The following is a 288,358-nucleotide window of genomic DNA, read 5'->3' on the forward strand; positions in this document are numbered from 1 at the left end:
ATGATCCATCCACAGTATGAAATAGTGCAAAGCAGTTATAAATGCTTAGCTAAATTCTTATTTTATAATATGATGTGAAACATGAAAAATGTAGATTTGATACATGAAATTGGTCCCTTTTATGTTTTCAGGGTAACACTTTCAATTTAATAAAATGAAAAAGATGTAAGGGAAGAAGAGAGGGATTGAGGGAGCGAGCAAGGGAGATGTAGAGGAAAGAGATGGAGGACAGAGAAAAAGACAGAGGGGGGCTATTGATGAGCAAACTGAGGCTCAAAAAGCATAATCGAATTTCCCAAAATTACACTGAGATGAAAGAACTGAAATTCCAAACACAACTTCACATTCATATGCAGTATCTTTCTACCATATACCAATGATTCAATTGAAAGGAATAAGAATGGACATAGCCTACATCAACAGAAGCTTGGAAAGGGTGTGATATATCCAGTTGGATATAGGGTTAGTCCTTGCTTTGGATCCCAGCTGTGCCTCTCACTATGTGTCAGTCTTAGAAGTTCTCTGCATTTTGCCTTAACCTCGACCAGTTTGGTCATGCTCAGTACTTTGTCTGTTGCCTTATTTGTCTGTTGTTTGTTTATATTCAATCATTTTTCCCATTGTGTCAGAAAAAAAACACCGCCAAAAAGTTTCAACCCTCCCCACCCCTGCCAACTCTCTTAAGAAGTGATAATGAAATTCAGTCTACGTTGTGCTGTACCTACAAGCATTAATGCAGTAAATACTTATTAGCAAGGAGTCGTATGGTATATATGACTTAATTCTGCAAGCCAAATAACTCATTCTCTGTCATTTTAGGTGATCTGAAAACATAAAATTGAAAAGTTCATCTGAGCCAGACATGCCAATATAATAGAGCAGTATTGCCTATTAGAAATGTAATACAAGTAGCATATATAATTTTAATATTTCTAGTAGCATTGAAAAAGTAAAATGAGAAGTCAAATTAATCTTAATTATATATTTTATTAACACCAATATTTAAAATACTATTTCAACATGTAAATGAATTATTAATGAAGTATTTCACATTCTTCTTTTGTCATACTATGTCCTTGAAGCCCAGTGTGTATTTTCCACTTACAGCACATCTTGATTTGAATTGGCCACTTCAAGTGCACAGTACTCACAGGTGGCTAATGGCTACTGTATTGGACAGCGTTATTCTAGACACTCCGTTATGTTACTCAAATAATTTGCCTTGGGCAACTAGAATGCTCTTGCAAAAAATCTAAATAGAATTCCACTTAGGGATCAAGTCACAGACACCATATTAAGAATATAACTACAAAGGACTCATTTAATCCAAAGGTGAGAGGACTCTTTAAAATATTTTAATCAGTCTTCATATTTTTAATATATAATGCCAGTGATGCAATCCCATTTTAACATTTATAATGCTGATTAACAAGTCACTAGCTTCACCAGTCTAAACACATTCCTAACATTTTTTTATGCTGATTAGCAAAATAGCTAACAGAACATTGGAGATAAAAAGAGATTTTGGGTAAATCCTAGTCTAACATCCATGAAGTGTGGATTCTGATTGAAGCAACAGCCTCTTCCTAGTGCATAGCTTAAATAATAGCCATGTTTCACACCATCTAACCTGAAATACTTCAAAGTAAGTTTGGACATCTTTGCACTGTGTCTGTTTCCTCATGTGTAAAATAATTATATTAATATGCAACTCCAAATATTAAAGTGAATTAGAAGCACTAAATACAAAGCAATCTGTAAACTGCAAAGTACCATTCAGATGTTATTGCTGTTATAAAACATGAACTTCACCTCACATCTCGCTTTTCTTGAATCAAAATGAGAAAGTATTTCTCCTTATCCTCCAAAAATACAGCTATATTTTTGTCTTCCCAAACCATTTCTTTCTAAGGCTGTACTGCACCTTTCATTTCATTTTTTCCCATTTAAATATTGCAATAGTCCCTTCAACAAATATAAGGGAACAACATCAATCTTATCTTAGTGCAAATGATAATCCAAGTTTATGACCTTATTTAGTACCATTGAACATCATATTTTCTCATACTTAGTGAAACTATAGCCTCTACCAAAGAGATTATGTAGATTTTGGTTAAAGGGCAAGTTTTCTTCTCTTTCAGTGACTTACCCCTCTCTCAAAACTGCAAGGCAAACAAAACACAAAATAACTCATCTGAAGTCCTTCTGCCTTTCACCTTCCCATCTTATTTTTATTTAAAATGAAAAACTGGATATGCTGAATTTTATGAATGTGACCTTTAGGTTATCCTTATACATTTCTTTTTAAATTTTATAGATTCCCTACTGATGCTGCTTGAGCACATCTAGAATTTATATTACATAAAGAATTTAGGAAAAAATTATTCCAACTGGAGTTAACAACAGTCCTATTAGATAAATTGCTTTATATATTTATTTTTTCCTCTCACCTTGGGGACCTCAAGCCCAGCAAGGTATAGTAAGTTGTTCAATATTTCTGACCATGGTACTAACATGGTAGTATTTAGAATAATATTTAAACCTTTAACTATGATGTTTGCCTTTTGAAAAAAAAGAGAAATCTTTTTACCACTGTTACAGATCTAAAACACACACACACTTACACACATATACACATGAACATAGAATTCTAGTTTTTCCTGAAACAGATATATCCATGTTTCTAACTTCAGGATTAGAAGTTACTTTGGGTTATTGGAAACACACAGGGGCAGGTATTGATTAATTTATGCAGGAAAAAGATTCTTTTTTCCCCCACAACTATAGCAATTGAAAGAGTGTCTTCTACATATGAGATAAACCTCATTTATTTATTTGCTTCTAATTTTTAGTCAAAATAGGACTTTAAGGTTGGTATAGTTTTGATAATCTTGTTACTCAAGAAATGTGTCTAAATTTGAACTGAATTTTTCCTCACATACTACCATATTTATTTATACTCTGTGTGATTGTAACTAGAACATTATTATACAGTAAAAGTACTACTGTCAGACTCAAAGATGAAAAATACACAAGTTAAAACATTGAAAAATGTCATCAACTGCAAATAAAGCAAATTATTTAAGTTTGCATCAACAAAATTCCTTTTGCCATTTGTAACATACTCAAGGGTCTGGAGAATTAGGGCGTGGACAAAACTATTCTTTGTGTGGGGGGCATCACTATTCCACCTACCACACTTTTATACAAAGGTAGAATTGCTTTGAGCACTTTAATCATGTTAAGATCATTTCAAGTTGTTTCTTTCAGTTGGGAAGGGTTGGGGAAAATATTCATTAAATTAAGATATAAATGCAGTGCCTAAAATAACAGTTTTATACTCAGAATTAGAGGCCTCAAATGAAAAATAAGAAAAAAACCAAACAGGATGTTATATTTATAATCCCCATTAAAAATAGAATTGATTTGATACAATCAAATCATTTATGTGGAGGAGAAATTCCAGGCACTCACCCTGAAATCAGAGGAAAAAGGAAAAGAAGTGAAAAATTTGATAGAGAAGATGGATAGATTTAGAAATCAAAGAAGAGCTATCTCATTACATATTTTTCTATAGAAATAAACTACTCAACAGGGACAAAACATTAACATTAGTATAACAGTGAAAAGCTTTCTAAAGATGAACATTGAATAAATAATTTATAAAAGTATAAAGAAATTTAATTAAATTGAATACATGCTCATGCAGAGAGTTAGTCTGCTAAAAATTTTGAATTTATAGCTATATGTATACTTATGTATATATATATATATATAGAACATACTTATATCTATAATTAAAAAATAGGGAGAGTTAGAGCTTCTGACTGCCAAAGCTGGAAAAATGTGGGCCACAAAATAACGTTAGTGTTGTAACCCCAAGAATAATATATAAGAATATAAAAAAGAATAAAATAAATATCTTGATTCCACACTGATATAAATAAATGTTTAAATAGATAAATATAAGAAGGAGAAGGGACAACTCTTCCTTACTGAAGATTACAACTAATCCACGTACAGGGAGCCAGAGCGCTATGGAAGGAATTGTATCCTGGTAAAATTCACATATTGACGTCCTAACCCCCAATATGACTGTGCTTGGAGGTAGGACTTGGAGGGGTAATTAAGGTGAATTGAGACCTTAAAGGTGGGTCCTATTCTGATCGGGCTGATATTCTTATTGGAAGACAGAGATTCACCAGACATGCCTCTCTTTCCATGCCCACCCAGAGAAAAGAGCATGAAAGGGCACTGAGAAGGTGGTCATCTGCAAGCCAGGAAAAGACCAAAACCAAATCCTGCTGGCACCTTGATTTTGGATTTCTACCATCCAGAACTGTTAGAAAATAAATTAATATTGTTTAAGTCACCCAGTCCATGGTATTTTGTTTTGGCAGCACAAGCAAACATAGAGGGAAAACAGAGAGGCACCGTTAACACCACCGCAGCAGTCCTCGTGTAGTCAAGATCACTGACGGATGCTCAAAGGAGTGAGCCAGAAGCTGGAGGAATAGGATCTTGGCACAGCCTAAAACTGTCCCCACGATTAAAGTGCTCAAAGCAATTCTTACCTTTGTATAGAAGTGTGGTAGGTGGAATAATGATGCCCTCCACACACAATATAATTTTGTCTGTCCATGTCCTAATTCTCCAGACCTGTGAGTATGTTACTTGATGTGGTAAAAGGAATTTTGCTGATGTAAAGTCAAACAACGTGCCTTATTTGCAATTGTTGACATTTTTCAATGTTTTAAGTTTTGTATTTTGTATCTTTGAGTCTGACAGTAGTTTCCTTGCGTGCCTTCTTTATGAGGTAAGAATGCTTAACATGAGCTCTACCCTCTTAACAATTTTGAAGTGCTGAATATCACATTGTAACTATAGGTGCTGTGCTGTACAGCAGATCTCCAGTCTTATTCATCTAGCAAAATTGAAACTTTATTCCCATTGAACAGCTCTTCATTTCTCCCAATTCTCTTGCAACCACTATTGTAGTCTCTGTTTCTGTGACTGGCTATGTTAGATCTGTCGTATAAGTGGAGTCATGCAGTTGGTTTTCCTTCTGTGACTGGCTAATTTCACTTAGCACTGTGTCCTGAACCTGGAGTGACATTTCATTCCAGCAGCAGCTAATTCCAGTTTGCAGTGTTCCCAGCCCCTGCACCAGCTTCATTATGCCCAAGGACATCAGCACCAATCTTGGTGCCTTCTCCTCAGATGTCTGGTTCTAGCTCCAGGGGCCTGACCTCTGAGTTTCTGAGGCACTACAGGAGCTGAACAGCACCCCTTCCTCGGAGATCTTAGTCTCAGCTCTATGCTGCCCTTTGTCCAAGCGTCTATGTTATAAAATTGCAAACTCTCCCTTTCGTACCCAGACTTCAGGGTGTACTTTCTTCTTTCACTGACTACATCAGTGACACCACTGTGTTTCCCTTTTTCCTTTTCTGTTTTCCACTAATACCCAGTAAACAATTCTTTATATTAAATTCTCTCATTGTTAAAACGACAGACATGTTTTTCTGTATCCTGACTGGGCTTTGATTGTTACATATTCCATTTCTATGATGACAGTACTAAGATGGATTATAGTAATCCAGACTTGAAAAAATGTGGATGCCATTAGTTCTGGGCATGATGTAACCTTATTTTTGTTTCTTTTACTTTTGCTGGAACATTGTCAGCTCCAGATCATTAATCGATTTTGAGGACACACAAGGGAAATTTATCTGAAATACCAAAGGAAATGTTTTCATAAAGCTTCAGTGTAATTGTTAGCAATATTTTATTGCTCTTTTTCACAGTCTTCCCATCCAGCATATTTGGAAACACAGTAACTTTTATAATTTTTGGTATGCTAAATTTCTAGCTTTTAAGCTTCTTATTTTTCAACTTAACAGGAGAAACTATCTTTACCAAGAGAATTTCCAAAAAAGAAGGCCCCATAATTTTATTACTAAAAGTTTACTTAGTGGTACTTTATGTCCACCACTTCACTCTGAAAAAAGTCCTTAAGTTGTCAAACTGAGATGAGGCGCATGGCAAATGGTCATAAAGGAGTACCTTCCCATTATTCAGCGAGTCTGTAGCTAAAGCTAATGCAGAACTGGGCAGGATAGTGTTTTTGCTTCAGTTTATTATACTATTTTTATCAAGTGATGACACATTTTTTAGAGTCTGAGTAATTTAGTCAGGATTTTTAAAATTCAGAGCACTTAATGAGCCTAAATATTATCACTTTATTTTAAAGAATCTGGCCAGCAGATGGAAGTCATTGTGTCCTAAATGTGAAAGACTATGACATGGTACTTTTATCCTGTGTAAACAAAACAAATGCACATAAAATGCTCCTTAAGTTCATGTCACTGTCCATGCAGGTTTTACAGTATTTGAACCTATCTTGATGACATGCCAAGTTTTCTACTTTTTTTAAATAAAAGTTTAATGAAATGGTTGCACTAGCTCTGTGTCTGGGGAGGTCTCTTCTAGTGCAATAGGCAAAATCTCAATGCAGATGGGGAAGGGCTCTTGATCAGGAAAGAATTCTTGATCAGATCAAACAAGTCCCAGCAAGAAAGGAATTCATTAAAGCAAGAGTAGGAGCAAAGGTCAGCAGCTATGCAGGCAGTAGAGAGAAAGGAAGAACAGAGGGAGAAAAGGGAAAGTCCACTAAACTCCTGCTTGGCAGAGGGCAAATCCCTTGCCAACTCCTAAAGCCAAGGTCACCTGGCATCCAGTGTCAGTTTGATTTGCATGGCAAAGAAATTATATCCCAACCACCTCAGAATTTGGGGGAGCCACAGAACCCTGGATGGAGTAAGATTATGTTCTGAGAACTTCCGCTTACCTACTGGCCTGAAATAAAACAGGGAGAGAAAAAAAATTGTGTTAAGACTAGGAAGCTGAATGAAATAGCAAAGTGACAAAAGACATTTACCACTAGAGGTGGAGGTTGGAGAGTTCTTGTCTTTATCATGGAAAAGAGTTCAGAGACAAGTACAGCTGGCTTATTAACAAGAAAGTTTATTTGATACAAGACAGTACACTCCGAAGGGAGTGCGGGTGACCTCAGGGAGGAGGCTCACTTAAGGGTTTAGAGTTAGGCGTTTAATAGGGCTTTTAGGGTAGGGGTCAGCATAAGGCATGTTTTATACATCAGATTCATAATTCCTTTGAATTTTTGTCTTAAGAATAGGGTTATTTAAGTGACTATCTGTTAGGGATCTCAGTATTCTTTACCCAGGTAGATTTATTTACACCCTGGACTTCTATCTCACGTCCTGGTTACAAGGTTACTTAATTGATTAAGTGGCTAGAAGAGGAAGAAGAGCATATAGATTAAGTTAAGGAATAAGATGGGCTGTTTTCACAGGCTAAGTACGTTTTACAATAGCATAACCGTTGTCCCATTTCCCTGCAGATATATCTCACTACTTTTTATCTAATATAAAGAATAAATGAGTAAATTTAAATAAAATAAAAATTATTTATGATTTCCCTTAATGGTTATACTATATTTTAGACACAACTATGAAGTCTGCAACCTGAAATAGTCTGAAAGATATATGTAACTCATCAAATGTAAGAGTTTTACATTTATATGTAATTTTAGATTCATGGTATACTAATATTGCCCTAACACCATAATATGTACCAATGTTTTTCATTTTATTTTCCTTAAATATAATATTTCCCCCTATTATGTCATTTTTGCAATTGATATTACTTAATCATTAAGTGTTTTTTGAATACATTCTGGGTCAAAACTATGATAAAAAGTTGAAAATAATTCCATTTTGTAGGTGCAAAAGAGCTCACTAAAAAAAATCATTCAGAAAATAATCTGCAATTTCTTCTTCAGCCAATAGCTTCTAAAATACATTGATTTCACAAAAGGTGAGCATTTTCCCTGTTTCTTAGTACTGTGTTTTGTCCTGTCCTACAATTGAATACAACATCTTGTTTAGAAAGAATGACATGTGATCTGAATAAAAGACCAAAAATCTCCCCCAAAAAACCCATTTAGCCAAGACATGACTCAAGGTGCCAGGCTTTTCTTGCTAGCTTGCTTCACGCCTCCCTAGGAAAGTAAACAATTATTGTTAGAAAAAGTGAACATAACATTTTTGCAGGGAAAATTCGACTCAGTTGTGTAACAGTTCTTGAAGCCTCATCAAAGTAAACGCAGGAAGCCAAAGACCTTGTAGCTTTGTCTAGTTTGTCTTAAAAATAGGGTTCTATTACTCCTAATAGAACCTCAATAGTTCTATTTCTTCTACAAAGCTACTTTATATCTTTCACTCTATACAAAAATCCCATAAACAAGTAAAACATCTTATTCACCAAATAGTTTCCAGAGAATAGTCACTGAAATAAAAATTCACAGGGCTGCCAATTTTTGTTTTTTAAAAATTGAAGGGTAATATGTTTAATCGTCAAGTAAGTTTAGGAAAGGATGAATTACATGAAGTCATTCAGCTATATTTTAAATCCTAGAGTGGGGAAACCATATCTGTATCTATTTCTGTACCCTTCATCACTGACCTTTCATCAAAAGTGCCTTAGAATAGGCATCTCTCAAATTCTTAAGATGTTCCATATTGCTAATGCAAATTTTTTATTTTTGTGCATTTTAAATCGACACAATTTTCACTAGGACAGAAAAACCCATGAAGCACATTTCCTTGGAGATTTTAGTTAACATTAAATAACATGAAAGTACTGAACTGTGTCTTGACAGTCTCTCCTACTGTAAAATGTAATGACATTATATAAGAAGTATTGAAAAGATTTTAAGGTAAGTATTGAGCAGAGCAGTGCATTCTTTAAAAAAGTAGTTACATGAGAAAAGACTGATTAACAACAAATACTGATTTTGGAGTTTGTAGATGTGAATATTATATTATTTCCTCTTTGTGTTTGAAATCAAATGAGAGTTATTCAGACAGATGGAATTTGGCTTGGGTCTGTGGCCACCCTCTGGGCCCTAATACCTCCCTCACATTTGTCCTTGAGAAATTCCATCCAAAAGTAAATCATCGAGCAGATTTGCTAGAACACCGTGAAGGGAATTGCCTCGGACCTCCTAGACCCGTTAGTCCAAACAGAGAATGACAGACCTTGGGATCTGCCTAATGAAGAAACACTTGGGTTCTCTCTAGCTGTAACTGCTGGTAAAAGATGGGTGGGGCAGATGGCGCTGAACCAGGCAAAACTCACTTTCTATCTTCAGCCTCAGTCAGACAAGAAAATATTTAAACCTCTGAAGGAGAATAGGTAGGGTGATGGGAAAGAGCAGAAGATACTTTCCTATAACATTTTGAAAATTTCTGTATTTTTTCAAATATTTCTAAATATCTAAATTTTTAGTGTCATGTAAACAAACAGATATGCACCTGTAATTTTGGAAATTAATGAATGTAACATGATCTTTTCATGGAAGAAATTGAATAGGGAGGCATTTTGACTAAGGCTATTTAACAAATGCAGTGAGGGACCCTCAAATACTTAAAATCTGTGACTTAGAAGCTGAAGTTATGTTTCACATTGGTTTACAAATGTTTTACTATAGTTAAACTAATGAATAACACATGAAACATTTGCACAGCAAGTTGTTTATAGAAAGTAACTATCATGACCTCAAATTCATAGATGTAGCTAAAGTCATAACTACAGAAATATGACAATATAGAGCACATAAATATCTATGGATGATAAATGCATTTTAGCCAATTCATAAATAAGCATTTCTTATGTATTATGTAAGAATTATTATTTTTCTATTTTTGAAAACATTGCTAGCTTTTCTTTAGAAAGTTCAAATTTTGATTGGACAGCTGAAATTGATCCCTTTTGTATTTAAGGAAAAGGACTATTATAAAATGAGAATGTGCTTTGATTGTAATAAATGACTATAGTTTTGAGTTTTTATATTTTATGTCAATGACTGTACTGTTTCATATCTGGAAAAATCTGTAACTGTGATTTCATGTAAAGAATATAAACTAATATCTTCCATTAATTTTCCTGCAGCACCATGTATTTATTTATTGTAATTGCTATAAAATGAATTTGCCCGATAAAGAAAGACTTGGGTCCTGATATATTTAGATACTTTGGGCCTGATACCAGCTCTGCCATCTCTTTAGGCAAGATTGTGTAGAAGTAAAATGTGTGACTTTGGAGTCAGGCAGTCCCAGTAGACTCCAGATGACTGTCCTCTTAATGAATTTAAATTGTTTTATTACAACAGGCAGATTTTGAAACTGGTAGGGCAATTTTTAAATATTTATTTTTTGTTCTTTAACAACATATATCAACAACACATTTATAACAACACATATATTAAAGCTAGAAATTTTCAAAAATACTTTTAGCAAAAGATAGCCTTGTCAAATCTAGAAAATTATTTCATTAAAGTCTTTACAGAGAAATAAGATGGATATAGTATATGCTCTGAAATTTGTCATCTTCAAATAAGTTCCTGCTGAAGGGGCTGTGACTGACTGATCAGAAACCTCCTCTGGACTTGGTTAATGGTCGCCGGAGAATTGGGTCATATTGTATGAAAATGGATGGAGGGTGGAAGGTGGGGGCAATATTGGTAGGCTGGCAGTGTAAAAAACTTTATCGCTGGTTGTGAGTGCAGGTGATTTTTGCTCTTCTTCCATCCCTCTATGCATTTTAAAATGTTCTTAATAATAAACATAACTGTAAATCACAAAAATATTTTAAAATTTAAAAAATGATTATTTAGCTATTGACTTAAAAATATGTTCTGAAATGTCCTGCCTTTGCTTATATTTTATGACTAATGGAATATCCTGGTGAAATTCCTGGCTGAGGGCAGAGATATTGCCTTCACTGTGACACCAACACGAATGCCATACATAGTGGGTGTACTCATAGTGTGGACTCTATATGCCCTAGCTTAAAACCACTGATACGCATATGCAGTGAAATTTTCATGTGTCCATAACTCTGAAATGTTTGAGTTTAGTCTGCCCTAATATATTATATATATATATTAGCCTATTTTAAAGACCTTTAAGAGAGTTACAAAGTACTTTGAGAAATTAAAGGTACTTTGAGGAATTAATTTCTCCAATTATTTTAAAGTGGAAGTTAGGTGATAAATATATATGACTGTGTTCATAGAATACCATTGGATGACAAAGAAAAGTGGTATGAGCAATATATAATATCTAAATTTGAAAAAATCCCCCTCAGCCCATTAAATAGCAACTAATAAAATTTGTTTTCAACAACAAACTAACTCCTCCCAACCATTTTTTATTCTAGAGAAAATAATAATAGTAGCAAACAGTAATTGTAGATAATATTCTTGGATGCTAACTATGTAAAGACTGGATGCTAATTAATTCTGCTATGTGTATTCATTCATTTAATTCTTACAACAAGCATATGAAGTAGGTGCTCTCAAGTTCCCTTTCTACAGATGAAGAAACTGAGGCATAAGGGTTAAATAACTTGTCCAAAGTCATACAGCTAGGAATTGGTGAGGCAGAATTTAAATCCAGACAGTTGGGCTCCAGTTTCTATATTATTAATCTTTATATTACAATGACATGTAACAAGAAGTGAAACATCAACATTTTTAGCCTTTCTCTTTTAAAGTTATTCTAAGCAACACAGCAGCTTGGGTTTGAATGTGTGATCATCTAAGATATCTAATTAAATTTCCCCTTTTTTTCAAAATTCACTTGAAATCTACTCTTTGCTTTTGCACTATAGTCCTGTCTTTTGAGGCATTTTATTAAATAAGAGTATGACACATTAAGCCATATTTCCTGCCAATTTAAAATTTCTGGAAAAAAGAATTCTCCTTAACACTTGTTTGAGAGATCTATTGTCAGTAGCTTAAGTTATAAATGTTATGTGGGAACATGTACTTGTACTTTTAATATATTTTTAATTAATCATTAAAGTGATCTTTATATTCTAGCAAGATTTTATATCTATACATGAAACAAGTTTACACAATTAAAACTAGGAAAGTCTTGGTCTCCAAATTTGTTACTCAATGCTATAAATCTTAGAACTAATTAATTGCAGACTCATTCCTATATATTTATATTCATGTTCTCCTATTATTACTTTAAACCACTAATATCATAAAATTAAATGAATTCCAAACAATCAATAAATAAAAGCAGTTACCTTTTATGATAAAGGCAAAGCTAATAAAACCTTGTTCCATGAAGCTTAAAATTATTACTGTTTAGTTTAATTAGCTACAGATTAATATAATGGTCACAAAGAAATAATTAAGAGAAAGCTCAGAAGAGAAAAGAAATGAGTGAGGTGATATGTAGCTACTTCTAGTGAATGTATGTATCCAGGAAGAGGGAGATTTAATTCTAGGTGCTAAAATGAAATTTTCTTTAAAGTCCATTCATTCTTCTTACTAATGTACCAACCTCATCAAAAAATGACATGGACATTTAAAAAATAGGTAGATATTTCTGTACCTCACTTCTCAAATTTTGAGTTTACTTTGCGATGGAGGTCCAGGAATCTTTATTTTATGAAAACTTCCCAGTCAGATTTGAGAATCTCTGCATAATACTAATGATAGAAGTCAACCTGAAAAATTTGTGTGAAACAGGGATCAGGATTCACTTTGTGCCTATGGAAATCACATCAAGCCTGCATGGTTTAAAGGAATGTTGAAGCTTTCTCATTGCTTCTCATCTGTCACACAGTGACTCACTGTATATGTCATTCTGGCTTCTGCTGCTATTATTCCAGTGCTCGAAACAGAAGGTCAAAAGGTCCCACATTTTTACATCAATTTCTGTTGTCAGTAAAAATTAAGAATTCTCAACTTCAACCTAATTTCAGCATCAAATTCCCATCTCCATAATAAACTATGTCTGTTAAAGTATCTCCTTTTCCTAAGTCCTTGGTGTTGTCAAGATCTCTCTACATGGAGCTGTTTGATGAATGGCATGGTAGGAACTTTGAACTGTATGAACTATATATGAGATAGGCAAAGGGAAGGGATTTGAGATTTTAGAGTTTTGAGTTTTATCTTGTCAAATCTTTTTATAGCAGCTGAGGAACAGACATTTAGATAATGTTCTTATGACTTCTCATGATAAAAAGTGTGACTTCCAGCTTCATAGAACTAACTTGTCATGAATAATAGCACTTGACCATCTGTTCACCTCATACTCAAAGCTCTATTACATTGAAAGTGCACTTTGCTCTGTACAAAACAACTGGGCTTCTTTCTAAGGCACTTCACATATATTACTTAAGTTTTCCACATAGGATTTCTGTAAGTAAGAGATATGTCTTATTCCTTTATAAAAAGAAATCATTATTATAGGAAAAAAGGAGAAAATGCAAACAAGATTGTAGCACAAGCTTGAAGCAGTCTACATCATTTGCAGGGAAGTATTCTGGTGATTGGTGTTTAATTTTATTTCTCTTTATTTTTTTAATAGTACAACCTTTTTATTAATCTTGGTTTCTTCTTGCAACAACATAACAAATGTTAGAACAAAGCTCATGTAATTTTAAATACCCTTGTCCTGGTGATTTTCATTTCAGACAGCATGGAGTTATTCATTTTTCCTTTTGAAATTGCAAAACAATAATGATGTTTTGATTTAAAAAAACTAAAGTTGATTATTTTGCATAAATATCACTAGGAATATTTCTAGCATTCAGATATCAAAACCATTTTGTGACATAATGTTTGGTTTCATGATAGGCTTTCTATATTTCTGAAAGAATTGAACAAATTTTTTCTGTGTCTAGAAGACAGTAAGATACCCATTGGGTACACTTTATGTCATGCTTGGATATCACTTATGACATTTATTATTTAAGGCTTGTAATAAAAATTTTATGTGAACACCTTAAGAAATTCTATGTTTTGGTATTAATTATATAATGCTGCATAATATCCTGCTGTTGAATTGCCATTCATCTTCATCCACATCATCAAAGAAAAATGAATGGAATAAACTTAAATGCATAACACTAATGAAAGAAGTCAACTTGAAAAAGTTACATACTGTATGGTTCCAACTATGTGACATTCCAGAAAAGGCAAAACTGTGGGGATGGTGAAAACATCAGTTTAGCTGCAGTGGGGAGAAGATAAAGATGAATAGACAGGAGCACAGAGAAAATACCTTATATGATGCTGTAATTGTGCATATATAACACTATACATTTATCCAAACCTATAGAATGTATAATACTAAGGGTGACCCCAATGTAAACTATGAACTGTGGGAGATAATGATTTTTCAATGTAGATTTGTCAGATGTAAACATGTACCACTCTAGTGGGGGATATTAATATTGGGGAGGTTATACATTTGAGGGAGAAGGGGATATAGGGAAAACTGTACCTATTGCTCAATTTTGCTGTGAACCTAAAACTGCCCCCCAACATAAAGTCTATTAAAAAATGAACAGATTACTAGTAGATAAGAGTTTCCAATAAAAACTATAATTTCACTCTTTTGCACTGTGGTAGCAAATGGTATTTCTATTAATGAATGTTAGATAATAAGCAAGCTAGAATGGGTTGCTATTATAAACATGTCAGGTACTTGGATTTTTGAAACAAGATTTCTCTATGGAAATAAAATGTAGCTCTTAATCTGTTATTCAAATGAGTTTGAAAAAAATCCATCCACAACTTCCTCCTTAAAACTGAAGTTACACTAATTGCAACAAATTAGAATAGATACTATGACTAGGACAGACCTTCTAGTTTATGTTAGTTAGTTCAGCATGCAGGAATAGGTGATGAGGATCCATGTTTTGTGGGGCCACCAGTTGTAGTGACACATATATTAACGTGCAACACCATCAGGACAGAGCACATTCCTGGGAGCCACCTTGAAACCACAAACTCTGGGGTTGTACCATCTTTGCCTACTAGCCTCTCAACTTGAAGAATGTGCTCATGAGTATGTGCCTGTCATCTCAGTGTTGTTCGAGAGTGACTCCTCAGTTGCTGGCTGCATGGCTGGATATACCAAAGCCTAGCAACCTAGGAGGTGACATGGTGAGAGAACTCTTAACCCAGTAAGAATGTTCTGTCTCAGAGGGTTGCTAAAAAATATATTTTGATCCTCTTTCTTGGGACATTTGATTTCAAGAGAGGGACATTAAAAGTAAAAAACTGTAAGTGTAAGCATGAGTTATTTAGGGAGAAACTGACAAGGGAACTGACTGGTAAGTACGGTGGAGTCACCAGGATGGGGAGGAAGAGAGAGCTGGCTTCCCAGGAGATGATGAGACGCCTAGGTCTCCAGCACTGTCTTTTGGTTCGTCTGAGTTTTCATTGCATCTTGAACATTACAGCTGGTCTTCCAGTCCCCTCCAGAGGCTCGAAATTTCCTGTATTTCCTTATTTTCTGGCATACAGGTAATAAATCTTCATTTGGTGGACCTCAGTATGTCCTCGTTCTTTGTAAAGTGAAAGATTTTAGCACAATGTTTTATATAAGGATAAAAATGAAGGAAGTAAGTGAATGCCCTATTGTGAATAGCATACATTCTAACAGCCGGGCCAATCTCACTGGACTTACTCTTACCATTTAGCCTTTATGGGTGTTTCTAAGGTTGTGCCGTAAGCAATGAGTATATGTTTTTTGCCCAAAAATTATATGTGTTAAACTACTGTTGGTTGAAATATCAGCTTTCTTTATGACAGCAGATAGTTTTGATAGAAAGCAGAAAGTAATTACAAAGAAAACTAATTAAAACATCTTAAGGGGATTTTATTATCTACACTATATTAGAATAGTTATTATCTGAATTAAAATATGTACCTTATTTATAAAACTCTCTTTTGGAAATTTAAACTCAAAGTAGACAAATATGGACATTTTCTATAGGGGCTCTGGCTACTGGAAGATGAAATACTTTTACAAACTTTCAACATGTTTGCAGTTACACCTTTGTGTCCCCACAGGAATTGGCGAACAGAAACACATAGAATATGCAGTGATTTTGAAAGTACATACAGGTTTTAGCTATTGTTTTAGAACTGATACTCCAAGCCACACAGGCAATTAAAAAACAGCAGTAATGAAAGAAAATCCTCATCTGAATCACCTACATATTATGGCTGTCTTCAGTGATCCTGTGTGCAGTTTGTGTAGCTAATAGTACTTTAGAATGCCTCACCATAGTCAGGTTTAATAAATGTGAACTCCCTTGTCTGCACTTTTAGTCCCTCTCCATCTTCCCCAAACCATTTCCTCTCATCCCTCTACCCTTTCCTGGAAAATACCTTTTATATCAAATGTAGAATATGATCTCTGTTGGTTTCATTGTCCCAGTGGCACCCAGGGACTTGAGATCATCACTATTCTTTGTTTGCATAGAAGCAGAAATTCAGAATGAAATAAAGAACCACTTAATTGTGCAGATGCATTTGGTCTTCTGGATAAAACTGGTAACTTTCCTTTACCTAAGAGTGACTTGATCTCTAGTGGAATCTAGATCTATGTTTAATATGACAGGTGTTTTATGTTGTTTACAAATCCAACTTAGGGGATATAAGCACTTTACTGTTTTTAGATAGAATTGGTCAATGTCAGGTCACATGAAAATATGTTTACTTTTCCTGTTTTCTTCCACTCTGTGGATTTCAAAGCATTTTGCAAATACGATTTTAATTCAGAAATCCAGACCTCTTACACAGATGTTATATTGGGGAAAGACAAACAAACACTAAAAACTCTACAAATATATATAAGGTTAGAAATATTTTCACTGTAAGTTCAAGAATTTCATACAAGCACTGAGAAAATTTTAGAAGGAAGGAAAGTGAGAAAGCAGCTAATGAAGTATTACTGCCAGAGTTTGCTTTTAGTTCATCCTTAAGTCCTGACTGTATGGACTAGAATATTTAGCTAGGTTAAAAATCATGGAAAATCACATCATAAAGCCTGATATTTCAACCAATAACAATTAACACTACTCATGTAATTTCTGGCAAAAACATACACTCATTGCTGTCAACCTCAGAACACCAGAAGGCTAAATGGTATATATTTTATTTCAAATATATTTAATTCAAATACCCTGAATCCTGACTATTTGATTATTTGTAGATTTCTTTTTATTGACCCAAGTAGTTTTCAAGTATTTGCCCAATAAAAAATAATGTCTTACGTATAAAGATTATTCACCAAGGTAAATTTATATTTGCTCCACAAATATTTTCTGAAATGTTGCTACTTTCTTTCAAAATACTTACAAACACTGTGGTGTATTCTTGAGATATATGTTCCCAGTTATTCATTTTGGATTCTGTCCAGGAGATATTGAAAGTTAGACCTTTATATCAAACACAAAGTATTGCCTTATTGCTCTACTAAAATCACTGTTTTGTCTGACTTGAAATTGGAAAAAATTCCTTTAAAACATTCAAGAGAATGTTTTATTCTGAGATGTTGTCAGCTCTCAAGGTAGTGAAACATATTCTGCTTTCAATCAGACATAAAACAATGGCCTTTGTATCAGAATTAAATCAAATTGTCTCCTTTTTCTGAAAATTTCTGATTAGAGAATTAATACTGGGGATTGTGGGGAGTGGAGGCTGGCTAATTGAGAATGAGCCGCATAATAGTTTAGCGACAGGGAATCAGGAGTTAATGTTGGGTTTTGGGTTAAATTTGAAAGAAAATTTCTTTCATGTTTTCCTCCTCATGTCCTTATTCATTACTCATATTTTGTTTACTGAAAATATGCAAGTTGGTAGACTTCCTGCCATAGGACAGTTGTTGCTTGAGCAGCAGAGGCCTTGACTTGTTCAATATATAGGTGTGTGCAGTGTGCACACTGAGAGACTCCTCAGCTGATAAATGTTTACTGGAACTTTGTTGGGCCTTATCACACTGTATTATTTTATATATAGAAGATACATGTATAAATTATATATACACTTACATATATATATATCTGTATATATATATATATATATATATATATATATATATATATATATACACACACACAATAAACTTAAAAAGCCATTTTCCCTGGCTACATGATGCTTATAATCTAATAACATACTTTTAGTGTTTGTATACATGAACTTAGTTTAGAGAATAAGATAATATGATTTAAGAGGAAATCATAAGACTAGAAAAACCAAACAGCCACTTATTTTATCAAAATACTGCCAGAAATGGGTATACTGTGGAGTCATTTCCAGGACTGAAGATCAACATTATAAAAAAACAAAAATTATTCAAAAGATTTTAACAGATTCATTTTTGGGGGATATCCTTTTCTTAAATGTAATTTTTTTCATTTTGAGCTGAACTGCACTTGCAAAACCAGGGGGCATAGGACTAAGTTTAAGCCAGTCATCTCTCAAACACTGTTAATTGTTAAATGAGGTGCAGCATTGGGTCAGAAGGCATGGCATTCAAATCAACGCATTTCAAACCTTAGCTTTTCCTGGCTATTTATTCAGTGAATTTGTTTCTGTTTAGTCATGGTTGCCATCTGACCTATTTTCTGGGCATGTTGCCCACTTGGATTCATGTTTATGTACTCATTTTGACTAAGAATTTAATGTGGTTTTGAAGGCTGGAGCTCATGATTTTTACATCTGTAATCACCACATGGTGGTGTAGGTTAAAAATCTTTGGAAAAAATTACGCAGGTAAGATATCTATAATAGTTGAATGATTTGTTGTTAGCCAGAGCATTATTTTCATATGTTAAGCCACTATAAACAAAACATAAATACAGGGGAAAATAATAAATTGAAATAAAAACATTGTTGAATTTAAACTGGAATGATTAAAATTAAAAAAAAAATAAGTGGTATGATGTTGATTATATTAATATCATAGGAGTACAAAATATTTTATGCAATTCTAAATGTTACATAATTCAGACTGCCTTGTAGTTAATTATTAACATTAACTTCACATCATTCATCGATAGTAACAGCGATCTTTAAAAATCATCTCCATTTATATAAATTGCATTTTTTCATTAGCTTTTCTTTTAGGAGAATATGTCCCACAATGCTTAGCTGAGCACATTCTCTACAGTTTACAATGAGCATGTACTTAATAGTTTAAACTTTAGAGTCATCTGACTGAGAAAAGTGACTGTTCTTTGGTCAGAGTCCCAATTTTACCTACTACCATCAGATAAGCTACCTCAGTTCCTTTTTAAAATGTGAAGTATAAATAACTGTGTCATTGCCTTACATGATTGTAGAGATGTCCACCCTGGGGTAGAGCAGAGGAAACCGTAAGAACCCTCAACATCTTGAGATGACAAAGTCACAGAACGACACAGATTTGCCCTCTAAAGTGAATTCATGGGGATTCAGAAGCACAATATACATCATATAAACAGTTTTTTCAATGTATTTCAGACATTATATGTAGCAGCTGAAATACTGAATAAATTTGAAAAAACTGCCTATCATTCTTGTAAGGATTTAATTCCTCATGTCACTTTACTTTAGTAGGAAAATCCATCAAAAGGAATTGGCAAAAGGATTACACAGGATGAAATTTTACCATTTGAAGTAGTTGTGCTGATATATGAACTGTTTAATGAGTCTTTTTGACATTGGAAATATGTTTAGCCTTGTGGCCTCTTTTCTGTGATACTTACATATCCTTCCATGAAATAATTGCTTTGAATCCTTAATGAATTGTGATGCTGGAACTAATAACTGCTAAAGGAATAAAAATGCTTTCTCAGTGACAAGAACAGTAAAATACCTTTCAGTGGTGAATCAGTGTACTTCCACTTTCCAAGACACACAGCTCTTTGCAGTTCTGGAGTATCACACTTTCAATAAAGTAGAATATCGGAAGAGAGAACATATGTTGTTTCCTGTATTACTCATACAAATCTAAAGCGGGGTGAACTTTATTCATCAGAAATAAATTGCATGTCAGGTAAATGCTGAGAATTTTTTATTGATAATCTGCTAGGCAGAATGACTCTTGATAGTTCCTATAATGATATAGTGGGAATTTTTTATTCTTTTTCTTAAAAGAGGGTTGCAGTAATCCTTAGAGTCAAATAATATTTTATTTTGAGAGTATGTACTTCAAAGTTAGCCAGTAACTGGGAGATATAACTTTTTGAAAATCAATGCACATAGACTCACAGGAGACTGATTACAGTTTATACTATCTGACTCTCCCATGTAGACAAGTGTACCTGTCTCTCAGTTCTGATTCTTTTACCTTCTAAGTCATTCTTAACCCACCAGGAGCACTGTCCCAAAGTGCTTCACTGAATTTTTTTCTAGGAACCTGTACAAATTACCTAGGACTCCAAGTAAAGAGTTTGTGAGCAGTCTGCATCAACAATCAATCCCTATGGCTTATCTTTTTCATCCTCTTGACATTGTCTTTTACAAAATAAATGGATTATACATTTGGACCTATGGTAATGGAAAAATTCAGTTTATCCATTAAACCTTTATTTTTTAGTGACATTGGGAAAGCAGTCATCTTTTCACATAGCAATATTTTCAAAATATTTTCTAAATGGAGAATAAACATATTTCTCAAAGTAAAATAAAAAGGGTATCCTAATCCTGGAGCTATACTGGGTTCTTGATGTAATTTTTAAAAAATAGACTTTATTTTTTTAAAGCACTTTAGGTTCACAGTAAAACTGAGTGGAAGGTCCAGAGATCTCCCACATACTCTCTTCCCCACACATGCATAAATTTTCCCCATTATCAATATCCCCCACCAGAGTGCTACATTTTTATGATTAATAAACCTACATTCACAAATCATTATCCCCAAAGCCTGTAGTTTACATTAGGTTTCATTCTTGGTGTTGTACATTTGATGGGTTTGGACAAATTTATAATGACATACATCTACCACTATAGTATCATACCATATATCAACTTAAATGTAAAACTCAAAACTGTAAGGACAATGGTTTCATTGTCCTTAAAATCCTCTGTGCTCCACCTATTCATCCCTCCCACCTCCCTAGCCCCTGGCACCACTGATATTTTTACTGTCTCCACAGATTTGCCTTTTCCGGCATTTTGTATGTTAGAATCATATGGTATGTAACCTTTTCAGACAGACTTCTTTCATTTAAGAATATGCATGTAAGTTTCCTCCTTGTCTTTTCAAGCCTGGATGTCTCATTCCTTTAGTACTGCATGATATTCCATTGTCTGAATGTATCACAGTTTATCCATTCACCTACTCAAGGACATCTTAGTGGCTTCCAAGGTCTGACATTCTGAATAAAGATAGACTATAAACATTTGTGGGCAAGTTTTTGTGTGGATATAAATTTTCCACTCCTTTGGGTTGAAAGGAGTGCAATTGCTATATCATATGGTAAAAAATGTTTAGTTTTGTAAGAAACCACGAAATTGTCTTCCAAGTGGTTGCACCATATTGCACCCCACTAGGAATGAATGAAAATTTTTGTTTCTGCATTGTCACCAGCGCTTGGTATTTGGCATTTTGGATTTTGGCCATTCTAGTAGGTGTGCAGTTGTAGTTCATTGTTTTTATTTGCATTTCCTTGCTGATACTTGATGTGGCGCATCCTCTCATATGTACACTTGCCATCTGTAGATCTTCTTTGGTAAGAGTATGTTAAGATCCTTACCAAAACTCATTTTGTTTAGTTGGGTTGTTTGCTTTCTTGCTGTTGAGTTTTAAGAGTTCTTTGTATATTTTGGATAACAGTCCTTTATCAGATGTGTTTTTCAAAAGTTTTCTCTAAGTTAGTGACTTATCTTTTCATTCTCTTGATATTGTCTCTCACAGAATAGAATTTTTAATTTTAATTAAGTCCAACTTATAGATTCTTTATTTCATGGAGTGTGACTTTGATGTTACACCTTAAAGTCATTGCCAGTGTCATCTAGATTTTCTCCCACATTATCTTCTACTTTTATAGTTTTAAGTTTACATTTAAGTTGATGATCTATTTTGAGTGAATTCTTATGAGGGGTGTAAGGTCTGTGTCTAGATTCCTTTTTTTTTTTTGCTCTACACATCCATCCCATTGGTCCAGCACCATTTGTTGAAAAGACTATCTTCTCTCCATTGTATTGCCTTTTCTTCTTTATCAGCTATCAGTGATTATATATATATATATATATATATATATATATATATGTGGAAATCTATTTATGATCTCTCTATGCTATCCCACTGATCTATTTATCTATTTTTTTCTCCAATACCACATTCCATACTGTCTTGATTAGTATAGCTTTTCAGCATGTTTTGAAGTCAGGTAGTGTCAGTCCTCCAATTTTATTCCTTTTAAATATTGTATTGATTTTATGGGTCTTTCGCCTCTCCACAAAAATTTGAGAATCGGTTTGTCAATATCCACAAAATAACTTGATGAGATTTTAAGTAGGACTGCACTGAATCTATAGACCAAGTGGAAGAACTGATATCTTGATAATATCAAGTCTTTCTATCCTTGAACATGCAATCTCTCTCCATTTATTTAGTTCTTTGATTTCTTTCATTAATGTTTTATTGCTTTCCTCATATAGATCTTGTAAATAACTTGTGAGATTTATACATAAGCATTTCTTTTTTTATGCTGCTGTAAGTGGTATTGTGTTTTTAATTTAAAATTCCACATGTTCATCCTGATATACAGGAAAGTGATTGACTTCTGTGTGTCAACCTTACATCCTGCAACCTTACTATAATCATTTCCAGGAGGGTTTTTTGTGTGTATTAATTTTTAAAAACAGACAATCATGTCATCTGCAAACAAAGGCAGCTGTATTTTTTCCTTGCCAATCTTTATTCTTTTTATTTCCTTTTCTTTTCTCACTATATTAACTGGATCTTCCAGTACAATATTTAAAAGGAGTGGTGAGAGGGATATTCTTTGGGAAGGATATAGGGTAACTTAAGTTTGTCACTAGAACAGTTCTGCCTAAAAGAAATATAATATGATTCAAATATGTAATTTTAAAAAGTAAAAAAGAACAAGTGAAGTTAATTTTAAAAATGTATTTAAATTATCTAATGTATCTAAACAATAGTGATATAAAATATATTAGTGATATACTGTATATTCTTTTTATTTTCATGCAGTCTTTGAGAGTCGGTGTGTAATTTATTCTTACACCACATCTCAATTTAGGTATTACATTGGCATCAAAAATACATTCTCATCTGTGCCTATTAAGTTTCCTAATTCTTGGGCCAATGTAGGATTATTAATATTTGATTCAAAGCAGTAGTGTATAAATTGAAAAGCAACTATAAGTTACATATAACAAAGGGTTCTTCAAATTTATCTTGTAGAAGTTGTAGCAAATTTATGTAATGCTGTTGATTAATATTAAAATCTTCTGTATATCGGTATTAGAAAATGTTTAAAATTATTTTTACTGATTTCCATTATGCAAGTTGTAATTTCAATATAAATTCCTCAACCCAAGTCAAAAATAAACTTTTCCTTTCCCTGGAGCTTTGAATTTAACTTGTTCATATGCAGTGTAGTAGTAATGACAGAACGTAAATTACACCCCTATGTTTTCAGCTTTTGAATATTTAGTATTTGTCAAACATTCCTTCTGTTTCAAACAAATTTTGTAAAACTCTTCTAATATTTAACCAATGAAGATTGGCAAAGAATACAAGATTATTAAACAAGTCATCTTCTATTTCTTTCAATCACTTCATAAACTGGAGATGATTCATACCATTTACATGTATAAGGCATGTTGCATAGCTTCAGAAAACACAATAGGTATTTAGCATATGGATCACAGTGAAATGTTGCAGTAAGGGAACAGCAGTCTTGTTTTTAAATTCCGTTAAATATCTGGAGCATCATCCAAAGTGATAAAATTCATCTTTCTGTATCTAGCTAAAATTCTTCTTTAATAGATGTGAGAGATTCAAAACTGTCTACAACCCGAGATCAGTCTTTTAGGCTGCAAACTGACATTACTCCATAAATATTGAAGCCCAGATCTGTTTTGAAACAGGCAGAGAACTTTAGAGCGCCGCAGAGACCGTTCAGTACACAGCCAGAGATGCAGAACGCGCCTGGCCTTGAACCACACTGTCCAGATCTCGGTGGCTGGTGGTCATTGGGCTTCTGGAGGGCAAGGAACTTTCAGACCACTCCCCGAGGACCCAGGAAGCCCCCAGAGCCAGGGCATTGTAACCCGGGACAGAGCGCCGGGAAGCAGAGACGTGCAGGCTGGCAGCGGCGGCAGCGGCGCCCCGAGTCCGTCGCCCTCGGGTCCGCCTCGAGGGCCGGCCGAGCCTCTGGCCCCGGAGCCCCGCCCGAGCCGCGGCGCGCAGGACGCGGGGCCGAGGCGCGCGGGTGCTGGCAGCCCGGCCCCGGCTTCCTCGGCCGCCGGCCCCGCTCCCGCCGCCCTAGCAGCGCCGCGGCCCCGCCGCGAGTTCGCCCCGCGCCCGCCGACGTGCGCGTGCGGAGCTTCCCCCGCTCCGCGCTGCGGCCGGGCCGGGCATGGCCGCGCCGGGGGCGTCGGCCCGCGTCTGGGGGTGGCTGCTACTCGGCGGCTGCGTCCTCGCCGGAGCCCAGGTAAGAGCCCGCGCCCCGCGCCCCTGCTTCCCGGAGCCTCCGGGCGGGCCGGGATCCGGGGAGCTGGAGAGGAGAGGAGGGCGCGGGGCCCTCACGCCACCCCCCCACGCTGACACTCCCCACTGACACCCCCATTAACACCCCCACACGCTGACACCCCCCCCACTAACAGCCCCACACGCTGACACTCCCCCACTAACACCCCCATGCTAACACACCCACACGCTAACACCCCCATTAACACCCCCACACGCTGACACCTCCCCCACTGACACCCCTATTAACACCCCCACACGCTGACACACTCCCACTAACACCCACACGCTAACACCCCCACACGCTGACACCCTCCCACTGACACCCCACACGCTGACGCCCCAACACCCCCCACACACCCTCACTAACACCCCCACTAACACCCCCACACGCTAACACCCCCTTTAACACCCCACTAACACCCCCACACGCTGACACACCCCCACTGACATCCACACACTAACACCCCCATTAAATCCCCACATGCTAACACATCCCCGCTAACACGCCCACATGCTGACACACCCCCAACACCCCACACACTAACACACCCCCACTAACATCCCACACACTAACACCCCCACACTCTAACACACCCGCACTAACACCCCACACACTAACACCCCCATTAACACCCCAACACACTAATACCCCCCCACTAACATCCCTACACGCTAACACCCCCACACGCTAGCACCCCTAACACCCCCACACACTAACACCCGCATTAACACCCCCCCACTTTAACACCCCCCCACTAACACCCTCACACACTAACACCCCACTGACACCCGCATTAACACCCCCACATGCTGACACAACCCCACTAACACCCGCATTAACACCCCCATTAACAGCCCCACACTCTTAACACCCCCCAACTAACACCCTCACACGCTAACACCCCCACTAACACATCCACACACCAGCAAACACACTAACACACACAAACACCCCAACATATCCACACCCTAACACAAATATACACTAACACAGCAATATATCCACACCCAAACACACACACACACACACACACTAACCCCCCCCACACTAACACACACAAACGCCCCCACACTAACACGCACGCTAACACACTAACACACAGGGAGGTGGGAAGAAGAGAAAGAGGGAGAAAATCATTAGTGATGGGAGTGGCGATGGTTGGCTTCAGTGTTAAATCAGTTTAGACAGTGTGTGGGGGATTATTTCACACTGGAGCCCTCCAATTTGAAAATAACTGTTTATCCGTAGATCCATGGAATCAAAACAATGTTAGGTTTGCACTCAACTTTTTCGGTTAGTGAAAAGAAGTTTGCATAGTAAGGGATGCTAAAGAAAGTTAGCTCTGTAGTGTTTGATTTTAGTTACTTTGTATTTTAACCTCAGTACCATAAGGGGGCGCGCTCAGACCATCCATTGAAAGTCTTAGGCTCTTGTTAAGTCATTGATTCATATCCTGGTATAATTTGAATATACCTTGTACTTGGCTTTCAGGTGATTAGACAAAAGTTCAGTTATTCCAGTAAATGGTTCTCCCTTAAACTACCTGTCAAATTAAGTTACTTCTGCGAAATAAAAACATCTTGAAGGTCTTTGGCTTTAACCAATATGGTCAGAGGTGTAAACTAGGCCGACTCTGAGGCCGTCACTTGTGTTTCATGTATTGACTAACTCTGTGAGTGAAGGACTCTTGAATGAAAATTAATCTTATAATTAATTTAGCCTGAATTTTGCCACAGAGTTTAGTTAGTAGGGTGAGTCTCAGTGCAGGAAAATCTACCTATCAATATTTTGGTACTAAAGTTACATGATATTAGTAGAAAACAATGGTCCTTTTTAAAGCCTTTCTTTGTTCCTTATGGGATACTTAGATAAAATGCTTAGAAACATTTCTTCCTATAAGTGATACAAATCTATAATCTTGTATGTTCTCCATCCAAAGTGTTCCAACTTAACTATTTTCTAAGGTAATAAAACTTGCTTATGTTTTGGAGCAGAGAGAAATCACTACAGGGTTATATATTTTCTATTTATAATCACAATTTGCTTCTAGCTTTAAATAACAAAACTATAGTGGAAAATGATTATTTTTCCAAAATTAATTTCAAACTGATGTGTGTTTGTGGTTGTACGTTGTGAATGTAAAATGATAATTTATGATGATACATGAAATGTGATCAAGTGGTACTTCAAAAAAATCGAAAAGCTAAGTTGTTGATATTTACATATTGACACCTGTTCTAATCTTTAGTGTCTTTGCTTTAAAACATTGTTATTTGACTGCTCTATCTTCAACTCTGTAATTCTCAGGTTACAATTTAAAGTTATGGTTATTCTAAAATCTCATTTATTTGAGTTATAATATTTGAATAGCACAGGGATATTCCTTAAAGACTTAGTTTCTGTTTTATTAGCACAAGTATGAGAGTATTTTGAAAAAATAATTCAATTTATTACAGTACATAGTTGCTGCTGCTAATTAAATAGCCTCAAAATTGATCGAATATGCAGTTTTAAAGTTCTAAAAGCAAGTCATCCAATTTGTCCTCTTGTGAAGAACAGATGGTTAATAAATAATAAATACTGAATATTATCACAATGTAGATACAATAAATTAGTAAAGAGTGAGGTGAGATGAGTGAAGAGGAAGAGGTTGTGTTTAATTTTAGATACAATGTTTAAGTAGCCTAGGTTGAAGAAGTCCCCGAGTAGTTGGATATACTGATACAGAGTTTTAGAAAGAGGACTGGATTTGAGGTATGGATCTAAGGTTTAACTTCAATGCGAGAAGCTAAAACAATATGTGTGAATACGATTATCTAAGAAGAGTTTCATGGAACAAGTAAAGGATGGTTAATTAAATTATTTCTTTTGGGAAAGCATGCAGACTAAAATTTTATAAAGTTAATGGTCCATTAGAAATGGTTTTGTATAGCCTGTGGCCATTAGAAAACAATTTTGAGTGGCGGTAGATGTTCAATAAATTATTAGAGGAGAAACTCTGTACTTCATCTGTTTAGAAGAAAGTTTTCCTTTTAATCATATTTGAAATTTAAGTCTATTTGTTTTCAGTCTTGATTTTAAACAGGTAATTCTGTTCCAAGGAAAAGGGGTGTCTAAAGCCAAATACTTGCATGGACAGACACGAGAGCGATAGTTGTGTTTCTGGTAAAGAATCTCTCTAAAACATGCAAAAATGCTGCTCTTGTATTTTAACTGACAATCAGAGCAGGATAAGTGCTGGGCTTACCAATTGCACTGTTGGTTGATGGGGTTTTACAGATAAAGAAAATCAAAGCTTTCAGGGGAAGAAATACAGCAAACACAAGGACCAAGTTTATGGACTATTAATGTCACACAATTGAATTTGAGTGTGTTTATGCTACAGACTAGCAGTGAATCAGTATGTATTTAACATCTCAAAAACTCAGTTCTTCTGTAAAGTGACAATGGCAAGAAAAAACTTCTTTGGAATGTGTTGTGAGGATTACATTGAACAACCCAGAAAAGCATTTACCTTAGTGCCTGATATATAGTAATCACATAGTGTTAGTCATCATTTAGCATTATCATCAACATTTCTATTTTATATACTATTTATAAACAATGTGGTAGAATTCTTTTTCTTGTGCCAGTATTGATGTGGCACCCAGCAGTTGTCTGCAAAAACGTTTTTCTTAAAGATACCTCTTTATTCCCAATATTTATATCACTTGTTTCTTTTTTTCTAGTCTCAGTGCATTGGTAGGATTCCAGTACAATGTTGAAAGGTAGTGGTTACCATAAGTATCAAATCTTACTTCAGTGGTAGGATTTCTAAAGTTGTATTATTAAGTATATTTTGCATAAGTTTTTGGTAGGTGTAATTTATAAGATTGATGATTTGATTAGATGTAAGAAGTTTTGAATTACCACAAGAGATATCATTTGAATTAAAATTTACAAAAATTAATATAAAATAACAGAAAATGCACCATTTATTTTGAACACATGTAAATAGATTATGGTGATCTCCTACTGCAGATTTTGGGCTGAGGGCAAAACTGATTCTTCAAAACTTGCTTACTGTGGCTGGCACCTAACAGGTGCCCATCAAATGTTAGATGATGTCTGACTAGTGTTAACAGTCATTATATACTTTAACTTGACATTCTTAGCCAACAGAATGCCTTGACATTCTTGCCTTATGCCTATGGTTAGATTTGACTCTGTTTCCTATAAGAGAGAGTTTTGAGTTACTTGTATTTACCAAGTATTTGGGCTAATTGAATTGAAATATTCATGAAATATATATGAACTTGCATATTTTTCTGCCTGTACTAAAAGGGAATGTGGTTTCCAAAAGGGACAGTCACACATATAATGAGTTCCAAAATATAACTTCTAGTCTCATTACATATTCTGGTAGTTCATTTCCTGGATAAGTAAAGTCTGCAAGACACAAATGTCCTTAACAGCCTGTGGTTCTCATGTATGCAAAACTTCAGTGCATTTTTTAATTTTGACTAACATGGCCTAGAGCTATCTGAAAACCTAAAGAAATTTCAAGTGAAAACAGTGTGTGCAAAATTCTCTGGTGCTTTTTCTGCAGGATGAAAAATGTCTCCTGTTTGAATTTCAAGTACATCGTGTAGCACCATTCCCAGCAGATTGGTAACATGTTAGTAATGACATTCTGTTTATAGGCCTATTGCCTTTGGGACCACTCAGGAAGTTTTCATTCAGTGACTTGTATCACAGATACTTGAGAGTGTATCCTTCCTCCTAAGTGACCTCATAGTCAGAATTTTGGCTTTGTTCAACATCTTCTGCATGGGACCCACAGAGAGTGCTTTGCCACACACTTGTGGCACAAATGAGCTCAACAGTCCTTGCTGAGACACCAGTGGAATTTGGTCCAGAATGTAGGTAAAAAGCTGGCCAACAGATTTCCTTCGCTTAAATTTCTTTTTTCCTAGGCCTTATCATTTTCAAAACAACATGTTTTACTGAGATGCTGAGTGCCATATGACGTAAGTCCAATGATTATGAAGTGGCCCTCACCCCAAAGGAGCTCAGAGGAGGACACACCCTGTGTGGTCAAAGAAGACGCTTTGTATGATATCTTAATTTTTTTTTAAGTTGAAACTTATTTTGTGGCCTAATGTATGGTCTATCCTGGAAAATGTCCTGTGTGCACCTGAGGAGAATATAGTGTTGTTGGGTAGAGTGTTCTGTATCTGTCTGTTAGATCTGCTTGGTTTATTGTGTTACTCAGGTCCTCTCTTTGCTTACTTATCTTCCATCAAGTTGTTCTATCCATTATTGAGACTGGATTATTGAAGTCTCTGACTGTTATTGTAGATAGAACTATTTCTCCCTTCAATTCTGTCAATTTTTACTTCATATGTTTTGGTGGTCTGTTACTAGATGCATAAATGTTTGTAATTGTTATATCTTCTTATTTTGTTTTACCTTTTATTAACACATAATGTCCTTTGTCTCTTGTAAACATTTTTTTATTTAAAGTCTATTTTGTCTATTAGTTTAGACTGCTCTCTTTTGGTTGCTATTTGCATGGAATGTTTTTTACCCATCCATTCACTTTCAATCTGTTTGTATCTTTGTATCTAAAGTGAGTCACTTTTAGAGAGCACATGATTGGATCATGTGTTTTTTTATCCATTATGTCCATTTCTATACTGATTGATTTTATTCATTTGCATTTAAAGTAATTATTGATAAGGAGGACTCACATCTGTCATTTTGCTCTGTTTTCTATGTGCCTTATGGGTTTTTTGTCTCTCATTTCCAGTATTACTGTTTTCTTTTATATTTATTTGATCTTTTTAATTTCCTTCTTGTTGTCTTTTGTGTATATTTTATAGTTATTTTATTTGTTGTTTCCATGGGGACTACATTGAATCTTCTAAAGTTATAACATTCTAATTTGAATTGTATCAGTTTAATTTCAATAGCATACAAAAATTCTGCTCTTTACAGCTCTGTCTCCACTGCTTTCAGTTCTTGATGTCACAAAATTACATCTTTATTTATGTTAGGTAGAAAGATAAGAGGGGTAGCAGGGGAAGGGGAAGATAAAGTTCAAGGAAAAACTGCTCAGACTCTGCCCAGGTAGGGGTCCCATGTGAAGACAACAAAGGCTTTGCAGGGAGAGAACTTCTTGCCTATCCAGGTCAGACCAAACTCGTCCCAACCAGTCAGAAGTGTAGAAAATAGCCTGGGTGTAGGAAACTGGCACCTAAATTGTTGAAGGGCAGGGGAAGAGATAGTCTTGTACAGTTAACCTGTGGAATCTGATGCTGTCTCCAGGTAGATGGTATCAGAACTGAGTTGAATTCTGAAATAGCCTGCTGGTGTCCAAGCAGTGCTTGGTGTTGAGTGTTGGGGAACTCCACCATCACTACCACACTGCAAACGGGTCCAGAGACTCCTGAAAGAATCTGCCGCCTCGTCTTTCTCAGGGGTAGTTTCTGCTTCTGCTGGGTTTTTTTTGTTTGTTTGAATAGGCCATACTCTTCTGTTTCTTTGTATGCCTTGTGGGTTTTACTTTCTGTATTTTTTTGGTTGATAACTAAACATTTGAATCATAATGTGGTAACTCTGATAATTAGATTCTCTCCCTTTGTCAGGATTTGCTGTTGGTTTGTTTGTTTTTAGTTTTGTTTTGCTTTGCTTTTGATTGTTGTAGTTTGTATCCATGCCAAGGAGAGGCCTGAGATTTAAACTTAACATCTTAAATCTTTTCTGAGCCTGTGCCTTTCCCTGCTTCATCACAGTGACTTATAATTTCCCCTGTATATGTATTTGATTTGAATGTCCAACTTTTTAATGTCTGGCTCCCAAATAGGGGAGAAGGAAAGGAATGTAGGAGGGAGAAAGTCACTTGCTTTTAAATTCCCCTGGAAGTCACTTCATCCTGAGGGGAAGGAACTTGTGACAGCGGAGCTGTCCACCTCTATCCGCACCTCTATGATCAGAAGCAATAATCAGCAATCAGGGCACAGATCCTCTATCTTTAGAGAACAGGTCCTTTTTGCACACTGGCTACAGCAAGCTGTGTGAAAGCCACATACATGGCTTTCTGCCATGAGAAGCCACTTAAAACCAAAAGCTGAAATTGAAATTAACTTCAGTTTACCATATAAGCCTTTCCTTGGAAGTTGCAAGCCTTCAGCTGACTCCAGACTTCCAAAATAGTTACATCAGACAGATTCTGCCAGGGCAATTGTCTAGGTGGGGAAATTTTTTTACTGACAGACCTTACCTTTCAGTTACTTTAACACATGTAAGGGCCCGGAATGTACATCTGAATGATGCCCATTGTACATTTGGGAGTTTTTCTTATAGTAATTGAAAATCTAATTACCACTTTTACTTTTTTGTCCTCCCACCATTTGGTCCTTATTCACTTTCTAAAGTAAAAAATACTTTATTGCCTATCATGCCTTCTTTAACAATGTATATTTTTGTTAAGATGTGAGTTTATGGCTATGCATTTATCATGCATTTAGAATTATCTGTAAGCAAAATATTTCCTTATTCACAAGATAAAATTAGGTGTGAAATATCCGCGTTGTACTGTTTTCAAGAAGGAAGACTAGGACTTTTATGTGCTGCAGCATCTAAAATAGGTTTGAAATCTAGTGTTCTCATATACAATCTTATTTATTACCAATTCCTTATAACATCAAATCTGTGGTCTATATCTATGCAATCCATACATACTTTTAGAAGTGTCAGAATATAGCCTCTAGCCTCAAGTAGTTATAACACTCTTTCTAAAATTAAACAAAAAACCTTTACTAATTAATTTAATTTTAATACAAACCACAGATCAAGTAATAATAATCTTCCTTGAACATTCCTTTTTATTAATAATTAGATCCATCTTCAAATACCATTGTTCCCCTGTTAGCCTCAGGCTGTACATTCACATTAGTTCTTAAGTGTGTAAAAAAAAAAAAGTGCTTAAAACTTCCAATATCTCCCAAACACATGTTATTATATACCTCATAGTGGGATGTATAAATATCAACTAACAGCTGTTATTTTCAAACTGATAATATATGAGATTTGGGTGTAAAGTAGAAGGATATGTTAAAAATCAATATTCTCTTTTTTTCCCATTCAGAAGTCCAGTATGATCAGTGTATCCAGGTCAAGGATTATTTTCTCTGGCTGTTGGCCATGAAGCAATTCTGAGCATCATTAAACCCTATACATTCTGGCTCAACTGCCAGTGTCTGCTCCAAGAAGGCCCAGAAATGAAAAATTAAAAATTAGGCCTCAGGTGCATCTAGCAGAGAGGGGAGAGGAATTGTGAATAAACGCATCACTGCCACGTGGCTATGCCCTTGTGGCAGCCACAGATACTGTTTATCACAGATGGCCCACAAGGGTGTTCAGAAGAAGGACCCACATTTTGAATGTTTAATTAGCCTCTCATGTCTGCAGGATTGAGTTCAAAATTGCTCAAGGACTTCCTCAAAAGTTTCAATGAAGAATGGAGTTATTCTTGCAAATGTGGAAAGTATAAATCATCTGTGATACTTTGTAAGGAGCTCCTCTTAACAATTGCTACTGTAATTCTGTGATTTCTTCCAGGAACCCATAACAGCACAGCAAGCAGGTTGAAAAGTGCAGTTTGTCTCAGGAAGTTTAAAGTGAAATTTTCTCATTTGATTTGATCACAGGAATGACAGCAGAAGTTCATTTCCAAGTACAATGACACATTCAACAGTTCAATTCTCTCTCATGCTGTTCCCCACCCCCATCAAGGTGCTGAATATTCCTTAGTGAAAAGAAAGTAAAAAGTGTAAAAATTCACACCAATTAGTGATGTGGAAGAATGAGTAACTCCTCTTTATGGTTCTCTCTCACTAAAAATAAATGTTTACACAGGAAGATCATGGAGTAGGAGTAAGCAGTAAAGTATGCTTAAAAGCATGAACTGACCTTAGATTGACCAACTCCCAAATTATATGGCCACTTGAAAATCAGGAAACTTTGAGAAAATGTAGAATTATGCAAAACAATGGCACACAGATCCTATAATTGAAAGAATTAAATGAGTCACTTCATGTAGCACATTTAAAGTAGCATCTGCCCGTACAAGGTGCTCAGTCAGCATTAACTGTTATGTTTAGTGCTGTTTATGTTGAATTTTCTAGTGTTAATGTTGTTTATTTGTTTGCACTGTTTATGTCGATTACTGTTATTTATGTTGAATTACTTACATTTTTAAGTTAGGAAATATATATCCCAGGTAAGGGATGAGTTTCATTTTGCTGTCCAGTGTCTACACTTTCCATAAACTCTGAGACAAGCAATGAACACTATGGTATACTCCTTCAGAAAATAGAAGTAGACAGAACCAATGAACCAACAATTCAATGATTTGAACCAACCTGACCTTAGACCTGCCCTAAGTGGATGTTCTGTCACATGATCATTTCAATCTTTGCAACAAGTATGGGTATACAAAAGTCCAAGATAGTCTGGTATTGAGCCAGGAACTGTGGCTATATATCCTGTGTCTGTTAGTTGCTGATGGTCTCTTTTATAGACATTAGCATTGGGCTAATTAGATTATGTAAGTCAAGGTAATTGAAGGTCATAGCTAATATCAAGAGCCTAAAAGAAAAAGTCCACATGATTAATTACTATTGCTGCACAGGACAGTCACATTCTGCGTTGTTCTCAGTCTTATGAATTCACCAGACTCTGATCAATACTTACCAGTTTTATATTTTGTATCAAGCACTTTCCAAAGATTCAGTTTTATGCTAGTTGCTAATGACGTTGGGGAAAGTAAAAAGCACATAGTGTCCCATCAGCAGCATACAACCTTGTTGAAGAATGTGTGTTTGAAAGACTGACCTGATAAATATTTCAGGGAAAAGAAATTAAAACATAATTGTCTATTGACCAAAGAGCACACTCTACTTGTGCTTTACAAAATTGTTACTGGAAGAAATTTCATTGTTTAAGAATATATTATCAGATGTTTTAATAATGCATTTTATAATGTGTTATATCTCCCTTGCCTTCCTTAGACTTCTAGTATTTGGATTTGTTATTTAAATAAAATTTCCACTAACAGCATCTATTACCTACACAGCAACTGATGAATTTCTTCTTTTATTTTGCCCTTTCTCTTTGACCACTCTTTTTTAATCATGTTACTTCCTATTTATCTGCCAGAATATATAATACCTACATCCTGGTCTTTAGCCTTGTCCCCCACCTTTGCTTCAATCTTGGATCTACCATGAAATACATTAAATTGTCACCAGAAGTCCTCCAATAGAAATAAGGAATGAAAGTAAAATAAAGACATTATTGGACAAACAAAAATCAAAATTTATAACTCATAGACAGTGAATCAATACTAAAGGAGATTCTTCAATAGAAGAAATTTGAGGCACAATGAAGGAGTTTGATATAATCAAGTGAACTGATAAATGTACATAAATCAAAATAGGCATTAACACTAAAGTAATGTGAAAATGCCAACAATGATTAATTCCAGAGGTATTTAAAGAAGATAGAGCTAAGATATTAGAGAACAGTAACATGGACAGTGAGGAAGGATAATTAAAAATACGCTCTACCAACTGTCTTGTATTATTTATGAGGGGTAAAGAGTGATTCCTTTTAGGTAATGATGCTTTCAGCAATTGCAAAAGATAGATTTGGCCATTTGTGGACAAGTATGACAAACCTTGACAAATACCCTCTCCTAGAAAAAAGTGAATATGAATGTAAGTTAAGTAGGTATCTAACTACAGTTATAGATTACTACTGAAAGCCTTAGAAGAGATTTACAAAATTAGTGTATATATTTATATATATAAAATCTCATATGCTCATGTCAATTTTAAAAGGGAGGATGAGCTGTTTTTTCATATTTATATTTAGGATTTAAAATTTTTAGCAAATATATTTTTCAAATCATGGCCATTAATTTGTAGAGATAATATTTGAACTCAGTTTTTTATTCCACCACACATACACACACACACGACACACTTTAAAAAAGTAATTGAGATTAAAAATAACCTTTCAAAAAGTCTATTCAGTAACTATCAAATATCTTATTGAATTGAAAAAAGAAAACTCTAGGTCTGTATATTGTATATTTATTCAAGGACCCCAATATTACGCAGAAAACTGTATAACAGTTTTAACATTGGAAATAGAGCTGTCTTCCCCAAATACTGTGTTATAGAGATGGAAAACAGAATGACAGATATCTTCAGCACCTGGGTAAACACTTGCAACTTATATTTGTATTAGATACCTGAGCCTGTTAGGGAGTAGATGTGATTAATATACAAGGACATATTCAGAGTAAAAACACTGATATTGCAAAATGTGTGCCTAGATACAAACAGAAAAGGACAATGTATCTAAAGATCAATTTTAAGTAAAGAGGCTTAAATTCTATGCTGTTCTAATAGTTGGCAAAGTCCACCAAATGAAGAAGTAACGTGCTGCTTTTTGTAAAATCTGGTAAAATGTTTAAGTTACCTGATTCAAAACAAAAGCACATAGAAAAATCACAGGGAGCTAGGAGGATGGGAGTAAAGGATGGAGAAAGAATGAAAAGAAAAATTCAGATAAATTGTAGTCACATTTTGGTTTCTGTTGATGGTTTTGCAAATTCTCCCAAAAGAAAGGCAAAATTTTAGTCAATGTGTTTAAGGCCATCGCAAAATGTCCTGTAGAGAGGGAAACAGGAGCTCTTCTATAAGGCTGGTGGGACTGCAGGGACTCTCTGGGTAACTGGTTCTTTTCGTCCCTTTATTTACATGGCAGTCTCCCAGTCCAGTGCAACGATTTGTGCAAGGTAAAGGTGGTTTATAGAGACAATCAGATTTACTGCACATTCCACCCTTGCTGGTATCAGAACCACAGTGCCCTGGAAAGGCTCTAAGGAGAACTACTGAAACATGAACTCCAGATACACGTGGAAGGATGCATTCCAGTTAGGATGCAGTCCCAGGAAAGCAGCTAACATTTGTGATTCTCACTCTAAGCTCTATTTACTTATTTAAATGTATTGAGTTTTCCATGAAGACCTCAAGAAACCTCACACCAGACTAAGAAAGTTACTTCATTACAGTGATCCTTAGGGCCTGACAAAATGCAACTTGCTAAAAAACTTGCTCAAAAAACACACAAAGCTGAGCTCCTGTTGAGAAAGTGTTCTTCTGAGACATGGCTGCAAGAACATTAAAAAACAAGCCATCTCTACTCAGATCTGGGCGATTTCTCCCTTTCCCTTTATCTTGCCTCCTTTTCACTTGGAAAAGTGTGTTCGTGATTGCTTCGTCCTCTATTTGGCATATTTGTATATACCAAAAAAGGGAGAAAAGTAAAACCCCATTCTACAACACCTTTCCCACTCCAAAGGTATTCATTTATCTTTTCTCTGAACTCTTTTCCTTTAGCATTTCATTTGGGTCACCTTTAATCTTTTCTTTGCCACCCATTCAATTTAAGCAGTGTTCTAGGATCCCCTACAATCCTTTGTTTAAATATGTGGGTGTTTTCTTATAATTACTTTTAGATTTTTTAAAGTTTACATTTCATAAAGCATCATTATTATATTATTTTGGAGGTATAAAACAGCATGTGAAAACATCCACATCTATTCCTTCCTATGCCTTGTTCCAAAGCTAAGAGCCATCCATTGATGGTGGTCTGCTACTCATTCAACAAACGTTTTACAACTAAAGACAACCAACTTCATGTGAGATAAAGGCTGAGTGAGGATTTTTTTTAACTTTTTTTTTTATTTTAGTATCATGAATCTACAATTACATGAGGAACATTATGTTTACTAGACTTCCCCCTTCACCAAGTCCCCCCCACATACCCCATTAGTCACTGTCCATCAGTGTAGTGAGATGCTGTAAAATCACTACTTGTCTTCTCTGTGTTGCACAGCCATCCCCATGCCCCCCCCCTGATTATACATGCTAATCCTAAGGCCCCCTTTCTTCTTCCTCCCCCTTCTCCCTCCCTTCCAACCCATCCTCCCCAGTCCCTTTCCCTTTGATAACTGTTAGTCCTTTCTTGGGTTATGTGAGTCTGCTGCTGTTTTGTTCCTTCAGTTTTTTCTGTTTTTATACTCCACAGATGAGTGAAATCATTTGGTACTTGTCTTTCTCTGCCTGGCTTATTTCACTGAGCATAATACCCTCTAGCTCCATTCATGTTGTAGCAAATGGTAGGATTTGTTTTCTTCTTATGGCTGAATAATATTCCATTGTGTATATGTACCACATCTTCTTTATCCATTCATCTACTGATGGACACTTAGGTTGCTTACATTTCTTGGCTATTGTAAATAGTGCTGCGATAACTGTAGGTGTGCATCTGTCTTTTTCAAACTGGGCTGCTGCATTCTTAGGGTAAATTCCTAGAAGTGGGATTCCTGGGGCAAATGGTATTTCTATTTTGAGCTTTTTGAGGAACCTCCATTCTCCTTCCCACAATGGTTGAACTAATTTACATTCCCAACAGCAGCGTAGGAGGGTTCCCCTTTCTCCACAGCCTCATCAACATTTGTTGTTGTTTGTCTTTTGGATGGTGGTGATCCTTACTGGTGTGAGGTGATACCTCATTGTGGTTTTGATTTGCATTTCTCTGATGACTAGCGATGTGGAGCATTTTTTCATGAGTCTGTTGCCATCTGAATTTCTTCTTTGGAGAACTGTCTGTTCAGCAACTCTGCCCATTTTTTAATTGGATTGTTTGGTTTTTGTTTGTTAAGGTGCATGAGCTCTTTATATATTTTGTATGTCAACCCTTTATCAGATCTTTCATTTATGAATATATTCTCCCATACTGTAGGATGTCTTTTTGTTCTATTGATGGTGTCCTTTGCTGTACAGAAGCTTTTTAGCTTAATATAGTCCCACTTGTTTATTTTTGCTTTTGTCTCCCTTGCCCGGGAAGATATGTTCATGAAGAAGTCACTCATGTTTATGTCCAAGAGATTTTTGCCTATGTTTTTTGCTAAGAGTTTTATGGTTTTATGGCTTACATTCAGGTCTTTGATCCATTTCGAATTTACTTTTGTGTATGGAGTTAGACAGTGATCCAGTTTCATTCTCTTACATGTAGCTGTCCAGTTTTGCCAACTGACTGAGTATTTTTTAATGCAAAAATATAAACCACTGTTCTTGTGCTCTATTTTAGAGGTCACTATGTTGAGAGGAGATCTCCAAAACTGCAATATAGGACAGGCTATGAGAAACATATTTTGAATCTGTCTGGATAGATGTGTATAGGCATTTATAAAAACAAAAACAATTTACTTGCTTGGATAATCAGATAAAACATACTTAAGAAGTAGGTATATTCAACATGTTCATTAAGTTAAGAAGGAAAAGAAACTTCCTGTATTATTAGAACTGTGAGGTGCCAAAATGGAGAAAAAAGTATTTATTGAGCTAAGCACTATGCTAGGCATTTGGCACATATTCTGATTACCATTATTAACTCTATGTAGAAGCATAAATTCATTTAATGCATGTGAAGACTAGGCAACCAGGAAAAATAACATATAAGTGTCAATTTCTAATGACTAATGGAATTGTTGTTTGATATTAGGTCAATGTCATTTACTATCTTTTAACTAAACTGCATTGTGATATTTATTTTTCCTCATCTAGGACTTTGAACTGAGGTAACATCGTATGCTTAGGAAAAGGACCCGGTGTGTAAAATAAAAATTTATAAAAGGCAATAGACTAATGGATTGTTCCTGAAAAATAATATAGATATTTTTCACATTTGACTTTACTGTTAAGAGACATTATTGAGCAGGACTGCTGCAACTCTCTGAATCAAGAACACTTTGCTCGATCTGCAAGGGCAGGCTGCACAGGTGCTCCAGGAGAGTGAGGGATTCTGACAGTGACTCTTTTAGCCTCCTCTCTCTTTTCTGAAGTGTCCATTTCCTGTTTCCACAGAAAATGAAGATGACAGTTCTACTTTTTAACCATTTGTTTTTTATCAGTTCTAATACATGTTAATTTACTTTGTGAGCAAAAAAAAACTCGTAGATTCTGTAGGAAAGAGAACTAATCCACAGTAATAGAAGCTGATTCCCTACATCTTTGGTATTTTCACAAAGAAACTGGCAAGAGCAAACCTCTTGCCACATCATTTTCATGGAGAAATAAATTAGAACAATACAAGCTATGATGTAAAATATTCGAAGGAATATTGGCAACTGGTTTTTTATTTGTGTTTTTATTGTATCAATGATGAAGAGTGTCAAATATGAACAAATGCAGTCCAATTTTTATATTTATTGTCTTATTATTTGTAAAGTATGGGTAGAAAGAACATTTTGTCTCTTGCATTCTAACAATGTACCAGTCCAGAATGAATGGGTTTCTGCCCAGATACAAGTGGGTCATTCAGCTGGTCAACAAGGATGCCTCTTGTGAGAGCAGATTTTTTTATGGGGACAGCTGTCTAGCAGGAAGTGTATTGCCATGTGGTCTTTTTGAATTTAGCAAAAGGCTGCCAAATACTCCTAGTAATGACCCATTTAATTTTATAGTCAGTACTTTCACATAGTACATTAATAATAACAAATCTGTATGTGGAACTGAGGTTACTGTAAGTTGGTAACAGAGAAGACCAAATGTAAATATATACTACATAATAAGTGACACCATTTATGTATTCAAGTGACATGATTTTTAGTCACTCTGCAGAAACAAGTAATCTTGAATGTAACTTCATTTCCTAGAACATCAGAATCCCAACCTCAAAAATGCTCATAGTACCATTTTACAACCATCCCATGGAAGAAATATTTTCTGCTATTACAGGGACATGGAGTAATAGAGTAATTTTTATTAAGCTTGCCTATGAAACTCTGTAAGGATCAGCTTTCCCTAAGCTGCTATGGGAGTATTTAGCTCTGTTTTCACTTTCTTTGAGGTACAAGCATTAACTTTGAAATAAATATGAAGCATCTTAATGTGGTCACTCACAATGAGCAACGGCCATTTTGGGGAATGTGCCCACCTCCCGTTTGTAGTGGTGTCTAGGTCTTGGTTTGGGAATCGAACATGATGACTTTTGGATAATTGTATTTCATTTTATGCTAATGGATGGATATCAACAGAAAATATTAGCACATCATGGAATTCAATTTATTGGACTCCATGGTGATAACAGAATCATTTACCTTGAGAAAGATAAATTTATAAAGTTTGAGAAACCAGATTCTTAATCTGACATTTATTGCCATTCAATAATTGCGACTCAAGAGTATGAGCAGTTACTCAGCTGAGATGAAATACTTGATTGTATTCCTTCCTCAGAGGGGTCACCAAACCACATTTACACCATGTGACACATCAGATAATTGGCCTTACTTTGATTCAGGTCTTGATCCTTGGGCATTTCTAAAATTCTGTTAATCATGGAGATGAGCTTTTAACAATATTAGAGGCTGTGATAATACGTGCTCTGACTCTACTACCTTGTTGTCAGTTCTCACATCCTAAAAGATGCTTTCAAGGATCCAGCAGGTGTGAAAACACCGATCAGTTGATGCTGCTTTTCTGCCAAATGTTGATCATTTACATCCCCCTCTTTCTTCTGTCCCCACTTCTACCTGATCAAGTCCATGAACACATAGAATCCCTTCCTTGCTCCTTAACTCCTTATGATGGCAAACCCTACTGTCTGAACAATCCTGAAGGAATTAGAAAGGAATTGTGGATCTTGAGTACAGAAGAATATAAGCTGTATGCCAGGACCCATTACAGGGGCAGATAACATTAGTGCTTTGACAAGACACAAGGTTGGTGGACAAACTTAAGTGTACTGTTCATAGGGTGACTACCCATCCCTATTAGCATGAGATTTTCTCAGTTTTAGTACTGAAGTACCCTGCCCTGGGAAACTTCTCAGTATCAAGCAAATGGAGATGGCTGTTCACTCTAGTTCTGAACCTGATCTATTCAATAATTTTCAAAGGAATTTTACTGGGGCCTCCAATGTGTACAGGATAGAAAGCCATCACATTTTGCCAAGATTGCTGGTTTTATGTTCCATGAAAAGGGCCCTTGGTTTCAGTGTTGGCTCCTTCTAATTCAGATGGGTCAGGTTTCTGTCTCCCAGAATAGGGTTAACTGTATAAGGTATTTTACTAGCAATGGTTCTTAGTAATCGGTGAGATAAATAAAGATACAACTATCTGATAAATAACACGAATAAAATGTTTGCTGGAGAGTAAAACTGGGTGAATACAGTGATGTTAAAAATAATACTTTTTAAAAATAAAAAGGCTTCTACAGTAACTGGCAATTCTAACATGAAACTTAGTATTATACTGACATATGATTGATGAGTTTCTAATTTAAAATTGCATAGTTGGGTGGTTGTGTTTGGCTGGTTTGTTGAAAATTGTGATCCTTGCATCACTCAACCTTTCTTGATCTCATGAGGTATTTCCTATTGATCAACTAAAAAATGTTCTATTTGTTTAATTTTGACCATCTCCTTGAATGAACTATACATAAGAGATGAGATAATCATGTAATCACTTTTTTCTATCCTCTCATTGAAGCCTAGTCTTTGCCCAATTTATTTACCATGTAGTTTATTTTGCTTCTAAGAAGTCCATATTTTTATTTCCTTGTTTTTTAACCCTGGGAAAATACATTGCCTTTGACTTCTACAGTAAAGCATACAATTATTTTCAATGTTTTATGGTTTTGAATTTTATTTTTTACACTTTGGTCTTGTCTGTAACCAACTTACAGTAACATTAATTCCAGGTCTAGATTTATTATTATTAATACACTTTTATGTAGTAATGCTAATATAAAATTAGGGCAACAAAACCATTAGGCTGTTTTCTGTCCTAATTTGTCTTTATATCCATATATAAAGTTATAACTTCAAAATAGGAAGTGTTAAAAAAAATTCTTACAGATCAGTTGATTGCTATTTTCTAAAGCCATATAAATGATTAAACATTATAAGTGATGAAATAACAGACTGAAGAAGAATTTGGTCATTTTGAGTGGTAGCATAATAGAGTGAAGGGTAGGAAATATATTTTTTCCCTTCCAGACTATATGACTACAAACTACAGTACTTTACTATCTCTCATCTGTTGAGAATTCTCTCATTTTCATTTTTATATGAATAAAAAAAGATATGTTAATATAAAAAACATCCTTGGCCATTGAGGATTTGGTGAGGCAAGGATCATTATGTATTTAGAGGGGTCGCATGATGTAACATTACAAAAGCCCAGATTCTGGCGTCACATTACTGAGGTTTGAAACAACTCTGCTACTTACCAGCTCTATGACCTTTGGCAAAACGCTCAAACTCATTTGCCTTAATCTCTCATCTGAAAAACTAGGGTATTAATAATACCTACCTCATAAGATGTTATAAGTAGTAAATAAGTTAATATATATAAAGAGCTTTGAATGTACAGATATAAGAACTCCATGTATTATTATATATATCATTTTGACTTATATCTCCATTTCTCCAATTTTGTGTGTAGATGAAAGGGAAAATGTATGCCAAGGTACATTCATCTTCCTACCTCATAAAATCTTTCACTATAGGTTAGGAAAATAGAGTAAACAAAACTCTTTATAAGAAAAAAGATGTAAGCTAGTATCTTAGTGATTAGTGAGGGCTAGTGATTTAAGAATTTTTTTTCAGTTATCACATATTAAAATAATTTATCTTATTCCCTAAGACCCAAAGTGGCTCTTTAATACCATAATAAAGAGATAATTATAACCAATCAATGTCTGATGGTCAACTCAATTTGGTAAGCCCTGAGTCAAAGAGCAAATTGATCTTAAAATACAAGGAAGTTCTCAATGTGTGTGTGTGTGTGTGTGTGTGTGTGTGTGTGTGTGTGTGTGTGTGCGCTGCTCAATATTCTCCTGTTCTCAAGACTGAAACTTGGTATTTCATTTCTATATTTTTTTTCTTTCTTGTCATACCTAAATATACAAATACATCATTTAAAGTTTGCATTTAATTTTTATTAAACCCAATGTTTCTTTTTTCATCTGTAAGACAGAGTTAATGCCTACTTTTTAAACTAAGGAAAGAACTGAAGGGCATAATGTATAGTAAGCAAATTGAACAGAGATTGGCTTGGGAATATTTGACAACCTTCCTCACCTACTTCCCTCCAGCTGTTCATTCCTTTTGGTTTGTTGACTTGGAAACTGAGTAGCTTAGTCCACTGTGATCTCCAAGACCTTATTAAAATCGTCCCATCCTCTTCCCTCACAAACATTGGAGTTAGGTTTTAGGCCACACTCAACTTTGAATTCCTCCCACAGTAACTTTGGAAAACACTCTCAACCTGCCTCAAAATTTGCTTCCACTTACTGTTCATACTACTGTGTACTTTCTGTTTTTCTTCTTTTCTAAATACTTTCAGTAAGAATGATTTCTATGTTACAACCAAAATTCTTAGGTTTTCTGATGATCATACCAAGTGAATCCAGATATAAAAACCTGAATTCATATATAAGGACTGTGTACAAGGAGATCCAGTGTTTGGAGAGGGATGACTCCATTACAACTCCCAGAGCATTTTTGTTATATTGAGTTAAATAGAAGGGTATGCATGTGTGAACACACACATACACAAATACACACAATTTCACACATTCTATTAAGGATATCTAAGCCACAAAATTAATATAAAATTAACCTTCCATTCATACAAGGTTCAACATTCTGCTCACACATGAATTTTTAGAAAACAAACAAAAGAAGAGCCATCTAAAAATTCATTGTGCTAAAGACTTAATCACAAAGTAAGACATTTGTATATTTTTGGCAGATACGTTAGAAGTAAAGGATCCTTTTGTAAAAGAAAGTACACTCAATCTGCTGTCCCTGGGAGTCCATCTCAACTCTAGCCATCCCTACCCACTAAGACGACTTTTGTGAACTTAAATAGTGTTAGTTTAAGAATGAAAATCCCTTTATACAGACACACAAACTTCAACTTAACAGAAATATTCTGCCTTCTAGAAAACAAACTCTGCAGTGACCAAAATGTAGGCTTTGTTGAAAGTGCATATTTTGATTGCCTGAGCTTTCCAAACAATTGAGTTGATTGTCCCATAGCAACACTTGGTGGACAGCCTGGTTTACTTCAAGTCCAACTCAAAAGGTACACCCTACTTACATTTAAATCTTAAATTAAAAGACACACCCTGCTGACTGTTGTTTGCATAAACATTTCAGATGTACTTCTACTTTGTTCTGCTGATAGTGTGTTATGTGCTAAGAACATGACCGAAAGTTACTTCAACTCTGCTCTGGTAAACCGCGCTCCATTTCATTATAGAGACAGGGTGGCACATGGTCTTTTACCCTGGGCCAATTATCACCTTCCATGAGAGTTCCATTGTCACTTTCACCTAGGAATAGGAACAAACCTAAAAATGAGGAGGAGAAGGATGAGGGGAAGGAAGATGGGGAGAAGAGATAGGAGGAGGAAGGCAAAATAAAACATACCAACAAAATTGTTCTCTGGTGTAGTAATTGACAATCCTAGAAGTCATGTGTATGACATTTTTCCTTAAGAGCAACTGGACTTCTCCCCTTTGCTTGACCCTCTGTGGGTAAATTTGCAGTATTTCCAGAATCTCTCACCTGGCTTTAGTGCATCTCCATATCAACAGGGGTTCCTAAGGGGTGGAGGAAAGTAGTTCATCTCCGTATCTACGGGTAATTACCCGGGAAACCGAGGGCTTATCTGAACCTGAGAGGTTTGGGGGAGGCTTTGCTTTCATCTGCTATAGCAGGAGAAAGACAGCCCCGGACTGCAGTTTGTAAGCAATGAACGGGTTTTAAACTTTATTTCTCCCTTTGACTGATTTCAGTTTTGGAGGCATTTTGCCCCGAGATTTCCTCTCCCCAGATTTACATCCATCATGTTTCCTTTGAAAGAGATTTCAGGGGTTGTAACATCATGAAACTATTTCTTGGGGGTCAGCTGAGATTGTGAGTTCTAAAATTGAAGTTATACCTACTCTTCCACATATTGAGAAATTTCATTTTCAATTTCCTTCTTTATGCATTATTTAAAACCAGTGAAGAGGGATGGAGGACTAAAGGACCTTTAGTTTCTGTCAAAAAAAAAAATACACACCTCTTTTATCTTATCTATAACCTTCATGGTAGGCAGAAAAAAATGGCTAGAAGTTGCAGTCATATTTTTACATTGAATTCCTTGCCCTGCCTTGAGTCAGACAAATGACTTTAGAAATTCTTAAAATCAGTGGATTTGAATGATCTCACTTCCTACCAAAGGCAATGAAAAAACTAGGGAAGAATGGAATTAATTTGAATTGAGTAGACTGTGAACAAGGTACTGAGTAAAGTACCACACATGCATTAATTTCATTTCTAATTAGATCACCATCTCTGAATTGAAACTTAAGCTATATGTTCCATTATTTCCAAAGATGAGATTCTAGTCATTTGCTATTCATAAGGTAGATTCCAAGCTATCAGGTTTGTAGAATGGTATAGTTCTGAGCCAAGCACAATAGAGAACAATAAAGATAAATCTATTATCTGATTAGATGCTCAGTGTACTTATATAATCTATTTGGAAAAATAAGATTAACAAACACACGACAAGTGGAGAACACTTGAGCACCTGCTGGGCAATATTAGTTAAAAGGACTTTATGAATTCAGTTATAAAGAGATCAAAGTGGTAAAAAAAAGTGAAAAAGGAGAGAGGTGCTGTTGGGAGGAGCTGGGCTCTGAGAAGAGCCTGACATGAAGTACAGGGTCAGATGTGGATCCGACCGAGTAGAGAAGGAAGCATGCTGCAGAAAGATTATGATTGTTTAGATAGAGCATGCTCAAATTATAGGAATTTTTCCTCTGATAATCCCCCAGAAGTTTGAAGGGTATATTTGCAGAGACAAATAAGAGACTTTCCCTTTTGAGATGCATAAGCAAATGTAGGCTGGATTTTCCAAACAGAGCATAAATATTCAGAAATTTTAGTTGAGAAAATAAATGTGCTTGGCACACATAGAACAACATTTACATTTAATCTTCTGCAACAGAAAGGTAAACACATGATAATCATATGTGCATGATCCCAGAGTCCAAGTCAAAATTCTACTGTTTAAAATTCTCAACAATAAAAAAAAGAAAGCAAATGAGTAAATGAATTATCAAGATATCGTCATATAGTCAGAATCCTAAAAGAGAATCCACTGTAATAGATTTAAAAATAAACTATTTGCAGAGCTGGGTGTCATTTACTACTGTTATTAACAGATCAATCAGAGCACCTCTCTTTGACATGCACTGTGCCTCAACAGTGCAGCTGAGAACCACTCCTCTGTGCTTCATGCCACAGGTCACCCGTTTGCGCAGCTGTGAAGTTCGTGATGTGGTTAGAGTGCAAACATCATTGCTGAGTTGCTCCTTTGCCAGTCAGACGGTCTGCACACTATACACAACTATACATTCAACCCCTTAAGTCCCAAGTAACTAAAAGGGAGATCCGAAGAAAATTGAGAAAGCTCTTTAAGTAAAGGGCAAAGACTTCCTAGTAATACATTTTGACAGAAGCTGTTTCTTCTCACCAAGTAAGAAAAAGAATGTGTTTTTTGGGGGGGAGGGAGGGTAGTATTTCAGTGTACTAAGAAATTTTGTGATTCACTAGAGAATCAGAGGGATGGAGGCATGAGAATTCAGTGACTTGGATTGACACTGGCTAGCAAAATAGCCTGTTAGACAATCATCATCAAAAATGTACAGATTATGAGAGTTCTATAATCTGATAAAGGACTGCTAAATCATGGGGAAGGTCTTTAGAACTTTGCTATTCAGAGAGTACTCCACAGATCAGCAATAACAGCACTAGCTGGGACCTTGTTCAAATGTGGATGGCCAGGTACCTCCCCAGAGAGTCTGCATCTTCATAAAATTCCCCAGGTTATCATAAAGTTTAAAAATAACTGTCTTAGAAGACTAGGAGAGCTAAGAAGTGTGGTTATAGGGTAGAAGGTTAATGTGAACAGAAATCCTCAAGAAAGAGAAAGAAGAGGTCTGAAAATTCTGTAGAATAGCCAGGACTGTCCAAGAGAACATGCTGGAACACTCCGATGTGGCTCACGGGAGCTACCATTTCAACAAGTAAGAAGGGAAAGGATTCAAGCTTCAAGGTTTCATTGCACAGAATAATTCAACCTACTACCAATCAGACCTCAAGAAGCGATGATGATAATATCAATACTGGCAGCTACAGATACTTTCTTGTAAAACCTTAAGCAGACATGAAGAGTTAGATAAAATTTGGGATCTCCTGTAACCATATTATTCAATAAATCACTATAAGTCCATACTATATGCTGGTCATTACAGTAGTTGTACTTGTTGAGCAAGACAAAAATCTCTATCTTCAGGGCATTTAAAAGATTTGTCTTCTTTTTTGTTTAGATCAAAAAACAATCACGATTAAAATCACAACAAGGAATAGAAACAAAGGGCCTGATATCATTATCTAGGCTGCTAGGCACATGGCAAAGAAGGTTTGCAAATCCTTTATGGCCAGACACTTTTGAAAGAACACCTCTATTATAATAAGTTGTAACTATGTGTGTATGCATTTGTAAGCAAGTATTCAGTTGGATCACACCATTTTGAATCTTGTCAACATTTTTCCTGTCGTTTCCTAAATCCTAATTAAGAAAAAAAACAAAGCAACCCCAAGCTTCGGGAAGTGCCGAGAATGGCTCCAGGCACCATATTTCTGATCTAGTCTTCTCCCATATTTACATCTGACCAATGGTGGAATTTTTACTCAAACTGGTTCTCGCTCCCAGATATTTGACTCTGGAAATTAGAGGCAGCTTCACAAGCAGCCAGAACTTGGAAACTGTAGGGTGGCTGTCTTCTATCATGTACTTACAGAAAAGACCAGTCTTCAGAGAGACTAAAGTAAAGCTGTGCAGACATTGTAGTTCATGTGACCTTTCTAACTCTGCTTCTATATTTTCTTCAAGTTTGACTTTACTCTATGCTTGTAGATTCAATATGAGAAATATATCTCATGATAAATTCCTCCTCTACACTGTAAATTAATTCCTTAGATTAGTTTCCAGTAGCTTTGATTTCACTTAGAACAAAAAGAATATTAATCAAGATGCCCAGTGCCTATGCCGATATGATCTTGACATTAGGACAGCTGGACCACTAGTGGAAAAGCCACCCATTAGGAAGCTGGTACCTATGCTCAATAATGTTCAAGCAACCCTCTTTAAAAATTTATCTGCTACTGCCTTTGACTGACTATATCAGGTTGTAAAATCTTAACAACCAGTGTTTACACTTGGTAGTGCCGTTATGGCTACATCTCAACTCATTTGCACTTGGTCAAGAACAATGAAACTAAGTTCTTTTAGGGCCATTCTTGGCTTGTAAAGGCCCTGTGTTTCAAAAACTTCAGCGTGAATAACAACCTGTGGGGCTTTGGAAAACATTCAGGTTCTCAAGCCTCATTCCTTTCTTAGTGAATCAAAAATAAGAGACTGTATATTTATAACAAGCTCCAGACATGGTTCTGATTCAGAAAATCCAAGGAACTTACTTTTAGAAACATATGCTAGGCTGTAGTTCTAAACCCAGAGCTGCTCATAACAACAATCTGAGAAGCTTTTTCAAAATATACATGTCAAGTACCACCTCAGACCTGCTGAATCAGAATTTTGGCCAACTTGTATTTGCATAAGATCCCCAGTGACAGTGAAGCACACTTCTAGTTAAGAACAGTGGATTTGAGGCACTCAAGGTTGATTGATTCTGCTGTGCCATGTAGGTGGCCTACTTCCGTTTAGCTTTGCTCTGCAACACAAAAATATTTTCTTTCAATGGACACTTTCAATGTTTAAGATTGTTCAAGTCTAAACTACTCACCTATTTAAAATCCATGATCAAAATACTGCCCTTCCTTTATCCTTTGATCAGAAGTGCATTTTTCTACTTTGGAAACTTGCCCATAAATGTAATTTAAATAGTTAATAACTGGAGATGCAATTGACTTTAAGAGATAAACTCTTCATTTATTTATTTGACTTTGCAGTATATCAAAGTTCTAAGGAAGGCCAAAAATCTAGACATCTTCAGACTAAAAGAAAATCATACTCCATCTATGCTATTTCCTGCCACTTGCCTTTTAGAACTTATTATCTCAAAAGATAAACAAGGTCTTCTTTATATGAGATACCAAGATCAGAACAAGAAATCACTCTACACCACTTTTGAATAGGACAATTTAACCTTTTAACAGTTTCTTGTAGGACATTAGTGATGCATTTTAGTGGGCATAAAAATTTCCCAAATTTCTGCAAATTTGTACATTGCCATTTGTGTGCAGAAATAAGTATACCCTCTGGGGCTTTTTATTGTCACATCAACTCATTGGCTTTTCCGTGAGATGAGTCCCCATCATTTATTTAGAATTGATCTTTGAAGGAATCCCTGCTCCAGAATTTAAGGCAACAGTGCATGTGGATATATATATATATATATATATGTATGACTGCATGTATGTGTGAGTGAAGGTTATATGTACAAGAGGAGGTGTAAATTGCCTTTTCCAGAATTTTTCATTATGACCAAACCAAACAGAAAAATGAACAAATAAGCTAGACATACTTTGACAAGCTATGAAAAGAAAAGTTACTTGAACATTTTAGTATATTAATTTCATTAAATAACATGTAGCTCTGAAAAGAAATGTTTGTAGTCATTGACTTAAGAAGTAGGTTCAACCTAAAATATTAAGTATAAAAAGCAAGCTACAGAGTAACGCATGGAATAAAATCAGTAACCAAAATAACAAAGACAAAATATAGGTAAGCCATGTTTATTTAGGTGTGCATATTAGATGTGAGCAAAAATATACATATTTAAATGATACTTCAAGGAGTAGGATTGGGAGAAATTAATATTGTCTTTATGTGTTTCTATAGGGTTAGACTGATGCATGGACATGTTATATGTTTTACTTCCAAAAGTGTGACACAGAAAAAATAAAAAATTGTAGACCATGAGAGCAAAATGAAAAACGAAGATGAATAAACATTCGTTATAAAAATAAATAAAAGTGGCTAACAAGAATAAAAGACTCTGCAGTACCAATAATTAAAGATGCAAATCAAGCAACAAAATCCTTTTTATAAAAATCTTAAATTGTAACACATTCAAGATAAGGTAATTCTCAGTGTTGATCAAGGCAGCCTGAGAACAGTGTTTTTACACAACCGTAGTATGTAGTTTGGAACAATCTTTTTGGAAATCAGCGTGAAAATAATTATTGAGCAAATAAAGATGTTAATCTAATTACCTCAGTGGATCCCCTTTCAGGGGGTACAACACCCTTCACACCATGAAAAAAATCCAAAAATGCTTTCTTGTATTTCTCTCTCCATCTCCTTCATTCCTGCTTCTAAAATCCCTTCCTTCCTCTTATCCACACAATCTCTTGAGAACCATGTTGTTCACTCCATCTTTCCCCCGGCAGGCAGAAAGGTTGGTGCTTTCCCAGCCCGGAGCCCCATGCAGAGTCAGGCTTTTCTTGTCTGACAATTTCCCTGCAGAGAATCAACCCCAGCAGGACAATCCTGTTGAATAAAATGACCAGTCCTACATTAAAGGAAATAATCCAAAATATAAACATGCAAACAGTGGTTAAGAGCTTCGACAGTGGTTTTAAATTCTGCTATTTCTTCTGTACTTTACTAATTTTCTAAAATGAGTATATATGTTGACTTTATAATCTAAATAAAACAACTGGCTTAATTGTTAAATGTTTGCAATTCTCTACAGAAGCCTGCAGTTTTCTATAACTAGTGAAAGGATTTACTGCAAGACTAATTATTCATAATTTGTAAAAACAGAGAACTTAGTCCTTCCAGACAGATACTCTGAGTGAAGCTTCAGACTTTCAAAAATAAAAATGGTCTGATTAAATATGTGCACAGGTGTTTTCCTAGGCTGCTCATTTGAGAAGAGTTCCTCATTCTTTTTGGATCAAGTACCACTTGGAGAGTCTAACTAATGGTTTGATACTCTGTCCTCAAAAATAAATATTTGCCCACTGTATCAGTTTCCCAGGGCTGCAGGAACAAAGTACCACAAACTGGGTGACCTAAAAGAAAGTACCACAAACTGGGTGACCTAAAAGCAGACATTTATCATCTCACTCTTCTGGGGGATAAAAATCTGAAATCAAAATGTCAGCAGGACATGCTCCCTCAGGGGCCTGTAAGTGATCCCATCCTGGCTTCAGGTGGTTTACTGGCAATCACTGTGGTTCCTTCTCCTGCAGATCCATCACGTTGACATGGCATTCTTCTTGTGACTTGATCTGCCTCTATGTGTGTCCAAATTTCCACTTTTTATAAGGATACCAGTCACACTGGTTTGGAGCCTACCCTAACAGCCTCATTTTAAATTGGTTGCCTCTGTAAAGAACCTGTAAAGAATGAACTCACATTCTGAGCTACTAGGGGTAGGGCTTCAACTTACCTTTTCTCACGAGACACAACTGACATGTAACACCCACCCAATGCATTGTATCATCCCATACCAGGGTATAGACACAGGGCACTCACATCTTGCCTCTGGATCGTTTGGAAGATCTTTGGAAATCTATTCTCTCTGAGCAGTCCCTGTCACTAAGTCAGATAATGAAGTTTCCAAACAAAAATGAGATCAACCCAAAAGGCAGGAAATCTTTCCACTAAGGATATTAAGAAGCTGTAAGCAAAATGTTTTCTGAAAATTATTTGCCTTCACCTCAACTTTGCTGATAAATATTGACTTGTTTCCTAACATATACTTAGGTCATCTCAACAGATTAGAAATGGGTACAATGCTGACATCCCCATGGAATCAATTGCTTCTGAAGTTCACCTGACTGGAGCAATAAAGAGTAGTTAAAACCTCTTTGTAACAGAGATTTTATTTTTGTTTTTATGCTCTTTATGAACATATTGTGTTGCATGTACATGTCATTAGCACAGAACCTAATGTGTTTTACTTAATATCATATAAAAGTTACTGCATTTTGCTCAGGTACTACATTTTTAATTTTGCAGTGAGTAATCTGTTCTAGTAGCTAATATGAAATCAGAAATCAGAGAAGCATTAGTTTTCTAGCTATTGTTTGATGGTGGGACACATTACTTATCCCTCTTCATCTGCAACTTTCCAATTTTTAAAATGGGAAAAATGATATCTACCTCATGGGAATGATATATTTGGAGTAAGAATGACTATTTCCAACTCCTAACTTCAAAGCTTATTAGCTGTACTTACTAAAGATTTATTCAATGTGTTCCTCCATGTACCCATCTCCAAAAAGACACACACACACACACACACACACAAAAGGAGATGACAGTTGTATTTATTGTACGTGTTTGTCATACAAATTAAAATCTACATGTAGCTACTGTGTCAGGATTCTTCAGAGAAACAGATCCAATAGGATGTGAGTATATATAATAGGATTTTATTATAAAGCAATAGTGGAGGCTGGTGAATGCAGGTGTGCAGGTCTGCTGGCCTTTGGGATCTGATAGGCCTGCTCTTGGGACACATTTGGGGCACAGCCTGGGGAGCAGGTCCTTGGTGACTCCTTCCCAGTGACTTATGGTGTGCCCAGTGGCATCTGCCTGTGGCATGTGACTTCCTTCCTGCTCCTGGGGACACAGCCCTCCTTCACTTGTTCTGTAAGGGCCCTCAGAGCACTGAATGGCATCCTGGGTGCTCAGCTGTTCCTGGGGCTGGGGGCTGGGTTGGAACTCTGCCATGGGGCAACACAAAAGCAGCCAGGACCTGTGAGGTGGGAGGTGCTGATGATGGCTCTCCAAGGTCAGCTCAAGGTGGGTCTGGATACTGAGCAGGCCTGTCAAGGAGCTGTCACCCACACCAGGAGCACACGGCAGCCACAGCAGCCAGTGACACAGCCCTCTTTGGTGGTGGAGGTGGGGGCCTGGGAGCCGGTGTGTGCTCCTCCCCTCTTGCACTATGTGAACCCAGATGTGTATTAAACTCCCAAACCTGCAAAAAGAAAAGGTGTGGGCTGTTAGGCTGGAGACGCAGGGGAGTGGATGTCACAGGTGAGGTGTAAGGGCAGTATGCTGGATATTTCCGTCTTGCCTGGGGAAGCCAAACTTTTTGTTTTGGTCAGACCTTTAACTTACTGGTTGAGGCCCACCCACATTATGGAGGGCAATCCGCTTACTCGTATTTCACAGTGTAAATGTTAATCCCATTCCAAAACACCCTCCACAGACATGACATGAACCATCTCAACAAACATAGGACATTCTTTCAAGTCACTGTCCTCTAGGGAGGTTAATGCCTGGCCAGAAGGAGGAAGGTGCTGAGGGCTCAGAATTTTCCTTGAAAAGTAAAAGTCATGAGGAAAATGAAGAAAGGTAAGGTGTGGACACCAAGATTTGAATAAAACATACACACACACACACACACACAAGAAAAAAAAATCAGAAAAGAGTACCTATATTTGAGATTGTAGAATAGGAATAGAAGTAGCTAAGAGGGAATCTTGCTTGCTGGGAAGAATCTAAGAAACTCATTTACAGAGACCTTCAGGAGGCAGAAATTATAGTGTATGTTTTATTTTGTAGCAAATTAAAGCTCAGAGACTGAACTTATCCTCACCAGCAATTTATTTAACACAGGTTCACTGTGGAATTTTCATAAGCCAATAGCATACAGGATAGTCTCTTATTAAGCCAACAAAGAAATAAGATGCTCACAACCAATGACAGATTAATTGTTTCAGCTAAGGGGAGATGAAAGAAATAAAGTCCATATTTAGTTGAGGCAGACCTTTTCAGAGGTTGATACTTGGGAGAGACCACCTACCCAACTGAGAGTCGACACCCAGCTGCCAATACAGAAGGACAAGTGCCCTGATGCTAGAGCACATTGCTAGGGAACATCAGCACAGGTGTTGACTGGGCAGATAGTCTCCTTCCCAGGGCTGCTGCTCAGTTTCCACTACTGCCAGTAAGGGTCACCTTTACTGTGGCAGGAGCTAATGTCCCAAGGTCTTTGGAAAGCTATTCAGATCAGCAAAAGGTAGCCTTGCCCAGACCACTGGAATGGTAGGCACCATCATAGCCAGTCAAACCTCTGCTGAATTCTGGAGGTAAAACTGCTCTAGTCTTTTAATTAGTTTCTCTTTGCACAACAGTTTTTGCGAACCTGTTTTACATCTTTCCCCCTTATCACATTGGCATTGTAAATTAATAGCTAGCAACTTCCCTTATCCCTCAAATTAAAATATATTTCAGAGATCAGTATTAGAATAGCTACGACTTGCAGCAGACTGCCCTGCCAACATTTTGCAATACTGTCTCTGGGAGTATTTCCAGGCTGTGAAGACTTTTTATGGGTATGTCAACAAAAATATAATAGCCCTACTCACTTACTGTTCAGATAAAATATATTACACTAATCTTTGAGAAGTTGTATGAATTCTTGAGTAAGTAGGTGTGTGCACATGTGCTATGCACACATTAAAGTTGACTTTTTTCAGAAAATATTATGATATCCACTTATTGAGCTTCTAACATGTGATACACTTACATTCCATGACACAGTGTGTGTAAACCAAACTGCAAGCTGCTTTTAAAATATGTGTTCTCTTTAAATTTAATCCTCAGTGAAATCCATGGGGTGCTGGTTTTCCTAAGTATAAATGAGGAAACTCAGTGTCAACTGAGCAGTGACTTTTACAGGATCCCACAGTTCTATCTACTTCCAGGCCCCATTAAACCAAGTGAATTCCAGTGAAGCCCCACAGATGACCTCTGTGCTTCTTTCCATAATCCATACAGAAAGAGAGAATGTCTCTAACCAAATCTCAAGATTTGAGGCGCAGGCAGAGCATGTGAATATTTGTATTTGGCAAACACAATAGTTTGGTCACCAGGAGTGCAGGGAAGGAGTATGTATGGGCATCACCACCACTTCCACCATTGTCTGTAGGGAGGGGCTGAATATGTCATAGGATGTCTTCCCAAATCAGTAGACTATCCAAATGCTGATCTGGAAAGTCAGTAAATGTGCATTATACCATCCCTGTCACTTGACCTTTCTAGTCATTGGCTTACTAAAATGCAAATATACCCATCATTTACTTTGCAGACTATGGGTGCAAATAATTAAATATTAGTATTATGCCCAAGTTTTGATAGTTCTGGGGGTAGAACTCCAGCACCTCACACAAACACACACACACACACACACACACACACACACACACATGCACTCTTCCAGGTTCCTCCCCTTTCATAGTAACTGGAGATCTTCCCAGGGAATCATTATATTCATGAGCAATGTTACCTTCCCCTGCAAGTAGTTACTTAATTACCTTAGCTCCCTTCTGTGCTGATGATTCATAATCCCTTAGTGTCACCATTTTTGTTACTAGGCTGTTCCCAGATAGGCTTGTTCATTTTGCCAGAACCACCTTTAAATCGTCAGTCCCCATTCCTGTGGTCACCATCCGCAGGGCCACCATCTGTCATGTTGGGGACAGACTCCAACAGCTACACTCAGGCTGCCGCCTGCACTTCTAGACTCCCGGCTTTGGAGCCCCCACTTACAGCTCCCTCTGGCTGTTGCTCTGGAATATCTGGCTCCCAGCTAATCTCTCTTTGCTCCATTTAATTGATCGCCCATTGGTGACCACTACTCACTCTCCCTCCTCCACCTTCCTTTAAGTAATGAGGGAAACAGTGCCCTTCTCCTTGTATAAAGGCTTTAAATATCAAATACCTAGATACTGAGGTCTAAAACTCTTACTTTATGCGCTTGTTTTTTCTCCCTAGATTGTGCCCCTTATGTTCAGTGGCTAGACTGAGTTTGGTTCAAGTAACAATGAACACACAGTTCTCAAAGCCATTATTCTACTCTGATCCTCAAGCTCTGATCCCAACTTGTATTGGATTCTTTTCTAAAAGAGAATTCTTTTCAGAGGTTTCTATAATCCCCTCTTGAAATTTCCCCCTTATCAATTAAGCTTCAAGTCCTCAGGAGTATCTGAATAATAAGACTCAATCATTTGTCCTCTTCAGATTCCTTCACTGGAAGGCTTCTTATCTTATACATAAACTAGTTAATACAAATAGACACCTGGGCTTGAGAAAACTCTGAATCATATATCCAATCCCTGTTCCTTCAATCAGGAAATTTTTTTTCAAACTTCATATTTATGTTTCTCTTCATTAAAGCCTGAATTCTTTCTGAGACTGAAATCATCAACAGTGAATTTCTAATCTTTTCCATCTTTTATCTCTTTTTCCTTCTACTTGGAAGTAAAGACTAAGGATTAAAAAGGAGCTAAATCTTGGAGTTTACTACATGCTGAAATTATTTTAAATGCTTTACATAAATTACCATTTGAACCCTCACCACAACACTATAATTTATAAGCTAGGTACTACTATCATCATCCCCATTTTACAGATGGAAAGGGTAAGGCACAAAGAGTGTATGTGTGACATACTAAGAAATGCGTATTAGGTCTCTGGCCCTGATTCTTGATTATATTTGGTCTTTGCCACATTTCCTGAAAACCTGGGTATCTCTGAAAAGGCAAGTGTCTTTATGTATGCTAATGAAATGGCTGGAGGCTGGGGGCTCCTGGATAGCCTCAGGGTGGCAGTCGGTTGCTCAGGATAGTACCCCTGTAATTACAGGGCTGGAAGATTGGAACTTTAAGCCCTAGTGTCCAACCTCCAAGAGGGAGTTGGTCTGGAGTTTGACCTAATCACCAATGGTCAATGTTTTAATCAATCATGACTAAGTAATGAAGCCTACATAAAACTCCTAAGTGGCAGAGGTCAGAGAGCAACTGGGTTGGTGAACAGGTGGGGGCGTTGGGATGTGGCTTATCTGGAGAGGGCCTGGAAGTTCTGTGTTCCTTCTCCCATACCTTCCCTGCCCTGTGCATATCATCCATTTGGCTGTTCCTGGTTGTATCCTTTTATCATAAATGAGTAATCTAGTAAGTAAATTGTTTTCCTGAGTTCAGTGAGCCATTCTAAAATATTACAGAACCTGAGAAGAGGGTTGTAAGAACCTTCAATTTGTCACCACATTAGTCAGAAGCTGTGAGTAACCAGTGGACCCACTATTTGTGATTGGCACCTGAGGTTGGGTGTGGAGATGTCTTGTGGGATTTAACCCTTAACTTGTGGTATCTGACACTAACTCAGGTATGTAGTGTTCAAATTAAATTGAATGTATGACACTCAGCTGGTGGCTGAAGAGAATTGGAAAATTGCTTGTTGTGGCTAAAAAAACATACACATTTCCTGGCCAGAAGTGTTGAAAGTAGAATATGGAAAGAGTGCAGAGAGAAAAATAATGTGAGTGTTTTTATTCCAGTATAATACCATTCGAAGTCACACTATTTGTATGTGACAGAGTCAGAAATTGAACCATGCAAACTGACTAAAGGGTCTATACTTCTAAACACTGTTAACTACATTAAAAATAGGTGCTTGGCCCTGGAAGACCTGCCTCTGATGTACCAGTTTGTTGTCTTCACAGGTGCAGAGCCCAATGTGACAGTTCCTGTGTCCTCTTGTTGTGGGATATATGCCATAGATCACAAGAAGTTTCTCATTTATGTGAGTTTTGAGAAAAATCTATCATGGGTGCCTTTTAATGTATCACATGGGAAATTCATAAGGTTTGCTTTGCTATTTAAAATGAAAATGTGGTGTAAGATTCAGGATCCTGATTACTATATCACAAACTTGTATATAAATATTTAGGAAAATAGAAATACAGTTTATATTTAGCTGACATTTTATGATTATTTTTGGTTTGGTTGAATATGGTTAATGTAATAATACATTTGTGTTCAAGGAAGTAAAAGCTTAAAATATGACCAACTATAAAAAAAAAATAGGTGCTTGGCAAAGGATAGGTAAAATCTGACCTTCAACTACATAACTTAGTTCACTCTTAGTTACTTCTTTTTTAATATCAGTGATGATGGTATAATTCTTTTGGTATAACTAATTTTATTTTTTTCAATGCCTAATCAGTGTAGGATATTTCATAGTTGTGTAGTAAACACTCTGATTTACATTATGATTTTTGTTTACAATATTTTTGTAGTTTTACATTATTTGTTTCTTCTTTATGTACAGGTATATTCTGATATAAAATCTAGTTCAACTAAATCTCATTGCATATATTGTTAACTATTGAATTCTCAATGTTCAGCATAATTCCTGGAACATTTTTTTCTGCCTGATAAATATTTGTTGAATAACCATATTAGTTAATGAGTAATGGGCACTATGCTATATGCTAAGGTTAAAAAGATAAAATGAGATGTGGTTCTTGACCATGTGACATAGATATATGAAAAGTTAATAGTGCAATTCAGTAAATGCTAAGATGGGTAATTCAGAACATTAGTGAAGATAAAAGGCTGATGCATTTTTGTGCCTCTATGACATTTAAAGACGCGAAGATTTTAAAAACCAAATAGCAGAGTTTTAATTTACACACGCATTCCTTTTTGTCTTTCCTCTTCAAGGTGACCCTGCTAATGGTAACAGTATACTGTCTGAGGATAACTACAGAGAGATAGATTTGTACTGATATGCTTTACAAATTGAAACCTAAATGGTCAGTGTGTTGTCTGTTTACTATCTATAGTCACAGTCTGGGGTTCTTTTGGTCTTTGCAGTGATGACTAATCATCCTTTAATAGCCAGGGAAAAGCTCTATTCCAAAGGGAATGTTCTACATCTATTTCAGCATGGTTCACACTTAAAGTTTGTTATCTCTGCCATCGCAGCCTGGCTGCCTCACTTAATCTGGATATTTTCTCCAGTCCACCCTGGCCTCAGTTAAAGGCATAACCTTGCTCCTCCCTTGACCTAATACATTCCGATACACTACATTCTGTTAGGATAGCTTTTTGGCCAAAATTCTTTCTATTAATGCATTTCCAAGGGAGACACCTTTACCAAGAGCCTACTGTATGCTCTGAGAAATAAAAAAGAAAGGAAATCCTGGTCCCATTCTCAAATATTTGAAATGAGGCTAAAAGGACAGAATTTCTGCTTAAGAAACAACTGCAGAACAATAAAAGTAAGTAATCAAGAGGTAAAATGTGTGAAACAGTTAACAAGTGTTACAAGGAAACCTTTTCATCACATCGCACTCAAATGGTTGAAAATTAAAAACAAAGGAAGAAAACCTTGAAAACAACTAGAGGGAAAAAGACATTATCTAAGGTGGACAAAGATTTGAATGTCTGTGGGTTTCTTCTCAGAACCTATGAGACAGAAGGAAATAGCAAGACATGTATACAACATACTGGAATGAGGCAAAAGAACCATCAACCTAGAACTCAATAATACACAAAAATATCCTTTAGAAATAAAGGTGAAATAAAGAAATGAGAATTCATTGCCAACAGAACTGCCGTAAAAAAATGCTATTGGAAGTTCTGCAAATAGAAGGGTAGTGATTCCAAAATGAAACTTGAAAACTTAGAAATGAAGGAAGAGCAACAGAAACAGCAATTATCTGGGTAAATCTAACAGACTATTTTTCTTCTTGAGTTCCTTAAAATATATTTGATAGTCAAAAGCCAAAGTTAAACATTCCCTTGAGGGTTTTTTAATACACAAACATCTAACTTACGTGTGGTGACTACAACATAATGGAGAGAGGGTAAAAACATTCATACTACGGTAGGACTTTTCCATTCCACTTGAAATGGTAAAACATTGATTTAAGAGGGATGAGAAAAGTGTGATTTTTTTAATATTATAATCCCTAGACTAACCACAAAGTAACTCTTCAAAAAGATGCAGTAAAAAAGTACTAGAAAATTCAAATGCAATACAAAAATCTTCAAATAACACCCAAAGAGGCATGAGAAGGAAAAACCGAATGCAAGCAGTAAACAGATAATGCAATGTAGACCTTAATTCAAACATATCAAAAATCACATTACATGTAAATAATGTAAACAGCATTAAAAGACAGAGCATGACAGAATGTATTAAAATGGCTCATTATATGTTGTATACAAGAAACTCATTTCAGATATAATTATATAGTAGGATAAAAATAGAAGAATAAAGAAGGAAATACTATGCAGATACTGATTTCTATATTGAGTGGCTATAATGACATTAGACAAATTAGACTCAAGAGCGAGGAGTATTATTAGTGACAGAGAGGGATTACTGTGTAACAATAAAATGGTCAGTTCACATAAAAGACATGACAATAAAAAAATATATATGATAACAGAAGTTCAAAATACATATTTGACAAAACCACTGTGCAAAAGTTTGAGCTTCTCCTAAAGTTAAACAAACACCTCATGACCCACCAATTGCACTCTTGAGTATTTATCTTAGAAATGTGGAAACTTATGTTCACATGCAAACCTCTACAAAAATGTCTATATCAGTTCTATTCATAACTGCCAAAAAATTGGAAATAACCCCAATATTCATTCAACAAGCAAACAGATGCATAAACTGTGGCACATCCATAAAGTGAAATAACAAGCAACAATAAAAAAGAGTGAACTGCTAATACACACAACACCTTGGATGGATCTCAAAATCATTATGCTCAAAATGTGACATAATGCATGATTCTGCTTCTATGTCATTCTTGAAAAGATCAAAATATGAGTAATGAGAAATTCATCATTGATTTGCAGGGTTTGGAGTTAGAGAGAAGATATGATTATAAAGTGATAGCAGAAGGCAAGTTTGGGGAAGTGAAGTATTTTGAATCCTAATTGTGATGGTGATTGCATAAATTGTGATGGTGATTATAACTAATCACATACTAAAATTCATAGAACCAACACCCCAAAAAAAGTCAGTTTCACTCTATGATAAATTTAAAATAATAAAATAAAATGTAAGCACTGCATCCAGACTTTCCCCAAATTGCTCTCAAGTACATGGATTATCTCACCCATATATACATGTGTTATATGTCCATGTGTTATCTTCATTTTTATCTCCTTATATTAGAAAAAGGCAATTTTTTGCCTACTTCCTTTTATTCTCAACATGACAAATGCTGAAGTCAGATTAGGAGGTGTCTTTTGGAGGAAAGGGAAAGTTGTAAGAGAATTCTTGAGCGTCATGGTTTAATATCTTTACTAGAGGCATTTATATGGAAGGGTACATTTTTTCTAGATTCATCAGGTAATCTAATTCCTAGGTCCATAAAAAAATATTTGAAATGCAAATTTGAAAAATATAATAAAACCAACAAACTCCTATGTAGCATATAAAACCCACTTAAAATCTTAAGTCCTCTGAAGCTTTCTCCAAACTCCTGGCTTCTGCCACTCGTACTTTCATGCACCCATACCAATATGGTCATGCCTCAGTTGTAAACCTAGTCATATTTCATATAATTATTCATGCATGTGTGTATGTATGTGTGTGCATGTGTGTGCACCTATGTCTATATACTCATGTGTATGTGTATATCTCCCTCACTGTTCTACCTGGAAAGAGAGTGTTTGATCTTCCAATCCTTGGTGTTCTGCAATCACAAGGCTGGCACCAACAATCAAGCATTGAACCAATACTGAATAAGAAAGTATGTAGAACTATTACATCTAGTAATGGTCCAAGCAGAACTTAGTTTATTTTTCCTGGCATCTCGGCACTGGCTATAATTTCCTGGCTTGGAGGTATTGGATGCTGCATGATCCACTCTTTTTTCCCTTTATTTTATTTATTTTTTGCCCTTTAAGTGTGGACCCTGAGGAAAAGAATTCATTATCTTACCAGGATGACAAAACCACTGTGAATTTAAAAAAGCCTAGCCTAGTTCTTTGGTGGGATTACTATAGTTGGTGTTGCTGCGATATTCTATTGAAACATCGTGGTATGGGATTTAACTTGCCAACCCGTCATTGACTCAAGGCCATGATTAATCTCTATAATAGTTATTGTATTTATTTGGTGATTCTAGGAACAATGATCATATCAGCCATATTAATTTTAGACACTACAGACCATGTTCAATTTTCTACTTGTCAACCCCCTAAAATGATTATTTAATAATGACTACAAGAGAGGAAGAAAAGATTCGATTCATATCACTTATACTTATTTCTGTCAAAATTAGTGTCCTTAAACCTTTGATTTCTAGCTTCTACAAGTTAATCTGTCACGTGATGAATTGCTTTTTTTTGTTTTTTGTTTTTTTGGCTTGATTACACAATCGAAAAGAGCTCAAAGGGAGAAACTTTATGAAGTGAATATTGACTCCCATTTTACCTGGACAATCAGGTTTAAAAGTACTAAACTTCCAAAGAATATTGAGATACTTCAACAAATTTGATGAATCACGAACTGTAAGATCACAACAGAAGCTGGGCTCATTTCAGTTCTCAAGCTCTGATGTAATGCCTGCACATTATATAAAATTCTGAGCAACTGCAGAATTCCATATAGAAAGCAAGGACATATTTCAAGACAGTTACCTGTTTTCTTGTGTTAAAAAAGATGGAAATAAATGCTTGCCACTAAGCTGCGGAATATGTATGGTGTTTTTTTAAAAAAATGAATGCTTAAAAGGAAAAATAATAATTATAATAACAATACTAAGCTTTTAAGAAATGCTTTTTATCTTCAAAGCATTTCACAGAACTGTACATACTCAATCTCTGCACCCTAAAAGCATCTTGCCAAAATATTATGTTTTACAACAGATGCATTTCAGAAGGGTTTCACTCATCTATACATTTTCTTAGGCATAAGTGTGTATGTTTAAAAAATAAAATAGGCTGTAGAAAATCCATCAAAGCCTTTCTTTTTAATGCAAATAAGCTTCTTTATACTCTTTCTAGAGGAAAGAAATGTTCTGTTGAAACTAACCATTAGCCCAATTCTGTTGGATCTGTATAATAAGGGTCATTTTGTTGAGGACTGAGGTTTAGCTATTCTGTGTCTCCACTCAGGTCCAAACAAATGGAAATAGGCTTAAATGGCAAAGGGCTAAGCAGACATATTTTTAGTAACTTACTATACTGTGCAAGAATTAAATTCACTTCAAATAAAAATCTTCATTAAAAGTAGTAATTTAGTAGAAACTGAGTTGGACCTTATTATAATGATGAAGTCAAATCCTTTCCAGCTGCATGATCGAAAAGCATTTTCAGATAGGTCTCCTGACCTTACAGGAGAACACACAAACACTGAGTGGGAGAATTCAAGCAGGGACTGCCTTCAGCCACTCTGGGGAAGTAGGTGAAGTGCCTGCTACACCTGATCTCTGTCTTATTATGCTACATTTCATTGAGAGTCCAAGTGAACGCCTCTCCTCCAAACTGCACAGTGATACAAGTGCCAGCCCAGCACCTCTTTTCTTTAGTTCCTTTCTTCCTTTCTATTTCAAAAAATTACATCAGCAATGCATGTTAAGTGTTGAACAAATTAAATTTAGAGAGGTGAATAGGCAGGAAAGAAAAGCAAAAATCTCACTCATCCCTAACACTGCTAAATTCTTCTGGATCTTTTCCATAAATAGGTATCTTATTTAATAAAAACATGTTCTCATTATATCTGTATAAATTAACATTTTTTAAGACCTAGTATATATCCTTACAAGTTTTCATGATAATATATGTGCCATTGTTCTGAACTTTATATGGCATTATATTTTCTTAATGTCATTTACTAAATGTAATGATCCTTGAATTTACTGTATCATAAAAAATCACCTAGAAGCTTGCTTAAAAATATGCAGTTATAGCCCTATGCTGGATGCTTTTGCATTAGAATCTCCAGGAAAGGGTTTTAAGAATATCTATTTTTAACAAGCCCTAATTCAAGTTGTGTTTTGTATGTTTTGTTGAATTCCCATTAAAAAAAACCAACTCTCCAGTATTATATCTATTTACCATGGTCCAGCCTGACTTTCTTTTTTTTTCTTAAACACAAAGAAGTAGAATTCCTTGCTCACACAGAATGCACATTTAAAATATTTCAGCATATATTGCCAAAACGTTCTTAATCAGGCTATTCCTGGTAGAATGCTGGTTGGCAGAATCAAAGGTAATTGGATGCAAGACATTTGTATGTGCTCGCCTTTCGGGGCATTGTGCTTCTAGAGCAGGCGATGAGCAGGAACCTCCATCTTCACATCAGCTCTAAGTTTTAACCTCTGTAACTAGCATTAAAAATTGGAGGATGAATTCTAAAGCTTTCAACTCGTTTTGTAGAAAATATCAAATATGTAAGTACAGAAAAGATTCCTTGTTTAATCTGTTCTCAAAATGTTAATACATTAAATATTCACTATGGAATTTTGAAAGTAGAAATTTGGCACTTCTTCTAACCTAGGGTTCCTATAATTTGGTTATTCATTAAGCCACATGGGATAATTATTAAAAGACAGATTTCCAAGGTCACCTAAATCACTAAAGGAGGTGTCTGGTAATCTGCGTTTTCCTAAACCCCCTTAGATGTCTCTAGTTCAGTCAGGCAGGACCACCTCTGCTCTACCCCACATTCCCAATTTTGGAGATGAGAAAAACAGCCCAGGGTAATTCATTGTTTGACCGTATGGCAGATGCAAGTGACTGACAAGGGCTGTGATTAGAAACCATGTCCCTGTCTGCAGCTGTTGTGTGCTTTCCGGTATTTCACTCTATGATTAGGTCTATGCAGCATTTATCCAAAAAATAGGTATTTTTATTACAATGATACAAAGAAAAGCGACTATTTTACAAATTCAATTATACTTAGACATACAAAATTTGCCAAAATAACTAACACTGCTTTACTATCCAACAAAATAGTACTTAACCTAACACTTTTAGGCTTTGTAATAAGGATAGCTTCCCTGCTAGTGGAAAATAAAGTGAAATATTTCAGAACTTTTTCCAAATATAAAGTATTTCACATAACTGCCCCCTTTTCTCTCCAAAGAGCCCTTATTTAAAATTTTCCTTTCAATTCTTCTGAATATATCAGAGAAAGCTTCATTTTGTGCTATACTTAGACATACAAAATTTATTTAAATATTTTCTTTCACAGTTATTCAACTCTTCCTCCAACCTGAGCATAGGCATTGACCCCGTAGTTAGCAAAGAGAGGCAGGAAGGCAGGAAGGCGGGGTTCTAAACAGCACTAAATACATGTAACTTCAGCTACGAAGCCTAAAATCTGTAAGGGTTTCTCTGTTCTTGATAACCAAGTGAGTTTATTCTAAGTGCATGAGTTTATTCTTCCTTATCTTTATTACTTTAAAATGCATGTGATTCTGGATCAAGTTATATTACTGAGTTAGATATCTTCCTAAGTGAATATATATAATTTTTGTTTCAAGAAAAGCTCTAAGATAGCATTGAATCTGCATAAGCAATTTGATCTGCCCACTTGGGATTACTCAGGTAAAACCCTCTTCTATGATATATATCTCATTAATGCTACAGAATTTAGGGGCATTTCAATATTGAGCCAATATTTCATTACTTTTATCTCTCTGAGAAGAATACTGTTCTGAATTGGAATGTCTCACGGTTGCCATCACCCTGACAAACTACTGTGCGTGCGCCTTCTGAGTGATAGGAATGCGGATAAATAGTGTTTCTTATTTTTACCACTGCAAAATGCTACCATAATATTTCATTTTGGAGAAAAAAGTTATGTGAATTTTCCAAAATTTAACTTGATGAAGATATGAAATCCTTTAATTTATTCAATTTTAAAAATTTAAAACATTACTTTCATCAAGATTGTGTGTATATGTGTGTACCTAGACAGTATCAAGAAAAGAAACAATTTGTTGATGGAGCTGGACCTTTATATATGCATGCTGCATAATTTCTTATTCTCACATATACTATGTACCTCAGATAATATGTATATAATCATGTGTATAAACATAGATTTGATTCAGTGAGTTTCTGATATTGCAATAAAATATTCTGAACACATAATAGACTCAAGAGTATCCAGTTAGATGTTGCTTAAGCTTCTTAAATTCAGTAAGTTAAAAATTGAGTCTTCCCTTTGCCATATCGCATCCAAATTTACTTCTTGTATTCTGTTTTCATGAACAGCATTGCCATTATTCATGACATTTCCCCCAACACATGGAAAGTCAAGTCCCAAATATTGTAATTCCTAAAAAACCTTCACAGTTAGATTTTCATCCAATTGTATTCCATGGAGTGTAAGTTTTGTGGGATGTTAATAGGCGTTGCTTAATAAAAAAAAAGAAAAGGAAGAGGAGGAGGAAGGGGAGAAAAAGAAAGCTTTTTGGAGTAATTATATTCGGAGAACACAGTATCAAGCAAAATAAACATAGTTCTTAACTTCAGACTTAGATGGAAACTTTAAAGAATTAATACACAGAATAATAACCACTCTAAATTAGCTTTAACTTGAACCATTTTTTAAAATCTTAATTAATTTTCTTAGAATGCATCAAACTAAGAATGTATGATGGAAACACTATTTGTTTTTTCAAAGAAGCATATCACTGCAATGTTTTGGGCAACAGTGTTAGCCTATCCCCTTGTTAACTCTATCTCCAAATCTAACTCTAACTCAAACCTCCACCATCCTTTACTTGGTTTCTGCTGAGGAACATCAACTATTATCCTTCACTTTACCATATATTGGTCACAGCCTACTCCTCCCAGACTTCACCCAGCTGTCAGACTGAACTTTCTACATGCTGAATCTGTCCTAAAATTCTCTCCATAGCTTTAAAGAGAAAGTCCAGATGCCTTAACACAAAAAAACAAAGTGCTTCATGGCTTCATATCTTTGCCCCAACTCTGAGTACAGCCCCACCAAACTTGGTGCCAGAAATGTCCCACGCTCTGCCATTCTACTGCATATCTGCGCCCCCTACCCCATGTTTTCTTGATCCCATGCCTGCCTAGCTGATGCTCATTCTTTAGGAATTGCCACTGGAGTCCTTCCTCAGTGATATCCTCTCCCCGTCACTCCCAGAGCCCCAAATCTGATGTGGGCATGCACTTTCCACCACCATTCCCTGACTTACCCCAGGGCACTGAGCACTGAGTGAATTTTAACTACTGACTTACTCATTTTTCCTCACCAAGAAGTGTGACATTCATCTTCATGCCTGCAAATGGCTAGCATTGGTAAATGTTCAAAGAAATTATTAATTAGTAAATTAATTAATTTCTACAACATGTAATAATATCAGTGTCAGCACCGGGGTGGGTCTTTCAGCATTCTAATGTCAAGGAACACTCTGGGCACAGGCAATATAGCTGAGTCACGTAAAGCCCAGGAGCCAGACCACCAGTTATCACAGCTCGATCTTTTACTAAGCATGTGATGCTGGAAGATTTGGCTTGCATGATTTTTAACTGATTAAGTAATAAACACAAGATTAAAAAGTTCAGAACTGTTGACTCCAAGTTAGTATTACATTTCCTCTCACTATTATACAAAGTGTTTAGAGTTGCAAGCATCTAGGTTACTTGGAATTAACTTTTGGTATATTTGCATAGTCTTACTGATCTCTAGTTGACTTACTAGTCTTACCTGTTTTCCTTGGTGCTTAGCACCTTCAAGGGTACTAGTTTCTCCATATCCATTACAGCATTTATCTGAGGCTTCCAGGTTGATGTGAGTAACAAATTGTGACCTATCTGAAAAGTCCATAATGCTCAAACTTCTGAATCCCAGGCATGGGGAAATCTAAGAAAACAATACAGTTCTCCCTGATTAACCTGCTTGTTTCCACTCTTGCCCTTGTAGTTTATACTCAACACAGCAGGCATAGCAATGCTTTTAGAGCTGAATCCCATCATGTCATTTCTCTTCCAAAAATTTTCAAGTGGCTCCCAATTTCAAATTTAAACCCAAAGTCAGCCGTAGACTTGCACAAGGTCCTCCACAATCAGTACCCCACCACTGCCCTTCAGCCTTTATCTCCTACTGGTCTTTTCTCAGTCATGCGGCTCCAGGATGACTGCCCTCCTCACCATCTTCTGAACCCAGAAGGTACAACCCCAAAGGCTCTGCCATGAATCTGGACAGCAGGCCCTCAGACATCCACATATATCACTCCTTCTCTTCAAGTTTTTGCTTTAATGCCAGCTTCTCAATGAAACTACCTTTCTGTATAAAAGTAATCCCTCATATCCTTGATTTTCCAATACTCTCCCTGTTTTTTTCCCTACTACTTATAGTCATAAAAATGAACAAATTAATTCTTATTGTTCTTACCCATGTCTGCCTATTAAAACATAATCTTCATGAGAACACAGGTTTATATCTTTTTAGTTCCCTGTATGTCCATTCCTACATACTAAGTGCTCAGATTATACTTTCTGCTTATATAAATTCATCCCACGTCTTAGACTTCTGTGTAGAACTTGGTCTTAGTGTGGAGAGTGTTGGAAAAGAAGTCTGAACACATCTTGCATCTTAACATCTTAACTCCCAGAACAGAGCTTTCTAATTTTAGCAGGTATTCTGTGCTATAAAGTACCTAAAAAATAGAGATGAGAATTTTGTAATTAAATGAAGAGAGATGCAGCAGAATTGTTTGACTTTCTTCCATCATTTCTGTCTTTTTTAGAAGTTGTGTTTTTTCTACATTTTAAACATCGCTTGAAATTATATCTGCTCAATTATTTCCTCTCAATTCCCAGGTCAATGCCCTTGGTCAAGTTACTCTTAGACTATGTTACATTGTGCCATCGTATGTCTTCATAACACCTTTTGGTTCCTTGAGCTATAACCATTCTACGGTTTTGGGATCACTGGTAAATTCACCAAGTCCCCTAAAGGCCACACTAGGCTGTTTTGTTCACCATGATGTCCCTGTGGGCAAGTAAAGTTCTTCACACAGAGTAAGTGACAAACAAATACTAACTAAAAGAATGAAACTCTTACTGAAACCTTTGCAGTAGTCTCCGATCTACTCCCTTCGACTTCAGTTGCTCCTCTGTTTCTTCCACTCAACATTCTGCAGAGGCAGCATTCTTCTAAAAAATAAAATGTGTTCAATTCTCTTGCTTGCTAACAACCATGTATTACCACCTACAGGAGGAATCCAAATCCCTTAAATGTCTCTATAAAATGGTCCCAGACTCTTTTTATGGCTTTCTCTCTAGTGATTCATTCTACATCCTTCATATTCTAGTCATAGAACAAACAACATTTCTTTCAAAGTGTCTACTCTTCATACCAAAATATCTTTACACGTACTGTTCTGTCTGCTGGGAAGTAGTCAGCTCATAACTGTCTTGGTCTTGCAGGCTCTTTGGGGTTGACTGATACTGTTTATACAATAAAAAGCCCACCGTTCCTCCTTCCATCTGCTCATGATTTCATCTTATAACATTTATTATGATATGCATGTTTTTTTTTCTTTTTTTATAACTGGTAAAGGTGGGTTGAATGGGCCAGGAAGGGAATGCTACAGAATGACAACCCACCACCCCTCTCCAGATCCTGCTTCTGAACTCCTGAAGTGAAGGGAGATTAGGATCATATCTAATTGAACTATCCCTGAGAAAATTAGTAAGGTACTTGGTATAAGCACATCCTTGGGTCCTTTGTGCCAGAGACAATAGTAACTAGGGAGGAGACCGCCATCTTCACCTGGCAAGTAGCCAGAGCTTCCTATGACCACAGATAGCTCAGCATGGACATCCTTACTCTCCAGGGTCAGGTCCGGCAGTGAACATTCACCAAGTCACCTCACAGATGGAGAGTTGGGGAAAGGATGGAAAAAGAAGTTAAGAATAGGGCACATGCTTCATTGTGACTGTATAGTCACAGTAGTGTGAGGGGACATGTGACTCGTGTCTCTGGGAACAACCAGAAATGACCAAGGTATAGCCTGAAGTGAACAAGTATTAATCAAATTGATGGAGATAAGGGCAGCTTACAAAGCAAAAAGTAAAAATAGTTACATATTTGATCATTATAGACTAGTGAGGCCAAGGCATTTAGAAAATAAAGACACTCAGTGCAAGGGCCATGTCCTTACCAAAGCCTTTGTTGGAATCTTTTCTGTCTCCATCTTCTGTCCCTGTGAAATAACTTTCTACATGCCATTTAAGTCCTAGAGTCTAGATACTCTAGCCTTTTCGCTGTTGTCAGACAAATCGCCATTATACCTTAGGACCTTTTCACTTGCTGCCACTTCTGCCTTGAATTCTCTTCCTCTCAAAGAGCTCTATCACTAGCTTCCTCAATTCCTTCAGGTGTTTGTTTAAAAAGTACTTAAATGAAGCTTTTCCCAACTACCTGTCTAAAATCTCCATACCCTCAGTAGTACATATTTATTTACCATGCTTTTTGTTTTTATCTACTAGGCACTAATCATATATATATGTATAATGTATATACTTCCCTTGATTTCTGTCTGTTTCATCCATTAGAATTCAAACTCTAATGAGAGCAGAAATTCCTGTGTCTGTTTTTCCTCACTGTTGCATCCTCACTGGCTAGAACAGTGTATAGTAAATAACACATACCTACAAACATTCATATAATGAAGGGATGATCTGTCTATATGTCTGCTTCCTCCACTAAGTAATGAGCTCCTTTCAGAGGGACACAGAGAGATGATGACTTGTTTACTTCTCAGCCCTGCATCCAGCACAGTCAATACACACAGCACACGATGACTCATGTTTGGTATGTCTTCCATCAGATCAATGAAATCCATTTCAGGTACCCCTCCACTTCATTCATTTTTGTAGACTTTTACAGTCATGATATTTTGTGTAGTTGGAAGCATCTTTTTGTAATGCTTCACTGGATTTTCAAAGCAGTAGATTTGAGAGAGAAATTGTTATTCTCATTTCTCAGCCAGGGGAGATTAAGACACAGGAGAAATAAGACCCATATTTAAGTCAGTGACATGGTCAGGATTAGAATCTAAAATGTATTTGATACAGAATCCTCTGAGTCACACTCATTCCAACAAATTACCCTTGGATAAATATGTTAGAGGAGAAATAAATCCTCTTGTTTTCAATGGGGAATGCATTTGTTGACATCTGTCTTTTCAAAGACAGAAAGAATACGTGGGTGTTTTCTATTCCTTAAAGCAGAAGAAACATAAATTCTCATCACTGGAAGTCTTTGAAAATTAAGTGCACTTGAAAAAGGGAAGTTAACACCTGGGTGAAATTTTCTTAATTCAAATTACTGTAAATTTCATAAAAAGAAAAAAAGAAGTACACTTAAGGGCAAACTCAATTAAAAAATTTGGGGGCATATTTCAGGTTTCTTAGCAAGGAGAAATATAGAAATAAATGTAAGTCTATGAAAAGGACTTAAACATTTAGCACACATTTCAGGCTATCTTGTTATTGTGGGAGCCTGCTCAGAAGTCTTGTTTTAAGTAAACATTTATGAATAAACACTCGGATTTCTGTATGAAAATAGTCTACCTATAAGGCAAGTATCTTCCTTCTATGCATTGCTGTTGAAAAATGGTGGGTGGAAGAAATGGGAGAAATTAAAGTCAGGGGAGCAGTTAGGAGATTACTGTAATGGTCTAGCTCAATTTTTACTTGATTCAATCCATATTTATTCATCATCTACCTTGATACTGAAACAAGCAAGACAGACTCAGGCTGGGCTTGCTGCAGCTGACCAGTGATCCTCAGGTGTGATAGATACGGGTCAAGCAAAAGGAAGGTGCCAAGAGAGTACATGATAGTGTGACCTGTTACAGTAGTGTGCTTCCATCAAAGGCAATGTCCTGAGGACTGAAAGGACAAATTAAACACGAGAAATGTTTAGAATGGAAAAACAACTTTTAGAAAAGACAGCATCATCTGGGTTTGTAAGAGCATGAAAGGAATATAGAGGAGGACTACTACCCCTTAACATTGTGAAGAAGATTCTAGAAATCCTTGTTACCCCCTACCATCCACTATTCCTCTCTCTCACTTACTCCACAACATTACATTCCTGTCTTCTGTGACCCCACATTTATGTGGCTTTGCTGATGTTCCTCTCCTGGAACTGCATCCCTTACAGCTCTACCTGGCTACCCCTTAAAGAAACTCCAAGATTTGCTTCTCTTATGACTCCCTGGAAAGGAAACTTCTCTGACTTGGCATTCAGGTTCATCTCATTCTTATGTTTACACACAGATGATGACCTTCAGATAAAATTTTGGCAGCTTCCCACTGACCGGGGTAGGAGCTATTTCTATTTGAATTCTACTTTTGAATAGTCATTGCCAAAGATTGTTTGTTTTTACTTTTTTCTTTTCTTTCCTGGTAATTAGAGATAATGCATTCCTGTTAATGTTTTATCTACTTTGTAGTTTGTTGGTGTTTGGGTCATTTGGTTTGGGTTTTTGTCTGGTCCCCTCTCTTTTCTCAGACATGTCTTCTAAGGATTATTGATCAGTCCCTACTGGCTGAGCCCAGGGAATAGGTGTGACTCCTTATTAGCCAATATTTATTCCAAGACAACCCAGTAGCCTCTGCTGTTGCCTTGTGAATGTGTCTTATCAGAGACTCACCTCCAGAACACCGAGGTCATTGACTATCACCCCCTTTCTCCCTGGTGGATAATCAAAACGGATGGAGTTAAGGATAGACATGTAGGAGTTGGAATGTGGTATTTTGTAGCCTCACTTCCTTTCCTGTGCTTTTATAACTCTTCATGGACCTTATCTGCCCTACTTAATCTGTCATCTTTGTGAAAAGGAGTATGAGAAGATACTTCACAAGTGATCCCGCAAATCTATTCTCATGTTCCTGCAGTTTCTACTTTACTAAAATCCCTAAGCACTGCCCCCGGATGACTAAGACATGGTCCCTGATGTCAGTGAGTTGGCATCTGTTAAATGTGTACTCAGCCACTAAACCCCAAGGGATTTGTATTTTCTTTATTAGACATGCATTTCCTGACATAAACTTTCTTTATTAAAATAAAACATTTAGCAGACCTTTCCTATTTTTTTTACCACCTGTATATGAAGCATAAATAGACACTTCAAAGTTACAAAATAATAAAATGGCCATTTAGATATATAATACACAAAGAAAGCAAAACCAATTCTCTTGTAGTCTTTCTTTATTCAGTACTTTTAATCCTTGCTCATTCAAGATTTACATAGGCTATGAGTGTTGCCAAAGTCAGGGTAAAAACTATATATGGACTAATTAGCTTCAATGTAGGAAAAAATATTATGAAATTAAATGGGCAATCCCAGGCCAGTTGTATCAAAAAAGTATGCCTCTACTTACACACTTTTTCATCACAGTATTCTCACAATTAGAAATAAACCAGCTAATGAAAAGCACTTTTATATTCTGCTCATAGTGGTTACTTTGGTCATTTCTAATTGATTTATCATGGACAATAAAAATTGAAAGGATCAATTTTGCTAGTGCTTCTCATTGATTTTTTTTTATTCCACCGCCCCAAACCATCCCATTTTAGTTTATGCATAGTCATAAAATGTCTTTTATGTTTTTATTATAACCAACTTCCTTCCCCATTTTAGCAAAGCCTAAATTTGGACCAAAGTTCTAAAACTTCTTACGTTATACATAAAAGCTCCTTAAGCACATTTTCCATTTAGAAGAAACAAAACTTCTTTGGGGGGGTGATTGCATATACAGAGGTCTGAAAATTCAGGGAAAAAATAATTTACATTTGACTTGAACTCAGATAAACACCCTTCTTGAAATCTTTCCTTCTTGAATTTTTTGCTTCTTAAATATTTTGGTGAGCACCAATCCTCTTGATCATTGGGAAGGACATTCAGATCAGTGAGTATGTTCCACTTCTCTCCCTTTTAGTCCTCAAAGTCACTGCCTTTCACCCAAAAAACTGATCAACCATCCTCTTTTCTGTCCTGGGTCAGGCACCTTCTCACTTTTCTTCCAGATGCTCTATGTATTATTACTGTGTTCATAAGGTCTTTGCTGGCAACCAGGATTGGAATACCTTGAAATCCCCATCAAATCACTTGTTCCACTGATTATAATGGCCATTTTTGTGCTGGTAGAACACTGATAATTTCATATAAGACCTGGTGAGTGGCTACTAGGCATTGAGAAGAGAGTAAAGACTTTGAACAGCATCAACTAAAAAATTTATTTCAAATAATGGCTTCTTTATTTCCCAATTCTGGGCCTTTGACTACTTAACCTCTATAAACCTTTTCTACATCTAAAAAATAGGAATAATTACACAAAACCTGAGGTGAATATTAAATGAACAGTGCATGTGAAGTATCTAGACCAATTCATTCATATATAGATGACTGCTAAAAAAAGTTATTGTTTTTATTAGTATTAACACTATCATCACCTAGAAGAGAGTATTAAATTAAAATTATCTATAAATTTATTTTATTTATAGGTATTATATACAATATTTATATATTTTGTATACTTTGTATATTAACTAATACAGAGTATTATATCATTCCAAAATTAAGTAACTGAATATATGACTAAGGCTTCTACCTTCTGTCAAATGGTTTTTTTGAGACCCCTAAAATGAACCCATATATGTTGACACATACTCTAACCCTGCTTTTCTTAATCATAATATATCCTCTACCTCCAGTAGAATTCTTTAAATGTTATGTTCACTACTTGCTGAATTTCTACCTTGGGATTTCCTTCTATTGCCACATGAGAGAGGTAGTTGGAATAAATACTTTTGTATCTCAGTTGAATTTAAAGGGATTAAAGAATAAAATTATACTCTACAACACTGAGCTTGTTGGGCATACAATATGTGAAATGAGTTAAACGAGGAGAATCCAACAGTACTTTTCAGGGAAACAAACTAGACAGAATATGCCATTCTTTATGGCTGACCTTACAATATAGATGAGTATGCTGACACCGCTGGTTCAAGTCTCAATATCTCCATAGCCTTATATAAAATATATAGTATGCTGACTCTCTGCAGGGAAATGGTAAGGAGACCATTCATTCTAATCCTGCAAATATTTAACAAGTCAAAATCTCTGCCATATTACTCATTGCCCAGAAAATTACCAATAATACCTAAAAGGTACCTGAGATTTATAAATTTTGAAAAGGTTTTATGTTTTACATCTATTAATTTTTGAAGAAGAAAATCATAAGTATGGAATAATCACCATTCACAGATACATAAAATAAAAAGCAAAGATTGTTATGCTGGATTTAAAAAACAGAAAAGAAAGCCCGACTAAACCATACCATATAGTAACATGCTTTAAATATGATCCAGTAATGCTGAAAGTAAAGGATGAAAAATGTACACACTACCATTCAAATATTAACTAAAAGGAAGCTGTATAGCTATACTAGTTTCAGAGAAAGTAGGCTTTAAAGCAACATAATAGAGAAAGAGGGACATCTCATTGTTAAAGGGCCAACCACCTATGGCAACCATCTAATAAAATAGTTTCATAAAACATAATGTATGAACTGACAGAACTAAAACAGTAAGAATAAAGAAAGGATGAATAATGTAATTAATATACCTTACCTAAACCTACTATGCCAATATACTAATCAATATACTAACACAATCAATATATTAATGTTGATCATATGATAAGCCATAAAAAAATTCTCAAGAAATTGTTCAAAGAATTAAAAATAACTTAGAATATTCTCCCTGACTGCAAAAGAATTTCACCACAATTCAGTAAAACATGGTAAATGGAATATAACTGCACATTTTGCAATTAAATAATACTTGTCCACATACTCATTGGGCAAAAGGAAATTGGGAAATATTAAACTAAATAACACAGAAAATGCAACATATCACATATACCATAACTAACTCTGTGTTTATCAACAAATGTATAACTTTAAAGGCATATTTAAAAAAGAAAATCTATAAGTCAATGATCTAAGGATCCATCTCAAAAAGTGAGAGAAAATTAAACCACAAAGAAAGAAGGTGGCAGATGCATGAGTTTCCTACAGTTGCTAATAAATAAAAACAAATTGGGTAGCTTGAAACAACAGACGTTAATTTTCTCAGAGTTCAGGAGGCTGTAAGTCCACAAATCAGACTATCAGCAGGATAGGTTCCTTCTTTGGGGCTCAGAGGGAAAATCTGCTCCATACTGTCTCCTAGATGCCCATGATTGCAGGCAATCCTTGGTGCTCCTTGCCTGGCAGCTGCATAACTCCGGTCTCTGCCTCTGTGGTCACACGGCCAACTTCCCTCTGTGTTTGTCACTCTGTCTCTTCTCCTTTTCTTATAAGGACACCTGTCATATTGGATTAAAGGACCACAGTACTCCAGTATGTGCCATCTTAACTTACATGTTAATTATACCTGCAAAGATCCTATATCTAAATAAAGCCACATTCACTAGTCCAAGAGATTGGGATGTGAGCCTATCATTATAGGGGATGCAATCCAACCCAAAACAGAGGGTTATAAAAAGCAGAACTTTAAAAAAAAATTTTTTATAAAAGCACAGTAGTAAATTATAAAAGTCAAAACCTGACTTTTGAAAATAATAATAAACTAGTAATAGATATTTAAGAAGGCAAATAAGGAAACACTTTAATTAAAGTTGAAAGCACCTTTTTTTCTTCCTAAGCAGGTATTAATTTACCTTATTATATATATGTGTGAATCATACATATGATAAAAATGAAGAAAAAAGTGAGATAATTCATGTAGTTGAAAGAATATGGTTTAGAAAGTACAAGAAAAAGGACTCAAGTCTCAGACCTATGAATTATGAACTGCTATAACATAGACTAATCAATGAAATTCTAGGAATTTCTTTTTTCTTATTTGTGAAAATGTGAGAAGACAAGCACAATTACCATCCCATGGTATTGGTTTTAATAGTAAATATAATTGAAAACATACATTTGAATAGTAGCAAAAATAAGTTTTAATGTGATTACAGAATATATACTGTGAATTTACCAATTGTTTCCTTCCCCTTGATCATTTAGATATGGTATAAATTATATATCATGATTCTAAAACTTCTTTAGAAAAATAAACTTCATTTTTAATATTGATCCCAGAATTCCTGTTAAAATTCATAACCTCACATGTCAATTTTGTGTTTAAGAAAAACTATATTTCAGTTTGCCCTCTGCCCCTTTCAATTTAGTGTGTGAAGCAAGATATCAAAATAGCATTTTAATGAAAATAGTCATTTCATGTAAAACATTCTTAAGGAGAGCAAAACACAAAGAATCTAATTGTGACAAAATACAGGATTGCGTTTACGGTTAGCACAAGATGGGGATCTGCTTCCCCAAATGATTTGTTTTATTTTCACAAAGTAAATATTTCAAGAACACATTTTGGGAAAAGATGTGTTTTCCTTTGAGATTCAGAAAAATGAACAAAGACATAATTCTTTACCCTGACTGCCGTATACGGCTAAGTCCTCAAACAAGGATGTGATAACATTAGTATCTAAGTGTGGTTGCAAATAAAGTGGCAGGAGAAAAAGGCAGAGAAACCACAGCACGATGTGATTTAAACTGTGCAGAACAAGTTCTGGTCTTTCGGTGCCATTGTTTGAGCACTACATGGCCATAAACGAGGCGCACTGCGCTTCCACTTTGGGTTCTGCCTAAGTATTAGTGAATTATGGATTATAGCGATGTGGTGGAGCGTTCCTCCCGTGGGCCACTCATTGCTCTCTAGCTTCTTTCACAGCCTACATTGCTAGCGCGTCTTGTGCTGCTTCTTACATAAACCACATGCTCCCTCCCATGAGAAGATGGGGAGACTCCGTCAGAAATCCTGGTGATCTTTCTATTACCCACGATCTGCAGAAGATGGGTGCAAAGTAAATTAGAGGAAAAAAGGAAATACAGCACCTCAAACTGGATAATTTTATCCAAGGAAAATATTTGGATTGGTCCCCAAAGGATATCAGCTGGTGCCATGATAGATGAGGTTCGATGTCCCATATGATCATTTTTGCTTTCATAGATACTAATATCATTACTGACTATAAATTTAGCCTTTCAAAAACCCATCCAGAGTGTTTATTTGATGACCTTCCTTAGGTTGAGGAATGTATTATTTTTTTAGTTTTATATATATTCAAAATTAGTTGAATGATTATTTTTTACTTAATAGGAGATATTGGTTATCTTCTATCATGATGCCATATTTTTGATTGTCACAACCAACTGTTTATAAAGCTTACCTCTGTTATATCAGTCAGATTATCACACTCTAAAGCATGAAATGCCAGCTCTCATTTTTTTCCCTACCTTTTTGGTTTTGTTTTCCAAAGGATATCTCTTCCTTTGATCATTTAAAGTTTGAGACCTTATTTTAAGACATTTTTCTTTACATCTTTTTCCAGTAGTTCCTACTATAGTACTTAAATAAAACCTACAATGTGTGAATGTTGTGTAAATAAATGAACCTTAATATTTTGTACTTTAATGAAGATCTATTTTAGCAGAACGTGAAATTAATTAGAAAAAAATTTTGTTGTAGATTCTCTAACATTACTATTAAACTCCTTTATCTCAAACACTTCTTCAGAGGCACCCTTAAGAGAAAAGAAAATTTAAAAATATGCATCCCGTGTTTGAGTAATATACTCTAAATTCTGCAGCAAGGAAGCAGTCTTTTGAAAACTTATGATTTATAATTTAATGCACTCATAAATTTGTAAAAGTTCTTTAGCTGAAAGTATAATAGGAAATAAGTGTAGGTTTTGCAGAAAAAAATGTCATTTTATATACAACATTGTATTTGGTGAAAGATAATTGGCTCACAAGAAAATAAAAATAAAGTTACTTTAAAATGAACATGCATGCTATTTTGTGTTATTATGTATAGCCCTATTTATGTTCCAGGTACTGTTAGAAGTACAATGTTTACAACAGCCCTCTGAGATAGATACTGTCATTATACCGGTTTTACAGACAAAAATACCAAGGCCAGGGAAGTTAAGTTGTAACATTCCAAGATTCCCTAGATAGTCATAAAGCAGCCCTTTATACCTGTCTGGTTTCACAGTTCATGCATTTAATCACTGTGCTGTACTTACTCTCTGGTATAAAAATAATGTCAGAAATAATGGGCCATTATACTCAGAATCAAAGGAACTGATAACAAATGAAACTTAAAAGATACAACAGCATGTAGCTACTATTAAATCCAAATGTGGTTCTAATTTGAATTTTATTAGTTCTTAAAATTTTGTTTATATTTTATCTGTATTTTTGTTTTGTTTCATTGTTTTTTAAAGGCATAAGAAATATTTATATCTGGTTTTGTGTCTCTGCATATTTAAATAATGTAATAAAAATAATGTGAGCAAATATTGTGCATCTGTACTTTTTTCTTTTAAATTAATCCATACATTACTTGTGTGTCAAAAAACAGCTTGCTATGCATGCTTTTCACCAAGCTGATGTGTCAGGAGTGAGTTATATACTTGAGCTTCCTATTGTTTCTCTATGTTTATTTTATTTCATTTATTGCCTTAAAACTAATCGCCTGCTGAAGCTATATTTGACTCATAAAGGCCCTAGAAAATAGGCTCTGTTTTGTGTTTGTTCATTTAATGCTTTTCTCCTTGATTTCTACTTTGTATGGAATTATTACTCTCACCACTCTTCCTTCCCCCCACTTTACGTGCTTTTGCCTGATACGATCTGCACCAACCCTTTTATTTTCTGTGATACTTTCTTAGGTGTATTTTTTTCTAAGGAACACATAGTTGACTTTTGATTTTCAATACAAACAGAATTTGTGTATTAAAGGAAATGCTAGTCCTTATCCTTTTTCATCATGACAGGGACATTTGTTTTTCCCTTCATCACCATGTGTTTTGAATTGTGTCATTTCTATCTTTTGTTTTCTTTGTTTCTAAAGCTTATATGCTATATTCTCTTTGTATGTTCTATGTTCTCTTTGATGTTAAATTCTCAGCTGACTCAGAAAGAATCCAATCCAAACTCAATTTTATAAATAAGAATAGGAAAAGTAAGGCTCCAAAGCAACATGCTGACGGTCCTCCCACATCCTCATGAGAACCAACCGTGTATCAAGTTAACAGGCATGGATTGGGGGGGATTCCATGTGCTTCTGAGGCTTTGAAGCATCTACAGAAATCGAGTCTTCATTCTGCATTGCTGGCAGGCAATCCCCAGCGCAGACTGCAGCAAATGTGACATTTATCTGAAAGTCCTACCAGATAAATGCAGGATAGAACTTTTCCTGTCCATCTGCTGTAAACTCTCCTCTAAGAGCATCCCGACTTGCTGACACAGAGCTCATGGAAGAAGGCAGCACTGACGGGCAAACTGCTCCCAGTGTGTTTGGGAAGACGAGCCATGTGCTCATTTGTTTACACCAGGAAAGGATGGAAGACAAAGGAAAGCAACCTCATAGGCTTCCTCCGTGGAATTTCAGTTCTCTAGCGTGTTTCCGGTTAGCCTATTAGCATGAAAGTGTCAGATCTTCATCACAACCCACCGCTATATCACTACTACAGAAACCCCAGCAACCTGAACTACATACGGTTTCTGAAAACAATAGCTTAGGAAAAATTACCATATCAAGGAAAAACCTATCAGGAAAGAATCTCACAATCCACTTAACAGGATTTAAGGGATTTAAACTAAGCTAAATAATGAGAACAAGGATGTCTTATTTTGGCAGAACTAATGAAAGAAAAAGTGAAAAAACATTCATAAGAATTTGTTTAAGGTTTTGAGAAGCATTTTTGTAATATTTACAATTGATATGGCTGCAAGTGAAATACAAATCAAATTGGTGTTAAAAAATCCGAATTTATTGATAAATATGGCTAAACACAGGTACTTAAGTTACATCACCAGGAGGCAGTATTTCAACATTTGAAGTTAATTTCTAGGCAGTGTCACTATATGTTTATTTTACCAAATTCCAGTCATTCATCTTATCAGCTTCAAGTTCCAAAGAGAGTTTCTATTAACTAACAGTCTTAGAAAAAATAAAGGTTAAATACTGAGTTTTCACTGAATTTTTCACAGAAGGAAGGTCCCCTGTCCTTCCTTAAACACAGAAGGTCTCAGAGAGACTGAAGATACATTAGAAGGAATGAATCCTTCAGGAAAATCACTGTGCCCTCACTAGAAGAAGGGGTAAGCAGAAACCCTTCTTGTCTTTATTAAAACTTATGGTATGAGAACTTGGGTATTATTTTATTTGTATTATTAATCATTTTATTATGTATCACCTTATACAGAATCATCATAAGCATTTCCAATGTGATTTGTAATCTTATCTTTTTTATTACTTATTCCAATGTTTAACTGATTTAAATGCCCACCAATAGTCCTTTATTTCACAATTTCACCACTTTTGTGTTATTATGTGTAGCCCTTACTGAGTGACCTTAACATTTTTAAAGGGATGTGGATATATTTTCTGAAGCAAATATTTTATTATTGAGCATATATTTCTGTTTATAGTGCTATGGAATGTAAACTAAACAAGATAATATTTACATACTAAGTATATATTTTTAAACTATCTACACCCCAACTCTATGGAGGTGGAACCTAAGGGCTCATGTAATTCTGCCTTTCACTTTGCCTAGATGATTGGACCAAGGGGAATATTAGCTGTCAGCTGGCCAGTGACCAATCACATTTTCTCTTAAGACCTGAAGACACAAAGGCTGTGGGCAGCTATCAGGTTAGCTGCCATGAAAGGTCATGTAAAAGCAGGTGTAGGCATCAGACCATGGCAAAGCCAAGTGACATTCACTCCAAAGTCATTGAAAAATAAAAACAACAACTGTGACATGGAAACTGGTCCAGAAGAAGAAAAAAAGGCCAATTTGAATCCAGGAGAATTAAATACACGGTTGTCTTATTTCTGGGTAGATATCAAGTTTGGAAAGGTGCAGCTTCATCAGTTTTACATGAAGATTTTTGTGGAATCTTGCAGTTCAAGAAGGTACTGGACAATAATAATGGGTCACCTAATAAACACCCTAGGGCTTTCCCTTGTATTTTGCCATCCAGTACTGTAGAGTCAAGGCTGTGATCAGTCTGGCTATGTTATACAAGTTATTAGAGTTTTTAATCTACATGAATTCTCATGCAAATTTTTCTTTACCCTGTTAAATCATGTTTTCCAAAGTGGGTCATGGCTGAGTCTCTTTTTAGTTTATTAGGCTGAAATATAGTGAAGTTTTAAAATTTGCTTCTCTGTTATTTTATTTTTATAGTTACCTTTAGCTACATGATTATTACTTCTTTGCCACATGTTCTGATTTTTCTGTGCACATATAATTGCTAATCTAGAAATGATTTTACTTTATATTGTAACTATCATTTTGTGTTACTTTTATCTGCATTCTAGGAAATTGTCATGATTACACACTGTGGTTTTAATTTTCTAATATCAATTTTGCCATTTAAAACTGTTGATGCAGTTTTATATATTCTTATCATACTGGGTTCATTAATACCATATAAGAACTAAAATGTATTTTAGAATTAAAATACTGTGCTCCAGAGAGCAATTTGGAGATAATAGTTATCAAAAAGTTCTAAGGAGAAGATAGATATACCTATGCAATGCTAATGATGAATGGATGTATCCAATAACAGAAAAATCAAGAAATATCTATAACTTATCTCAAACTCCTAACCTGTCTGTTTAGTCTTTACTACTTTCTAAATTCACCATCCATGTTTGACTTTTCAAACTAAGGAGACCATAACACATAAGCCAAAGGCAATTTTTGGTTATAATCACTTTATCTCAAGAATGTAGCTTGAATTTTTAGTGGTGCTGTTCTCAACACATCGCACCGTATTCCAAATGACCAGGATATTCTGGAGAACAAGTGATCAGATTCATTCATTCAATCTATGATTCACACATCCATTCAGAAAACACACATGTATCAGCATCCTGTACTATAGGACACTCAACCTGTTCTAAGGCATACAGATGTGTAGAGAAAGAAAAAAATGTGAAATAATGAAGCCAATACTTGATTATAGCTGTCAGTGAGTTCATAGTTTACCAGTAGAGAACTACAAGACTAGCTATGTTAGGAGAGGTTGAGTTTATTTTCCTCAGTTCTTGTCTGTGCTGCAACCAAGAACTGAAGGGCAGAGACACAGAAGTAAAAGTTTTATTTGAATCCATTCCAGAGGAATGGGCTAGAGCGAAGGTAGATAAAGGCAGGTTTACTTGAATAAAGCAGAGAGGAATGAAAAATGGAGGGAAGGGCAGCTTACTGAACTGCTGCTTGGCTTTAGGGCATAATCCCTTGCAACTCCTAGAGCCAGTGTCACATGGCATCCAGTGTCCACTTGAACTGCATGGTGTGGAAACTGTTAGAAATGGCATAAAACTAAATGTGACTTAGTCCCAGAGGTATTAACATTTAAATAAAATGCTATTAACAAGAATCCTACATGTCAGAACATGTACCAGGGAGTCACTCTGGCTGGGATGGGGAGAGAAATTAAGAAAAATGGCTCTGCATCACTTCAAACAAACAAACAAAAAAAGATGCAGAAAAAGTTTTAAACCAAAATGTTAAGTTTTAATTTTAAAAAACTTTAAAAAAAGTTTTAAGCCAATAAAATTAAGACAAATGTAAAGAAAGCCTAATGTGGATATAACTTGCTTAGGCGACATCTGGGGAAGAATGTGAACGCTGTAATACTCAGCCAGGGGAACCAGGGAGGGACTCGCAGGCTAAGGAATAAGTTGCTTGTTGCAACCGCCCTGAGTGAGCCTGCTCACCAGACACCCGATCTTGCAACACTGTCATTAAAGCATCGCTCTGCTGTTCTCTTTGTCTCCCTGTCCACTTACTAAGTTTGGACCAGTGAGCACGTTTCTCACAGGAACTATGTCCCTACCATCCCAGGATCTGGGGATGCCCCAGAACACTTGATGGAGTGAGAGTATGTTCTGAGAACTTTCCAGAAGCAAAGAAAGGATATTTTCAGGCAGGCTACTAAAGAGCACAGTCATACAGCTGCAGTCCTGTCCAGGCCACCGGGGCGATGGGAACTTGCAAGCCCAGATCAGAGCTCTCAGCAGCCCCTCCCTACTCACCTGGAGTAGGACAGAGAGAGTGACCCACTCAAAGAAAGGTGAGTGTGGGCAACCTCCGAGAAGACATACATTTAAGGGTATAGGGTCTGGCATTTTAGAGGGCTTTTTTGGGTAAGGGTCAGCATAAGGCATGATGTATATAGGTGATTTATAATTCCTTTGGAGTTTTATCTAAAAATAGGGTTATTTGGGTGACTGTGTTGGTTTGGTACTTCAGCATTCTTTGTTCACATAGGTTTATTTACACTTCTGAGGTCTGTTACCTGCACTCGTTACAAAGTTACTTGATTAGGAGCTGGAGGAAGAGGAAAAACAGCATATAGGTTAAGCTAAAGAATAAGCTGGGCCCTTTAGCATGCTGAAGTACATCTTACAACGACATGATCTGATTGGTACAGTGAAGACATGGGCTGCGCTGGGATACTTTATCTGGGGAATATCCAGACATTCCAAGTTACTCGTGGCCTTTGGAGCTTCAACTGATTAACTTATTAACTCTGTCTTTTCTGGCTCCCTGGTTTTATCTGGTTAACTCTTTGAGTCCCTTTTAGTGGGCTTTACTGACCTATTCTCCCTCCACCCACTCATACCTGTTTTTCTGCCTAACAGCTATAATGTCATCTTAGAAACAGTAAGTTGTCAATAGGAAAAGAGAGGGATAGGAGTATAGGCTGGGGAACAACAAATTAACAATGTGACATTACCTCCCGAGATAGTGAGCAGTTTACCTCTTGCTGTCTCTTTGGTCTTGACCTTTTACATTATTAGTATCTTTAATAATTCAGTGAGTAGCATATATGCATTCACGATGTGTTAATGTTTGCATCACCTCCAAGGTGTAATGAAAATGAGTTTTTGAAATTTTAACTAGAAAATGTCTAGGAAATTACAGTACTCCTGGTCTATGGCACAAAGATGAATCTAGAATATATAAAATCCACATCCACACTATTTCAGTCAGAAATGGCACTCCTGCTGTGAACTAAACTGAAGCCAAGCCTCCTCACTGACAGTTACTCCCTTCATTTTCAGCTCTGACAAGGACTGATCAACATACCCAATCTGCTTTCCTTCTTGGCTAATTTAAATCCCAACAGAGATACTTGTGCACAAATGAGTAAATAATATAAATGGTGCTTATCTTAATATGCTGTACCTGTTTGAACAATCTTCTTTTTTCATCTCAAGTTAATGAAAATGGGCAAGAATTAAATGTGTGTAAACATGTTAAAAGTGTGGAGAGAAATATAAAACCTATGACTGGAAGACATTTCTCTAGTTCCATTAGAGAACCAAGGAGCCAAAATCAAACAAAAAATAGTATCACATCATAAAGAGAAAATTATACAATAATCTGAACCTGAATATGTGTATATATACGTGTGTGTGTATGTATAATTTATTAGAAAAATTACTGTACCTTTTTTCTTCTCCATAGTTCAAATTTATGCATGGTTGACCTATTGCATTTGGTGATTTTTTTTCCTTAGGTTTCCTAGAGATCAATGTGACTTTTACAACAGAGGCTATAAATGTTAAGTGAGTACAATGATAAAAATTAAGCTTCAAATTGTGACTCTCCTACTTAAAAACTGGATGACCTTGGAAAAATTGAGAACCTAGTATTTAAAATAAAAATTCTATGCCACAGTAAAAATTATTTGAAATATTTCCTTTTAAGTACCTAACACTATACCTGGTAGATAAGAGATAATTAATATTGGTTTTCTTTAACACATACAGACACACACACACACACACACACACACACACACACACACACACACACAGCCCAGATTTTCCTTTTTATTCCAAAAGAAGTTCTTTTCCTAACTGGCTGGGAATGCTATGAGAAGCCGCTGCCACGTGGAGAACTCACTCAGTTGGGAGAACTAAAACCCAATACTTTTCTTCTTTTTGGGGGCCTTTTTAATATTTTGATTTTCCAAATAATATGCAAGGCATATATTCAAATGGAATCTTAGAAGTAAACGTGATACTTTTAATTCAGACAAGATAATCAAATCCCAGCAGGGAATACTTTCATTCTTAACTCAAAACAAAGAAGTGTTTTCTTTCTCTGTGGGCATGGTGGAGATTTGAAGACATATCCTTACATCATAGCTAGATGAAAAGTAAGAATAGAGTTGTAAAGACAGGTGAATCAATAGGTAGGTAGAGAGGTGAGTAGGTAGGTAGACCTATGTTGAAATTGTATTTCACATGCCTCCATCCAAAGTCAACAGAAAGGAATAGAACAGAACAAATCTAATATGGATTTCAATTCTGAAATTCTATGATCCATACACACTGATACACAGTAAACACTGTTTTAAATTACTTGACCAACTAAGAACTTCCAACAATTGATATTCTAGTATTTTCTGGTAATACATCAGTGGATTAAAAAGTGTCTAAAGTGAGCCAGATCATGGGACTTGTACTTGGGTACCTGTACTTGTTGGAAGCATTCCTTGTTCACTGGTCTAGCTCTGTTCTCTATTACTGCTTTTGGTAAACAACACTAATGAATTATTTAGGCATCCCAGAAAATACAGACCTGGTATTTTTAATCTGAATACCTTTACAAGCCTCCCTCCTTTCCCAGGATCTGCACTTAGATGGAGTGAAAGATCAAGCAGTATGGTAGTGTAATCCTGCTGACTGGTACAGTTTGAGGGGTGGTATCGTAAGGGTAGGGGCGTCGAGATCAGAGACACCCTGAGTTGGATTTTGCTCTGCCACTCTCTGGTTTTGGGATTTTGCTGAAGTCTTCTCAAAGGGTTGTTATTAGGATTCTATGAAGTAATTTATGTATATCATTTCTTTACCTGCATGGTCTGTGCAAACAGTAGGGCAAGGCTGAAATTTGCTGAACTAAATCAGGGAAAAAACCAACAAACAAAAACCAATATTCATCCTTCTACTCCTTTCTTGTGTGTTCAGCAAAGTGCAAATTCTACTGGGAAACTTGAAAAGGTATAAAATCAAAGCAGGGCAATCAGAACTTCCGATGGAAAAGAGCTAGAGGAAGAAGGTAAGGGAACTATCAGGACCATTTCCACTTTAGACTCAATCAGTACGGATGATTCCATTTTTTTTTCATGGAAAAGAGGAAACATACTACATAGAAGGTGTTTTCGTGTAAAGCAAACATACCAGTCTTTTGCAAACTGATGGTTTCTATGGAACTTTTTACAAATGTTCTTCATTTTACCATTGTAGGAACCAAAAGAGGAATTTGAAAGAAGGAAGCAAGGGCTGGGTAGAAATGCAGACACTTAGATCTTGCACAAATATGCCAAGTGCTATTTTAATACATCAGAGCTTTAGCCACATGGGAAGGAGATTTCTGGATGCAAAATGGCTAAGGGAAAGAGGAATGAATACAAGCTAACAGGACTTTTAAGACAATATAGGATAAAATATCCTGTCCTGTTGTTTATAGATTTTATACATATATAGTGATTTTATGTTATTAAATTAACAATTTTAGAAGCTGGAATCAAAATTGTCTTCTTGTTGAGACAATGCTTCTTGTTGTTCTCCTTTTTCTGAAAGATGGATGAAATAATGCTTAGAATCTGGGTTTCTCCCTTACTTAAACTGTCCACTGTAGGGTTTGATCTGCAGAACATGGGGAAGGGGAGGGCGTGTGTAAGCAACCATAAACACTAGGAATGTGAGATCTCTTTCCCACAGCAGTATGCTTGAAGATTTGCCGATCTTACAGGAGGTGTGATCCAAATATTTGGGCTTTGGCTTCATCACGGTGTAAGGGAGGCATCATTAGGAGCTACAGAGAGTTGGATTTGACCTTAAGAGCCTCCATAAACTGTCTATCAAGCCAGGCATCTTTGGAGAGTACAGATTGAAATTGGAGACCATGCAACCCACTCTGGGAGTTGCAAGCCATATATATAATGTGTGTTAAACATGGAATGGGTGATAGTATAGCAGTCTTTCTATATAGTCTATTCATTTTAATATTTAAAGCCTCACCAAAAAGGATTAGGGGGAAAAAAACCTACCTAGTATATGATTATTTGGTATACTTTGACTTTGTTTCAGAAAAGTATGCCTAACAACAATACCAATAACAAAAAAACTTCTGATAGCCATTCCTGTTCTCCTTGGTAAGTGATTTTGACTGTCCCTTGTAGTTGATCTGCTCAGACTTGCAGACCCTGTAATATTTGAAGTTGAAAAGTAAATTGTATGTTACAGTAATTCTTCTGTTTTTGTTGTTCCCCCCAGTACCCATAATAATGCCAAGAAGACAATAGGCATTCAAAAACTATTTCTAAATTCACATAGACTTCATTTTTAGAATCTTTCCTAATGTGAACTCTAAAAGAAAACCAAGTTGTGTTTAATTCCTAGATCTGACATTACCCCTGGGAAGCTACTTGACTTCACTGGGATTCTAGTTTCTTATCAGTAAACAGTGATAACAAACCTCACCTCCGAGGACTTGTATATAAATTAGTTACGGGACATAACATTCCACCATACTTGGGAAACAGTAAATCATCAACAAGTGTTAAGTCTTATTATCTCCCTTTTTAACATTTTGTCATCTATCAATATGTGTTACAGCAGGTATCAGATACAGGACAGTATTTGCTTCTCTGGAAATAAAAAATAAAAAAAGAAGATGAAAGTAAATATATTTAACATGAAAATTTGATAACACACTTGCTAGTGTTCCAGTTAAAACCGGTATTTCAAGGTGTTGGGACAGGTAATTTTTTGAATGAATACAAATCAATACTTATATAGAGAAATAGCAGTATGCCCCAATCCTCTTTAACAAATTGTAATAAGATTTTTAACGTTTCAAAATTGTATGTTTAACTTCAAGGTGACTAATACCTTATTAGTATTTCTTCCAAGAAACAGTGATAACTGCTCAAGGAATTTTCTTAATGAGTCTAGAAGTGGCCTCAAAATCTTTCTGAGAGCCCATACAACAGATAAAACTTATTTGCTATCAATGTCTAGCCTTTCTCCAAACTGAGAGTCTAGGGGATTGACTGTTTCCTGTAATTTTGTTTGCTCAGAATTAAGCAGAAAGCATCTTTAACTCTTAGCCAGAGTCTATGGGACCTTTTCTGAAACAGACTAATCTTATCTCGTTTCCTTTCTCTCTTATCAGTTCTGATTTATTTTAATGAGCAGCAGCTGACCAGTTTAAAAGTTAAATTACTTGTTTCAAGTTTTCATTTAAAAATGTTTGTTTGTTGACTTTTTGCATTCTGTTCTTTACTCTTAGATGATCAATCACAATGACAAGCTGGGATTCTGTCATCACCGTGGAGTGTTTCGTGCAATCAATAAAACGACAACATGAATAGTCTTGTGTGCTACAATATGCGTTAAGTGTTTTCTTTTTAAAGTCAACGTGAATCATCTGATTGTTCATATAATATGACGATTTTAAGGAAATCATTCACTTCCTGTTGCTTGCATTTTTCCCATTCACATTGAAAACTGTTAATGGTAATGACTAACTTGCTTTCTTTAAATTGAAGTTAGAATGATGACACTGCATATGCAACTGTTTTTGAAGAAGGAGCAATTTTTGTTCATTTATTTCTAAATTGATAAAGTAGAGACAAAGAACATTTTAGTCCCATGCCAGCATTCATTCCATCAGTGGATCATCTTTTCCAATTTGTGGGGCCCGCATTATAGCCCATGTAAATGTTCCGTGCTTATGGAGGAAACCATTTCACTGTATCAAGCATACCCTTTCTCTTTCATCTGTGTTTTTTTGCAAAATGACTTTAGAAGGACACTCACAAAGCTGGAAATGCATTGCTGATTTGTTCCTAGTCTGTAATATCTAGGCACACTGTTAAATGACCTGAAATTTGAACTTGCATCCAAATTGTGAAAGATTCAAAATCTATTTTAGTTCCCTGAGCAAATACAGTTCTCCTCAAAGTGGTGTTATTTTAATGTTAATGGTTTAACCCAATTAGTCCTTATATTTGCGACCCTGAAGTATTAAGTGCGAAAACGTTCACCTTCAGGTTTTTACAGATTTTTATTTATCCTGTGTCGTATATGCCTCTATTATTAAGGCTCTACCTCATGTGCCTTTCCCCTGAATCCTTATGTAAAGGCATTCAGAGCCTAATGTGCTTATAACTATTAAATGCCACGTGTTGGTCTTCTGTGCTATAATGAAGTACATCCGCGCCTTGCGAAGCTCTCTGGCAGCTATCTCCAGAGTTCACCGTCCGCCAATCAGCGTCCACAAATGTAACCACTTAAATCTGATCCCACTGTCTGAATCAGTTACTCAGATAAAAGGCAGCCAAGATCTAAGCCCTGCTCCATGTGGGACCCTCTTAATACTTCCCCCCAGAGTGGACATGGTTCCTCTTACCAGGAGTGTCTGTTTTTTGTTTCTTTCACTCATTCTTTATCTGTCTACTCCCATGTCTCCTCCTGGATTCTTGCGCACGCTGCCTTAAGCAGGAACCAATTATGCAGAATTTAACCAAAGGCTTTCTGAAACTCAAACAGTCATAACATATGTACTGTCACTCTCAACATTGCTGGTACCGCTTCAGATTGGAAAGGATGTGAAATAGGCAAATATGTTTTCTCAAACTAAATTTATCATTTCTGTTTTATTCTCTGGGTTAAAAGAAATCACAAGTCAACTTTTAAAAAATCTTTTTTAAATACATATTTATGCTGCATAATTCTCAATCAGATTTCTAGAAACTACTTGGTTGATGGATTTTCCTTGAATCATTTTTAAGCCAATGCATTATTCTGTTTCACTTATTTTCCATCAAAGTGAAATTGTGATAGCAGTATGCAAAAAGAATTTAAAAATTTAAAAGCTCTGATACAGATTTACATGTTTACAGAAATGGCCAGGTTTTATTTGCAGCTACCCTTCAAAATAAGCTAGAGATGTGTGTTAATACATGCTCTCCCAAGCTGCATTTTATTAAGCTCAATCTATTGCACCTCATTATTCTACTGCCTATGAAAGCATGGCTACAGTTCATTTCATTTTTAGATAAGTGAGTAAGCCTTTATTTGGTATCATTACGATGGCTAAATTTTCTGAGCTTGTGTTTGCTTCCAGGACAAGAGTGGTAAGTGAGTTTGTTTTGGCATTTGAGTATTCAACAGTTTCCCCATTTACTGGTGAGGAGCTGTTGGTGAGCATTTGATTTGTGCTTTATGAACTTCATAGACAACATCATATTTATTTTTTTCTTACAGAATCTTTTCAGGCAAGTGTTAATAGTTGTATTTTTTTCCAGATGAGGGAGTTGAGATTTACAAGTCTTAGTAATCTGTGTAAACTCCATAGTCAAACTATTCAAGTTTGTACTCAAACACCAGAATCTTCTGAATCTGAACTATTATATTCCTAGCCACTGAATATATGCTGCTCCAGAAAACGTATATACATGCACAGAGACCCAGACAAAAAAAAAAAAGTGCCTCAAAAAAGAAATCTCTTTCATGAACTCAGCTAGAGAGAAAGTTGAATGAGATCTTGCAATTTCCCCTGGGTGACCACGATTTTTTACTGGGAAAGGGAAAGAATTAGAAACAAGGACTAAAACTCTACCTTAGGAATTATCATTGTTTTTAGCTAGCCTGTAAATTGGAAACCTTTTCCTCAGACCAGGTAGTGAGCACTTTTGGGTTTGTGGATCTTGATGTGGTCTTTATTGCAACTACACAGTAACTCGGTGGTAGGCTGGAGCATACTACATACTCTACTTATTGGAGTCTGGATTTTGTAAAGAGGATATAGAACGAGGCACAGGAGGAGAGCCATGATCTTAAGCTTATGCTACTCTGGTACAGTCCTTCCATATTCAATATTATTCAATATTATTCAATATTAGGCTTTACCAAGAAAAAAGGCTTCTCAATGGAGCTCTGTTACTATCTGCAAAGACCAGACCACAGAAACTAGGTTTTTACTCTGATGAGGAAAACTGGCATCAGTTATTGGCTATGGGGGAGTGGTGGGGGGGAAGAGGAAGGCAACTTTGCTGAATGTAGAAATTCTCAGGTAGTAACAGTATAATCTCAGTGTGAGCACTTGGTAGTTAGTGACAAGTTCTGGAAGAAATTAGTCACACAGATGCAAGGCTCATTATTAGAGGTTTGGAAAGAAGATAACACAAGTGGGTTGCTCAAGGAAAGAACTCCACATGGAGATGTAGAAAGTTCAGTGGAAATATTAAAAATTAGCCTGTGAAGTGGTGTTTGACAGCAAGGTGTTAAAATAGCCAAAATGCAGCCAGAAGAAAAATAAAAGTTGATGTAAGACCTCAGACATGAAACAGTAAGGACTGTAACACATTAACAAAAAGGGATTTGAATGTTAAAAAGATGTTAAAAATATGATACACATTTTGAGTAATTCATTTCAAATGAAATTTAGAAAAAAATGCATGCATTTGCTCTTTTCCACCTCAAATGTAGGTCAAGAATAAAGTACTGGAGGTGGGAACAAAGGCCCAACTGGATTACTGTTGCATGAAATTTACACACACACAAATATTCATGTAACAAAACTATTACATAATAGCAGTCTTTTGTGTCACTCTACTTTATTTTGCCTCCCCATTTCCAGGATCACCTCCTCTTTTCATCTGGTCAGATATCCATGCCAATTAAGTGTTACTCAAATGATTGTGAACACCTAATAGACTTCTTGTTAAACTTAATTGGCCACCACCAAAATTTAGCATATTGTCTGGGTAGCTCTGAGTTATATGGACTCATAAAGCAGGAAGGGAACAGTATTTCTGATGTCTTTCTGGCTGGACATTTATACATAAAACCATTCAGAATTATGATTTTTTTCATGGGGACTTAGATTTATGACAACATACAGATGTTTCCATTTCACCTAGAGAAAAAAAATCTGCTATATAATATCAAAGATAAAACTTAATTGAACCCACCAGATGATGATAAAGAAACAATGTTACACTTCAGATGACTTAACTACAGCTTTGTCCCTGGCCCTTTTCTCCCTAGCACCCTGTGGATTTCTTCCATGGCCTTTCCCCTCTTTGAAGTCAGTGGGAGCTCTGAACCTAGAAAAGTCACTCAGAGTACAGACCGCCAGAAGGACAAGGCTATTTGACTTTCTGCCCTCCCAAGGATCATGGGGTGAATGAATTAGTAACCAGAAAGAAAAAAATACATATAAATATCCTAACCTTAGTCCAAATGCAAAGCAAGCATTTTTCTTTTTCTTTCTTGAAATTCAGCAATGTTTCCTTCACTTTTAAAAAAAATTTTGCTTTTACCTTTGCCCTTCCTGTTTCCAACAGGGGTTGGAAGTACTTAAAACTCTTCAGAAAGTATGCTGTGTTGATATTTCTAACAGAGACTAGAGCAGAAAGTATGACTTATGAACCTCTACCCTTCTGATGCACTATCACTGAAGCTGGGCGTGCAAAGCATGAACGTATCAGGCTTGCATTAGCCCTCAAGGGACGGCCAAGATCAAGGACTCGTTGATGGGGATTTCAAAAGATGGATAACCAAGCAGCCTCCTTCAGCGTGCATTAGCACTAATAATTAGTAGAGAGCATTACCCATGCTTTCCTTAAAGCAGAGATGTTCTTATTTCACTGTATATGATTTTTAACAAATATCATTTATTAAAACATTTTTGAATCCTTAAAGGAAATATATTTTATAAACCCTTACCATAATGCCCCATCATTACATTTCATAACTATTGGTATTTATTAAACATACAATTGCTATCTTATTAAAAGTTAATGCCTATTGGACCCATTTATTTTAATAGATTACTACTTTAGCTAGTTAATATCAACCTCTCCTCTACTTGCCAATGGATGAATAAAATATTTAATTACTGTATATTAAAATTTTCAGGGTAGTTTATTTTTATTGCACTATTAGATTTTCTCTTTTAATCTTCTTTGACTTTCCTGGACCTGTGCAATTCACCTGGCAACTTTTCAATCACATAAGGTACAGACATTTTCCTTGGTTTTGCAGTTAAGAAATGTGTCTGGTGTATAGTGAACCAATAGATGGATTTTGACAGTGATCAACTGAATTTATTTTACTTCATAGGTGTTAATTGAATGCTGTTTACATGTAAGAAACTATGTTGAATATTTTAGGGGACAGAGAAAGAGGCTGGAGAGTAAAACTATCTGCCCAGAAACAAGGGGTACCTGGGTTTTAACTTTGAGTGTTAAAACTGGAAAAGTCCCAGGCAAACCAGGACAGGTTTTTCACCCTGATGTCCTGTTCTTAGGAAGCTTACCTCAAGGAGAAGAGGTTAATGAATAAAGAATAGATGCCATCATATCACCTTTCATAAGATGGCCCACCAATACAAATAGGTACATATTATTTCTGGGTAATTGGCCAGAAAAGATGCTGTTATAGTAATTTTGTTAATACTGATGATAGTCACGATTTTGGCCTTATTTTATTTAATGCAAAACCTTGTAGGACATAGAGGTATGGTACTCTTCATCCTACAGATCAAAACATTGAGGCCTAGGAAGGTTGAGTAACTTATCAGAGGTCAAAAGTGTAAGGTATAGCCAGGATTTGAACTTGAGCAGTCTAGGTTCAGAGCTCAAGTTCTTAACCAGAATTATTACCTGCCTCAGCAGTAGTGCTTGATTTGGCATTAGGGCAATTATTACTCAATTTAATTGGGGGCCAATCATCTCACTCTTAGAGCTAACACAGCAAGTGCTACAGGCTTGAACTAGCTTTCCTAACCGTCAGCCTAATTTTTCCATTATACCACAGTATCTCTAAAATAATAGTTTACTTTTCTTATACCTACCTAGCATAATGTTAGCCTGTATAGTAGCATTTTATTCATTATGATAGACAAAGAGGTATGGGAGAAATCAAAGGAATTTTGGAAATGATCACTTTCTTGGCATTTATAATCAAGCTGGGAGAGGAAAGATTTGTTTTGTTTTATTTTGGATCCCTTTATTACTTTTCAAGCTGCGGTATTCTTATAGAGATGTAAACTGCATTTGAACAAGGAAAAATAATAGAGGGTTTCCACTCTGGTTGAAGCAGGTGAGCAAGATTTAGAACTCCAGCTACTTGACACCCCATTCCTCTTATCGCCCAGGGCAAGAGCCCACCTAGAATTCTGACCGGCATGGCTGGAGAACCATTAGTGCAAATTTGAGGGCCTTGGTATCTATGGTCACATCTAAGTGAAATAATGAAGATCCCTCCTGGTACAGTGGGATTTGATGTTGGCCTCAAGGCATATGTAAGGTTTCACTGATTGTACTTAGGAAGTCATTTTATTCGGTGGGGGTGGAAGTAAAGCTATTTAACAGAATCAGTGAATTTACATTGAGAGGTGATGGCAACAAAGATGGTGTAAGCTTACGAAATGTTTGACTGTGACGTCATGCCTTATAGACTATTTTGTAAGAAATGATAGTGGCTAAAAACAGGTAAATCAAAGGCATGAAGCTGATGAGTCCTCAAAATAGGCTTAACATACATGAAATTTTGTTCCCTATTTACCACACTTCAAGGTTTTTCATGACTTCAAAGATACGTGATATTGGCAGAACTCTCAAACTACTAGAAAAATTAAAAATTCAGCCCTATTTCATTTGATTGTCTTAAAGAACTGTAAACTTAGCATGAGAATCCACCTAAATGTATAAGAAGACAAAATAACACAAAGTCTCATTAAATGACATGGCATATTGGTGAAATGTGCAGACTTCTACAAGTTGTCAGGAGTAAGCAATGATGTGGCATGGATAATTCTACCTGACTACCCCATTATTTAAGCTACAAAGTTTTGTTTACAGATGAAAAAGAGTTCAGGGTGTATCACTGGAATCCCAATTTATGTTTCTGGTCATTACACAACGATAGCCATCAGAACAGGAAGAGTCAAGGATTTTACGATGTATTATAATATCTAATTGACTTACATATAGTAACCATAAGGACATTAAAATTAAGTAGAGAAATATCTAAAAGAATTTAACCCAGAATATCAATATTTCAATTTCTCAATAAAAAATTGAGAATTTAGCCAATCAGGGTTGATATAATTAGGCTTTTAAATGTACTGAGTAATTAATCTAGTCTTACACTTTTATATTGAGGTCTGGTAAAGCTTATACATACTAAGGAATGATTTATGAGAATGCCACACATATTTTACTTACTTGGTTCATAAGATTCACTGAAGTACTTTGGATAGTTTATTGTCAACTGGATAATTTAATTATGTAAGCATAAAAGAAGATATAATCATTCCTCAAATAGTTTAAAATGGTTGGGAAGTGTATTTAAATAAGTTTATAAATGGAAAAAGCACTTACTTACAAAAGCCTCTTAAGAGTGATTAGCATTTGCTAGGCTTACCAATAAATATTAAAGTAAAAAGAACAAAAAAACTCCTACAATTTAAGGAATGTAATTTCAATATATTTAATAGTGAATGTTAAATCAAAGTATTTGTGAACAGAAAATCATCTCTGAGGACATAAAAACTCACTTTGACATTAAATAGATGAATTCACTATAAATTGAAATACTTTTGTGTTACTTAGCAATAATGCAACTATTCAGACATGGAGAGGTAGTTGTACTAAAACAAAAAATAAATAAAAAGCTACCATGTGACAGAAGACACTCCATGGAAAGTAAGGAAAGGTTGAATTTTCAACATGTCTTAGCCTCTAGACAACCAGGAACTGAAATTATGAGGGGAATCAGGGTAAATATTATTACATGGAAGAAGTTTCCATGGCTGAACGGACCACTTCACATCTTGCATAATGAATGCCATCATCTCTGTCCTAACTTTCATGCCACCTCAAAACACAAAGTGATTGAGTTATTTTACACTATAATTAACAAGTAGATGATGACTCCAGCCTTAATCTCATTTGATTGAAAAGGTATGGCATTCACGATTGAAAGTAAGTGTGGGCCACATAGTGAACACTACATTGGCATTCAGTCCAGTTGATGCCTGGGGTGGAGTGAGACAGGCGTCTGCTGCTTATATTGCAATCATCCATTACTCTTCAAGTCGGCCAGGAGGGCAGTTCTATGATAGTATGAATGATTGAACGCTCTCCTATCATTCTGAACATAGTTGATAAAGGAGATATTTTGGGCTGACTTTATTACATAGTTATGTAGCCCACATAGCCTAATAGTATAATTTAACAATCAAATTTGAAAGCCATTTTGTTTCCTAAATAGTTTGGAACCCTCTGGAGGCAAACAAAGCCCCACACACTTTCAGCCACCACAGAGGCAAAAGTACTCATTAGTGAGAACCACATCAAGGCAACGGTTGGGGGTTTTCTTCAAAAATGAAACATTTGTGGCCAGCTGACATTGCAGAAGGTTGGGTTCAGCAAACTGTATCAAGAGGGAAGTGTTTGCTGACAGTTTGACAAAAGTACATGTTGCTTTTCTTTACCAGAGGAGAGGTTAGGCGTTATACCACCACTCGCAATGAGACCTTGGGGTATTGTGAGCTATCCATTCACAGCTTTCCCAGTGATGAATGAGGTCTTAGCAGATGCCTTGCAGAGAGGGTTAGAGAAGAATAGATTCCTCATGTGTCTGCCCTTTCCCCCCCAGATTGGGCAAGGCAGATGATTAGGGAAAAAATGGTCTGGGCAGTTTAATGAAACCCATCTGCTTTAGCTGTTAATGGAAAAGTTCTTCAGAAGCTCTTAAAAACAAAGCACAATTGAGTTTTAAAAATTATATATATGTATATATCTTTATACACACAATCCCATACACATGCACACATAGCAAAACATTGATTTATTTATTCCAAGGATAAAACCTTCCTTGCCTGCATTCCCAGAGGAACAGGTAAACATTGATGAATCCACATCAACATGGGCCCCTGACTACCCAGCTTTGATATCACTAGATGGTTATGTTGATTGAACATAGAGGAAACTGAACCAGTGTAAATCCAAACCATTTTAACCTGTTAGGTTTGCTAAATAGCATAGGGAATTTTATAGTGAAAGATAGTTTGTTGAAAATACCTGAATGTACTGACTACATGAAGTCTTGAAATCACACTGACTATTCCCTCTATCACCCGCCACACACAGGACTCACTGAAGCAGCTGAGCACTAAAAAAGAAGGGGTGAAATGGTTATTTCAACCTATTTGCTTCACAAATAATAGATGATACTCCAAAGAGATTTTATTCTACACTTATTTAGACACTCTCTCATTCCATATGATATATATTTTTGTTTCAATCAGGTTTATATCAAAATTCAGTTCATTTTCACACATGTCCAATATTTAGTACATTGAAAAATATGAATAAATATATATCTTGCATAAGTGTCTGCTAAAGAAAGAATAAAACATGCACAGAAATACGGGTGAAATTAAAAAAAGAATAAAGCATTAACTCTGTTGAATATTTTTATATTGAAATTTTGATACTTTACAACTGTCTTGGAAATGGGTTTCAGCCCCAAGCAAGTTCACTATCTATTCAGGAAGACTGAGGAATGAGGATGGAACATTCTTGGGTTGAAAGGGTTTATTACCCGGCTTGTTCTCCCGGCAATAGGTTGAGCACTAGAATTACGTCTGCAGGTCTGTAATCCTCGTCTCTGCCTCCGCCCAGAGCACTGGGCTAAGCTCTTTATATAGTGACTCAGTCAATAATAGCTTATTGCCTACGGGTGTGGAAGCAGTAGCCTAGCAGCAGGCCAGTTACATCATCAAGAAGTTCAGTTTTAGGTGAGGATCCTGGCCATAGGAACTCAAACTTTCCCTTCAATAACATTTCTTAAATACTTAAAAACAATGTATCATGTTACCAGGAAACTAATATTAGTAGAGAAAAATATAATGGGCTGATATATTGTAAGTGAATTGAAATTTGGGGAACTAGCCCTTAAAATAATTTCAATTTCATTAAATTTATTTTTATTGAAGACATTCTTCATAAGATGAAAGTGTTTCAATTGTCTAGTTCTTCCAAAATCAGGGCATTTTTCAAATCTATGAAGAACAACTAGGAAGCTACCCTAGTATTTATTTAATTCACAGCAAGAGACAATATTTTTAACTATTAAATGTCATGTTTATTCTATTTTATGAAGAAACAACTCATAGCATCAGTTTTAGAACATGAACTCTCATCTACTTTAATGCATATAACTTGCTTAATTAAACAGAGAATGTCTATACTAAGGCAGGCTTAGTGGGAACATGTTATAAAACCTTTAGAGACCTTCATGTCTATACCAATGGTTTGTAAACTTTAGAATATTCCAGAATCATCTGAAGGGCTTTATAGAACATTGCTGCGCTCCACCCCCAGAGTTTCTTATTTGGTTGGTCTGGCCAATCATATGCCTTTTTTATAAGTGCCCAGGTGATGCAGCTGTGGCTCATCTGAGGTCTACACTTGGAGAACCTCCAGTTTATAGTACCAGTTTAATCACTACATGCAAACCCACAGTGGGAAAAAGAATGAAATATGAAATAAAGAGGTAAGTTAACCACAAAGAAGGCCAATGTTCTTCTGTTTGTAGAAATAGCAACTTTTTTTGGTTTCTCTCTCTTCTTTTTGCTTGCCCAGAAAACCAAACAAGAACCAGGAAATAAGAGGAAGCAACATGAATAGGCCATTGAGTTACATCATAAGTCATAGCAGTTTGACCTTACTGTAGAACAGTTTTCCAAATCCTTCTGACGTCATGAGGCATCCTTTTCCTTTTCTACAGCTTACTAAGGTGTTATGGTAATTTTATACAGTTAACCTGGTTTTATCCTTGATAATCTTTTATCTTTTGTGTCATCACTCCATAACAGAACAAGTCTGACATGATGATGATATAACCTCTTGCAAAAGCTCTGCTTTCTTTATTCATGCAAACCTTATTTGTTGAGACTTGGTGGGCTATTCCTAGCTCTCTAAACTATTTTTATTACAAATTCACATGGACCTCAAGGGTTGTGGCTTTTCCTCTTCACAGCTGGGATATCCTGGAATAGCCCACAACAGGCTTTCCCCTGTTGGCTTAGCCATTGTTGCTGTTTCATTACCGGGAACATCAAAGCCAGGCATCATGTTTGGATAATAAGGATGTGCTTTCATACCTAGTCCAGGAACCAATTTAAGCCTCTTCCTCCAAAAGAAAGCAAGAACTACCACTTCCTTTGTGTTTACTCTCAAACTGCATCCAAATTTCTATATCTGCATCAATCTTCTATAAAGCCCTTCAGATGATTCTGGAATATTCTAAAGCCTCATCACAACAATAGGGTGATATTCTAGAATCCCGAGCTACTATCCCATTTCTCACAATGTGGAAACTCACCAGGACACTAAACACAAGGAGATGTGAACCTCATCAATGTTGTGGTATTTTTATATCAACCCTTTATTAAAAAACTATCATCTCTTCCATATCCACCTCCCCTTTGTTTGGCAAAAAGTTGATTTATATACACTCACTAGTGGCTAATGGGTAGCTCTGGGAATGTCCCTTAACATCTCAGGGACTTCATTTTCTTCAGTGGGTGGGTCTGAGTATACTCTCAAATGATTAACAGCTTTAAAATGGGAAGAGTCTGTTGTACCAAATTAAAGCAATTATAGTCACAATCAGAGTCTAACAGATAACGTGGTTTGAGATCAAAGTTTTTTGTCTTCCTTGTACTAGACTCCTAACTGTGCTAGATGCAAATCTCATTTTATAAACTATGGATAGAAAGGAAAAAATCACAGGCTATACAGGCATTCACTCAAGTTTTAATTTATGCAACGTCTTACTGACTGCCATTAAAATATTCATAAGCCAGTTTGATAACATCAAGAGATACTCTAAGCCCATCACTGGCTTTACACATTTTGCCCCTGAGGAGAAAACAAATGTTTTGGATTTTGTTTTGGGTTTTTGTTTTTTTTTTATCAGAAAATTCATTTTCAGCAAGAATGTCCCCAAACTTTCCAAAATGCATTTAGAAGGATTCTGGCAAATCGTTCTTTCTCAAATGTGTCACGCTGTGCCAGCTGTCTGTATATTTTCCATTTATACTGATGTTGCTTTGGTCTTTTGATGGAAGTACAAGTAAGGGTTCAGCAGCCAGAGCCACTTAATGGAAGTGAACAGCATTTTTAGACACCCCAAATTTTCATCATCGAACCTATTTAGGGAGACTGCACAGCGTCATTTTTCCTCCAATCTCCTACTGATTTTCAATGCAAATGCTTCCAGCCTCACTCATGGCCACAGGATTTAGTTACTCACTTGACTGAAAACCATGTCAATGCAAATTCAGAGGATAAACCAGCATGCAAATCCCCAAGGCTTCAGCAAGTTATAATTCAGCCACAGTATTAGCAAAACAAGATAGCAATTATACAAGGAATCAGCTGAAAGGTTATTTTTAATTTAACATTTCTGCATCTTTGCAGCTGGGAGAAATGAAACCCTGCCCGTTCTTTCTTGTAAAACCCCACCCGGTAGAAGCCAAAAGCCATATGGTGCATTTCCATAGCCATGTTCTAAGATGGGGCACACTCAGACACATGCACGTCCAGTCACACAGACTTCTTCAGGAAGAGTAGAGGGACTTCTGATGAGGTCAGACTGCCGTATTTTCTTCTAGCGTTCTTTACTAATCTCTCAGAGATCAGCACATAATTGGCATCTGTTAAAAGCTAGGTATTTGAAGGTAATCAGCCATGGGCATTATTTCACCCTCATTTCTGAACTTTTACCTCTGGTCTCACCGTTTCTCTTTGATCCCACCTCTGGGTGCTGTAACTGAGGTAACTTCAGCTAAGACAGGCAGAGGAAGAGAATCCACCTTTAGTCACTGTGTGAGGACATAATTTTTGACTGGTGGAGCTATTTAGTTTGGGTCTAGAGAAATGAAAGCTTTCCGGTAGTGTACCATGTAAAAAGGCAGCAACCCTCCACTACTCATGCAGGATTTTCAGGACCCTAGAAAGGCAGGCACAGTTTTGGAAGGGAGACAGGGGAGTTGTGTGGTCACATTTAAGAAGGGCTGGAGTTTAGGAAAGCAAAGAGCATGCTTGAGAACAGAGGTCAGCATGGCAGGGTTGGAATCCAAAACTCCTCTATCTGCTGGGTGAACTGGACGAGTTACTAAGCTTCCTGGATCTTAGATGTTCATCCTTAAATGTCTAATTCCTTGCTTCTCAAAGTGTGGCCAGCGGTAGTGACACCCCAAAACCACTGAATCAAAACCTGCCTTACAACAAAATTCTGATTGTGTGCATGTTAAAATTTGACAGTCACAAGGAATACCATACACTAATTAAATCTTTTATAAATGGTAATTTTATTGATTAAGCACTTACTATTTCCCCAGTGCTGAGGTAGGCTTGGTGGATACACAGAAATCAGAAACTAGCAGCGGCCTTTGCTTCCAGAGTAGGAGAAACAGACTTAAATCTTATAAATGAAAACCTACTTGTACATTAAGATGAATGCCCTGATGGCACTGAAAGAAGCTTTATGATCACAAAGAAATGCACGTGGACAGGGGTGTCACAGAAGCTGTATGACTGTCCTTACCTTGTTCAGAGACCCCCCCCCCACACACAACCATTATTTCTTCTTTCCCACTACATTTAAGTTTGAACAGCTTGTGTGTTAACCAGTCTTGTACTTCTGAATACATGTTAGATCCTCTTAGGTGTGCACATTTTTTTTCTCCTCCTTGACATCTAATCCTGGACTTCCAAACAACTATGCCCCGTGCATTAACTCAGCAGACGTCACTTTCTTCCTCAGTGAGGTTCTCTCAAAAAGGATATTTAGCCTGGTAGGGGAGATGTATCTCCTCACTATTCCAGACAGCCAGTGGAGCATCCTCGACGGCTCAGGATTGTGAAAGGCCAAGATCCCTCTCTGGACATGTTATTATTATAGTAATTACTTTCTCTTGGTTTATCCTCCTTTACGTACTGTTCTCAGACCCCAGTGAGTTCTGACCTGCCCACCTAAGACTGCTGGTTCCTGAGTTCCCTATTAGCAGTAATAGCGCAGCCACACAAAATGGCAATGAATAGAGACCCGGAGACACCAAACCTCCAAACTCAGGAAACAGAAAAGAAGGATCTCAAAGTCATTATTCTTGGACACTGCAGTGATCAGCATTAGAACAATACAGGCATTTAAGAAAAAATAATAACCACACCACGGCTATAATATGCCTGCCAGAAATAGTAACTAATAGTCATTAACTATTAATTATGATATTAGCTATTAGTCCTTAATTAATATTTATAGAGGCTTATCTCATTGGTGCTTGTTCATCTCTGTTAAATTACCTTTAAATGCACGTCTGACAGTATCATTCTCCAGTGTTTATCGTGCTTTGACAGATCCCCCCTAAACAGTGTACTCAGAGTACAATTTCCTACAAGTCCCTTCAGTTACCACAGCCCTTCCACCGTGGATCCTACTCACCTACAGTATCAAAGAAGGATGCCTTATTCCTCCATGCATCTGAGCGCTTTACCACACTTTCTCCCATCTGAAATCTACATATGATTCCATTCTCTCAGATGAGTCTCTTTTTCATTCAGTTGCTCCTATTTTCTTGGTGAGGTCTTCCCTCACTTCCTGAGGACTAACTTGAAATTCCCAGTAAAGACTTCCATTAACTATTTTCTTACCCTATATTTTTGTGATTACATATTTATGTGTTTTTGCATCTATTTTTACATTATACTGTGCTCTCAGGAGAAAAGATCCTGCCTTTCAAATTGTGTATTCCCAGAGTCTAATATAGTGTCTGAAGCATAGTGAGCAGTTGGAAAAATGTATTTGGAACATCAGGCAGGAAAAATTGTGTATATTTTAATAAATGAAATGAATGAATGCACCCAGGTCATAATCTGCTTCCATCCATAATTAAAAACAGAACAAAAATTAAATGCCATATCCTTGGACATTGCTTGTTCCTTAATCAGTGCTGAAATATTTGTAAGATCAACAAAAAGAATACTTAAAGAAGACAGACAGCTCTACCTCTTAGGTCCTGACCACTGAAATTGTCTCCCTTGCTTATAATAACTCTACAAGTATGTAGGGACTTTTTAAAACTTTCAAATCAAATGCCATGTTAGCAAAATATTTTTTATTAGTAGAACAACTTTTGTGGTTCCCAGCATAATTTGTAAATATTATCTTATCTTATCAATTCTACTAAGGCAGACAGGCTGAAAACATTATACTTATGCCCCAGATGAGAGAGTCCAGGGGAGTGCATGCCTGTGTGTGTGTGTGTGTGTGTGGGTAAAAATCAGTCCTTCCTATGCTAACTCCTTTACAGTCTGTCTCTCTCAGCTCATTGCTAGTCTAAATGAAGATCACCATTAACCAGATGATCGGGCAGTGATCTGGGGCAATCATTTAAATGACTCTCCTACCAGGTTTTACACAGTGTTCATTCTGTATAATGCTAGGGAACTAGTCAACAACATAACTCTCTCTCTCTCCCTTACAATCTCTGTGTCAATTTCTCTCTTTCTCAGTAATGGCTTTCTGTAACACTTCCTGTTTCAAATTACAGGGAAAGTGAAAAAGCATGGACATGTGTTCTTCTCTCAGAGAATTCACAATTTGATGGATGCAAAATTTTTTCTCTATTTTAATCGTAAATGCTTATACATGGTAGTAAATAACACAGTCCAAACTCTATTGCAGGCATGCACGTGCCGACATGGTCCATACTATTTGAGAAAGGCTTCAGGGAGCCAGCTTCCCTGGGCTCTTAAATTCTTCAATAGCAGGACCACATCTTGGTTTATCTAATCTCATTCTTTGCTCTTCTAGGGACTCTAACCATGCTATTAGCCTCATTTCCTCTCAGTTTCTATCCTGCTTTATTTCATGCTTTCTTTTGCTTAAACTACTTTGTGCACTCACTCTACCTTCTCCACATATTCACATTATGCTCATCTAGTATGATGGCATTCCCCATCCCCCAAAATAACTGTTTCCTGGTGATACCTTTTATTCCTGAAGTCCTAGTAAATATTACAAAGGTTAGCATATAATTACATATTGATTTTTATTATTCTTTATTTGATCCATGTATGCACATCTTATTTCCCCAAAGCTGATCTAAGTTTACAGACTTGTACAAGTATCATGTCTTCAATTATTTTGTATCCACCTGAGCTAAACAATGGCAGGGACTCAATAATACTTCTTGCTTAGGAGCTGAGATTACAGTGTATTCATTCATTGTTCCTTTGCTTACACCATATGTTCACAGCCCCCTGCCTTTATTCATATAGCTCTTCATGCCTGGGGTTCCTTTCCTATGCCATCAACCTTACAAATTCCTACTTTTCCTTTAAGACCCAGGGTATTGCAGTACTCCTCCTGGGTCATCCCCAGAATTAATTTGTTTCACTTTCATGCTCCTATGATACTTCACACAGCACTGCGTTTTAGCTATAATTATATATCCTTATAATTTTAATGTTTATCAGTATATAAACTCCATCTGTAGTGGAATGGGGAAAATGGCATTCAAAAGATATCACCTCCTAAACCCTGTAAGCTCTGAATGTTACCTTATATGGCAAAAAATTAAAAAATTAAAAAAAAAAAAAAAGCAAGTGTCTTTGCAGATGTGATGTGATTAAGGATCTTGAGAGGACAAGATTACCCGGGTGAGTTCTAACGGCAGTCACATCTAACCTCAGAACAGGGCTTCTGGGAGGCGATGAAACAGACGAAAAGTAGTAGGTGATACATAGAGCAGGTATTTGTAGATGCTGATCTTGAAGATTGGAATGAAGGAGCCACAAGCCAAGGCATGACAGCAGCCATCAGAAACTTGAAGAGGCAAGCAGAGGATTCTCCCCGAGAGTCTGTGGGGGAGCTTGTCTCTGCTGATACTTAGATTTCAGCCCAGTGACACTGCTTTCAGACTTCTGGCCTCTGAAACTATAAGAGACTAAGTTTCCGTTGTTGAAAGCCATGCAGTTTATGGTGTATTATTACAGTGGCCATAGAAAACTAACATGCCATCTCTCATACCACTCAAACCACTTATTCTTTTTTTATATGCTCTATCTTTAGCATTATACCTTCCATATGGAAATACATTTAAGAAATGCTTACTGAATTCCTACTATGTGCAAGGTGTTATACTAGTGGCTTGGAGATGTCATTGTAATGATTTTAAAGGCTGAATTTATTGATGTTTTATTTTCATATATCTAAATGTAAGCTTTCTCTGAACTCAGGAATTCCTGATTTCTGGATTGAATATCCAAAAGCATATCTGACTTTTCTACCTGTAATTCAAAGCAGTGCCTCAGTCTCAAAATGGCTGGGACAAAGCTCTTGATGCATTCACTCCAGGTGTATTTTGGGATGTCACATTTCTACTCTCTAAATTGCCCCTTGCTAGACAAACTGTACAAACCAGAAATCTTTTTTTCTCTTTCGTTACTCTCCATGTCCAACCCATTTCAAAAAGTTTCTTGTCCCTACCTAAAATCACATCCTATACTCATTCATTAATCTCCCTTGTGACCACAATCACCCACTTTCATGCCTACTACAGTGATCTCTTAACTAGTTTCCATGTACCTACTCTTATCCCTAATCCCTATAATTTATTCTGCATTCATTTCCCAGAGTATTCTTTTATAAAAGGAAAAAAATCATTCTTTGGTAAAAGTTGGTCTTCTACCTATAAATACTCTAGTATCTTACCACTGCCATCTTAGTCAGCTTACACTGTCATAACAAAATTCCATAAACCAGGTGGCTTATCAACATAAATTTACTTGTTACAGTTTTGGAGGTTGGGAAGTTCAAAAACAAGGTGTTAGCCAATTCAGTGTCTGGTAAGAGTCTACTTCTTGGTTTCAGACAGCTGTCTTGCTGACTCCTCACATGGTGGAAAGAAAATAAATTAGTTTTGATCTCTTCTTATAAGGGTACGAATCCCATTCAGGAGGGCTCTGCCTTCACTACTTAATTAACACCCAAAGTCCTCACCTCCAAATGCCATCACATTAGTGTTAGATTTCAACATATGAATTTTGAAGGGACACACACATCCATTCCATAACAACTGCATTTGAAATAAAACTCCAAAGTCTTACCTCATCTCATGAAGCCTGTGTCTAGGATCCATTCCCTAACACTTTCTCCATTGCTCATTATGTTCTAACACACTAACTCGACTTTAGATTTTCAAATAAATCAAGCTTACTCTTACCTTACAGCCTTTGCAATGGGCTTTAGATTTTCTGACTGAAATGTTATTTCCTCCATATTCACTTGGCCATTTATTTTCACCACTTATATCCTAATCTTAAGAAGTTAACTGGTCTCTCTCTACTACAACAGCCGATTACAATTCTTTGTGCAATCCTTTGCACACTGTCCATCACCCCTCACTAAAATGTAAGCTTCATGAGAGCAGGAAGTCCTGTCTGTCTTTTCATTTCCTCCAAGGCCTATGTCAGTATTCAGTATGTAATAGTTTCTCAATAAATATCTGTTGAAAGAATGGAATGCAAAAATAAGACAGTTCATTAACAACACCCACTTAATGAAAAACCCACAAATTCTAATATACAATTAGAATATATACATCATCAGTCTGCATTATAACAGGGACACACAGAAAGGCACTAAGACAGTATTGCATTGCCTCACTTCACGCCAGAAGTTTGAAAACTACAGCTCAAAGGTAACGAGGACCCTGCCTTTCAAGAAGTGCCATCTCCCCTTTCTGCAGGGCTCCGGTTTCAGGTTACCATGGTGGCCACTTCTGTAACTTCCATGTGCCTCTTCCATTCTCCAATGCGTGGAGATTCTCATGGTGCTACTTGCAGGCCTCCTGACCATGTCGCTCCCTGAAGATACTCTTGTCTATCTTCTGCTTTGGGCACGCTCTGGTTACACGATAGCTTTCACAGCTCCTGCCGGCACCACTGTGGCATCCCCAGGCTTACCCTTTTAAAGATACTGCTGGAACAGGCCAGGCAACTGACTGCTCCATGTCTTCACCCTGTGACACTTTCTAAACATTTGCTCCTGTTCCAGGAAGTCCCAGCTCCTGTCAACAGTTTCTGCCATATGTCTCTGTCCCTTTGGAACCACTCTAAGGGTCTTTCTCCTAGTCTGTCTGCTCAGAAAGGATCAAAGCTAATTACCAATATAAGATCTGCTTGTCCTTTTCTCATCTTACTCTGTCTTCTGCTGTTGCAGTCTGAATGGAAGACCTAGAAATGTGCAGATTTGGCCTAATGCTTATTTAACACTTTTATAGGAAGTTTTGTGCTTTTTTTTTTTTTTTTACAAAAAAGTATTATTGCCTATATAGTCTTTTCTTCCCATTTGTCCACTACCTGGCCCAGGTTCTTTTAAAGTAAATGAATTATATGAGATAAGACAAATAGAGATGCAATGAGCTGAAAACAGAATACTCTGTCAAGAAATGATTCTTGTACATGATGTCAAACATCAGATTTCATTTAATTACCTGATCAATATACTTTTTGAAGTTATACAGATGAAGTCTCATGTGAAGATTAAGATTATAGTTTGTGCTTACAGAAAGAGAGAAAAGAAGCAGTCTCTAGCATATGATAGCAATTGTCCTTTGATCACGTCAAAAGTAAGATACGTATAAAAGATGTGCTTAGCAGTTGATACAGAATATTCTTTCTTTAGTTTGTGAAATGGTCTATATTTTATGCTGACAGTATCATAACACTGAAATATATTACCTTTCTCAATAAACTCTTAGTTCTCCACAAACAGCCTGCCAAAATAACACACACTATCAACAGTATTACTGATCACTTTTGATTAATAAAGAAACGTTCATAACACATCTCCTTTGAGTGAATTGTATGTCCATACCTTGAAATCTCTAAATTCCAAATAGGAGGGAAATTAACTTTCAAGTATCTAGAGATTAGTCTTAGGAAAACTATAGTAAAGACTTACAAGAATGTAAATTTATTTTAAAAGCAAAGAACAAATAAACCCAAGAGAGGTGAGGTAAGTAATTAGCAACAGGAAATTTCAGAATCTTCTAACTATAATGAACTGTAAAATCGCAATAGGTGGAACTTCCATTTAAACTATGATTAAAGAATATTAGGGAAGTTTCTAGAGAATTTCTTATCCATTTGTTTTAGGAATCAGCGATCAGCCATAAAGTCAGTGTTTAAAGGCTGAAGTTATCCATCTTCTACACTCCGTCTGGGGAGATCCTCGCTCTGCCTTCAGCAGCAAGAGTCCCAGGCATTTTCTTCCGTAGGAGGGCCCCAAAGCCCTCTGCAAGCCCTTCAGGGCACAGCACCTCCAGCCAGGCAGCAACACTTCTTGAAGTAAAACTGACCCATCCTGCCCTCTCTGCTCTTGTCTCCCCTTAGGCCCCCAGCATCTTCCATAATCCTGTACAAAGGGAGGAAGCACCTGTAATTTTGACAGCTGTGCCATTTTATTTTCAACCAAACACACTTTCTCTTTCTCCAAGGATGAAGAATGAAAATAGATCATACTGGTCTCAAAGGGAACGGACATGCTTAGCAGTAGAATCGAGGGGTCCCCTCTGCACTCATCATCATCCCTCACCACTGGAACCCGCCCATCACGTTGCTGGATGTGCAGGCTTCTCCCCGGTTTCACAGGTATCCTGGGTTGGAAGGCATGGCAGGAAGAGTTCTGCGAAACGGTTAGGAGATAACTGGGTAAGGTGCTGGCACGTTGTTGGCTTCATCAGGTTCGCATTCGAACAGGAAGCCTGAATGGGGAATGGCACAAGCAGGAAAAGCATCATGGTCAAGAAAACCAGAAAGAAAGCTGGTCGGTACTCTGGGCACTCAGACATCGCCCTCGTTCTGCGATCAGCTCAAACCCGGCATTTGCACGCCTGCACGGTTCTCTCAGCTCAGACCCCCCCGTGCTTCTCTGGCTTCCCGTCTCACTCAATGAATGTCTCACATCCCTTTATTTCTCTCTACTGAACTATTATAATTTTTCCTACCACTATACACATAAATGGCATAGTAGGAAGAGCCTGTTCACTCATAACAACACAACAAAACCATACAAGGACAATAGCAATATAAATTATTCTTTCCACAGAACAAGGGGTCTCAGACTTTAGAATAACTTGTTCTGGTGTTTCTTCCAAGAACAGAGATGTTCATTCACATTTCATTCTGAGCAAAATTGTCCTCCCTGTAAGCGCAAACAGATGACCCCTAATGCAGCAGAGAAGCAAGCAAATGACCAAAAGCTAACTGGCTTTTAACAACTTTTTAAAAATTGAGTTTTCACATCCTGCTGTATCTGTCTGGACAAACTCAGGACTGGGTAGACTTTTTTTTTTTTTGTGAGAGGACATCTCTCATATTTATTGATCAGATGGTTGTTAACAACAATAAAATTCTGTATAGGGGACTCAATGCACAACCATTAATCAAGGGCAAGCCTAATTCTCAACAGTCTCCAATGTTCTAAAGCATAACGAACAAGTTCTTACATGGTGAACAAGTTCTTACGTAGTGAATAAATTCTTACATGGTGAACAGTGCAAGGGCAGTCATCACAGAAACTTTCAGTTTTGATCACGCATCATGAACTATAAACAATCAGGTCAAATATGATTATTCGTTTGATTTTTATACTTGATTTATATGTGAATCCCACATTTCTCCCTTATTATTATTATTATTATTATTATTATTATTTTTAATAAAATGCTGAAGTGGTAGGTAGATGCAAGATAAAGGTAGAAAACATAGTTTAGTGCTGTAAGAGGGCAAATGTAGATGATCAGGTGTGTGCCTATAGACTAAGTATTAATCCAAGCTAGACAAGGGCAACAAAACATCCACAGATGAGATTTCTCTCAAAACAGGGGGGGTGAGGTTCTAAGCCTCACCTCTGTTGATCCCCAGTTTCTCACCTGATGTCCCCCCTGCGACTGTGCCTGTCTTAGGTTGTTCTTCCCTTGAGGAATCTTACTCATCTCTGGCTAATCGGGATAGACTTTTTAAAAGCCATTCAGATTGAGCTTTTTAAACTTCAGCAGCCAATAATACTCATGAGGCCACTGGTCTTGTCATCCAAAGACATTTTGATTATCTAAGCCCAAGGACAATTTGAAGTCTTTCTTCCTGTTCATTCTAGTAACTGTAGTACAAATTATTCTTTAGTTATTTCTAAATTTCTTAGCACTTATAAACATTTTAAACATATTCTTTTCACAGTTCTTCATCCAAAAAGCACCCACAAAAGATTGATTTGATAATCCTAAAACACATTCATTTTGTTATCAAATTCTAAAGCTAAGTGTAAAAGATAGAGGCAAAATGTGACTGATTGTACAGTCAATAAAGATCAATAAATATCAGTGTCACTGTCTTGTGCCATGTCAATATTTTCTTATCTACATACACAACTTCCAAAATAACAACCTTCAGATTATGAAATGTTTGCTTTATGAATTTGTATGTCAGAGACTGCTAACTAGATAAAATGATATAGTTAAAAGAAATAAAGGTTCTGTGGAAGCCAAGTATGGAAACATAGTTGCTTTTTCCAAGAACGTCTCTGTGAAATAGGAGCACTGGACTAGATGATTTTTGAATTTCTGTCCAGGTTTTTGAGATCTATGATGATTGTTAGGCGTTCTGTTGATTTTGTTGATGTTTCTTTTGGAGTTAGGGGCACCATTCTTCAACCTAGTGTGGTCTAGTTTCTCAGCTTAACTTACTCACCTGCAAAAAGGATATTGTATCTGCCCTACCTCAGGTAGTTTCTGTGAAAATGCAACATATGGAAGCACTTGATGGGCCAGTCACACTTTATGAATCGTGATGGTAGATCTACTCTCCATGACACAAACTGCCACAAGGTAGAATTAGGAGTTAAAGTGTGTGGCCTTGAAAGTCTTATTCAGTTTGAATCTTTATCTCTTCAATGCCACTGAGTCTGGGGCCTACTTGGAAAGCAGGGACACAGGTGCCTACCTTATGAGATTGTTGTGAGACCTGAATGAGATAATATATGCCTAGCTCATATCACAAGGCATTGTACGTGATAAGCATTCAATGAATGTGATTATTTTTTGTACATCCTGCCTTTGTAAGGCATGCAAATGGGTGGTATAAAAATTTAGAGAAAAGCAGTAAGAGAAGATTGAAGTGTACTAATTTCTACATGTGGCCATTTTTCAGAGATTGTTCTAACAAAAGGAGATGATAGATAGATAAATAGATGATAGATAGATAGATAGATAGATAGATAGATAGATAGATAGATAGATAATAGATAGAAAGAAAGATTAAGTTAAAGCTGTTTGAATTCAAGGAATATCAGATTTCCAGTAATGGTGATAAATGGCCATAATTTGGAGCCTCACCATCACAGACAAATGCTTTTACATCTCACTTCTCTAGATTTTGGGGTTTCTTTAATATCATCACTTTTGTCTATGGTGCACCGGAGCCAGCTTTTATGGGGCTGGTACATATCAGGTTGCCAATTACTAAATTTCCAGGAGTTTAATGAGCTGGCTGAAAAACTGTAATTCCCTGAAATCTACCAAGGTGAATTGTAGTTACTCAAGGAAAATGACAAACACTACAAATTACAACTTTTTTTCTGATCCTGAAATTCTTGTTAAATACCAGAATACCACTGTTCTTACTCTTTGACAATAACCATTGAACTTGAGAAGTTAGCCCCTATATTGCTCTGGAAGGTAATGACTTAACTTTTCAAGAAACAGGAAGCCAATGCTTATGGTGAGCGAGGCATGGTGCTCTATTCTAAACTGACAGGAAGAGCAGTTTATGGTCTATTGATTAGATTAAAATTCTGGGTAAAACCTGAAAAAAAAAGGAAATGCAATCTAGTGAAAAACAAAAAAACAAAAAAAGAGTGGGGGCAGAAGAAGAGAGGGTAGCCCAATCTGAGAGGATATCTCAAAAGCATTATTCTGCTGAACCGGCTTCAGATATCACACACTCATCTCCTGAGATACATCAGTGCCTCCCTTCATGACTCACTTGATATTTCCAATGGTAAAAGTCTGGTATTGTACTTCAGATATTGTGATCTCAATTTTGTCATGAAAAGTGACAATGTTTTCAATAGATTTAATAAATGCCTCCTAAATGTCTTTTGGTGTCTTCATTTGTAGTTACTCTGAACCACATATGAGTCGTTGTAACTAGCGGAATAGACCCATTGTGAAATCTAGTAGGAACAAAAAGACAATGTGTTGGCAGTATTGTCTCCCAATATGCAAGCCTATGGAAACCAATTTGCTTTTAACACTAAAAAATGTTCCAATTGCATCTGTCATCTGAACATATTAACTATTTTAAAAGCAAGCAGTTGAAACACATGCTATCTCCCTAAAGTGCAATTAGTTAATATTCCTCCAGGGTGTACTTGGAATCACAGAAACTACAGGGCAAGTATTTATGTGATTCCACAATATGACATTTCTATAGCCAAGAACAGTGGCTTACCTTGGGCCTCAGTCTGGTGCTGTTGAAGAAAAACTGTATTAGAATTTGGAAAAACAAGTTTAAAACACCCAGTTTTGCCACTTAGTGGCCAACCTTTCATTATTTACTGAAGTCTCTTGGCCTCAATTTCCTGATTTCTTAATTTATACAACATGTATTTTAAAAGAGGAGAATTGGACAGACATTTTTTTGCTATGTAGATTATCACTGGAATAAGAGTGATAAGTGTACATGGTACATGGATATGCATGGAGTCCCATAAAAATTCTGGATCACAAAAAGTTAGGGGCATTTCCTTAATATTTTGATAATGACTCACAAAATGTCTCAGGCAGATATTGGATATTCTGAAAGGGAAAGCAAATTTCTGAGTAGACTCAAGTCCAGAGTCATATTAGAGAAAAGTATCTAAATATGATTGAATAATACTGACTTTTTAATTTATTGCAATTATTTTCATGATTTCCATTATTTTTTAGATTGTACATCATCACTTAATAACTTCTGAGAGTCCATTTTATGCTGCTCTTTTTCCTGCTGCCTGGTAACAAGATTATGGTAGAGTATTTCTTCACTTCTTTTTTGAGTTCAATTTTATATCTCTTAAAAGTAGAATGGGCAGCATAATGCCAAATTCATACATTCATTCCGCTTTTGTATTGTGGTAGAAAGTACCTACAAATGTATCACCTTCACCACCTTTAAGAGTATAGTTCAGGGAATTAAGTATAGTCACATGGTTGTGCACCCTTCACCATCCTCCATCTCCTGAGATTTTTCCATGTTCCCAAATTAAAATTCCATGTCCATTAAGCAATGATTATTTTCCCTGCCTCTCAGCCCTTAGTCACAATCATTCTGCTTTCTGTCTGTATGAATTTGACACCTTTAGATAACACAGGTAAGTCAATCATACACCACCTGTCCCCTTGTGACCAGCTTATTTCACATCATAAGGTCTTTAAGGCTTATCTATGTTGCAACATATAACAGAATTGCCTTCCTTTTTAAGGCTGAATACACTCCACTACATGTATATGCCACATTATGTTTATCCATTTGTTTATCCATTCATCCAGTGATCAACACTTGATTGCTTCCACCTTTTGGCTACTATGAATAAGCTGCTATTAACACTGATACACAAATATCTGCTCAAGTTCCTGTTTCTAATTCTTTTGGGTATACATACCCACAAGTAGAATTGCTGGGTTGTATGGTAAGTCTGTGTTAATTTTTTGAGGAATCACCATATTGTTTCCCATTTTACATTCTACAACACTTATACACCGCACTATTTGGCATTCCCACCAGTAATGCAAAGAGGCTTCCCCAGCCTCTCCAGTAAGGGCTACTTTCTGTATTTTTTAAATAATAGTCATCTTAATGGGTGTGAAGTGGTATCTCATTATAGTTTTGAGGTTCATTTTCCTAATAGTGATGTTGAGCATCATATCAAATACTTTTTGGCCATTTGTATATTTTCTTTAGAGAAATGTTGATTCAAGTAATTTGCTCGTTTAATGATCAACTTGTTTGATTTTTGTTGTTGAATTCATGTTTTCCCCCAAAATATGACATACAGAGAGACAAAAATAAAAATACTGAAATCTGAATGGTCTTGCTAAGTTATGAATGATGAGCCATGTGACCACCAAGCCCTGAAGCAACCAGCTTTCGATGGGGCAGTAATAGGAGTTTCATTAAGGAGTCGTCATACCTACTGTAGCTTACTTACTAGGAAATGAGCTGCCTATGAACAAGGTCATTCCACAGACATTCAGAGGTTACATGATTCTAAGGAACTACAGTAATACTGCTGTGAAAACAAGATAACAATCATTTTAGTCATACTACACTCATTTAAATGGATTTAAATAAACATTTTTTTAATGTTTCCCAATTGTACACAAGTCATATACAACTGGGAATAATATCAAGATAATGTGAAGAATTAGTGTTTCAAAATGTTTTCCTCCTCTTCAAATTGGAAAGAACAATGTATAGGGGTCTCTGGTCACCATCCTCAAGATACTAGTAAATTCTCTCAGAATAGACGAAGACTGGTGTACTTACTATCCCAGCAGACCAGTTTTTCACAAACTGTGTTTCCAAATACTGGCATTACACAGGTGTTAAATAGGTGTCACATTGAAAACAACTCTGTGATTGAGGAAAATATGTGGGATGCAGGGTTCAACAAAGGTAAACACATTGCTTTAAACCTTCTCAGAAATATTAATAAAATAATGTGCATTATGAACCTTTGGAAAGGGCAAACAGTATGCAATGGTTTTTAAAATTTTTCTGGTGGAATGATTAATTTGGCCAACCCCCACCGCTTCATTCTTTGTCTGGCATCTAGTAGGTCCTCAGTCACTGTAATTTGAATTAAGGGAATAAAATCCAGGGAGAAAGACAGAAAAGGCACTCAGACAAGCAAACAGCACAGTTAGGAAATGTCCTATTTTTGCAACCCAAAACTGGAGCAGGGAAAGAAGATTGATTTTCTCAGAATAAAATTCAAAACAGAAACATACTTTTACCAGAATATTACTTTTAATTGAGAGTGGGAGCTGGAGGTGAGTAGATTTTTCTATGGACTAGAACATTGCCTCAGTTATTTGCTTCCCTTTAACAACAATGGCCTCATGGATTGAAGGGAGGACATTCTTTCCTAGTTTTAGTTGCAATTAGTTTATTCCACTGGAATATGATAAATGATTATCCTTAACTTAGGACAAATGCACAAACATTATTAGTGATTAATGGAATAAACTACTCAGTCCTTTAAATTATCCAGGCATCAGATTTGATTCTGTGACCTTCTAATGCCGGAAATTTGAAGAGGTAGGTTAAACTTGATCTGAAACAATCTTTCTTACTGTTTGTTGTACACTTAGTGGCCTTTCATTACATCTAAAGTCATCCTGTTCCCATGATCTGGAAACCATCTGCATAGGGAACACTAGAGGCTGTTCACTACATCCATTCAGCTCTTGGGAAGAGCACTGAGCATCCCTGCAGAGCCACACAGCATGGTGGACCTGTCCGTCTGGAAAGATGCCCCTCCCCCAGTGCACTGGGCACTTGCTTATATCAGTATCAAGCCCCTCTCTCATTTACACCTTCTACTGTTTCCATTTTGCCCTAATACAAAGTCCAGATTTCTTACATGGCTGATGAGGCACTTCATAGCTCACAGAGTCATCTCTCCATATCCCCCCCTCACTATCTATGTCCGGGCTCTACTGAATTTCTTCCAGTGTCCTAGGTGAGCTAGTTTTTATCTCATCTCCATATATCTAGAAATGCTGTTTCCTCTGTCTGAAACACCCCATTTCTAAGACCATCCTGCCTCCTCATTCTTCAGGTCTTGTTAGATTAAGCTTCCACCAGAGATTCCATATTGACCTCCCTTTAATAAGTAAGGTGTCCCCCCCATGAATTTCAAAAGCATTCTCTGCTCTTCCTCCAGTATACCATGAACCACACTGCATTCCAAACTGCCTGTGTTCTCATCTGCTCCACCCATTAGACTTGAAGGAGGATTCGCATTGGCGATCTTTTCTTTTTTTATATACCTCTTTATGTGTTATGTCAAAGGCATTATCTGTTGGATAGGAATTCCTTAAAATTATTTGCTCAAAGAACAAATTAAACCATTTAGACATGTATTCTTTTAGAATGAGTGCCTATATGTGTACTAGTTAAAAAGTAATGAACATGATGGGCAAAGACTGAAATTTGTGGAACTTACATCCAGATGGAAGAGAAAAAAACACGTTCACAAACAAATGTTAATATTGTGAGAACTGTTTGTAAATGCTTACAAGAAAAAAAATGGTCTATAAGAGAGAATGTAATATTAAGAGGTGAGCAGGTTCTGGTTTATAGAGAATAGAGTTATGGATAAAAAAGAAAAAAAACAGGAAAATACAAAATAAAACAGTAAAACAGGCAAATTTCAAGTCAAGAGAAGCCATGTATTTGATCAGAGGAACAAAAGGAGTATGATGTTAAAAATGAATAAAGTGGGTTAATTTCAAGGGAATAAAAACATGCTATCTGATCCCCAAAATGCATTCCCTCTTCATCTTGGACATACTGTTAGGCTAATTTTCTAGCCTCTCCTATAGCTGGAGGTGGCTGTGTCACTATGTCTTGTTCATGGAATATAAATACGGGTGAGAGTGTCTCTTTCAGTCTTTCTGCTTCTGTTGGCTGGATGCACACTATACTGAGGTGTTGTAGGACCATGGAAACACAGTACAGAAAGGACCTGGGCCTCCAAGTCATTGGGGAATTAAAATCTGCCTCTCAGTCAAGAACATCCACCTCCAGTTGATACGTGAACAAGGAATATTTTCTGTGTGTCCTGGCTTAGAATTTAGAACAGTGTAGTATAAAAATCATTGTTGTAAACTTCAAAGCAATCTTTTTTAAAATTTCAACTATATGCATTTTACATTTTCTTATTCAGAAATGTCAAAGACTTTGCTCTTATTAAAGATACTAAAGTTACCAGATTTTGTCTGTCAATAGAGTTGCCAACAGTAGTGTTTTCTTTATATTACTTAGGGACTATCTGTGATCCTGAAGGAGAGAAGATAAGCAACACTTAGAATATATGGATGGACATAGATATAAATATTCATACAGAAACAGTGTAGATATCAATTAAGACTTTCAAGTAAATGTTGAAATTATATAATGATTTAATATCAATTCAAGGAAATCAAGGTTCTATTATAGAAACTTAAGTATATTAGAGACCTTAACTGCTATAATTTGCAGCTACTTGGAATGTTCACCATTCCCAATTGGTAATCACAGGCTAATCATTTTATTTTTGATATCTTTAATGCACAATTACTTTAACAACATTATGGTTACTAGACTCCTTTTATTATCAAGTCCCCCCAACATACCATATGGCAGTCACTGTCCATCAGCGTAGTAAGATGCTATAGAATCATTACTTGTCTTCTCTGTATATACTGTCTTCCCCATGTCCCCACCCCCTACATTATGTGTGCTAATGTAATGCCCTGTTTTCCCTTTTATCCCTCCCTTCCCTCCCATCCTCCCCAGTCCCTTTCCCCTTGGTAACTGTTACTCCATTCTTGGGTTCTGTGTTCCTGCTGTTGTTTTGTTCCTTTAATTTTTTCTTTGTTCTTATGCTCCACATATGAGTGAAATCATTTGGTATTTGTCTCTCTCTGCCTGGCTTATTTCACTGAGCATAATACCCTCTAGCTCCATCCATGTTGTTGTAAATGGTCGGATTTGTTTCCTTCTTATGGCTGAATAATATTCCATTGTGTATATGTACCACATCTTCCTTATCCATTCATCTACTGATGGACACTTAGGTTGCTTCCATTTCTTGGCTACTGTAAATAGTGCAGCAATAAACATAGGGGTGCATCTGTCTTTTTAAAACTGGGCTGCTGCATTCTTAGGGTAAATTCTTAAGAGTGGAATTCCTGGGTCAAATGGGTAATGTCTATTTTGAGTTTTTTGAGGAACCTCCATACTACCTTCCACAATGGTTGAACCAGTTTACATTCCCACCAACAGTGTAGGAGTATTCTCCTTTCTCCAGAACCTCATCAACATTTGTTGTTGTTTGTTTTTTGGATGTTGGCCATCCTAACTGGTGTGAGGTGATATCTCATTGTGGTTTGAATTTGCATTTCTCTGATAATTATCGATGTGGAGCATCTTTTCATGTGTCTGTTGGCCATCTGAATTTATTCTTTGGAGAACTGTCTGTTCAGATCCTGTGCCCATTTTTTTTATTGGATTATTTGTTTTTGTTTGTGTTGAGGTGTGTGAGCTCTTTATATATTTTGGATGTCAACCCTTTATCGGATCTGTCATTTATGAATATATTCTCCCATACTGCAGGGTACCTTTTTGTTCTACTGATGGTATCATTTGCTGTACAGAAGCTTTTTAGTTTGATATAGTCCCACTTGTTCATTTTTGCTTTTGTTTCCCTTGCCTGTGGAGATATGTTCATGAAGAAGTTGTTCATGTTTATATGCAAGAGAATTTTCTTCTAAAGGTTTTATTGTTTCATGACTTATATTCAGGTCTTTGATCCATTTTGAGTTTACTTTTGTGTATGGAGTTAGATAGTAATCCAGTTTCATTCTCTTATATGTAGCTGTCTGGTATTGCCAACACCAGCTGTTGAAGAGGCTGTCATTTCCCCATTGTATATCCATGGCTTCTTTATTGCATATTAATTGACCATATATACTTGGGTTAATATCTGGACTCTCTATTCTGTTCCACTGGTCTATGGGTCTGCTCTTGTGCCAGTACCAAATTGTCTTGATTACTCTGGCTTTGTAATAGAGCTTAAAGTCAGGGAGCATAATTTCTCCTGTTTTATTCTTCCTTCTTAGGATTGCTTTGGCTATTTGGGGTCTTTTGTGGTTCCATATGAATTTTAGAACTATTTGCTCTAGTTCATTGAAGAATGCTGTAGGTATTTTGATAGGGATTGCATTGAATCTGTAGATTGCTTTAGGCAGGATGACCATTTTGACAATATTAATTCTTTCTAGCCAAGAGCATGGGATGAATTTCCCTTTATTGGTGTCCCTCTTTAATTTCTTTTAAGAGTGTGTCCCGTAGGTTTTCAGGTTATAGATCTTTCACTCCCTTGGTTAGGTTTATTCCTGGGTATTTTATTCTTTTTTGATGCAATTGTCAATGGAATTGTTTTCCTGATTTCTCTTTCTGCTAGTTCATCGTTAGTGTATAGGAATGCAACAGATTTCTGTGTATTAATTTGGTATCCTGCAACTTTGCTGTATTCAGATATTAGATCTAGTAGTTTTGGAGTGGATTCTTTAGGTTTTTTTATGTACAATATTATGTCATCTATAAACAGGGGCAGTTTGACTTCTTCCTTGCCAGTCTGGATGCCTTTCATTTCTTTGTGTTGTCTGATTGCTGTGGCGCTAATCATTTTATAGACACCTGTAGAACACTGTTTCATTCTAAACGCTTCTGTTAAACTCATCTAGCTCTGAAGAATACAGCACCACATATTTTAACAATTCCCCACTGTACTAATAAAATGCATGGTTTTATATGAGTATACTCCAATCAGATATTGAGTACTAACTGTTGTCCACTTTTGCATTCCATACTGCCCTAAGTACATATAGGGGTTCAGTTGAATTTGAAAAATGTATGTTTCTTCTTCTCTTACTTAAAAAACTTACATATACTTGGCACACTTTGGAGATGGTGAAAAGTGTGGGTACTACAGAGATTAGTTGCAATTAGAGACTAGACTGATACTCTTAAAAATATGAGTAGTACCAAGGAAAAAGAAGTGGAAGGTCCAAGGTGCTTAGTCTGGGCTGCACAACCTGATTCTGCTACTGTGTGAAAGACTAGAAAAAAAAATTCCAGGTCACTAATGGGTAGTAAGTAGCAAAAAGGGATTAACACTTAGATTTGGACATCTTATCAATTAGGCCTAAGCATAACTAGAGAGAGGAGAGCCGTCAAATCAGTGGAGAGGCAACATGCTTGGCTTCAATTACAGCAAAAACTAAGTAAGTGAATAAATGAAAAGTGGGATATTAGTTTGGATTTGTATCTTGGATGTACGACTTTTCCATTCCCAATCACGACATAATCTTTGCCACTGAAATACCATGAAACGTCTGGTTGCAGTAGCATGGATAAATGCACAGTTCATATCAGAGCTGAAATAACGGTTTTATTGTTTGCTTTTTTGTTTTAGAATCTGCCCTATGTGTTCACATTTTTCTTCTTGCTCCTTAAGGAGCACAAGAAACTCAGTGCTTTTTTACAATTAATCAGCAAAGTGATAACAATTACATCAAAATTACATCAGACTTAAAGTATTCAAGGGGGTGGAGAATTTCCAGACTACAGAAATACAAATACAGTGCAATCTACTTGAAAACACAGCAAAACAGTTTAATCAAAATAATACTGTAATATCAGGAATCAAATTGTTTCACTTACATAACTAACATATAAGGGGTCAACCCTGATAATAAGATAATAGTGTATATCAACAGAATATAAAAGGAGCATCTTATTATTGCTGTGCAATTATGATAAACTCACTTTTATTATTCTTCCACCTGAGACATGGCTATAATTACTGATGCCTTAGTATTCCCTCATTTAATAATTGAGGCAGCTGTCATATTTACAAAATTGCTGGGGAAGATACAAAAATTATCACAACCTTGCTTATTAGCTTTGACAAGTATTCTTCTGCTCTTAGCATTGTCACTAACACATAGATAAGATTAGAGAAAAAATAATTTCCATTTGAATGACGCAATCTGTGTGTTCTTTCTTTATTAAAAACACACAATACACTTGAAATGTACAATTGTATTCAAATGGTTATTCATGGAATACAAGGCACTGTTCATTTAAAAAAAAACAGTTCCTATTTTTATATCTCAATGTGCTGAAATGTGCTTGGATTGAATACATCTGTTAGAAGAGTTAGATGGTCCTTACAGCATTCTTCTCTTGTCTAAACCAGCTTACTGGCACTTAAAACAGAACCTGAATAAGCTTGCTTGATTTTCTTTTGTCCCAAGAGAAGGAGAACTTCTGATTACCCCTTTGGGAAACTGGCAGATTTGTTCTATCTGCAGCTAGGGAGTGAAGGCTACACACCATTCAGAATTGGGATTCAAGTTCATGCTGCAGATACAGAGGAATGTGCAAAGCACAGAATTCTAAGGCTTAGTCACTAAATCTGAGAGATGTCCATTAAGAAACAGTAGGTAGAAACAGGATGGATTATGTATTGCCATATTTACATAAATGGCCTTTCAAAGTAAGTGCAGCAAAGGAAAAAATGAGGTAAAAGGAAATTCCAGACAGCCATGACATGGGGAGGACAATGAATAGAGGCCAAATAAGATGTCCTGCTCTATGTGGGGAGAGTTACACACATTTGTCTGCCCTTGTCTACAACGCAGTTCTATCAATAGGATATACAGAGCCCTTGACTTCTAACTCCTAAACTCAGTGACAAATATTCCTGAGTTCTGCATGTCAGAGGGGTAGGAGGAAAAACATGGGGTTGAATAACGCTGCATTTTAGAGATCCAGAAGGACAAACCTCAATTGTACAGTCTAGGCTCTCTCCTAAACTAATTTCTAGGTAAAAAACTATCTGCTTTAAGGATAAGATAATACACACTGATTAGGAATCTGAAATTCATAGGCAATAGAACTAACAATCAGCCAGAGGAAATCTCAAGCTATTCTTCCTAAGGTCTTTCTGAACCATGTATGCTTTCTTTCTACCTATTTCTTTAATGTATTTGTTTTATGATGCATTCCTACATCTATAATATTTTTTATACTATTCTTATGCCAGTATTCCTTAGACATGGCTACCTTTATTGGGATCTTTGCTTGTTTTATTTAAGTATACCACCTTAAATTAAAAGCTTTGCAAATGAATGGTTTTATGCTAATCACATTTTTATGAAGCTCATATTTAAAACATTGAGTTATTTTTTAATGGGATACTGCAGTAAATCCTTTCATAGCATTAGTAACTTCAAATTTATCTTGTATGTAAGTTCAGAGTCACACAGACTGGGTTTGTTTAAGAAAGATTTCTAATGTGGTTGTAGGTTTTTCATAGGTAGGGTTCCAGCTTCATGTAATTACCTTGTATGGAGTCAGCACAAGCCTTGTCTCTTGATGACTGATCCATAAAGCCAGCAGCATTAGCATTTCCTGGAAGCTTGTTAGAAATGCAAAATCTCAGCTCACCCCGAGACCCAATAAATTAGAATTAGTATGTTAATAACATCAGTAACATTGATCATATGATCATTTAAGTTTGATTAGCACTGCCCTGGTCAAAACAATTTTTGTGAGTTTTATTAGATACATATGGTACTAGGATGGTAGTGAGGTGACTGTGATGGTAGTGAGAGTGGTATTATCCTAGTGGAAATGCTGGAAATAATAGTGGCTTTGGAGGAGGTGGTGGTGCTATCATCTCACTTTCCAGATCCCTCTATGTAAGGAAACTAATATTTTAGTACAAAAGATCATTGAAAAAAAATGATACATAAGAATGAGAAAACTCTATTTCTTAGAAGTCCTATGGAGAGAATTACATGCATGTGAGAAAAAAACACTGATAAATCACTTGAAAGGGAGACAAGATTCCCAAAGTTTATTCCAGAGAAGGGCCAGGGAAGATAGATCTGGGTCATGGACAGATAATTTGAGTTTCAGAACTGACCCTGACAAAATATAGTAAATTCTGCCACATTACCTTGAGTAAATTTCCCCACACAACACTCATGTGGTCTTACATACAAATGTTAACCAAATAGTTAATATAATTTTGATACATGGATACATTTTTAGCTTTTCCATAGCACAAATGATGAACTTGCTCAGTGTGTCCTTATCTCAGGTTACCCCAGATTACCATTAATTTGGGGGCAGGAAAGCTTGCATTTTTTTTCTTCCTCTATAAAGGAACACAGTACAGGAACAATGAAAGTTCTGAAAGGGCTGGCTAACACAAGATCCTGGCTTCTGGATAACTTCTCATGAGCAATCAGCTTATCCTTTTCATCTATTTAGGTCTGTGTCCTTTTCTATGATGGCATTCTAACTCAACAAGATTAAAGTCTGGGGACCTGTAAAGAAAATACAGTCTGCACGTATTGCTTTGTTATAATCTTCTCTGCAATGCATAATGTTTCTACTGTACAAACTATGTGCTGGGAATCAATTTCATCCAATGGCTGCTCGGGGTGCATCATCCGGGAGTGCTGACTGTGGCCCTCCCCTGGCTTGAGTTAGTGTCTTCATTTGCTATCAACATGGAGTCATCATGTGCTTTGGGGTCATTGGGAGACCTTCAAGCAGCACATTAAAACTGTAATTGCAGCTATTTTGTCAAGGAATTTTCCCTGCTCATAATTTACAAAGCCTATGATAACAGATGGCCATAGTCAGTCTGCAACTTAGGACATCCTACAATTCTGTGTGAACTGGAATCATGTCTGATGACAAGAACTACTTCTTGGAATAGCCCTTCATTCTTAAAGCATGGCCTGTTTGTGAGTGCAAAGAGAAAGATTAAAATATCATTTTTCTCATTGTAGAATCCAAAATAAAATAAAATAAAACCATCTGAAAAAGAGGAACAATCACTGTGTTTTCCTTGTTAAAGCCATGATGTGTACCATCTTTCAGGGAAATAATTTCATGGGGGTTAATGTACCCAGTGTCTGTCTAGGGCAGGAAATTAAACTAAATCTCTAGAGTTCCACTGTCAATTCATCAGGATAAATGAGTCTGCAATCCAGCATGTTCCAGATGAGAAGCAGGCCCTAGGCTGCTTCTGCCGTATTTCATTAGCAACCTTTCTGATCACAGGGTAATACTTAAGGAAAAACATTTATGTCATATAATGCAATGAAGACCAAAACAGGTGGTCAGAAAGAAAAAGAAAAAAAACCCTCAGTCACAGTTTTCTGACTTCTATAGTTTATGTGAGAAGATAAAACTAGAATATAATATAGTATATAATGAGTTAGTACACTAACAAAATGCTTGACTTTTTGTTTGTTTTTAGGTATCAATGGACTGAACCATTCTAGTTAAGAGTTTTTGTGGTTTCTTTTTTAATTCATAATCACTTATTAAGTTGCCTATAAAATATAAATACTTATATTAAACATTTGGGGAGAGGCAGTAATGAAAGGACATTTATGACTTTTGAGCTCTTCTGTAAGTAGAAGGTATGTGTTGTATACTGTTTGCTCTGGCATGTGCATGCATCTGACTCGGATCACAAAGTTTCCAGGTTCCTAAGGAAAATTTCAAATATCTATTTTGCTATCAATAGATAAACGTTTGGCAACCTACTCGTTCTTACTGAATCCAAGTTTCATTCATGTTCAAAATGGAAAATAATTACAACCGTATTATTATTATTATTATTATTAATGTATACAGACTCACTGAATTAAATTAGCTAATTTATGTGAAAAATCATACTTTAGGTTGTAAAATGTTGTTCAGTTGTACAAGTAAAAAACCATATTGGTTATTTCAGAGAAAGAAATTCCCCAGTGGGAAAGCAGAGCAGTAAATGGAAACCAGTTGTGTTCACAAACGTGAGATGACCAAGAAAAGAGTGGAAAAATATTTAGAAATGTACATTCAGCTCATATTATGGATATTATTGAAAGCCTTGAATATCAATCTCTGATGATTTTTGAATCGTGTTAAAGGGAAATAAACTAGTGATCATTAGCAAAATAGACTTTATTGAATTCACTTTCAAGTAGCTGTGAACTGATTTAGGAAGGAAGGCACAGAAGTGGAAAGGAAAAGGTAAGTGGAACAGAAATTGTAAAGAAGACAGCCCCAGAGTACAGTGTCGCAATGTAGAGGGAGACCAAAGGGTAAAATTAGCTTTTTGCCTAAACCAGAGTACCTAAAAAAACCCAGAAAACTGGGAAGAACATTTAATATAGATGAGATGATCACTTTTAACCTTAAATTTCCCAAAAAAGTATACCTTTTTTTTATGGTTTTACATTTTCTTTTGATAAGTATCCCAGTAACTTCCTGACACAGAAGTTCTAAGATATATACACACACAAAAGGCAATTACATTTTAACAACTGGAAAAATTCTGTTGAAAAGGATTGTTAACAATATAATAAAATTGTTTTTCTCATCCTCTGTATTAAAAATATTTGATGTATTTTAAGAGACCACCCAGAGTTCTAATTCTTACTTTCTTGTCTGCTTCCATAATAATGTTTACTTTTTCTCCATTTTTTTTCTGCTTTTTTTAAAAATCTGGGCTCCTTATGAATTTTAAACATCCTCAGAAATTGGGACTTCTTGAATAATATAGCAGAGGTGTACACAATAAAGCTAATTCTACAAGAATCAAACTTTACACGTATTACATAAATGATTATAGAGCAAGCCATGCAGTATCATGTACACATAAGTGGTGCAAGATTTATTTTATCTCTTGCATAAAAGCTTTCAAGCAGTTTAAATAATTATAACAACCAATGGTAAGATCAATTTGGCCACCAATGAAAGGGACACATTGGTCATTTCAGAGGTAAATTAATTAAGGATAATACACTTTCTTAACTTCCTAAACACAAAGTAAAAATGTTTGGCAATTATCATGAGTGGCAAAATTGCCAAGATATTTTCTAGACTGAGTCATTTACTGTCCAAAATCTAGTGAATTGTTTAGCAATAAAAGTATCACTAAGACATAAGAGTTCCTTAATTTAAAACTTCCAATTAGCCCAGTTGTATTGTTTCTATAGGTACTTTAGGACTCCAGTATAAAGAGTTTGAATCTGTCTTAATTTATCACATATATCAGCAGATGAAACTTTTGCAGTGTCTAAGGATTGTTTGTGTCCTTAGTTATAAATTCCTCTTGTTTTGATATGGAAAATCCATTCAAAGAGACTCATTGAAAGTATTTAATAATGCTTGTCAGGATTACTGTAACTGTAGATAAAACCAGCCAATAATTTTCTCCTATTTTCAATTACTTTACTATACTAAATGTCTGATTTTTTTAAGCCAAAGCTATGCCATTTGAGAGAAAGACAACCTTTAAAGCTTAATTTGAGACTCAGTTTATTTATGCATTTCCACTGATTTCCATGTGATGGCAGATACATGATTTCAATGTTAATAAAGTGATTTGAGAGCCTTAAAAATATGTCTTTAATGTATTTAGGTGTTATTCCAAGTTTTTTTCAGAGTTAAGCATTTCTTAAGTACCAAATGTTGCTCTTGAACACCCTAATTAACATAAGCAAATTCCAATTTAGAAAACTTCACATTTTCATGAACTGAAATACTCTTTTTTTTTTTTTAATTAGGAAAGAGTTAAATCATTTCAGACTCTCAACTTAACCAATGTGAATTTCGTCTTAGGGAAAATGCAGTACAAAGATGAATGTTTTAAAGGAGATTTCACATTTTTCAAAGAATGATCAAGTCTGTTTTGTTATTGTTAAAATTTTTCGGTGAAGGTGAACAAGTTGTACTATATCTCACCAACCAGAAAGGTCTAGAATCTGTGTTTATCACAGTAGTGCTAAAACTGATAGGAGAACAAATCAGAATGCAGATTAGAGACTAAAGAAGTTTCCAAATTATTGCATGTTATAATTCCTACTCTTTTCAGGACAACAACAAAAAAAGAAACAAAAACAGGATAAAAACCACTCTGAATCCTAAAACTCATCTCCAGCAAAAATAGCTCTTCATTCCTTTTTCAGAGTAGGAGGGGAAAGGTCATGAAGGAGGCCATCTACTGCAACATGAATGCACTGTGAGGGAATCAGAATTTCTGGACCAAGTTCTCTCATCCTTTCCTGAAGGCCGCTGTTCCACAACAACCAAGGGAAGGCAGAGGCAGGAGACTAGATGGGTAGTGATGGCAGGTGAGTGAGGGGAGGATGCACTGGAACATCTCTCTCCTTCTGGTCCTCCTCTGGCAATGGCTATGTCTCTTCCCAGGTTCTAGCTCCCAGTGGACAGGACAGGATGCGGCCTCAACTTTCAGTTCTGGTGATTCTTTTTCCTCCCTCCGTCTCTCCAGTGGAGGGATGGTGGTAACTTCCTGCTGTTACCTTATCATCTCTGCAGGCTTGAAGGCTCTTTTATCACCTAGTTAAACAATTCCTTGTGCTCTAAGCCTTTGTTAAATACTCAAGTAGTTTCTGTTTGCTATACTCTAATACACCCTTTCTCGGATGTCTAATTTTTTATCATATCATTTGCATATTCTCTCAAATGCTTTTCCTTGAACAGATTAAATTTCCAGTGTGTTTCTAAAGGTAGCTAATCAGCACTAAAGTTTCTATTATATACATTAACTGTTATGAAAATCTTGGTGCTTGATAGTATATTTAAGAATCCCTGTATTTTTCTGACTTATTTACTTGAGATACTGGAGTTTACAAAATAGGTTTGGCTTGTGTTTTAGGAAAAATCTTCAGAAGCAAGAAATTGGAATCTACTGAGTCCTCCCTCTTCACCTTTCAGAGTGGTGCCTGAGACGGGATCTCTTAAAGAGTCATGTATTCAGTGAAGAATTTCAGGGATTCTAATACAGATTATAAAGTTGACCATGTCTTCTCTTTAGAAATAGTTGGTTCATATCAGGAGAACCTTTCGAGCAAGGTGGAAGGAACAACTCAAATAGTATAGACCGAGAGATCACTTAAACTTCCAGAAAACTTGCATGATTGTGTCAATGTCTGTTTCCTAATAACAGATGGCATGTGATGGAGAATTTGGCCACAATCCTCTGTACTGAAGTTGTAGAAAGGGCTAACAGAAACTAGCTACTGTCAGTAACTGTTCTGAAGAAAGAAAAATAGGAAGGAAAAAAGAAAGGAGGAAGTTAGGAAAGAAGAAAGAAGGTAACAAAAGAAAAACCCAAAGACAAAAAAGAAACAAAATCCCACTAATATCTAATGTACTGACATATGGACCTAGACAAGTTCACAACACACAGATATTTTAACTATGGTATAGAAGTCCAAGATTCTCCTGACTTTGGTCAATATAAAAATTATATTCAGTTTGTATGTACTCTCATTTCTCAATTTATATCAGCCATAAGAAACCATCTAGAATGTTCTTTAGACATTCAGAACATACTAACACTTTTGAAAAAGTGATATTACTTGGAAATGATTAATGAAGTGAAGTAGGAAGATATGCAAAGATATTACTGCTTAATATGAGTGTGTTGGTGTCTGTATGTGTGTGGTTATATCTACATTTATCATAATAATGTAGACCACAATCATATAAGATTTATCAGGACTGATAAATTTTTCTGCCAAAGAGTTTAAAGGAATTAGGGGAGACTATTTCAAATATGAATGAAGTTAGTATGATAAAGACACAAATACTGAAACCCAAGATTCAATTCTCCAATGCAAACCTGCCCATATGTGTTTGACATAAGTAAGCTTCACCGACATAAGAGTTTTGCTACTAACCCCTGAAAGAAGGAAATCAGAAAATTTGAAATAAGATTTGTGGGAATAAAGAATCATGACATCCCATCCTCTTCAAAAAATGGATTGATTCTCTTTGAGTTGTTTTTTTAACACCCTATTCATTAAGCCTTCTATTTTAGTCATGGCCCAATATTGGATATGAAATGTAACAGAGTTTTTAGTAAACATATTATGACCTCTGCCATGGCAGAACTGTTCTTGTTCAATACCTGGGTTCCCATAGCTTAGTGTATCACTTGGCACAGAATGGGTACTCAATAAATGTTTGTTGAATTAGACTTTCCTACTTAGTTAGTAGTTATGTTAGAATTATTATGTTGTTTTTTGTATTACTGTAAATAAATTGTATTTATATAGTGTGATGTTTTTAATTGAGGTTATGTAGTAATCTCTGTGCATTTCATCAGTATTTATAATGTGGATGCCAAATTGACTTTGAATTCAATCTGTGAAGGAAGTAATATCCCCTAATCTGATATTTTCCATTTCTACTTATGAGTCAGGTAAGTAGAGTCAGTTAAGACTTGTTGTGTGAAAATTAGAAGAAATGAATGCAGCATTTTGGCTGCAATGAGGGTCACATGAAGAAAATATTTTATCCACAATTTGGACCATCAGGAGTGTCAAAGATTGAGATCCTACAAATAAGAGCTCATAACTGAAGATCACTAAACCCACAAAGATATTAGTTAACATAAATGAGGACAGAAAAGCTGAAAGTCAACCTCTAAACAAGATAAATAAGACAGAAGCCACACTTAAATGCAAAGGGAAACTAAACCCCTTGAGAATAAGTAAAGATTTTTAAATACAGCTAGAGGAGAATAAAATTATCTTGAAAAATGTCAAAAAACTTTAATGACTATGTAAGAGTGAATTTACCTCTGGGCCATTTTTCTATTCCATTAATCTACCTGTTAATCTTGATTATTTTTGCTTCCTAATAAGTCTTCAATTCAGGTCTATAAATCATCTAACTCTCTTCTTTTTGAAGATAGCTTTGAATATTTCATATTGATTTTGGAATCAGCTTATCACTCCGTATCAAAAAAATCAATTGAGAGTTAGAGATTTCTGAGATTTATGATTAATGTTTTTAAAAGATGACTCTGACTTTTGTGTAGGGAATGGATTAGAGGAGAATAAGAACAGAGTCAAGAGCCTAGTTTGGAGATTATCACCCTGGTCTAAGAGCTGATGATGGAGGCCTAGTTCAAAGAGGAGCAGTGAAATGGAGATGAGGATGGCTTCAAACTAGGCTTTACAAGGAAGAGATGGAGACCCTTTGGAGAGTCTGAGAGCATGGTTCAGGGCATTCATGAATGTAATTCAAATGTGATGTCACAGGCGGATATGTAAAGTTTGGAGCTGCCTGACACACAAATGAAACAGACCTGAGCTGGATGTGATTATATAAAATTTGCGTGGTATTACATTGCTAAATTATTGTGAGAAAGCAAACACATGCTATTTGGTGGTTGATAGGAGACAAAATGAATTAATCTGCAAACAATCTTGGAGTTGGGTTTAAAAGCATGATGATCCGTAATTATAATGGCTGTTTTCTTCAATCATCTCCTTCTGTGAACCTATTTAATCAGTCTGGGTGTATAATAAGCCACCATGTTACATATGCCCTGTAAATACGTTTTACTAAGGGTGAAATTCAGTGCTAAATGAGTTTGAAACCTGAACTGGTAATGGGAGGAGTGGCAGCTAATCTCTAAATTAAAAGAATTGTGTTAAAGATTTAAAATTGGCCTTAGCTGAGGTAAAACCACCAGGGCCTGAATTACAGAATCCCTCCTCTATCTCTGTGTATCTGTGTGTGTGTGTGTGTGTGTGTGTGCGCGCGCATGTATGCATGTGCGAACAATAACAGAGGCTGTTCTCTGCTTCATCCAAAAACAACATGCTGAAAATGCTAGCTCTAATAATTTTCTTTTATTGCAAAAGACTGAAAATGTAAAATCCTAAAGTAGATGAGTTTCTAAAAATCTTCAAGAGGAGAGACTAAATCCTTAAACCCTTTCTAAAAAGCTAAGTTTATATGAGAGTCACTTGACAAAGGAAGGAAAAATTATCAGACATAAAATATTCATTAATTAGACATAAACTATATGAGCTTGTCCTACATATACTATGCAAATTACTACTTAAGAATCTCATTGGTAAACAATCCAATTAATAAGTCTTGCTCCAATAACTTCTTATTTACCAGGCTCTTAACTATTGGAAGGTCCATTATAGACACTTTTATGATCCTCTTACCTGTTTATCACATAAATGTCACAAGTCATAAGAGCAACCTAGAAGCGAGGGCATACCTAATAAATAATACTCTAGGTCATGTATTTTTCTAGTCCACTGGGCTGAAGTTTGGAGGGAAGGAAAGAAGTTTAATAGCACTATGTTCTCTTAGACATTCATAAAGGCCAAGAATAAATCCACAATAATTATACTTTGGGGAGCTGTAAAAAAACACTTTGGTGCATATAAGGTCTATAGTTATAGAAGTGCCGCTGAAATACCATTTCCTGTTTGGAGAATTATTCGGTCACAAAATCTTTCCACATAGAAGTCCCTGATAAGACACGAGTGCCATGTCTTATCTTTGAGAGATATCCCTGAGAATAGTTTAAAAACCTAGGGAAGATATTCATGGAGTTGAGGAGACAGAAAGAAAAATAAAGTGGTCAATTTGGATGACTCGCCAAGTGTTGCATTTACGCATACTCTGTCATTTTAACTGAGACCATTAAATGCCATACTTTATTTCTACAGCATACACCAACCTATGTTGGCAACTTTGGAGAGAGGCAATAAAACTGAAGCCTCTTTTCAGAGAGTCTATGACTTATTTAGGGAGCCTGGAATACATAAAGCTGAAAAATTTAAATAACACAGACGTTTCCCTAACTTCTGAGCATGTGGATGACTAGCGGATGTTTACTCCATAACCAACCTCTCCTAATTTCTTTTTAAGAAAATAAAATAAAATTTTATTCTGGGCAGTCATGTGCCCTGATGAAATATCTGCCTTCTCAGACTATCTAGAAACTGGGAGTCCCCACTTGGCCCATTTCTAGCTATTGGGATGTAAACAAAAGCACCTGGATGAGCATCCAAGAAAGTCATTGTTTCAATGATGAAAATGAATAGATTCAGTTGGCGGCAGTTTTTGCCATTTGCTTTTTATCTTCTTCTTGCCTGAATTGTGGATTCCATACCTGCAAATGGAATAACCATCCTGTGACAAGAAGAACAAAAGCCACAGGTCCAGAGAGAAGCATGGCAAAAACATAAGAAATCTGCTATGCCGGTGGTATGATGGAACCACCATCACAGCTATGCTGTGCCTACCCTTGGACTTACAGTGAGAGGAAATACAACTATTCGGTTAAACTTCAGGCAGCTGAATCCAATCCTAACTGATGGATATGTTACTAGAGTTAACATGTGAGTCATGCATGTCACTGCTCCTAACAAATACTTCAAGTTCTCTGAGCACTATCTCATCTCATTTATTTCTTACAACAGCCCCTATTGGAATAAGTGGCAGTGTCTACTTTTTCAGATACAGATAAGGAATGTTGGCAACTTGGAGATTCACGGATGTGTCTGTACTAGGATCACACACAGGCACTCCCTGGTATGCACAGAATTTGCACTTAATTTGCTCCACTCTACCACCATATCAATTCAATATCATTAATATTAAAGGTTTCCTCAATATCTCTTAGCTAACAAGTGTTTTTGCTGTTAAAAAAAGCAATCTTTACTTGTGCAGGTCTTACAATTATATAGTCTATTTTAGCTACAATACCATACTTGAAGTTCACAAGTCTAATGGAAATAGGATAATTTGTGTTATCCACATTTTACAGCTTCACAAGTTGAGTTTAGAAGATGACGGACCTGCTCAAGAAAGGAAAGGAGGGAGAACATGTTTATGTCAAATAACCTCTAATTCAGTGCCTCTATAGGCCGAGTTCTGCCATGAACTCTATTTTGTCTCCTTTTCCTCTTTTCCCAGTGAAGCTCTCTTTCTGCACCTGAAAATAATCTGTTTAGGAAGCTGGGACAATGCTCTGAGGAACCAGTGTTGGTTAAGTCTGTGACTCCTGTGAAATTCTGGGCAGGGGATTAACGATAGCTGTGTCTAGCAAGCTTGGACCTTCTGCCAACCCTGGACCCCAGAACTGATGAACTGTGAGGGAGCTCATCCCTGCATATCCAACTGCTAAATGCTGTGACACATGCCAATGCTTACATGGGAAGCAGAGTAATGTGGGCTGCAGTAGAGCCAGCAAAATGTACAAAGAAGGGTTGCTGGGTGACACCTAAGCATGCCGTCTAGTTATGTGTAGTGATGATGTAGTTATATCACCATTCAAGGTGAATCTGAGGTCTGCTGGTGGTCCATCTTGCTTTTTCCATTTTGCCAAGCATGTTTGATGGCTTTGTAAAATGAAATATATGCACCACGTGAGGTCTGCCAGCCTGACTGACACTGTGTACCCCAGGGAGGCACACTGTTGAACAAACAGGAAAGCTTTTATCCTGACAACATGCTGCGAGCCTTTCTCTAAGGCTGAGTCAACACACAGCAATGGTTATATAACACATTTGAAAGAATGGAGAATGGAGTGATCTTCACCCGATTTATTAGGCAAGGATAGCGTTAGAGTCTTCCATTATTATGCATATAATCCTGCGTCTAATTCAAAAATTATTGATGTATGCATTTTGTTTACAAATCTAGAATGAAATAAATGTAACAAAATAACAAAATCTGAAGTTTGTGAGTTACTATAAAAAATGAATGAATTGAGGCAACTGAACTTTATGCAGTCTTACAATAATTGGAAAGAAAGCACAAGTTTAAAAAGACACACAGTTCATATGGAGTAAGGGTGCTTATTGGCCATTGCTTCTTTCAAATTTATTTTTTACTTTTTAAAAAAAAATCTATCTTTTCTGTTGTTTTACAGTGGGCACCAAAGGCATCTGGAGCCAGTTACATGTATTTATGTTCTATTCTGACTAAAATGGCTTGGCTGAAAAGTATTTCAAAATTTAAGGAAAAATAAAACTGACTTTAGACGCCCATGCCAGGTTTTAGCCCAGAGCAAAGTGTCGTGGCTGATCCCTAAATTAAATGGAAACACTGACACACTCTTTATACTGGCAGTGTTTGTAAGGATAACAGGTAAATACAATAGTTTGAACTAATAATAGGTAACATTTTCCAGGTTTGGCTATTAAAGGTCCCTCATGACAAACAAGCTTTATAAAGTTTCTCCAAGAAAAGTTTACTTATAAGACAAAAAAAATCAAAATTCAGCCAATTTTCCATTGCAATAAAATATGATTCCTTTTTGGTCGTTTTCATATTGTTAATTTCTCTTTGCAAGTTTTACATTATTACAATATGTACTTTTGGGTATTAGGCCTTTGTTTAAAAGAGACCCTGCAGGCAGCAATAAACTGAGGGCTTTTAATGAGATATTATTAAATTTCCTTTTAATGCAAGTTAACTGTTTACAAGTTTCTTTTAAAAATTAACATTTTTATGAAATATCCTTTATCTCATTGGTTTCCCATATTACTTCAACTTACAATATGATTCTTTAGTGTTTGTATTTAATCAAAATTCTGAACATATTCACATTATAGCTTGTTGAAATGGCTTCACATTATTGTTTGTTTGGTTGGTTTTATTCTTTATCATTAATATTCCCTAAAGAGAAAACTATGAAGCCTGGCAGGAGGTTTAGTGGATGGATTGGAGAGAGGAGAGCAATATTTAGATCCTGGCTTTGACAGTCCTGAGCTTTCCAATTGTGGGTACTGTTCTTATTTTTGAGAGGGGAGCTAAAACTGAAGCTCAGTCAGAGTAAGTCTGGAAATGAAAGGAGATAAGAGGCCCAGCACAACTCCTGGCCTGTGGCAAATGCTCTGTGAAGCTTTGCTATGATCGCTTTCTGTGTGATTTTTTTTTTGTAGGAATAGCATATAGAGCAATTTCCTCTCATTAAGCACCCATTAGCCATCTTCTATAAATTGAAGTGTTTATCACCACTACTTTACAGTGCTACCGATTCATTATGAAACTCCGTACATATGAATGGTCTGCTTCTGAATTCTCTTTTCTATTTAACTGGTCAACCGTCTTTGTGCCTGTGTCATTAATACCATGTTATAATGGTTTTATAAGATACTTTGAAAGCTAATTTTCCAAGTCCTCTTATTTTGTTTGTTCTAAAGACTGTATTGGCTCTTGTGGGCTTGGTTACTTTCTTCACATATATGTTAGAATCTACTTGTGTTAGATTCTGTGAAGAATCCCATTAAAATATGTATTGAAAATTCATAGACTCTAGAAATCAATTTGATAAAACTGCTGTCTTTTGCATTTTCATTCTTGCCATATATAAGCATGACGTTGTTTTCTATTTACTTACCTAAATGTTGCATATATATGTGTATACACATATATTCATAAACACACATATATATATACACATGTATTTTCTATAACTTTCAATATTTTTTGTATATTTTCTCAGAAGGATCTTTTCATGGTTTTAATTATTTAATTAGCTAAAGGTAATTTCTGAAATTATGTTCCCTGGCTGTTGCCAAATTTAAAGTTTGTTATTCATTCTGAATAAAATTATATTGACGTCCTTGTTTTTTGTGTAGGCAGTTATACTTTCTGCAATATTTAGAATGTAAAGTTTTTGAATAGGAATGGCAAGCATGCTTCACTTATTTCTAATTTTAAGAGAAAAGACTATTATTTCACCACCATGTATAATGTTTTGAGTTTTGGCAGATAGCCTTAATCTGGTTAAGAAAGCTCCCCATTTTTTTTAAAACACTAGTGTAGAATTTTATGATTGGTGTATTTGCATCTATTGAGACTCTTACATGGTTTTCTCTTTTAATCATTTAATTTGGTAAATTATAATTTTTTTGAAGTTAATTTACAATCATTTCTGGGATTAATGGAGTCAATATGAATTTACTGACACCTTACTATATAATGTCCTGGTCTAGTATGGGAGTTTACCTATGAACAAAACAGACAAACCTTAAGGGAGCTCACATAATTAGAGGAAAAGACTACAAATAAATATTTTAAATGTATATAAGTAACATGTTACTCATAAGTACAATGGAGAAAAACCACAAAACTAACTTGTTTGCAATACATTATATCATACATATGCTTCTGGATTTGTTTTGCCAATATTTTGTTTAGGATATCTGTGTTCTCATGAATGTGTTGGCCTACCCCTTACCTGCTCTCATGGAGTGTTCAGACAAGATTTTGTGAGCCTTGTGAGATGGGGACCATTCCCTCATTTAAATTTGTTTTTTTATATTGTATTAATTTGTCCAAATGAGCATACTAACAATTTCTATGTGTTCACTCCAAATAGGTAATGCACAAAACTACCCCCAATATATTTATATTATAATGTGCAAAATAATTATCTCTTCTGTGTGACTTACATCAGAGATTGTAAGAACTGAGTGAAATATAGCATTTAATTCAATATGATTTATTTCATTACATCTATTTTTATTCTGATCATTTGATTTTGTTTATTTATAATAATATAAAATATTGTCTTGTATCAATATTTGCATTCTGGATAAAGTTCTGCCAGAACGTTATCAAAGTCAGTTGTGATTTCTGCCAAATGAAAATTTCTGTGTTCACATTACTTCTAGAATGATAATGTCAACTCTAGACACGGCCTTGCCAAGAATAGAATCATGTAGATTATGCCTTCAAAAACAGCATTTTTGTCTCACTTCTGATATAAGTTTAGTTATACAGAAAGGCAGTTGTTAATATTTTTAAAAATCATATATCAATTTAGAACACTTAAATCTATTGGTGATGTGTGTGTTCTATATTACTATTAAAATGAATATGTGATAAAACTGCTTATCTTTGTATGTACTCTAATTCTTTAATTAACTATTTTCCATTCCTAAAACTTTGCAATTTAACAAAATTTAGTAATAGTCATTTCAGGCAGAACAAAGTAATTAGTATATCATCATTTTTTTCAACATATGCAAGAAAGATGGGTTAATATTTCTAAAAAGTTCCTATATATACCATCTTTTAGACAATTTGACTGTAATTGATGCAGATAATTTTCAATAAAAGTGACCAATAATTTGGCGGGAGCCAAGATGGCGGCGTGAGTAGAGCAGTGGAAATCTCCTCCCAAAAACACATAGAGCTATGAAAATATAACAAAGAAAAATCTTCCTAAAATAGAGACCACAGGACACAGGACAACATCCAGACCACATCCACACCTGCAAGAACCCAGCGCCTTGTGAAGGGGGTAAGATACAAGCCCCAGCCCGGCGGGACCCGAGCGCCCCTCCCCCCGGCTCCCGGCGGGTGGAGAGAAACCGGAGCAGTTTTTTTTTTTTGGCGAGCGCTTTTTGGAAGCCTTAGAGGGACGGGCCCCCGTTGCTGGGGAGGCAGGGTGGCGGGACCGGTGAGGAGGTGCCTGGGAACGGCGCCGGAGGACAAAGAATATCCCGCGTTTCTCCCTGCGAGACCTGGGGGCGGGTGCCTGAGACCGGTGCCTGAGGACGGAGGAGGTCGCGCGTTTTTCCCCTTTTTTTTTTTTTCTCTTTTTGGCAAGCGCTTTTTGGAAGCCTGGAAGGGACGGGGACCCCAGTGCTAGGGAGGCACGGTGGCGGGACTGGTGAGCGGGTGGCTGGGACCGGCGCCTGAGGACAAAGAATATCCCCCGTTTTTCCCTGCGGGACCGGTGGGCGGGTGCCTGAGACCGGCACTTGAGGACAGAGGAAATCGCGCGTTTTTCCCCTTTTTTTTTTCTCTTTTCTGCGAGTGCTTTTTGGAAGCCTAAAAGGGACAGGGACCCCGGAGCTAGGGAGGCAGGGCGGCGGGACTGGTGAGCGGGTGCCTGGGACCGGCACCTGAGGACAAAGAATATCCCGCATTTTTCCCTGTGGGACCGGTGGGTGGGTGCCTGAGACCAGCACCTGAGGACGGAAGAAATCGCGCGTTTTTCCCCTTTTTTTTTTCTCTCTTTTTGCCAAGTGCTTTTTGGAAGCCTTGAAGGGACAGGGACCCCGGTGCTAGGGAGGCAGGGCGGCGGGACTGGTGAGCGGGTGCGTGGGACCAGTGACTGAGGACCAAGAATATTGAGCATTCCTTCCCTGCGGGACCGGTGGGTGGGTGCTCTTTGGAAGCCTTGAAAGGACAGGGACCCTGGTGCTAGGGAGACAGGGCAGCAGGACCAGTGCGCGGGTGCCTGGGACCGGCACCTGAGGAAAAAAAAAAAAAAAATCGCGTGTTTTTTCTTTTTTTTTCCTTTCTGTTCCCTCTCTCATTGTTGCTGTTGTTGTTTTGGTTTGGAGAGTGCTTTTTGGAAATCTTAAAGGGGCAGGACAGGTCACTTAGACCAGAAGCAGGGAATCTAGGGATCTCTGGGCACTCTAACCCCCTGGGCAGCAGGGAGCACAGAGGCCCCTTACGGAGATAAATAGTCTCCTGGCTGCTCCCCCTCTAACGGGGCTCCACCATTTTGGAGGAACAGCCCCAGCCAGGCCAAGCCCACAGCAACAGTGGAGATAAACCCCAAAGCAACTGGGCAGGAAGCAGAAGCCCTGTCTGCGCACAGCTGCCCAGCACAAGCCACTAGAGGTCGCTATTCTCCCAGGAAAAGGCTACAAACCAACAAGAAGGGAAGCTCTTCCAGCGGTCACTTGTACCAGCTCTGCAGACTATCTCTATCACCATGAAAAGGCAAAACTACAGGCAGACAAAGATCACAGAGACAACACCTGAGAAGGAGACAGACCTAACTAGTCCTCCTGAAAAAGAATTCAAAATAAAAATCATGAACATGCTGACAGAGATGCAGAAAAAAATGCAAGAGCAATGGGATGAGATGCAGAGAAAAATGCAAGAGCAGTGGGATGAGATGCAGAGAAAAATGCAAGAGCAGTGGGATGAAGTCCGGAAGGAGATCACAGATGTCAGGAAAGAGATCACAGAAGTGAAACAATCCCTGGAAGGATTTATAAGCAGAATGGATAAGATGCAAGAGGCCATTGAAGGAATAGAAGCCAGAGAACAGGAACGTATAGAAGCTGACATAGAGAGAGATAAAAGGATCTCCAGGAATGAAACAACACTAAGAGAAATATGTGACCAATACAAAAGGAAAAACATTCGTATTATAGGGATACCAGAAGAGGAAGAAAGAGGAAAAGGGATAGAAAGTGTCTTTGAAGAAATAATTGCTGAAAACTTCCCCAAACTGGGGGAGGAAATAATCGAACAGACCATGGAATTATACAGAACCCCCAACAGAAAGGATCCAAGGAGGACAACACCAAGACACATAATAATTAAAATGGCAAGGATCAAGGACAAGGAAAGAGTTTTAAAGGCAGCTAGAGAGAAAAAGGTCACCTATAAAGGAAAACCAATCAGGCTAACATCAGACTTCTCAACAGAAACCCTACAGGCCAGAAGAGAATGGCATGATATACTTAATGCAATGAAACAGAAGGGCCTTGAACCAAGGATACTGTATCCAGCACGACTATCATTTAAATATGATGGTGGGATCAAACAATTCCCAGATAAGCAAAAGCTGAGGGAATTTGCTTCCCACAAACCACCTCTACAGGGCATCCTACAGGGACTGCTCTAGATGGGAGCACCCCTAAAAAGAGCACAGAACAAAACACACAACATATGAAGAAGGGAGGAGGAGGAATAAGAAGGGAGAGAAGAAAAGACTCTCCAGACAGTGTATATAACAGCTCAATAAGCGAGCTAAGTTAGGCAGTAAGATACTAAAGAAGCTAACCTTGAACCTTTGGTAACCACGAATCTAAAGCCTGCAATGGCAATAAGTACATATCTTTCAATAGTCACCCTAAATGTAAATGGACTTAATGCACCAATCAAAAGACATAGAGTAATAGAATGGATAAAAAAGCAAGACCCATCTATATGCTGCTTACAAGAAACTCACCTTAAACCCAAAGATAAGCATAGACTAAAAGTCAAGGGATGGAAAAACATATTTCAGGCAAACAACAGTGAGAAGAAAGCAGGGGTTGCAGTACTAATATCAGACAAAATAGACTTCAAAACAAAGAAAGTAACAAGAGATAAAGAAGGCCACTACATAATGATAAAGGGCTTAGTCCAACAAGAGGATATAACCATTCTAAATATATATGCACCCAATACAGGAGCACCAGCATATGTGAAGCAAATACTAACAGAACTAAAGAGGGAAATAGACTGCAATGCATTCATTGTAGGAGACTTCAACACACCACTCACCCCAAAGGATAGATCCACCGGGCAGAAAATAAGTAAAGACACACAGGCACTGAACAACACACTAGAACAGATGGACCTAATAGACATCTATAGAACTTTACATCCAAAAGCAACAGGATATACATTCTTCTCAAGTGCACATGGAACATTCTCCAGAATAGACCACATACTAGCTCACAAAAAGAGCCTCAGTAAATTCCACAATATTGAAATTCTACCAACCAATTTTTCAGACCACAAAGGTATGAAAGTAGAAATAAATTCTACAAAGAAAACAAAAAGGCTCACAAACACATGGAGGCTTAACAACATGCTACTAAATAATCAATGGATCAATGAACAAATCAAAATAGAGATCAAGGAATATATAGAAACAAATGACAACAACAACACTAAGCCCCAACTTCTGTGGGATGCAGCGAAAGCAGTCTTAAGAGGAAAGTATATAGCAATCCAGGCACACTTGAAGAAGGAAGAACAATCCCAAATGAATAGTCTAACATCACAATTATTAAAACTGGAAAAAGAAGAACAAATGAGGCCTAAAGTCAGCAGAAGGAGGGACATAATAAAGATCAGAGAAGAAATAAACAAAATTGAGAAGAATAAAACAATAGCAAAAATCAACGAAACCAAGAGCTGGTTCTTTGAGAAAATAAACAAAATAGATAAGCCTCTAGCCCAACTTATTAAGAGAAAAAGAGAGTCAACACAAATCAACATAATCAGAAATGAGAATGGAAAAATCACGACAGACTCCACAGAAATACAAAGAATTATTAAAGACTACTATGAAAACCTATATGCCAACAAGCTGGAAAACCTAGAAGAAATGGACAACTTCCTAGAAAAATACAACCTCCCAAGACTGACCAAGGAAGAAACACAAAAGTTAAACAAACCAATTACAAGCAAAGAAATTGAAACAGTAATCAAAAAACTACCCAAGAACAAAACCCCGGGGCCGGACGGATTTACCTCGGAATTTTATCAGACACACAGAGAAGACATAATACCCATTCTCCTTAAAGTGTTCCACAAAATAGAAGAAGAGGGAATACTCCCAAACTCATTCTATGAAGCCAACATCACCCTAATACCAAAACCAGGCAAAGACCCCACCAAAAAAGAAAATTACAGACCAATATCCCTGATGAACGTAGATGCAAAAATACTCAATAAAATATTAGCAAACAGAATTCAACAGTATATCAAAAGGATCATACACCATGACCAAGTGGGGTTCATCCCAGGGATGCAAGGATGGTACAACATTCGAAAATCCATCAACATCATCCACCACATCAACAAAAAGAAAGACAAAAACCACATGATCATCTCCATAGATGCTGAAAAAGCATTTGACAAAATTCAACATCCATTCATGATAAAAACTCTCAGCAAAATGGGAATAGAGGGCAAGTACCTCAACATAATAAAGGCCATATATGATAAACCCACAGCCAGCATTATACTGAACAGCGAGAAGCTGAAAGCATTTCCACTGAGATCGGGAACCAGACAGGGATGCCCACTCTCCCCACTGTTATTTAACATAGTACTGGAGGTCCTAGCCACGGCAATCAGACAAAACAAAGAAATACAAGGAATCCAGATTGGTAAAGAAGAAGTTAAACTGTCACTATTTGCAGATGATATGATACTGTACATAAAAAACCCTAAAGACTCCACTCCAAAACTACTAGAACTGATATCGGAATACAGCAAAGTTGCAGGATACAAAATCAACACACAGAAATCTGTAGCTTTCCTATACACTAACAACGAATCAATAGAAAGAGAAATCAGGAAAACAATTCCATTCACCATTGCATCAAAAAGAATAAAATACCTAGGAATAAACCTAACCAAGGAAGTGAAAGACTTATACTCTGAAAACTACAAGTCACTCTTAAGAGAAATTAAAGGGGACACTAATAAATGGAAACTCATCCCATGCTCATGGCTAGGAAGAATTAATATCGTCAAAATGGCCATCCTGCCGAAAGCAATATACAAATTTGATGCAATCCCTCTCAAATTACCAGCAACATTCTTCAATGAATTGGAACAAATAATTCAAAAATTCATATGGAAACACCAAAGACCCCGAATAGCCAAAGCAATCCTGAAAAAGAAGAATAAAGTAGGGGGGATCTCACTCCCCAACTTCAAGCTCTACTACAAAGCCATAGTAATCAAGACAATTTGGTACTGGCACAAGAACAGAGCCACAGACCAGTGGAACAGATTAGAGACCCCAGAAATTAACCCAAACATATATGGTCAATTAATATTTGATAAAGGAGCCATGGACATACAATGGCAAAATGACAGTCTCTTCAACAGATGGTGCTGGCAAAACTGGACAGCTACATGTAGGAGAATGAAACTGGACCATTGTCTAACCCCATATACAAAGGTAAACTCAAAATGGATCAAAGACCTGAATGTAAGGCATGAAACCATTAAACTCTTGGAAAAAAACATAGGCAAAAACCTCTTAGACATAAACATGAGTGATCTCTTCTTGAACATATCTCCCCGGGCAAGGAAAACAACAGCAAAAATGAGCAAGTGGGACTACATTAAGCTGAAAAGCTTCTGTACAGCGAAAGACACCATCAATAGAACAAAAAGGAACCCTACAGTATGGGAGAATATATTTGAAAATGACAGATCTGATAAAGGCTTGACGTCCAGAATATATAAAGAGCTCACACGCCTCAACAAACAAAAAACAAATAACCCAATTAAAAAATGGGCAGAGGAACTGAACAGAAAGTTCTCCAAAAAAGAAATACAGATGGCCAAGAGACACATGAAAAGATGCTCCACATCGCTAATTATCAGAGAAATGCAAATTAAAACTACAATGAGGTATCACCTCACACCAGTAAGGATAGCTGCCATCCAAAAGACAAACAACAACAAATGTTGGCGAGGCTGTGGAGAAAGGGGAACCCTCCTACACTGCTGGTGGGAATGTAAATTAGTTCAACCATTGTGGAAAGCAGTATGGAGGTGCATCAAAATGCTCAAAACAGACCTACCATTTGACCCAGGAATTCCACTCCTAGGAATTTACCCTAAGAACGCAGCAATCAAGTTTGAGAAAGACAGATGCACTCCTATGTTTATCGCAGCACTATTTACAATAGCCAAGAATTGGAAGCAACCTAAATGTCCATCGGTAGATGAATGGATAAAGAAGATGTGGTACATATACACAATGGAATACTACTCAGCCATAAGAAGTGGAAAAATCCAACCATTTGCAGCAACATGGATGGAGCTGGAGAGTATTATGCTCAGTGAAATAAGCCAAGCGGAGAAAGAGAAATACCAAATGATTTCACTCATCTGAGGAGTATAGGAACAAAGGAAAAACTGAAGGAACAAAACAGCAGCAGAATTACAGAACCCAAAAATGGACTAACAGGTACCAAAGGGAAAGGAACTGGGGAGGATGGGTGGGCAGGGAGGGATAAGGGCGGGGAAGAAGAAGGGAGGTATTAAGATTAGCATGCATGGGGGGGAGCGAGAAAGGGGAGGGTGGGCTGCACAACACAGAGAGGACAAGTAGTGACTCTACAACATTTTGCTAAGCTGATGGACAGTAACCGTAATGTGGCTGTTAGGGGGGACCTGATATAGGGGAGAGCATAGTAAACATAGTATTCTTCAGGTAAGTGTAGATTAAAAATTTAAAAAAAAAAAAAAGAAAGAAAGAAAGAAAAGGGGGATTACTCCTTAACAGGATAAAACTATTGGTAAATCAAAGATCAACGCATGCTTTAAATATCCTTAATGTTGATCACTTAAAGGGTGTCAGATGATCAGCTATGGAGGTACTCTTTTCTGATAATATTCCTTTCTCTTAATTAAAAAAAAAAAAAAAAAAAAAAGCAGTTACTGTGTGCTGACCTCCAATGAGTTCTGCACAGTGGTATAGAGGGCATGTCAAAGTGTGGGCAAAGGGTCTGTTTGTTTCTACGCAGAAGATCAAGGCCTAGCTTGGATACCCAGAAAATGAACTAAGATACGATATGAGGAGGAGCTTCCGGCATCAGCACTCTCTGGAGGACTCGTGCCGGGGGATGATCATCAAAAAGCCTCCACAGGGATCCGGACGATGCTGCGGTTGTGGCTGCATCCAGCCCACCATCTCCTGGACTTGCCATAAGAAGGAGGAGGGAGATGTCTAGGCTGGCATGTGCATACAGTGAGACAACGAATTTGACTGGATCTGTACTGTTGGAACTCAACCAGGAGTTGGGAGGGGTGCAAGTTGTAGCACCCCAAAATCTCATGACTATAGACTATCTATTGTTAAAAGAACATATGGGATGTGAACAGATCCCAGAAATGGGCTGCTTTAATTTGTCTGATGGTTCAAGTACAGTTGGAAAATATCCATCATATCATAGATAAATTTTCACAAATGCCTAGGGTGCCTAAATGGTTTTCTTGGCTTCACTGGAGATGGCTGGTAATTATAGATTTGCTTTGTTTATGTCACCGTATTCCTATTATGTCAATATGTGTGTGCAAATTAGTTAGTAGTTTAAAACCTATACATACTTAAGGTACTATACAAGAAGATATGTCAAAGAAATAATCAATCCTCCCAAGTTTCCTTCATATGCTACATCTATAGCTTTTCTTCTTCCTTCCTAATTACAAACTTTAAATAGAATTCGTGCCTCATATCGAATTTACCGAGTATCATAATTCCTCCAGGTGGTAAAGATACCTCGAGACAAGTGCTGGGCATAGAAGCCACAGGGCATAAATCTGCAAAGAAGTAAAAAGCTAACCTTTGCAAACAATATGGCTTCTCTCTCACTTACCAACTTTACATTTCCCTGTATGGCCCCGGAAGATGACTGGTTAGCCAGAGACGGGTAAGATTCCTCAAGGGAGGAACAACCTAAGACAGGCACAGTCGCAGGGGGGCCATCAGGTGAGAATTTGGGGATCAACAGAGGTGAGGCTCAGAACCTCACCCCCCCTGCTTTGAGAGAAATCTTCGGCATCCGTGGATGTCTTGCTGCCCTTGTCTAGCCTGGATTAATACTTATTCCATAGGCACACACCTGATCATCTGATCATCTACATTTGCCTTCTTACAGCACTAAACTATGTTTTCTACCTTTATCTTGCATCTACCTACCACTTCAGCATTTTATTAAAAATAAAAATAATAATAATAATAGGAGAAATGTGGGATCAACATATAAATCAAGTACAAAAATCAAATGAATATTCATATTTGACCTGATGGTTTATAGGTCATATTGCATGATCAAAACCGAAAGTTTCTGTGATGACTGCCCTTGTACTGTTCACCATGTAAGAATTTATTCACTCTGTAAGAATTCGTTCACCATGTAAGAACTTGTTCGTTATGCTTCAGAAGATTGGAGACTGACGAGAATTAGGCTTGAGATGGATTAATGATTGTACAATGAGCATTGACCCCCCTATACTGAATTTTATTGTTGTTAACAACCATTTGATCAATAAATATGAGAGATGCCCTCTAAAAAAAAAACAAAAAAAAAAAAAAAAAAAAAAAAAGTGACCAATAATTTAATATCCAAAATTCAGATATTATGTTATTTTATCTGAATCAGAAAAAACGTATTTGTTTTAATGGAATCTTTGAGATAGTCTCTCTTATGTTTATCCTGGAGTGTATCTGTTATGACTGACATAAAGGTAGAGTGCATTTATATCCAGCTCTATTGGTGAGGGATCTTCTGCTACATAATGGTCAAATTAGTAGCTGGAAACCTTTTTTAATTTTCTGGCATTTTTTTCTATTTTCTCAAAAACTTTATTCAGTTACTCAGATAACTGTACTTTATTTTCACCTTTAATAGCTTTCTATTTTTTCGTGATAATTCTTTGAGAATGTATTTCTCTAAACAATGGAGAAATGATATAATAGCTTAGTACTGTAACATGTAATTTGTAAAACCTAAAATATTATGTACCTCACTAAAAATTTGTTATCGGAATTATATCTGTACTCATGAAATTTCTATTTGATCAAATAAATACTTGTTATAATTTAACTAGTGAATCATTATGCAGTTATTTCTAATTTATTACTACACTCTACTTTGTAACTTATTAGCTATAAATGAAAATTAGTTACTACTTACCAATTCCTATTACAAAAAAGGTAATTCTACTTTTAAGTTAGGAGCTTAATAAATATCATTCTAGCACATTAAACAAATAGTAGACCATAGGACTAAAATTTGAAACATCATATATAACAAAAGTAGTACTAAAACTTAAAGTTTTAGATATTCATCAATAACCACTGCAGTCAGAGAATGGTTTTAAATTTTAAACTATTTTAAATATTTTTTTAAAATACAGTAGATTTGCAAGGTATTTATATTACCCAACTTATTCCTCTTTTGTAAATAGAAGCAAAACTAAACATACTAGCCCAATAGAACAGGGCATTTTATTTTCTTCTGCCAAAAAGAATCTGTACTGATTCATTAGAATAAACACATCTTTCAGAATATTTTTATAATAAATATGAAAATTATCCATCTCTGGCTTTAGCAAAATCATAAAACAACAGAAATAATTTCCAAAGTAATAAAGAAATCTGCTATGTGATTAGCACATCCTGCAATGTGGCACCCATATGCGTCTTGCCATGACCAGCCTGCCACAGTATCTCCTACTCTGAAACTGCTTCTACTGACAAATCCATATACATCATTTAGGAAGAGTAGGCAATGACTTTTTCAGTATTTCCAAATACAGTTGACCCTTGAACAATATGGGTTTAAACTGCACAGGTCTATTATTACATAGGTTTTATTCAATAAATGTGGCACAGAACTATAAATGTATTTTCTCTTCCTTAAGAGTTTATTTTCTTGAGCTTACTTTACTGTAAGAATACTGCGTATATTATATATATATAACATATATAGAAATGTTAATTGACTGTGTTATTGGTAAAGCTTCCAGTCAAGAGTAGTAGGCTATTAGTAAAGTTTTTAGGGAGACAAAAGTTATGCCGATTTTGGACTGCGTGAGGCCCCTCTTCTCCACATTGTTCAAGGGTCATCTGTATATCCCCAGAGTTGTTTAGCTTCATCCATTTTTGTACAGTTCATCTTCTCTCTTCTGCCAAATAATAAAGCTCAAGCATAGCCTATTTTCTGAATTTCAAGAGAGAGTCTGCTGTTTGGTCTCATCTGCAGAACCACAGCACCTTGAAAACAATCCTGTAGCCTTCAAAACTCAGAACAATGTGGCATCATAGGGCTCACCAATTTGATGCCACAACTTTTATACAGAGTTTCATTTACTGAGCAGATGGCTGTTAATGTGGATGGGCTTATATAATGCAGTGGAGTGCCCTGGGACACAGAGCACAAGCATTTCAATATCCGCCTGTTTGCCAGAGTTAAGGCTAAATTTGTTCTTGGGCAAAGAGAAAATTATTTGATCAAGTGAGCTCTGGGAAGTCCTGCTGGGTAAGAGCCTGAAGTTACCACGGAAAGAGAATCAGATTGTTAACGGGGGTGAGGATGGGATTAAATCGCTGGTGCAGGGCTGAAGGGTATAGTCAATAGCTTTTGCCTCTTTCATTTTCCATTTTTTTACTACATGTCCTTCACAATCAAGAGTATGCCATTCAGTTTGGGGACTGGCACACAGATGTGAAATTTACTTTCATCAATTAAGGAACAAAATCTAATGTGACCAATAGCAACAACAAAAGATGGCAAAAGATAAACCAGCCACATGCTATGGAAAGAAAGCTGATGTACTGTGCTAAAGTCAAATGAAAAGAACTTTAAGATAGATACATTATTGTGATATAGAGCAGAGACATGGGACAAGAGTAATGCCACTATAAAGTCTACAGAGCCCACAAAGGCCTAGCTTATTGTTTGACTTAATCTTTATGCTGTTCCTCCCTTCTTCCAGTCACTTTAATCAATTATGTAACATGTAACCCGGACAGAAGACAGACCTCAGGAGTGTAAATGAACCTACATGGATAAAAAATGCCAAGATCAGGACACAGAGTTCCCTAAATAACTCTATTCTTTAGAAAAAACTTCAAAGGAATTATTAATCACTTGTACACATCATGCCTTACATGGATCCCTATCCAAAAGACCTTATAAAACCCAAACCCTAAGTCCTTAAGGGTGCCTCCTCTCTGAGGTCATCCGCCCTCCTGCTGCGTACTGTTCCTTTAAATAAAACTTGCTCAGAGGCACCTCTTCTCTGAGGCTGCCCACACTTCCCCCTATGAGTGCATACTTTGCTTCTAAGTAAAACTTTCTTGCTGCTTAAGCCTGTGGTGCTTTGTCTCTGAATTCTTTTCTTCAACAAAATAAAGAATTCCTGGACATCCACCGCTGGTGGTAAGTGTCTCTGTCACTTTGCTATTTCATTCAGCTTTCGAGTCGCAAACACAGCTCTACGATCCCGTTCTTTAGGAGCCTGACTGAGTGTCTCTCTGCTTTTCTCCCTTTTTCCTTCCTTGTTCTCCACCACCTGCACGGCTGCATGTTTGCACAAATAAAAGGATCACTGTCCTGGCACTATGCAATTCTGGCACTCGCTATGACTTCTGCTTTAATGAATTCCTTTTTTGCTTGCACTTGGGCCATCTGTTCTCAGATTCTTTCGGATCAGACTCAAGAGTCCTCCCTCCCCCATCCCGCTTGAGGTTTCCCCTAGTTCTCAGGGAAGGACCTCCCCAGACAGGACTTCCCGACAACAACTGGAAGTAAAAAATTTCAAGTCAGTGAGAAGTTATAATAAATACACACTTAAATTAACCCATGAAATAACCTCAAATACACAAACAAAATTTTAGAATGTAGAAATTACTAAATCCAACATTGGTGTGAGAGAGCTAAACAGTTTTTTTTGATAATTCTTAAGACAAAAGATTATGTATTTATAAGAATATAGGAGACTTGAACAACCAAATCAGCAGCTCCGTTGAATAGATAGATGGACAACTATGAGGCAAACAAAGCGAGCACTCATATAAATCAAAGGTTATAAATATGAGGATGTAGGTCTTAAATCCATTAAGATGACCATTTAGGAAAAAAAGTTAAAAATTAAAAATAAATTTACATGGAATATACAATGTTTTTAAAATACCCAGCCCCCACCATAGATGAACTCATAGTTGGCAGCTACTTATAAAAAGAGACGGACAACTATTTTTTTTTAAATACACATAGAGGTAGCTTAAAACAGCATTCTGTGGTGATAATGTAACCTCTAACAAATAACTTAAAAAGTTAAAGAAGAGTGTAGTTCCTTGATATAAATGTTTCTGTTTGTCTTCTTCTATGTCACATGTATGATGTCAGATTTTAGAATTCAAGTTATCTGAGCCAAGGCAATGAAGTGTTTTTTTCCACACCTTTCTGGCATTTCACTTCGCCAATGGAAGACTGTCAGAGCTGTACTCTCACATTAAGACGAAGATAATTGCAATCACATAACTCTAGGGAAGGGAATTTGGTGTTCTGAGCATGTTATACACCTAAATAAAACAGAGCCAGGTGTTATTTCTGTTTCTATTTTAAAGCTTCAGAATAGCTGGGTATTGCATATTTTCTGGGGATACTTAGCTGGTTACTCTCACGTGGCATTTGCCATGGTCTAGGCGAGGGGCTCAGTCCACATCTTTGTAAATCTTAAAATTCTAATGTTTTGTCTCAGAATTGTTGTGTTTTGGGGAAGTAGATTTGCATGATCCTTCTCTGTGAACTTGGCTTTATGTATATATGTGTGTCTATATAAATATAAGTGTATATATTGGAATGCATATTCATTAATTTATAGTGAGAAATACGACTGGAAAGGTTCACTTGACCCAACCAGTGTGTTCTCTCCTGTAGAAGAAGATGTATGCGGAGCTAGCTTATTTGAGTGTTGGCAAAGCCTGGAATGTAAAAAGGCAAATTCTGGTAGTTTTCAGCAGTCTGCCAGCCACAAAGGCTGGGGGCGGCATTCTCATACACCGTTCGCCCAGGCAGCTCTAATATTCAAACCTAGTTACTAGGATGTCTTCCCATCTGAACAATGCTTACATAGGCTCTGCCTGCTTTTCGCCTCCTGTCTGCCCTATCTGTGTATTTCCATAATTGATGACACTCTGTTCACTCAGTCTTTTATCTACACAGAGCATGATTTGATTAGGTTTTTACTTATTAGAATCACATTCTGGCCTGACCTTCTTGAGATTATTACTCTCATATTACATTGCTCAGAGTTTTGGGTGTCCTTGAATGTTTAGTCACACACTTACAGATGATAACATGATTTTGTCCCATGTATCTATCCTAAAATCTTCATGGATTTGCCAGAATAACAGTGGTCACATTTCTAAGACCTTGGAATAGGGGTGTCCTGTCGTAGCCTCCAGGAATGACTGCTCAGTAATTGTGAGGAATCTGGCCGATAGAGTTTCATTTTTGGCATTACTAGAAATTTAAGGCCAAAATTGACAGTGTTAAGGCCTCAGAGGGAAACACTTCATTTTCATTTAATAAAAAATGTTCTTCCTTGAAAATCAAGGGGGGCTAGAAACCATCTGAAGGCCTTAAGTCTTTGTGGTGTTGTCTGGCTTGTCTTTGTGCCAGCCTGCGGTTATCCCTAGTGTCTGACTTAATCTATAGGCTCACTTTTTGTTCAGGGTAGGAATGCACTAGTGTGCTTATAATAAGTCAAGTTCAGTGGGATTTAATTCTTTTAATTTAGTATTGCTGTTATGTTTTGGAAGGTAAAGTTCGCACTTTGGAGGGAACATGCATCTCTGTGAATTGTTATCATATAATTTTTTCATAACTATCACTTGGTCTTTACCTTTCTTGCAGGCTGTAAAAAAATTCCGGTATTTCTTTGTTAATCTTATTTTTCAATCCTTTCCTCCCTTTCTTCTTTTAAATGTTCTTAAGGAACCTATATTTAAGATTTTACACGATCGTTCAAGTTTACAGCAATAGTTTGTATGTATGTTTTAAAATTTTATATATATATATATATATATATATATATAGTTATGATAATATGATATAGTAGCAGAATTTGTGGCTATAGTACCAAAATTTGAATATTAATTGTTTATTCATTTGTCCAGTATTCACCTAGAGGAGATAGGGGACTCATTTACAGGCAGAATGGTCTACAGTATTGTTTATTTTTTATTCCCTCATTGGCTAAGGGAAGATGAGAAATTTCTTGTTCTACAACTATGTTTGTTATTATAAATATTTTATTAAAAACTTTTTCCCTTTAGCCTTACTTTACTTTTTAAAATCAGTATGTAGAAACAAAACAAAATTAAGCTGCTTTTTGTGCTCCTCATAAAAAGAGAACTTTTGACTGTTACTTAGAGGTTTTATTTGTGTTCTTTTTCCCTAATGCCTAATGACCATATTGATATCTATTGTTATACTGATATTACTACTGATCACTTATGCTGCATTTTATATTTTGTAGACAAACTTCTTTTCAAGTACAAAACTTCAAGAACAGAAGAAAAGTTTGGTGGCAAAAAATGAACTCTGCACACTTTCACAGTCTGTGGCCGTCACATATTCGTTGTTCCAAGAAAAGAAGATGTCTTTGGTAAGCGTTATTTTCAAGTTAGAGGGAATTAAAAAGGTTTTCTAAATATGTGTCTTAACAACTTTTTAGTATTAATGTTGTGAATTGGGATAAATTTCTTCTAGTCCTACAATATTTGATATTGTTCCATTTTCTATTTAATTTTAGGACGGAATGCCATTTTCTTTCTCTGTTAGGACTCTCTCTGTCAAGTAAAAACAGCAAGTGTAGTTTGGCCATGATTCTATACAGAGAGTGCAGCAGAGGTAGTGAAACATACATTTATTGTTTAGAGATTCTTTAGGGATTTTTATGTACAATATCATGTGATAGTCAAACACTAACTGTTTGAATAGAGCAGCCATATTTTAAGACTGGTTTTTTTTTTTAATTCCTGCTTAGCATATCTCTGGAAGGATGTCCAAGAAGATAGAAATCAGTTAGAAACAGCAGTAAACTTGCTTTTCACTCTGCATCTCTAGTACTGCTCTGTTTTTCAGCCATGCTGGATGCTCTTTGAAAAACATGTAATTACTGTGAAAAGTGACCACACTTAATATTTCATTGTTCTGGCATGAATCCTTAAGGCTGTTGAGGATTTTTTAATATATAAAATGGGACAGAATAAGGCTTCCAGCTCAGTTTAACTAATTTGAATTCCGGTCCTCTCTGACATTAAATTGATTTGGACAAGGCGATGTGGTCTAATGCCTGCTTTTCCTGTTCTCTTTGTCTCTATCTGCTAGGCGACATTACAGGTTTTTATTCGGGTTACGTTCCAGTATAAATAAGGATAAACAGTCCTTAGCTTGTCTTAATCACTTAATCGATATCCTAATTAGAAAATCAAATTGCTTAATCAAAAATACAAAAGCCATTACAGAAGAAGCCGAATAATTCCACTGTACTAATTTTGAAACAAATTACATGATGAACAGGAATGTTAAGTTCAGTCTCTTACTTATACAGTAACTTCCCTTTATCCCTATGTGTATGGTATAACTAGATACAGTTACTAAGGAAATTTGGGATAGCCTCTAAATTTTCTGAATGTAGTGCATTCTACTACTTAGCCATGATATGAGGTTTCTTGTATAACATTACACATACATGTGGTTAAAAATGTGAAGAGTGGTATATCTTCATTTATATCTTTTGCTCTTATTTGATTGTTAACTATTGTGTAATATCATGGTGTAATTATCTGTTCCTCCCAGGAGTCTGAGGGTCTTGCCAGTTAACCACAAAATTAAACATGCCTAAGACTAATTAATCAGGAGCAATAATACAATTAGTGTTAGGTAATTTGATGCCTCATATCAAATAACGCTGATATTATACACACATGGTGCACACTGTGTAATAGAAAAGGGTAGACAGTTAATGAAAGTAACTTAAAACCTACCTTTGAAGGATGAAAATAATAGTTTGAAACGATCTATTCTATGAAAGTATCAACATTCATGCAAATACTGTCCAAATTCAGACTTTCGAGATGTATTAAAAGGGAGTATCATTAAATAATTTAAAGCTGAGTGTTTTAACTTCCTGAATGTTTAGATGACTATTTTACCTAATAAGCATCTTAATGGGTTTGGAGCTATGTTTGTTTAAAAAGCTGCATGAATATATAGTATTGACCTAAATTTAATACAATTCTTGTTAAGTTCAATACTAGGTAAATGATGACAGCCCTTGTTAAATTGGGGTTGTTATTATTTTATGAACAGAGTCAATATAAAACACCTATTAAGATCTCAAAAATAGTTTATAGAGTGCTTATGGGGCCTTATGTTATCACTAAGCATTTTCAGATTTGCCTTCTTGGAAATTCGTGTAACTAAAGTACCATGTGTTATTTCAAGTAGAATATTGGATTACAGTTTACTGTATTTTCAAAAGGTTGTGGCAGTATTAAACATACAATTAACTGAATGACTATTCTTTGCCAATGATAGATTTTTAAAGTGAATAATTAGAGGGGCAAGGATTGATGTTTTAGCTAAAGCTAGATTTTGTTTTGTTCAGTACAGTAAGTGAAAAGTAGAACCTGTGGAGTTCTTAATGTGGGTAGTTTTAAAGAAATAGTTAAAGTGAAAATTTTAAGTGAAGGTTTAATCCATTGTTTATTTCTTAGTGACCATTTACTCCTGGAAGGGTTTGGACATTTTGTTTCCCTGCAACTCAGTGGGCACTTAAAAAAAACTCACTCAGTTTGTTTTGCTGCTGTTTCTCTAGAGGAGTGTGGCTGAGAACAGGGTTTTGCCCATCTCAGCGGTTGGCATGCACTTATCCCAGGCGGTGAAAGCTGGCTACCCACTTGATACCGAGCGAGCAGGCCTGACTGCAGAGGTTCAGAAGATTATTGCTGATGTTATCCGAAACCCTCCCATCAACTCAGGTGATGACCAGGACCCTCGTCTGCAGCCTTAATGGCTGGAGTGATTGAACCCAGAGGGAGTAAACAAGCAGGGCACAAATATTTTTTACTTTAACAGCATTAACCCTTTATGCTATTATGAAAACTTTGCTTCTGTAATGCTTTTATTGTTTTAGAAAACAGTCCTCCCACTATCACTCAGGAAATTCTGAGTCTGAGAAACTATTATATTCCTTTTTAGAGTTCAATTACAAATTTCACACTCATCCCCAAATAATGCACTTTCGTCCTTTTCTAACTTCAACCTCATTGAAAGGAAAGGAGCGACACAGCAGCAATTCACCGGAGAATTCTGCTTTATTAGGAAAAGGTGCTGGGTTATATAGGAAGGGGCATGGGGTGATTGAGGTGTCACTTCTACGGGGCTGGTGGCTGTTGGCTAGGTGCTGGGATTGGGAGGGGGGCAAGAGGTGTTTGGGCTTCAGGTGGTGCCGAGGAACCCGAAGAGAAGCCAGAAGTTCGCCATCTTACTGGCGGGGGCCCTTCATTCCCCCCTTTCTCCTCTATGGGGTTGTGGACGTTGCTTTCTCTCTGTCTGCTTCCTGCTGAACGGGGGCTGAGAAGGGAGTGAGGGCTTGAGGACTGGGAGGAAAGGGTTGATAGGACTCCCCACAGTAAGGACGAGTAGATGTGGACTTCTTCAGGTTGGAAATCAATGAAGGTTCCCTGTAACCATAGGTCGAGGACCTGTTGATTCCAATGGTGCCAAGAGGATATGGGCAGTCCAGTCTCTCTCTGATCCACTGAACTTCGAGGCCAAGATAAACTTCCCAGGCTTCTGATTCTGTGATTTTCGGAGCGAGGTTTTCTAGGTTTCTCCCAGTTTCTTGGTTATTTCTCATCAATATCTATGTAATGCTGTAGGCACTTAAGAAATTTCTCATTGTGATTTACACAAAATGTTATCCTTCTTCCGTTTACTGGGGTGATTTGTCCCCATTGGTTTGATGGATGCTAGATGGGTTAGAATCCCCGAAAGGTCTTTTGTTGTTTTAAAAAGAGTAAAATAATAAAAGAAAGGAATGCGACCCAGTTATTGTGATCCCCCATCCTGCCTGCAGTGCTGCTCATTGCATCTTTATAAGTCTAGAAGGAGAATTGCCTACATTTACCCTCATCTGAACTTCCAGCTACAAAGGTCATGTGCTGTTGGGCCATCTCATTGTTTAAATGTAGGGCATTGCTAGGATATATTGTACAAAATCAATGATCTGTTTTTCAACTCTCTATCCACCATGAAATAAAAATGACATGAACTTTTTTTTCCTAAAAGAAAGAGTGCAATTACCAGTAAATCTCTAAGAAGAGCAAATAAAATAGCAAATCCTTATAGAAGTTGCTTGATTAGTGTTTTGTTTTGTGCATTTAGTGTGTTGTTTGGAGAAAGCTCCCGAGGACTTTCTTGGAATTGCTTTGCTTCTCTCATAAAAACTATGCATTAGGAGTCAGTGTCTTTTTTCACTGAAAAGTAGGCACAAAGACTAACAATTTAATTTAAAATGACATTGCCTAACATGTATTAGAAATTGGTTCATTTTAAAGTTCCAGGCTATGGAAAGGCTTATCATAAAGAGCTTGCTCATTATATCTCCTGTTTTTTCAGTTTTAGCAAACAAACTACCTCACTTATCACAATGAAGTCAATGTTTATCAGTTCCCTTACATTGATTTGGGTCATGAAATTGACAGTACTTGGAGCCTACAGAACAGAAGGCCTTGCTGAGTGATTCCCAGCCAAATCTGGCTCTCACCTTGTTCTTCAGCATTATTTCTTCACATTATTTATTTCCTCCTTGAGACAGATAGAAAACAGTGGTCACTGCTTTCAGGGTAGTTCAGTGTGAGGAGTTGAGTCATATATGCATGAAGGAACAAATAAAACCAAAGCCTTCAGAAATACAATTTGCTTATTATAATTTTTAATGTTTGTGGGACTTTCCCCCCGACCCCGAGCTTTATTTGGTATACTTTACATATAATAGACTACCCACTTTAAAGTTGCAGTTTAATGAATTTTAGTAATTGTATGCTTGTTAGTTTTTTAGGGCTGTCATACAAAGCACCACAGACTGGGTGACTTAAACAACAGAAACTTATTGTCTCGCAGCTCTGGAGGCTGGAAGCCCAAGACCCGGGTGTTGGCAGAGCTGGGTCCTTCTAAGGCCCCAAGGGAAGATTCTGTTCATCTCCTTGGTTTGTACATGGCCATCTTCCCATTGTGTCTTCATGTTGTCTTTGCTCTGTTGTGTCTAGGTCCAAATTTCCTCCTCTAAGGACACCAGTTATATTGGATTTACGGCAGATCCCAATGGCCTCATGTAAATTGTTACCTCTTTTGAAGATGCAGGGTCCAAATGTGGTCATATTTGGAGATAACTGAAGGTTAGGACTTCAACCAATGCACTTGTAGGGGGACGCAATTCAGCCTAGAATATATTCAGTCACGTAAAAATTACCACTACCATCATTAAACAGTTCTAATACCCTAGAATCTTTTTTGTGCCCTTCCTCCCTGATTACTGGCCCAGGCAATCACTGGTCTTTCTGTCCCTATAGTTTTGTCTTTTTAAAACTTCATATGAATGCAATTATATATTATATAGTCTTTTGTGTTTGACTTTCACTTTGCACAGTTTTTGAGGATCATCCATGTCCTTACATTGCTGTTAATATTCTTTTCCATTGATAATTTGTATTCTCTATTATAGTTATACCATTATTTATTTATCCATTCACCAATAAATGGGCATTTGGATTGCTTCAAGGTTTTGGCTATTGTGAATAAGACTGCAGTGAACTTTCACGTACAAATCTTTGCATTGACTAAGATTTCATTTCTCCTGAATAAGCAACTAGGTGTGGTTTTGACATGTCACTTGGCAAGTTTGTGTTTAACTTTGTGAGTGACTAATATACTGTTTTCAGGAGCTGCCATGTTATTTTACAAACCCATCAACAATGTATGAGAGACTCAGTTTCTCTGGATACTGTCCATCATTTAGTGTTATTACTATTCACTTTAGCCATTCTGATACGTGTGCAGTGGTATATCATGATTTCCATTTGCACTTACCCAATAACTAATGATGTTGAAATTCTGTTCATGTGCTTATTTGCCATCTGTATACGTTATTTATGGACTGAAGTATGTCCCCTCCTAATTCACATATTGAGTCCTAGCCCCCAGCACCTCAGAATGTGACTGTTGTATAGGGCCTTTACAGACATGATTAAGGGAAAACAAAGCCTCTAGGGTGGGCCCTAATCCACTCAGACTGGTGTCCTTATAAGAAGGGAAATTTGGGCATGCACAGAGATGCGAGCACACAATGGAAAGATCACGTGAGGACAGTGAGAAAGCCGCCATCTGCGAGCCAAAGAGAGAGGCTTCAGAAGAAACCAAGCCTGCTAACTTTGTGATCTGGGACTGCTCGGCCCCGGAGCTCTGAGGAAATAACTTTCTGTTGTTCAAGTCATACCCCATCTGCAATATTTCTTTATGGCAGTGGTACTAATGCAGTGGGAATGTCTCTTTATGTCTTACCCATTTTCTAATTAGATTTTTTTGTTTTAACTGTTGAGTTTTGCGAGTTCTTCATATATTCTAGATACAAATCCCTTGTTGGTGTTGGATATGTGAACTGCAAAATGATTCCCAGTCTGAAATTTGTCTTTTTATCCTTTTTATAGGGACTCTTACAGAGCAAAAGTTTTAAATTTTGATGAAATACAGTTTTTCAGTTCTTGTTTTTATGGGTCATACATGTTTTTGGTGTCATAGGATTCTGTCTAGCAATTAGATAAGGAATATTTTCTCCTATGCTTTTTTTAAGTTTTATATTTTATGTTTTACATTGAAGTGCATGATTCATTTTGAGTTAATATTTTGTGTGATGTGGAATTTAGACTAAGGCTCATTTTCTTTGGCCTACAGATGTCCAATACCCCACTCTCCTTATTACATACTTAAGTAAATGTTAACATCTGGGGAGTGATTTCTCCTACTTTGTTGTTTTTCAAAATTATTTTAGCTATTCTAAGTTCTGTGCCTTTTCTTAGGAATTTCAGAATATGTAACTTGCTTTTAATAAAAATACTTTAGCAGGATAGAAAGCATGCATACAAAAATATAGGTAATGCATAAATGTCCATTTTAAAGAGTGGTAAAAAAAATCTTAAGAAATAGAACATCATCAATATTCTTGAAGCTGTATGTATGTTCTTCCAAATTAAACTTCTCTTTCCTCACTGTCTTAAATTCAAGTATTTCTTTGCTTTTCTTTATATTTCCTTATATTTTTACTATTTTTATAGTATACTAAAACCATAGGTTTTAAAATTTTGTCTGGCTTGATGTGCATATAAATGGTATAATTCTACATGTATTCTAAGTTACCTTGTTTCCTCAAGATTCACTGATGTTAATGCATACAGCTCTTGTTTATCAATTTTTGAAGCTCCATAGGATTCCTTTGTGTGACTGTAATACAGTTTATTGATCTAATCATCCAATTATGATCATTTGAATTGTTTCTTTCTTTGCATTACAAAGAAATAGGCTATTGATATTTTTATACCTAGTGTTTATGTGCAAGAAAAATCTCTAGTATTTTTGCCTAAGACTGAACTAATCTAGTCATAGAGTAAGTAGGTGCATCTTCAGTTTTACTAGATACTGATCTAACTTGTGTTCTAAAGTGTATCAGAGTTCCTATTGAGTGTATCTTGCTTTGTCCTCTAAAAATATGTCTTCTGATTCTTTTTAAAAGATGTAGGCTATTCTGTTAAATGGAGATCGCCCATATGTGGGACCAAACAAAGACCACCCAAATGAGAACAAACAATTTATTTACTCTGAGCTTGCTAGGACAAGGGAGTTAACTACCATCGCTTGCATTTGGTAGATGCTCAAAGACAGGCACAGAGTGCGAAAACTTTATAGTGAAAAGAAAGAAAGACCTGGGGTGTACTGGTTAGAGCCTGGGGACATAGAGAAGCTGGAAGCAGGCTAACTGGAGGCATTATGTGTTTGGTTTGGGAGCTTATTTGGCTTTCTCTGGTTGATCCTGAGTTGGAAGCTGGCACTAAAAAATAGGGAAGCTGGCAGTCACAAAGTCCTGCTCATTCTGGGCTGCCTGCTGTGGAGATTTCTGCTTGGCTTCCTGGACTGGTTGTTGGGTCAGAGTTCTATCATCACATATGGTCTGGCCATTGTTCATTTATATATTCAGTGTTTCATATAATATGTTACGCCATTGTCCTTTTGAAGGACATGTCAGTAACATTTTTCATGTTTTTGCTATTATAAATAATGCAGGCATTTCAATTTGATAAAATAAATATCTCAATCAATGGATATGAAACTTTTTTGTTTCAACAGATATTTTTGACTTGCCCTGAAACCTGTCATTCTAATTTTTCTAATGGTATGATTGTGAAGCTTCATTTCAGGTAGGTGAGTCCAAGATTGCTTTTTTCTTCTAAAATACTGATTGATGACGATCAAGCTAGACATATTGTAATGACATTATAGTGTAATGAGATCATTTATAATTGAAGAAAGTAGGGATTACCAAGCTGCAATAGAATGATGAATGAATGGCTTATTAGTTTGGTTGTTTTACATCAGCTGCTTTTGTGTTGTAACTCAATATAGAAGGGTGTTGGCAGTTAGATTCTATAATCCACTTGAAAAAAGCACAAAAACTTCTTTTAGAAGTAGAAAGTGAAATGCCTGGAGTAAGAGCCAAAGGAATAAAAAGATACTTTATCCACAAGGGAACAAAGTTTGGGAGGAAATGAGAAATGAGATACAGGCGAGAAATAATAAAAGCGCTTGAAAATACGAAAAGACAATTGTAATGGAATAGGTAGTAAAAATTGGACACGGTGAAGTGGTTTAAGAATTTGAAACAAAACATAAAAGGATGATACAATTCAAAAGCATTTTTTGAGTGCTTCCTTGTGAAATTATCTTTGCTGGGGAAGGTATTAAGAAAATGGCAATTCAGAGGCTCCAATCTCAGAAACCCCACATTTTGTATCATGTTGGAAATGGTATGGTGGAATTTAATAGAAACTAATTCAAACTAGTTTAAAACTACACCGCCGTGGTGTATTTACATTTTACAAAGTTAAAATAATTTCTTATCTTGGAAGCACTATATATATTTTTTCAGAAAACTGGCAGTATCAACAATTTGTCCCTGAAAACAGAATCATGTTTGTTTTGTTTTGGCTTGCTATTCAGTATATTGGGGAATGGGATACTCTGATTAATCAAATATTCTGGTTTATATAAAGTGACCACTTTCATTTCATTTATGGTGTATGTATACCATATCTGCCAATAGCACCCTTGGCTCTTCCAAACTGTCTCCCTTCTCCAAAACTGCTTTTCTGGGACCCTAGACTCAAGAACTTGTACTTAACTTTGATTTTTCTTTTTCTTGAACTCTTTCTTTTGCTTCAGGTTTGTTGGTATGTCATGATTCTTTGTTGGTAATAATACAGATTTAACCTTTTTTTTCCTTAATCTCACAGTAATCTCTTTATATCTGAAATAATTCAGCTATGCTGGGCTCCCTACTTTGGCCCCTCTGATAATCTCCTGCAATCCATTCTCCTTCTCAAATAAGTTAAAGTCCATGGCACTGCTTTCAGGACTATCCTCTTAACCGTCCTTATTGTCCTTAGTAGCACATGGGACTGAGACACCCTCACTACGTTTCAAGGTCTCAGGCCAGAGGGTATATGATTCCATGTGCCTAGATGTAGCAATGAGAATAACTTGATCCAAACAGGCCTTTTGACAGAAACAGTCCCCAGGATGTGGCCTGTGTGAACTAAACTCCAGGAGCAGACAGGATGTTGTACATTTAAGAAGAGGCAGTAGAGAGAGACAAGGCTGTGAACTTGGGTAAATTATAAAATAGTCACTGGCTTCGGGGAGGGTTATATGGAGTAATGCATGTAAAACACTGAGAGTCATGCCTGGTGCATAGAAAGCACTAGCAATGGTTAGTTAACATTTTTATTCCCGTTTACTGCTGAGGGAAATGAGGCACAGAAATGTGTATATTAGATTATCTTTATTTCTTTTTGCCACGCATTATAGACCCTTTGACACATAAGTTCCCTTTGTGGCTTTTTAATGTAAAGTGCAGTGTTTTAACCTCCTATAATGCTGTTGACAGATTTGCTTCTTTAAGTCATGCTCAGCTGATGCAGAACTAAACTTTACAAAATTCCGTAAAACTTAATCAACTCCTTTATGCAAAACATAAGCTTCAAATATGGGATGATTATGCAAGAACAAGTTGTCTATTTGACCCAAAACACCAGTATCTGTGATAACAATGAAAGGGCAGAATTCATATTCATGAACCATCATAAAGCCGCTAAAATCTTTCAATTCATTTGTGAATACTTTTATTTGTGTCAGTTTTAAGCAGAAAGTGACATACAGAAAGTGATTTCAATCCCATATACAAAGTATTCTGTTGTTAATTTTAGGGCTTTGTTTTGTAATATTAACAATGGGACATAGATGTGGCAGGTTTGCACAATTTCAAACTGAACACGGGGAAAGGGCACACTTCAGAAAATTACTATCCATAATAAATGGGATAAAATAATAAAAGTGTGGAGTCACTGTTGGAAATGAGGAGGCAGATGCTAAAAAAAGTTATTAAATGACTCTGCCCTGGAGAAGAAAGGTTCGTCTAAGCAAAAAACTACTTTGGGAACCAATGCTCAAATAGAGTGAAAGTCAGAACTACATTCGCTGAAAATGAGGCATAGGCTTTTAAATACTTTCTTCCTGTTAAAAGGTCTAAATTTTGAAGCCGTGAACAAAAAAATTAAGCCTTTCATGCGTGTTGTTTTAGATTTCATAAAGTTTGGTGTAACTGCCTACTAATTGCACATTGGAAAACCAAGCTTCTGAGAAAAGAGAAGAAGATGATGACAGAAGTTAAGTAACTTATACAAGGTGCAGCAAGGATAAAACACCCAACTTCCATTCAGGTGGATTTGCCCCCACTTTAAATGGATTTTAGAAACTTAAGTTTCTCAGTCAAAACAAGCAGTAAAAAATGGGCAAAGGACTTGCATAGATGTTTCTCCAAAGAAGATATGCAAATGACCAATAAACACCTAAAAAGATGCTCTACATCACTGGTCATTAGGGAAATAGAAATCAAAACTACAGTGACATACGACATCACACCCATGAAGATGGCTATATCAACAAAACAAAATAATAAGTGTTGATGAGGATATAGAGTAATCGGAACTCTTGTGCACTGTCGGTGGGAATATAAAATCGTGCAGCTTTTGGGTAATAGCTTCGCAGTTTCTTAAAAGTGGGATCTTTGATAATCAGTATTCCAGGGAATTCAGTGAGACCTTATTTTTAGAAACAACCTTCTGGGTTGTACAGTACTTAAAATGGCTACTCAATTTGTTTTAGGAATTCAACATTTTTTTTGGTAGTCTCAGTTTCAATAGCAGTTCATATTCAAACTGCAAGAAGAGACTTGTCTATTTCAGCCTGAACTAAATTACCTGTGATGGATCTGAAAAGTGTACACTTATCTGTTACATAAAGTATAACAAGTCACAAAAGTCAAACAAATTCTTCTCAAATACATCACATTCTGTGGTATTTTTAGCAAATGCTATTTTTATATTTGATATTTTAGCTCAGATGCCACGTTAGTAAGGAATCCAGAGCTGGATTGAGATTAGGCTGTAACACTCTCAGGCCTAACACATTTCATGGAAAATGTACAGACTGCTAGGTAGTCTCTTATGGATTCAAGAAATCAGACACTCTTATTTATTTGGAACCATGAGTGCTATGCCCCTACGTGCAATGCTATGGCAAAGAAAAGACTCCAAATTTCTAAATAACTCCATTAGTGCCACACATGACGTTTCCTGGGTGGTACTCTGATCTCTGACATAGTGCTAACACAGAGGGTTGTAGGTTTCACTCACTTACACTAAGCCAAGGCAGGCTTATTTGTTCTTGTTTTCTCTGCAACCTAGAGCCTTGCCTTCATCAGATCCACTGCTTGCCTGGTGCCGGCAAGAAAGGACTCAGGCAATATCTGAATTTCCAATAATGACGAGGATATTCAAACTTGAAGAGGGCATTCAAAGAGTAGCAAAAACAAAATAGAAAATGGCAATGTTCAGCTGAACTCAGAAGGATTTCCTTGTTTCTGTTTTTCACTTTGCTTATGGCTAGACTAATGGCCTCTGTTGTGGGAGAAGGCTTATTAGGGAAGTGAGACCTCCCATCAGCTAGAAGGATAACCGTATACGGAAATGGTGACATGATCAGATGCTGTCTGCATTCAGTATGGTGATGGAGGCACAAGCTATTTTTTCTTGCTAATTGGTTACTGCCTTTTTTTTAAAGGAAAATCAGATAGATACTCATTTTATTATACAACAGTCTAAATAAACTCTTAACAAACTTGATTTCAGAAAATGTTTGCTACTGCCCTTAGTGTACAAGCAAGAAATTAGTCACCCAAAGGGTCAGACCAAATATCGATAAATTTATTTTTTCTTCTATGAGGAAATAATAATCCATTTGAGATGAACAAACTCTTCCCAGTTCCAGAATGCCAGTCAAAAATGATCTCTTATAAAGTCAATCCATGTTAATTTACTCTGACTAGTGTCTATGAAAATATGTCTAACAACCATGTAAAGATATGCTAAGCATGCATACTCCTTTAATTCTTCAACCAAGACCAGCTACTATATTTGCTCTCCTGAGATGTTAACATTTTGAAATGAATAAGGAAAATGGCAGACCATCTGTTTAGGTACCAGAGTTCTGACCTCAGGATTCAGAGGGCTTTCTAGCTTAAGAAAGAGCATATTCTTAGTTATGTCAGAACTTTGCCTTCTAGTAAAGAAAAGGCAGCATTATCCCAAAAGACTGATCTAAAGACAGGAAAGCACTTCACTAGTATATTGTGAATAGATTTTAGTTTTTAGTAGTTCAGTACGTTCTGGAAAATTCCCCAAGTTATCATTCTCTCACGTTTGAATGAGAACGTATTGTTTGCCCACAGCAAATTTCCACTGCGACAGAGATCCTGCACAGGTTAGAAATCTACCACCTGGAAAGAGGGAATTCTGCTAATGAAATGCCTTAGCAACACCAAGAGGTCTGTGGGAAGGTGGTGATGTGTCCAGACTCTAGCAGTACTCTAATATGTGGTGTCAGGAAACAGTGGATTTGTTCTCTGACTCACACATCCTCTCCAGTGTCAGCTGGCCATGTAGTTCCCTAAAAGGGAAAGTTCATGCACTCTGTTGAGGGTTAGATCCAGGTTTTGTGGGTATAGAAGATTATCCACTTTTGGGGAAACTTCTTTAAGATAAAGAATCTAAAATCACAAGTACAGAATCAGATACAAGATGACCTAGTTTCTTAATATGCCAATGATTTCACATTATTGTTTTCCAGTGGAGAAGGAGGAAGAGACGTGTACCTTTAATGTAGCGGCTCTGACTCACTCATTCCCGACCAACCTTGCTTCTTCTCCATCACTCACATACTTCCAGGGCTGGGTACCATAGGACATACTCGTGTTGTAAGATGATGTGTGGCTCTCACCTTCATGTCCCCAGATGAGCTAGCACAGATGCTGTAGGGATTTTCCCAGAAGCCTTTTCTGTTTTTGGACTGCCAGCATTAACTCCACTAATATATGAAAGGAACAAACACATACAATATTCTGCCTAATCCAAATCAAATGGAATCACATGACTTCTTTCCCTTTAGCAGGCATGACTACTTCATCCCCTTAACATAAGGTTCTAACTAATTGCACACACACAAAAAAAATGTGAAAAATTCTTACAGAAATGTATGACCACATGGACACTTCTTCAGTTTCATTAACTCCATGCTGAATGTGCCTTGGGGGTCTCTACAGCTTTTTTGGCTTCCAGAAGAATAATTTTTTAGGAATATTTGGGTAAGATAGAACCCTTATTTTTGCATACCTTTCCTCTTTAACCCATTTAAACATTTTGTAATGTGTACTTTAGAAAAAACTTTTACATTATCAAGTCTGTCAAAATCAACTGCTAAAAATGTTCCCATTATCAATAGAATTTGGGCTACAATGAATTGGTTAGACATTCAATATGGAATAGCAGACTATGTTTCTTTTATTTAACCTATGGTGAACTAATACTACAGTTTAAAGCAGGTGGCTTGGGTTTATTTGAATATTTATAATATTTGTACTGGAACAAAGGTGATATACAATATCATATTGTTTCAGATATGCAACATAGTGACTTGATAATTATATACATTACTAGATGCTTGCCATAGTAAGTGTAGTTACTCTATTACCCTACCAAGATACTACAATATTACTGGTTATATTCTCTGTGTCGTACTTGGATTCCTATGACTGACTGACTTTACAATTCGCAGTTTGTACCTCTTTCTCCCCTTCATCTATGTCACACATTTCCCTATGGTAACCAGTAATCTGTTGGCCATATTTGTCGGTCTCTGTTTGTTTTCTTAGACTGCAAATATAAGTGAAATCAGATTACTTATAATATATAATAAGTGAGATTTTTATTCCCTAAATGAAAAAAATACCCAAGTAATTAAAAAACATTAAGGGATTATTTTTCACTTCTCTGTCCTTTTAACAATGTAAAATGATGCCTAATGCTTCACCCCTTATGATTTTAACCCCTTGGTGATAATTTCAGGAGCAGGATTTTACATTTGCAGGTTGGAGAAGAGAACCAGAAAGAGTGGGAGAAGCAGAGGGATGCCAGATAAGATCATCCGACATTATGTGGGCTAAAATCATGCAGTGAAGACCCACCCCAGCACTCAGGGAAAGGAATATGGTTGTCTCAAAACTTTTCCCTAAAACCAGCTCATATAGTTGAGGAGTGGGGAAGAGAAAGGCAATAAATAATTTGCCTGTATGCTCCACATACACTTAGAATTAAACTACCTAGTTATGTTTTTAATTATTTAGATGTTTTGATAGATTATTTTAAGGGTATGTCCTCTGGGATAATTTTAATGAGCTCTACTTTGTGTTAAGGAAAATAATATCTTATTTTAAACTTTCTGGGCATTCTTAAAAGACTGACTTTAACACCAATTTCATAAAAGCCAAAACTTTGAAGGAAGTAAGCAAAAAGAAAATTAATTTAAAATTTTAATGAAGCTTCTTAAAGAATGCATACTAATTTAGATATTTCAAGTTTATGAAGTATATAAGTTACATGAACTTTAGTACACTGATGTCTGCTGGCTAGTCATTCTCCATGGATATTTAGACAGTGAAACACAAACCTTGACACAAATTCTATTTTATAAGCAAAGATAAATTTTAAAATTGTAGTATCTTCTTTTACAGCACATCTGTGATTCATTTGTTACTGATTGCATCCATTTTCAGGAAAACAATCATTTCATGATTATTGTGAAAAAGTCATCTTTTTAAAATAGATTTTCTACATTTTCATTGAGGTTTCCATAAATTCATTTTTATTTACTAAGGACAAATGGGGCTGGCTGCTTTAAACATCTCTGGTAAGGTCATCTTATGTTGTTTTAACCTGTTTTCTGCATTGTAGTTATAAGTTTGTAGGCTTACAACAAATACAAAAAGAATCAGAGGAAAATAAAGTCATGCCTTGGACTTTATCAAGTAGAAAATTATTTCCATAAGCCCAATGTAATAACGCACAGTAGGTAGAACCAGCTCTTTTCCCAAAACAAAAAAATAAGTAATTTGTGAAAATTACTTAAATCACTATAATACAATATTAAATTTACATTTTTTTGAAATTCCCATTTTCTAATTGCATGTATTTCTTTTTTTATTTTTTATTAAGATATTATTGATATACACTCTTACGACGGTTTCACATGAAAAAGTGATGTGGTTACTACATTAACCATATTATCAAGTCCCCACCCATACCCCAATGCAGTCACTGTCCATCAGGGTAGTAAGGTAAGTGCATGTATTTCTAATAAGTGTAGCTTTCATGAAGTCAAAGTTGCAGGAGTGATTAAAGATATAAAAAGATGCCTAATATTGCTTACACTTATAACTTTATAAATTAAAACTATACAGTGAGGCCATTTTTTCTCAAACAAATTGAGTCAAGGATAAAATTTTGACCACATATGCTGGTGGAATGACTGTAGGAAATAGTCTCTCTCACACATTTTTGGGGGAATGAAAAATGTTACTATTCTTTGGAGGCAATTTAGCAACCTAGAAAAATTATGTATTTATTTCTCACATGCCACAGCAATCTGCCATCTCAGATGTTACCCCAGTATGTCCTGGGCTAAATATATGTGTTGGCACAAACAAAAAGCAAAAATCAATATATACACGAGGTTTTCTTGCAGCACTATTTGTAATAACAAAAACTGGAAACAACCCTAATGCCCATCCATAGCTGACTGAAACTGTGGTACATACAGACAATGGAGTACTGTGTGTAAAGAAAACTGAAGCCATACATTAATAGACTGTGTGAAATGATCTCAAGGATATGTTGTTAACAAAAAGGAAGAGGGAGAAATTATATATAGTGTATGACCATTTATCCAATAGAGGAAGAGGTATAAAAGTATTACCTTCCATAGTAAAAATCAAGAATAAACTTAAAGGTATTTTTAGAATAGTAACTTTTAAGTAGAGGAAGATGAAAGGAAGAAGGGCATAGCGATAGAAACCAGACTTCTCTGAAAACTAGGGGAGAATCCTCTGCCTCTTCTAGCTTCAGGTGCTCACCAGCAATTTCAGCCTCTGATGTCACCTGGCCATCATTTCCCTGTGTGTCTCTCTCCTCTCCTTCTAAGGACAGGAGTCCTTTTGGATTAAGGGCCCATCCTGCCCCAGTATAACATCATCCTACTTAACTAATTACGTCTGCAACAACTCTGTTTCCAAGTAAGGTCACATTCTAAGGCACTAGGGGTTAGTTCTTCTTTTGGAGGGGACAAAATTCAACCCGTAACAGGAAAATTGTCAACATTTTACATATTTATGTAAAAGCAAAAACATTCCCTAAAACCTCAAAATGAAATGAAACAAATGAACCTACTACATACCACGCTGGTGGCATAATCACACAGAGGAATTCTTTCAGGATGCCTTGAAAGGCAATGCTTGGATTGTACAGATTTAGAGTGATATATACTAAGGATAAAAGAGCTACTGAAAAATCTTTAACTCTTTTTGGTTCAGATAATGGAGATAAATATGCTAAAGTCATTAGAAACCTGGCTTTTTAGCATCATTGGATACAAATATAAAGTCAAAGATACTAAGTTACAAACTCTGCTATCCTAAATTTGAACTGGAAATATCAATATGAATATGTGATATATTTTTTCTTAAAAATTCATGTTTAAATTCTATCGACTGAAATGTTGAAGAAACCATGTTCAAACTAGTAGCAGTGAATATTCCATAAAAATCTTACTTAAGAACAATTGAATCTGAGTCTTATCAATACTTTATCATTTAAGTGTCAGGTTATAAAACATAGAAATGGCAAAAAGAATGTTAAATGACACTACATGAATGCAGAAAAGCAAACTCCAGGTAAGATTTTTAGGAAAAATTAGTATTTTCAGCAAATAAACTGAAAAAAATCAAGGGGATAAACTACAGAATAAAATGTATTTAAGAGGGAATTCAAAGAAATGCAATGGGTGAACTTTATTTAGATCCTAAATCAAACAATGAACCATAGAAAGCATCTGTAACATTATCAAGAAAATTTAAGTTGAGACTATGTATTTAATGATATTAAGAAATTACTATTAAATTTCAGATGTAATAATAGCATTGTAGTTTATATTTACATATATACATATACATACATATATATATACAGATATATGTTAAAAACTCATGGATGCAGTTATATAATAGAGTTTGCTTTAAAACACCCTAGTGCCGGGGTAGGTAGCTATGACTTGAAAACTTTTGGACTTGGTTGATGGAGTCCCTAAAAGATCATAACACTTTTTTCTTTACTTTTGTATGTATTTGATATTTTCAACAATACAATGTTTTTAAAAGCAGGCCTGGTTTCTCTTTCACTCCTCCTTCTACACAAGATACAGAAATAAAGTTAAATGCAAAATAAACTCTATGACTTTAGACCAACAATAGTAATGGGCACTCAGATTTTGCAAAAAGTTTTATATATATTTAAATTAAAATAATGTTAATATACAAACTTACTGTGGTTTCATACTGTCACCTGAAGCAAACATTTACTACTAGAGTGAACAGCCAAGAACCTTGGTATGTATCTGCATGTTGCTCATGTGCTGTCACCTGGGATGTTGGTACTGAACCATTTTACATACAAAAATGTCATGGGTTTAATAAAATATGATTGCTTATATTTCAATTAATTGTTTTCATTTTGGGTGAAACAAAAACCCTGCAATCTCCATGATGGTGAATTTAAAATTGTAGAGTCTAAGCCATTGTTATCTGAAAATCTTACCTGATATCAGCCATAGAAATTATTTTGTTTTTAAGTGCCTAAGTGATAACAGTTATAACATCACTAACTGACACAACTTCACTTGGGGTATGTTTAAAAATAGAAATAACTTTTAAAAATATTGGCAGTCCCATCCTTCGGAGACAAAAATCTTTCCATGTGGATGAGTGGCTTAATACTGGTGTTTGCAAACATGTTAAAGTAATAGATTTGCCTGTATCTTCTTGAATGACATTTGAAAACTTTTTCTAGATTTTGATAACGGTGGATTGATGTTCCCAGTAAAATTGTCCATTTTTAACTAGCTGTTTCACAGCATATTTCTGATCTAAGAATTTGTATATATTAGTTCTTTCAGACTATGTTTGCCAGACTATGTTGCCACCGATTTGCCAGTGTGATTTAAAACACAAAACTTGAAACCAAAGAAAATACCACGAAATGTGGGAAAAACTTTGAAACGCCAGGAGATTTGGGAACCACCAATTTTAAATTGCTGCCCTAGAAAAATCTCCATAGCGATGTCCAAGAAAAGCTATCGCCTGCCCATGAGACCTGAGAGAAGACATCCACATTCTAAGGCCATTTTTTCAACACTTATAATTAGAAGCAAACGCCAGGATTCATTCATTGATTTTTTAATATTCACAAATGAAATCTGTTGGGATAATTGCCATGACTTCAAAAATATTTTTGATTTATCATGAACTAGTTGAAAAAGGTCACACTACTTTTAAAACTCCTTTCTGGCCTGCTTTGTGTGCATTTTCTGTAACAATGTTGGTAGGATTATACACAACTCAAGTTTGCTATTTGCTACAATTTTATGAAATTGTTGGCAAAAGTTTTGGTAATAAATGGTTAAACACAGCAAAACTATATTTTAAAAAATTAAATTTATTGGGCTGGGGGATAATGGTCACCTGTCATTTTCATCTGTCCAGAATCCATTGACTCTTTTTTTTTCCTGACACAGTAGTTTGAATTTTCTTTCGAAATAATATCATCAATAATCTCAGTTTTTATGGTTCTGATGCAGGGGCTGCCTGAACTCCAGCTGCAGAAGTGGCCACGTGACTCAGGTCCATCCAGTCCATCATTCTAACCCTTTGGCCTCACTCATAAAATTATTGTAAGAATAAAATAAGATAATAAATGTAGATTTCACCTCAGTGATGTGCATGTAATAAGAGCTCAAGAAATGTTAGTTGGTTTTACTATTAAAAGGTGAATCTGATCTTTCATCTCCTCTTCTTATAATATCATAGAATCTAAACTGCTTCCTCACAGTGGGACACATGGCTCAGCTTACATAATCAGGTCATCTCCAGTCTTGCCCCCACCATAGCGCATTGAGTTCTCTGAAAGTTCCACACCTCTTCTTTCATTCTAGGAGCTTAATCATGCCACTCCACTCTCTCTGGTGTACTTATTCCTTCCCCCTTCCTCCCCTTTCCTCCTATACTAACCTGTATGCTCCTGTCTATCTCATTCCACACTGTATTTCTCCTGAGTAACATAATTAATCGATCCCTGGCAAGGATACATGAAGTGCTTATTGAATGAATTGTTTTAAACCACATTTTAAAGAATGAAGCCAGCGTAAGATGAGGTATTTATACATTTCTCTTAAAAAAAGAAAACTTTCCCCCCAAGTTTCCAAAATACAGAACAGACTTCTGTTGATTTTAATGTTTAAAAAAAGAGGAAATTGCAGTGCCTGTGTGGGACAGTAGATGGCAGTGCAAATATTATTTGACATAGATCCTCCTCGGTTTACAAAGATTCCAGAACGTGTCCCTGTAAATATCCAGCATGAAGTCTGATCGTTCTTCTTTATAATGTCTTTTATGGCTTTTCACTGAGACAGGCATTCTTTGTGAATACTGTTGGTGCATCGTACCTGCAGGGCCTTTCCAAAGAAAGTCAACAGCTGCCAACTAGGACCAATGTCAGGGAGAACTCCTGGCACAGAGGGCACAGGGTGGGGCCAGGTTCCCTGCCATGAAAGACACAAGGAGCTGACACTACTGCAGATTTTGAGCCTGCGCATTGTGATCATGGTTCTTAACCAGGATTAATCTATTGAGGAATAAGTAAGATGAAGTCACCTTCTACATTTCTGAACTGCTTATTCCTGGTTAATAAGTTTTCCCCAAGAGACTCAGAGAGTAGTTGGATATTTAGAATTTCTTCAACAAGAATGAAATTACTAACCAGTTGTATTTTTCCAACAGTTTTATGGAGTAGTATAGGATATAATCATATAATCTCAGGTGCTATGCCCATGTTTAGAAGAAATTAAGTTTAAGGGACTGTGTGTGTGTGTGTGTGTGTGTGTGTGTGTGTGTGTGTGTGAGTGTACATGTGTCACACATATAGTTATATATAGCATATGAAATAAGTTATCAGACTTTGCAAACTAAACCAAATAAGACTCAAACTTAAAACCCATACATGGCTTTAAACACACATATATATCAGTTAATGTCACCAAATCCCTTGATTCTCAACTGCTCCTGTAACTTTAACAAACAATCTTGATAGGGAAAACAAAATAGGAAAAGAAAAATAAGCAGTTTCAAAAAAAGTCCCGTGTACTACAGAAACACAGTCTAGTGTTCTGTCTTACTGAATCAGGGGGCAAAAATGCCTTCTTGCTGTAAAAAAACATCCCCATCAGAGGTACAGAAGCTCCTTGAAGGGAGACACCATCAGTGCTATTTTTTAGGGGAAAAGACAACTGAGCACTCAGATTCCCTAGAATTAATTTTTAGCTATATCAAAACAATCAGTTATAAGTATCTCTCCATTAGTTACAGAAACAGACATTTCATGGGATGGAGAACAGAGAAAACATTTCTACGTTGGATTTATGAGGTGGGTTATTTGGGGCCACATATTTATCTTTGTAATTCTGCTTCCCTTGGTTTAAGATGACAATACATTACTTGACTTTGTAAATCACTTCACACAAACCCTGAGTTTAAAATCCATAAATGGTTTCCTGTCATTTTTTAGGTCAGATCCGCATCACCAATGTGGCCAGCTCGGCCAGCCCTTGCCAGGCACTAGCATTCCCCACTAGCCATGCTACCCTGCTCTCCTCTTCACAGCCACTCTTCCACACACATGCTAGCGTCACAGGGTCACTGACCTCCTGCTCCTCTCCTTTAATCACTCTTTCTCCTAATTCACGTGGCATCTCAGTTCCCATGCTGTCAGGAAGTCATGTAACAGAGTCCACAGGGACTATAGTATGGTGTCACTTTTCTTGGTTCAGGGCTTTTGTCACAGATTGTAAATACATTTTTAACCTTTGTGATTAGTAGCTGCCACACCCATTGACACGTGCTCAATGTTTAGTACTTTATATTGAAAAAAATAAAAGAAGTGGATAAATGAATGGCTGAATAAATGAATGAATTCATGATCATGGAGGTGGGAATAGGGAACCCCAACCTAATTAAATCATGGGGAAAATGCAGCAGTACGGATCAGGAACGTGAAATCCACTAGAATCTGCTATTTATCAAAAGTCTATGTAATATATTTAATTTCTCATGAGCTTCAATTTGGTCACATAATTTTCAATGGCTCAAAGATGATCCACAAAGGGGATAAACTTAAATTTCATAATTCAGGGTAAATATAATTTGCAATAATATTACAGCAAATTTTGTAATTATATAAGGTCCTATTTTCCTTAAACTTGTTCATTTAGCTGTTAATTTGAACATGGAAGACCTTACACACAGTCTGAACATGGAACACCTTAGAAACAACCAGAAAACAGTCATTCTTTGCTCCCCACAAACAGTTTCAACTACCTGGTGGTGGGGTGGGCAGTTCTTTCTTGCCCTTTGGATGAACCCTATGCCATGTCCCAGAGCTTTTCCTTTGCATTTTGATAATTAAAAATCCTTCAGTTTCTTGAAGTCCCACAATGTCTTTTGGAAGTAATTTAAATGCCTGGCTCCTTGCATTAACTGCAATTGGAACTTTATTTCAAGAAAAGACTTCTCTCCTGGCCTATTTAGCCCTGCTAATTAGCACACAGAGGAGATGGCTGCCCGTTAGGTCCCTCCTGTGTTTGCCCCCACAGGGGCAGAGGTAGGATGAAGGGCAGGGGAGAGGGAACGGGAAAGGTCTTGACCAGCACTAGCATGTACTCGCATCTCGCTCTCTGGCTATAGCAGGTATTTAGCAGAGACAGAAAGAGAGGTGAACACCTCTCACTCTAGGGCTGCTTTCACGTGACCCTGAAAGCCTCCCGTGATCTCCACCTGCAGATCTCCTTACTGTTTGTCTACTGGGCATCCCGTAGTGCACGCTGACCTTGCACCATGAGTCCTTGTCGCTCTGGACAGTCACATGATGTAGCCACCTCCAGGGTTGCTCTCCATGGCCTAATTGGGCCCATAGGAGGCACACTTGGCCCACATCTTTAACCCATCATCAGTGGCTGGAGTAACTTGCCAAGCAACTTTCTGCTCTGTGCTCATAGGTCATTTACCTAACTGCTGATACATTTTTTTACTATATGCCTCCGATGATTAAAATAATAAGATTTCCAGGTCCCACTAACGTCTCTCACTCTATTTTCCACTGGGGGAGACGCTTCTCACTTCTCATCCCTCCTCTGTCTGGATGGAGGTTCATCAAACACACACATACACACACACACATGTACAAACTCTATCACAAAGTCTAATACCTGGTGTCTAGCCTCTTAGCTTGTAACCATTTTCTGAGACTAGAGATGAGAGTTCAGTTAAGGACCGAAAAATTCATTTTGATCACTTCCTTTTTACAAATTCTGCTTCCATAGTCCAGTTTTTTGCCTTGGAACGTGACAGTCATGGCCTACTATCAGTTTTTAAATTAGCCTTCCACATTTTATACCCTGTTTATTTACATTCAAACTCTATAAAGATAGACTTTGGTTATTTAAAATGGTTAACTCATTCCAAGTTCTCCTTTTCTGGTTGTTTCTCCAAGCTGTATCACCAGTATCAGGAGGAATACAAACAAAACTATTTCTCTGATGAATGCAAATTCTAGCAGGCACAAGTTAGTTTTCCACAGACACATAAAAGTGGGGCTACTGGGGATATGGCTTGCATCACTCTCTAAGGACTGTCCAAATGAGAATTCTGTTATGTGTTCACTACTAGAATTCAGAAAGGGAGAGTCCAACTCTAGTGTGTAAAATGCTAAGCAGAACCTAGCATCTGGGATCTGGCCAGTGTTCCCTGAGGAAATAAGCAAGCACCCAATTATGACTGGGAAGGAGAGCAGATGTGGAAAACTCTTCTGCTGCCTGAGCTGACGGTACAGAATGACAGCCTGGAGGGTCACAGACACTGAAGCCCCCAGCTGCCTGGGGCTGATGTGGAGCCGAGCAGGAAGTTAGTCAGTCTTCTACAGCGAAGCCCCAACTACAGTAGAGGCCTGAACTCTTCCAGAGTGACTTCTTGTTCCTGTTGCATAGTAAAAATAAATATAAGAGACCTCATGGTGCTTAGCAATACACAGGCCCTAAATGACGCAACCATGACTGTTAAAAGTGATGCTTTGAAAAGTGAGATGGTGAGGCAAAAGACGGGAGGGTGGATGTTCCGGTTTTGTTTTGACTGTTCGTTTCTGAGTGAGCATGCTCTACTCATAAGGTCATAATAACAAGGCATTTCTATTTGAGGGAAAGCCAGCAAAATTCAAATAGACCAGGGTACTTCTCAGTTACTTATTTCACATGACGCCCCAACTCAGTGACTTAAAATGACGCTCATTTTACTTTTGTTCACGAATCTATGGATCAGCTGGTGGTGCTTCTGGTCTTGGGCTGAGCTCACTCGTCTATCTGTAGTCAGCTGTGGGCTAACTAGTTGATCCTGCTATGTCATGCTGCGCTTTCTTATATGTTTGGGGGTTGGCTGGCTGAGGGCTGTTGGCTTTCTTCCACATCTCATTCGCCAACTGGCTAGCTCAAGTTGGTTTACATGATGCACACCCTCCCAAGGGTTGGAGAAGAGCCAGCCCTCACGGCCTCTTGAGTCTGGGGCTCAGAATTGGCCCAAAGTCACTTGCATCTCATTCTATTGGTCAGTGCAAGACACAAGGCCAACCCAGGTTCAAGGGGCAGGAAATAGGCCTTTCTCTTGATAACGAGCTACAAAAAGCACATTGCAAAGGGGGTAAGTATGGGGAGAGGGCACTAACTGGGACAGTTACTGCCACATAGGATCCCAAAACTGCCAGGCCACATGAAGAAATGGAGGAAAGAGAAGAGGAAATAAGTCGGGAATCATGTAGCATATTAAAACATTTAACACCAACGAAAATAAATCGTTTTTCATCCACACCTCAATAAGTGAGCTGCAGGGAACACTCAATCCCCTCTTCCTTGCCGAGCTCCAGTGTGTCATGCTAGTCTCAAATTAAATACCACTTTCTTTAGGAAACTTGCCTGAAATGCCTTCCTTTTAGCCAGAAAATGAATCAAGTATTTTCCCTCCATAACATTTATAAGAATCTGTATTTTTGTCCCTGTCTTCCTTGCTAGACTAGGTGTTCTGAGAGTACAGGGTGCAGCTGACCATATTTACCTTGCACACCTGCACCCCCTGCCTAGCCCCTGCATAGCACAGAGTAGATGCTGAATAAATATTTCTTAGAAAATAAACACAGAGGGAATGAATGAATGAATGAATAAATGGATCGCTGAGGATTAAGTTGAGTATTATTAAGGAAAATGCACACATTTGCAGATATCAAATTTTCATGTGATTTCCACATCCTTGCCAACATGACTTGAAATCCCATTCTTGCTACCAAACAGAACAGAAACACTGTGAGAGATTAAGATTACTTTTTGATAACTTTGTATAATGCAGCAACCAAGTCTTAAACCCTGCATCTGCCCCTTTCTAGAAATTTAATAAATGCAAACTCAAAGGGATCCAGAAATGGTCATCACACTGTCCTAAAATCTGGACTGGAAAATGCACAAATAAACAAAGCACAGGCTGTTGCATGAATAGTAGTCCTATGGCCAGTCAGATTACGTGTAGCTGAAGAAAACATTATCTTTGGAATGAGCAGAGCTTTCCAAAGGAAATGCTTCAGTCTTGGTCCTAGAAAAAAATAATCAGACACTTTTGGAGTAAAATAGAATGCTAACAGAATAAACTTTGGTCTACTATTATAAGCCAACTTTATACTAGGCATTTGTATGCATTTTTACATTTAATCCTCATAAAGACCTATGTCATGCCATATCTTTTATCTTTTCTGTAAAGATAGAGAAATCAGAGCATAGTATATTATGTAATTTCCTCAAGTCATTAGCACCGAAATATTAATTTATTAACATTGTTGCAGAGCATGAGTTGCTAGCACAGAAAAGGAAAGTGGCGAGACTGGGGTCCAGGGGAGAAAACTACATGGATTTATTATGGTTTGCCAGGAATTGTTGTCATAAATACTGTACCTCAGTTCCCAGTCCTGCTGCCCAGCTACACTGCTACCTGTTTTTCACTTCTCTAGGTTTGTGCGCATGGGACTCTTCTGGAGTATGAAGGACTGAATCATGAATGTTATTGAGTTAGAGCTTCCAGGAGGTTTATCAGCAAAGCTAGCCAGTGACTCCAGCATTACCAAGTAAAGTACAGCAAACATGTTTCAGAATTTTCAAGAGCAAAGCATCTTCCTTATAAATCAACTGGTAAAAATTCACCACTATTCAAAGACTACACTCTTAGATTCCCTTGCAGTTCCCTTTCCTAAATTCCAGTTTTCTGCTGCTTAAACGGCCCCCATCCTTCCCAGTTATCCACTATAGGCGTTCAGCTCATGCCCTAAAACATTTGTGGTCTTCCCAGTCTTAAATTATATGACTAGAATACAAATTAGGGCTCCAAGTGTCTTATGAACCATAGTTCGGGGTGTGGGTGTCCTCAGCGCCATGTGAGAGCCAGAGCTCTCACCGGCCCCAGCAAAACAACCCATGGTTCCTTTGAAGCGCATCTCTCTTCCTACCTCCTCTGTCTACATCCTGCTCCGTTCAAGGCCTGCTCAAATGCCTACCTTGCCCCAGACCAGAGGCTCGCCTGGCTCTGTTGCAAAGATATCCGTGAAGGTATCTGGAATCCTAATTATGATTGGTATTTATTTAATAATCACTGTGTTCCAGACACCACATTAAGTGTGTTAATATGTTATCTCATTTAATTCTCAATATTATTGATGAGGTAGGTACCATTTTCATCCATCTGGTATTTATTTCATAATCACTGTGTTCCAGACACCACACTAAGTATGTTAATGTGTTATCTCATTTAATTCTCAATACTATTTATGAGGTAGGTACCATTTTCATCCATCTTTTATAAATGAAGCTCAGAGAGATGAAGGTACATGTAATCATTTGGATTTAATTTGGATTTAAATATAGATCTGCTGGATGCCCAAACCTCAGTGCTCTGCCACTGAATTTTACTTTATGCATGCATTAGAATTTGTATAAAATTTATTCTGCAAATGTGGGTGCATTTCTTCGTGTTCATTAAATGAAATCAAATCCATATCTGTTTTTACTTCTGTGAAACTGTGTGCCCAGGACTCCTTTTGGATATGAAGGGCTGACTCATGAAAGGTCGTGGAAAATGCTTTCCTGCAATGGGTCATGAAAAGGCCTAGAACTGTTGTGCAGACTATATAAGATCTTTGCCAGTGTTCAGTTCACCTGAGAATCACAGGGTTCTGTTTTCTATGCATACAGAGCCCCTTAAAGTACTAAGTTCTGTATTTTGGAGTTGGAACCATAAACCTAAGGTCCAGCCTCACAAAAAGCCCTATGCAAAGTCTACTGCACCCATCCTCCCTCCCAGTGAGATGCTGGCCACTTTGCCAGGATGCCGTGGGTTCATAGGCTGCTGGTCCTTACTATTCATGGAATGCCAGACCTCTCTTCCTCTTTGAGAGTTTAGAAATCCCTTCTGATCATCAAAGGCCACGTGCCTCTCCTAATACCCCCACCTTCCCCTTGGCGTAGCATTCTCAAAGAGCTGCAGCTCCTGGAAAATAAAAGCTGGGAGAGCAGGATGTCTCCTGGCACCTGCTGCTTCTACTATAACTCAACCACCCTGTGCTTCAGGGTCAATGCCATGCCTTCACTGAATGGGCATAACTTGATTTTACAAATCAGAAAAGGCAAATTGTCAGCCTTTGCATACCTAGCCAGAAGAAGTACATGATTTGATTCAATACTTTCTGAAAATTGAGATGTATTTAAAAACTGGGAGATTTCACATGATATAATTAAATCTGGGGATTGTGGGAGGGTATTTCTCATGGCCAGCATCAGCTGGCACTAAGGAGCTTCTGTCCCCTTGAGATGTCCTTGTATTTCCAGGTCACCTGCATTTCCATCATTCAGTCCGGACGTTTGCTAAAATGTAATGGATTTTCTTTGCAATGAAGAAATACTTTTCCATGTCTAAGCTTCTAACAAATATGGAAATGTGTAACTTAGAATAAAAAGGCTTCAAGTTTCAAAAAATGGGGCAATTATTTTCTGGGTGGAGTGACGAACACGCCTATGTATGTAATGTGCACTTAAAACATGCCTGTTTTGAAGGACGTCTTGGAAAATAGAAGTGGATTATCACATTTTAAATGAAGTAGTGGTTTTAACTGTCACTGCCATTTTAAATCATGTCTACACCCAAGCCTCTCTCCCACCATTTCCCCTCGAAAAGCCCTGACCGCTCGTGTCAGGAGGATGGTGGTTCTTTAAGGCAGGAGCCTTTCACTCCCTCATTTGCTAGCAAGTCAATAAACTATTCTTTCCTTCCCCCAAAACCTTGTCATTGTGTTTTGTAATTTGACCTCAAGGACAGGACCTGGTTTGGTATCAGAAGCAGCATGCCCACAACCCGAGAAAGTTCCCGCAGTGTCCAGTGTCACAGCCCACAGGGCTGAGCTGTCAGGGACACAGAGCTCCCGGCTTCCTCCTTGGTAGCCACAGGGGACTGTACCTGTACCGGCAAGGAAGTCATGCTGTGTGGCAGGTCAAGTACAAGCCTCTAGGACTCCCTCTAAAGTATACATTGAAAGCACTAATGACTTCCAGGAGAGGTTACAGAAACTGGTGTCACCACCAAGGATTTGAAAGATGTAGGGGTGGTCATTTCCACATACCCTTATTGAAGTCACTCATTTGGCCTATTCAGAAAACGCTTGAATCTTGGAGATGACAGTGGCGTGATTGTCAATGTAAACAGTGTCTCAAATTGCAGTTACTGCTGCACAAGGGGCTTCATCACTTGATCCCCAAGCACCCACTGTGTAACTACTCATCAGGAAAATGCCCTTTGTTTTCTTCCTGTGAGTAAAGACCAGCAGAGAGTTAGCTTTCAGCCGGAAAGGAGAGAAAACTATCTCAGAGGTATATCAAATCTCCAGACTCAGGTTGTCATTTAGTCAGAAGGTACCTTCATCTCCTTTTCCTTCCAGAAGACATCACACTGGCCCATCCCATTGATGGTATTATGCTGATTGGACCCAGTGATCAAGAAGTACAACTCATGTAGGCATACTGATAGCACAGACACATGTCAGAGGCGGGAAATAAACCCAACAAAAATTCAGGGGCATTTCGCCTTAGAGAAGTTTCTACAAGTCTATCATGTGGCCACGCCAATCTCTACCTTCCAAGGTGAAGAATAAGCCCTGTATCTGGCCCCTCCTCACACACACACACGAGTTCAGCAGCCTGGTGGACCACCTCCGATTTCAGAGGCAGCATAGACTTCATTTCCAGTGTGCTACTCTGATCCATTCACTGACTGGTCTGAAAAGGACCTAGTCTGAGAGCAGCCTGGACCTTTGGAAGGTGGATGCCAGTAGATGACACCACCTGGATCTAATCTCATTGCTGCTCCTTCAAGCTGCACACCTGAAAATGGCCTAGAGGGGGTGTGACTTGCCCAAGATCACAAGGCCCAAACCTGGGCCTGAGTTGCATGCTCTTCCATGCTCCGTGCCAAGCCTGGTTGGCACTCTTCCATCTCTGAGTCTCTGCATCAGACACACATGACACCAGCCCCCAGGAGCTGGAGGTGTCATCCATATATCCCTGAGGACGTCCCTAGGGAGGAATGTCTAACATGACCCTGCCTGTGCAGGTTGGGACGTTGGGCAGCTCCTGGGAGGTGCCATGGCCTCAGCAGGACAGGGAACTGGTGAGAAAAAGATGGCTGAGCTTACCTCTTGTCTCCTCAGAGCTGGGACCTTGGTGACACGGCTGAGGGGAGGGCTCTGGTGGGGATGTGTGTAGTCACGCATGGGAAGGGACAGGAGGGTGGGCAGTCAGCAGCCCAGAGGGGCCTGGGAGTGTGTCTGAATGCAGGGAGGGGCCCAAGAAATGGACCCTTCAGGAAGTGATGTCACTGACGACACGCCCAGTAGAACCTGAATTGTGACCCGGCGCCGAGTTTCTGGTCGCAGACCCCAGTCCTGCTCACTTGACCAGAGACGCTCGACAGAGCAACATGTGGTCTTGTTGTGTGGAGCCTTCTGAGGGTGTGAGAGTCACGGAAGCGGAGAGGGACAGTCTTCCTGCTCGCTGTGGGCGTTGGCTCAGAGACCACCTCCAACGCCTCTGTCTGTGTTGCCTGAGGAGGCCCGAGGTAATACACGGCGGCCCAGAGCGGGCCACAGCAGGGCCAGACCACAAGGGTGACCCATCTCGGGCTGACCCTCCCGCTGGACCCTGCTGTGTGTGCGTGGTGGGTGTGGGTCATGGGTAGGACTGAAGGCTGGGGAGGAGGGGGACCATTTCTGGGTGGTAGCATGTTGTGAGGTGGTGGTCCCCTGGCACGATGAGTGTTACAGCTCTGGTCTCATCATTCAGGATGTGGAGGTGAGTATTGGGACCAAGTACTTCCACCCACATGGTGATCCTGAGCCCGGGGGGTGTCCTCTCCTTCCCAGAGGGACTGGATGTCTATGCAGATGGCCCTATGTGCCTGATCTTGGGGGCAGGGTTTGGGGTCCACACTGCCCCCTGCGGGGAGGTCCAGGAAGCCCTGGGTGCCTCCTACTCAGCTACTAGGATCTGGCTTTGCACAGCTCCACTCTGGAGAGCGTGCAGGACCTGGTGGATAGATTCACCAGCTCCTGGACCTGGGGCAGGTTGTCTACACCCAGGACCCACCCGTTCCATACCTGGCAACCTGCCAGGGCCTTCCCAGGGCTTCCCCACGAGAGTGGCCGACAGTCCCACTCCAGGGGGCCTGGAACCTCATTCCCTGGGGGCACCCCGTCCCTCTCCTTGCTCGCACCCCAGGGGGCTGAAGGTGCTCAGGGGAGTTGCAAACCTCCCTCGTCCTGGTGGTTCCTGGTTTTCCCACTGACTATATCCTCGCTGCCCCCTCAGCCTGAACATGAGTCAACAACCCATGGGACTAAGGTTCCCCAGCACAGGGCTCCCCGGACAGGCGTGATGAGGAAGGGGAGAAAGTGCACCTTACGAGTGGAGGCAGCTAGAAACATCAGCCGGAGCACTCCTGAGTCCACACTCCCTCCCGAGGATGCTCACCAGTTGGGAGGTGCGAAGGAGAAGCAGGGACGGTTCAGGGCAAGAAGGTCATCTTCAGGTGCATCTCTCAGCCTGAACGATTCTTCATCCCTACTCCCTGCAATGGACGCTGACCAGCCAGACAAGAGCCAGCGGCTCCCCAGGTAAGCATCCACCCTCACCTTGACACAGTCGGGTCTCTGCCCACAGCCCGCTGTGTGTCTTGAGTGTCCCCACATGTGTATGAGCCACAGTGTGCTCCTGTGATAGGCAGGGTTGCTGGGGATCATCCCGTTAGGGTGCCCATGGGGAATATGGGAGGAGCCTTACAGGGGCTCCCCTGGCACTGGGTGCTACAGAAAGGCCTGCCGTCCATGCTGGGCCACCTTGGGGATATTACTTCTCTGTACCCGATGAAAAACGTGACAGGGGCCTCAATTTGGAAAAGCACATGGAAAGCAGCCTTTGGAACAGAGGAATGCGATCCCTGAGGCTGGGCCCGGTCCTTGTACTCACTGAGGTCACATGATGGACCTCTGGGGGCAACAGAGACTTTGTGCAGCATAAGTGAGTGAAGGAAGCAGACACAATACTAAGACCCCATCCCGGGTGGAGTCGGGCAGTCACTTCAGGCGTCATCCGCAGGACACGGCCAGGGAGCATCACGGGCGATGCCCTCACAGCCTCTTCAAGGAACAGGGGGCATGACGAGGGGCCTGAGGAGGATCAGATAATATGAGTTCTCACTGGGCCCAGAGGGTGTGCTGCCCATCTTACAGAATGGGGGGAGGCGGAGTTTGGGGCTAGGGGCAGCGAGCGCACAGCAGAACCCAGCAGGAAACCCATGTTTGGTGGTGGGTGGGGTCCAAACAGAGGGCTGATGACTGGGGACATCCTATCTGGGAGTAAGGGAGAGGATGGGGTCCCAGGACAGACAAACAGGGTCAGGAAGGGCGAGGGGAAGATGCCTGGACAGGCAGGGGAATGCAAAGCGGCCAGGCCCACACAAGGGTGTGCCGGGAGGGCAGTGTGGCTGGAAAGAACAGGCTTCTCACTCTGCCACCCCAAGGTCATCCCCAAGCCCAAGGACGGGACGGGCTAGGCACCACGCCTGGAAGCCCAAGCGTGTGCCCAGTGTCCTCCATGGAAGCCAGACTTCATCCACCCTGAGGGGCCAAATCCTCCACCACTTGGCCCAGAAGGAGAACCTGAGGCAATTGGAAGCAAAGCTGGAAGGTGAGGAGCTGCAGCCAGGGGGACCGTCTAGGGTAGGCTTCCTGGACTGGGGTTCACTTCAAGGACGTGAGGTCTTTTCTGTCCTTGGTAAGGCATGGGGAATCAGCCCCGGGGTGACCCTGTCTCTGTGTCCCCCTCCAGCACTAGGTCGCAAGAAGCAGAAATGGCACAACCGGTATCTCTCATACCAGCTACATCTAGAGCCAATTCAGGAGCTCCCTGAGCCCCCTGTGTTGGAGCTACAGCCGGCGTCACCTGCTTCAGTCCCTGCAGACCCAGGGGATGTCCCAGCAGTGGCCTCAGCCCTGGTGCCAGGCCCTGAGCTGAAGCCCCATGAGCCCTTGGGCCCGGGGCCCGTGACACCTGCAGGAATGGCACCAGGCCTAGCAGAGCCAGAGCCAGGACTGGAGCCTGCCCACCCCGGTGTTGTGAGCACACAGAATGTGACGAGCAAGGAGGAGCCAGCCATCCTGACATTTTGCCCCTGCCTGGTGGCCGAGCAGCTGACCCTTGTCTTTGCGGTGAGCGGAGCGGGCTCTGGGGGTCAGGGGTGGGCCTTCCCTGTGTCATGGGCTGCCCCAGATCTGCCATCCCTGACGTGGACTCCTGTGATCTGGGCCCACATCCCAGCTTCCCCACGGACTCACCATGTGCCCTGATTCTCCTCACACCCCAAACCTTCACTGACGCACAGGACAGTAGAGCTGGCACTTAGGGATCCTTGCAGATCAATGAGGTAGAGCGGAGGGAAAGTGGGCAGGGCCTGGACGGGCTTGGAGGGGAAGGGGAGGAGGGGAGAGGTGCTCAGGGAGATGATGCCAGGGCCTTAGGTTCTTGGGTCATCATTGGCCCGACAGGCCTCCACAGCCTCCACACGTCAGAAGCCCCTGCCATGTACCTGACTGTGTGGGAGACACAGACACCAACAAAGGCCCTGGGTGGACTTATTTCAGGAGAAACTGTGACTGAGTGGGTAGTGGGATCCACGGGATAGCAGAATGGGAGGCAGATGCCCCAGGATGGGTAGAGTGAGCTGCCTTGTGTGGCAGGGAGGAGGTGAGTGAGGTTACCTACAAGCAGAGCCCCTCTGTTCCCCACCACTGTGGGGTCCTGTGCATTCGGTCCTGGGCACCTCAGTGGACGGGGTCTGAATCCCGGATGGCCACAAGGCTCACAGCATATCCTCAGCTGCCTGGGCTCCAGCTCTGACCGGTGACTCTGCCTGGGCACAGGGGCACCAGGGGCAAGGCTGCATGACCCTCCCTTGTGATCCCCAGGGGCTGTATGTCAGGATGGACACTGAGCGCCTGGCTCCCACCATGCATGGGTTCCTCGGGGAATTTGACACCTTGCTTAAGTTGGTCACCACCACCTGCCTCGGGACCCCGAGCATGATGGCCCAGGACAGGGCCCGAGTCATGGAGTTCTGGATCCAGGTGGCCATGGTATGTCATGGGACGGCCCCCTGGGTCCATCCTGCCATCTTGGGACCTGCTCCTCTCCTTGGCCAGCTCTCAGGATGGGTGCTGCAGTCTGCCCTGCACGGTCCCTGGGCCCCTCCTGCCAGGGGAGTGCGCACCTGGACTCGCAGGCCCCAGGGGTGGGACAGCCACCCCCGGCCCCTTCCTTGTATTGAGCTACAATCCTCTACCAAAGAGGGATGCTCACCAGGTACCAGGTGTGCTGGGCTCTCTGGGTTTCTGTGTCAAGAACAGGAGTTCATAGGGGGACACAGCAGAGAAGCAGGCCACACTCTCAGCTCTGTCTTCCCTCCCAGGAGTGTCGGCCCCTCAAGAACTATGCTGCCCTCCATGCCATTCTCTCGGCCCTGCAGAGTCCTGCTGTATGTTGCCTGGAAAGCACCTGGGGACATATTGCCTGGTGGGTAGTCCTGTCCTTGGGACCAGGGCACCTGAGTGGACAGGGACACACCTACATCTGGCAGTGTCTCTTCAGTCCGCTGGGACTTCCCTGGGAGGCGGCAGAGCCTAAGGACAGGGATGGCGGGCTCTTGAGCCCCTGTGGGTTAGGCCACGGGTTCCCCTGCAGGAATCAGTTCCCTACAATGTCAGGTGTGGGTTGAAGCTAATTGGAGATTTTGAGCATGTGCTCTGCAGCAGGTGGTCTCTGCCACAGGGACAGCGACCTGGCCCAAAGCAGATTCGGCCCTGGGAGAACTGGGAAATGGAGGCCCAGGGCGGAAACATGGGAGTGCCCTCCGCAGGCCATGGATTCCCCAGGGCTCAGGGCCGTGGTGGAAAGCCTCATGCAGGCTAGTGGACCTTCTAGGATCTACAGGAAAAGGGGTCTACCCCCAAACTCTCCACCTGCTGGCCACATGTCTCCCTCCTCCTGTCCCCTCCCCCCTTAGCACCAGCTTGATTTTATATGAAAACCTGCAAATGGAGGACAAGTGGGTTCATAGGAAGCAGCTCTTCGAGGTAAGTGGAGGCTAGAGGTCTGCAAGGGAGGCAGTCCGTGGGGCAAGACCTCTGACGCGCTGTGGCCCAGCCTTGGGGCAGACTCGAGGTTTGCGGGGTGAGAGGGGGAAGCTGATGGGGGAAGTAGATTCGCCCAGGCCGCTGAGGGCCTTGTCTGTCTCCCTCCCTGGCTTCACTTGACTGGGGGCCGGGCATCCAGTGAGGACCCAGAGGACAGACCCCAGATGGGACTGGCGCTGGCATGGGGTCGGCAGCAGGGGTGAGGCCTGTCACTGAGCAAGCTCAGCCTCTCCCCTGAATACCCTCAGCCTGTCACTGCCCCGTCTGTGGCCTCGGGCTCCTCATCTGGACATGGAGGGTTGTTCTCACCCTGGGGTATGGGCCTCCCTGGTGAGCAGGGTCAAGGCAGCACAAGATGGGCTTCAACTTTCTGCCCACCCCACCTGGTCATGTGAGGGGAGCCGTGTTGATAGCCAGATGACAGTGAGACCTCACGGCACCCCGGGAGGTAGAGGAATCTCCCCTGACCCTCTCAGGGCGGTGGGCCACAGCCCAAGGACACCAATGGGTTTGTGTGTGCTGGAGCTGGGGTTGCTCTAGGCTGAGAACCTGGTGGAGGTGGGGACAGCACAGGGGCCAGGGGACTCAAGCAAGGCATCCATCAAGCAAGGTCTGGCTGTGGGAGGCCACGTGGGATGGGACCCCAGGAGAGGAAGAGGAAGTTGAGAGTGGCGCGGATAGGGTCGGGGCAGTGGGGGTGACGCTCCACCTGCTCCTGGTGCCACGAGCCCTGAGCTGCCAGCACTGGGGTGACCAGGAGGAGGGCGAGAGCAGCTGGGTACAGGGAGAAGATGGAGGACAGGTGCAGGGACCACAGGTCCTGAGACTGGCCAAAAGCAAGCCCTGGAAAGAGGAGCACAGAGCGAAGGGAGGAGAGGAACACAGCACAGGGTGGTCCAAGGGAGCTGGGGGCAGCAGGTGTGGGGTTCAGGGGAGGTGCTGTGGGCGATCCTGAGGCAGGCGGGGACTCATCACTTCCCCACCCTGGTGGCACAGGACATGGTCCCCTTCCTCGGAATGTTTCCGGACGATGTGCCTGTAGACAAACTCCTGGAACACCATGAGGACGTGAGTGAGCCCAGAGGGGCACAGGGGGGCAGGATGGTGAGCTTTACAGAGGAGAGAGCCCCCAGTGAGCCCGGACCTTCCAGCACCAGGCTGGCCCCCAATTCCTGAGAGTCTCCCCTCCACCCCAGTAGCTGCGCTTCTTGGAGAGGAGTGCCAGAAGGACCCACTTATGCCCCGGTCCTGGCCCCAGGGCAGGTGGGGCTGAGGGCTACAGGAGCCAGCTTCTGAGCAGGACTGGCCTCCCCCTCAGGACCTGCCCAGGGGGAGGGATGTTACTCCTTCAGGGCAGAAAGCACATCAGGGTGCTGGCAGTGCCTTTCCACCTGAGGCCTCAACTTAAGAAAGGGTGGGGGGCATGTTCTGGCCTTGTTCAGAGATCAGGGGGCTGTTTCTGATGCACTTTTCTGAAAAGTAGGTTTCTTCCTACCGTCAAGACCCCCTGGGCAGGACTCTGTCCAGCCCATCCCCTGCGTCAAACGTGTCTTGAGAGAGTTAAGACATGCAGAGCTGAGGACACTCAAGGCTTTGTCAGGTGGGGGATGGGGTGTGGCATCAAGGCCCCCTTCCTGGAGGAGGAGCTGGAGACACAACAGTGGGAACTGGCAGGGCTGGATGATATCGGAAGGAAGGCGGGTTCCCGTGAGCAAAGATCAGGGACCATCCTAGGGCCCCACTCCTCACACCCCTCCTTCTCTGTACCCTGTCCTTGCTCTGCCCCAGGTCGCTATCATCCAAAGTGAGATCATGATGCAGAGGGAGCTGGCTGTGCTGTATGACCTGGAGCCTGAGGAGAGCTTCATATCCTTTCTCCACGCTGGGGAGCCCCTGCATGAGGAGCAGAGGGGAGGCCAGCAGGAGTCAGGTGTGGGCTGCAGCTGCCAGCAGGCTCTGGGAGAAGGGCCCCCTGACGTGTGGCTCCAGGGGCTCACAGGTGGCCCTCTGTCCTGCAGCTACGCCCTGTCCTGCCAGCTGGAGCCCCCAGGCCAGGAGCCCGGGGGAAAGGGACTGTAGTTCTTCAGGTCGCACGTTTAAACTTACTGACCAGGGCCAGGTGAGTTTCTGGGCTGGCATGATCACCAAGGGGTGGGCAGCTGCTCAGCCTCAGGGAAGCTGCGGGCTGTGTTGGGTGTGGGGGTGTACTAAAGATGGGTGGGAATGGGACCCCAGGTTCACTGCCCACAAGTTGTATCAGACTGAAGGGTGGTTCCCCTCCCCCTCTGGGACCCAGCCACCTCCTTTGTGAGTAGGTGATGCCCATGAGCTTTCCCATGACAGGGACACCCCAGGTACCGGTGACTGACAGGACCCTCCGCACAGGGACCAGAGGACAGAGGACAATGCGGACGGGGTGGAAGCAGGATAATGGGGGGAACCCGGGATAACCTGCCTCTTCTGTTCACCTGTGTGGCCCTGTAGCTGCTGTCATCGGGCCCGTGGCCCTGCTGGTATCCTGGCTGCATGTGGACAAGACCTTCCCCTTCGGGCAGGCGGCACCCTGCGCCCCAGGACCCTAGTGTGCTTCCTGCTCCCCTTCCTCCCCTGCTCATCCTGAGCCTCTGTTGGGATAGGTGCTGTGGCACCTAATCTGTCGGCAGACATGGGCAGCTCCCCACGCTGCGCTGCATCCTCAAGGACCAGTACGTAGCTGCAGCCAATGTGGCCACCTTCGTAATGTGTCAACCCCTCTGCTTGGGGCCTGCTGGACAGAGGCAAGCTGCCCCTCCATGTGGAGGATGTTCCCCTTTCTGCAGGTGGCCTCCCGCTCTGTTGATGCCACCTGCTGCCTGGGTGTTGTCGGCCACAGAGTTGTAGCCACAGGGTTCCAGGAAGAGGCGGGGCTATCCTCACCGGGCCCAGCCTTTCTCGGGACGGGGACGGATACGGACACAGTACAGTGCTGCATGGAACCACCGCCACCTAGGTGCCCAGCGGAGGCATCTGAGGATGCAGGGGTGGCTGGCCACTGCAGGTTTCCAGTGCATGCTCCCAGGGGAGCCCCCTGGGCAACTTCCTCCCCTCATCCCTGAAAAATTGCCTAGCTAGGGATTAAACATGGCGGTGTGACAGGCAAGACAGAGACCTCCTCCTAAAACCACATCTGATACAAAAATATAATTAATATAACTCATTATGAAAGAGTACCAGGAAAGATGGCCACACCAGACTGAATACATCTGGAGAATAAGAGCAGCCCTCACGGAACAGAGTAATGTACCAAAGCTATGATGCGGCGGGACGCAACCCTTCCCCCACCCCAGCCCATCAGCAGGAGGAAGAGACACAGACCAGGGATGGAGTGGAGGCCTGGGACTGCTGGAGATCACCCTGGAGATCTGGTCTGGGAGCACGAACCTACATTGCATGGTGCTCTGGTGATTAGCGGGGTTGGAAAGCTAAGACAGGTGGAATATATGGAGAGATGGAGAGTCCAGCTGCTTGTGGAAAACAGGGATTCATATCCGGCTGATCTGGATGGGCAGTCTGAAAGATTTCCTAAAAGCGAGAGGGCTGCTAAAGCGGCAAGGATTGCACAGAGCTTCCTGCTCAGGACAAAGGACAGGTAGACAAAATTGTGCAGGTGCACTCTGCCCAGCAGGTTGGGAACTTAAACGATCTTCACTGCTACATCCTACTGGATGCAGCTCCAAGGCCCCCCACTGTGACATGCAGCCTGCTGTGTCTTCCTCCCAGCTAGCCTGCACCTGTCTTGCAAACCAGCAGGCCAGTCAGAGGGAAGCCCCACCTACAGTATCTACAAACACAAAGCATAGAGGCTTCACACCTGTGTGTTCGGCCACTGATTCTGGTAGTTGAGCAAGGCACAGCAGCCAGGAAAGTGGAACCTGCCCTTTCCTCCCCCCAGGCACCAGCACCACTCCCCTTTGATGCTCGACATCACTCCAGCAGATGAGCAGCTGCAGGCCATTAGAGGACGCCACATACTAATATGAAATGTCAAAGGAACCTGGAACAAAGCCAAATGTCAATGCCAGAGAAAGGATCAAGTGACACTGAATTAATAAGTCTTCCTGAAAGAGATTACAAAATAAAAATCATAAACATGCTCATGTAGGTACAGAAAAATATTCAAGAACTCAGGAACAAATTTAGGACAGAGATCCAATTGCTGAACAACAACAGAAGGTATTAAAATCAGGTTACCTACAGTGGAAGAGATGATAAATGAAATAGGAGTTAGGGAAGAGGAATACAAAGAAGGTGAGGAACAGAGAGGAAAATGGATCTCTAGGAATGAAAGAATACTGAGAGAAATATGGGACCAATCCAAACACAACAATATTCGTGTTATAGGGGTACCAGAAGAGGAAGGAGAGAGAATAAGGGACAGAAAGTGTCTTTGAAGAAGTAATTGCTGAAAACATCCTCAATATGGAGAGGATGGTTTCTCAGGCAATGGTAGTTCACAGATCTCCCAACACAAGGGACCCAAAGAGGACAACACCAAGACATATAATAATTAAAATGGCAAAGACTAAGGATAAAGACAGAATATTAAAAGCAGCCAGAGAGAGAAATTGGATCACATACAAAGGAAAAACCAAAGGCTACCATCAGACTTCTCAGCAGAAGGGCCTCGAACCAAGAATACGTTAACTGCCAAGATTATCATTTAAATTTGAAGGCAGGATTAAACACTTTCCAGATAAGCAAAAGCTGAGAGAATTTACCTCTCACAAAACATCTGTACAGTATATTATGGAGGGATTGCTATAGATGGAAGTGTTCCCAAGATTAAATAACTGTCACCAGAGGTAATAAAAAGAGACAGACAAAGAGTTCAGAATATAATACCTAATATATAAAGAATGGAGAAGAGGAAAAAAAACCCTTTAGATTCTGTTGGGAATAGCATACTAAGTGAGTTAAGTTAGACTCTTAGTTAATAAGGAAGTTATTACCCTTGAACCTTTGGTAACCACACATCTAAAGACTGCAATGGCAATAAGTACATACATACCAATAAATCAACCTTAATGTAAATGGTCTGAATGCACAATCAAAAGACATGGGAGTCACTGAATGGATAAAAAAACAAGACCCAATTATATGCTGCCTACAAGAGATTCACTTCAAACCCAAAGACATACACAGACTAAAAGTTAAGGGATGGAAAAAGATATTTCACGCAACTAATAGGGAGAAAAAAAGGAGGTGTTGCAGTACTTGTATCAAACAAAATAGATTTTAAAGCAAAGAAAGTCACAAGAGACAAAGACGGACATTACATAATGATAAAGGGGTCAATCCAACAAGAGGATATAACCATTATGAATATCTATGCACCCAACACAGGAGCACCTACATATATGTGAAACAAATACTAACAGAATTAAAAGGGGAAATAGAATGCAATGCATTCATTCTAGTAGATGTCAACACTCCACCCACTCGAAAAGGACAGATCAACCAGACAGAAAATAAGGACACAGAGGCACTGAACAACACATTAGAACAGATGGGCCTACAGACACCTACAGAGCTCTCTACCCTAAAGCAGCAGGACACACATTCTTCTCAACTGCACATGGAACATTTTCAAGAATAGATCATACACTAGGCCACAAAAAGAGCCTCAGTAAATTTAAAAAGATGGAAATTGTACCAACCAGCTTCTCAGACCACAAAGCTATGAAACTAGAAATAAAATACACAAAGAAAATGAAAAAGCCTATCATCACATGGAGACTTAATAACATGCTCCTAAATAACCAAGGGATCAAACACCAAATAAAAAGAGAGATCAAGCAATATAGGGAGACAAATGACAACAATAATTCAACACTGCAATATTTGTGGGACGCAGCGAAGGCGATGCTAACAGGAAAGTATATTGCAATACAGGCCTACCTTAGGAAAGAACAACAATCCCATATGAACAGTCTAAACCCATATTAATGAAACTAAAAAAAGAGAAAAAGAAAAACAAGTGAGGCCCAAAGTCAGCAGAAGGAGGGACATAATAAAAATTGGAGCAGAAGTAAATGAAACGGACAAGAATAAAATAATAGAATCAGTGAAAGCAGGAGCTGGTTCTTTGAGAAAATGAACAAAATAGATAAGCCCCTAGTCAGACTTATCAGGAAAAGGAGTACACACACATAAATAGAATCAAAAATAAGAACGGAAAAATCACTACAGACAACACAGAGATACAAATAATTCTTATAAAATACTATGAAAAATTATATCATACAAATCCAAACATTTGCAACCACATGGATGGAGCTAGAGGGTATTATGGGCAGTGAAATAAGCCAGGCAGAGAAAGACAGTGTGAAATGATTTCACTCATCTGTGGAATATAAGAACAAAGCTAAAACTGAAGGACCAAAACAGCAGCAGACTCACAGAACCCAAGAATGGACTAACAGTTACCAAAGGGAAAGGGAGTGGGGAGGATGGGTGGGAGGGGAGGATGGGTGGGAAGAGATAAGGGGGAAAAGGGCATTATGATTAGCACAGATAATGTAGCGGGTTGGAAGGTGGGTACATGGGAAAGGCAGTATAACACAGAGAAGACAAGTAATGATTCTATGGCATCTTACTACGCGGATTGACAGTGACTGTCATGGGGTATGTGGTGGGGACTTGGTGACAGGGGGAGTCTAGTAACCATGTTGTTGTTCAAATATTGTACATTAATGATACCAAAATAAAAATAATAAACTTAAAAAAATGAAGACAGTCTAATAAAATTACTTTACCATTTTCCCAAATGCTAACTAATACCTTAGAACACTTTCAATTCTCCTAACCTTCCTGAATTTTATTACTGTTATCATGCATTTTAATTCTACATAGTTTAATCTCCACAAGAGTTCATTCTAGAACTCATAGATGAAAATTCACCTCTGTTCATAAATTGCCTGGTCCTTTCTTCTTCATTTATCCCTGCATTGTCGGTTTTCAACTTGGGATTACTTTCCTTTGAACTTGAGAACTCCCTCTAGTAGTTCTTCTAATTCAAGGCTGCCAACTATGAAGTGTCTCACTTTAACTTTTTCTTAGAACATCTTTGTGGTTGATACTGCTGATGGGTGTAGAATTCTGGTTTGACATGAAAATTTCTTTTAGCATTTTAAAAATGGTGCTGTGTTAATATCTATTTGGCATGTGTATATATGTTTAGACATCACCTATCAGCCTTTTTCTTGCTTATTTCAACTCTGATTTCCCTACAGTCTGTATGTATTTCTGGTTTTTCGATCATACTGTAACCCCCTATGGTTTAGAGTGTAAATATTGTGCTTATTGAATGTAAACTGCATCTGTGGATTGCTGTCCTTCATCAGTGGGGAGTGTGCTGTGTATTTTCACCTGTGGTATCAATTCCTTACCCCTCATTCCCTCTGCTCCTCTTTCAATCATATCCCACTTCTCCTTCCACTCTGTCCTGACATCTCCAATATTGTTCACACTGCACTTTTGTTGAGATACTTGTTCTTCAACTGTCTTGCCATTCAGGAATCCAGCCTTTGCTGGAATCAATCACTTCTTAATTTAATTTCTTAACTTAAGTTCTAACATAAACACAAACCATAGCCTTAATTTGGAACACAGCAGAGCTCTTTCATTTCACAATGAGGAGAAAAAAATTTTCCTTCTCATTCAGAGAAACACAGAGAGAAGAAAATGACAACCTGGATCATATTAAGATATATTATGAGCTGGCTTTTATCAAAATTCACCAGTGAGATAGAGCAGTGGAAAGCCTGGGTGGGAGAGACTCAGATTACCTGCATCTGGTAAAGGACATCAAGCCAAATTATGTAAATATACCATCCAATAAAACAAAGTACAGAAAGCCCACTAAAAAATACGGCCAAAGGTAGAAAAGACATTAGATAAAAGAGGATAAGCAAATAACTAAATTTTTTTTAAAAGCTTTACCCTGTTTAATTTCAGGGAAACGCTAATAAAAGTTGCAATCAGCTGTTTTAGGACAGATATCAGATGAGATGAATTAAAAAATACCAGGAATACATTCTCCCCAGGTTCTAGAACAATCAGATCATTCATGTAGGGCTAGTGAGAATTTAAATTGGTAGAACCTCTTTGGAAAACAGCCAGGATCTACTAAGGCTGTATACACACCTACGGTGGTCCCTGCATACAAATATCCCCAATATTGTGCACCTGTTTGGTCCCAACAACCTGAGTCAAAATCACTGTTCGAGAAACTAACCAAATGCTCATGCACAGGGAATGGTTATACACAGTGCTCTCTGCACCCCATGGAACCCCACACAGCAATCAGGATTTACAAATAATTACTGACAGAGGAAGAATCTCCCACATCAATTGTTGAGACACAGACAGATGCAGACATAGCCCAAGGATGTATAAGGATTCCGATTTTTCTACATCCTTGCCAACACTTCTTTTTATAATAGCCATTCTAAATGAGGAGTAATTATATTTTGATTTTGATTTACATTTCTCTGATTATTAGTAATGTTGAACACCTCTTCATGTGAATCTTTCCCATTTCTCTGTCTTTAAAGAAGTATCTACGTAAGTTCCAATTCTTTTCCCTCCTGAGTTGTAGAAATTACCTACATATTCTGAATATTAACCCCTTATCAGATACACGATTTTCAAGAATTTCCCCCAATCTGTAGGTTGCCTTTCCATTTGATTAATTCTTTTGCAGTACAGAGCTTTTAAGTTTTATGCAGCCCCTCTTGTTTGATTATGTTTGTGACTTGTGCTTTGGGGCATCTGACCTACAGTGATCAGCAGATGTAATGTTGTCCCCATAAATACCACAATGATTATTTTACAAAAATATTTTTTACAAACCTTAGATTCATATGGAACAACAAAAAGCTAACCAATCTTGAGAAAGAACAAAATGGTGGGAATCACACTTCCTGACTGCAAACTATATTACAAGTTACAGTAATTAAATCAGTATGGTACTGGCATAATGATGTACATGTAACTCAACGGAACAGAAGAGAGAGAGCCCAGAAATAAACATATACAATCAACTACTAAGGAACCAAGTGTAAATAGGAATGGGGAAAGGATAGGATCTTTGACAAATTATGCCTGGAAAACTGGATAAACCCGTTAAAGAGCGCTCTGCTAGCTTATGCTCTCCTCTCCCTCTCCCTGCCACCCCCGCCTCTCTCTCTCTCTCTCTCTCTCTCTCTCTCTCTCACACACACACACACACACACACACACACACACACACAAAATCACAAAATACCAGTGATCCTTTGCTATAACCTGGATGGATTAAACGCTGCATTTTCAGATACCCTCAAGTTTTAAGTGGAGCTATTCCAGGAGGCAAGTAGAGGGCAAAAGAATATATGATACGGAAACCTCAAGCTGGTCAGTGGAACTGGAAGCTGGGTCACCTCAGGGCTGTGCAGGCCTGGCAGGTGAAGTTAAGAGAGCTGTGCCTGGGTCCTGGCCAGGACTGGGGACAGACATCCCTGTCCCTGTATCCAGAAGCCCCAGCCCAACCCAGCTGTGATCAGGAGGGCAGCCACACACCCTCCCAGAAGCCAGGCAGGAGAGAGGGAACAGCCTAGACTGAAGTCCATCTCTCCCACGGAGCATCGGGGGAGCCGTAAGACAAGCAGTAACTACACAGCAGTGGGGCTGGGCCAAGTTGTTATATTTTGATTTTGTTATATCACAAGTTGTTATATTGTGATAATGTGGGGAAGAAAGGAATAGTGCCCTAGCAACCTCTCCCAAACCCCCTTTCCCAGATCCCCTGGAGAAGCAGAGGAATCTACCTCTGCTTGAGGGAGAAATGGGTTTGCTTTGTTATTACGCTCTGTGGTTTACATGCAGGTTATTTAGTAAACCAGGAAGAGAATTACAACAGCATTTTCTTTCCTTCTTTTAAAGCCTCTGAAAACAACTTGTCAGACAGGCCACATGATGGGGCCCAGAGGTGTGCTGGCAGGCACAGGTGCAGGTGAAGGTGGTCACTGCCCGAGCCCCCTCTGCAGCAGTCACACGGGACTCCTCCAGGCTCTGGCCCTGCCCCTGCTGTTCCTTTTCAATCTGACCCACCTTCTGGCCTCAGAGGATGAGCCACCCCCTCCCCGGACCAGTCCTCAGCTACCCAGCTCCACAGCAATGCCAGCTCCCTCTGCCTCCTCGTCTGCTTCTCAGCTCAGGTGCAGGATGGAGCTAAACACCTTCTGCGCTGTTGTTGCAGTGGTGAGGATGATTCCAGGGAAGCAAGAATTCAGGGCAGATGGCAGTACGTGCAGAACACAGCAGAGTAATAGGAGGGCATTTTTGTGCAGCGCGCTCCTTGGTCTCAAACACGGATTCCTCACAGCAAAGCGATCATGCCTGTCGCAACCCTTACATGTGGCACAGCATTCATACAACAGATAGAACAATAGTACCAGTGCAAATAGGCCAGACATTTGGAGACGCCAGTGTGGGTTTGGGGCAGATTTACAGTGATAACTCACATGACCTATAAACTCCTTATAAGCATTTTATATTGGTTCAGTTTGTCAATGTTATCTCATGACAAGAGTTTCTCCCAGAGTGATGCAACTCCGTGTGCAGGCTGCCATTCAACCTTGCCAGGCTGCAAACACAGTGGTGGCCTTGGCAAACACAGAGCTTCACCCTTCGGGACATCTGGTGTGTTTTGACTGACAGGTACAGTTTTCTTGGTCTGATGTTCTATTGAGGTATTAGTAAAATGTTGGATTTCTCTCAAGGCATAACAGACTTATTCATCCCTGTACCCACAACTGTAATTTCTTCCTCTCTTCATTTGCCGTTTATCTTTACCCAGATTTTTCCGCCTGTGGAGGGGACATCAGGTCTGGCTTCTGTGCTGGTCCAGATGGCTGGCAGCAATACCAGTCTCACAAGTGCCTCCCCTCAGCCCCACCCACCCACGGAAGTTAGGGTTACCCACAAGCAGAGCTGGGGGACTTTTCCGGCCACTGGGAAGCACAGCTGTGCTGTCAGCTCTGACCTCGATACCTGGGGTCAAGGCACCATTCACCTCAGCAGGCGCTTAGGAATTATGGCATAAAGATTTAAGGGTGTGGTTACATTCTCTTGCTTGGTAAAGTTCACTGCTTCTGGCACCCTCAGAAGCAGCTGTGTTCCTGGAACCAGTGAATCGGTTAGGAAAAAACACAGTTGTGATAATGTGGGGAAGAAAGGAATAGTGCCCTAGCAACCTCTCCCAAACCCCCTTTCCCAGATCCCCTGGAGAAGCAGAGGAATCTACCCTCCCTTGCCCGCCTCATGTTGAGTGTGAGCACCCACTCTCGAAGGCATGTAAGCCAGCCCCTCGCACCTTTACCTCCCATTTCAGGCAGCCAATGTTTCCACAGCCCACTCCAATTTTCTATTAAACCATTGCTCTGAGAGTGACATGTAACCGTGTACATCCGTCTGATGGGATGTTTCTTGGCCTTCCGTGGAACACCATGGTCTGTAAAGGGTGTCCGCTGGTCAGAGATGTAACTTGGTTGTCCTAACTGGTACAGAGTCTTCAGTTCCAAACCTTAAATGGTATCTTCAGCATTTGCATGTACCACTGGGTATGCGAAGCGGAGTCCAGAAGAAGTGTCTATTCTGCTAACGACCCACGTACAGCCTCCAAGAGGTACTAGTGTTGATCCAATGTAACCCACTGGCCAGCTATGTGGAGGGCGTGGCCACTGGAGAACTTTCCCCACAGCCAAATGCAGTCTCTGTTCTTTAGCTGACAGTCAGAACAGGTTTTGCTGGCATTCTGTGCCTCACAGGGTGCAAGAGGAGCATGTGTAGACTCAGCCTGTGTGTGCGCTGCTGCAGTTTCCCATGGACCCCGGAAGCCATCTCCAAGGGCAGCACCAGCAGGCCCACCTGGTGGCTTGAATCACCTCCCATTCCTCGACAGGCTTCTTCTGATGCAAACCAACATGGCCTGCATTAACGTGCCCCTCCAATTCCCAGGGCAATCAAAATCCATAAGGCCGTCGCCCACACGGGCATTCTTTTCATAGTCCAGTTTCACATTTCCCATCTTCCTGACCACACAGCCAGGCCAGTGGCCACAGTACCAGGTCATAAGAAACCCAGCATGAGGGGCTTTCCTCACTGCTCCATTCTGCCGTCACTGCCCAGAAAAGGGCATGGAATTCAGCCCACTGAAATCATTTGTTTCTCCTTCCTCCAGGCCAGTCTTGTCATCCTCTGGTATTACTGCAGCAGCTCCCCAACCAGGATACTGTCCATGCCTCCTGGAACTGTCACCTGTAACCAAGCAGCTCTTTGTTGTTCAGCTGAGAGCTGTTCCTAGGACACTGTCCATGCAGCTCCCCAGGGGCTCCAGCATCGGTCCCAGAGGAAATGAGGCTGCCTGCTCAGGGATTCGTGTAGGCCTCCTTGCAACCCCCTGGCAGCCTGCCACTGTATGAACCATATCCGTTTGATTAGGGGACTCTTCGGGGCTCTGCCTTCCCTATTAGGGTGTTTCTCTGACATCACCCAACACATTATGGGTATCTCAGGTTTCAAAATTATTTTATGTACTTCGGTCACTGAGGCAGTCTTGAATAATTACCAAAAGTATGTTAATAATTTTCTTTCAAGTGGTGTGTACCAGGCAGCAGCATGGGGGAATTTTCTGGTCCAAAATCCCAAGGGTCACAGCTGGGAGGTGCTCATTTTCTTTTTTTTGCCACAAGCTCCAGTCTGCATGGGTGTGGGGGACAGACACTTCCAAAATCATGTCTGAGTGGGGGTCACAAGGGCCGGATGCTGTCAAGCGCACAGCTGCCATGTGTAATTCTGATGTGGCCCGCTTCTGTTCAGGACCCCACTCAGATGCAGCTTTCTTTCATGGAGTCTTACAGACAGGAGCTACAAATAGTTCCTGGTGTGGAATACGAGTCCTCCAAAATCCAAATAAACCAAAAAAGTGCTCGGCTTCTTGTTTGGACCTGGTGGGAGAGTGACAGCAGTTTACTGATAGTCACACTTGTGGAATATCCCGGGTGGTTTCTGCCCGCATTATTCCTACAAATTTCACTGAGCAGGACCTTGGACCTTCACTAGATTTATTAACCAGCCCTGGTTGGTCACATATGTCCTTGTTGCATTAAAATCATTCCTGGCCAGCTCCTCTGTTTCTGGTATTAATAATGTCACCAACATCATGTATTATTACACTCGAGCATTGCACCGAGTTCAAATCCTTCCTGACCACATAGTGACAATAAGCCAGGGAGCTCAGATCCCCGCCTAGCACAGCAGAGGCAAAGTGGGGTCCTTCCCACCTGAAGGCAAACTGGGCTTGGCTCTTTTCAGGAATTGAGACAGAGAAGAGAGCATTTGCAAGGTCCATCCAGGAGTACCAGCCACGTTCAACCTGCTATACATTTTGTATGGCTGATATCATGCCTGGAACTGCTGGGACTATGGGCAGTACCCACATTACCTGAGCTTGAAGAGTTTCTATGTCCCATCCACCTTTGCACAGGCCACACAGGACTACTGTACAGCAAATCTGTGGATACCACCACTCCAGCTTCCAGCATGTCACTCCTATGAACGGTGATATGTTTGTCAAGTTATCTGCCTCTGTGGGTTCGCACAGTTCCAGCCATTCCCCATTTAGAATGTCCAACTAAACAGGCCTGAGGACGGGCTTACATACCTTCTGTTTTACTGTATTAGGCAGGGGAAGCCAACCCCAGTCACACATAATATCCACCCCAATAATATTTTCACGTAAAGGGGATGCAGCCACCTCAAGCAACACCTGCTCAAACACCCAATTTACATCCAAACTTCCACTTCAATACCATCAGCCACTGCATCTCCATATCCTCCCAATCTAACCTTAGCCCCTGCTAAGACTTCACCAAGAGGTTTTGGATTTACAGTGCATTGGGCTCCTGAACCAAGGACTCCCAGGGCCATTTTACTCCTCCTCCTGGCCACTTTTCTCACACATACCCGAATGGTCTCAGGGACAGGCTGGGGTGTGGCTTCGGGACTAGCTCTGTTACACATGGAATCTTGTTGGCTCCACAGAGTGGAAGCTCTCTCCGACAGAGAGACATACTCATCTCCCTGATGTTGCTGAGGGCTTCACTGTATAGTCATGTTTGACTCTATCATTGGCTGATTCAACCTCCGGCCTCTGCCATCAGATGGGGTCCAAAAGTCTCTCATTAACATGACAAGACACCCACTTCTCCTTTAAGGCTCTGCAGTGTTTTCAGGAAGTGTGTAAGAGGAAGAAATATACCCAGCAATTATATATTTGGGTTACTGAATGACCAAGTATGTATGTTGTATAAGTCATTATATCACAATATTCAAAATAATGTTCATTACTTGTGCTATGCTCACTGTGCCAGGCCCTGGGAGTACAATCACACAAGACCAGTCTTCAGCATGCAAGGAAGACCAAAGTTAACAAAGTGAGAAAAAAGATAAACAAACAAGAAAAGATCCAATTGTAACCAGTTTCATTAAGTCACTAAACAGGGCACTGAGGTAGCAGTTCCTGATGGGAAGGAGAACCAGGCAAAAGGAAGTCATTTCCAGGAGGTCACATATAGGCTGGGACCAGAAAGGGGAATTTCAACAATACAATAAAAAGGTCATGCGTCATGATCAAGTAGGATTTACTCTGGGGATGCAAGGATAGTTCAATATCCACAACTAATGAATTTGACACATCACAGTAACAAAATGAAGGATGAAAATATGATCATCTCAACAGATGCAGAAAAACTTTTGACAAAATTCAACATCCATTTATGATCAAAATTTGAAACAAAGTGGGTATAAAGAGAACACACCTAAACATAAAAACAGATATATATGACAAACCCAGAGCTATCATACTCGACAGTGCAAAGTTGAAGGCTTTTCTCTGAGAACAGGAACAAGTCAAGGATGCCCTCTCTTGCCACTTTTGTTCAGCATTATACTCAAAGTCCTACCCATAGCAATTAGCCAAGAAAAATAAAAGATATCCAAATTGGAAAGAAAGTAGTAAATCTGTCACTGTCTGCAGATGGCTTCATGCTATATGTAGAAAACTCCAAAGCATTCATCAAAAATCTATTAGAAGTAATAGATGAATTCAATCAAGGTGCAGGATACAAAATCAATATTCAAAAGTCTGTTGTGTTTCTATACACTAAGAATGAGTGCAAGAAAAAGAAATTATAAAATCATTCCTACTTACAAATGCAGCAGAAAGAATAAAATATCTAGGAATCTATTTAACCGCAGAAGTAAAATAACTATATGCTCAAAACCATAAAACACCAATGAAAGAAACAGAAGTACAAAAATAAGTGGAAAGATAAACCACGCTCATGGATTGGAAGAATTAGTATTGTGAAAACGTCCACACTATGGAAAACAAACTACAGATTCAATGCAATCTCTGTCAAAGTACTCATAGCACAAGAAGATATTACAATGCTATGAGCTACATTACCTATGCTATATTTCCATTCTTGTGACTAAATTATTTTATAATTTGAAGAATGTACCAAGTTATCCCCTTCACCAACAAAAAGAGAATATAAAGAAGGTAATAATCCTGAAGAAAAAAATTCCCTAAACATTATGGTACTGGCACAAAAACAGATCCTTACATCAATGGAACAAAATATAGAGCCAGATTAAATCCACACTTACATGGTCAGTTAGTCTATGACAAAGGAGGTAAGAATATATAATGGTTTTGTAAAAGTCTCTTCAATAAATGGTGTGGGTTATATTGGACAGCTACATAAAAGGAGGACTACTTTCCTAAAACACATCCAAAAAGAAACTCAAAATGAATTTAAGACTTAACTGTAACACCTGATCCCACAAAACTCCAAGAAGAATATAGGGGAAGCAAACTCTTTGACTCTGCTCTCAGCAACATTTTTTTTTAATCTCTCTCCCGAGTCGATGACAATAAAAGCTAAAATAAACAAATGGGACTACATCCAACTAAAATGCTCTGTACTGTGAAGGACACCATCAACCATACAGAAGAATAATGTACTGGATGATAGAAGATGTTCGCCCATGAAATATTCAATTTGGGGTTAACATACAAAACATATAAAGTACTCCTCCAACTACTATTGAAAAGACAATCCAATTAAAAAAATGGGCAGAGGACCTAAACAGGCATTTTTCCAAGGAAGACATATAGATGGCCAACTGACACATGGAAAAAATCTCAGTATCACTAACCATTCGGGAAATGCAAATCAAAACCACAATGAGATCTCAATTCAAATCTGTTAGAATGGAAGCTCAAATTGGAGACAAAAAGTAACTAGACAGGGATGTGGAGAAAAAGAAGCCCCTGATTGTTGGGAATGGGAATTGGCATATCCAATGTGAAGAACACTATGGAGGCTCCTCAAACAATTCAAAATAAAACTCCCATATATCCCAGCAGTTTGGCTTTATGTATCTACCCCAAGAAAGTGAAAACACTAATTTGAAAAGACATATGCATCTCTATGTTCACTGCAGCATTATTTACAACAGGCAATATACAGAAGCAGCCTAAATGTCCGTAGATACATGAATGGATAAACAGTGAAACACACACACACACACAGTGGCATATCACTCAGCTTTAAGAAAGAAAAAAAAATCCTGCCATCTGGGACAACATCAGCAATATCAACTCTCCTTCGGAGCACTTGCCCTTGACATGAGGTGCTGTGCACTGTACTTGCGCTCTGTGACCTTCCTCCCCATAAAACACAACTCCAAGTAATTACAAGAAAATGTCATGTTAAATGCAACTGGGGAAAACTCTACAATATTAATGTCAAAGAATCTTGAAAATGGAAAAGATCATCCAAAGCAAAAAATGTCTCAGAAACAAACAACAACAACACGCTAAGGAGACGAGATCACTGAATGTAATGAGGTATCCTGAACTGGATCGTCGAGAAAGGGTCCAACTATGGAAATCTGAGGGAAAGAATGGATGGTGGATGGTGACAGTACGCCATCACTGCTTGTAACTGTAACAATGAACTATAATGACGGTAGTAAGAGGGGAAGTGATATGAGCAAACTGGAAAACCCAACCCTGTAACTCAAATTTTCTGTAAATCTAGAACTATCTTAAAATAAAAACGTACTAAAACACTTTTTATAGCTTAACACTTATTATCATCAAACTATCTGCTAGAAATTACTATTAATTTTGATTGTCAACAAGTTCTACTGCTTTGTTTTTTAAAGATACTTTTTATGTCACAGAGAAATATTTAACCCGGGAATATACATAATTTCCAAACTATGTTACAGTATTCACATTTAATGGAGAATGCATGTACATATTTACTTATTATACATAATTTTATTTGGCAGGGTCTTTTCTAAGTCATTGTTTCACTGGTATGGCTGTGCCCTGGGGTCCCTCTGAAAAAATGTCTTCATAAATACATGTAGAGATTCAGGTACTATGGTGTGTATTTCACTTCATGGCAGAACATATTTAAAAGACTGCTTATAAGAACATAAAATAAAATGGTCTAGTGTGAAGGCTCACAAACTCCAAGAATACTTCTATATTTCAGCAGTATTGAAACAACATCGAGTCTCTGTAAGTCAAATACTCAGATTACAATAACGAGAACAGAATGTGTGACCATAAAGAGATTCTATGTTTCATCTCGATATTTTCTAATCACAAAGTGTCTAAAATATATTCAAACATCAGCTCGTAGGTGAAAGTGAGCAAACAGTGAAAAAAAATCAAATTAGAACTGACAAACATTCCTGCAAATGATGGTAGGTGTTGGTACACTGTGTGCCAGACGTAAGTGATTCTTAAGCGATTACACAGAATCATTCAAAGCTACAACACTGGTATGCTCCACAATTTGATAAAACTTACATGTTGATGTAATTCTTTATAGCTAATGATGTAGGTGAACATGAAAAATGATCTGCCGCCTTATGCTTACAATGCAAAAGGAATATATAACATGCCTAAGAAATAGGGTTAGATCTCAAGTAAAACCGAGAACATAAAAAACTAAGGGGTTTCCTACAATTTTGACTGCATAAGAGAAGTAACCCCGTGTGAATACGTCAGAGGACAAGCTATGTCTAAGGTAAAAAACTGCCATCACCACAGCAGCACAGCCCCCAAACAGCCCCAGAGGCTCATCTAGCAGAGACGCACACCATCGCCCCTATCTGTCTACAATCACAGGCAGTGCAAAAATAGGAAAGGAACATGGCATAGAGAAGACAACTGGCAAGCAGTGATCAGAAAGAATAATTTTTCCACTAGCCTCTGGGGATATCCTGCCAAGTGTTTCTATGCAGTTTTAGAAAGATTTTGCTTGAAATGTGGTTGGGACCACTCTGAACCACAGAGGTAGTTAAGGTAATAAACTAGGACAGGAGAGCAAGGAGCACCAATGGTGTGTCTCCTATGTATCAGGCCAAGGTGTAGGGTCTTTATTTCTACTACGTCACTTCATCTCGACACAACTGATGTGACTTACTCAACAACTTCATACATGAGTAAAAAATTACTTCAGAATCACTTCTCTGAACATCAATGCAAGGACATAAATATTCTTAGAATTCCTGCCACCTTCACTCACGTCTTTAGGCTCAGCACCTTTTTCATACAAACAGAAATAAACAGAGCTCTAAAGGCTACTATTCCATTTCAAATACACCTCACTCACCTCTAAATGCCTAAATTCAGTGAAGCACCACCTCCACCTTGACAGCAGAGAGGGGAGCAGTTTCCCAGCAAGCTAACTGGCTGCCACCTCAGCAAGTCCAAGGGCCACTAAACGACACCAGCAACTGGTGTCCCCAAAAGGTGGCTCCCTTACCTGTGACTACCCATGCTCTCTGGAGATGGGCAAACCAGGCAGGGCCACGGGGGTGACATCAGCGCACAGGCACAAAGACCTATTGGGCCTGCACCTGCCTCGACCCCTCAGGCCAGCCAGGATGCTCCCTGTGTGGGGCCCCACATCTAGCACCTGGTCAGCCTCTCTCTCTGTGAAGGGGGTCCCCTCACCTTGGAGCCTGGGTAACAGTAGTCAATCACCTCCTCTGCCAGGCCTAATGGATTTCACCACTCCTTACCACCGTGGCCTGCTCCTTGCCTTGATTTCCCTCTTGCCTTCCCACTAAGTAAGAGTCACCACAGAGCTCTGGACTTTTAGTGGGACCTTACCAGTGTGATCCTACTTTACAACTTTTGGGAGTTTTAACCTAGACTCTAGTTTTCTCCGCACAAGCTTTAGCAAGTACACTCGGGATCATTCCTTGAGTGCCCCCTGCCGGTCCAAAAAGTGCAGGGATCCTGTGACCTCTCGCTGCCAGAGCCTTGGTCAGAGTCACAAGCCTGTTTCGCTTCCCTGGGGCTGCAGGTAAGGAAATGCCATAGTCCCAGGATGGCTGTCTCTAAGGAAGGGAGATCAATAGAATAGACCCATTTACTAGTTGGACTCAAGATTTCAGCTTGACTATTTCACAAACTTCATTTACATTATACAGGAGAAAGTGGCTTAGTCCTAGGAGGACTGCTTTGAATGAGGGGCAGGGGAACTTTCTCCAAAGCCAGAGATAAAATTCACAGGCTGCCACAGACATTTATGGGGGGGGGGGGTCTATCCTCTTCAAACACCAGTTTCTGCCACTGCCTGGGAATCATCGTGCTATTCAACCACTGTAAGAAATCTGATCTGTGAAAAAAGACTTCAGGAGTCATCTGCGACTCTCACATAGACAGCAGCCTAGCCTAGCTCACTGGATCGATGAGTCAGAGCCAAGATCCAAGGACCACTATCTACCAGTGCAGTCTGCCCTCGCAGTCTGCAGATTAGGACAGGAAAGTAGGAGATCAGCTCAGCCACTCCCCAACATTCCCATCCATCCAGAGGCGGGGGATCAAGGAGCAGCAGACACCAGGAAACCTTTCACATGAGACTTAAGACTGGTAGCCGACAATAATTGTCTTTTAGGTGGCTAACGGGTGCCCAGATACATTTTTCTGAGAGAAAAAGAACAGCATTTCGACAAGAATAAAAGTGAAGAATACATCTCCTACCTTGTGGTGGTCGGCATCGGGTTCTGTAAAATTGATGAAGTTAGAAGAGAGTCAGGAATTCCCCCTGCCTCACTCAGAGGCAGGGCACCCTGAAATAGCAGGCTGGAAGTCAGAGAGAGACAGAAAGAAAGACACTCCTCATGGATACCCAGTCGGGCTGTCGGGGTCTGATTCCAGGCACGCGGACCTTTGTGAAGCCGGTGAAGTGTAGCTTGCGCCTAGGCTCTCTCATTTGCCCACAGCCTTCCTCAGTCCCTCGCATCCAAGGAGATGCCTCTGAAGGGGAATCCTGGCCTCAACTCAGGTGACTTTCCCAGCTCCCAAGGGAGATGGGGGATCCACTGAGGGAGACGCAGGGGAACCTGTCACTCGAGACTTTGAGATCGGCAGCCGGGCTAGTCCCATTTAAGTGGCTGACGAGTGCCCGATGTTGTGTGCCTTAGACGGCTTCCTTCTATAAGGACAGTGAAAGAAAAGGTATGCTTGGATGGTGATACTCACCTCCAAAGTTATCCCGGACGAGCTCCCAAAAATGATGCAGCTTCTCACACCACAAGGGTATGAAACTAGAAATACATTATGCAAATAACATGAAAAAGCCTACCATCACATGGAGGCTTAACAACATGCTCCTAATAACCAATGGATCAATGTGCAAATAAAAACAGAGATCAAGCAATATATGGAGACAAATAACAACAATAATTCAACAACGCAAAATCTGTGGGACACAGACAAACCGGTGCTAAGAGGGAGGTATATTGCAATACAGGCCTACCTGAGGAAAGAACAACAATCCCATATGAGCAGTCTAAACTCACAGTTAACAAATCTAGAAAAAGAAGAACAAATGAGGCCCAAAGTCAGCAGAAGAAGGAACGAACATAAGAAAGATGAGAGCAGGAATAAATACAATCGAGAAGAATAAAACAACACAAAGAATCAATGAAAGCAGGAGCTGGTTCTTTGAGAAAATAAACAAAGTAGATAAACCCCTAGCCAGACTAATCAAGAAAAAAAGAGAGTCTGCACACAGAAAACAGAAGCAGAAATGAGAAGAAAAAATCACTATGGACATCACAGAAATACAAAGAATTATTAGAGAACACTTTGAAAAATTATATGCTAACAAACTGGATAACCTAGAAGAAATGAACAACTTTCTAGAAAAATACAACCATCCAAGGCTATCCCAGAAAGAACAGAAAATCTGAACAGACCAATTACTAGAAACAAAATTGAACTGGTAATCAAAAAACTACCTAAGAACAAAATCCCTGAACCAGATGGCTTCACCTCTGAATTTTATCAAACATTTAGTGAATATCTAATTCCCATCCCCCTTAAACTTTTCCAAAAAGTAGAAGAGGAAGGAATACTTCCAAACTCATTCGATAATGCTGGCATCACCCTAATATACCACAAACAAAGAAAATTAACGACCAATATCCCTGACGAACATACATGCAAAAATACTCAACAAAATATTAGCAAACAGAATTCAAAAATACATCAAAAAGGTCATTCATCATGAACAACTAGGATTTATTCAAGGGATGCAAGGATGGTACAGTATTAGAAAATCCATAAACATCACCCACCACATCAACAAAAAGGAGGACAAAAACCACATGATCATCTCCACAAATGCTGAAAAAACATTCAACAAAATTCAACATTCATTCATGATAAAAACTCTCAACAAAATGGGTATAGAGGGCAAGTACCTCAACATAATACAGGCCATTTATGACAAACCCACAGCCAACATCATACTTGACAGTGAGAAGCTGAAAGCATTTCCTCCAAGATCGGTAACAAGACAAGGATGGCCACTCTCCCCACTTTTATTCAACACAGTTTGGGAGGTCCTAGCCACGGCAATCAGACAACACAAAGAAATAAAAGGCATCCAGATTGGCAAGAAAGAAGTCAAACTCTTCCTGTTTACAGATGACATGATATTGTACATAAAAAACCCAAACGGATCCACTCCAAAGCTACAAGAACTGATATCTGAATTCACCAAAGTTGCAGGAAACAATATGAATAAACAGAAATCTGTTGCATTCCTGTACACTAACGATGAACTAGAAGAAAGAGAAATCAGGAAAACAATTCCATACACAATTGCATGACAAATAATAAACTACATAGGAATAAACCTAACCAAGGAAGTGAAAGACCTGTACCCTGAAAACTACAAGACACTCTTACAAGAAATTAACGAGGACCCTAATAAATGGAAACTCATCCCATACTCTTGGGTAGGAAGAATTAATATTGTCATAATGGCCATCCTGCCTAAAATAATCTACAGATTCAATGAAATCACTTTCAAAATACCAACACCATTACTCAACAAACTGGAACAAATAGTTCAAAAATTCATATGGAACCACCAAAAGACCCAGACTAGCCAAAGCAATCCTGAGAAGGAAGAATAAAGCAGGGGGGATCTCCCTTCCCAACTTCAAGCTCTACTACAAACCACAGTAATCAAGACAATTTTGTACTGGCCCAGGAACAGACCCATAGACCAGAGGAACAGAATTGAGATTCCAGATATTAACTGAAGCATATACGGTCAATCTATATATGAGAAAGGAGCCATGGATACACAATGGGGAAATGACAGCCTCTTCAACAGCTGTTGTTGGCAAACTGGACACCTACATGTAAGAGAATGAAACTGGATTATTGTCTAACCCATACACAAAAGTAAACTCAAAATGGATTAAAGAAAGAACTGAATGTAAGTCATGAAACCATAAAAGTCTTAGAATAAAACATAGGAAAAACTCTCTTGGACATAAACAAGAGCAACTTCTTCATGAACATATCTCCCCAAGCAAGGGAAACAAAAGGAAAAATGAACAAGTGAGCCTGGCGAGAATGTAAACTAGTTCAACCATTGTGGAAAGCAGTATGGAGGTTCCTCAAAAAGCTCAAAATAGAAATACCATTTGAACCAGGAATTCCACTCCTAGGAATTTACCCTAGGAATGCAGCAGCCGAGTTTGAAAAAGACATATGCACCCCATTGTTTATTGCAGCACTATTTACAATAGCCAAGAAATGGAAGCAACCTAAGTGTTCATCCGTAGATGAATGGACAAAGAAGATTTGGTACATAGACACAATGCAATATTTTTCAGCCATAAGAAGAAAACAAATCCTACCATTTGTAACAACATAGATGGAATTAGAGGGTATTATGCTCAGTGAAATGAGTCAGGCAGACAAAAACAAGTACCAAATGATTTCACTCATCTGTGGAGTATAAGAACAAAGAAAAAGAAAACTGAAGGAGCAAAACAGCAGCACACTCACAGAACCCAAGAATGGGCTAACAGTTACCAAAAGGGATAGGGACTGGGGAGGATTGGTGGGAAGGGAGGGATAAGGGGAAAAAAGGGGGCATTACTATTAACAGACATAATGTAGGGGGAATATGGGGAAGGCTGTACAACACAAGACAAGTAGTGATTCTATAGCATTTATTACGCTGATGGACACTGACTGTAATAGGGTATGTGGGGGGGGACTTGTTGATGGGGGGAGTCTAGTAAACATAATGTCGCTCATGTAATTGTAGATTAATCATACAAAAAAATAATAATTGTAATAACTTAATAAAACCTTTAAAGAAAAAGATTATCATTTAAATTTGAAGGAGGGATTAAACAATTTCCAGATAAGCAAAAGCTGAGAGAATTTAGCTCCCACCAACCATCTCTACAGTGTATTTTGGAGGGACTGCTATAGATGGAAGTGTTTCTAAGGTTAAACAGCTGTCACCAGAGGTAACAAAAAGGGATAGATAAAGAGTAGAGAATATCATACTTAATATATAAAGAATGAGGAGGAAAAGAACAACCTTTAGATTGTGTTTGTAATAGCACACATAAGTGAGTTAAGTTAGATTCTTAGTAAGGAAGGTACCCCTGAACCTTTTGTAACCACGCATCTAAAGCCTGCAATGGCAATAAGGACATACCTATGGATAATCACCCTAAATGTAAATGGTCTGAATGCACCAATGAATAGACATAGAGTCACTGAATGGATAAAAGAACAAGACCCATCTGCAGGCTGCCTACAAGAGACTCACTTCAAACCCAAACACATACACAGACTAAAACTGAAGGGATGGAAAAAGATATTTCACGCAACTAATAGGGAGAAAAAAGCAGGTGTTGCAGTACTTGTCTTGGACAAAATAGACTTTAAAGCAAAGAAAGTCACAAGAGACAAGGACAGACATGATATAATGATAAAGGGGTCAACCTGACAACAGGATATAACCATTATAAATATCTATGCACCAAACACAGGAGTACCTACATATGTGAAACAAATACTAAGAGAATTAAAAGGTGAAATAGACTGCAATGCATTCTTTTAGGAGACTTCAACAATCCACTTACTGCAAAGAACAGATGAACCAGACAGAAAATAAGTAAGGAGACAGAGGCATTGAACAACACGTTAGAACAGATGGACCTTACAGACATCTATAGAACTCTCCACTCAAAAGCAGCAGGATACACATTCTTCTCAAGTGCACATGGAACATTTTCAAGAACAGATCATATACTAGGGCACAAAAGAGCCTCAGTAAATTAAAAAACATTGAAATTGTACCAACCAGCTTCTCAGACCACAAGGCTATGGAACTAGAAAGAAATTACACAAAGATGACGAAAAAGTCTACAATCACATGGAGGCTTAACAACATTCTCCTAAATAACCAATAGATCAATGACCAAAATCAAGCAATACATGGAAACAAATGACAACAATAATTCGACAACGCAAAATCTGTGGGACGCAGCAAAGGCGGTGCTAAGAGGGAAGTATATTGCAATACGGGCCCTACCTCAGGAAAGAACAGCAATCCCGTATGAACAGTCTAACCTCACAATTATCTAAACTACAAAAAGAAGAACAAATGAGGCCCGAAGTCAGCAGAAAGAGGGACATAATAAAGATTAGAGCAGAAATAAATAAAATCGAGAAGAATAAAACAATAGAGAGAATCAATGAAAGCAGGAGCTGGTTCTTCAAGAAAATAAACAAAATAGATAAACCCCTATCCAGAGAGTCTACACACATAAACAGAATCAGAAATGAGAAAGGAAAAATCACTACTGATACCACAGAAATATGAAGATTTATTGGAGAATACTATGAAAAATTATATGGTAACAAACTGGACAACCTAGAAGAAATGGTCAACTTTTTAGAAAAATACAACCTTCCAAGGCTGACCCAGGAAGAAACAGAAAATCTGAACAGACCAATGACCAGCAAGGAAATTGAAACGGTAACCCCAAATCAAAAGTACGACAGGTGGCTCATGAAACAAATTGTTCATTCTGAAGCTGCTGCCTCCGGCGGCCTCTCCCCCGCCGCCGCGCCACGGGTCCCACCCGCCCGTCAGCTCGCACGGCCCTCGAGGCCGCCGCCGAAACACTGCACACGCGACAAGACGCCCGCCGGCCTCCCCGTGTGCGCGGCCCGGCCAGGCCCCTCCGCCTGCGGCCTCGGCTGGGCCCCGCGAGGACCCCACCCGCGTCGGCCGCCCGCCGAGCCACTCGCACAGCCGACTCCCTCACGGGTCCGCCGCGCTCGCAGGGGGAGGCAGGGGTCCCCGCGCCCCGTCCGGGCCGCGCCGAGCCCCGCGGCCACTTACCTTCCGGCCCGTAGAGTTGTCGCTGTCGTCTTCACCCCTGAAGCGGGGCCCGCTCTGGACGCTCCGCTGCAGGTCCGCGGCGAAAACCGCCTCCCGGCCAGCTCTCCACGCCCTTGGCGAGACGGTCGGCGGGGGACAGGCGGCCCCACGCACAGTGGACCAGCTGCTCCTGCGCCTCTGCCCCGCGGCGACGGCGGCGGGGGTCCAGGTCGCGCCGCCCGACGGCGCCAGGCTGGAGGTGGCGGAACTGGACGGGACGGCGGGCAGGATGCGCCAGGACAGGGACCGCAGACCTCAGCACGGACACAGCCGCGGGAGCAGCTACTCCAGACGACGCTCGCGACGATACTGACTCCTGAATACGGCGGGGGCGGTGCCTGCCGCTACTGCGCACCCGCCGGAGTTACGGGTCTGCGCGCGCATGCTACAGGGATTTTACCTACGTTCTCTCTGCTCCACACATACACTTTACAAGGTAGATGATATTACACCCATTTTAAGGATGTAAACACTGATACTAAGATTAGAGGGTAACCTGATGAACTATGGGTAAGTCTGTAGTTTAGTAACTTTGTTCCAATGTTGATTTCTTAGTTTTGATAGATGTACTGTGATTTTATAAGATTTATAAGATACTAGTTTTAGGGGATTTTGGGCAAAAGGTATACAGGAATGTTGCACTATAACATTTCCATAAATCTAAAATTATTTCAAAATTAACAGTTTTTTAAAATGATTTTAAGGGATTTGTTCAAAGTCACTTTTCCACTATAACTTGAAAAGCAATAATAGAAATATTAGATGTGTAGGCAGAGAAACAAGAGGACTGACTCCCTGGTTTAGAAGGAATAAAGGGCAAAAGAAAAATGTCCACATATGCCCAGGCAGAATAAAGAACATCACAGATAGTGGGAAAAGTGAGAAAAAATTGGAAGGGAAATTCACTGCTTGAGTTTCAATATTAAAATGAAAATGAAGAGGAGAGAAGAAAGGTATAAATATAGTTGTATTAAATATATATTCATATAAATATATATATGAGTATATATTTCTTCCTGGAAAGAAAAATATGACATTTGTCAGAAGGAGAGAGACAAGGGAACAGGGTGATTTGATAAGAGGTGGTACTCTCACACAGGAGAATACCACAAAGAATAAAAGAGAAGATGGTCATGTTTAATATTTATTTTATAGACACTACCAATACTTGACTACTTAAATGCATGCATGTTAAAGGAGGGAAGATGATTTAGGAGTTACTCCTATATTTAGACCTAAAAACTGTCAAAAAGAAAAAGGCTCACATGACTTTGTCAAAAGCGGGAGCCAGTGTTCACACACAGCATTACAACTTCTGGTACAATAAACAAATTTGCAATCATGAGACATTTTCATTCCCGCACAAGTATGCAGAAACAAAGCCAGAATCTACTTTTCAGGAAAAAAAAAAAAACTGGTGAGGTTTCCTGAACAGAAGCCCCACTTACACCAAACCTGGTACCCCTGGGTGCCAGACGTCCGCAGCAGGCACAGACGGCGGCACTCTTGTTGCTTGCTTCACAGATTGCTGTCTGGGTGCCATTTCTAGTCGTATGTGATTGGTGGAGCAGACAGAACCCCTGGCTTTCCTTCATCAATTCTGCATCCATAGCTCCATCCATCAAAATAACGAAATCTGCCCGTAAAGATGAGCCACGGGCACTGCCTCTATTTACCCATGAGGCACCCCTCTCCTCTGTGAGGTTAAAGGAATAAATTTAATTGACAAATTGTCAAGCAAGCCATAAGCTAAATAAGGGTGATGAGAAAAGTATTCCAATGCATCAGGCCTGCGTCTAACTTCTGTAAGCACTACATCTTTCCTTCCTTCCTTTATCTCCACCTTCTTTCATGTCCTGAATGGCCATTTTCATAGCATTGACTTTCTCTTCAATGAGAGAAAAACTAAAGGTTTAACGAGGTCATCAATTAATTATTCACATACCCACTCAAACATTTATACCATGTCCCTACTATGTGTCAGGCGCTCCGCCATCACTAGCAGTAGGAAAATAAACAAGTTTTAAAGCTAGGAGGAGCATCTGATATGGAAAGACAGTTATATGTAGAAAATTTAATTTGATAGATGCCTCAATAGACATGTAGACAAAACATTGAAGGAAAATCCAGAAGGGAGAAGGTAGAAATGTTGGTCTTTGATTAAGCATGCATTTTTGAAAGCCCTTTCTGCCATCACACTCACACAGAACCTTGGGCCCCCACAGAACACAATGTCTATGCTCCCCACAAGTTATAACATTGCACAGGATTGAAGAAAGCCAAGCGTATGCTAAGACCCTCATTCTCTTCCTATATCATGCCAAAAATCAGGACCTAAACCTAACTAACAAAAAAAAAATTGTATTCACTTAAAAATCACAGCCCAGAGACTGGACATTCACACATACACTCACCATATGGTCACCTCTTCAGATAAATTTCCTTTCCTTCTTTTTGGACACGCATTATGCAGGACTGTGGTTCATCTTCCAGTGTTAATGCCCCGGAAGAGGGCACGTCCTCCTTTATGTCACTACTTACTTACAAGACACTTGAAAGCAATTTCAAAAAGGAAAAAAGTAGTGAAAGTACTATAAAGAGGACCTTCCTGAAAAGTAACTGAGGCAATTTTGTGCTTTCAAAAATCTATATTTAGGAATTCTAAGATAATAGGGTTGACCAACAAAACACCCCTCTCTTCCTTCTCAATTCAGGACTTAACTCTTTCTTTTCCAGATCTCAATCTTGAAATCTTCTGTGAAGATCATGTAGCTTCCAAATGATAAAATAAAATGAATAGAAACACAGTTGCAGACAAGAAATGTAGAACTAGAAATTACCTTCTGTACCTGGTTTAATTTTCTGAGTATTTCTCTCATCGCTTAAAATGATCCTTCACAGCAAATGACAGTAAAATTAAAGAATGTAAATAATATGGTTTTAAGATACTAGAGACATTATTATTTCTCTGATAGGAAAAAACCTGGCATATTAATGTGATATTAAAAGAAGGATATTTTTCTGAAATGATCTGAAGGACAGGTCACAGTAGACATAAGTTTGCCCAAGTTTCAGGTTTAGAAGGGAATATAGGGCCATGGGAAAAAGAACCCCCTACCAGTCAGGGACAATGTATCAAATCAGGTCATCCACTGGTGTGATGAATGTTTTAGCCAGATCACATTCACATAAATGACAACTGTACATTAACCAAGGGCTTTAGGGACCACTGGTAGCAATATCCAAGTGATATTCACAACCAGAGCTTTCTAAATTACCCAATAGATGTAACGAGAATCTACATTAAAAACAAATACTCTCAACCCTTACATATAAATACATGAAAAAATCTCACTATACAAATATTTTTCCATGTTAGAGATAGTTTCACTTTTGTTACTTGTCACTTCACTGACTCGTTTTTTTCTTGATTTAGACTAACCATTCTGGAATATTCTGAATGAATGTTACCTCAATAGGAAAGGTTTCAATTCTTGAACTTCTATGGCTCTCTAATAAACAATTCCAGCTGGATATTTCTTGTTTGTTTCTCCACTGTAATTATTTGTGAGTGTCAAGAGAAAAAAAAAAGCCATTGTGCACAAAGACTTTATCACAGAAAAAGGCAAGTTGGGGACAGCACAAAAATCCTGCTGCAAACATTCAGGGTTTACCCAGAGTGCGCGGTATTTGTGGGAATGAATGTTTTCCGCTGTAAAGCATGCAGAAGCTTAGGTCTTTAACTGCCCTGGGTGGCTATGAGTGCATTAAAGGATTACTGTAAGAAGCATGCCTGACACAGAGGAAACCACATTCCACACACTATATATCGTCCCCTAGTCTGGTTGCACATGATTTGAAGCATATGCTAAGGAAAAGACAGGATGTAGACTCTCATTCATAATGCATACATTGTTTTCTGACTCTCACTCCTTAACAAAAAATGATTCCTTGCAGCAAATATCCACTAGATGAAAGAAATGTAAACAATCTTGTTTTTAGGACACTGGAGAAATTTTTATTTCTCTGAGTGACAGAAAAGAAATCTAACATGTTAACCAAACCAGAATATAAAAAGATGTCTAACTCTACACATACACACTCATGACTTAAAGAAGTATTAAGTATGGTAACCATGGCAGTCTGTTTCCAAAGCACTAATTCCCAACTACAGTTTTTCACCAATTTAGGATAATCTTGGGTATCTCAGGGATTGTTATAAAAATATTATCATGAACAGTAACAACAAAGACATCGTTGTATTTCCCTTATGCTGTGTTGTGTCACTTTGGGGCATAAAAATGACAGTTATCAGTAAAAAATCGAATTACTTGTTTTGAATTTTCTTTACTCTCTAAAAATAAATCCCATCTTTTAGGGTAATAAATATGAAGCTGTAGATCCTTTTCGAATAGCACTGGAGGATGTAGTTTGTTTTCATGGAAATTGTGTGTGCCCCAAGCCACTCAGTGGGTGTTACCACTTTGTAAGATTAGAGCAGGGACATTTGAAGTGACAGACCCTCACCATCGCTGCCCTCCCTACGTGTCCTCCGTTAACCTTTTTCTCCCCTCCCGGTCACCCAATGTTAACCCAATCCCATATGTTTTATACCATCAACACTTACTTTTTTTTATCCACACCTTTCCTTTAAGAACCTCATAATGACAGAACAGAAAGAAAATAGAGAAAGCAACGTTGCGATTTCTATTACTAGTTCAGCCACCAACTATCAGTATTACCTTGAGCAAGTAATTTTGCTGCTCAGAGCTTTATTTACTTTGATCCACAAAATGAAAAGACTCTTTATTTTGTTCCAGCTCTACCACTTTCTAAATACATTAAGTAGGACACACCTTAAATGATAGACTTGATAGTGCCTTGATGTATGATCTTCAGCTTATAGCACTACTCTTTGATAAAGGTTGCTACTTTTAAGACTCCCCCCTAAAGATTACACATTTTTTGTACTGTACATGGTTACACAAAAGTCTCCTAAGTATTTCAGTGAAACTCTCTAAACTTAGAGGAAAACCTAGAAATAAGGGACACTGTATTTTAACAAAGGGTAATATATGTCACTAAGGACTACTTGGTAAAGAATTTGTAAGTAGAGGCAAATTCTACAGTGTAAAAATTATTCTTCACACACTCTTTCTCTGAAAAGGAATGTTTGGATACTGAAACAACATGAAAAAACAACTTTGAGATCCTTAGAAATAAGGTAACTGTGAGTAAGCACATATTGCTAAGACCTAGCTAACATAAAATCAAGTTGCACATCCGAGGGTAACTGACCACATTGTGTCTCTATTCAATTGGGAAAGAAATGAGAGTAAACTAGAAATTAACATGTGTGATGTGTGACTATGACTTGGCTAGCATTCTGCAACTAAAAATGAAGCAAAAAAGCAAGAAAATAAAAGTTCACTAAAAAGTAAAATACAAAATCCAAACGGCGGCCCAAGGGGATTAGTGAATGGTGTTCAATAGTAGCAACCATTGGTAGACACACTTGAAGAGAATCTCCTGAGAGCGCAAACTCGACTCAAACTTCCCCTCTATTACTGGGCATTGGGGATTTACAAAATTATCTGTCAGGTTCCAAGCATCTGAACATTCAAACATCCGCCTGGGGGTATTCATGCAGATTTCAGCCACACCGCTGTCACCAGATCACAATTTCCCCTGGTTTTGAGAACAATTAATTTCACGTATTTACTAAGAAAATCAAAATCACCGTCTATATGTATTTGTCAATTATTCCTCTATATTTTTAAAAAGTAAAATTCTAAATATCTATAGCTTTGAGACATTATTTACATAAAATGGTAACTCAGATGTCAGCTAAAATATCCCTATCCTTAGGAATCCAGCAAGGATTCAAGTGTTACCTTGAACCTCTAATCTCATGCCTGATAGTAGTTCAAAATAAACACTTCCCATCTTGTCATACTGAACAACTTCATCTTTTGCAGAGGCTATTTTTAAAATCTCTCTCATCTCATCCCAAATGGCTTATCCAGTATTTTCCCTCCAAATACAGCTCCTTCCCTAAAGGTAATTATGGTGCCATTTGGTTCAATAATGAATTTTTTAAATCTTACCAAAAACAAGTAAATTCAGAACACAAAAGTTAACAAGAAATTGCACTGTTAAAAATGAATTCAAATAGAAGGCTATCGTGCACTTATTATTTTCTTGATTCAAGTGTATTAAAATTGTTTCAGAGATTTATGTAAGATTATCATTCCCACACCTGTTAGAAGGCTGCTCTGTACTTTTACAAACAATTTGACAGTAGTCCAAGTAACTAAGTGAACTCTGAATTGAATAGGTAGACCTTCTCTTTTTCCAATCATGGATGTTTTATCTCAATTATATTTATCACTTTTTTTTTAAATTAGCACTAGTCAATCTCTGGCCTAGATCTGTGTGCATGCACCTTTGTATCACCTTGTTTCTATATCTATTATTACATATTTTATAGGTCTTTATTCTGTAACTTTATCATACTTAATAATACAACTATTTACAATTCCAGACTTTACCATGGTCTTAAATCTTAAATTTTATATTAAATGACTCCTTAATTAATTTGCATATATTCATCCTTACATAAACTTAGTAGGAACACTTTGTTTTTTTATCATCATAAATGACATGTAACATGTAAAAGGAAAATGCAGAGACAAAAACATGCCCAAATAAAATACTTTTATTTACAGAATTTAAACATTTACAAGGATCCTTAACAAAAGGACCTGACACATATTTAGAGGGAAACACACACACACACACACACACACACACAGACCAAGGTCACAATTATTCTGTGCATGGTGGAACCAGCAGTTTCGTCTCTGGATTATCATATCTGCAATTAACATCACATATCTGCAGTTACTACTTTTGCAAACTTGAATCTCTTAGCTCTATTGGAAAGTTAGCAACTGACAAGAAAGAGCTCAAGACTTCCTTAATTTGGGGGACTAGCTCTAGGCAAAGTGATTAGAGAAAGAGAGTGACGGGTCCACCCAGAGATACAGATAAAAAGCACTTTGCATCCTGAGATACGTTATTTCCTAACCAGGATACATGAAATGCTTAGTCATAATGAAGACAGACCAAGGAGCACTTTTCTCACACAGAACCCTGCATTCAAGCATTATATGGTCACACAATAACAAAACAGTCCGTGAATGCAGAAAACTTACCAAAAATGAGAGAGACAATAGTCAGCAGGATTCAAGATCACAAGAGGAGAAAAGTTTGAATATGCTTCTCCCCCTACCATTCTAAACCGTGGCTAATTTAACACCTGTTAATGATGCCTGTCTCATTTTTAACTACACACGGGGTCATCAGTGCAATAAAAAAACGAATGCAATGAACAAAATCAAGTATGAATCTTCATCTTCTAGCATGAATATGGCATCAGAAGAAAATTCTCCACTTCCTGGATATTACACAAAATCAACAAGATAAAAAGAAAAAATATTTTAACCATATGTTTTCAGCAAACTTGGAAAGATAAACGTACATATCTCACAAACTTGTATAAGCTGCCAAAGCACCTGAGATTGGACATTTTATATAGAATAGTTGTAAGAAATTCACAGAATAGTAAGTTGGCCCTTCCATGGCAAAGTTCCAAAGATAGTGGTGACAATATTTTCTCACTCATGTGGTATCCTGAAGTGCTAAAGCTATGTTTATGCTAAACTTCATTGCCAATAGCATAGAGGTTCAGCACAAGTGAGAAGAAACACATAAAGAGAAAATAAACTGAAGAATGCAGTTCAATAAATAGAGTGACAATTCTTGGAAAATACCAGCAAAAATACAGGATCATGGAGAGAAAGGAACCCACAGTAAAAGTAGAAGATATCACCACCCCAACACCTCACCGTGTATGAAAGTGAGAGGGAATATGGCAGTGCTCAGGGATGGTGCAGAAACCCTCCTGGGTACAGTTTGAAGCAGAGAAGTAGAAAAGTAGCCTGATGGAGTCCAGGTTTGCTACCATTTCTGGTTTCCTCCCAGCAACAAGGGGAAAGAATGGGCGTGGAAGAGAAGGCACGTATCACTTTCACTTACATTACATTGGCAAGAACGTAGCCACTAAACATCACATGACCACACGTACGTGCAAGCTGGGCTGAGAAATGCATGTCTTAAGGAGGTACTCACATGTCCAGCTACACCTCTCTTACTCCACAGAGGGTACATCCTTAACAAAATGAACCATATATCCAACACAGACTAAAAGCCATCATTGTGCTTTAGGGCAAATACTAGAAACGTCCCCATAAGTCAGAAATAAGACAAAGATGCCCATCATCACTGATATTATTTAAAGCTGATATCTAGGTACAACCCAAAGCAATTAGATAAGCGAGCGATAGCCAAATTAGAGCTATACAAATTGGAAAGGAAAAATAAAAGAATCATTTTTGGAGAAGCCATGGTAATATTCCTGGATAATACTCAATAGTTCACTGAAAAACCACTACAAACAATGAAAATCCCAAGTAAGATAGTAAGATTAGAAAGCAACATATAAAATCAGTAACACGGATACCAAAAAAAGATAAAATACCAAGGGATAAAGTGGATAAGAAATGTGGGAGACTTATACGATCATTCAAAGCACTATCAGAGGATAGCTTAAAAACTTGGATAAATGGCAAAGTAATATCATGATCATGAGAAAACATTTCAGCATAAATATGGCAATTTTCTTTATTTTGAAAATATAACACAATCCTAATAAAAATACCAACAGTTGGAATGAAACAAGTCCGTCTGGAAATTTACAAAGGAAAAAATAAAGAAATAAAAAATATCCAGAAAAACTCTTAAGTAGAAAAGCAGACAGTTTAGCAATTTCACGTATTAAAGGCAGTTTAGGAATTCTAGGTCTTAAACATATCACAAAGCCCAAGTATGAGTGAGTACTGGCATATAAATTAACAGACTAACCAATGACGTAGAATGGAAAACCCAAAATTAAGACAGCACGTACAGAGGAATTCAGTGCGTAAGGAAAGTAGCATCTTACTTCAGTGAGAAAAGTTTAGATTGCTCAATGAGTAAGAAGCCATTTAAAGAAAAAAACTGCATTATGACAGAACCCCAAATGATTCACAGATTTAAATATTAAAAATAAAAGTACCCCTAAAATAGAATTCCTTTACCATCAAGGAGTGAGGAAGCCCTTTGTAACTATGACTAAAACTCCAGAAGCCATAAAGGACAGATATATTAAAGATCAACCACTTATTCATAGAAATAACAAAGAAAAGGTTACTATTAAAGTCAAAACAGAAGTGATATAATTCAACACATTTTCACTTTACATCACAGAAGAAGGTATCATGTATAGAAAACTTATGGAAATCAATAATAAAGAGACTGAGAAAAAATACGAGGGAAAATAGAAAGTTTACTGGAAATTTACTGCTTAAATATGTGTAAATATGTTCACCACTCATAATTTAAACTAAAAGTTCACCAGTATATTATTTATTAACTTATTATGTTGGCAAAATTCCAAAGGTTAATAGTGCACTCTATTGGCAAGGCTGAGAGAGGACGTACAATCTCATATACGCCTGATAAGACGAACTTAGCTCAAACCCTACAGACAGCAATTTGGCAATACTCATGAAAAGTTATATAGTCTGATCAAGTAATTCTGATTTGGGGAATTTATCCTACATTATAAAATTGTATATGTATAACATTATTCTTTGCAATATAGTTTAAAATAGCAAAAGATTATGAACAATCAAATATCCATAAATAAGGTAATTAATTATTCAGTATATATTACAGTACACTTCAGGGCAACAGAACATCATACAGCTATAAAACATGATGATCTTCTCTGTATGTATGTAGAAATAACTTCATGGTATACTGTGTCAAGGGGGAAAATATTTGTAAAATGTGCTACACTTTTTAAAAAAGAACAAAGTAAGAGTCTATGTTTGAACTTGTACATGCATAAAGAAACTGTGGAAGCACACCTAAGAAATTTGTAACAATCGATTTTTTATTGTTGAGATATAATGGCTACATAACATTATATTAGAGTCAGATGTACAACATCATGACTGGGTATTTGCAAATACTGCAAGATGATCACCAAAGTCCAGGTAATATCTATCACTTTGCATAGTAAATTTTTCTTTCTTCTGATGAAAACTTTTAAGATCTCTCTTAGCAACTTTCAAATATGCAGTACAGTATTATTAACCAAAGTCACTGCACTGTGCATTACATCCCTGGACCTTACATCTTCTAACTGGAAGTTAGTACCTTTTGACCACCTTCACCCATTTCACCCACCCCACATTCTCCACCTCTTGCAACCACCAGTCTGTTCTATCTATGATTCAAGGCTTTTACTGTGGGATTTTTTTGTGGTTGAGGTGGGGGCTTAGATTTCACATAGAAGTGAGACCATATTGCATTTGTCTTTCTCTGTTTTTGTGCGGAGGGAGTAAAGGAAACTGGAAAATGAGGAAGGAGATCTTTTACTAAATATCCATAACCATGTGACAATATGCCCCATATAAGATGCTCACTATATTTAAAGGTGAATTTTTTATTTTAATTTACTGTTCTCGTGCTAAGAAATTTGAAAAGACATAAAAGTTTGTAAACCTAATTTAGCCCAGAAGAGGTACATGAACTCAATCATCAAACATGGAGCAACCAATTGCTCTTCTTTTGGACGTTGTTATTTGGAGCCCATAAAGCTGTTTAAATACAGTTTTCTTTTAGCATTTGGTTATCCCCCTTATTAAGTAGGAATCACAAAAGCATGGGGTTTTCTTTCTGAAAGCACAGAATATTAGTATACATAGAATTAACAAGTGGAAAAATGGGTGGTATTTGTATTGTTCAAGAGGTAGGTCAAAATCCTATCTCCCTAATTATCCCTCTTTGGTAAAGACTAATTGGGCAGGAAGCCAAGAATACAAATGCAGAATAGAGAGAAAAAAAAATTCTCTCAGCCGAGAAACTGTGGGGCTGTGTAGCTTTTCAATGATTTTATTCATCAAAATAAAATCATCTTGTCACAACATTAATTTTCTACAATTTACTTTCATAAAGCATGGAACACAGGCTTTCTCCATAAATTACTATTTTCCAACTTTCCTCACACTTCTTGTCCTACAGTGGCAAGATGGAGAAAAGAGGGGGGCGAGGGGCAGGGAGAAGACAAAGCCAGAAAGAGCAAAGAGACATTTTCAGAGTCGACACATTCTTTTGAAAACTGCCCTCCTCAGGTAGCTAGCTTTGTGTTCTGTGAAATACATGCGCAATTTTGGTTTAAAATACCTTAAGGCTTTATCATAAAACAGTGAATTAGAAATATGTATCTACTTAGGATACAGTGAAAAGTAATCAGAACCTTAGTTGAGAGAAGGAATCATATTAGTTTTTCTAATCAGTCAAAAGAGTCATGAATGTCAATAGTGAGCTTTCAAATGTGATGGGAATTTCGATTACAAGGCCAATAAATAAATCAACATTTGAGGTTTCACCTGAAAATATCAGTTATGCACACAGCTTACACCACCATACCCTTGCCATTCAAATAACAAAAATGTTCCACTTACTTGGAAGTTATTTAATACTATTCTGTATTATCCACACCAGAGATAAGAATTCAGAAGCAAGTAAATAATAAAGGCATGCAGGTAGACAAAATAAATAGCACCATCAACTCTTGTACTTTATTCATAAGCTAGTTCCCTGGACCTTATTCAAACTCTGAGTTGTAGATTTAAAAATCTTTGGAAATTTTATCACCTTACCAAAAACTGAAAAATTATATTAGAAATGAAAGTATTTCTAGTTAGAGACAGACTCAGCAATAAGGACATAACTGAGAATAACAGAGAAAATAATTTTTAAAAATTAAAACAGAGAATATATTTTAAAAAAGACACCGTCCACATCCATTTAATACAGTCCTTAATACGTTACCTGTCTAGTAGAAATCACTATATGACAAATTATATATTTTGTGTAAAATGTCACTACCCTAAATTATCAGGAAAGGACAGAATTGTGTTTAGCAATTTTTGTTTAAAAAGGACATAATATTACTGGAAGAAAATCCAATAAATTGGTTAAATTGAAAAGTTTTCTAGTTAAAACATTTACATGGTAGAATTCCTAAAACAGCTTTCAGATAGGGTTGCTTTCCTCTCTATGCAGCAACAGTCATATTTGGTGACCTCCCCTCTAGGAAGAAAGGTCAACTAATCCCAGAAGCTCTTTGCAGGAACCTAACATGTGTTGTTGGAAAGAAAGTCGTCATCAGACTGGTTGAAGCAGAAGAATGATAATTAGGAAGAGTTGCAGATTCATTAAAGTAAGGTGGACATAGTAAACCGAGGCCCTTGAATCCCAGCAGAGCAAGTATGGATCAATGAAAGTGTAAATAAAAGAATACTGTGGGATATATATAGTGTCATCAAATCTTCAACTGAGGTCCTAAGGAAACACAAGGGAAAAGGACAGTCTGTTATGTAACTGGTGCTGGGAAAATCGATATCCGCATGCAATAGTATGAAACTGAATCCCTATCTTACACCATACACAAAAATTAACTTGATGTATTAGGGGCTTCAATGTAAAACCTGAAACCATAAAACTCCTAGAAGAAAACATAAGGGAAAAAGCTCGTTGACATCAGTCTTGGCAATGACTTCTTGGATTTGACATCAAAAGCATAGGCAACAAAAGCAAAAAGAGACAAATACACTATATCAAACTAAAACTCAATTGCACAGCAAAGGTAACAATCATAAAGTGAAACAGCAACCGGTTCTTAAGAAAATCAACAACATAGATGTTGGGAGCCGGGGCTATGTCCCTTCCCCCACGTCTGAACACAGCATGGAAAGCACAAGCTTGAGAGCAACCGGTGCAGTCCTTGGAAGTTATCTGCTCACAAAAACATATCTTGTCCTTGAAGATGTGCCAAGACTCCTCACTCTGAAAATAGGGAGACCTTGAGGATGTGTGAAAACACCTCCCCGCCAGCGCCACCTAAGGTCCAATTATCTCCTGACCCACCTCTTACTTGCTACTTGGGTAAATTGAGCGTGTAAACAATAAACTTCGCCAGCCTGATCAGACATCCTGTCTTGCTGGTCATTCTTTGTGTCTCTTGCTTGTCTCATTTCTGCAGGCGTCTCCGGCACACTCCAAGTTCGTCCCGCGGGCCGGGACACATAGATAAGCCTCTAGCCAGACTTATTAAGACGAAAAGAGAATCAACACACATCAACAGAATCAGAAACTAGAAAGGAAAAATCACGACGGATCCCAAAGAAATACAAAGAATTATTAGAGAGTACTAAGAAAACCTATATGCTAACAAGCTGGGAAACCTAGGAGAAATGGACAACTTCCTAGAAAAATACAACCTTCCAAGACTGACCCAGAAAGAAACAGAAAATCTAAACAGACCAATTACCAGCAACGAAATTGAAGCAGTAATCAAAAAACTACCAAAGAACAAAACCCCCGGACCAGATGGATTTACCTGGGAATTTTATCAGACATACAGAGAAGACATAATACCCATTCTCCTTAAAGTTTTCCAAAAAATAGAAGAGGAAGGGATACTCCCAAACTCATTCTATGAAGCCAACATCACCCTAATACCAAAACCAGGCAAAGACCCCACCAAAAAAGAAAACTACAGACTAATATCCCTGATGAACGTAGATGCAAAAATACTCAACAAAATATTAGCAAATCGAATTCAAAAATACATCAAAAGGATCATACACCATGACCAAGTAGGATTCATCCCAGGGATGCAAGGATGGTACAACATTCGAAAATCCATCAGCATCATCCACCACATCAACAAAAAGAAAGACAAAAACCACATGATCATCTCCATAGATGCTGAAAAAGCATTTGACAAAATTCAAAATCCATTCATGATAAAAACTCTCAACAAAATGGGTATAGAGAGCAAGTACCTCAACATAATAAAGGCCATATATGATAAACCCACAGCCAACATCATACTAAACAGCGAGAAGCTGAAAGCTTTTCCTCTGAGATCGGGAACAATACAGGGATGCTCACTCTCCCCACTGTTATTCAACATAGTACTGGAGGTCCTAGCCATGGCAATTAGACAAAACAAAGAAATACAACCAATCCAAATTGGTAAAGAAGAAGTTAAACTGTCACTATTTGCAGATGACATGATACTGTACATAAAAAACCCTAAAGACTCCACTCCAAAACTACTAGAGCTAATATTGGAATTCAGCAAAGTTGCAGGATACAAAATTAACACACAGAAATCTGTGGCTTTCCTATACACTAACAATAAACTAATAGAAAGAGAAATCAGGAAGACAATTCCATTCACAACAGCATCAAAAAGAATAAAATACCTAGGAATAAACCTAACCAAGGAAGTGAAAGACCTATACTCTGAAAACTATAAGACACTCTTAAGAGAAATTAAAGAGGTCACTAACAAATGGAAACTCATCCCATGCTCCTGCCTAGGAAGAATTAATATCATCAAAATGGCCATCCTGCCCAAAGCAATATACAGATTCGATGTAATCCCTATCAAATTACCAACAGCATTCTTCAATGAACTGGAACAAATAGTTCAAAAATTCATATGGAAACACCAAAGACCCCGAATAGCCAAAGCAATCCTGAGAAAGAAGAATAAAGTAGGGGGGATCTCACTCCCCAACTTCAAGCTCTACTATAAAGCCATAGTAATCAAGATAATTTGGTACTGGCACAAGAACAGAGCCACAGACCAATGGAACAGAATAGAGACTCCAAACATTAACCCAAACATATATGGTCAATTAATATTCAATAAATGGGCCATGGACATACAATGGGGAAATGACAGTCTCTTCAACAGATGGTGCTGGCAAAACTGGACAGCTAAATGTAAGGGAAAGAAACTGGATCACTGTCTAACCCCATACACAAAAGTAAATTCGAAATGGATCACAGACTTGAATGTAAGTCATGAAACCATAAAACTCTTAGAAAAAAACATAGGCAAAAATCTCTTAGCCATAAACATGAGTGACTGCTTCTTGAACATATCTCCCCAGGCAAGGGAAACAAAAGCAAAAATGAACAAATGGGACTATAGCAAGCTGAAAAGCTTCTGTACAGCAAAGGACACCATCAATAGAACAAAAAAGGTATCCTACAGTATGGGAGAATATATTCATAAATGACAGATCCGACAAAGGGTTGACATCCAAAATATATAAAGAGCTCACACACCTCAACAAACAAAAAGCAAATAATCCAATTAAAAAAAGGGCAGAGGAGCTGAATAGACAGTTCTCTAAAGAAGAAATTCAGATGGCCAACAGACACATGAAAAGATGCTCCACATCGCTTGTCATCAGAGAAATGCAAATTAAAACCACAATGAGATATCATCTCACACCAGTAAGGATGGCTACCATCCAAAAGACAAACAACAACAAATGTTGGCAAGGCTGTGGAGAAAGGGGAACCCTCCTACACTGCTGGTGGGAATGTAAATTAGTTCAACCATTGTGGAAAGCAGTATGGAGGTTCCTCAAAATGCTCAAAATAGAAATACCATTTGACCCAGGAATTCCACTTCTAGGAATTTATCCTAAGAATGCAGCACTCCAGTTTGAAAAAGACAGATGTACCCCTATGTTTATCGCTGCACTGTTTACAATAGCCAAGATATGGAAGCAACCTAAACGTCCATCAATTGATGAATGGATAAAGAAGATGTGGTACATATACACGATGGAATATTACTCATCTATAAGAAAAAAACAGATCCTACCATTTGCAACAACATGGATGGAGCTAGAGGGTATTATGCTCAGTGAAATAAGCCAGGCAGAGAAAGACAAGTACCAAATGATTTCACTCATATGTGGAGTATAAGAACAAAAGAAAACTGAAGGAACAAAACAGCAGCAGAAGCACAGAACCCAAGAATGGACTAACAGTTATGACCAAAGGGAAAGGGACTGGGGAGGACAGGTGGGAAGGGAGGGATAAGGGCGGGAAAAAAGAAAAGGGGCATTACAATTAACATGTATAGTGGGGGGGGCATGGGGAGGGCTGTGCAACACAGAGAAGACAAGTAGTGATTTTACAGCATCTTACTATGTTGATGGACAGTGACTGTGAACGGGTATGTGGGGGGGACTTGGTGAGGTGGGGAGCCTAGTGAACATAATGTCCTTCATGTAATTGTAGATTAATGATACCAAAATAAAATTTAAAAAAAATGAAACAGCAACCTACAGAATGGGAGAAAATATTTGCAAACCACTCATCAGATAAGGGGGTATATCCAAAATATACTAGCAACTCATACAACTCAGTGTCAGAAAAACCACCAGATTAAAAAATGAACAGATGAAGTGGATAGGTATTTTTCCAAAGATGACATACACATAGCCAACAATACATGAGCAGGTGCTCAACATCACTGGTCATCAAGCAAATGTAAATAAAACCACAATGAGATATCATCTCATGCTTATTAGGATGTTTCTTATCAAAGAGCTAAGGAACAAATGTTGGTGAGGATGTGGAGTAAAGGGAACCTGTGTGCACTGTTGGTGGGAATAAAAATTATTGCAGCCCCTATGGAAAAATGCATGGAGGTTCCTCAAAAAATTAAAAATAAAAATTGCCATGTGATCCAGAAATCCAACTTTTGGATGTATATCCAAAAGAAAAGAAATCAGCATCTTGAAGAGGTAGCTGTACCCCCATGTTCAATGCAACATTATTCACAATAGCCCAGCCATGGAAACAACCTAAGTGTCCAGGTGAATGACTAAAGAGCACACGTGCGTGTGTGTGTGTGTGTGTGTGCATGTGTATATACATATGCAGGCACAACGGAACATTACTCACCCATAAAAAAGAAGGAAAACTTGCCATTTGTAACAACATGGATGAACCTGAAGGGCTTAATGCTACATGAAATAAGCCAGAAAGTTAAAGAAAAATACTGTATGCTATCACTTGTATGTGGAATCTTAGAAGAGAAAAAAAGGCTGAACTTGTAGAAACAGTAGACTGGTGGTTGCCAGGGTCTGGGGTTGGCAGAAATGGGGAAACGTTGGTCAGGGTACCAACTTTCAGTGATGAGAGGAATGTGATTAAGTTCTAAGGATCTCATGTATAGCATGGTGATATCAGTTAATAAATTGTATTATATGCTTGAAACTTGCTGACAGGTCTTAAGCGTTCTCACCGCAATAAAAGAAAAAAAGGAAACTGTGAGGTGATGTTTGTGTTATTTAAATTGATTGTGGTAGCTGTTTCACAACATATATCTCTATCAAATCATCACTTTAAATATATACAATTTTGTCAATTAGACCTCAAGAAAGCTGAAGAAAAAAGAAACATTAAATGTAAAAAAAGAATTATGGGAGAGGTGTTTAAAACATATTAGTTAGGCAACCATGTAGAAACAGAGCAAGAGCATAGAGTTACTAAAACAAGGAGTTAATCTTTGTCTTTTCTTCTGCGGCAATAAGGCAAGAAGACAAACATTTGAGAATAATTCATTGACGATGTCTCAAAACACAGATGCCTAAAAAAGAGAACAAATGAACAGGAAAGAAGACAATGCTACATATATCCTCATGAAGGTTTATCTATTTTAAGTCCACAGACCAATTTCTTGTAGACCCCTGGGAATATGGACGTTAAACTATAAGATAATGGTTGCTTTAAACTGTAAGATAGTGGTTGCTTTAACATCTCCCTATAAGCTCATCAACTGTGCTAATAGTCTATACATTTAAGCAAGGCATTCATAACTCATTCTAAATGCTGCAATTCTCCAATGAATTGTTTGAAACTTTAAAAAATCTTCAGTGTTCCATAAAAATAAAAGCCTTTTCAGAGTAATTAAAACCAGTAATGCAAAGCAAATGTATTTCCTTGACAAATTTAGTTTTAAGTACACTTTCATTAACATGCTAAATTTTTTAATTTAGTTCAAGATTTGGCAGAGACATGTTTATTTTAATTGTTGGCCTCCAAAATTCTAGCTTAGAAATAAACATCTGTTTCTTTCCAATTTTCTGCATAAAATGGGTATATTTCCAAAAGCTGTAAATAAGAGTTGAAGGCACACTGCATTGCTTCTGGAAAGGTTATGAAATTGCACCATTTTATGTGAATTCTGTATGATATGCATTATCCTTACATTTTAACTGGAGTTTTTATTTATATTTAAAGTATGTTTGCTGGAAAAAACATAATATATTCACATCTAAATCATACCCAAATATCCCTCTTTGGAGCATGTGCTGAATGTGCTTATAAATTTGAACTCTCCTCGGCGCTTTATAGAGATTCACAAAACAAATGGATCCTTTCTACAAGATGAAAACCTCACAGTGGAAAATCTGAATTAGAGGCCTTGTACACAACTTGACAAATAACAGCAATGTACAATGTGCATTTCTTAGCTATATCGTTTGGAGAAAGTCAACAAAACTTTCAGAGATTAAAAGTTATACCCGTTCATACATGATAAGAGGTAACATTCATCTTCTGCAAATACCTTAGGATAATCAAATTCTGAGAAAATCTGATCCCCAGTATAAAATTTTTTTCTTCCCGCAATAGTGATGGCAGTGCTAGGCATGTTTGTGTCCATCAGAACCATGTAATTGTAGAATCTAGGCAACAATGGCTATTAATACAACCGAATATATCTATGAATTGGGACTCAGCTGATACAAAGATGAGAAGCCCAGGTAATTGTAATCCACTAAAAATCTGCAAGAATGTTTTCTTGTGAATTGTTATAATTTAGTTTCCTCTACAGTCTCTCTTTTCTAGATTACAGAATTGCCGTATAATAACGTCTAACTGTGCTGCTGATGTTCATGATTCCATGAGAGAGAGAGAGTGAAGGACCAAATATATATTCTTTAATAGTGCCAGTTAACATGCTGGTCATTCACAGCCAGTCAGGCCAAAAGTAACATCTCTGCCCACATGTTTCAGTTGCTAAAAATCAACTAGGCCCAATCAGGGAATAGCCAATCCCAGAGTCCAGGGGAAATCCCTAAAGAATATCCTCTCTAGCAGTAATTGTCAACTTCAGATAGGTGATAGTCACTTGGTGAGCCTGCTACAACGGGTCCTGGGTCCATCTTCTGAAATTCAGTAGATCAGGTGAGGCCCTAGAATTTACAGTTCTTATAGTACTGCTGAGGCCGAAGTTGTTCTTCCAAGGAACACACTTGGAGAATCGATGCCCCACCCCGACTGAATCCGAATCTGCCTTTTACTAGATTGTCAGGTGATTCATATGGACATTAAAGTTTGAGAAGCATTGTGTATATGGGGCTTTTTCCTTTCCTCTGGTGGTATCCGTATAGAGAGGTAGGGAACAGGGAAGACATTTTCAAAAGAAACTGAACTAGGCTTAAATTATATTCTGTCATGAAACAAACCTATTTGACTGACGTCCTTGCTCACCTTCCTCGATGAAGCATCCCTCTCTGCTTCCCTTATTCACCTCTCCATCCCGACAATGCCTTACCGAGGGCTCACCAGGAGGCAGAGGCTCCGTCTGGACCTCAGGTCTTCATGTTGTAGACTTCCTGGGGAAATCTAGATTGAGAGAATTCTCTCTATTTAATAAAAAGTATATTGACATTAAAGAACTAAACTTGAATTACATGTTTATAAGACTTTGCATGTAAGTAAGCTCACAACAAAATCACAGAAAAACAGTCCTTTATCAGACTGATGTGGAATCTGGAAACATGGTCACAACAAAGGGTAAGAAATGTCTATGTAGTGGCTTCGTATGGTCACCCTAGGCACTGCATAATACAAGGCCCAATCACAGAATAGCCAATCCCAGAGTCCAGGGGAACTGCCTAAAGAATATCCCTTCTAGCAGTAATCGTCAACTTCAGATAGGTGACAGTCACTTGGTGAGCCTGCTACAACGGTTCCTGGGTCCATCTTCTGAAATTCAGTGGATCAGGGATAGGCGAAGGAAAGACAGCCTCTTGGCTGGTTGTGTTATATATAAGTTTACATGGCATGTAATCATCACATGGACTAGACTAAGCATACTCCTAACTGAGCCATACAGAGACTAAACATGCTATCACTACATATGATGAGCTCTTCATAGAGGAGAGAATGGAAGATGTGTAAACATCATGCTTGTAGCAATGGGAAGCGCCTGAATTCACGTGACTAATAACACTTCTGACTTGCTGATTCACGCCACTGTGCTTGTCTGTTGGTAAGCTACAGAGACAAAAGAGCCCTCGGTCCAGTCACTCACCGGGGGAACGTCATCTGAACTAGCAACCCCCTCCATCCCACCACAATAACCCGTCCCGCTTTGCCTTGCTTACCTCAAACTGCCACCCAGACCTCACTTCCCCGATTATTTCCACCATCAGTGAGCCTCTTACTAGTCTAAAACCTGACACATCCACGAGTAGATTTCAGGTCTGTTAAGTATCAGGAGCAACAGAGGACACAGAAAATCACCAAGCTTAGAATTTTTTTCTCCGAGCACTTAGTGCACTGGAACAGAGCAGCAGACCAACAAGGAACTGGCTCTCATGCCAGGTTCTCCAATAGACACCTTGGGGCAATTCACTTCAAATTCATTGCATTTCTTTCAAAATGAAATTGTGTTATCCTTAAGATAGCTCCATATCCAGGAGTCTTATGATTATGCCAGGGGTCCGAGTGATGGGAAAGCCAAGAAACAGCTGGTGACCAGCACATGGAAACAGTCTTACAGGAGACGTAGGAATGCAGTTCCCCCAGCTCCACCCAAGGCATCCAAGTTCAAGGCCAGAAGTCGGCACTTTGGGCTGCCCACAAATTGGGACATCTAATTAGATTTGTCCGTGTGAGCATCCTTCCTAACTTACTCAACCAAAATTTTTCATGAACCCACCCAGACACTGAATTCCAGGATTTCCATCCACAGGTATCAGGGATTAAAATATGACCCAGAGGGTCCAAGCAGCCTCCAAAAGTCAGCAACTGCATAGAAAGTGAAGGCCTCACCCACACTTATTCCCACAATATCCTGCAATGTTGTTAGAGGCAAATCAGGAATTATTTTCTAAAGAGACATGGGTAAATTCTTGCATAAACATCTATAAGTGGGCCTGCATGGGGCCTCATTCTTTGAAGACCATAGAGATTTTATCTTAAAAGAACCATCTATGTCAACTATATCGAGATGAAGTGTTTAAAAGTAGATTAAGAGCAGAAAACTAAAAGAAGTTTATTTCATAAAAGTCAAATAAACCTTCAGCAAGGTTACCTGTCGTTTGCCTTCTCAGTATCCATGTCCCCTTATGATAACTGCCACAATTCTTATTTGCAAAAAACCTCTGCCACTCTCAGTGGACCCAAGTCTTCAGTCTATGGGTTCTTTTTCCTCTAATAATTATATTTTTCTGCATGAATCAGTTTGTACAGATAGTTAAAACTGATCACTAAAATCTGAATTCAAAAAAAGAGGAGAGAGCAAGAGAGCACACAACACCCTTTTATTATTTTGCTCATTCAAGGGTGCTCCTGCAAGGTAATGGGATCGAAAGCTGCATGACCTGAAGGACGCTTCCATTGGATAGAAAGACTTGGGCACAAAGTACAAAATCGTGCTATACCACAGTCAAGAAAAAGAATGTTGCCAATCTTGCATCTGAGTATTAGGAAGAAAACAGAAGTGAGCTGTGGGGGGGTTGGGGGGGAACTTAGGCAGCTAAGCAGGAACTTCCTGCTTAATATCAGAACTCTAATTTTTTATTCAGAAGCAATGTTAAAAAACTGCATTTCCCAGTCTTTCTTGCAGGGAGGAAAAGTCGTGCGACTGTGGGCCAATGATTTATAACAACAAGCATTACACTGGCTTCCAGAAAGGTTCTGTCAAAGTGCCACCTTAATGAAATAAAAATGTGTGATCAGACCTTGACTTGTTCTGAGAACTCTGGGCAAAGAAGTTTTCCTAACTCGGCACCCCCTTTCAGTAAACTATTAACTTACCCAGAATATCATGAAGAATAAAAAACTGCTTGCAAATGTACATAAAAAACAAATAACCTTGCCTCCAATATTAAATTCCATATCACCCATAACCACCAGGTTCTATCACAGTAGTCATAAGGTCCCTGGATCCTAACCAACAAGACAGGTTCTTCTGCGTTTAAGACGGTTACTTTGCTTATGTTCACAAACCCTCTCCTCCCTTTGGTCCTAAACCAAACTCAGGGCTACACTGTCATATATTACAATCAAGGTCTTTAGGAATGTCTGGTGAAACTAGGAGTTTGTATTCATATTAAATGTAAGTATTTACCTTTCACCTTAAGTCCACGTGATGCTCACTAAATAAGCCTTTACGCTCTTTAGAATTTTAAAGGAGAAGATACATCGCTTCATAACCATTGTTACTCTACAAGATCAGCCAAGACCCATACTGACACCACCCTCTTTTTTTTTTTTTTTACTTCCCAATTCTAAACATCAGGATTCCCAGGAGAACTTTCACTTTAGGCATCATGATACTATCCAAGAGGCAGGCACTAAAGAAGTGTTTGTTAAAGCAGTTTGAACATACAAACATGCAATGTGAACACCGTGGGAAGTTTGACTAAGGGCTCTTCACTAAAAAGAAAACCTTAGTGAGCTGTCCTCTTTTTATCCTGATACATTTTTTAATACATTCTATATTGCCAAGTGGAAGGAGATATACATATAGCCTTGTCAGCTAAAAAGTAGCCTTCTACACATCACTGGCATCAAATGGCCATAAATCACAATTGGTCCTTGCCAGGAGAGAAACTGTGTCAGCTTGAGCTTGTCTGCCTTACAATGCAGCGGCAAGGGTAAAGTCAAGCAGGCTCTGAAGTGTTTGGTAAGAAACACTGTATACAGGAACAGGGACTCTAAGGAGTGGGGATTATAAACACTATACTTATCTATAGCAGTAAACTCCTGATTGGAAGTCAGGATCAGATTGGTCTACTTTAGCATCCATTTGAAAGGATTTACTCTTATGTCATGAAAATGTAAGCCCAAAGAACTGTAGAGGTAGGACCAACAAGTGTATTATTATTATTATTATTATTATTATTATTATTATTATTATTATTATTTTGGATTGCATTCATTTCTGTATTGGAAGGGCTACTAACCATTCAAAAGTCTTAAGATCCTAATTATTGGGCAGTCCATGAACAGATCAGAGAGCGATGGAACTCAGATGGAATTTTAAGAAGTAGCATCATCTTTTACATATCTATTTGATACACTATGGCAATTTTCAGAGCCTAAATAAATTACAGAAAAGACAATAATCATGCACCTTCTAAAAATCCTAGAAGATTAGGTGAGTCCTGTACAGTTGCTTTGGGAACAGAGACATTGCCAAGGGCTGCAAAGAGAAGATGCACAGGACAGCTCTCCAAACCTAACTCCCCTGCTCTCCTGACCCTAAAGAAGCCAAAAGAGAGAGACCCTCTCACTCAAGTAATTCCCTAGCAACAATGTGTAGAAAATGACAAGTATTTTCAAGACAGTTGGGAGTTGGTAGATAGAGAGCAGAGGAGACAAACTGACTGGAAATTGATTTAGAGGATCACTAGAAAGGATCAGAAATGTTCACTTTTAGTTATCACTGGAGTTTCTATAAAATCCCAAGACAATCATTATAGCTTAACTAATTAAGACGTGTAACCCACACACAACCAGACTACAAATATCTGTTAACAGATGTTCTTGAGAAAGAAACGGAAATTACCAAAGGTTTACCAGCTGCAGGATTTCAGATGCAGTTTCAGGAGCACTGATCCCCAGTGACTCTATTTGCAAAGAAAAAATCTCCCACACCACCCACACATTAGACAAGATGACATACACACCTTCTATTTCAGAACACCTTAAATTTTCGATGAATGGCCTTGAATTCTGGCTTGATTTATTTCACAGCCAACAGCTTGCCAGAGAAAACTTTACACAGTTGGATCATATTATTTAGTACACTAAGTCCACAGCTCAAGTCGATTTTTCTAGATAATTGAATTTATCTGTAACTCCTGATGGGCATTAAACCTGAGCTATACTAACAGCACTGACGTCACTATTACTAAATTATTTTGTATTGTGTGAAATGATCTTCCTGTTGGCAAATGCAGCTTATATACGCCTGTGCACCTTTCCCATCTGCCATGCACATCCATGCCTGTGCATGCTCTGGGAGGCAGTGTGGTGTCATGGAAGGAGCCCTGGGCTGGAGTCAGGACAGTTCTAGTCCCAGCTCGGCCCTTATCTTACTGAAGACCCTGGGCCAACTGCACGATGGTTCTAGGTTTAAGTTTACTCATTAATTTATTGAATAAACATTATTTGAACACAGACCAACAAGAACACAGATTTTTTTCAGCTGCAAAAAGGGGGACATTAGACCAAGTTTATAGAGTCAGTGTTAGAATTAAGTGAGATAATTGGATGCAAATGTGTCTTGCAAAGTACCCTCGCCATAAGAGAAGGGGTGTACTTTGCATCCAAGTCACATTAGTTCCATTCCTTTTCCTCACCAGTATGAGGCATTGTGTGAGGTCTGATACCCCACTGCAGCCAGCACTTTGGAAGTCCTCATCACATTCATCCTCAATAGGTAAAACCTCTTCCCTCCTAGTGTGTAAAATCCATGAAGGTCAGGATTTTCTTCTTTCTAGCACACAGCTGCACATGCCTCGGCACATGGTAAGCATTTAATAAATATTTGTTCAATGAGTAAATTATCTTTTAATCTTTCAAATAACTCTGGATCAATATTTTTTTCATTTTTATGAGATGTACTCTGTTTATAAATTCCAGTGATCAGTCACTTCCAGGTCCACAAAGCTAAGAGCCTTATATATTCCAGTGCCCAATCATTGCATTGTTCTCCCTAAATAACTGTTTACTGGTTATTGATTAAATGATAATAAGATCCTCAAACTACAAAATCTACTTTCTACTCCCCTATTTTTAAGGAAAATAAAATATTCGAACTTAAAAGAATGTATATATGAAACTAATTCTCACATCTACACACTAGCTAAATTATGTTCCTAAATTATGAAATTCTCCCAGTGATTTCCTCAACCTAAACTTGCATACACTTCTCCCCAAATAAGCTAAATAATCGAATGATATTTACACATGGAGGAAATCATGTCCCTAAAGCAAGCCCTCAACAAAATCAGAACTGTTTATTTTAAGAGCAGCAAGATAATCATGCCCAGTATCTTTCAGAAGATAATTCTAGCCCCCTACTATGGAACCCTAAGTGAAGAAGTCTTGGGGGGTTAGATGCAGCAAAAATCACATAGATGCACCAAGTCACTATCTTCACACATTTCCCACCATAAATGCCCCACATAGACCTCCTGTACAAAACAATTAGCTTTGCTCATCGCAAGTGTAAGTTTACAGAACGGTTGTCTCTTATAAGGACTTCCTTATAAGTCATACTCCCAATTTTACTATCTACTTTTACTCTTCCTTCTTCAAAAGCAGCCTCTCCCTTACCACTTAGAAGTCTTCTCCACTAAAGGAGTGAATGTATATTTGGGGACTCAGCAGATATTACACTCTGTTATGTTAAAAAAAAAAATCTCCTACATTTGTTCTAATTTAGTAATTTACCACTTCTCTAGATTCCAAGAAGTTTTGGAACCAAAGTCATAAAACTTAAAATGACAAAAGCAGAAGTGACTCCTGGTCGGACTTCACATCCAATGCTGTTTCTGGTATACACAGTGACGTAAAAGAGAAAGATTATTTGTAATTAAGTTATCACTACATCACTACAGTATACAGAGTACCTATTTCACTACACCTCACCTCCCTCCCACCTCAAAATGCACAGAGAGGTTCTAACATATCTGTAACTAGAGTAACTTAAGACAAAACTGGCATAAGTCATAAAGATACATATCAGCCATCGACTGTGTTATCCATACTTAAAAGTTTTCAATTCTCTAAGGCAAAAAAGCCAAAAAGTGTTTCATTCTTTCTCAAGGAGAACCAGAAACTATATGTTCAAGAGAGGCTTTCCATAGAAAAGCAGTCCCTGCCTCACACAGCATCTACAATAAATGTGTTTATGAGCAAACAGTATCAAAAAGCATATTGTGAGTCCTGGAAACAGCATATGCCTCATTTCATGGAGGTTGCCATGGCATTAGGCATTCCTTTTTCTCTGCATTTCAGAGGAATAACTGTAAAATGAGGTTCTATAGCTAGCATATAATAAACAACAGCATTAACTTCTGCTCCCTTGTTGTGAACGGTTTCCCTATGAAAATGTAAATCTTAATGTCTTGTGTATTTTCACAAAACAGTTCAGGACAAATTCTGTTCCAAGAAAGATTTCTGTATGTCCGAGGATTACAGAACTCACATATTAAAAATCAAGGACACCCCCCCACACACACACTCAGTAAGAGGGGCTGTGGCCACAAAGTTCCTGGATGAAGCCAAGGAATGCAGAGGGGACTGTGGCATGGGGCAGCAGTGATGGTCCCCCCACCCCCCAGACTTCGCTCTGGAGTTCGGCTGAGGCCATTCTGAAAGTCTGTACCCCAAATACACAATAACACAGCTCACATCACTTCTGGAGGTGAATTACACAGTAGGTATTTGGTGACTGGCCCCCCTAGATGACATCTTCAGGGAATCTAAAATTCTCACAAAATAAAAATAAAAAAACACTGAGGTTTCTGATTTAAGACAAGGTCAAAGTTTTAGAGGAACATTGTTAAAATACTGGTTGCCATTCACGTTTCAGTCCTTGACATACGCTTCACTACTTATTTCAGCCACGTAGGACTCCCCTCCTGTCTTGAGAGGCTCACACAGCTCCTGACACTGAGCCATCTACTTCCCTTTGACAGGTTAGGCCCAATATATTCACATCTGAATCTACTTTTCAAGATACATAAAGTCCTATTCAAGTACCATAGCTGTCCTATTCCATGCACGTCAAGGCAGCTGAGTTTGTGAGTTGATGTTCTATTTTTCTTCCCTTCTGTCAAAACTCATGTTTATAGATATTTTTACCTTCTCAGCCTATTCTATAGTAGATTTCCCTCTCAATAGAGATAGTTAGATGAGAATGAAACAGAGCTTCAATGACATCATTTCACATTTTTCCAACTAAAGCACTTATATATGTTTCCATAAACGTCTTAGCTTTTTAACCTTGAGTATAAAAATCCTTGAAGAAAATGTCTGTCTTCCACACTCCAGCAAGATACATGCTCAGTAATTTCCAAATCACCTTTAATGCCGATTATGAACATGAAGAATGTTGAAATATATGGAAGCAAAATCACATGGATGAAAATCATCAAGGAGTTTTACAAGGTTGATTTTAGAAATTCTTCTGTTATTTGGTATGAAGACCATATAAATATGTATGTGGGTAATTTTTTAAATGAATTTAACTAGTTTGCTATTGTAATGTGAATTCACTAACAATAGAAATCATTGATCTGAAGGATTGGAGTCATCTCTATACAAAAAGAACATTTTGACACATTTTCTCAAAAAATAAGGCACACCAGCACATTGAGTACCATGAAGATTAAAAGTAATTCCATTAGGAAACAAACCTTTAATAAGTTCAACTTATTAAAAACGGTTATTTTTCTTATATATATATTTATAGGATAGAAAGAACAGTTCTATTTTTACTCTAATTTCCATGACTCACTCCCCACCCATTCACTGATGAGAGAGATAACAATTGATCCTATTTTTCCACCTATTAGTGTTCTACCTAGAGAAATAAAACTCACCATTGTCCTATGCTACATTCTGATCTTTGTGCTTTTATCCCTAAAGAAACACCTGTTACCCCTGCTGTCAAGTCATGTGCTGGGTGCTGGGGCTCCTACTCGGTCTCCCCCAGTGCTTTCCCCTCTGTGCCCCAATCTGTAAGTGCTGAGTGTCCCAGGACTCAGCCCTCAGTCTCAAGTCAGGCTGCAACTCCCCATCCGGTGGTCTCAGATAGCATCTATCGTCTGCCGACTCCTGCCGTATTTAGAAACACTGCAGACCTCTCTCCTGAACTCCAGAATCGCCACCTGCTCTTGGACGTCTTACAGAATCTCACAGGGTCTGCATGCCCAACACCAGCTCCAAATCTCCACCAAACCTGCCCCTCCCCCAGCTTCCCTGTCTCCACCAAACCTGCCCCTCCCCCAGCTTCCCTGTCTCAGGCGATGGCAACTTCATCCTTCTGATCAGGCTGAAAACCTCTAAGTCATCCATCACGCTTCCTTCTGTCACATACCACACATCCAAGCCACCAATAAAACGGAAGTCCCTTTCCTCAGAGGACGAATGTCAGAATCTGATGACTTCACATCACCGGCACTGCTATCACCCTGCACTAAACCAGGTAACCACTCTCGGATGACTTCAGATGGGCTCCTTGCTTATCGCCCGGCACCCTTGGTCCATGTTCAACACAGCATACAATGTATCCGCAGGCATCCTCCTCGCACAGTCCTGGAATCTTCCTGCCTCAGGGACTAGGCATCGGCATGCATCCTCCTCGCACAGTCCTGGAATCTTCCTACCACAGAGACTCTACATGGATGCTCCCTGTGCCTCGGGCAAAATGCTACCATATCTCACATGACTAAACTCCTCAAAGTCCTCAAAGTCTTTACTCAAATACCATCCTCCCAATGAGACCTGCTCAGATAACCTATTTAAAATTGCAAGCTATCCCTGAATCTGGCACCCCCAATCCTTCTAATATTTTACTTTTATTCTTTTTTCCCATTCATCACCCTCTGAAATAGGATGTCTTCCCTCACTAGAGAGTCAAAATTGTTATTGGCTTTTGTCTAATGATGCGTTAGAATGTTCAGAAAAATACGTAGCACATTAAAAGGTCCTTAATAAATATTCATTGAATGGATGGCTAAGTTAAAGTTGAGAATGTGGCCCCCACATTCAAGTATCTCCCAGAAAAGTGGGAGACTAGAAAAACAATGATTACAGTTCAGCAGTAAGGCCTATAACAGGAGGCAACATGGAAAAAACATGCAAGAATATAAGATGTACATTTTCCTAATTAAGGTAGTTTTCCCTGTACTATTTCTTACTAAGCTTTATTGTAAATACTGTATAAATTAAGGGCCGAGAATTATGTAATGAATTACATATTTACCCACCTATTTTCTCTTTTCTTACTAACGAGGTCACATCTAATAAGAAGTAGGAACCACTGACATACAGGTTCTGAGAAGGCCATTGTTTTACTAGTTTACTGTCGTAGACAGAATAATGGCCCTCCACGTACCATCCCTGGAACCTGTGCATATGCTGTGTCACATCGCATGTGGGAAGGAAGGCTGCAGATAGAATTTAAGTCCCAAATCACCTGAACTTAAAATAAAGAGATTATCCCAGATTATTTCAGTGGCTCCCATGTAATCACAAGGATCCTTTTAAGTAGAAAACAGCAGAAAAAAGAGTCAGAGATTCTGCTGTCTTTGAAGATAAACAGGGCCACCCCAAAGAATGCAGGCAGCCTTCAGAAGCTCAAAAAGTCAGAATGATTCTCCCCTAGATGATTCATAAACAAACGCAACCTCGCTGAGATTTGATTTCAACCCAGTGAGACCCATTTTAGACTTCTGATATCCAGTACTCTAAGATAAAAAATATGTGTTGTTTTAAGCCAACTCTAATCTGTTACATCAGCAATAAGAAATACATCTACTGAGCACACAGCTTTACCAAATGTGTTATAATTTCAAACAATACAGAAAAAAGGGAACCACCATTCCTCTCCTCTTGCTCCTCCATCTAATCTCCAAAAGGTGAAAACTTTGGTGAACGTATGTGCGTCTACGTGTTGTATGCATTTGAATAGCTTTTTGTAAATACAGAAACACAGTATATATGCAGGTGTAGTTCTGCAACTTGATATTTTCATTCTATGATATTATGGCATATTTTGTCAGTATACATAGAATGTATTTCATTATTTTAATGCCACAAACTCTCTAATTGTAAAAGTACAAAATAAGTGATTTAACCATTCCCATGTTAAAGGCACATTTAAGATGTGTCTAATTGTACCACTTTCGTAAGCAGAAAAAATATATATTGTAAAGGCTAAGGGTTGGTGACTGATATAGGGTGGTGGGCATCACAGAAAGAGCCTGGGAATCAGTCTTTGAGGAAGAACTTCTGTGCCGACCATCGCAAGTGCTGTCAGAAGACAGTCCCAGCTCTGAGCCTCTTTGGGAAGTGGGATTGCCTGAGCTTCCGAGAGTGCTTTACCCAAGGTCACACGGAGGACATCCTCATCCACTGGCTGATGCGAGGTAGGGTACAAAGATTAGGCCATTTTGGCACAACAGACTAATAAACTATTACAGCTCCCTATGTGGTAGGCTAAGGGGGCACCTTGATTTTCCCTCTGCAATCCTAACACCTCCGCCTCCCTTCCACTGTGGTGTTCCCGAAGGCACCCACTACTATCCTACACACTCGACCCTGCCTCAGAGTTCACTTCCTAGGCGACCCAAACTTTGAAGCTTCAAGTCTTCATTGTAAGATTTTACTCTACTGTGTTATGCACAGGATAGGTTATCCCCAGCAGAAACACAATCAAGGATGGTTAGAGTCAGCGCATGTGCAGAATCACACAGATCTATATTCCGAGCCTGAGGGTATGTCTTGCCTTGTTTGCAAGGACACTGAATGCCTCTTGCTGCCTTATTCTTCTTTTTGTTTTCCTTTGGTGCAGAAATGAAAGGCTTTGCTTTGTCCATCAACAAACCTTATCCATTCAAGGCTAATCGGAACTTCCTTCTTTCTCTTTCCTGAGGAATACCTTCTCTCCACGCTGTCACTGCTCTATTACTCCAGCTACTCACTGCACTTAGTTGTATGTTTTTCCAGAAATCCTCCTTTCTTACAAGTAGTAAAATCTAATTTCATAAGTACATAAAAAAGAAAGCATGCTGAAAACCTTTCCTATAAAGGCACCTGAGGGCAGCTAATTTGACACAAGAGTCTTTTAGAACGCATTGTGACAAAGTAAAACAAAGTCAGAAGTTAACAATTTAATGAGCCTAACAGGACAGTACAATAAAATAGGTCACACACAGCTTGACCCTGAAATGTTTTTTTAGAGATGTGTTTTTTTTATTATTATTGAAATGAGAATTTTAAAAGAAAAGGTTTCTTAACCATCTTTAATTTATTTGGAAAACAACCCCCAGAGCCCCCAAAAAAACAAGAATTTCTTCATCAGCTCAGGAAGAAGATTCTATGCCATTTTTACCCCTAAATGCTAGACACAAGCAGCAATAAAATATACAGACGAAAAAAACACATCACAGAAGGATGTGACAATTTTGATAAATGATAAATTATGATGTAGAATAGCAGTTTGTAAGCTGCTGTTTTTGGAAATATGAATTTTAATGATGATTTTTGCCAAACATCATTTTGGAGAGGTTTTTATTGTAAAACTATTGACAGACAAAATTGGTACCTAATTAAAAGGCATGTATTTAGTTTTAAATAAAATCAGAATTATACTTTAAAAGACAATGCTCTTTAGATCCAGTCAGTTCCTTAAAATGTTAAATATAGTTATCATCTAAGCAATTCCACTCTCAGGTATAAACCCAAGAGAAATAAAAACATGCATTCACACAGAAACTTAACTTACACATGAATGTTCATAGCAGCATTATTCATAATAGCCAAAAAGGAGAAACAACTCACATGTCCATCAACTGATAAATGGATATCCAAAACACAGCATATCAATATCATGGAGTAATATTCAGAAATAAAAAGGAATAAAGTATTGAAACATGCTACACCCGTGGATGAACCTTGAAAATATTATGGCAAGGAAGCCAGTCACAAAAGACCACATACTGTATGATTCCATTCATATGAAATGTCTAAGAGAAGCAAATCCATGAAGACAAAAAGTAAGTAAATGGTTGTCTAGGTTGGGAGTTTCGAAACGTTGGCAGTTAACTGCTCATGCATGGGGTTTCTGTGGGGAATGATGAAAATGTACTAAGATTGCATTGGTGATAGTTGCACAACTCTGTGATTATAAAATTACCACTAAACTGTATACTTTAAATGGGTGAACTACATGATATGTGAATTAGAGCTCAACGAAGCTTTTAAAAAATACCAGCTAAAAAGGCCAGTTACTAGTAGCTATTAATAACTTGTATAAACTTATAGGAAGCATAAATCCTCAATTATCAACACGTTTTACTGTCCTGAAATTTAGAAGGAAGTTTTATTTCCTTCTAAAAACATCTATCTCAATGTAATTAGAATTAGAGAAAGGAAGAAAGTGCTTCTAGAATTGAATGGTATTTTCAAAATAGATTTCTCCTCATCTACTTATTTTTGATAATTTGCATGTGAATTATCCACACTGTCCATTAGCCACGGTTAAATTCTGTATCTCAGACAAGCATCCCCAATTCAAAAGCACATTAAGAGACCGTTCCTCTCCCAGCACATGGGACTAAATTTTCAGTATATTAGCTTGCATTTAAAAAAGTAATATTAAGGAGGCAAATCTATAAGAAAAACAAGCATATGAAGTTTCAATTTGAGAATGGAGAGTATTTTAAAGATTCATCCATCTAAGGATCGCTAAAACTTCAACGTTTGAAAACTGACTCCATGAATTAGATATGACATTCTCCTATCATCTTAGTATTGTGGTTACTATTTCCCTTTAATTTTAAGCTGATTCCTTTCCTTTCTTCATGTTGTTTTCCTTAGCCACATATGAAGTAATAATATCAGTGAACTTTTGTTTCGGTAAGCTATTGCTTTTATTCTAACAAAAGTTAAAATTAATACACAGTGAAATTTAAAATGCTGATACATATACCACCTAAAAACATCTTGCACATGATCAGTGATATATATACCACACTTTGGGAAAAACTGATCTAGTTTTATCTTCTAATTTTGCAGATGATAAACTTACTAGTGGCTCTCAAACTCTGTGCACATCAGAATCACCTGCATGGCTTGTGTTGAAATACAGATTACTGGACCCCTCTCCCAGAGGATAAGTCTGGGGTGAGGTCTGTAAACTTACATTTCTAAGAAATACCCAAGTGATGCTGATGCCATGAGCCCAGGGACCACCCTCCAAGAACCTCTTATCGAAGCCAACTTACCCAAAATTGGAGTCAGAACAGAACTTCAACGAGAACCTGATCTTCTTAGATGTTCTTTAACTATATGCTCATTCAAAAATGTTTAATTTTGAGTTTAACTTTCAGTTAATTTTATTCTCCTTAATAAAGATGATTATTAAGTGTTAAAGCTCAGATTAATACATTTTTAAGACTTAATGGTTGTTATAAAATAGTGATTAATAAACATTTAAGGAAAGTAACATTACAGTCACCTCTGAGGACCCCTGAGACCCTTTCCCTGCTCACTTACCCCTCTGAGATCAACATCTTCAAATTTGTTTATCATCATTCATTTGCTTTTTCTGATATTTTGAGATGCAACTGTGATAAACTAATTCATTGTTTAGGTTTTGTGTTTTAAACTTCTTTACACTACATCTTTTCAGGCAAATTGCTTTTTTATTCAATATGTCATTTTTGAGGTGTGGCCCTTTGGTTTTTATCAAAAGTTTGTTGCTTTTGTGGCTGGAGGGTATTTCATCTACAAGAAAACTATTCAGGCTGCTTAACTTTTTATTTTGTGATAAGTAAAAAAATTATTTTATTTTATAGGTATACAGGAAGTTGCAGAAAGAGTACAGAGAGGTCCTGCATTTTTTATTCCTCCAGTGGTTACATCTTACCTAATTACAGTCCAATATCAAAACCAGCAAACTGGCTTTGGTACAATGTGTGTGTATAGCTTTATGCCATTTTATTATATGGCAATTCTCATTTTTAAAGTCATCTATTAGTTAACATCTGAGGGGTTTTTTTTTAGTTTGTTTTTTCCTTCAATTTAGAAACAACAATTCTACCTGCTAGAAAAATGAAAATCCTAACACTCATAACACCAAATGCTGCTAAGAATGTGAAGTAACAAGAACTTCACTGCTGGTGGGAATGCAAAATGGTACAGCCATTCTGGAAGACAGTCTGGCAGTTTCTCACACACTACACATACTTTCACTGTGTGATCCAACAATCACTCTCCTTGGTATTTACCTAAAGAAGCTGAAAAATTGTGTCCACATACAAACCTGCACATGGGGGCTAATAGAAGCTTTATTCATTATTGCCCAAACTTGGAAACAACCAATATGTCCTTCAGCAGGTGAGTGGATAAACTGTGGTACACCCAGACAAGGACATACTATGCAGCAATGAAAAGAAACAAGCCACAATGGGACCTGAAATGCATATTACTACGTAAAAGCAGCCAATCTGAAAAGGCTACATGTTGTTGATTCCAACTGTGCGACCATCTAGAAAAGGCAAAACTATGGAGAAAATAAGAAGATCAGTGGTTGCCAAGGGAGAACGAGATGAACAGGCAGAGCATATTGAATTTTAAGGGCAGTGAAACTTTTCCGTGTGATACTCTAATGGTGGATCATATTATTATACATTAGTTCAAATCCATTGAATGTAGAAAACCAAGAGTGAACCCTTATGTAAACTATAGACTTGGGGTGATAACAATGTGTCCATGCAGGTTCATCAATTGTAACAAATACACTACTCTGGTGAGGTATATTGGCAGTGGGAGAGGCTATACATTTGTGGGGACAGGGGATATATGGTTATCAGTTTTGTTGTGAACCTAAAACTACTCTAAGAAATAAAGTTGGTGAACTTTCAGTTATAAGATGAATAGGTCTGAGGCTACAATGTATAATATGACTATCATTAGCATATTTCAAATACACAGTGTTACTAAGAACAGAATATAAACATTGCCACCAAAACGTATTTATATTTATATAAATATATATATATATATATATAATATGTGTGGTGATGGATGTAACTAAAATATAATCAACATATTGTTTTTCATGTGTACATCACAGTGATTTGATATTTGTATATACTGTGAACCAATCACCATGTCATTACTATCTGTCACGAAAGTTAATATTATTGTCTGTACATCCCACACCGTACACTACATCACCATGACTTAGTTATTTCATAACTGGAAGTTTGTACATCTTGATCCTTCACCCATTCCCTGCCCACATACAACACCCCTCCACCCGGCAACTGTATCTGTGAGCCTTGATTTTGTTTTGTTTGTTTTGTTTAGATTTCACTTACAGTTGAAATTCTGTGGTACTTGGATTTCTCTGACTTATTTCACTTAGCAAAACACCCTCAAAGTCCATCCATGTCATCACAAGTGGCATAATTTCATTCTTTTTATGGTCCAGTAATATTACATTTGTACACCACATCTTCTTTACCCATTCATCTACGGACACTTGAATTGTTCCATATCTTGGCTAATGTAAATAATACTGCAATGAATAGAGGGATGCATATATATTTTCAAATTAGTGTTTTCATTTCCTCAGACGGACACCCAGAAGTGGAATTGCTGGATCATTTGGAAGTTCTATTTTAATTTTCTTGAGGAACCTCCATACTTTCTCTATAGTCACTGCACCAATTTCCATTCCCCCTAATGTGTATGAGGGTTCCCTTTTCTGCACATTCTCACCAACATGCCACTTCTTGCCTTTTTGAAAACTGCCATTTGAACATATATAAGGTGATATCTCATCATGGTTTTGATCTGTATTTCACTGATGATTAACAATGTGGAGCATCTTTTCATGTGCCTGCTGGCTATCTGCATGCCCTCTTTGGAGAAATGTCTATTCAAATCCTTTGCCCTATTTTTAGTTTTTTTTTGTTATTGTTATTAATTTGTATGAGTTCTTTATATTTTGGATTTGCAAATATCTTCTCCCATTCAGTAGGATACCTTTACATTTCATTGATATTGTCCTTCACTGTACAGAGATTTTTAGTTCAATGTATTCTCATTGGTTCCTCTTTTATTTTTGCTACCCTTGGCTTTGAAATCTAATCCATAAAGAAAAAAAATGCTGAAATTGATATCAAAGAGCTTGGCACCTATGTTTTCTTTCGAAGTTTTACTGTTTCAGGTCTTACATTCAAGTCCTCAATCCATTTGAGTTAATCTGTATATGGTGTAAAATAGTAGTCCAGTTTCATTCTTTAGTATGTAGCTTTTCCCAACACATTGAAATGACTGTCCTTTACCCATTGTATATTCTTTGCCTCCTTTGTTATGAATTAATTAACCATATATGCAAAGGTTTTTATTTCAGGGATCTCTTTTTTGTTTCACTGATCTATGTGCTGGTTTTTATGCCAATATCATACTGTTTTGATTACTACAGCTTTGCTGTATAGTTTAAAATCAGGAAGCGTGATACCTCTAGCTCTGTTCTTCTCTAAAGTCCTTTGGCTCTTCAGGGTGTTTTCTATTTCCATATAAACTCTAGTATGTGTTTTTCTATTTCAATGAAATTTGCCATTGGAATATTGACAGGGATTGTATTGAAGCTATAGATGGCTTTGGGTAGTATGGACATTTTAACAATATTAATTCTTCCAATCTATGAACATGAAATATCTGACCACTTATTTGCATCTTTATTTTCTCTCATCAGGGTCTTATATTGGTATATAAGTCTTTTACGTCTTAAGTTTATTCTGGGGTATTTTATTCTTTTTGATACAGATATAAATGGGATTGTTTTCTTGATTTCACCTTCTGATAGTTTGTTATTAGTGTATAGAAATGAAACAGATTACTCTATATTAATTTTGTGTCCTCAAATTTTACAACTCAGTTATTAGCTAAAACAGCTTTTGAGGGTCAATTCTTTTGGGTTTTCTATTATATCATGTCATTTGCAAATAGAGATTTTTTCTCTCTTTTTCTTGCCTACTTGCTTTGGCTGGGACTTCCAATACTATGTTGAATAAAAGTGGAGAGGGTGGGCATCCATGCCTTGTTCCTGTTCTTAGAGGAAAAGCTTTCAACTTTTCACTGCTGAATATGTTTGATGTGGGTTTGTCATATATGGCCTTTATTATGTTGAGGCATGTTCCTGCTATACCCACTTTGTTGGAGTTTCTAACATGAATGCATGTTGAATATTGTCAAATGCTTCTTTTGCATATATTGAGATGATCATGCTTTCAATCTCTCAATTTGTTAATATGTTGCATCACATTGATTTGCAAATACTGAACCATCCTTGCATCCCTGGAATAAACCCCATGTGATCATGGTGCATGATCCTTTAAATGTATTATTGAAATTGGTTTGCTAACATTTTGTTCAGGATTTTTGCATCTATGTTCATCAGGGATATTGGCATTCAATTTTATTTTTCTTGTGGCATCCTTGTCTGGTTCTGTTATAAGATTAACTCCAGCCTTGTACAGTGAGTTTAGAAGTCTTTCCTCCTTTTAAACTTTCTGGAGGAGCTTGAGAAGATATTAAATCTTTGCATGAGGGAATCTTTTGTTACTCTGATTCTGTGTTTGTATTTATGTGGTATCAGTTATAAACTTCTCTTTCATTTCTAATGTATTTGAGTCTGTTCCTTTTTCTTTGTGAATCTAAAGGTTTGTCCATTCTGTTTCTTTTAAAAGGACCTACCTTTAATTTCACTGATCTTTTCTATTGTCCTTTTAATCTCTGTTTCATTTATTTCTTCTCTGATTTTTATTATTTCCTTCCCTCTGCTAACTTTGGGTTCTGTTTGTTCTTTTTCTAGTTCCTTTGGTATAGAATTAGATTGTTTAAGACTTTTTTTTCACAAGGTAGGACTATAGTGCTATGAATTTCCCTCTCATAAGCACTTTTGCTGTACACCATCGATTTTGGTATGTTTTATTTCTGTTCTCTTTTTTCTGTAGGTATCTTTTGATCTCTTTTCTTTGATGACCCATTAGTTGTTTCACAGCATGTTGTTTAAGCTCAACATTTTGTATTTTTTCCAGTTTTCTTCTTGTAATTGACCTCTAGTTTCATACCATGCGGTCAGAAAAGATCCTTGATCTGATTTCAATGTACTTGAATGTATTGAGACTTGTTTTGCAGCATAACATGCAATTTATACTGAATATGACATGTGCACTTGAGAGAATATTCTAATGCTTTTGATGGAACATTCTGTATATACCTATTAAGTCTATCTGTTCTAATCTGTCATTTAAAGCCAATGTTTCCTTATTGATTTTTCTGTCTGGATGATATATCCATTGATGCAAATGGGGTGTTAAAGCCTGCTGCTATTATTGTATTGCTGTCAAATTCTCCCTTTAAGTCTGTTAATATTTGCTTTATATATTTTGTTGCTATGTTGGGTGCATAAATATTTACAAATGTTATATTGTCTTCTTGGATTGACCCCTTATCATTACATAATTCTCTTCTTTGTCTTTTATTACAGGCTTTGTTTGAAAGTGTATTTTGTGTGATACAGCTACACCAGCCTTTGTGTTGTCATTTGCATGAAATACCTTTTTCCATCTTTTTGCTCTGTCTGTATGTACCTTTACTTCTGAAATGAGTATCTAGTAGGCAGCATATAATGGGTCCTTTTTTGTCCATTCAGCCACTCAATGTCTTTTGACTGAAGAATCAGTTCATTTACATTTCAAGTAATTATTCACAGGACTTACCTGTTGCTATTTCATTAACTGTTTTCTGGTGGTTTTTGTAGTTCTTCGCTGTGCCTTTCTTTTCTTTCTCTCTTCCCTTGTGGTATGATGACTTTCAGTGTTAGGTTGCAATTAGTTTCCATCATCTTTTGTTTATTTAAGTTTTTGCTTGTGGTTACTGTGACAATCACATATCTCATCCTATGTATATAAGTCTATTTTAGGTTGATGATTTAAATACAAACATATTCAAAGACTCTACATTTTTACTTCCCCCCATTTTGTGTTTTTATGTCATATTTTCTTTCATCCCCATAACATTTTCTAGTTGAAAGTTCGCAGCTCTTTATCCCTTAACCTGTTTTGCCCTTAACCTGTTTAACCTCCCTCCCCTATTGCAACCACCACTTTGTTCTCTGTATTTACAAATTTTTGTTGTTTTTTGTTGTTTTATGGCTTCCACATATAAGTGAAATCATATGGTACTTTGTCTTTATCTGACTTATTTCACTTGGCATAATATCATCTAGGTCCATGCATGTTATCACAAGTGGCAAGATTTCATTACTTTTTGTGGCTGAGTAATATCCCATTGCATGTGTGTGTATCTTTATTCACCCATCAATAGAACTTAGGTTACTTCTGCATTTTGGCTACTATAAATAATGCTGTAATAAACAGAGGTCCATATATCTTTTTGAATTAGTGTTTTGCTTCCTCAGGGTAAATATCTGAAAGAGATATTACTGTGTTGTATGATATCTCTATTTTTAATTTTTTGAGGAACCTCCATGCTGTTTTCCATAGTGGCTACACCATTTTACATTCCGACCAGCAGTGTGGGAGGGTTCCCTTTTCTCCACATCCTTGCCAACACTTGTCTTTGTGATACTATTATGACTGGTGTAAGGTAATATCTCATTGTGGTTTTGATTTGCATTTACCTGATGATTAGTGATGTTGAACATTTTTCCATGTGTTGGCCATATACATATGTCTTCTTTGGAAAAAATGTCTATTCAGGTGTTCTGCCTATTTTTTAATCAGAATATTTGTTTTTTGGTGTTGAACTGTGAGAGTTCTTCATATAGATATTAACCCCTTATTAGATGTATCATTTGTAAGTATCTTTTACCATTCATTGTATTGTCTTTTCATTTTGTTGATAATTTCCTTCATTGTGCAGAAGCTTTTTAATTTGATGTAGTCCCACTTGTTTACTGTTGCTTTTATTTCTTGAGGTTGAGAGATATGTCCAGAAATAACACAGAAATCACTAAGGCTGATGTCCAAGATTTTACTGCCTATGCTTTCTTCCAGGAGTTTTACAGTGTCAGGTCTTATATTTAGGTCATTAATACTTTTCACGTTTATTTTTGTATATGGTACAAAATAGTGGTCTCTACTTTCCTTCTTTCGCATACATGATGTCCCATTTTACATCTTTTATGTATCCTTTAATTATTATACTTTTCATTAATTTTACTACTTACGACTTTTGACTTTCATAATAGCCTTGTGATAAATATATCACCTTTATTACATGTTTATTTTTTACAGTGAGATTTTTACTCTCACGGGTTCTGCTGTCATGAATTAGTGCCATTTCTTTTCAGCTTAAACAACATTTCTTGTAAGGCCAGTTTGGTAACAATTGAACTCCTTTAGCTTTCTGCTTACTGGAAAATTCTCTCCTTTTATTCTGAAGGATAACCTTGCTGGGTAGGACATTCTTGGTTGGAAGTTTTATCCTGTCAGTACTTTGAATATGGCATGCCATTCCCATATGGCCTACAAGATTTCTGCTGAAAAATCTGCATGTATGGGGTTCCCTTGTACATAATAAGCTGTTTTTCTCTCACTGCTTTGAAGATCCTCTCTTTAAGTTTTGACACCTTAATTATAATGTTTGTTGGTATAGATGTCTCTGGGTTCCTCTTCTTTGGAATTCTCTGTGTTTCCTGGGCCTGGATGTCTGTTTCTTCCCACAAACTAGGGAAGTATTCAGACATTATTCCTTCCTTCAAATAAACTTTCCACCCCTTTCTCTTTCCTCTCCTTCTGGGCCTCCTGTGATGTGGATATTATTCCGCTTGATGTTGTCCTATTAGTCCCTTGGTATCTTCACTTTCCTTTTACTTTCTGCTTCTCTGTGTGAATTCCATTGCTCTGTCTTCCAGCTTACTGATCCATTCTTATGTTTCATCCAATCTACTGAAACCCCTCTACCATACTTTTCAGATCAGTTATTATATTCTGCAGTTCTATGATATCTGTTTGAAACTGTCATCTATTGTCCATCTTTCTGTGCAGTTTCTCACTGTATTTGTCCATTCTTCTTCCTAGTTCAGGGAACTTCCTTCCTCAAGGAGCATCTTTATGACCATTACTTTGAACTCTTTGTCAGGTAAATTACTTATCTCCATTTCACTAAAGTCTCCTTTTTAGGTTTTGTCTTATTCTTTTGTTTAGAACACATTCCTCTACATCCTCATTTTGCCTGATTCTCTTTGTTTCTGTGCATTAGGCAAAACCGCTACTACTCCCATTTTGAAGGAGTGGTGCTGAGTAGGATATGAACCATGAGGCCCAGAAGCACAATCCCCCTGCCATCAGAGCCCGGTGCTCCAAAGGTGTCCCCTATGTGGGCTGCACACGCCTGCCAGCTGTGGCAGGACTACAGCTGTAGCACAGGGAGGGCAGACACTGGTGGTGGTTTGGGTGGGGCCGGGCACCCACCCTGCTGACTTGGTGTGGCTGCAGCACTGGGGATGTGGGGTGGCATGCTCACCCAGTAGCTGAGGCATGGCTATGGAAGGGCCAGAGCAGAGAATGCTTGCAGCCACTTGCAGGTTAGAGGGCGATCGCCACAGTGGTGCCAACCAGCACCAGTATTAGTAAGGTAGGGTGAGATTGCAGATATGGCACCTGACTGTGCTCCCACCCCTGGAGAAAGTCCCAGCAGGTCTCTGCCTCTCCAGCCGCCACTTTAAGATAAGTGAGTGTGTCTGTTTCCACATGGTCTAGGTGCTTTTCAAACTGCTGTGTTCGCACTGGGTCCCAGGGTAAGTCAAACTGCAGACAAGCCCTTTAAAGGCATGTTCTTGATTTTCCACAGTTCTACAGTTCTCTTGAAGGTAATCCCTGCCAGTTTTACATTTTGGGGGTTCATTTCTCTGGTCAGAATCCAATGGTTGGTACCCGATGTGGGGCACAAACCCCTCACTTTTCAGAGAAGAGTTCCAAATTTTTGAGGTTCTTCCCAATTGTGTGCTGCTGGGGTAGGATTGTTGGCTAGAGTGTGTCTCTGCCTCTCCTACCCTCTCGATGCAACCTTTTTATCCTTTGTCGTGGAGGTGCTGTTCATGTAGCTTTATGACTTTTACAGAGGAAATTCTTTCATAAGCTATAGATTTGCTGTGTCCGTGGGAGGAGGTGAGTTCAGGATCTTCCTGCACCATCATTTTGAACCACTTCAATGGCTGTGTTAATTAGCTAGATGGGAGGAATCCTTTCACAATTTATATATAGTCACCACCATGTACATTTTAAACTTCTTAGTTCTATTTATCAGTTACACCTAAATAAAGCTGAAACAAATAAAAGGTTAATGATCAATAAAGTCTATTGGAAGTTTTTTAAACAATTATTCTGTGAATATTATGGTCATCTGGTGACCCAAGTTTCTTCAGAGCATGTACGTAGGAATGAAACTGGTGAACCAAAGAATGAGTCATGACAAGATAAGGCCACAGTGTTTTCCAAACTGGTTTCAACAAGTTACTTTCCCTCCAGAAATCTATGAGATTCTGGTCTCTGCAGCTTTTGTCTTTGCTGACATTGGTTTTTCCAATATGCTGACTGAGAAATTGCATGTCATAGCAGTTTAAATTTAAGTTTTCTTGATTACTAATGAAGCTGTGCATCTTCTCATGTTTCCTGACCATTTATGTTCTCACTTCTGTGAGGCGCTGGCTCAGGTCTTTCGCCCATTGTGTTGAGGATTGTTGGTCTTTTTAACATGAACTTCTTATTTATTCTGAATACTTATCTTTTTTCAGTAATGTATGTTACAAATACATCCCCTCCCAGGTGGTGGTACTCTTTTTTACTTGAGTCCTCTGATGAATAATATGTTTATCAAGCAAAATTAACTCTTTCCCCTATGGCTTTATGCTTATTGCATTTTGTTTTAAAAATTCTTCTTTACCTGTATGTCACAAACAGTATCTTCCTATAAATTTTTCTTAACAATTTTAGCTTTGCCCTACTCAACATGAATTGACTTTTTTATACATGATATGAGATGGTATCCTTTTCTCCCCACAGAAACAATTGTCATAGTACCATTTATTAACAATTCTTTCTTTTTTCCACTTATCTCAGGAACAGGTCTTTTTAAAGTTTCCATAAAAGTATGGGTGTGCTCCTGAGTTCTCTATTCTTCTTCAATCACCCATTTTTCTATTTCTGCTCAGTATCATGCTATCTTGTTATAATTCTATAATAGTAACTTTTAATATCTGGTTGTTCAAGACTCCCCATACACTCTCCTATTTGCAATTAAAAACCAGCTTTGCACGTTCCAGTGGGGACAGAAGTGGAGGGATTTTGATTTTAGTTTTGTAAAATTTCTAAAATGATTTGGAGAGAATCAGATTGAAATTTTCTGCTCGCAAATTTGATTTATTCCTCATTTATTTATTTATTTATTTGCACCTTTGTTTTATGACTTTCTCCATATAGGTGTGGCCCATTTTTGTTAGTTATTCATATTTTATATTTATAATACTATAAATGGCATTTCATTGCCTTTTCCTAGACAGTTATAGCAGAGTAAAGAAATGCAATTGATTTTTATATTGATTTTGTTTGCAACATACTTACTAACCTTTGTTATTCATTCTAATACTTTATCTGTAGATTCTTTTGGTTATTCTACATGGACAAAATATTCTCAATGACTAGTAATAGTTTTGTTTCTTCCTCTCCAAAGCTAAGAATTCTTACTTTTTCATCCTGTATTTTAGTCGAATTCCCTGTGTAATGAGGCATAGAAATATAGTCTTGCCTTGTTGACTAAGGGCGTCCTAGCTTGTTCCCAATATTTAGGAGGAATGCTTTCAATGTTTCACTATTAAATATCATGTTTGCTGAATGTGTATACTTTCTAATCAGAGTGTGTTGATTTTGTATCCTGAATAGATAGAACTTTATGGAATACATTCTCTACATCTACTGAGATAATATTTATTTCATCAAAAATTTATTAAGCATTTCTAATGTGCCACACTGTGGAGATAAAACTGTAACAAACATGAAACAGTTGCCCTCAGGGAGTTTCCCTTCTATTTGGGAGAGCAAATACAATGAGTAAATACTTAGTAGTATGTTACCTATTGATCGGTACAAAAGACACAAACGAAGCACAGAAGGGGAGTAAGTGGTCTTGGGGAAGGAGACTGCAATTTTAAATCTACTACAAAGAGTGAGTCTCACTGAGAATATGACATTTGACAAGAGCCTACAAGCAGAAGAACGAACAAGTACAAAAGATAGTAGGAAGTCAGTATGGTGAGGCAATATAAAGTTTTGGTACAAATTTTAAAAAGGAAAAGTTAATGTCTAAGTAGGTTCATTGGGAAATATAAATGTTAATATATTATTTTGGTTATCTAGTCCCTGCCACAGGTAATGAGGCTTTAAAATCTCACATGAACTATTAGGTAAATAACAAAAACAGGGAAAATCATTCTAACCACCACTATTATGAAAGTAATATTCTTGTTAAAAAATGTTAAAATATTTATCTTTCTATGTTCTATATGGAAATAGTTAACAAAATTGTGCTTCTGTTCAAAGTAAATGTCATTAGAAAGTTCAACTTGGTCACACAAACCTGTCAAAAAAGTGCATATGGGAAAAGGATACATGGAAAAAGATTCAGAACTCATAAAAGATATTCCTAACTCTAAGACCTAACTCATCCCTTCTCGGTTTTCTTCCCAATCCAGGACTAACTCTAAAGAAACATGAAAACAAAAAGGCAATCACACAATGACCACGTTACAGAAAAAAAAAGGGCATAGTTTCAAATACGTGTTACAGGAAGTTCAAGCTAAATATGAGCTCAGAATGTTCTAATTAATGTTAAGCATGCAGAAGAAAGAAGACCCAACTAAAAAGAAATAGGTGAGGCAGAAGCAAGGAGAACATCTAAAAACAAGGTTGGCCAAAAGAGGGTAAGATAAGGGAACTCCTAAATTCCAACGTCACCAAGGTGTTCGGCGGAACATGAGTTCATGGGATGTTAATTGGTGCTTATGTGATGGGGGGTCGGGCGGAGCAAATAGGTCAGAGTTCATCTGGTTTCTATACACAGGACATCTCAGAGTCTTTTTAAATGCCACTGCAAACCACTCCAGGGTCAGGGTGTGGGGGCACAGCCTAAGTATACACATGTGTGTAGCCATTTCCATGCCAGCCTGACCATGGAACCTTTCTTGTGGGGACAAACAAAAGCTCTGTTAGCCAAATGCTGCCCTAGAGGGAGGCAGGTCAGATGAAATTCATATAAAATACCTTCAAGAGTTTAAGGAATGCTTTTTTTTAAAAAAGGTTAAAAAGATGTTTCTGGTTGTTGGTTGCTTTTTTTTTCCTTTTAATTTATTATTGGAAGAAAGCCAGTCAAACAATCAGTTGGACTTACAAACGTGAGTGCATGGATGAATAAAAGATACGAAAGAGAATAAATCAAAATTATGATATATATTCCTAAAGAAGATATTTGGACACAAAAATCACTTCTGAACTAAGCAGTCCAAATATGCTAAATCCAAGAAAGATACATGCAAGGGACGTCCTAGGCCCAACTGACAAATGAAAGTAAAATAAGTCATCAGGACAGATGGGTAACCAACCAGAGCTCCAGATTATCTTGAACACAACTACGAATTTGTAGGCAAATTAGGTAAGAGTCACAAATAGCTCAGAAACTAGCCCCAATAAAGGCTCTGACAAGATCCAGTGAACTGAAATTCAGCACAGATTTGCTTGAAGTACAGGTCAAATTGATGGAAACTCTGACCAATGATGACATTGAGTAAGAATAATAGAAGAAAATCCATAACTATAGATAGAGAATCTACGTCTATACTGATAGATGCTATACCTATAGGTAGATTCTATATCTATAGGTATAGATAAAAACACCTGAAATTTTTTCAAATGGCAAATAAAGTAGGAAATCATGTTTACTTAGATTTTCAACATGTCTTGGACAGTGTTCTAAAACAAAGGGTTTAAATGTTAAATTAGTATCAAAAGAGACATTCTGCTCCAAATAGGAAACTGGGTTGGTGGCAGAAAACAAAAAAAAGGCATAAGCAAAATTTCAAATATGATTCATCTAGGGATAAGAGTGTGGAAACGAGTTTCATTGTCCTAGTACAGAGAATGGAGCAAACGTCCAGGATTAGAAATGAGCAGTGAAATGTCAAGCTGCCAGGGATAAGCAATGGAAGGTGATGTAGCACAGCCCCAGTGATGACAAGGGTCAGAGCCGGTACCCACCAAGCCAGCCCCCACTCAGGGATGCTTTCCACGGGCCAGACACCACATGAGGCACTTTGTATGTATTCTGTGTTACTGCGTTTCACTCCACAACTTCCTACAGAAGTAATTCCCATTTTATTCCACAGGTTTGCAGACTAGACAATTAAAGCTTAGAGAAGAAAGTAACTTCCCAGGGATCATTTAGGTAAGTAGGTGGCAGAAGCATAGCGACTAATCAATAGAGTAAAAATTTGGCAGCTGACCCTGGAATCCTTTCAACTACTGCACCCATGGGTCTCAAATTTGAGCATGTATGAGAATTCCCTGGAAGGTGTGTCAAACACAGAGTGCAGGGCCCAATCCCCACTTTCTGATTAAGTAGATTACGTGGGTCCCAAATTTTTATTTGTAACAAGCTGATGTTGATGCTCAAAGGGAGAACCACTGTCCTATACCAAATGGTCTAAGCCACCAAGGTGGTAAAACAGAGGAAGAAAGAGAGAACATAGCAACAGTGGCCTCTGGGAAAGAAAATCTTGGTAAAGTAAGCTGGCATGGAATTAAGGGAAAGAAAAAAAATTAAGGAAAAAAGAGAAAAAGCATCCAATAACTGAGATCAAGCTAAAATCAGATGGAAATACTCGCGGGCCTTTTGCTCCCTGTGTGGGCAGAGTCATTTTTGGGACCTCAAAAACTCTTTACTCAAGTCAGCTTTGAGAAGAGCATGAATTTAATGACAGTGAATGTTGCCATGTTTAGCAACTCCCCCCACTCTGGCTTCCGCCACAAGCCTTACCCACCTACAGTCCGACGGCTGTAATTCTTTTACCAGGAAACAAAATATTGCATATTGTAGTCAGAATTAGAAACTTGAAAAGGAAATAAACTCTGAAAAATAAATATATCACTGTCCGGATTTCTTTCAAAACATAAATGACTTCTTATAGATCAGCCATAGGCCTAATATAATATGACATATCTAATTTTCTTAAAATTACAAAATTTCATTTGTATTACTTTGGCATAGAAGTGTGGTGTTGCATGAAAGGCATCAAATTGGGCGTTGAAAGTCCTATATTTTGGAATAAATGACTTCTGACAAGTCATTTTCTTCATCAAAAAAAAGGGACTAATAATTCCTCATACATTGACAGTAAATATATATATATATATATATATTATATATATATATATATATTTATTTATTTATTTTATTGATAACGAGGATATGGTGATGGCGTGACCCTGAAGATGAGTCCAGGATGGCTCTGGCAAGTTCTAGAATAGTTGTTGGCAGGTTTTCATTAGAGTAGGTTCAGGTCACAGACTTGAATATTCATCTTTAATCTGTTTAAACAAGCACTGTATATGAGGTATTCCAGTAGATTTGAGGTAAGCCTCAAGAAGCCATAGATGCCAGGTTAGGCAAAGATTTCTTAGAACACCAAAATAATTCCTCATAATGAGGATCAGATGTGATCCTACTTGTGAAAGCACTTGGTCACTTTTTCAATTGTATGATATTATTACTACTTTTTCGAATAACATGTTTTGTACAAGCATTTACTAGATGTGCATTGTATTTAAGGGTATGGTGTGTACTGATGCCCAGTGTTATTTATAAATAAGAGATGCCTTCTCAGCTCAAGAGATAAAAGCTTTTAAGCAGAAATCAAGCATTCCTGATGGCATAACATTTCCCCAAGTCTGAACTCTGGGAAAAATCTAGAACTTAAAGAGAATACACACCAGTTAGTATTTTAGGCAAAGAAGGATAGACATCACAGGCTGGGGGAGAAGCATCAAGTCTACCAGCCTCAATGACACGTGACCTCTGTTACAGAGGATGCAACTAGCATGTTTCATGCAAAACTCTTAGGTAATTGTTGTTTGTTTGTTTACAAAAACTTGCCTGATGGAGGAGGCTGACATGACATCTTACTCTGAACCCATAAAAGGTAAGGGCTGTATTCCCTGATACAACTGTGGAGCCTCAGGAAAGGGTCCTGTACCCAGGCTCTGAAAATGGGGGAAGGAGGGCTCAGGGTCACTCACAGTCCCACAAATAAATTAAAAACCCACATTCTCCTTCCTTTGCTGATGGCAGAGACCGAGATGAGGCAAGAATGATAACGAGGATATGGTGATGGCGTGACCCTGAAGATGAGTCCAGGATGGCTCTGGCAAGTTCTAGAATAGTTGTTGGCAGGTTTTCATTAGAGTAGGTTCAGGTCACAGACTTGAATATTCATCTTTAATCTGTTTAAACAAGCACTGTATATGAGGTATTCCAGTAGATTTGAGGTAAGCCTCAAGAAGCCATAGATGCCAGGTTAGGCAAAGATTTCTTAGAACACCAAAGGTATATCAATAAAAGGAAAAAACTTTAAAGTTGGGCTTCATCAAGATAAATATTATCTTTCAAAATATACAGCCGTGAGAGGAAAACAAATCCTACCACCTGCAACAACATGGATGGAGCTAGAGGGTATTATGTTCAGTGAAAGAAGCCAGGTGGAAAAAGACAAGTACCAAATGATTTTCCTCATTTGTGGAGTATAACAACAAAGCAAAACTGAAGGAACAAAACAGCAGCAGACTCACAGACTCCAAGAAGGGACTAGCGGTTACCAAAGGGGAGGGGTAGGGAGGGTGGGTGGTGAGGGAGGGAGAAGGAGATTGAAGGGTATCATGATTGGTGCACATGGTGTGTGTGGAGGTAATGGGGAAGACAGTGCAGCACAGAGAAGTAGTGACTCTGTGGCATCTTACTACACTGATGAACAGTGACTGCAATGGCGTATGGGGCAGGACTTGATAATATGGGTGAATGCAGTAACCACAATGTTTTTCATGTGAAACCTTCATAAGAGTGTATATCAATGATACCTTAATAAAATAAAATAAATAAATAAATAAATATATATATATATAATATATATATATATATATTTACTGTCAATGAGTGAAAAGATAGGCCACTGACTAGGAGAAAGTATTTGAAAATCTTATATCCAACATGGGACTTGTATCCAATCCCAGGAATACTGGCAGTGATGTGGAAAAGCTGGAACCCTCATGCATCGCTGGTGGAACTGCTAAATTTGAAATTGCTACTTTGAAAGGTAGATTTACCATATAACTGAGCAATTTTCCTCTGAGGTTACTACCCAAGTGAAATTAAAACTCCTTGCACACATAAGCCATAACAGTCAAAGAGTGGAAAGCAAGCCAAATGTCCATTAACTGGTAAACAGATAGATAAAATGCAGTGCATCCATACAGTAGAATATTCTCTAGCAATATGCTACATGCTACTACATGGATGAACCTCAAAAACATTATGCCTAGGGAAAGAAGCCAGATACAGAAGACCACACTGTAGATCCCATTTACATGAAGTATCTAGAAAAGGCAAATCTAGAGTTAAGAAGTAAATTATTGGTTGATTGGGCCAGCAGCAGGCAAAAAGTTCATTGCAAGGAGGCACAAGATTTTGAGGGTAGCGGGGCAGAGTGGTCATGGAAATGTTCTAAAATAAGGTATGTTAATCACACACAACTCTATAAATTCACATTTTGTTACAGTTCACTGAATTGCATAAGTTAAAAGAGTGGATTTTATTATATGTTGGCTATACTTCAATAAAGCTGTTTAAAAAATAAAGAAGTTTTTAAAAGAAGTCACAGCCCTGACTCCAAGTTTCACTATGAACTGTCAACGTATTTATATGGTAATGTGCTACTTCTTCTGGTGTCACACTTCTAGAAAACTTGACTCTAAGGAAGACAAGGGGCACAAAGAATAAAATCTCTCCTAACAGGAAATAAAATGGGTATTGCTAAAAATCTGCATTTTTGACTCCAGGAGAAAATGGGAAGACTTCCCCTCACCCCTCTCCAGGCCTGGGATTTGAATAAAAACTTTGATATACGAATACAGGGCACCTGATTTAATAAGCTGATTTTCCTGGTTTCCCTCAGCAGCTAACATTGATAAAGTGACAGTTAATATTGGGGAAAGTTCCAGAAGCAAAAACTGTCCATGCACCAGCCCCTCAAAACTCAACACCACTGAGGGTGGGGCAGCAGCGCTGATTTTTCCAAGATGATGAGTTCAACAGGGGAAATGGCACCTGTTACAGAAGCTGGAAAGTGAATCAGGGATTCTCAGAAGGAGGTCATCAGAATAGCCACGGGTGCTTATTTATGATGCTGATTCTCCTGCTCACTCAAAACCTGCTCAGTCAGAACCTCCAGTAAAGACTCCTGAGCACCTGCACTTTTAACAAGCATCCTTAGTGACCACTGCACACACTAAAATTGAAAATATAAGAGACCAACTCTTAGGAAACATTAGCGATGGAAGGAAATTTGGTTGTCTAACCCAAACCTCACATGCTGTAGATAAGAACATTATGGACCAACAAGGTAGCTTTTTTCCCCCAAGATTACCAACATTTCTTCAATCTCTTTAAAAAAAAAGAAACTGTGACTCTAGTCCTATAAGTTGTCAAGTACATTTACTGACACAGGGGAATATATAATGTACCTTGGAGATATTTCCTTCAAAGACTGATGAAGATAAAATGCTTAATCATTTAAAGGGATATGTTTATGCTCTCAGGAAAATGAATCCAGGGCACCTCATTACCTGAAGGTGCCAACGAAAAGAGTCATCACAATAGTTCAATTACTTTTCTTTGTTAGTGTGTTCAGTTTAATTATTGTACTTTTCCCCCAATCTACCTTCCTTGAGAAAATCACAGAGGTTACTTGACAAAAAAAATAATCATTCCTACAATGCATCATTCGCTCTGACGACACATGTCTCCAGCGCTACAAGTCTTATTTTATATTGATCCAGCCTCAGTTCTCCCGTGTAAATCCTAAATCATGAACTAGCAGGCAAAGCCCTTGCGTGGAGCCTTGGAAATCCCAATGCTTAAACCTGTCCAGCTTGTGACTTCCCAGCAATCTTCTGTCTGTAGCCATTATCACATTCACAGCTGCAGTGAAATTATCTGCATTCCAGCTCTGTTGAATGATTCTGTCATTTTCTTAAATGAGACAAATAACACAAGTGAATATCAAAACACCCTAGATCTTGGAATATTGATCTAATGGCTCATCTTCTGGGCTGATGTCTGACATTTTCTTCTGGTAGATATAAGAAAAAGAAAATCTGCCCCACATCAATGATATACTGGGCTTGCTGAGGTAGAAGACATTCCCGGTACTCCCCTACCCAATTTTGGTGAATGATGCTCGTCTGATTTTTAACAGAGAGGAAAAAAAAACACCTAGGTAACACATATTTACCAAACTGACAACTGAAAAGAGTTTAGGACAAGCAAATCCAGATAGATAGAAAATGCAATTACAGTAAGACCTCTTATAATACTAACATGCAATACATACTTATATGCAACATTTTGACAGTCAAGCTCCATTTTTCTCTTTCTTCCTGTCATCTCTATCCTGCTATCTTTTTTTTATTTCTGATAGACTATGAGAGACCCAACATATGTCTTGAAAACAACTCTATTTCTGCTCTTGAGAACTGTTCCTCAAATCAGGAAGCCACATTCTGGTACATAGCTCTTTGCTAGTGACATGGGTTTTATTGTCTGGTGAAATGACTGGTAGGCTAACTCCTCCATCTCGTGAAATTCTTATTTCTCTCCCACAACAATATCAGCAGCTTTGTTTCCCTTTATCTGCGACATCACTACATGGCAAGAATTTTTTCATAAAACTCCATCAGACAGCAATGTCATTAATTATCTGCCTCGTTAAAACAGAAGCTTGGCTTGTGTTTGCTTCAGCTCCTAAGGGGGGCAGTGGGGAGGGGGTGCAAAGATCTATTAAGCAAATTAATAGTGAAACTAAGAGTGAAATACACATGCATCCTTTAGAAACCAATCTGTTCACAAACTGCTGAGAAAATTACAGCGCCTGTAGTCATTCTGTTCTCCCTGGTAAGGCTGCCAGATATGCTCAAGTCCACTTTCCCCACTTTTTTTTTTAAACAGCATGTATGCGGAAACAGGTACTTAAAAAACAAACAAAATAAAAAGGTTCTTCATCTCATATTTTTTCCCTGGTAGCCTGTCGTATCTTCTTCCTGCAAGAGAGGTGAAGGAGCTTCTATAGCATTCTTTATCCTCAGGAAGTTACATAAAAAGTTCAAGGAAAAGTGTTACAATAGAACATACCTTTCAAAACTCAAGTTAAAATGGAAGAAAGTCAGACCCTGACCCCTCTTTGTGTCACACTGTCCTCGCTTCCCCCACTCCACCGCTCACAGCGCCACTACATCCGAGGACCAGGGAGACTAACTCCACACAAAGTAACAAAGTAACAAAGTAACCAGGGTCAAACTTCCTAGACCCTCAATGACACCCACCCCCGTGGGGAGCTCTTGGTCTGCCTGTCTCTGCCAGAAAGTACATTTCCTACAAAATAGAATCGGCATATCTAAGCTTGTTCAGTGCTACATTTCTGCCAGGAATCACATTTCCTGTTTATCACCATTTATTTTATCTCCCTGATTACATATACATATACATTGTAATTGAATAACTTTTTAAAAATGAGGTAATGGCAATGCAAAATTCACTGATGATTTTTGACTGAAGGGGTGCAGTCTGGCTGGGGCAGTGTAAAAAGAATGAAAGGCCTGCAGCCTAGGAGTTGAGGAGGCCTGGGCAGGGATTTGATGGAATGTGCCAGTGACCAAAACAATGGCTGGGCAAAGAGATCAGAACAGAGCAGTGGTGACTTCATTGAGTAAAGAAGGGCTCAGTGATGGATGGATTGCTCTTAATAAATTTCTGTCCCAAAAATAACATGGGAAATTTTTTTCGATGACCTCTAGGGCTTTAAGAGAAAAGGCTGAAGGCTGGCTTAGGGAGGTTAGAAAGAAAAAAAAATGCACAGAAATGTCATAGTCTTGAATATCTCTAACTCTGTAATTTTGTGGTACCTAATGTTTTCTTTTATATAATGCACACATTATGCCAAGATTCCTCATTCCTACAGTAGCTTTGTTATACATAGTACAGCCAAAATGTCATATATTGGTGACATCATTCATTCACCCATTTGCAGTTACTGAACGCCTACTGTATGTCACACATTATGTCAGGGACCCTGTGTATAAAGTTGTATAAAACAAATGCTTTTCATAAAAGCTTATGGCCCATACCCTACCATGAAAACAGAACACTGAGGAAATAATGAAAGAGCTTTAGGATACAAGCCTACCCACACCTTTCTCCAGCACTGAATTCCAAATACCCAGCCTGCAATTTTCTAATCATCTGTTTTTGGTTGGCGACACAATACTCTCTTATCCACTGAATTGCCAATAAACTGAAATCAGACTCCTGCTTCTAACTGGTATGCTCAGTACACTGTCCACTCTGACACAACAAGAAGGCAGCCTGAGATAAAGGGGTACCTCTTGACAACCCTGGGAAAATGCCTAGGGAGACAGAAAGAAGGCCACTTAGCTTTAGGGATTTCTCTGATGAGGGCATTCCTCCCCAAAAAGCCAAACCCACTTCATTTCAGCCACTGAGCAGGCATAAAACTGAAATAACTTTAAGTTACTGCCAATCGGAAATCTATCTAAAGCAATGATCCAAGAATAAGAGGTTCCACAGCCAGTCATCGAATTCCACTTCATCCCTTTTAATTCTGAAAAGAATAAAATCTGGTCGCTTTGTAATGTTCTCATTACCTGCTTCCAAAGAAATTTCAAATACCTGCCCATAAATTCACAAAAGTCTCATGGCTCCATATCATGACCCTTAAATGAGCCCATGTTCTTGAGGGAAGAATCAGAAATTAATTTGATGTGTGTTGATTTTTTTAACCCCTCCTTTTCCTTTCCTTTCTAACATCCTCGTTATTGGTGAACCAATATCCCAGAAATACACACAGGACTCAGATTCCTCTTCTTCGCAGTCTGTCTCTGGTAAGAAAGTAGCTACAAGCTATAAATAAGAGCAGTGATTTCCAATCTTCTGAAATTTGCAGTAGCCTATCACTGCTTAATTTTAGGTTACTCTCCAGTTTTCTCTTCTACTTTTCAATTGAAGTGCCCCAAGGCCAGTGCTGGGCACATAGTAGTGTTTTCTTTGTCTGGAGAGGGTCGAGGGTCCCTAGGATAGTACACTATGCCCTCAACTCCCAGCCCTTTCCAAGGACCTCCCTGCCTCGCCTCTTACCTCTTCTCTATTCACACTCTACTCCCCAGTGGAGAGGCTCCCCAAACAGGCTGTTGCTTTTCTTGGCTCTGTGCCTTGTACATTTATGAACGCTGCACCCGACACCTGGGCATAGTCACAGCAATTTTCACACCAAACTGCAACATGCTGTCTACTTGTCCATCTCCCCTAACCAGACTGCAAGTGCTAAGGATGGACAGTGTTGCCTGCTCGCCTACCAGGCAATATACAAGCTATTTGTGAAAACAGTGAAGCGTGAGTGAGCCCTTTCCTGCCTGGGTCAGATGCTCAGCCCCATGGCGCCCTCTTGGACTCTGTCTTCCAACCAGATCGGGAGCTCCTGAATACATGGGTGGCATCTCTTCCCATATCATGATGCCTCATCTTATTCCTAGGACAATGGGCAAAAAATATTTGTTTGTTAAGTAGGTATATAGACAGACCTAGGTAACTAGATAGATAAGTTTGAGAGAAAGAGAAGGTCTTTGTGGGGATACAGGAACAACAATCATTCCCTGAGGAAATTCGAGGTGATAGTAAATGAGGTGAATGTCTTGTCGAGTCCCAGTTCCAGTAAGAGTCAAACCGCCCACTCTCTGCACCATGGACTCCCTAAGGCTCCCCCTCACGGACCAAGCAAGCTTAATGACAGCTGACCACACAGGACTGTCATAAGGATTAAGTGAGCAAATACATATAAAGCTTTAGAATCATGTTTGACACGTAATTGCTAAAATATCATAAATCAGGAAATCATGGGGCCGCCAGGTGTGTCTTCAAATCTGAAACCTAGTTCTGCCTGAAGTGACACATGTGGCCATTTCCTATCAAAAGCCTATTAGAAAGAAGACACTATTTTGAATGAACCACTGAGGCATGGACGCCAATTCCATCTAGTCAGCTTGGTATTTAATCAGTCATTTTTCTTGGGAAGGAGACCAAGTTCATGTCATAAGAACAGACTTACACAATCTCCCTATAGTTCCCAAGCTCGTACTCACCTGGTGGACATTTGCCTGGAAGCCATCAGCCAAACAAACTGGACGCGGACGAAACACTTCAGTGGGGGTTTGGCCAGAGAAGGAAATTACCTGCCTTTTTTTATTTTTATTTCTTCTTCAGAATAAAAGTGGGCATTTCACCGATGACCATATTAAAAGACTATATCAACAGTACTTTTTTCCCAGCCACCTATTTTTCAGGGGAGTTCTACCAAATTTACATCACCTCCCCACTTAGCTCTGATCCCTGTCAAGGTAGGACATGTAGAAGCCTTGGAGCAGAGGGTCATTAGAGATTTCCCAGGAAATGCAAATTAGAAAGAGAAAGGGATTTTTTTTTTAAAGGCAAAGCCGGAAGGAAGGCAGTGCCTCCTAAGTGCCCACCTCCTTCTCTCAATTCCGGCCTCTTACATCCAAAAGGCTTTAACATTTTCTTTAAAACAGCCAGGAATCTGCCCAATAGCTTGCTGCTACTGGGCCCTGGTCTGTCCTGAAGTTTGCAATTAATGCAGTAATTAAAGCCCTTTCAAAGGGCTCTTGGTTCAATCAATGGTGTTTTATTTTCCAGGAGAAGAGGCTCTCTTTCTATAAAAACCCAGTAGGAGGCATGTTTAAAAACTATGTTTTAATCACAAACAACACGGCTGTGTTCCCAAATGGCAAAAAGAAGATAAAAAAAATTATTCTAGGGAGGCGGGGGGGACCTGAGGTGGCAGGAGAGGTGTAACTGAAATTTCTTTCAGTAGTATTCATGCTCTACTGCTGTTCCTGAAGCAAAAGAAACTCATTTGAAAATGCAGCAAATTAGCAAAATTAAACAGATGGGAGCTCTGGGTCATATCACACCACTTCATGAATGCATCCAGGATGAATGCAATGTCACAAAATGTCACAAAACAAAGCCATGAGAATTTAAAGGTTTTTTTTTTTTTAAAAAAAAAGAAGGCTTAGGCTTTTCCAAATTAACTTAGAAGACTTAGTGAAGATGAACTATATTAATACTTGATTTTCAGATTAGGTTGAGACTGAAAGTCAACACATTTAAAATGCTACCAGTTAAATAAAACTTTCAGCCATGTTTACAAAAGCATTCAGCCCATAGCTCCCCTCTGGGGTCTCTAAAACACAGCTCAGCCGGCTCCCTCTCTGCCTGAACCTCCTCCAGTGGTTCCTTCTTTGGGTAAGACAGTCCCTACTCTCGCCCACCACAACCACCCCCAGCACACCTTTCCAAACGTGCCACCTGTTTTTTTTCCAAAGTGACTCTGCAGGCTCACCAAAATCATCTCGTTTCCATCCGCAGGGCAAAATGGTAGCTTGGCTGGAACCAGACGCTGTCTTTGTGCAGAACGTCAGAGAGGCAAGCTGGTGTCGGGAGAGACCCTGGGCTTTAAACCCAGCTCAGACTTACACTATTAATGGATGAGGAAGTGTGGGCCACATATTTATCCTTTGGGCCTGTGAGTCTGTATTATAAAGTGGAGGTAATAGAGCTCTCTTCCAGGATTGTTGTAAGGATCGGCACCATCATAGATGCGTGCAAGGCGCAACTCAGGGCTCCTCTGTCCCACTGACAAAGACTCTTTGCTTGGCCAAACTTCAGTTAGGCTCCTGAACCTTCTCCTAGGTCATTGTGAAATCCAGTTTTAGCAGGAAGCCTGCTAGCTCAGTGTAACCAGAACCTGCTCCCCACCCCGTCACTATATCTGCTCTGTTCCTCACCCTCCACCCTCTCCAAGGTGATGTGTCATCAGCCTGTCTTCAGCAAGAATCCTGTTAGATTGATTAAATCCAATTCCTCTTTACCCCAGATGTTTCCTCTCAATTTCTGACCCACTGTCCCCCAGTCCCTGGCAATAAAACCCCACTCGTCCATGCTGTACTGGGGACTGAGGCCATTCTATACTGAGGTCTCTTTTCCTGATTTCAATCATCCTAAATAAAATCGGTATTTACCACCTTAACTGCTGTCCAGCTCTGGTTTTTCTTTGACAACACCTACTGTTTAAGGCCCGCCTCCAACCTCGCTCCCTTCAGAACAGCTATCCGACTCCTTTCAAGTAGAAATGAGCTCTACCTCCTCTGAATACTCTGAACATTTATTCACGACTTGCTCATTTGACATTTTGCCAAAAATAATCTTGTAGTGTCTTCGTTTTCCAAGGCCCCGATCCCCTTCTTAAAGAGACGGTAAGCCCTCTGGTCACTGACCACACTTTCTGTGTCTCTTGATCTACCACAGTCCCAAGTACAGAGTCTGTGAAAGGTCACAGACTTGATGAATTCATAATCTACTGAGTTTCGTCAGTTGATTATGGTGTGTTCTTTCCTTCATTTCCAAAAGAAATTAGTGATGGCCATGCCTGGGTTTGCAGGTCAGCCACCCTCCCTTCTCCACGTGGTGCTGTCATCCTTTGGGGCTTCCCCACTTGGCACAAAGAATCTAGTAAAACACTTAATATTTTTCACATTATAAGAGGAGCTAGAATCAAAATATAATACATACTAACTTCTGTTTTCAAGGTTGAAAGAGGAAACGTTTCAGAACCAGATAATGAAGACTCTTGCAAGAAGAAATCTTAATCAGCTGGTAGAACAATCCCTCCATCTGGCTCTGAATAATTCCCAGCCAACTTCTTAGCAACCTTTCACTACTAATTATACCTTCTCTCCCCCACATTTTCAACCTTTCCCTACTCGGGACATGAGCTCCACTGCTTGCCTATACCCAGTGCATCTCACCACTCACTTAAGTCACCTCTTCTTCAAAAGAAGCCCAACACATTTTGGAGTGGAAAAGTATAATCTGTTTATTCCCTGCTTCTTCCTTTTCAGGGAATTCCCAGGAGTGGGAAGTCATGACTGCAGGGGAAGTACTGGCTTCTGCTTCTCTCTGTTGGAGAAGGAAGGCAGGGGACTGTGAGGGAACAGAGCGGTTAGGGAGAAATTAGGTGCTAGACTGTCAAAAATGACAAATGTCTAACACGTTGCAAAAAGAGTAAAGCATTTCTACCTGTCTTTCTCTTCTCTCAGCTCACCAACCAGAGAATTTTATTAATTATTTTGTAAGGCAAGGCCACAATCTCCTAATAAGACTTGCAGCTGTCCATGAAATATTAGTCAAGTGCATCTACCTGTCCTCTCTGCTTCCTCTATATTTTCCATCATCTCAATCTGTAGCACCTTCGTCATCTGCTTTCCAGTTCCAGAAAAGGAAAAGAATGGGAAATAGAAGAAAACTTTCCACCTGGGGAAGCAGACCAGTACTATGGAGAATTCCTCACCTGCTCCAACCTGTGGTCCAACCTACACCCCTGCCCAATGAGTGGGCACAACCCTGTCCTCTGCCCCATGGAAGCCCTCCTCAACAAAATGTAACATAAAGTTCTTATTTGAAAAAAAAAAAGTGCAGTAAATCAGGCTTAACATAAAACACACTACAAGGTATGGTCAAAGACCCACAGAAGTGTGACCTTCAATCTCCCACCCATAAACCAGGAAAATAAGCGCATATACGCCATCACACACAGCTAACCGCATATGGTCGTACTAGACACTCCTTGGACTGCGCTGATGGGTTGGAGGAAAGAAGGGTACTGGTTTGGTGTCATATACCTGACCTCCCTTCTTCTCTTGGGTTCCCGGAGGGAAATAAACACAGAATAATCGGCATCATTTTTATAAATTGTGGGACAACTTTTAAAAACTTGACTACTTCCAAATCAAGAACTCTTTTGGTAGACGGGTCCCAGGTACCTTGGCCCCACAGGCTCACTGAAGTTCCCTACTTTCTCCAATCCAGTATACCTCAGGCCTACAGAGCAGACCCCCAGCAGACAGCCTCACAGAGCACCTGCACAGACCCTGAACATTGCCTGAGGTTCCATCTCCACTGTGAGCAGCAAAGGCAGGCAGACTGCGATGCATAGTAGACACGGAGTGTGTCAAGCTCTCCTTGGGAACATAAGCCTTCCACGCTTGGCCACAGAGAAAGAAGGCCCAAAGGATGACACAAGACCAATGAATGACAGCCTGGATGAATCACATGAGCAACTGATATGGGAAGAGGCTGTAAGGATGCTGGGAAGTGGTACCCATAGAAGCATCTTATTTCCTCTTTCCACATCCCACTGACAAATTCTTGATGTCTTATTTCCCTGAACTGTGTTTCTAACATGCATAAATTCATTCCATCCCAGTAATGACGATGAAGTCTGAGAAGGACTTTCACTCAGTTATCTTATGCAATTAGACATGGAATTAGACCCATTAGCTCCACTGATGCCTGTTACAAAGTCGGTAGCTGGACGAGGCCCTAAAAGATGGAGAACTTGTCTTACCATTGTATCTATGTCACACAACCACAACCAGGCAGGTTAAAGCAATCAGATATTCATAAACCAAATGAGAGCAAGGAATAGACAAAAGCAGAATCCCGGAATACAGGAAAAGCAGGTAAAACCTAGTAGGCATTGAAAACACAAAGGCTTCAACATTTGTTTTCTTGATTTTTGGAAACAATGCTAGAAACCACATGGCCAAGTCAATTGCAGCCATCACATAACATTTTCAGAAGCCCTTCATTCATGCACACATGCTTTTTTTGGGGATGGGGAGGGGGAAATTTCAGCTCCATAGTATTACCTTGTATGGTTTTTTTCTTTTTTAATTTTGGAGAAAAGTGCTTAAATGCCACTTAGAGCTCTTGGTCTTGTGAAAATGTGGAAACCTCCCCAGTGCCCACAAATTACCTGCCCCCATCCACCAACTACACAGCTTAACTGTGGCTTCATTGCTTCTGGAAGTGCCAGTCTGTGTCCTGTACGGGTGTCATTTGCTCTAGAAGTGACTTCTCTTGTTCCCTCTTCTCTGACAGCCCATTGCGTGGTCAGGAAAAGACAGTGACTAGAACTCAGGTTAAATCCAGGGTGATCCCTTTGCCTTTTAATTTCAGAAAAACACTCCAGGAAAAGATGGACTTTCAGAGACCCACTGAGCAGACAAGTTGCACAATCCGAATGTGCACCATAAGGGTAAGGTCCTCATTCAGCGCTGTGTCTGCTCGTAGTAAGTGCTCAAGCACATTTATCAGGGAAATGACTATGAATATGGAGACCGTAGCCATGATATGCTGACAACTTTTTCGTTGACTTTTAATATTTTGTGGAGGATTTAAAACTCATCATCCAGAGGACATTGCTTAGAAAAGATCAGAACATGTCATTTAATAAATAGCATTGCATAAAGTCATATGCTGTAAAACTGTCAGTGGAAATCAACGATACAGTGAACAGGCTGGTTTGGTTGACTGGTTGGAGCAGTTGTTTCATCCCTATATAGCCACACAGTATTGCAGATGCATTCAAAAAGAATGACACAGGCATACAAATCATCAGTTTGAAAAAGATAGGCCCGTATTTCCCTAAAGTATTGCCAGCTATAGGGTATGCAGACCTACATTGCCATCCCACTGCCGAGACTACCTGAGGCAGCAACTGGAGTTAAGGCCCAGAATTCAGAAGTTAATGCTGTGCTCCTTAAGCTCCTCTTCCAAGATCCTGGCAGGGACTAACTCATGTAGCACCAGGACCAGACCATGGCACTCCGAGGGGCCTTAATTACCTTCATTAAGACAAAAGTCCATCAGACTCAGAATGGCCAGCAAATTCCTTTGATCTGCTAGTAAATGTCTGAGAACTGGATTAACTGGGCATTATAAAAGGATTTCTCAGACCAACAGCCCTGAGAGCTTATTCCTTTTAAATATAACTATGAGACTACCCTGCCCAGCAAATAAAGAAACAGACGAAGAAAAGGACCAAATTACATAAACTGTTTGGGGAAACCCTAAATCACCACAATACCAGCATTACAACAAGAACAAGAATTATAATTATTTTCCAGTTTATAATCCCAAAGCTATACCATGTCAGATAAATTTATAACATACTTTGGGACAGCAATAGCTTTAATGGGTGGCCACTATTAATTGTTAGTAATAAAAAATGTAAGAACAATTGTAAATGAGACCAGAAACATGAATTTAAGAGAAAGAATAATGGCCATATAATATCATAAAAAATGACTGTTACTACAGATGTCCAGCACTATATGACAAGAACTTATTTCAAGATAAAAAGAAAGGCGTGTTTTCTGATGATAGAATTTAATCCAGGGTGCTATTCTTTTTTCTCCTACTAAAATAGAAATTACATGCCTTCCAAGGCAAAGTGTGCATATACATTTTTGATAAAAAAAAAACCCACAAAAATAAGCTCTTGCCCATCTGGTTATGTTCTTTTCTGTAAATTGTATTATCTCTCATGGCAGGTGGGGGTTTATGCTTGTCCATTCGGAAGTTACTCAAAGAAGGGGTAAATGTCTAGCATTGATAAGATGCTCCCTGTTCTAATTGTTTTTCCAACTGAACACATATACAGGCAATATGCTTCTGCCAATGGTTTTCAACATACTCTGCGAGCACAGAATTAAACACAATCCTATTACCCCCCAAAGAGGCATCTTACATTACTATCCTCCTTAGAGATATTTTTGGGGGGTACCCCAGCCGAGAACTTTCCCCTTCGTGAGAGAAGTTCACAGGCCTGAACATGCGTGACACATGACATCTCCACTCTGGTTAAGTACACACGTACCTTTCTCCTCAGAGGGATTATAAATTCCTCAAGCCTCTCCATACCCCACACAACAATGACAGCATACGAGGAGCCATTGGAGATCAGTAAGTACTTGTTGAATTAGGGACGGCAAGGAGTAAATAATATTGCTTTTATCATTAAGACATTTACGTCATGTATGTTGCCTTTCATTTTTTTTCTGAGAACAGGGTAGAGAAAGCTTGCATTTAGTATCTTAAGGAAATGTGCCAACTAGACTGCTTTGGCGCTGAACCCCAGCTTCCTCAACTCAATTAGTTGCGTGTCTTGTGCAAATTCTGCAACAGCTCTGAGACAGGTTTTCATCTGTAAAATGGGTAAAATGATGCTAACCACTGGGTTATTATCAGAATTAACGAGAGAACAACTGGGAAGGGCTTAGCACAGAATGAGCACACTAACTAGACTTAAATCATTAGTAGGGAGAACACGGAAAACAGCGTCACGTCCATTTCTGTAGCGACAGAAAGGCTGCTTTTCATCGTGTTCAACTCCCCTAAGATACTCTACATGCAAAAACTCTGCTCTTGCTCTGCTTCCACACAGTCCCCAGCAAAGCGGGAAATCTTCCCAAAGCCCCGAGCCCTAAAGATTTGAGCAGCCTCTCTGAATTCCAGTTGGGCAAGTGGAGTCTGGCAGATTGTTTTTCACTCCGTATGTGCTGGAAGGTTCCCTCAGAGTCATTCTGGGAACAGAGCCATTTCGATTCCATTCCCGAGGGCACCTGCCCCAATCTGCTGCTGCTTAGGCTCAGAGCCCAGCAAGGGGTGCAGGGGGAAGGTCTCCCCTCTCCTCCCCGTGGGAGCATCAGGCCACACGTGCGCTCTCACCCCTTTCCCACGTCATCCACTCACTTGCTGGCCGGCTGCTCTGCTCTCCGCTCAGAACCTTGGTGTTTCATGACTGCTCATCTTTGACGCCATGTCCCAGCGTCCATGGGCAAAGGGCATATAATCATTTAACTTCTCTAGAAAGGTTTTCTCTTCCTTCCTTCTTCCCTCACAATGGCGTTTCCCTGTCACGGCTGTCCCACCACATACAGCGCCCTGCAGAAAGGGCTCTGATGGTGACACCACATGGCTGGGGCAGCACAAAGGCTGCTGACAAGCCAACCTCCCTGGGTGCCATTCACACCCCAGGAGGCTGCAGGTTGAGACCACGCTGCTCAGACTGTGGAGGACGTCAGAAGCACAGGAGAGTGGGAGGTCTGCAGAGGACTCAGAGATTCTCAGTCCCACCGAGCACCGGGCCGGGACAGTGCTGCTGGTCCCCGCCCACCCTGGGAGTAGCACTGGGTGAAGGGACCGACGACACCACAGATCAAGAGGAAATGAATTCGTAGAGGAATAAGGAGCACAGCACTCAAGCAGGTGACGTTCAGGTTTATTTCTGCCTCTACTGCTACGGCCTCCATTTTTGCTGCATGACCCCCACTATGTATCCTTGCTGCCTTGAGTCAGGCGCTGGAGTGGCTATTCCCCTGGCCATCCCTACGAGCGTTAATAGGGCATTCACCATGACCTATGTGCTGACATAAATGATCTCAGCCCACACTCCCTCATCTCTCAGAGAGACGTTACTGTCGTTTCACACCAACTTCAGAAGCATGGAGCGATGTTCCGAAGGTCACGAACAGCAGAGATAGGTCTCGGGGCCAAAGCCTGACCCATAGGCAGCGTGCACAGCCCACCACAGCCGCCCACTCCTCCCCTCCTGGATCCACCATGTCTCACTCCCTTCCTGGAGAAACAGTACCGGGGACCATGGAATTTCCTTAATGAACTTGCTGGCACAGACCTTTCAGAGGCACAACGTCATCTCCAGAGACACAAGGACCTGGCTTGTTCATTACATACTGCTGGAGACAGAGTTTTGTCCAATTGGGTCTGATTTCAATTCTCTCAAAACACATGCAGCACCCCCCCACACCGGATCACCTACATGCACGCTCTCTGAAGATCACCAGACGTTTACTGTGAGCTACGGGTCCCACGCCCAGAGAGGGCCAGTCAGCCTCACTCGAGGGACGGGACGACTAGGACCCTATCAGACCGCTCTGTTCCAAACCTCGCCGTCGTGTTTCCAACAGAGGAAATCAAATGACCTGAATGCAAATAAATGTTCTGCCTCTCAGCAGCTGTGTGACCTTTAAAGTTCTATAAAGTTCTTTTTGAATCTTGGGTGAAAAATGAAATAAAATGACATGCTTTGGAAGATGTTATTAAGGAAGGAGGGAGATTAGAAATATATTAAAATGTTTGGCACATAATAGAAACTCAGTGAATTCTAATTCTCCCTTTTTGTACCCATCTTTTGATTTCCCAGAATCTTCAAGTTTATTTGTTGAAAAAAAAGCCTTAGAGAACACAAGAGTCCAAGAACTCCCAAACCCGAGTAGACACCAAAATCGCCTGGAGAGATTTCCAAAACTGCAGATTCCCAGGACAATGAATTATTCTCTCCAGGAGTCTAGCCCAGGGATTTGCATATTCTAATCTACAAACCTTTTTCGCAAACCCCTGGCCTGGCCTGTCCAAGATCAGACCATTTGGTCCAAAAAAATTCATCTATGGTCTACAGGATGAACTGGACTGAGGAGCCTGCTGCTGAGGTCACGGGCTTCAGAGCTTTTCTTTCTATTTCTAGATTTCCTTTTCATCTTTTTCCCCACTTCCTTTGATGTGGAACGTGCAATTTTCATCACTATGATTCCCAGCTTATTTACACTGTATTACAATTAGGAAAACCCAATGTAAAAAAACCCTTTGCACACAAACACTGTGATTGCAGAGAAAGTAAACAGATGACAGCAGGAAATTCAAAACCATCCTTCCCGTGGCGATTCAAACTCCTTATGCAAATACAGCTATGAATGCATCGGTTCAGCAGCTCACTAGACAATAAACAGACTGTATAGAGATGGGAAGGAAAAATGCATTCAGTTACTGTCAGAATAATAACTTTGCATTTAATGACTGCTGTTTATTAAAACGCTCAGTCATAGCTTCAGATAAAGGAAGCTCTATGTCAACTTAATATATGGTCCAAGGACCTTCTGACTCAAATACTTGTTTAAATTAGATTGATAGATGTCACTTCACAAGGATTGATGTGATGATGCATTGAATTCCCATAGGACCTGGGTATCTACTATAGAGACAGTAGTTAGTTTTCAAGCCAGCGTGTCAAGAAAAATTTAAACACTAATTTGTCACTGAAGTGGCTTCTGTGGTACACAGGAAGAACTCTTAGCTAAAGGAAAAAACACTAATGAAAGAGTGACCTTCAGCAACACTCTAGTAATGTTACATGTAACTTAATCAATTTGTTGATTTTTTTTTTTTAAATACAGTCTCTTTACACAAACTAACCATTAGCTCTCTCCAGTAGAGTCCTCCTTCTCGACCCCATGCCAAACAAAGGCTCAGGGTTCTTAAAACTGCTTCCTGCTTATATTCAATTAAACAAAAATATTGCTAAAACTCACTCTGAAAAATCCAGAGGTTGGCCCCTGGTACTGAAACCCACCCTATCCAGCTTAAAAAGCTTGTCTAATTTTATCACATGATCTCAGAAATCAGTATCGAGACTAGGAAATTAAAGATGCCCAATAAATAGTATGTATGCGATATGTAATCAAGGGTATTCACTGCTTCTCTTTTTCTGTTACTCACCTACATCTCCTTAGCAATCTCACAATTCTCATAGTTTATGTAAGCAACATCCTCAGAATGCCCCTACAATTTCTCACACAGGTCAGGATTGCCTAAATCTGAGAGGAAAGAGATGGGATTTGGGGGGGATACACAAATTATTGGCAAAGAGAAGGGGAATAAATTCATCATAAATTTCTAATCCATTTTAGTTAATGAATGCACATATAGCCAATTGGCCTACAGGTAAGATAATGCCTTTAGTCACCTGGAATATAAGAACCTTATAAAGCCAAATGGCCCCAGATGAACACAAGACTTTTTACAAAGGAGCACAACAAATGCACCGCTACTCTTCATATGCTGTACATAATCCGTAAATATCCTCTTTATCTTCTTAATATTAAATAAAAATGTTTTTAAACAGAGCACGAACATGTATATTATAGACGCACAAAGGACTAATTATTTTACAGTTTCAAAAACATTCATTCATTGTCTCCATTCACCTGTTTTGAATCGGCTTCCTTTCCTCCTGGGTTGCACAAAGGAAGCACATACACCCGGCTAATCACACCATCACCAACAATTCTCACTCACAAGAAGTAGGTGGATGATACTGGCACCTTAATCATTTTCACAGACTTTTCAATAGTATTTTAAAGAGAAAGATTACTGAGTACATAATGACCACTGTTTAGCTAGTTACTGGAAATAAAACTACTGGAAAGTTAATAAAAGTGCTTAAAAACTGTGGAATGATGCCTCATCAATACATTTAAAAACACACCAGGCAGGTTTAACCTAACCACTTGCTTTCACAGGCAGCTTTATCAGCTATTTTAATTTATCCTGAAAAGAAATGTACATCACGGAACTCAATTAAATCAGCAGTGATAGAGCTGGAGAGTATTTCTATACCATCCCTATATCAAAATGATTTGTTCAACACAGAGCTCTACAAGGCAACCTAACACCAGAGTGAATGTGGCCTGATCCTCTGCATTTTCAATATCAAATGAAACCAGACATAGTGAGCATTAAACTTAAAGGATTTATTGCCAAACTAACCCACAAATGCTAAGTTGAGCACAAGGAAGTGCATGTACTTAATAAGTGATTTACCTATAATAAATGCAGGTGACTGTTATGGTAGAAGGCACTTTGTCCACTTTTCAGAGGATAGCTTTGCCACTAAAAATAAAGTGGACCATCACAAAGTGGAGCCCTGCCTATTTCAACAATTCGGTCTGAAGCAAGGTTCAGCTACGCCGCAGATGTTAGCTCAGGTCTCTTTTGGAAGAAAGTAAAGACCAGATCATCTTGTGCTCTGTCTGTTCCCTGGGCAGAAAAAAACACTGCATTTGAGTCACTGCATATTCAGGGTACCATTTGTTACAGCAATTAGCCTACATGACGTAAGACATCTGCTATAAGGAAGGCAACATCCTAAAGGGGCAAAGTCCCCAACTAAGACTCTATCCTAGTTACAAGTCGATATTTCTATTGAAAATAGCATTTATTGTTTTTCCTTGCTAAAAAAATAATACACATTCATTATAGAAATGTTAAGAACATCAACAAAATGAAGAACATTCTAAACATCACTAATTCCAGTGCCCAACTCTTACATATTGTTAAGTAGCCTTCCAGGCTTTTATTTCTGTTTAGATTGATAGGTCGATGAGGCAGACGGGTGATAAAGTAATCGCACACAGATTGCATGATACTTTTTTCACTGGACAGCACACTACGAACATATCTAAGTCATTAAAAATCTTGAAGAAAGTATAAAGACAGTAGCATAATCCATTATACAACTATAGAGTTTTATTTAGCCATTTCCCCACGGAAGGGCACCGACAATCTAGACCAGTAAGTGGCCATGTCACAGAAGGCAGACAGAGAGGCAGGCCCTTCTGGGAAAAGGGAAGGGTATGTGCGAGGGCACAGGGCCCTACAGCCACTGGGTACATGGGGAGCAGTGCCATCCGTGCAGTTCAGGGTTCCAGGCAGAAGCAGGAACTGGATAAGAATATTCAGACAAAAGTTGTGTGCCATTCTAAGGAGTCTAGACTTTATCATGATGGCAACTGAAGAGCTTTACCCAAGGGTGTAGCGCGATCATTTCTGTTTCAGAAAGACCACTCTAGCAACAGTACCGTGAATGGACTTAAAAGGGAGAGAATCCAAGAGCAAAGATAAAAGGCTGTTACAGTAAGAATGGGAGGTACTAGAGAAACAATGGGGTTGCCGCAGAAGGGAAGAATCTGGGATACGACAAGGAGGTAGAATCAGTGGGATCTGATCACCAAAGTGATACCGGGCAAAGGAGAGGTTTCTGGTTTGGGTTACTTAAGAGGACACTGATGCTACTGTACGGTGAGGCGCTAATGGAATTCCCATCAGCATCGGCTACTCGATCTGCCGCAGAGAAAGCAGTCAGTCAAGGAAGCAGCAGGAAGCAAGAGCAGGGATGGCGTTTTATCAGGGGTGGTAGTGACTTCGGTATTATTACAATGTGCAGATGTGCAGAAAGACAGGCAGGGAAATGATGAGACACTGGTTCATATGCATAAAGTGTCTGTAGGACATCAGGGTGGGTCATCCAACAAGTAGTTGGATAAATGGATCCAGAGCCAAATAATAGGATTTAGGATAGAGATACGGGCTCCGGAACCACAGTTCATCAGCAGCCCTGGATGTGCTGGAGTAGATGTGTCACCAGGGGCTCTGGAGGCCACACTGAAGGGAAAAGTGAGGCTGCAGCCGGGCTGAGTCCTGCCGGGTCCTGCACAGCCTCTGGGGAACTGCCCAGACCTCTCCATGCAGTGATTTTACAAGATGAAATTACTCCTCGTTTGACATCTTGTTTCTGCATTGCTCGTTCTACTCATAAAAGGGACAAAATAGATCACTTTCTTGCCCAAACCACAAGAATCATAAGCTAAGAAAGAAGGTCTGCGAACCTAACGCTGAGCCAAGGTGGGAATCCTCTCCCTGCCATCATCGGACCTGGTACCATCGAGCTGGAAACCAAGCTCTCTCCCTGCTCTCTGGGCTGGCCTCGTGCATGTCCACGGCAGCTTTAATTACTAGAATCTAAAACTGTGCCAGATTTGTCTTAAATAAATAAAACTTTTGTCATAAATAAAAACTCATCACGGAATGCCTCGAACCTTTCTTCATCCTACTAAAACAAAACAACTGAGCTTTCTTGCTTTAAAAGTTTGTGGTTCTGAATTAATCTATTAATCATACTGCAAAATTTCAAAGACAGGCCTGCAGAGACAATGGCATTTACTTCTTGAGAAGACGATGCTGGTGAATACAAATAACTCAGCATTTCAGACAGCGCAGCAGCACGACCCAACGAAGCAGTGGAGGCAATGCAGCTGGGAGGGCAGGGACACTTTTTCACGAAGGTTCCCTCTTGTTAAGCTCTTACTCCTCTTTCAGATCGTCTGGAAGTTCCACAGTGGCTTTTCCACTGTTATGCTCCTGCAAGCAACACTGAAATGAAAAGAGAGGAAGAGAAAAGCTCCAAGGCAACGGCAGAAGCGGTCTGCATGTCGGGTCGTTTCTGAGATGAGGACCACATGCAGTGTGAACGGACCACGGAAAGCCTTTCGGCTCGACCTTCCCGTTACGTCTCTCAGGGAATGAGACGCAAAGAGGGAACGTTACTCACCCAGAGCACGCAGGTACTGACCTACACAGCTGGGAGAAGCAAGAGAAGTCTTGTCTCTGACGCCGGGCACTTTTCCCTTGCGAGTGAGCTCAGGCACTCCAAATGTCTGCCCTTGAGGGTACTGTGGCCTCCTGGGTGAGGCAGACACATACACATACAAAAAATACGTCAAGTAGCACGTTTTAAAGACTGAGATAACAGAAGAGATATTTGTAACAGCACCATGTATAAACTATGCAGCAAAAAGAAGTGTATTCAAAAGCTAGAGTGAGTATTTCTGCCAGGATCATTACTCGGATTGCCATGGAGGCACCCCAGGGTAGGAGCTGTCCCTTCAAGGAGAATTCCCCTGGGCGGACATGAGGGAAGAAGGTGATCCAAGCAGAGGAATGGCAGATGTAAAAATGGGAGGATTAGTCAAGTATGTGACCTGTCATGGGCAGTTAGAGTGGATAAATGCATTCATGTAGCAAAACAGAAAGAGTCGGCTTAGGTTGGACTACAGAGGGCACTGAATGTCCAGATCTAGAATTAACTGTGGCGCATCCATTGAAAATTTCTGAGCAGACAAAGAGGTCTAACAAAAGTAGTGTTTTAGAATGACTCATCCTCCAGGGCAGTGTTTAATGGAAGGTGGCTGGAGCAGAGGACAGAATAGAGGCATGGAAATGAGAGAAAAAAAATGGAAAATGAATGAATAAATCAATTCAAAGATTCTGATACAAATTCAAATATAGATGAGGTGCCTTTCTGGACCAGGTTGATAGCAACATTAATAGAAATACAATCTTCTTATGGTGACTAAAGGCCAAGTTTACTCTTTAATTGGTTTTTATTAGACTATTATCTGTTATTTTTTATTTGGTGACTTTAGACTCAGGAACCTAAATGCTGGGTAAAATAAGAGTTGAATAGATGAACCCCTCTGTGTTCTGAGAACTTCTATTTCTTATTAATGATGGTGTAATTAGAGGCACTAACTTTGAATGGAAAACAGCACCAATAGAAAAGCTGCTCACCACCACTTCACACCCATTCGCTTGGCTATTATCAGAACAACAGAAAATAATACATGTTGGCAAAATGTGGACTCATTGCAACCCTTGTGCTTCACTGATGGGAACATAAAACAGTGCAGCTGCTATGGAAAACAGAATCGTAGTTCCTCTAAAAATTAAGCAAAGAATCCGTGGATGTCTTGCTGCCCTTGTCTAGCCTGGATTAATACTTGGTCCATAGGCACACACCTGATCATCTGATCATCTACATTTGCCCTCTTACAGCACTAAACTATGTTTTCTACCTTTATCTTGCATCTACCTACCACTTCAGCATTTTATTAAAAATAAAAATAATAATAATAATAGGAGAAATGTGGGATCAACATATAAATCAAGTATAAAAATCAAACGAATATTCATATTTAACCTGATTGTTTATAGGTCATAATGCATGATCAAAACCGAAAGTTTCTGTGATGAATGCCCTTGTACTGTTCACCATGTAAGAATTTATTCACTATGTAAGAATTCGTTCACCATGTAAGAACTTGTTCGTTATGCTTCAGAAGATTGGAGACTGATGAGAATTAGGCTTGAGATGGATTAATGATTGTACATTGAGCGTTGACCCCCTTATACTGAATTTTATTGTTGTTAACAACCATTAGATCAATAAATATGAGAGATGCCCTCTCAAAAAAAAAAAAAATTAAGCAAAGAATTACTTATGTGATCCAGCAATTCCACCTCTGGGTATAGACCCCCAGGAATTGAAAGCATTCTTGAACAGATATTTGTATACTCATGTACAAAACAGAAGCATTATTCACACAATAACCAAAAGGGAAAAGGAACCCAGATGAATGGATAAACACAATGTGGTCTATTCATGTGATGGAATATTATTCAGCCTTAAAAAGTAATGACATTCTGACACATGCTAAAACATAGATCAACCTTAAAGACATTATAGGATCAACCTTAAAGCCAAGTAAAGTAAGCCAGTCACAGAAAGGCAAGTACTGTGTGATTCCATTTCCATGACATACCTAGAATAGTCAGATCCATGGAGACGGAAATTAGAATGCTAATTGCCAGGGGCTGGGAGGAGGGGGGAATAGGGAGTTATTGTTTAATGGGTTTGGAGTTTGAGTTTGAGAAGATGTAAAATTCTGGAGATGGATGGTAGTGATGGCTACCTGCCAATGTGAATACTTAATGCCAGTGACCTGCACACTTAAAAATAGTTAAAATGATAAATTTTATGTTACCATAATTTGGGAGGAAAAAAAAACATGTTCATCAGAATAAGACTATGGTCCAAAATGCTTCAATGAAAGAAAAGTCGCTAGTACTCCTGAGGACAAGATGAGAGCTATCTGGGTGGATGGGAATGAAGTCAATGGAGAAAAGAGCATCTCAGAGGTGTCAGGTTTGCAAAGCAGAGAGTCTGGGGAATTTCAAAGCTGTGGCCCTTTTGTGCTGATGGCATGACAATGAGCACAAGGACTCTGGGCAGAACATCCCCACCCTGACAGTCACCAAACAGCCCTCACTGCCAGATAACCTCCCAAGGGCAAAGTAGTCTAAGGACAAATTTGAAGCATCCTTCTCCTCCTCAGTGGAGAGCTACCATGTTCTGCCCAGAGATGCAGCCAGGATGCTCCCTGACATAGAAGGAAATACTGCCACTCTATCTGTGGCCCCACTGGGACTACGTCATCGCCCATGGCATCCCTAAGGCTCACTGAGCACTTGAGGACAAGGGTCTCATTAGGCATCAGAGCTCAAGCAGACACGTGCTATCCACCTGCAGTCTGAACAAGAGCTGACAGCCTGTGAGGAGCGAAGGGAAAAAAAAGAGTAAAGAGTAACTCATCCAAAAATATTGTTTTGTTTTTTGTTGTTGTTGTCTTTTTACTTCTTAGGGATACAAGCAGTGCTTTTCCATCGTCAGTTATAAGAAGTGAACTTAGAGTGCTGAGATGGTGAAACACCTGTGGGGAAGATCAAGGAAAACACAGTGCTTCCTAGTACTAAGATCTAATACCCAAAATGAGTTGGAACGATTTGGGAATCGTCTGCTCAAAACTGCAGTAGGGATTCGTTGACTTTTCAAGATCCTTTCTGTGCTTGAAATCTTCACAACATAGGGAAAATTTTCCCCAGCTAGAACTATAGACAACATAGAATAAATATTGTCCAGAAATAAGTAAGGAAAAACAAATCTTAGGAAATTAAATAACCTTTCTCTGATGCCCAGAAATTGATCCAGAGGCAACATTCTGGGTGAAAGAAGAAGAAACAGCATCCTGGGAGGACATGGTTCTAAATGCTACTTCCTCCAGATAACCCCTCACCAAATTAGAGATCTGAAGAGAAGGAAACAAGGGCTGTTTTTCTTCTTCTTTCGAACTTGAGGGCAGTGATTGCCACTACCCAACGAGCTAAGGTGCTTCAGTCACTTATTCATTTAATTATATAGCAGGTGTTTAATCTATTTATAAGTCAAGCAATGAAAGTCTATCAAAGAGGAAAGATACAACAATGAGTATTCATTAAAACTAAGTTGCTTTAGTCAGCCCCTCAATTTTTTCTCCTGCTTCCTCTGCCTTAATGGCAACTCCCAGGCTAGAGATGAACATTTGGGATGATGTATTACTGCTGTGAGCTTTGCAAATTTAGCCATGTAGACAATGCTTTACCCCTCTGATCACGCCCCCCTCCATGCCTTGGGCTCCCAACTGGACCCACTACGAAGCCTCAGAGCCCTTGTCAGCAAGGTCTCCTTGTGCTGGGCTCAGCTCAGCTCACGTATTCTAGCACCATAGAGCAAAAAGAGGAAGCAATTCCTTTGTCTAGGTTCCCTCGGCCCAACATTACCTCCTAAATCTGGCTCTCAGCTCTAGAATTATGCCCCACTCTAAGCAGTTTTCTTCCAGTTCCCAAACCCTGGGGCAGATACCCAAAGCCAGGACCCTGGGCTTTGCGGGTTAAGCCTCTGAAGTAGAGATACAAGGTACATGAGCATCTGAGTCCTCCTGGGATGCACAGAGCCTATCAGGAAGCCCATCCACAGTCACAGTCTACGATCTAAGGCCTTCCGTTACTGACTTACTTGGACCCAGACCAATCCCACCCGTCGAATTCCAAGGTGTCAAGAGAAGGCCAGTCGGTGTACTGATGAGCAGCAAGCCTATACTTCAGTCTCTCACAGATGAAACTCCACTCCTAGGCCCTGTCATTGACCTAAAGCCTTCCCTTGCAGTGTCCTCACAAAGGAAACAGAAATGAAGGGGGTATACACAGGAAGCCTGAGTCAGGAGCTGGTAGGACTGTCTCCCATATGCCATCCATGCTGGGGATAATTTAAAAATTTAAAGAAATGTAGTTTATTATTAAAAAAAACAGGACATAAATGTTATTAGGTCCCAGTGGGGTAAGGCAAGGTAAGCATACAGTTGCCAAGGAAACGATTTTCCACAGGGAAAAATATCCTGGTTTTCTTGAAGACTAAAAAATGAGACATATTGCCACTTACTCATTTCTCTCTAGAATTCCAGGATGACAAGTCTATATTTAGGGGACATTTCCCTAACAATTGGATCTGCGCCAAGCAGAGATTGGTCAACCCATTTGAAGCATTCAACTTCACCAAATTAATTTTTTATATGGATCATCTGCGTACAGAGAGCCAGTAGGCATACCTTTAGAAATAGGTTTGCCTCAAATGCATCACAATACTAAACAACAGGAAGATACAATCTCTTGACTAGCACTTGCTTCAACTCAGCAAGATTTATCTGTATTCTGTAAATTTGCAAATAATTCAACTTTAAATTTAAGAGTATGACAGGATGTATTATTAGTCAGTTCAAGTATTATGAAGTGACTGCTCTGGGGGGAGTACATAGGTCAAACATTCTTTTATAGTGTTACTGTAGTTTTAAGTTTTATGGTAACATGAGTACAGAGTAACATGTGCATACAGA

The 288,358-nt window shown here is 38.4% G+C and overlaps 1 protein-coding gene and 2 long non-coding RNA genes across 5 annotated transcripts; 2 read left to right on the forward strand and 1 right to left on the reverse strand.

Moving 5' to 3' along the window:
• Window positions 1-21,441: 21,441 nt before the first annotated feature.
• Window positions 21,442-158,203, forward strand: LOC140845302 (uncharacterized). Its single transcript, XM_073219285.1, has 6 exons — window positions 21,442-21,482; window positions 24,008-24,573; window positions 58,290-58,369; window positions 153,400-153,528; window positions 155,746-155,908; window positions 156,626-158,203. The coding sequence occupies exons 1-6, from the start codon at window positions 21,442-21,444 to the stop codon at window positions 156,727-156,729; spliced, it is 1,083 nt and encodes a 360-aa protein (XP_073075386.1). The 3' UTR covers window positions 156,730-158,203.
• On the forward strand, window positions 84,838-90,165 carry LOC140845135 (uncharacterized). Its single transcript, XR_012123842.1, has 2 exons — window positions 84,838-86,332; window positions 90,069-90,165. It is a non-coding gene; the product is annotated as an uncharacterized lncRNA (long non-coding RNA).
• An 8,201-nt stretch (window positions 158,204-166,404) lies between the features above and the next one.
• On the reverse strand, window positions 166,405-182,918 carry LOC140844786 (uncharacterized). 3 transcript variants are annotated; one of them, XR_012123285.1, is made up of 3 exons: window positions 182,786-182,918; window positions 181,718-181,901; window positions 166,405-166,679 (listed from the first exon to the last, which is right to left on the reverse strand). It is a non-coding gene; the product is annotated as an uncharacterized lncRNA (long non-coding RNA). The 3 variants fall into 3 exon arrangements; XR_012123284.1 differs by lacking the exon at window positions 166,405-166,679 and adding an exon at window positions 175,434-176,997; XR_012123283.1 differs by lacking the exon at window positions 166,405-166,679 and adding an exon at window positions 180,085-180,965.
• Between the last annotated feature and the right edge of the window lie 105,440 nt (window positions 182,919-288,358).

The sequence above is a fragment of the Manis javanica genome, chromosome 12, assembly GCF_040802235.1.
Source record: "Manis javanica isolate MJ-LG chromosome 12, MJ_LKY, whole genome shotgun sequence".
NCBI lineage: Eukaryota > Metazoa > Chordata > Mammalia > Pholidota > Manidae > Manis > Manis javanica.

Excerpts from the sequence above, each read along its gene's own strand:
- LOC140845302 (XM_073219285.1), top strand. The coding sequence starts at position 21,442 with ATGAATGAAAATTTTTGTTTCTGCATTGTCACCAGCGCTTG. Across the intron at positions 58,370-153,399 it reads ACAAGAAGTTTCTCATTTAT|ACAAACTTCTTTTCAAGTAC; the intron begins GTGAGTTTTGAG and ends TATATTTTGTAG. Across the intron at positions 153,529-155,745 it reads AAGAAAAGAAGATGTCTTTG|AGGAGTGTGGCTGAGAACAG; the intron begins GTAAGCGTTATT and ends CTGTTTCTCTAG.